The sequence below is a fragment of the Sturnira hondurensis genome, unplaced genomic scaffold (genome assembly GCF_014824575.4).
Source record: "Sturnira hondurensis isolate 20B ecotype Veracruz unplaced genomic scaffold, ASM1482457v3 Scaffold0020489, whole genome shotgun sequence".
NCBI lineage: Eukaryota > Metazoa > Chordata > Mammalia > Chiroptera > Phyllostomidae > Sturnira > Sturnira hondurensis.
Window position 1 is genome coordinate 145,830 of NW_028093120.1, and position 288,358 is coordinate 434,187.

The window sequence follows — 288,358 nt, forward strand, 5'->3', positions numbered from 1 at the left end:
TAGTGGACTTGAGTCAGGGGAAGTAATTCTCATTCTGGCTCTGCGAATTTTTAGTCAAGTGACCTTGGACAAGAGATTGAATATCTCTGGACCTTAGTTTCCTCATCTGCAAAATGTGAATAATGTTTTCATAAGTGAGGACAAGAGAACGAATGTAGTTTAAAAATGTGACAAAGACAGAGTGAGAATCAGATACGGAAAGACATGAAGAGCTGCTACTTTAGTAACAACTCAAATTCTACAAACTGTTATTCTACATATTGAAAAAGCTCGTGCTACAGAAGCATACGATTTAGCTGTCATCATCATTGCTCAGTCAAAGCTCTCATAGTCTCAAATCATCCATGAGCACCCCACTCACAAGTCACAGAGGGACAAAAATGACACTACGAATGCCCAGCAGCCAAAGCTCGGAGAGGAGGCTCACCCACCACCCGTGTGCAGACGCCCAAGGCCAGCTCCAGCTCTGGGGCCCAATCCCTTCCCCAGCACACACTTCATGCACAGCGACACTGGCAAAGCGCAGGAGAGAAATGTAAAGAAGCGGTCTAGGAAAATGAATGTAAGGTTCCATTAACAATTAGCAATCGTTTGATATTTCAGCTATGGCAGAAAGCAGCATCCCAGAGGGGGGTGCATTTAATGGACTGCACTCTGGTGAAGGACAGGTAGGTAATCTAACCAACTCTGCTGACATTTCGAGAGGATCTGATTTACTGCTCAATTATCAAACAAGCTCATGCACAGTGACATTAAAATTAAATAGGAAATGATCATTCATTCACAACTGGCTGCAGACACTAAAATCATTAACCCAATGTCACCAGCTGCAGAAGCTCTGGCTTAGAAGGTAGGAGAGAGGGAGAGGCAGGGAGAGGGAGGAGGAGAAGGAGAGGGAGAGGGAACACAAGAAACGTCAGAGAGAAAGAGAGAAAGGGAGAAAGGTAAAGAGAGAGACAAGGACAGGCAAACAGAGGCACAGAAAGGAAAAAAGATGAAGACAGAGAGAGACACAAAAGAGAGGTGAAGAAAGACAGACTGACAAAGGGACAGAAAAACAGGAGTTGAGAAATTAGAAATGAGAGGGCTGGAGAGAAAAGAGACTAAGGGAGATTAAGACAGGAAGACAGGCGGAAAGAAGAGGGAGAGGGCGCTGAGAAAGGAGGAGGGAAGTAGTGGTGGCCCGGTGGAGGGTGGGCAAACAGGGAAGGACGGAGCCAGGAGAAAGAATTGAGAGCTAAGGCGCAGAGAGCGAGCTCGGAGCCGGCCCAGCCCCGGCCTTACCAAAGTGAAGGGAGTGTTCAGGAGCGTGATCATTAGGTCAGCGACGGCCAGGTTGACGATGAAGAGGCTAGTGGCAGAGTGCATTCGCTGGTTCTTGAAGATGACATGACAGACCAGGACGTTGCCAAAGAGCGAGAAGATGATAATGAAGGAGTAAGCCACAATAAGCAGGGCTTTCACCGTGGGGTTCTGGGACTGGGCTCCGTAGCGCCGCCGGCCCACAAAGTTTTGCCAGTCGGAGAAGGTGTAGTTGTTCCAGAAGTGCGAGGCGTTGGGTGCGGCCAGGGTCGCCGCCAGGCCCAGGTCGTCCGCCTGGCCCTCCGTGGCTCCCACCAAGGGGAGGAGGAGCAGCACCCAGTGAGGGACCATTTTGCAGGAGCCACCCGCCCGGGCTGCGCCCTCTGGGTGTCCCCGCCTGGCTCCAGTGAGGGACCCTGGGCCTCTCAGCGCCTGGGGGGGCGCCCTCTCGCTGCTGGCCTCCAGCCCCGAAACCGCAGGCTCGGGCTGGTGCCGCACTTTTATGTCCCTGCGCCTCCACCGATTGGGCAGCGCGGAGTCTCTGGCAACCGACAGTGACGCGCTCCTGCTCGGCGAGCTCCGAGGCTGCTCCCCCACCCCCAGCGGGCTCCCACTCGAAGACTAGAACTCCGGCAGAATGTCCAAGCCAGGTTCCCTAAAGTGCACTCGTCTGCTCGGGTTCTGCTTAAGCCTCGTTCTTGTAAAGGGAGCAGGCGGAAGCTATCCTGGGGGAAGTTGGGATGGTAAGGGGCACAGGGCAAAGATCCTGTCTGCCCACCACGGGGCATCCTGTTCAGAGACAAGGATAAACTCCACTGGTTTGCGTCTGAGCTTTAGCCCCGGCACGATTCCCGTGCTGAGGTGGATCCCTGAGTCCTGGCGGCTCTGGGTTCATTCTTCCTCCAAGACACTTCAGTGACCAGACTTCAGCTGTGCGGAGGAGCTTAAGCTTTGTTTCCTTCCACACAGACTTAATGTGGGAAGCTGTTTTTCAAGGAAACTCTACAAAGCAGGAAACTCTTTGGACAGGTTCAAAGAATCCAAAGAGAAAGGTGGCCATGTGCCCACTTCTTCACTAATGGTAAGTTTTCTGCCATAGAAGTTTTTGAAGATGTAGTCAGGGATATCACCCATGTGGGGTTTTTTGTTGTTGTTCCCCATCTACTTTTCCAGGAAATCTTGATGTCTTATCTGTCTTCACTCCCAGTGTGAGGTCTCTGTCCCACCACTCTCCTACCTGATCCTGTGGCATCAGGGTCAAACCCAGCTTTGTCACTTCCTACCTGTAAAATCCTGGAAAGTTATGCAACTTTACTGGCCCTGGTGAAGGCCAGTATATGTGGGGTTTTCAGAGACCCCTGTATGGATCCCCCACCACACTACCTTTGCACTCTGGTACTACAGTACAGTTGTTGGTTAACTATTTATAAACACCCCTGGTAGACTCTTCCTATTGTCATTTTACCCAACTGAGCGGTGCCATTGGGCGTGGACTCCATCAAAGGATTCAAGCCTGTGTGTCCACCTGGCCCAGGGGAAAGCCTGCACCTTTGTCCCACCTAAACCCAAGTACAGTCCCCTCCCACCAAAGTCCTCTTTTCCCACTGGGCCATAAGGGGAAGCCCACCCATCTCTCACTTTGCAACTTTTCCAGAAAGTTAGACATCAGCTTTTGTACCCCCTCAAACTGCAGGGACACAGGTCAAGCTGTCCTATTCCTGAGTCATTAGAAAATGGTTTGATTAAGTGTTACTACAGTAAAATACAAGGTGTACTTATCCATGTATGAGGGAGTCAGGAAAGTCTTTCTAGAGGAAGTGACCAGCAAGAGATTGTTAAGTCATGGAGGAGGCGGCAGAGGGAGGAAGATGGAGTACCCTGTCAGGAAGGAATCGTGGTACCTGCAAAGACACGGGGTGACTGTGAGGATGACACATTCACCAACTGTGGGAGGATAATGAAGATAGCGTGTCCTGCAAGGAGATGAATGGAGAGAGGCCCAGAGAGGGAGGTGGGGGCTTGAACAAGGAGGGCTCCACAAGAATCTGAATGATTTGCAGAGGGCAATGGCAATTCACAGAAGGGCTGTAAATAGAGACTGACAAGATAGATTTGCATTTTAGAAAGAACACTGCAGCAACTTAAAGGAGGACAGAGCAGGGCTGAGGCAGGAAGCTGGAAGCCTGAGTAACCCAGGGGAGTGGGTGAGACCTAAATCAAGTTGCTAGGAAGGGGAGGAGCAAGGTGGACAGAGATCGAAGGAAGGGGTCATGGTGATTGCTAAGTTCAGTCTGAAGTCAAACACGAAAACTATGAAAGATCTAACTTTGACCTCAACCCCTCCTAGAGGTTTGAGCCTATCTTTATTTTATCAGCAAGTTCAAAGAAGTCCACCCTTGTCTCATTCTTCACTTCACATTCACTCTTTAACCACCTAGGTTTGAGGGAAGAGGATGGCAAGCAGAAGTCCTCCACTTCTGCTGGTGGACCTGGCAGGTGCCACGGAATTATGTGGTTAGGAAAGGGGATTATGTGACTGAACCTGGGAGAAGGGATGGGGTGCCAGGCAGATGAAATAATAGGTATTTATCTATAGGCAGTAAACCAAGAAATGCTTCAAACACGTAATTCAAGAGCTTGGGTAGATTGGATGGTTCATCAAGATGGCTTAGCAACATCTGGGGAAGGCAAGGCTAGAATGTAACAGTAATTTAGAAAACAGAATCCTCGTGGCTTGAATTGTGCCCCGTGTCAGAAAGAATGTATTGGCAGAAGAGGGCTGGTCAGCATCAAGCACAGAGAAAAAAAAATCCAAGGTAAGTAAGCATACTGTGGACCACTTAAATAATGATTTAGCTTCGATTCCTTGCCTAATCATTGTAGGTTCCCATCTTGCAGGTGTGAGGGCCAGGTGCCAGAAACTTCCTCTGAAAGAAAAGGTACCATATTCTAGTTCCTGGCTTTCTGCGCAAGCAAACCCTGAGACAAAGATTCTAGTACAAGGGTTTATTTGGAGGGGAAGGCAAGTCCTAGTAGGAGATTGGAAAAGTGAGACAAGGGAGGGAAGGAGAACTGAGTGAACAAAGAAGGGAAGTGTTCTGTCATGCCAACTGCCACTGTGGGTGACTGGAGCTTAACCCTGCTGGGAACACCAGTGTAAAGTATACACATCAGCTATCCAAGCCAAGTGAGGGAGCTGAGAGAGCTACACACCAACTCCTGTCAATCACAGAAGGCTGCCCCGCTCACCCCCAGGTATGATAAATTCTCCTACACTCCTAGGTTAGTATGGAGGTAGCTTAAATGGGCTCCAGAAAAAAGAGAAGGCACTCAAGCACATAAATACTGGTGCTGGCAGTAGGAAGTTGAACTGCAGTGCAGAATAGTTAGTTAGAACATACTGAGAATGACCAAAGTCTACAATCACTTCTTCTTCCTCTTTCCCAAGCATTCATCTGCTCTCTGCTCAACCTAGTCCTCATGCGTTTCCAGCCCAGCTCACCGTCCCCAACATAACCTGAACTGCTAGGACAACCCAGTAATTAATGAAACAAGAACATTCCCCACCGCCACCATCAACCCCACACAAAGACTGTTACTAAAACAAGTTTCTTCCTCGGAGGCTTCATTGGTCTTGCAACATTACCATTGCTGTTACTAAGGAGATTGGGGAAGGCACAAAGCCGCTCTCACAGAATGAAACAGCTCCTTCTTTTGTGCCTTCTGAATAAAACCAAGGACACTGTGTGGAGTCAGTGTGTGCCAAATAGTAACTATGCATATTTCTGTCTTTGATAATAGTCACACGTATTGAACATACCAGAGAATATAGAGAGTAGTGTTTAACTCTTTCAAATGAACTTGAAAAAAGAAAAATAATAAATCACTTCACAAATATTATAATGAAAACTAGAAGAAGAATTGTAGAAGAATAATATCACACAGAGGCCTTAGAAAGAGGTGTTTCTGACAGCTTCACCATATCAACATTCCAGGCACCACAAGCAATTGCTAATTTGACACCAATATTGTTTCCTGAGAAATTAAAACCTCAGCATCCACCGCCATTCTTCTCTGGTGTCAATCACAGTGGCAGACAGAGGACAAAAAGGAGCAATTAGCAGCATGCCAGGCACTCAACAGTCACTCAGAGTTTGTGTTAATGGCAAAAGTAAGTCATCATACTGAACTTACAAATGAACCAAGTAGCCCTGAGCCATAAAGCATGGCTGAAGATATTCCCAACTGCAATAAAAACACAAAGTGTATGGGCAGGTTATGCTAGGCACTGGTTTCCAAATGTCAGTATACTGGAGCCATTAGGTAAAAAAGATATAGTTAGGATAAGCGAAAGGAAGTATGCCCAAACTCCATCTTACCATTTGTGGCTTCAGAGTTTTTTGTAATTTGCCTGAACTTACTCTGCATTTTACATAGCAAGTTTTATAAATGGAGGTATGGCTCTTGGACCAAGGCATCAACAGCCCACTTAACACGTAATATGGGTAAATGGAAGCATTAGTTGTACCACAGAACTGTGAATTAGGTGTTGGTGCTCTGGGATGCTGTTCTCCATTATCTGCTCCTCTTAAATTAAATGTCCCCCCGGATGAGCTCAGCCACCTCCACTGGTTGAACCATCACTCACCAATGAATGACTCCAAGGTCTGTATCTCTACTTACTTTTGTTGAAAGCTCCAGATCAATATTATATATCCAACTGTTGAATGGATATTTTCACCTGGAATATCCCCACACTTAAAATTCAGGAAGCTCCAAACTAAACTCATTATACCCTACTCTTCCTCACTTTCTTATACTTGCTCCTTTTTTTTCTTCTCTTGTTCACCATGGTTAAAATCTTGGGGTCCTCCCACAGCCCACCAACATCATGATGTATTTGAAGATGCTCTAGAACTGTCTTGAACCATCCTTTCCCCCACCCCCAGGGCCAGAAAAACTCTCCTTCATTCTTTTTTTCTTTTTAAATATATTTTATTGATTATACCACTACAGTTGTTCTATTCCCCCCCTTCATTCCCCTCCACCCTGCACACCCCTCCCCCACCATTCTCCCCCCCTTAGTTTATAATGTGTCTCAAGTTTAGATTCTATATTTCCCCTAATATTCTTGCCCTCCCCCCTATCTATTTTCTACCTACCATCTATGCTATTTTCTGTACCTTCCTCCTCCTTCTCCTCCTCCCTCTCTCCTGTTGCTAACCTTCCATGTGTTCTTCATTTCTATGGTTCCACTCCTGATCTAGCTGTTCTCTTGGTTTGCTTTTGTTTTAGGCGTGGTTGTTAATAACTGTGAGTTTGCTGTCCTTTCACTGTTCATGTTTTTCATCTTCTTTTTCTTAGATAAGTCCCTTTAGCATTTCATATAATAAGGGCTTGGTGATGATGAACTCCTTGAACTTGACCTTATCTGAGGAGCACTTTATCTGTCCTTCCATTCTAAATGAAAGTTTTGCTGGATAAAGCAATCTTGGATGTAGGTCTTTGGATTTCACTTGGAATACTTGTTTCCAGCCCCTTCTTGCCTGTAAGGTCTCTTTTGAGAAATCCGCTGACTGCCTGATGGGTACTCCTTTGTAAGTGACTGTCCCCTTATCTCTTGCTGCTTCCAGGATTCTGTCCTTCATTTGAATCTTGGCTAATGTAATGATGATGTGCCTTGGTGTGTTCCTTCTTGGGTCCAGCTTCTTTGGGACTCTCTTAGCTTCCTGGATTTCCTGGAAGTCTATTTCCTTTGCCACACTGGGGAAGTTCTCCTTTATTATTTGTTCAAATAAGTTTTCCACTCATGGCTGTTTCTTTCCCCCTTCTGGTACCCCTATAATCCAGATGTTGGAACGTTTAAAGATGTCCTGGAGGTTCCTAAGCCTCTCCTCATTTTTTTGAATTCTCATTTCTTCATTCCTTTCTGGTTGTATGTTTCGTTCTTCCTTCTGGTCCATTCCATTGATTTGAGTCCCAGTTTCCTTTCCATCACTATTGGTTTCCTGGACATCTCCCTTCATTTCAATTAGTTTAGCCTTCATATGTTCCTCTAATTTGTGACTATAATCCACCAGTTCTGTGAGCATCCTGATAAACAGTGTCTTGAATTGTGCTTCTGAGAGGCTGGCAATCTCTCGGTCACTTAGAGTTATGGGCTCTGGGGCTTTGAGTTCGTCTTGCGCCATCTTTTGGGCTGTTCGTGCCTGTTCCATAGCAGGAGCAGAGACCTAGGTGTTCACCAGAGCAGGGCAACTCAGTTGCTGGGTTGTGAGACTGTATGTGGGGGCGGGGTCAAAGAGGAACAATGGCATCCTGTCTGCCGCCTCCTGCCGCGGCCCCCACAGGTGGCCGGTGCTGCAGCTGCCACCGTCACCTGGGCCCGTGCATTTTGTCCCACTGCACGCAAGTGTGCCACCGTGGTCAGCCCTCCACCACTAGGTTCGCCCCCTGGGGCCTGCGTGGTCTGTCTCACTGTGCACGAATGTGCAACCACAGTNGTTCTTCCTTCTGGTCCATTCCATTGATTTGAGTCCCAGTTTCCTTTCCATCACTATTGGTTTCCTGGACATCTCCCTTCATTTCAATTAGTTTAGCCTTCATATGTTCCTCTAATTTGTGACTATAATCTACCAGTTCTGTGAGCATCCTGATAAACAGTGTCTTGAATTGTGCTTCTGAGAGGCTGGCAATCTCTCGGTCACTTAGAGTTATGGGCTCTGGGACTTTGAGTTCTTCTTGCGCCATCTTTTGGGCTGTTCGTGCCTGTTACGTATCAGGAGCAGAGCCCTAGGTGTTCACCAGAGCAGGGCAACTAAGTCGCTGGGTTGTGAGGCTGTATGTGGGGGCGGGGTCAAAGAGGAACAATGGCGTCCCGTCTGCCACCTCCTGCCGCAGCCCCCACAGGTGGCCGGTGCTGCAGCTGCCACCGTCACCTGGGCCCGCGCATTTCGTCCCACTGCACGCAAGTGTGCCACCGTGGTCAGCCCTCCACCACTGGGTTCGCCCCCTGGGGCCTGTGTGGTCCGTCTCACTGTGCATGAATGTGCAACCACAGTCAGTCTGCCCCACACCCTGACTAGGTCCAGGCTACTTGCGTGCCTAGGTCTGGGGATCTTTTCTGCCTGACCCTGCTCCACTGCTGGCTCCGCCCCTCTTACCGTCCTGGTTGAACAGTTAGTTGTTGTTGGACTTCTGTATAATTCAATTGCCTGTTCTCTGTCTTTGTTCTCCAAATCTTTGTTGTATTCAAACTTGGTTGTGGGAGAAGGCACAGTGTTTCCACCTATGCCTCCATCTTGGCGAAGTCTCTCCTTCATTCTTTAGGACCCAGTTCAAGCGTTGTGAGGACTTCTCAGCCCCTTGACTGAGCCCCACTACGTGAGGTAGTGAGGTCAGTGTCCCCGAATCTACTCATCTAAAAGTGCTTCTGTAACATGTGATGGTTCTCTGGTGTTCAAAGTTGTACAGTATTTGCGACTTATCTTTAGTGTTGCCCACTAAACTGTCAGCTCTTCCAGGCCAGGAATGCTCTTACACCTCCTGTTACTGCCCAGAGCCTCACAGAGTCGTCATACAGGGGAGACGGCAATATCGGGGCAGAGACCGTGCACCTGGATTCAGACAACCTGGGATGTAAGTCTAATTCAGAATACTCCTTTTTCTCTCTAGTAGGATTCTGAGATCTATCTAAATTTTAATCATTTAAAATTATATAAACTTCCATCTTCTAAATTCCATGTAAAACCCATCTTCTGTGAAAATTGTAGTTTCTGACTCTGTTCCTCATTAAACGCTTAAAATGAGAATTTTTTCATGAGTTCTCTCAGGGGACAAAGAGAAGATGATATAGATCCTCTGATGGGGAGAACCATAAAATTAGTGTTTCAAGGAGATTTTCTGAAATCCTATAGGTTGAGTCGTAATTCTTAGCAACAGTTCTAATTCTATATTCTTAATTGCTATTGAGCTATTTTTCTTCTCCTTTGTTTCTGCTGTGTGCCTTGTTTCAAATCAGTTCCTCAGAAAAAGATAATTAAGCATGATATTTAAGCTACTTGATTCATACTGCATCTTATTGAAGCAGGAACCATTAATGTTTTTTTTAACAATGGTAAGTGGAAATTTTGTTAAAAATTATTTCTAGAAAGCATCACTGGATCTGCAACCCATTTGCACAGGATGTAAGCAATAGCTATCAGCAATCTTTTACTGTTTTGAAAAATGCTTTAATATGTTTTTTTTTTAATTACTACTTGAGGCCATTAGTTTTGAGCACCAAAAAAGACAAGCTGCCTATTCTCATGTTAATTTTATGGTGCTTCTATGTTATAAAGTTCATGCTCTGATAAAGACAAATTCTAGCAATTACAGTTGGGATTTCAGTTTGCAGGCAGTGGAACAGAGGAAGTCTGTGGTGTTTGAAATATGGTGATCATACCTCTCTGAGGGAAAAACTGCACAATGAGGTAACAAGTAGGATCCAAAGGTAAAAGTCAGATCTTGACCAACCAGACTATTAAAAAAATATATATCACTAAGGAGTCACACGCTGGCTTCTCCAAGATGGCAGCCACGAAGATGGTTGTGGCTCAGAAATGGCTGCAGAGACCGCAGTGGCTCCTTCTAGGGATTCCTGAGGCCACATTTGTAGAAGATGTGAGTTCCTTAATGCTACAGGCTGTAGGCCTGGGAATGAGACTGTGGATACAGTACTAAAGAAGCTGCAGGAGCAGTACCAGAGTATAAATTTATGGAATTCAACCTTACTCCAAAGAAAAGGAGGCTAAAAGGTCGGATTCATAAAATTAGGCTGACTTTAGAAATTCTAAAATACATGTGGAAGACGAGTCCGCCAATTCACTGGAGTCCAGATTCTTAATGGCAGGCAGCCTGTATTGCAAAGCTTCAGCTCCTCCTACCGATAAAGTGTGTCTGTGGTTGGGCGCTAATGCAGTGCTTGAATAGAATATCGATGAAGCTTGGGCGTTGTTGGAAAAGAATTTATCAACTGCCACAAAGAACCTTGATTCTCTTGAGGAAGACCTTGACTTTTGGGGCGATCATTTTACTACCACCAAAGTCATTATGGCCAGGTTTATAGTTGGGACATAGAGAGAAGAAACAAAGATGATTCTACCAATAACAAAGCATAATACAGGCAAGTAAAAATGCGGTTCTGTTTTCCAGTCATGTTCTTTTAAATACTCCAAAGTTTATGCTTAAAGGTTGATATAACTTTTAATAATTTTTAACAGTAAGAATGATAATTAAAGCATTTTAAAAAGATACATACCTTTTAATTTATTTATAAAAACAAAATTAGTTTCAAATACTTCACAGAATTAGCAGTATTTTTTTTCTCATTTCCAACAAAGTAAGTGCTGCTTTCGACATTTCTTTGTTTGTCAGAACAAAAGTCTTAGCTGAAACAGCTGAAGACTGACATGCGCTATGAAGGGTGAACTCTGAACACTTTAGCAGTTTGCTTTTTTTGTATTGGTTGATATTACTCTCCTCTCACTTCATGTGGTTAAGCCAGTTTAGAGTAAAGTCAGTTCAATATGTGCAAACTTGTTTTCTTTAATACATGTGGGGCTTTATGGTCTTCTGTTACAGTTATTTGTCTCAGGTAAATGGAGTTTCATGAATTACTGCATAGCCAGTAACTATTCATTATAATATTCTGTACTTTCCAAGAAATAGTCATCTGCCTTTCCAAATCTTAAGAGAGTTATTGAGACAATACGCTCCTTACCAGCTGTAAGTGCAGAGTGCCTTTACAATGCCAGCATAAAGGAGATTTCAGCCAACAGGAAATGAGAAAATTACTCAAAATTCTTGACTAAGGTGAATTTGTATTTCTTAGTAGTTCTCTAAAGCAGCTGAAGAGAAACATTAAAATACATGTACATCTGCAATGGTTGAAAATACTTGTGAGCATTTTTATTCACAATAAAACCTCATGGGAATAGTGAAAAACCCCCATGGAAAGCTATCGATACAGTGGATACTAGTGGGTGACAGAGTTTGATAATAACACAAATGTATTATTACATCTCCGTGTAGTAAAAAGTATAGTTACACAATGTTTTGTACTTGCATTTCATGATATTAAAATGGTGAAGTTAAAACGGAAAAAATACCATTAAGGATATCATAAAAACCTGAAATTAGGGGCAAAGTAATAAAATCTAACCGTGTGAGAAAAATGACTGTACCATTTATAGTATACCTACAAATTTAATAGCTAAATAAAAGATCTCAGCAGCAAGTAACTTCTGGCAAGGCTGTGGACCCCTGCCTGGGCCTGACGGTTCCTCCTGAGCTGACCTGCACCACGGCCTTCCCATCCCACACCACCCAACCACGACTGACATCCACCTCTCCCATCAGATGGAGCTCCCTGGAGTGCAGGCGGTCTGCTCTTTTCATCTGTTAAATCAAGCCTAGCATGGTACCTGGCACAGAGCAGGCTCTGACTAAGTATTTAATGCATGTAAACTTAATTACTAAAGTCTTTTTAAGAAAAAAATTCCAAAGCACTCAGAACTAACACAGAGCTACTAATTTCTCATCCCTCCTTGGCAATGGAAGTATCTCTGATAAACGCACCTGGCTGCCTCCTGCAGTAAGAGGATAGGGTATAAATTTATGAAGCCAGCAGTTCCACTTCCTCTCTGCCAATAGTCTCCTGGTAAACAATAAAAAATTGTCATCCAGGTTACATCAGCTCAGTCGGCTGATCAGAACAGTGACCCACCTCTGACAGAACTATAATAAGGGACCTGTTATAGGTAAAGATGGGCTGTAAGCCACTTTTTTCCCTAAGTATAAATGGTATTTGTAAAATAACACAAAAGATCAAAATAATAAAAATCCTTACAATCCTGCTATTAAGATTCTGGTGTGTTTCCTTTAAATCTTTTCACATAATTTAAATGAGCTGTTATCAGTTTTGTGGCCTGCTTACATTGTTCTCAGAGCATTTGTCTGTGTTACTAAATTTTTCTCCAAAGTTCCCATGAAACTTTTACTAAAAGTTTCAGCTTGGTGGCTGCAGATTTTTGTCTCATGCAGTACCACAGCACAGCATATTCTTTACTGCAATAAATGCTTGATAAAATCATATTTTGACATAAATATTTTTAGAGTTCTACATAGAAATATAGTATAATAAACTCACATGTACCCATCCTCCAGCTCCAATCCATTTTCGCTCCCCTGGCCTGGGTTATTTTGAAGCAAATTTCAGACACTGTATAATTGTATCATTTAACTTGATAGTAATATGGAGTACATCATGTATGTGATATACAGTATATTACATATACTCTATTTTTTAACCAAATATTCATTCAGTCGTAGAGAAATCTTCGAACACATTTCTAATTCTCTCCCTAGGACAGAGTCTAAAAACAGAATTCCGGGTAAATGAGATGAAAATGTTTTAGGACTCATGGTAATTTTGCCAGATTGCTTGCAAAAAGGATATATCTATCTATACTGCCCCCCACAACACGAAAGCACCTCTTCACTGCACTCTAAACCAGTCATTTATTTGACTTTTTGAACTACATTACAAAAGGCTCCTTTCCATGACTTTTGAGGTTTACAACTCATCGCCCAGAAGCTAATGGTGAGATATCTGAGGAGTCAGTCGCAGCCGGGCTCAGTCCCCAGCCAGGAGAGCCATGTGACTCGTGCTAGTCAGTTTCGGAGCATCTGCTTCCTAATTCAGTAAAGATACTGAATTAGGTATCTATTACCTAATAGATAATATTAGGTAATATTATGGTGGTAGTTAAAATATAATAATGTCTATGAAGGGCTTAGTACAATCCTGGCAAACAAACAGTTCAATAAATGGTATATTTCNACTTTTTGAACTACATTACAAAAGGCTCCTTTCCATGACTTTTGAGGTTTACAACTCATCGCCCAGAAGCTAATGGTGAGATATCTGAGGAGTCAGTCGCAGCCGGGCTCAGTCCCCAGCCAGGAGAGCCATGTGACTCGTGCTAGTCAGTTTCGGAGCATCTGCTTCCTAATTCAGTAAAGATACTTACCACACAGGATTTTGTGGTAGTTAAAATATAATAATGTCTATGAAGGGCTTAGTACAATCCTGGCAAGCAAACAGTTCAATAAATGGTATATTTCTTTTAGACTAAAAGTTCTGTGAGGTTACGTCTATTGTGGGTTTTTGGTTTTTGGTTTTTTTGGCCTTTGCTTAGTGCCTGGTACATAGTGGGCACTCAATATCGAAAGAATGAGAGAATTCTATCTTGACAGTTTAAAATGGTATGTCATTTAAGTTAATTTAGTTACTAATAAAGTCTTAGGGCTTGTTAGCTGTTTGTATTTCTGGTCTGTCATTTTTTAACTCACGTCCTTTGGCTGTACAACAAGGCAATTTATCAGTTTTACCAAATCTTTAAATATGACCAACTTAGTATGCAAAAAGTTCACGTAATAATTTATTGTAAAGGAACATAGTAGCTATATTCACAAATATATGTGTACATATTATATATTACATATATTTTTCTTTATGCTGTTAAGTATTTTGGGGTTCCCTGTCATTTTTTTTATGATCAGAAGAAAACTATGAAATGTGATTTGGGAAAAAAACAAAAAACGGAAATATTTAATAGTGATTTGGGAAGTCACTATTAAACAGATTTTTGGTTCATTGACACATTAAACTTACTAAATCAATCCTGAGAATCCCAGTGGAAGCCTATTCTCAGTCTACTGTCTATTATAAGTTTAATCTAAACTAACTGGAAGCCATCTGAATTTTCAATATCCTTAAGTACTTGGTCAACAGGTCACTCATGTTTACTACTCATTGTTTACTCTGAATCCTTGCAGACCTCTGAGAGGTCTCTCTCCAAAAGAAAGCCCCCTCCTGGGTTACCCGGCCTGGGCCAATCACCAACTTTACACCCGGCTCACATTCTGCCTTGCACGTGGCCCTCCATTTCTGTACGGTCCCTGTTCAGAGGCGTTTTTTGTTACGTCAGGACATGCCTCGGTTAAGGGAGACAGTACAGTGATGAGGAAAGGCAGAGGTTTGGATTCTGATAGAATTAGATTTCATTCTCAGCTCTACCATTTATTACTGTGTGATCTTATGCTTAAGCCTTACTTATAAAAAAAATAATAGTGCTTACTCTATAGTGTTGTCCTGAGAATTACATAAAGATAGCATAGATGTACATACCTTAGCCTGGCATGGAATAGCAATTCAATAAACAACGCTCTCCTTCATTTTCCTCCTTTCCTCAGTCCCTTCACAGCACCAGCTGCATTTGCTAAGAAGGGACCCTGCAGAATACAAGGAAATGGCTGTGTCAGGGAGCTGGAAGTGAAGATGAAAGGGAAGTGGTGGGTGGAGAGACAGGGAGGGTGGGGTAATGAGAATCAGAACTGGAAGAAAACTCAGGCTGAGTGTCTTGTAAATGTAGGCAAGTTCTCAGTAAAGCAGGGAAAAAGACACCATGTACTTTAAATAGGTCTAAGGAAAGGAAGGTCGGGGCATAAGAAACATCGTTACCTTCTCTTAATTGAGCTATGCCACAAATGTGCAGAGGAACATTAAAGCCAGGTAAAGGAGATATGCATCTCAGGTACGTACGAAACAGAATCTAGCAAAGAGAGGGTATCTTCCCAATCTCGTAGAGTAAGCTTTAGTTCTAGCAAACAAAATCTATTTTTTTTATTTTTAAATTACAGTTGATATTCAATACTACTTTACATTAGTTTCAGGTGTACAACACTGTAGTTAGAAAATTATATAATTTACAAAGTGATTCCCTTAATAAATCAGGCACCATACATAGTTATTAGAATATCGTTGACTGTATTTCCTATGCTGTACTTTACAACCCTGTGACTGCTTTTTATCTACCAACTTATAGTTCTTAATCTCTTCACCTTTTTCACAGTTCCCAACCCCACTGTCATCTGGAAACCATTAGTTTGTACTCTGTATTTATGAGTCTGTTTCTGTTTTATTTTGTTCTTTAGATTCCACATAGAAGCATAATCACATGGTATTTGTCTTTTCTCCAATAGACTTATTTCACTTAGTATAATATCCTCTAGGTCCATGTTGTCACAAATGGTAAGATTCATTCCTTTTTATGACCGGGTGATATTCCATTGTGCGTATGTGCCACACATTTATCCAGTTGCCCATCAGTGAGCACTTAGTCTGCTTCCATAACTTGGCTATTGTAAATAACGCAGCAATGAACATAGGGGTGCATGTATCTTTTCAAATTAGTGTTCTGAATTTCTTTGGATAAAATTTCTGGGTCATAAAGTAGTACTATTTTTAATTTTTTGAGGAATCTCCATACTGCTTTTCACAGTGGCTGCAACACTTTGCAATCCCATCAACAGTGAATGCAATTTCCCTGTTCTCCACATCTTTGCCAGTATTTGTTTAATAAATTATGTTGGAAAACTGAACAGATATATGCATAAAAATGAAATTAGACCACTTTCTCTCACTATACATAAGAACAAACTCAAAAAATGGATTAAAGACTTTAATGTAAGACCTGAAACACAGGAGAAAACACAGAAAATAAATTCTCTGACATTGCTTAGTAATTTTTTTTCTTGAAATATCTCCTTGGGTAAGGGAAACAGAAGAAAAAATAAACAAATGGGACTGTATCAAACTTAAATAATTTTTCACTGCAAAGGAAACCATCAACAAAGCCAAAAGATAACTTACTGAATGGAAGAAGGTATTTGCCACTGATACATCTGATAAGATGTTAATATCCAAAATTTATGAAGATTTCATACAATGTAACATGAAAAACAAACAACCAAACCAATTAAAAAATGGGAAGAGGACTGGAACAGGCATTTCTCCAAAGAGGACAGATGGCCAGTGTCACCAATCTTCAGAGAGATGCAAATTAAAACCACAATGAGATATCATCTCACATCTGTAAGAATGTCTATCAATAAATCACCAAAATCAGTTTCTTTGGCCATCACAGTAAATGTCAAGTCAAGCCTGGAAATTAGATCAGTTTTAAATTAAATCAACTGCAATTGACCATAATTAATAATTATAATGAAACTGAAATGAGGCAGTTATTTTTGTTAAAACCATGTGTTAGGTCACAGCAGTACACATGATTAGAGAGCCAAGAATTAGCAAGATACCCTTGGAAGAAAAATTAAAAAGGAAGACATTACAGTAGGTAAAAAGGCTCATTATAAACCTAAATAATTAATTCCAAATAGAGCAATAGAAGATAACAAAAAAGTTCAAAAACAGATCTGTATAAAGCTGTCTCTTAATAAGTCATTAAGATGTTCCGCAAGAAAGACGGCCTCTGCAGTGTGGGGGAGACTCAGCACAGGGATCCTGGTAGCCGTCCCTTCAGCGCCCTCACCAGTCTCCTCACAGGACAGCAGTCCACTCCCCTTGCCGCTGCTGGCGCCCGGGCTTCTCCACATTCGGTCCTACTTGCCAAATAGCACAAGAGACTGCTGAGAAAATTCAACAGTGAAACCAGTATGAAAAAAATGGTGAAATTACAAGTGAGGCCCAGCCTGATGACAGGAAGGGCAGAGCAAGGCATATTGAACCCTTGGCTCTTTGAGGAGCCAGAGGAGACAAGAGGCTTGAGCTTTGAAAAAATCTGGCAACAACAGCAGAAAGCCATCCAGATACACAGGACTTGATGCCCTTTCTTCTATCTTAAATTGCCAAAAACAAATGGGGCAAGAGGTTAAGAATGAGCTGGATGGACAGAATGAGATGACTGCTGAGCTTGCCCACTTGGTGGGAAACACAGGTAAGAAACTTCGCACTGAAACCTGGAGTGTGAATATGGTGGACAGAAAAGCAGCACCTTGCAATGTGATAATGGTGATTCCATTGCTGCTCGTGGCTGTTGTGGTTGTTGGAGTCTGGCCTACCAACTAGTGGCAATAAAGGGACCACCTGTGATACCTGCCAATGATACAGAAAAGCTCCGCACCCTCTGGATATACGAGAGCGGCTCTCAACAAATTCCCTCAAAGCTCTGAAGAAACAGCTTTGCAAAGCAGGGGAAAAGGATAGTCACTTCACCAAGCACTGCTGGTGCAAGAGAAAAAAAGTGCACATCTCACACCACACATAGAAATCAATTCCCAGCTGGACTGTAGAATGGAATGTGAAAGACAATCAGATAAGCTTCTGGAAAATAACACAGAATTTCTTTGATCTTAGGATAGAAAATAATGTTCTCAAACAGGACACAAAACATTAACCATTGATATAATGGACTTCATTAAAATTAAGAACTTCTGTTCTACAAGACACCATTGATAGAAGGAAAAGGCAAGCCATAGACTGGAGATTTTGCAGTACATGTATCTAATACAGGAATTTTAAAATGTATGAATATCACCTAGATAATATATATAACTCCTAGAAATCAAGTTTAAGGCAGCAGACAACCTATTTAAAAATGGGCAAAAGGTGAACATGTATCACAAAAGGATTCAAAATTCCCAAAAACTTCTGAATGTTCCTCAACATCATTAATCATCAGAGAAATGAAAATTAAAGCCACACACACACACATAAAAAAAAAGACTGACAATACCAAGTATTGCAAGGATAGGGAGCACCTAGGACTTTCCTATATTCTTGGAGGGAGTGTAAATTATGAGAAGCCATGAAAGTCCAAACTACAGATACAGGCTGCCCCACGGATGTCAGACATAAAGTCCTGGGAAAGAAGTCAGGCAGCTGCTGGAACTAGGAAACTGATATTGCAGTTCATTTGGAAAAACAAACACAAAAGAACACGGAAACACTGAAAGTGAAAAACTGTGAGGGGTGATTTGCCCTATCAGACATTAAAACATATCACACAGCCTCTGTATTTGAACCTGTGCTACTGGTGAATGAAGAGACAGACCAATGGAGCAGAAAGGAGTGAAAAGGACAGGGAAGGGAGTTAAGATTTGAATACACATTTTGAATGGTTTAGATTTTCAGAAGCATGGTAATGTTCCACATATTCAAAAAATAGAATTAGAAAGAAAAACATGGTGTATAAGGAGATTATTGAGACAACTGAAAAGACTGGAATATGGACTGTAGATTAAAGTGCTAAATCAGTGTTAAAGTGTCTGAAATTGGTAACTATACTGTTGCTATGTAAGAGATAATCCTTATTCCTTGGGAATATATGCTTAAGTATGAAGAGTTAAAAGCATTAACTGCCCTTTGCAACCTACTCTCAAAAGGTTGAACAAAGTTTAATGTGTATATAAATAATGTGTAAGTAGCATACACACACATAAAGAATTTTTAAAATGTCAGAATGTTAAAAATTGAAGGTAAATACTTTTCTATTCTTGCTGCTTTAAGAAACTCATAAATATCCATTTGTATGTCCTATTTGCAGGTGGTAAAAGCAATGTAATTTAACTACTTTTGTATAAGTGCCTCCAAAATTTCAATGTGTGTCTGCCTTTCAGACTGAAGAATAGTGTGGGGTTTTGTAGTGTCTTGAGTGGCAACCGGATGAAATGTAGTGTGAGAAATGTAGGTTAAAAGTTTGTCTTTGGAAGATTAAAAAAAAGATATGGAACACTCAAGAATCTCAGGATATGCCGCAGCCCACTGCAGCAAGGGTGGTCGCGAGGTGAGGCAAGGGACTGAAAGAATGGAGAGGACCAAATGCTCTGCTGACAAATGGCAACTTTATTCAAGGAACAGCTGTCTTATATACAAACTGTTAACGCCTGAAGCAAGACTGCAGGGAACTAGAAACAATGTTGTTTTTCAAAGTTCGTGCACTCCCTTAAGCTATCAAAAGGGCAAGAAGTTCTCATAACCATCTGGGAACATGACACCTGCGCCAAAATCTTGTTATATCCTTCAAGGCTGGGAACTAGGAGGTTAGGAAAATGTCAAGGTACCCGCCGGCTCCAGGGATCAGAAACCAAGTTCATCCACCATTTTCACAGTGGAGAACTCTGTCCTTGATCCCCTGTGGCCTAGCAGGCCCCCACAAGGATAAATAACAAGGTGAACATATATGCCTTGATATGGGAACTAAAATATTTGACTATACAATTTGGGGTACTAATTCAACAATTTTTGTTAATAGTCACTCAGAGAAAAGTAATTGGAGAAATATGCACCTAACTGTTGAGGTTATGTCTGAGAAGAGGATTCAGGGGAAAAGACACATGTTTTGATACATCTTTCAATGTCTGAGCTTTGAATATGTGCTGCCCTTACAACTTAAAAAATAACACCAGAGTTAGTGAACAGTCATGGTAAAGATACACAAATGTGCACGGCAATCTGTGAGCACGTGACCAGGCTCCCAGAGCTCAAACTAAAATTCTAGTGTTTGCAGATCTAGCTAATAAACACTGAGTTCAAAATCATTAAAAGGGAATGAGGTAAGCATATGGTAAAATGTGGACATTCTTCATTCAAGAACATGGAAGCTCTTTGGACTCAAAAAAAACAAGTCTTTATTCTATAAAACTTTTATAATAATCTTTTTAAAAAATTTTTTGAAAGATTTTATTTATTTATCTTTAGAGGGGAAAGGAAGGAGAGAAGGAGAGAAATATCAATGTATGGTTGCTTCTCGTGAGTCCCCTGCTGGGAACTGGCCTGCAACCCAGGCACGTGCCCTGACTGGGAATCGAACCGTGATTGTCTGGTTCGCAGGCCTGCACTCAGTCCACTGAGCTACACCAGCCAGGGCTCTTATAATAATCTCAATGGTAGTTAGCTTTACAAGAAAATACAAAATACTATGAATATATGATAGACATTAAAAAGGACATCAGATTACACTGGGGGAAAGATATTTTTAAACAGTACATTTCAAGAGAAAAATTTTACAGTAGGAGACTTCTTTTTAAATCTTCACCCAAGGATATACTATGATTTTTAGAGAGAGGAGTAATAAGAGAGAGAAACATCGATCATTTGCCTCTTGCATGAGCCCAGACCATGAATGAAACCCACAACGTAGGTATTTGCTCTGATGGGGAATGAAACCCCACAACCTTTGGTATAAGGAACAATACTCCAACCAACTGAGCCAGCCAGCCAGGGCACAGTGGGAGACTTTGTAATTCAGTGTTTCTAATAAAGGGTTTTTCTCTGTTTATTAAAGCATAAAAGTTTCTTCTTGAACCTTTTTATATGTAAAATTTATCGAACTGGCAATTCCCTTAGCAACAGGCTGAGCCAGGTGAAATAGGTAAAACAATGCACATGTAAGATCAGAAGGCTAATTTTGGTACTACTGCATAGGGAGAGTATTACTGCATAGGTTCCAAATTCACTGCGAAACTACACTACCTTAATTGTACATTTGCAGTTGCATCATCCTACCTGCCATCTAATGGTGGAAGCACCACCTTGTGGTAAAAAGAAGAGCTTCTCAATTACAGTCAAGGCGGTGGGTTCCTCAGAGGAGAGAACTCACTCAGCGGGCTTCCAGACACTTGTGATGTTCTATTTCCTGAGCAGCAGGGATACCATGAGTGCGCACTTTATAATCATCTGTTAAACCATATGACTTCTCTGTTACTGTATTTTGCCATTTTAAAGGTTTAGAAAAGGTATATGTGCCCAAATTAAAAGTTACATGCCTATATGCTTGAATTTTCCAACACATCCATTACCTTGTGAATGCACTACTGTGTTTTTATGATAGTAAACAAAAGACGAGAAACAGATATGTTCTCTGGTAAATGACAGAATGATTTTTTCCTTAGGATGCAAAGATTTTTTCATTGCTGCTCTCTGCCTCCAATGGCAATGGCCGGTACTCTACAATCATCCAGAATCACCTCTACACACCCACGCTAACACGTCTGAAACTGTCCTGAACCCCTCATCTGCATCACATCGATACAGAATACCAAAAATATGGCACATGTAACTGTGCAACAATATTCTACCAAATGGTTTTTCTTTCACATTTTCCATATTTCCAGTTAAGTGACACACTAGTGACAAAATGACTAGTTCAAGGGAATTTCACCTCTTTCAGCTGTGGAATCACTCTTTTTAGGAGCTAACTGCATCACATGCACTACCTCTTTCAGAGTGTACAGCACAATTTTAGAAAGGGAGAAAGCCTTATTCATTTTTCTCAGGAACCTGTTAAGACGCCTGAGCAGCCCCCTCCCTCACTGACACTCGCCCAAGCACATGTACTACTTCAGTGGCAGGTGTGAAGGCCAGGAGCTGATGCTGCCCTGTGCAGGGGCTGCACCACCCAGGGACCGCCACCCACACTGGTTTCCATTCCTTCACACGGGGCAACTCTCGTTCCTTCCTTCACTTCTGCTTCACTCATACACTGGGAGTGGTAAAGGTGGGCAGAAGTGCCTGAGAATATTTCACAGGACAGTGCCTTCCACTGAGTTAATGCTGCCTCCTAAAATAATCCTCATGCTCAAGTTAGGTACAGAAAATATTTTTAAAGAAACTCATTAGAATGTTACATCACAATTCTTGACTTAGGTCATTTAAAAGGTATAATATAAAGGCCGCCACTATGCAAATGTTCTTTCATAATTTGACACATTCCAGGTATGACTATATCAATTAACATGAATACTACCCAGTCAAGTATGTGTTTCTGCACATGAGGAAATATCAGACTATTGTACTTTCAAGACCTATACTTTCCACACGCAGTCTTTAAATATAGCTGCCTCCCAGGTGAAAAGAAGGAATACTCTTAGGGGCCTTTTAAGACTTTCTTTTCCTCCTAGAAACACATGAGAGAGATACAGACAGAAAAATGAAGAATGGAGAATAATGGAGAAACTTACCACCACTCACTGGAACATAATCTTTTACAAATAAAAATTTAAAAGTCAGTAATTCTGATTGTTCTATTTTCTTATACAAACATGTCTAATTACTCAATGTATAATGTACATCTTAATCATCTCAGTCTCCATGGCTAACACTATCACAACCATTAAATGAAGGAGAACACATACTCAGTAACAAACAGTGAGATTAGGCACAGTTTCACATGGATGGTTTTACCTTCAGCAAATAGAGAATCTTTAGAAATTTCTAAAGATTAAAGAGCTTAAGTTTTATAAGCTCTATTTCTCAACTGTGGCTAAATGTAACATTAAAAAACTGACATAGTCTTTGATTGTGAAGCAGAAATGTATAATGGCACATTTATTTTAATCATTATTCAAGATTAATATTTAAGCAAAGCTCTCTCTAAGATATACACTAATAAAGGTCAGGAAAGTAACAGTCTACATTTTATAGAGCATCACCATGTAATGTTAACAACCAGATATAAAAATGAGAAAGACCAAGGCCAGGCTATATGTCCTTGAACTCAGAAGTCCCCAGGTAATGTGGCCATCTTCAGGACATGGTGCTCAGGAAGAGAGATTCTCATACATTATCTCTCTGTTAAGTAAGTCTCTTTCAAATTCTTCAGGTAACAGCAATACTTTAAAAATCTTCTACTATAAACTCTTAACCTGCAAAGTTTCGATTTTTCCTGAATCTTGAAAACTACAAAGAGCCATTAAATAATTATCTTCTGTTTCTTCTTAAAGAACTAATGTTCATGAAAGGATCATCGTCATCCTGAAACGACATACAAATGTTATTTTAGTGACTGCTCCACGCTTCACTGAGACAAAACAGAAGTTCTTATGGGCAAAACAATACCAGTAAGAGTAATTTTTTCCTATCGCATGGGGTGGACTTTCATTTTTCCATTTCCTTTATAAATATGACTAGTTTGTCAATTATTTTTTCTCTTCCCCGCTTCGATACTAGCTATTTCACTGATAAAATAAGTGTTTTTTAAAAAGATTTTATTTATTTATCTTTAGAGGAAAAGGGAAGGAGAAAGGGAGAGAAACATCAATGTATGGTTGCCTCTCCTGGGTCCCCTGCTGGGAACTGGCCTGCAAACCAGGCATGTGCCCTGACTGGCGATTGAACCGCAATTGTCTGGTTCACAGGCACACGCTCACTCCACTGAGCTACACCAGCCAGGGCTGATAAAATAAGTCTTGATTAAATTCTTAGCAAGTATTAAAATAAAAATTTATCCTAGTATATGTGCATATATATACCTTCAATACTGACTATATATAGTTCTCTCAGCTATTGACCTTAATAAAGACAAATAAGGTGTGGACTAACTAGAAAAATAAATGCTCTTCAAGTCATTTCTATTTGGTTTCTGAACAGGTATTTTTCATTTACATATTATTATAGTATCTGATGCTCTGAAAGCTCAGCCAAAAAGATAATGAAGCCACATCATCTAACTCAGAAATAGCTGTAATTTGTCTTACTTACTACACATTTAGTGTTACAATTAAAGAGCTACTCTAGGACTGATGCAAGAAAAGAACACAGCAAAGCAACCTTTGAAATATTTCATAAAAAAGAAATAGGAGTATTTCACTTCCAAAGAGTGAAATAATGCTGCTGGGCTGCAGATTTATGATTTGTAAAAAGAGATAATATCAGAAGTGGACTTCTGCCAAGATGGAGGCATAGGTGGAAACACTGTGCCTTCTCCCACAAGCAAGTTTGAATACAACAAAGGTTTAGTAAACAAAGACACAGCCAAAGAACAGAAAATTGAACTATTCAGAAGTCCGACAACAACGAACCTTTAAACCCAGACCGGTAAGAGGGGCAGAGGCAGCAGCAGAGCAAGGTCGGGCAGGAAAGGTTCCCCCGACCCAGGCACATAGGCAGCGCAGACCCAGTCACGGTGCGGGGCAGACGGACCGCAGTCACACATTTGCCCACAGTGAGACAGACCGCGCAGGCCCCAGCGGCCAAACCCAGTGGTGGAGGGCTGACCATGGTGGCACATTTGCGTGCAGTGGGACAAAACGTGCAGGCCCCGGTGACAGTGGCAGCTGCGGCAACAGCGGCAGGAGGCAGCAGACGAGACCACCATTGCTCCTCTTTGATCCCGCCCCCACATACAGTCTCACAACCCAGCAACTGAGTTGCCCTGCTCTGGTGAACACCTAGAGCTCTGATCCTGCTACGGAACAGGCACGAACAGCCCAAAAGATGGCACAAGAAGAACTCAAAGCCCCAGAGCCCATAACTCTCAGCGACCGAGAAATTGCCAGTCTCTCAGAAACACAGTTCAAGACACTGTTTATCAGGATGCCCACAGAACTGGTGGATTATAGTCACAAATTAGAGGAACATATGAAGGCCAAACTAATTGAAATGAAGGGAGATGTCCAGGAATCCAATAGCCATGGAAAGGAAACTGAGACTCAAATCAATGGAATGGACCAGAAGGAAGGAAAAAATGACCAAACAAGAAAAGAATGATGAAACAAGAATTCAAAAAAATGAGGAGAGGCTTAGGAACCTCCAGGACATCTTTAAACTCTCCAACATCCAAATTATAGGGGTACCAGAAGGGGGAAAGAAACAGCCATGAGTGGAACACTTATTTGAACAAATAATAAAGGAGAACTTCCCCAGTGTGGCAAAGGAAATAGACTTCCAGGAAATCCAGGAAGCTCAGAGAGTCCCAAAGAAGCTGGACCCAAGAAGGAACACACCAAGGCACATCATCATTACATTAGCCAAGACTAAAATGAAGGAGAGAATCCTAGAAGCAGCAAGAGATAAGGGGACAGTCACTTACAAAGGAGTACCCATCAGACTGTCAGCAGATTTCTCAAAAGAGACCTTACAGGCAAGAAGGGGCTGGAAAGAAGTATTCCAAGTCATGAAATCCAAAGACCTACAGCCAAGATTGCTTTATCCAGCAAAGCTTTCATTTAGAATGGAAGGACAGATAAAGTGCTTCTCAGATAAGGTCAAGTTCAAGGAGTTCATCATCACCAAGCCCTTATTATATGAAATGTTAAAGGGACTTATCTAAGAAAAAGAAGATGAAAAACATGAATAGTGAAAGGACAGCAAACTTACAATTATTAACAAACACACCTATAGTCAATAAAATACATTAAAAAAAGAAAATGTAAAATACGAATTTTCTAGTTATGTTGAGATGTAATTGACATATACCATTGTATTAAAGATAATTTAAAATATATTATTTACATATTAAAAAGAGAATATCAGAGGTTAACCAAGAACTTAATTAAAAAGAGAGAAAATTAATGAACCTCACATCAAATTACATAATTTGATGAGGATAACATTAAGTTAATTCTTATTATTCTACAACTAAATATTTGAAAGAAAGAGTATAATTTTCACAAATTTTATTTATTTTTTTAAGATATTAATAAAAAGGAATAATTATTTGATGTTAGGCTTTGTTGATGGTATTAACATATTCAAATGTTTGCTAAACGAGCTATCTCTGGTGAAAAATAGATGCCTTGAAAAATAAAAATTCACTTTCATTTGTTGATTACTTTTCTGCTACCAAAGGTAGAACTTGTTAATAAACCAGAGATAAATTCAAACTGAAGTTTAATGGAGTTATTTGCTTACAGTCATTCTTTGCCATTAACATGACCTATATAGACTTTTAAACTGTAATATATAAACACAAGTACTTCTAGATGCTTTGAAATTAACAAACCAGTCAACCACCTCTCACTTCCCTCCTGGAGGCAACATGTTAGTATTTAACTGATGGAGTTCAAGCTGTCATTTTTCTCTGCAGCCTGAATTTGGTGAGTCTTCTCCTCAAACAGTTTTTAAACCACAGCTGGGATACATGGAACATGAAAGCAGCTGCTGAAGCTCGAAATAAAAGGGGTGAGTCACACGCTACAACAGGAGCAAACCTGGAGGACAATATGCTCCAAGAAGCCAAAAAAGACAATCGCTGTATGATCCCACTCATATAAGGTACATTAAGCAGTCCATTCAGAGACAGAACGAAGAAGGCTAGCTGCCGGGGGCCGTTGGGAAGGAGGAAGCAGGGAGTTGTTCAATGGGCAGACATTTTCAGTTTTGGAAGATGAAAAAGCCCTGGAGGTCTGTTGCACAGCAGTGTGAATATACTTAACATTAGTGAACTGTACTCTTAAAAATGGCTAAGATGGTAAAGCTTTATGTTAAATGATTTTACCATAATTTAAAATTTTTTAAATAAAAATAAATAAATGAAAGAGGTAATAGGCTTAAGAGAAACACCTTCGAACAATTCAACAAAAATTAGCAAAGACCACTCAAATGGCAGCCATGGAGGAAAGGGAAAGGCCAGTATCCTTCAGTCATGTAGCTTTAATTCAGTTTAGCTAAAACAAATGAATAAGGGCCGGGGGCAAGGCCTGATTCTACCTCTTCCCATTCCTTCCCTTCTAGGTTCGAAGAGATTTTATAGTTGTCTAGTCCAGATAACCACAATGGACTGGAGTTCATTTTAGACATCCTGCCCCATGGCATATTTCAGTCAATATCTGAACACGTTTGTGACAAGAAAATCACCATCATGTACTATCTTATACATGAAATGTGTGCAGCATATAGTGGGTTTTTTAAAAATACCTTTAAAGTAACATTAAAAGCTCTTAAGATATCACCATCATTTCTCCAAATATCAATGAAAGAAGCCAAAAATAGGATTCTGATCTTCTTGTTAACTGAATTAGAATTGAATGAATATAATATTTTTTAAATCTGGACTCCCAGCCAAGATGGACACGTAGGTGGAAACACTGTGCCTCCCCACACAACCAAGTTTAATGACAACAAAGTTTTAGTAACAAAAACGCGACCAAAACACAGAAAATTGAACTGTACAGAAGTCCGACAACAACAAACCATTCAGCCAGACCAGTAAGAGGGTCAGAGTCAGCAGCTGGAGGAGAGGAGTTGTACAGGAAAAAGTGGCCAGACCGACCCAGGCATGCAGGCCACAGTTTGCAGATCCCAGGTGTGGGGTGGCAACGGGCAGACCCAGTGGGGGCACAAGGCGGCTGGCTGACCCCAATCACACATGCACACTCAGATAAACCAGGCGAAGGAGCAAGCAGTGTGACAGACTATGCAGGCTAGGACCCCAGTGACAGGAATTAAAGCCTAAAAGCACCAACTGGAAAAACTTTTGAGGTCAAGGTGCCGGGAAAAGCTCACAGAGAGTTTGCTGGAGAGACCCACAGGGTCCTGGAGGGTGCACAGGCCCATGCACTCGGGAACCGGCACCAGGGGGGCCTGGTTTGCTTGTGGGAAGCAGCAGAGGGGACCAAAATCCAAGAGAGAGCGTGGAACAAGAGTCATTGCCCCTCTCTGACCCTGCCCCCATGTACAGCATCACAACCCAGCCACTGGGTTGCTCCGCCCTGGTGAACACCTAAGGCTCCGCCCCTCATACATAACAGGTGTGAACAGACCAAAACATTATGGCTCAAGAAGAACAACTCAGACTTCCGCCAAGATGGAGGCATAGGTGGAAACACTGTGCCTTCTCCCACAACCAAGTTTGAATACAACAAGGGTTTGGAGAAACAAAGACACAACCAAAGGACAGAAAATTGAATTATATGGAAGTCCGACTACATCTGACCGTTCAACAGGGACGGTAAGAGGGGCGGAGCCAGCAGCGGAGCAGGGTCGGGCAGGACAAGTCCCCTGACCCAGGCGCACAGGCAGCCCGGAACCAGTTGGGGTGCGGGGCAGACTGACCACAGTCGCACATTCACGCACAGTGAGACAGACCACGGTGGCCCCAGGGGGCGAGGGCTGACGGTGGTAGCACACTCGCGTGCAGTGGGACAAAACGAGTGGGCCCGGTGACGGTGGCAGCTGCGGCACTGGTGAGGGCCAAGGTGGCAGGCAGCAGACAGGACGCCATAGTCCCTCTTTGACCCCGCCCCCACATACAGCGTCACAACCCAGCAACTGAGTTGCCCTGTGCTAGTGAACACCTTAGGGCTCCGATCCTGCTACGGAACAGGCACAAACAGCCCAAAAGATGGCGCAAGAAGAACTCAAAGTCCCAGAGCCCATAACTCTCAGCGACCGAGAAATTGCCAGTCTCTCAGAAGCACAATTCAAGACACTGTTTACCAGGATGCTCACAGAACTGGTGGATTATAGTCACAAATTAGAGGAACATATGAAGGCTAAACTAATTGAAATGAAGGGAGATGTCCAGGAATCCAATAGCAATGGAAAGGAAACTGGGACTCAAATCAATGGAATGGACCAGAAGGAAGAACAAAACATCCCACCAGAAAGGAATGAAGAAATGAGAATTCAAAAAAATGAGGAGAGGCTTAGGAACCTCCAGGACATCTTTAAACTCTCCAACATCCAAATTATAGGGGTACCAGAAGGGGGAAAGAAACAGCCATGAGTGGAAAACATATTTGAACAAATAATAAAGGAGAACTTCCCCAGTGTGGCAAAGGAAATCCAGGAAGCTCAGAGAGTGCCAAAGAAGTTGGACCCAAGAAGGAACACACCAAGGCACATCATAATTACATTAGCCAAGACTAAAATGAAGGAGAGAATCCTAGAAGCAGCAAGAGATAAGGGGACAGTCACCTACAAAGGAGTACCCATCAGACTGTCAGCAGATTTCTCAAAAGAGACCTTACAGGCAAGAAGGGGCTGGAAAGAAGTATTCCAAGTCATGAAATCCAAAGACCTACAGCCAAGATTGCTTTATCCAGCAAAGCTTTCATTTAGAATGGAAGGACAGATAAAGTGCTTCTCAGATAAGGTCAAGTTGAAGGAGTTCATCATCACCAAGCCCTTATTATATGAAATGCTAAAGGGACTTATCTAAGAAAAAGAAGATAAAAATATGAACAGTGAAAGGACAGCAAACTCACAGTTATTAACAACCACACCAAAAACAAAAGCAAACTAAGGGAACAGCTAGATCAGGAGCAGAACCATAGAAATGGAGATCACATGGAGGGTTAGCAACAGGGGAGTGGGAAGAGGAGAGGTGGGAAGAAGGTACAGAGAATAAGTAGCATAGATGGTAGGTAGAAAATAGATAGGGGGGAGGGCAAGAATAGTGGAGGAAATATAGAATCTAAAGAACTTGTGACACATGGACATAAACTAAAGGGCGGGGAATGGTGAGGGAGGGGGTGTGCAGGGTGGAGGGGAAGGAAGGGGGAGAATGGGACAACTGTAATGGCATAATCAATGAAATATACTAAAAGGAAAAAAATAAAGCTGTAGTTTAAGGTGATAAAAAAATTAATCTGCAGGCCTTTTACAAATCTGAGGTATTTATACCGATGGGCACTCAACAGATAGTACTTATTGACTCAACTACTAGCTATACTTCAAGAAATGTTATCAATTCAAACTTTTAAAAAATTTCCAGCAAGTAGTTTAGCAGTCCTTATTTACATTTAATAAGCAGTTAAAAGTTAAGATATAACATTATTACTTTATTACCTCATCTGATTCAAAATTGACCCCTTTATTTGTTTGGCTCTGTGACATGGGGTTGCTTGAAAATGATGATGTGTTTGACCACCTGAAGCAAAAACAAGGGAAAACAAAGAAAATGAACCAGAGAACTCGGCAAAGTTTTTCACTCTAGTAGTAGCCACAAACAAAAATGTTATCACATTCCCTGCAATCTACATGAGAGACAGTAAAAACTTAATGATGAGGAAATAGACTCTGAGGCCAGGGTCTGAATTCCAACATTGCATTTACTAGCTATGTGGCTTTAGGCAAGTTACTGCCCCTCTGTGTCTCCATTTTCTGAACTGTAAAATGAGGATAATAATTTTTCAAGATTAAATGTTAATATACTTAAACACTTAGATCAGTGTCTGACACATGAAGCACTACACAGACGCTTACTTATCATTATAGTGCCTACCACCATCCCCACTCCTGCAAACGGTGGCAACACTGAAATACTGTTTCATTCAAATCTCAGTTACGTGTCTATAACACAGGCATCCCCAACCCTGTGGATGGGGCCACACGGCCGGAGGTGACAGGATGAAAGTGGAGCCAGGGCTGCAGCAAGGCAGCATCAACTGGTGTCTGCTGCCGCTGCCCCTGCAGCCTGTCCTCAGCAGTCCACGTGGGCCCCGCCTTGGCCATGATGATCCGTGGCGTCCAGAGCAGCCACTCTGACTTCTCCTTCCGGCCCTGGAAGCTGAAAGCTACCAAGATCCACCTCATGAAGTCCGTGGGCATGGAGAAGGTAGCTGATGAACTGCGTATACCATCCCTCCCTGAAATGGTGTTTGGAAGCAACATTCTAAGGATCCAGCACTGTTCTGGCTTTGGGATCAAGTTCAGTGCTACAGATGCTTTAAGGTGTGTAAACAGCTACCAAGGAATGCTCAAAGGAAACTGTGTGGAAGAATGTGAGGAAAGCAGGACGGAGGGTGAACACCCAAGGTTATTGAACTGTACCATTGCACCTATACAACAGACTATAAGAGAACTTGGGAAATCATTCAAGTTAAAGGTTGTACCAACAACAGATCATATAGATACAGAGAAACTGAAAGCCAGAGAACAGCTTAAGTTTTTTGAAGAAGTTCTCCTGTTTGTGGATAAATTTTGTAATCATGAAGTTTCGAGTCTAAGTGTGAAAATGAGAGTAACACCTCCAGCTTTATCCTGTTGCTGCAGTTTGTTTGAGAATTGATGGAGTGCTTATCAGAGTGAATGACATGGCCATGAGGCCAACATGACCTACATTCTCATGATGTCATGAGAATATACATCATGAGAGCAAAATTGTTCATTTAACCCATGTCCCGCCTTCCTTCGCACAGTGAAGTGGCACAGTATTTACTGCTCAAGGAGGCAGTTTGTGAGAAGCTAGTATTTCCAGAAAGAATTGATCATAATCCCACACTCACAAGAAAATGGCCCTGTGGAACAGAATGTGACACATGACATGCTCACTGTGGAATCTGATGGAGACCTTGACCATGTGGATGGCGGTATTTTTATTATGAGAATTAATTGCCTTGTCTATGTGCAGATTTTCAGTAACCTTAAAAGAAAAAAATGAGAAGACTGTCGCAGGCAAAATAAATAAATAAATAAATAAAATAATAGAATCAAGGCAGAATATCCTAAGACTGCCAGAAAAGCACTGAAAAACCTGCATTCATTTCCAACATCCTGTCTTTGTGAAGTAGGGTTTTCTGCAGTGACAGCAACCAAGACGAGATTACGGAGTAGACTGGACACACACGACATACTTCCAGAGTTGCTGTCTCCCGTCACCCCAGATCGGACCGTCTAGTTATAGGAAAACAAGCTCAGGCCTCCCACTGATTCTACATTATGATAAGTTGTATAATTATTTCATTATATATTACAACATAATAAAAATAAAGTGCATAATAAGTGTAATGCACTTGAATCATCCTGAAATCATCATGCCTGCCCCTGCCCCAGTCCATGGAAAAATTATCTTCCACAAAACTGGTCCCTGGTGTCAAACAGGTGGGGGACGACTGCTGTAACACATAAAAGGAACTTAGGGAAGGCTCCTCACTTTCTAGAGTTGCCTGTTTTTCACGTTCAATCCAAATCCAAAAGAAAATATTTACTGAATGCTTGCTCCTAGCCAAGTACTATGGTAGGTCCTAGGGAACACCGAATGAAAAAAATCATGATTCTTACCCTTATGAAGCTTAACTTGTGGTAGTAGAACTCATATTCCTGTCTTTTTTTTTAAGATTTTATTTACTTTTTAGAGAGAAAGGAAGGGAGGGAGAGAGGGAGAGAAACACTGATGTGCGGGAGAAACATTGACTGGTTTCCTCTTGCATGCCCCCAAACATGGACCTGGCCCCCAATCCAGGTGTGTGCCTTGACTGGGAATTGAACCAGTGACCCTTTGGTTTGAAGGCCGGCACTCAATCCACAGAGCAATGCCAGCCAGAGCTGTCTTTTTATTAATATAAAATTTAAGTCATCTTGACCCCAGGACCAGCAAACTGTGGCTAGTGGGCCAAATCCAGCCTGCCTGTATTTAATTGCCTGTGAGCTAAGAATGTTCACATTTTGAAATGGTTACATTTTAAATGGTTATGTAAGTACCTTCACAATGTCCTAGATTTTACCTCTTGGTCTGCAAAGCCTAAAATATTTACCATTTGGCCCTTTAAGAAAGTTTGCTGACTTCTATTTTAAATGAAAATAGTGTGCATTCTTAGCCAACTTTGGGATGCTTTGGGATGTTATTATAGTGAAACAAGTATATCTGAAGGTCTTGTCTGGGCAAATAGGTTGAGAATCAAGAGGTCTTGGTCAGAAGGAAAGAGAAACACCCACAAGTTCTTATGCACAAAAGTAAAGGACAGGAGGGTCTGTTGAGCAACACAGATTCAGAGGTAGAGGATCAATAAATTTATCAACCGATCCACCTCAGGAGCCTCCATCTCTCTGTACTTGACCTAAGCAGGAAATGGTTAGTTATTGACTTTTTTCCAGGAAGGAAAAGATCATCAAAAGCATAAAGCCAGAGTGCTCAGGTCACAGGTTAATGCGTTGTCGTTGGGGGTTTTGGGAAAGGCGAGGGTTATGGAAAGAAGCACCCATTGAGACCTGACTCTGCTTTCTGATCTCTCCCTAGAATAACCAATGGGGCCCAGAATCAAGCCAGGTACCTATGACAAACGCTGACTCATTTGATCATAGCAAGAACCCTAATTCAGTTTCGACTGCGGGGCTGAAGAAATTAGCTTTTGTCTGGGATATCAAACAGTGTTTGATTTGATCAGCCTCATGTGGCTCAAAGGTAAGGGAATGGTGGATATCAAATTGAGAGCCAGGAGTGTAAGTTTTCTCCACTTTTGTTCAGAAATAATTTGAAGCCATAAATTAGAATTCCTCTCGAGATGTTCAGCCAGTAAGTCAGGTGTAGCAGTGCTATAAGCGTAAGATAACATGTTAACCTGGCCTGAGGCTGTGCCTGGACCATAAACAGTAGGCCAAAAAACGTTAGCTCTTCCCACTGCAAGGGTTAATAGAATCCCCTCAATCTCTCCTCTTCTACTCTGCCAGATGGAGCTGGGTCTTCTCACCCTTGCTGCTTTGAGGAGAGGGTGCTTATTCTCCACCAGCTCTGTCAAATCTGAAAGGATCCTCTTATTCCCACTACAATGGAAGAATCTGCAAGGCTAAATTCTATCACTGGAAAATTTCAACGTAAATGTGACCTCTGCAGAGGCCTTGCCTGATCGCCCTTTCAAAGTAGATGCTTGTGGCCTCTGACATTACCTCGCTGCTGCACCCCGATGATTTCCTCCAAGCATCTGTTGATCATCAGCTCAAACCTCAACTACCTTCTCCATAAAACCTTCAATGACCTATCCTGAGAAGACACTGGCACTTCCCTTAGATTTCATTTATCTTGATGGGTTATTAGGTCTCTGTGAACAGCATACCACTAAAGTGCACAATGCTGGAAGAAAGGAGACATTTCTTTTGTATTTTTATCTCCAGCTTCCAGAATAAGATTTAACTGAATAAAAAGTGGGTGTGCAACTATACTTAACAGTTTTTCCAACACAGACTCTCAATTCACATAAACCATATTCTCACATCTATGGAATGAAAATTTGTTCCAAGGAATGGAGTAGGTGAAAAATCGTAAATATTACAATAATTTTTGGCTGTCTCAGCCTCAATGCTACCCAACAAAACATCATTCTTCAGCATTTAATTGGTAAATTAAATTTAAGTCATTTTAATTAATTTAAATCAAACTTAATTTTTATACATAAGTAATGAAAGTTTAGATCATAAAAGTTTGAGTGACACTAAAGTAGAGCTTTTCCCTCAATCACCCCCATTTTAAAACTCCTGCTCCTGCCATTACTCTCGGCTCTCTTTCTCCATCCCCCTAATCCAAGTAATTCCTATCTTTAATACCTCAGGTACATTTTACTCGTTCTTTCTTCAACAAGAGCCCACATTTCTTGCTTCTTTTTCTGAGAGCCTATATGTACTCCAACCTAGTTTGTATTTTAAAAAAGTGCCACACATAGTTATGTACGGACTCAATCATCCCTTAATGGATTGAGATGTGTTCATCTCTTTTCCACTATGATTTATGTTGCCTGAAAGCAGTAAGCTTATTAAAACATTATGTCCCCCATCAGACCTAACATAACGCTCACAGAGAACATAAGTATAAAAAAAACAGCTATTGATTATTTTCTTAAGTAAAAACTTTCATTAACTGAGCTTTATAGTTAAGCTGTATTCACCTGAAATGTTAACACAGAAGAAAACAGTAATACTGAACCAAGTCAAGTTTTACAGTAAAAGGCAAAATTCCAAAGGACATGAAAGCTTGCAGGTGCTCTGAGAAGGCAGAGAAAGTCGACATGATCCTCTTCTGTGTTCACCAAAGCACCCTGTGTGACTCAGTCCACAGAAATATAATGGTATAAGTTGAAATCGAGAAATCAAAGCACTGTTTTATTTTTTAATATTTTATTTATTTATTTTTAGATAGAGGGAAAGGGAAGGACAGAGAGTGGGAGAGAAACATCAATGTGTGGTTGCCTTTCATGTGCTCCCCACTGGGGACCTGGCCTGCAACCCAGGCATGTGCCCTGATTAAGAATCGAACCAGCGACCCTTTGCTTTACAGGCCCATGCTCAATCCACTGAGCTACACCAGCCAGGGTAAAGCATTGTTTTAACAAAATACAAAACTACTTTCTGTTAATTGGAGAAAATTTAATACTCCGTCAGGAAAATCAGTGCGTAATAAAGATAAGAAAAAATTACAGGCTATGTAAATTTTCAATCAAAATGTTACATCAACTCTGTGACGTAGTCCTTGGTCTATTCTTCCCTTCTTTACATACTTGGCTAGTTGTAAATAAATCTGTTATATATCTATGGCATAGAAATATGTACAAGTAAAATTCTGTATAATTTTGAATTTTTCAGATTTTTTTCCCAAGAAATCACTGCACCTACCTTTGACCTGTTTTTGAAGTGGTAGGAAAAATGTCTTCTTCCACATCAGAGTCATCCACCTCAATCACCTAAGCAGGAAAAAACAAAGCAGCAAATAGCTCTAAATAAAAGTGAATTAGACAACCGAGTCTCAAGCTTTCCTAAATATACCAAAAGATCACAATAAAGGAGGCAGGAATCACATAATCAGCAACTATTAGAACCAGAGCTCAGCCTGGCCTCAATTCACAAACAGTACTCTACACAACATGCGTGGGTTCACTTCCCTCCTGGTCACCAGAGCAGCCTGGGTACCTGAAGGAATCTGCAGTTTGCCTGGTGAATGACTCACACGGGGCCATGTGCAGATAGTGCCCTGTGATTTTCTTGGGTTCTAATGAGGAGTTTCATCATCAGTGTTCCATCTAAATTTTTTTAAAATTTATCTTTAGAGGGGAAAGGAAGGAGAGAGGGAGAGAAATATCAATGTACGGCTGTCTCTCATGCTTCCCCTGCCAGGAACTGGCCTGCAACCCAGGCATGTGCCCTGACTGGGAATTGAACCACGATCATCTGGTTCGCAGGCCCACGCTTAATCCACTGAACTACACTAGCCAGGGCCCACCTCAAATTTTAAATGAGGTATAAGACTGGGTAGAAAGTACCAGGTATCTTTTTTTCTGTTACATTTATCCCTATTAAATAACATTTGTTGGTTTTAAGCATCAGTAAAGATACTTGTGATTACTGATTCAAACATCCAAAATGCTACCCATTCATCTACATTTTGTGTTATCTTAACACTTAATACACACATTTGCTATGACTTCATGCAAAACAAAGACAGGGGCAAAATACTGAAAAGGTAGCACCTAAGATCTCCCCCTCCAGGGTGACACTGAACTATTTATTAATCAAAAGTCATTAAACACAGTTGTCCAAGTGGCTATGAATCTAGTCAATATTTCTGCATTCTGTCCACAAAACTATCAGAAGATTGCCTTATGTGCCTTGAAGGAATCAAATGCATTTGATACCCACCTAATCTACCACTGTGTAACCCCAATCAAAAAATGGAAAAAAGGACTTCCAGCCAAGATGGAGGTGTAAGGTGGATTCACTGTGCCTCCTCACACAACCAAAAGAAAGACAACAAATTTAGAAACAAAAAACAGCCAGAACTGCCAGAAAATCAAACTGTATGGAACTCCAACAATCAAGGAGTTAAAGTAGAAGCATTCATCCAGACCAGTAGAAGGGACAGAGACGGCAGCTGAGGTGGAGAGGACTACCAGCAAGGTGCTGGCTAGAGGATCTGGGCAGGCGAAGCAGCGGCTGGTGGAGCAGGCAGTTTCACATTTTTGTGCAGATAAGCCTGAAGGAACAACTGGGGAGCGAGACAGACTGCACAGCCCAGGGTTCCAGCTCTGGGAAATAAAGCCACAAAACCTCTGACTGAAAACACCTGTGGGGGTTGCAAAGGCAGGAGAAACTCCCAGTCTCACAGAAGAGTTGGTTAGAGAGACCCTCAAGGACCTACAGTGCATACAAACCCACTCACCCCGGAATCAGCACCAGAAGGCCCAGTTTGTTTGTGGGTAGCAGAAGTGACTGAAAGCCAGCCTAGAGCTGAGCAAGCAGCATTGTTCCCTCTCTGATCCCTCTCCCACATAGAGCAGCACAATGTAGCCACGTGGGCTGCCCCACCCTGGCGAATACCTAAGGTTCTGCCCTTTACTACATAACAGGCATGCCAAGACAAAAAAAAAATATGGCCCAAATGAAAGAATACATCAAAGCTCCAGAAAAAATACAACTAAGCAATGAAGAGATAGCCAACCTACCAGATGCAGAGTTCAAAACACTGGTAATCAGGCTGCTCACAGAAATGGTTGAGTATCATTGCAAAATAGAGGAAAAAGTAAAAGCTACGTAAAGTAAAATAAAGAAAAATATAAGGGAACCAACAGTGAAGGGAAGGAAAAAGAGACTCAAATGAATGGTTTGGACCAGAAGGAAGAAATAAACATTCAACCACAACAGAATGAAGTAAACAAGAATATAAAAAAAAGAGGAGAGGCTTAGGTGATAAATGTTCCAACATCCAAATCATAGGGGTATCAGTAGGAGAAGAGGAAGATCAAGAAATGGAAAATTATTTTAAAAAATAATGAAGGAGAACTTCCCTAATCTGGCAAAAGAAACAGACTTCTAGGAAGCCCAGAGAGTCCCAAAGAAGTGGGACCCAAGGAGGCACACACCAAGAAACATAATTACATTACCCATGACGAAAGATAATGACAGAATCTTAAAAGCAGCAAGACAAAAGGAGAGAGTTATCTACAAAGGAATGCCCATAGACCATCAGCTACTTTCTCAAAAGAAACCTTACAGGCAAGAAGGGGCTGGCAAAGAAGGCAAAGAAGTATTCCAAGTCATGAAAGGCAAGGACCTACATCCAAGACTGCTCTATCCCCAGAAAAGCTATCATTTAGAATGGAAGGGCAGATTAAGTACTTCGCAGATTAGGTCAAGTTAAAGGAGGTCAGCATCACCTAGCCCTTATTATATGAAATGTTAAAGGGACTTATCTAAGAAAAAGAGGATAAAAAATAAAATTAAATTTTAAAAAAAAGGATAAAAAACTATGAACAATAAAATGACAACAAACTCACAGTTATTAACCTACAAAAACAAAAGCAAAGTAAGCAAACAACTAGAACAGGAACAGAATCACAGAATGAAGATCACATAGAGGGTCATCAGTGGAGAGGGGTGGGGGAAGAATGGGAGAAAAGGTACAGGGAATAAGAAGCATAGATGGTGGGCACAAAATAGACAGGGGGAGGTTAGGAATAGTATAGGAAATGGAGAAGCCAAAGAACTTATATGTACAACTCATGGACATGAACTAAGTGGGAAGGGATGCAGGTGGGAGGGTGGGTGCAGGGGGGAGGGGAATACATGGGGGGAAAATGGGACAAGTACAATGGCATAATCAGTAAAATATATTTTTTAAAAAAGGGAAAAAAAAGCTAGTTGGGCATCACTTGTTTTTTTTTTTAAACTCCTATTCTTCCCTGATAATAGAAAAATCTAGAAAGGAAGATACCTTACAAACAGATGAGAATTTTGTTTTCAGATATAATCTTGAAGGATTAGCAGGCAATAATTAATTAAAAATAATGAAATAAAGCCTAGGATAAAAGTTAGCACTAGTACACCCAGATATAAGTGAATAATATAAGAGGAAACAAAGAAAGATGAAGAGAGATAAAAGAACAGGATTACAATACGGACAGAGAAGTTGTTTTCTGCAAATTATGGCAATCAACTATGTCATATACTCAAGAGATCAAGAAGAATAAATTTTGACAAAAAGCTGCTGAGGCGGTATGATGCAGAACAATGATTCCTATCCCAGAAACATTCAGAAATGTCTGGAAACATTCCTGTCAGAATTAGGGGGATACTGCTGGCATCCAGCGGGTAGAGGTCGAGATGTTGCTCAACATCCTCCAGTGCACAGGACAGCCCCTCAAAACAAAGACTTATCTGGTCCAAAATGTCAACAGTGCTGCTGGGGAGAAACCCTGATACAGAGGGAAGAGTACTGGTTTGAGAGTTAAGATACATGGATTCTGAAAGTGAGGTAACAGGAGAGTCAAGCCCGCACTGGACTCTGTTTGAAATACCATGGAACAGCAGAGGCCTGTGTTATATCTAGAGCTGAACACAGAGGTCCTTAGACTCTAACCTTTTAGTTTCTTGAGTCTAGTTTCAGCCATTAAGACACAAGCCAGAGGTATGAGAATATACACAGCAAAGGGAAGCCGGACCTTTATATGGACTAAATTCTCACCTTCTCTATTAATATTCCATGCATGGACCCTTTTGGTTTAGTACTGTTATCCTTTAAAACATTACCATACACACACATTTATGGATTTCTAATCATGTGACCTATTATTTTTTAAAAGGGAGAAATAAAACAAAAAAATCCTAGAAGTCCTGTCTAAGTTCTCTCCAGCCTTAACAATCCACACTTCTTTTACCTACTGTCAATCAAAGAATAAACAATTTATCATTCAGAATACATTAATTATTAAAACACATCTATTTTTCTTACCTCTGAATAATTCTTAGTAGCAACATTTCGCGAGGGCTGCTGTCTTGTAGATTTAAAGGCTATAATGAAAAAGATGAGATATCCATTGTTGTTCTTAAAATAACATAGAAAAATTTGCATATTTCTTTAGCTAAAAATTTTCTAAGTCCTACCTGCAAAATCCCTTGATGACTAATTATAAAGCCATTTATACCTTTTAAAATCTGAGAGATATATTCAAATAAATCAATGTCTAGCTTCCAGTTTCATATATCTTGGCTTATTCAAATATGGTAACAAGCTGTGTTCAAAAAGACACCTACACTAAATACATATACACACACACATACATACATATACGATTTTTTAAATTTATTCTTAGTATGGTATAGGAAGAAAGAGAGGGAGAGAAATATCATGTGGGAGAGAAACATGGATCAGTGCCTCTCATTTATTCCCTGACTGGGAATTGAACCCACAACCTTTCATTTTGCAGGATGATGCCCAACCAACTGAGCCACACTAATCAGGGCACCTACACTAAAAATATTTATAGAAAACTCCCTGAAGGATAAAATCTGATCCCTTAGTATCTCACCTAGTATCTCCCTTCTCTTAGAGTTGGCAGTACCTTTCCCTGTGGCTGTGGTAGGAGCTACGGTTCCAGTAAGAGCTCTCTTACTCTCCCTTCTACTTAACCATACTCAGTGCTTAAGAAACAGTCTAGAGGGGAATTCTAGAAAACAGTATGCAGTATCGTTTATTTCATCATAAAACTTTACTCTGAACCATTACTTTTTTAACTTTATAAACTTGGTTAGAAACAGGAAGCTTAATCAACTATTTTTTCCAGGCCCTAAACTTTGATATTATGATTTTATAATAAGAAACATACAGGGGTGGACAAAAGTAGGTTAATAATAATAAATACAATAATTAATAAATTAATAATACAAGAATACTGTTTAGCGTACTCACACCCTGTATATTTGGTTTTGTCTGTTTCTGGCGCAGAACCCCTAAAACACTTTGAATTTTCTAAGTGATGAGAGCTATAAAGGTATCATGTTAATTCAGTGACCTCAGGACTCTGTCTAAAGTTGTAGTCTGGCTGGTTACCAGGGAAACTAACCATAACTAGAGGGTTGAAAGTTCAGTTCCATTCCCTGATTTCTCGGGAGGGGAGATGGGCTAGAAGTTACACTTCCCACCAACGGCCAATGATTCCAATGATTTAATGAAGGGTGTCTATATAAGGAATCCTCTATCAAAACCCAAAAGGAAGGCATTTGGAGGGCATCCAGGTGGGGCACCAGAGAACTTCCATGTGCCACCGTGCCAGATCCCAAGCTCCCTTAGGACACAAGCTCCTTCTCTGTTATTTCTTCATCTGGCTGCGGATCAGTGTCCTCACAAGTAATCTAATAAGTCAACTAGTTTCCTGAGTTCTGTAAGCTGCCTTAGCAAATTAATCAAACCCAAGAAGGCAGTTGGGAACCTCTGATTTACAGCCAGTCAGTGAGAAGCACGGGTAACAACCTGGGTTCAGACTGACATCTGAAGTGGAGGGGCACACTTGCGGAACTGAGCCCTATCTGATGCTCTCTCTGGGTGCATAGCATCAGAATTAAGTTGAAATGTAGAACTCCCAGCTGGTCTCCAGAGAAGGGTCTCCAGAGAAGGGCTTGGTGGTATGGGGAACCCACATGCCCCTACCCGCCACCACACACATTGCAATTAGTGTAGAGTATTAAAAAACCTAGGATAAATTTCAAACGGCCGATTAGAGGTTTGTTTTCTCCTAAGTCTTACCAGTTTCCTAATATAAAATAAAGTCTCCCCAAGACACCCTCTAAACCAAACAGGACAAGAAGAGGTAAAAAAGAGAGCTTGAAAAATTAAATGCTCAAGGAATCCCACAAAATTCAAAATTCTCCCTGTCAGAAAACTCAGGAATCTTTCTACCTAGCCTAGATGTATGATTTGTTCATTTTTCCTATTCCAGACCCTCTTCACAATGTGTGATGTCTACCTGCAGGGCTCAGAGACAAAGGGCAGAAGCAGATTTCTATCTGCCCTCCTCTACAGTGGCCTCACAGCCCACTCAGAGGCTGGAGAGGGCAACTGACCGAAAAATTCATCAGGACTCTTTTCACAGAATACTTCTGGCTCAAGTTATTTACCTAATTGACTCCTCAAACTCTCAGATCCTTGAAAACTCGAGCCTTTCTTTTTATCCCCAGTAAATAACAAAAGATGAACAAAAGTTTGTGAGATGGTGTCGTCAGAAAATGAGCTTTGTTAAGAAGGCAATACAGCACAGAGGTGAAGAACTCTGGTCCTAGAGTCAGGGTCATTTTGACTTGCTAGCTATGGATGATGACCAGTTCTCTGGTTTGAGTCTCAGTTTCCTCATTTGTAACATTGCGTTAATACTTCATGCAGAAGTTTGTTGAAAGAATTTAAAAAGTAGTTCATTGCTTTGGCAAGTGTCCAAAAGTCGTAGGCACTCACAGAATGTTGCTGGTAATGGTAGTAGTAAAGGTATTAGCAGCAGTGGCAGCCTCAGTGGTAAATTGAACACAAAGGCAGAGGCTTCAGAAGTATCTTTTACTTACTTGAGTCACCATTCTCTGCAAACAAACCTCACTGGGGAATTCTGGGCTGTCAACTTCTACTTACAACCACTGCTAGCTTTAAACATAATATCTACCTTTCCCAATACAATCCCAGTACAATAGAATTTGACCTTTATTTATCTCTTCATTTCTCCATTGATAGTAGGGACCTAGAACAGTTACAGTTTAAAAGTTGCTTCTGTCTCAAAGTTATGGTAACTATAGTTAATACACTGTTATTTTATCAGAGTAACACCAAATCTAACCTGATAGAAATATTTTCCACACATGTATTAAAAAGTCAATTTCATTTTTTCAAACAAGGCCCAAAGTTGGAGGTGATCAGTTAAACTGCAAAACCATTAGGTCAAATCAATTATATAAAAGACAAATTTATACTAATTTATAAAACACCCATTTTCAAAAGTTTATTATAAACACTGCCATTCATGCTAATAGCAGCAATCATTTGATTCCTACTAAGTTCTGTACTCAGCAATGTATATGCATAAGTTTGTTTAACACTTAGAACTACTCTATGAAGTACTACACTGCCAATTTTATAGCTAAGGGAGCTAAAGCTTATAAAATAATAATAGTTTACAGTTACTGGGGCATAATATGAACAGATACCGTGCCAGGTATTCATATGCATCTTCTCATTGATCCTCAAAATAACCCAAGGAGGTCAATGCAATCATCGCCCATCTCACATATGAGGACACGGAAGCTCACAGAAGCAGAACTAAACTAATCTGCTGGGGGACACACCGCTAGTAAATCAAGTCAGAATTCAAACCAAGGTCTTTCTGAATTCAGAAGCTTGCTCTCAACCTCTGAGCTACACAATCTCTAAGCAATTTTTATTCAGCCATTCTAAAGTATTTAACGAGTATCTACTATGTGCCAGGCACTGTGGATACAATGATGAACAAAATAATGCAACCCCAGTTCCCTGGGTGCTTACAGTGCAAGGACACGAAGCCAGCAGGTGAAGAGCCGGCTGCCCACAGCGGGTCTGACCCTAGAGCCTGGATTATTAACCACAACCATCCACTGCAAAAGGCATAAGATTTTCCCCTGGAACATAATTCAGGAAATCTTAAGTTTCATGTTAAGTTGGTGTACTTACATAGCCTCTTGTTATAAATGAATATTATTAGTCATGCTGATTTTAAAGCATTATAATTGGTCTCCTATTTTCTCTACAAAACAAGCTTTATTCCACATTATTAGTGGATAACAGAGCAGGAGTCATTAAAGAATGTCTTTGAAAGTCCCACTAGCATAGTGATTCTGAAAGAAGCTGATGTTAGAAAGTGAAAAAAAGGCTCACAAAATCCCTGTGAGACCGCGTTCTAGCTGCAAAAGGGGGCAGTCTCGGATTGGATCTAAATGAGGATAATAAAGGAAACCTCTGTACCTGTTCAGTGTGGGCTAGATTATTCAGACAAATACTTCCGCTGAAAACAACCCAAATTACTACATTAGACATTTTTTTAAATCTTATTGGCACTGAAGAGCTGGTCACATAGTAAGAAATTATCAGGCCAAAAACTGAAGAAAAGCTAGAACTCGGAGAGGCTCATAAAGCAGAGTCCTTTTCCCTGAGGACACCTGTTGACCTGGGCAAATATTAACACTGTTTTTTATAGTTCTCTAAGGAAAGGGAGGGAGCTACAGTAGTTCAGGGCCTGTTCAAGGTGGGGATCCTAATGCATCTCCTCCATAGCGTAAGCTGAGACACCAATGGTTAAGGAGAGAAGCCAGCATACACAGGATTTTACAAGGACATATCCCTGGCTGGTCCTCAAATCATAATTTTAAATTCAAAGGGTCGAAGACTAGTGGTACCCCTATAAGCCTGGCAAAACAAATATGAATCTACTCTGGAAGAAGATATCTTCATCCAAGATATCAAATTATTCCTACTGTTAATTTTGGGGGGACTACAGATAACAAAGCATACAAAGAAACAAGTCACCATAAATAAGAAGCAATAGTCAGAAATAGACAATAGGAAGAGGCCAAAGATATTTACATACTGGATGAGTAGACACAGAATAAAAAAATATATATCCTTATTATGTACACTCAAAAAAATTAAAGACAGGTTTAAACATATCTGCAGAGAATTTTTTAAAACACTATTAAAAGTGACAGCATATTGAAAAATTAAGTAGAATCTCAACCTCCCTTCCCCTCCGAAAAATGAAAACTACAACAAAGAGTTTTAAGAATAAATGAGTAAACTGCAGATTGATCAGAAATAATTACAAAGTAGCACCGAAAAATAAAACAACAGAACGCACAGAGAGGTTAAGAGTCATGGGAAAACAAAGTGAAAAGGCCGTACATTTAATACTTAATTAAGGACCCAGAAAGGAGGAGAAAAAGAATAAAACAGATGTAATGCTGAAGGGATCAGTTAAAGATTTTCTAGAAATGATGAAAGATACCAATTCACACTTCATGAAACCCAATAAATCCCAAACAGGATTAAAAAACAATTCCTATATAGATTCATCATAGTGAAACTGCAGAATACCAAATGCCCAGCTGGAGGGAAAATAGGCTTTACAATATATATATTATTCACTCTGCTTCTCTAATTCCCTTTGTTGATATATTTTTTAAATATAGCAGTAACTAACCTTTCCTAAATACCTACCAAGTGCCAGTTTTTTGCTTTTATTTTTCAGAATAATCCAGTATGGCAGAGATTATTAGTCCCAATGTCCATGTAAACAAACCAGAAGAGTGTGTGACTTGTCCAAAGTCAGGCTTTTACGTGGTGACCTCAGCCATCAGGCTGCCTTTTTTCTTTCTTTCTCCTTCTGTTTTTATCTTAAGCCTGCCAAGAATGAAGCAGCTTTCCAGATGCCATTTCCTAAATGGCAATGAAGGCATCATGCTAAAAGACCAGACTCTTGCCCTGGCTGGGTGGCTCAGTTGTTTGAAGCATCATCCCACACACCAGAAGTTTGCACATTCGATCCCCAGTCTAGGGCACATACCTACACTGCAGGTTCTAACATCAGTCAGGGTTCATATGCATGAACACAATGCAGCCAATTCCACACAGAGAGAGAACTTCCTTGATGTACAGATGTACAACTTCTCGTAATAATGCTTAGCCCTAGCTGGTGTGGTTCAGTGGATTGAGTGCCAGCCTGCAAACCAAAGGGTCACGGGTTCAATTCCCAGTCAAGGCACATGCCTGGGTTGCAGGCCAGGTCCCCAGTAGGGGGTATGAGAGGCAACCACACGTTGATGTTTCTCTCCCCTCTCTATCCCTTTCCCTGTCTAGAAATAAAATCTTTTTTAAAATTTTTTTTAAAAAAGCAGTTCCTTCTCTTTTGACCAGTGTTGATATACTGACCAATTAATTACCTTTCCTGTCTCAGTGATCCTTCTATAAAAGTAATCAAAGTTACCTAAAGTAAGGAATTATAAAAATTAATTTTTAAAGCTCTCTCCAAGAGCTCCAATCAATGAAAATCTTTAACTTTTTAATTATATTTTAATGACTAAACTATTACAGTTGTCCCAATTTTTCCCGTTGCCCCCCTCCAACCAGTACTCCCCTTCACTCCAGCAATCCACCCTTAGTTCACGTCCATGGGTCCTGCATCTAAGTGCTTTGGCTTCTCAATTTCCTATACTATTCTCAACCTCCTCCTGTCTATTTTGTACCTACCAATTATGCTTCTTAATCCCTGCACCTTTTCCCTCATTCCCGCTGATAACCTGCCAAATGATCTTCACTGATAACCTGATAACTGATATCCTGCCAAATGATATTCATACCTATGATTCTGTTCCTGTTCTGATTGTCTGCTTGGTTCGTTTTTCTTTTAGATTCAGTTGTTGATAGTTGTGAGTTTGTTGTCATTTTACTGTTCATAGTTTTGATCTTCTTTTCCTTAAATAAGTCTCTTACATTCCATGTAATAATGGCTTGGTAATGAACTCCTTTAGGTTCACCTTATCTGAAAAGCACTTTATTTGCCCTTCAGCTCTAAATGACAGCTTTGCTGGACAGAGTAATCTTGGATATAGGTCCTTGCTTTCCATCACAATACTTCTTGCCAGTCCCTTCTTATCTGCAAAGTTTCTTTTGAGAAATCACCTCATAGTCTTATGGGAACTCCTTTGTAGGTAACTTTCTGCTTTTCTCTTGCTGCTTTCAAGATTCTCTTTTCATCTCTAACCTTTCGTATTTTAATTATGATGTGTCTTGGTGTGGTCCTCTTTTGGTCCTCTTTGGATCCAACTTGTTTGGGACTCTGTGCTTCCTGGACTTGTATGTCTATTTCCTTTACCAAACTAGGGAAGTTTTCTTTCATTATGTTTTCAAGTAAGTTTTCGATTTTTTACTCTTCCTCTTTTCCTTCCTGCGGCCCTATAATTCTGATGTTAGCACATTTGGAGATGTCCCAAAGGCTTTTTATAACATTCTCTTTTTTTCTGAATCGTTGCTTCTTCTTTCTGTTCTGGTTGAATGCTTATTTCCTTCTTATGTGCCAAACTGTTGATTTCAATCCTAGCTTCCTTCCCCTCACTGTTGATTCCCTGTGGATTTTGCTTTATTTCACTTAGTGTGACCTTCATTTCTTCATGTTGTTGCTGTATTCAGTGAGTTCTCTTAGCATCTTGATCACCAGTATTTTGAACTCTACATCTGATAGGTTGGTTATCTGTTTTGTTTTGTTCTTTTTCTGGAATTTTGTTCTGTTCTTCCATTTGGGCCATATTTCTTTGTCTCTTCAATTTGGCAGTGTCCCTGTGTTTGTTTCTCTGTATTTGGTCCCTGTCTTAGGGCACCTGTTGAGTTGTATGGGGCAGAACCTTAGGTATTCGCCAGGGTGGGGCAACCTGATTCACTGCTTTGTGGCTCTATGTCAGGGGAGGGCTTGTACAGGGGACGATGCCTGGCTTCTGTAGGTTTGCTCAGCACTCACCCCGTTTCTAGTCACTTCACCCAATTCTGGTATGTGACTGGTGCCCTTCCAGCTGTTGCCCTGGTGGTGAATCCCAGTATGGCTGGCTGTTTACATTGTAAGTCCGTGCACACCCTTTAAACAGACTTTCCTGAAAAACTGGCAGTCTTCCACAGGCCCAATCCCCACTGGTTTTTATAGCCAGAAGTTATGGGGATTTCTCTTCTTGGTCCTGGAACCCTGGGCTGTGCGGTCTGGCCTGGAGCTGGGATTGCTTGCTCCCAAAGTATCCCTCCAGATTTTTATCCACCAAACATGAATGCGGGACCACCCATTCTGCCCCTGATGCCTCTCTGTGCCACACTGTGTTCTCCTCACCTCTGTACCTCTCCTACCTGTTGGGATGAATGTGGCTTCTTTAAATCCTTGGTTGTCAGGCTTCCGTACAGTTCGATTATCTGACCATTCTGGATGTTATTATTTTTTTTTGAGGTTTAGTTATAATTCTTTTTGTGGTTGTGCATGGAAGTGAAGCACATCTACCTACACCTCCATCCTGACTGGAAGCCCTGAAGATCTTTTAAATTAGCATAATTTATCTTTTGACTCTAATAACCCTTTTGATTCCTCAGTGATGACAAGCCAGTAAGATTTACTAATGGGGCTTACTAGGTCTTCCTGTGTTGGAATTTACAAATAACTGCTAGATAATAATTTGCAGTCTGTACTCACCATCTATAATAGACATGTTTCTAGATGTTGACGTAGTAGCTTTTGAACTTCCGCTTCGAGTGGTAGTCTCCAGACCAGTGCCTGCTGTTACAATAATGAGCAATCAATATACAATCCCATCACCAGCCAAATTTTTTTATTAAGCTTGAACAAAATGAAATCTAAACAAAGTAATGTCAAAACATAGTTTACATATTAAAAGTCAGTGATATACACAAAAAGTAACATCTAGAGTCTGATCAGTCAAATTTCCGAAACTATTACTTCTACCAAATTTAGCTCATACTATTCCAATTAAAATTTAAGAAAAAACTTTTTAAATGATAAGGACAATGATAATAATTATCACTAGAAAATGAGGATTTCTACCCTTGGATATTTTTAACTAAAGTACTATACATTTTACCAGCTTAAAATACCTATTAAGAATACTTAATAAAATAGCCCTGGCTGGTGTAGCTCACTGGATTGAGTGCGGGCCTGCGAACCAAAGGATCATGATCCGATTCCCAGTCAGGGCACATGCCTGGGTTGTGGGCCAGCTGGGACCCATGAGAGGTAACCATACACTAATATTTCTTTCCCTCTTTCCTTCCCTTCCTGTCTAACAATAAATAAAATCCTTTAAAAAATACTTAATAAAATATTTTTAAATATTCCTAGGGATGGATTTACATAATACATCAGGAGGTCACTGGGTGACTTTTTTCTATTGTTTGGACTATTCAGTGATAACAGTGTCATATTAAACACAATGATAGCAATAAATGTTAGTAGTTGTTTTAATAAATCAAATTGTATTTTAGGGTGGTTTTTCTTTTCAAACAAATTTTATGAACCCACTTCACAAGAATGTGGGCACGTGTATCTTAGGACAGTAACAAAAATATTCATTTTTATGATCTGGAGTTTTCTTCCTGCTGCCAATGCAAAGCCATTTTCCTCAACAGCATATTTTTGCCTCACAATCACTTAGGACATGTAAGAGAAAACAAGACATTACACGTACCTAAAGGTACTATGTGAAAAACACAGTGTTCTTTTAAAAAATATGTATGTGTGTTAAGAGCAAAGAAAACCCTGTGTGCACACAGCCATTCAAAATTTATTTGAGTAAAATGTACCTGTCTGAACTACATTAAAGACTGACTTTACGCATTATAAAAATTGTTTTAAAGACTGTGTAACTTAATTCTAACAACAATACAATTCTGTATTTCCCACGCAATGGCCCAGTTAATGTGTGCAAAAGACTGTACTGTATTCAGTGCTAACCTCTTCCCCTCTGAGACCCTCCTCTTGACACTGAATTCTGTCCTCTTCTTCCTCTTCGGCCTCTTCCTCGACCCCTTCCTTTGTTGGCTTCTGCTGGGATGCTATCGTCAGAGTCATCAGCCACCTGTTCTGCCAAATCTGTACTCATGAAGTCATCAGCACCAAAGGCGGAAGCTGAGTCCTCAGACTGAGATCTGAGGGCTCTGGCCCTAGTCATGGCCTAAGGGAGTAACAGGGAGAAAGTACACAGTAGTAGGTAATGCAGCATCCTAAAAGTCATTAGTCTGATCATGTACATAAATACTTAATATTGAAAAATTGTCTATATTATTATTTTTCACTAACCATGCTGTAAGAGTGTAAAACAAGCAACCTCCTTCCCCTGTTAATCAAATTCAATACCTATAATTTGTCAGATCAATTTACAATACTACCTGTAAAATGAGACCATTTGAAACGTTTACCAAGCAAGAAAACATTTCACAGAATCAAAACTTTCAGAACTGGAATACTGGCAATTGCCCCTAACTCAGTATCACTTGTAAGAGATGGTTACCACTTGTACTACTTTGTACAATGGGCTCAATAAATAACAAGAAAAAATTTACAAACAAGAGCTATTATTTTTGGGTGATGAAATTTTAGGATACTTTTATTTTCTTTATTCTTAAACATTACAAATTTTCTACAATATACTTTTTCTAAAATATTGCTTTTGCAATCAAAAAACATGAATAATAATCTCATAAATATATGATGACAAGAATTAAGTAAAATATAGCAACTGAAAGCCTGGAAAAAGAATAAAAACTAAAAATATGCCACATATTTTACTTTGATAAGAAACTGTCAACAGACTGACAGCTGTCAGAGGAGAGGACATTGGAGGACAGGGTAAAAATGGTTAAGGGATTAAAAAAAGACATGGTTTAGGTAAGACAAATTTGAGATTTACAAAATGTTGTGATTAACTCTGAATGAATACAGATTTTCTTATTAAAAATAGAATAAAAGCAATGTTCCCTGATTTCTTCCCCTACGCCAAACAAAATTTAACAAGGAAAATAAAAATAAAACACAATAAATTTTCAGTAAAATTAGAAAATAGCTCTAACCCCCAAACACAAAAATCTACAATAAGTTAATGGATATGGTAAGTATTTGACCTGGTTAAGGGAGAAGGTGAGAAGAGTCTTGGGCAGTGTAGAGTTTTCCAAAAGTGATCTACATGTATCAAGAGGCCACGACAACAGTCTTTCTTACTTGAAATGATAAATTCCAGGTCTAAGGAGGGGTGGCTAGAGCATTTCTAAGCTCTACGCAATGCCACAAAATAGGGAGAGACACAACTCAATGAGGCAGGCAGGGTTGAAACAGGAATGAAGTGGGTGGGAGGGGAGAAGCAATCCAGCTTTGCAATGATGGTCTGAGCTGAAGTGAAACAACAGCTAACTCACTACATGAATGGCTCAACATAGTATTCCAATGCAAAAAGAGAAAACTTTAGGGAATACAACAAAAATACACATTTTTAAAGATTTTATTTATTTATTTTTAGAGAGGAGAAAGAAAGAGAGAGAGAGAAAGAGAGAAAGAAAGAAAGAAAGAAAAGAAAAGAAAAGAAAAGAAAAGAAAAGAAAAGAAAAGAAAAGAAAAGAAAAGAAAAGAAAAGAAAAGAAAAGGAAAGAAAAGAGAGGGAGCGAAACATCAATGTGTGGTTGCCTCTAGCACACCCAATACTGGGAATATGGCCTGCGATCCAGGCGTGTGCCCTGACTGGGAATCAAACCAGAGATGCTTTGGTTCATAAGCCTGCACTTAATCCACTGAACTACACCAACTAGGGCCACAAAAAATATTTCTAAACAGTAGAAAAAGATTTCGATTCATCTTTCTTGTCCCAGATAAAGTACAGCCAATCCTCATTTTTAGATTCTATCTTTTCAAATTCACCTACTTGAGAAAATTTATTTGTAACTCCAAAAACTGTACTCCTGATACTTTCCTGGTAATCCATGGACACGTGTAGAGTGGTGAGAATTCTGAGTCACCTGACACACATACACAGAGGCAGAGGAGGTCAAAGTGACAGCCTTCTCGTTTCAGCTCCTGTACTTTAAACAAGTGTCCCTTCTGTAACATATTTAATGTCACGTTTTTCATAATTTGGTGGTTTTGGGTGAGTGTACAGATAAAAAGGCTCCCCAATGTACAGTATTGTGTTCCTAAGTACAAGGCTGTAATGTGCCTCACAGCGGACATACACGTGCTAGATAAGCTTCATTTAGACATGAGTTACTAGGCTGTTGGCTATGAGTTCAATGTTAGCAAATGAAGAATGTATATTAAATGTGGTGTCTTTAAACAGAAACACACATCAAAAAGGTTATATATTGTTCAGTTGATGAAAACGTTGTAACCAGTAGCTGGCAGGAACCTAATCCTGTATCTCTGCTTGATACATGGCTCAATGTTCACTAATTTAGTGTTTACAGTGACTTTATATAACATAACCACCACAAATAATAAGAACCAGCTGTACACTAATAAAAGTAGATTTTAAAGAAAAAAGGAGTATCTAATTACATAATTAACAAGCTAGATCTAATTGACACACATTGAACTATATACTCTGAAAATAACACACTTCTTTTCAAGACCCCATGAAATGCTTTAACTGACATATAGTGGAGTGCTAAGAAAAATATCATTAAATTCTAAATAGTAAAAAAAAGTACATTTGTACTCTGTAATGACCATGCAATAAAATTAGAAATTAGTAAAACAAAACCCCTGATTCCAAACTATAAAACTAAAGTTCTGTTAACATTTAGAAAAGGGAAATAAAAACAATTACAACAATAAGTTAAATTATTAAAGCAAAGAAATGAGAATGGAGGAAAAAAGGATCCAAAGAAAATTTTTTAAATCACAACAAAATATTCTGCTCAATTCTAAGTAATTTGGAAAGTAAGTGACCTAAACTGAGCTAAGAAAACATAGGCAGCCTCCACAGACTAATTATAAAAAAATTTTTTGAGAAAATTGCTAAAAGAACTACACTCTCAGAAAGGACAGCCAGGTATATTCTACCAAATGTTCAAAGAACAGATAATTCCATTGCTATTTCAATAATACCAAAACATAAAGAAAGAGGGTTTCCAAATTCTTTTTATAAAGCCAGCAGAAAATAGTACTAAAAACTGACAAAGGACTGCATGCACAAAAAGAAAACTAGTGTCTTGTGAATATTAAAGCAAACAAAGAGAATCCAGGAACATGTGGAAAGACGACTATACCCATTACCAGGAGGTTCACAAAGTGATACTGAGGATAAGTCAATAATAGGATATGTATTAATATTAATCATTCACCATATTCACAGAACACAGGAGGACTCCCTCCCCACCCCAACTCCAACACGCTTATCTCCACAAATGCTGAAAATGCATTTAATTCATCACCCATCCTGGATTTAAACAAACCAACCAACAAAAACCCCTCAGGAATAGGCAGCTACTCTTTTACATTGCAAAAACCCTAAATGTATATCCACACAGTGTGCATACACTTTCACATGGGTGCTGTTACAAGTCAACTGGAGCAGGGGTAATTTCAACTCCTTAACAGTTAAGGAGTAGTTACATTTATACAGTCCTAAAATTATTTCGACCCTCCAGCAACTGTGAGGCTGATGTGGCCCCGGTGAAAATGAGTTTGACACCCCTGAATTAGAGAAAGACCAATGCCTTAGATCAACTCCTCCAAAAAAAATTTTTAGGCATAAAAACTGTTCAGACTCACTAGTAATATAAGTAGTATGAATTAAAAACAATAACAAGAAATAATTTCTTACCCTTTAGATTTGTAAAGATCAAAAGATGTGGCAAGACACCAGGACAGGATGGGGGAAATAGCATTCCCCAACACTACTGGTTGGAACGTAAACTGGTGTAACACCTTTGCAACAATTTGGCAGAATCTAGTAAAATTTTAAATGTAAATGCCTTTTTACTATTTCTTGGAATGAATTGCTATCATTCCAAATTTCATACTTTCCCTTTGTCTGAATGCTACACCTTCATTTTATAACATCTCAAACATCTCAAAGTATCTTAACTCTACCTCTTCTGTGCAACAGGCTCTTTATCTACAAAGCACATCCAAGAATTGACTCCATGAGTGTAGATTTAAGGCCAATGACAAGACGATGTTTCCATATACTTTTTGTGAGATTTGGAAACATGCTACCTTGAAAAGTATTACTTTTCAAAATTGCATTAAAATGTACATAACATAAAAATTTACCATTTTAACCATTTTAAATGAATAGTTCAGTGGCATTAAGTACATTCACACTGGTGTGCAACCTACGCCGTCCCACCTGTAACGCTGCAGCTATCAGACAGTAACTCCCTGCTCCCTGGGCCCCCAGCCCTGGGAACCACTGCTTTACTTTCTGTCTCCATGAATTTGACTACTCTAGGCATTTCATGTAACTAAATTCATACAATATTTATCCTTTTGTGTCTGGTGTACTTCATTTTGTATGTTTTCAAGGTTCATCCGTGCTATAGTATAATCAGAATTTCATTCCTTCTAAGGCTAAATAATATTTCACTGGATGTATATACCAAATTTAGTTTATCCATTCATCTTCTNAACGCTGCAGCTATCAGACAGTAACTCCCTGCTCCCTGGGCCCCCAGCCCTGGGAACCACTGCTTTACTTTCTGTCTCCATGAATTTGACTACTCTAGGCATTTCATGTAACTAAATTCATACAATAGTTATCCTTTTGTGTCTGGTGTACTTCATTTTGTATGTTTTCAAGGTTCATCAGTGCTACAGTATAATCAGAATTTCATTCCTTCTAAGGCTAAATAATATTTCACTGGATGTATATACCAAATTTAGTTTATCCATTCATCTTCTGATGGGCATTTGGATTGCTACTACCTATTGGCTGTTGTGAACAATACTATGATCATTGGTATACAAATATCTGTTTGAGTCCCTGCTTTCAATAATTGCTAGACCATATAGTAATTTATGTTTAATTTTTAGAAGCCCTCATACTATTTCCCATACAGCCTTTTATTGCCACCAGCTATGCACAGGGGTTCCAATTTCTCTACCCTAAAGGGTATAAAGTGGTATTTCCTGTTTGTTTTGTTTTTAATTTTTTCAAGTTCTCACCCAAGGATATACTTACTGATTTTAGAGAGAGAGAAGGAGGGGGAGAGAGAGAGAGAGATATTATTGTGAGAGAGAAACATCAACTGGTTGCCACCCATATGCACCCCAACCCGGGGATCCAACTCACAGCCTAGGGATGTGCTCTGGCAGGGGACTGAACCTCCAAGCCCTTTGGTGTAGGGGACAATCTCCAACCAACTGAGCCACCTGGTCAGGTCAGTGTCTCCTGATTTTGATTAGCATCTCCCTAATGATTAGTAATGCTGATTGAGCTTCTTTTCATGTGCTTATTGGTCACTCACATATCTTCTTTGAAAAAATGTCCATTCAAGCCCTGGCTGGTGTAGCTCAGTGGATTCAGCACAGGCCTGTGAAGCAAAGAGTCACAGGTTCGATTCCCAGTCAGGGCACATGCCTGGGTTGCAGGCCAGGTCCCCAGTGGGGGACACATGAGAGGCAACCACACACTGATGTTTCTCTCCCACTCTTTCTCCTTCCCATGCCCTCTCTCTAAAAATAAATAAAATAATAAAAAAAGAAGAAAGAGAAAATGTCTATTCAAGTCCTTTGTCCATTTTCAAATTGGGTTGTTTTATTGTTTAATTTTAGGAGCGCTTTATATTCTTCTTATTAAGCCTTGATCAGATATATGATCTGCAAAATTTTTCCCGTGCCTTTTCACTCTATTTGATAGTACTTGGTATTACCATTTGAAAGAGGGAATCTACCTCAAATTCAGATAGAACCTAAGAAATCAGAGGCCAGATAAACTATGGACTAAGAATAGTTTTACATTTTCAAAGGGCTGTAAAAAAAATTTTTTAAACATAAGAGTATGTGACAGAGGCCATATATGGCCTGCCTAAAATAGTTACTATTTGGCTTTTTACTTAAATGTGAACTTATAATTAAAGAAAATACTTGAGAGCTTTTCTATGTGAACAAGAAACCTTAAAGCATGTTTTTTTTTCCCCCTCTAAGTAGAAGGGCTAATGCTTTTGGTTTGTTCAAATAATTTAAGCTGGGTACTGGGATTCATATTCTGAGCTAAATGATTCTGCAAAGCTGTGAATTAGANCTAAGAATAGTTTTACATTTTCAAAGGGCTGTAAAAAAATTTTTTTAAACATAAGAGTATGTGACAGAGGCCATATATGGCCTGCCTAAAATAGTTACTATTTGGCTTTTTACTTAAATGTGAACTTATAATTAAAGAAAATACTTGAGAGTTTTTCTATGTGAACAAGAAACCTTAAAGCATGTTTTTTCCCCCCCTCTAAGTAGAAGGGCTAATGCTTTTGGTTTGTTCAAATAATTTAAGCTGGGTGCTGGGATTCATATTCTGAGCTAAATGATTCTGCAAAGCTGTGAATTAGATTGGTAAAGTCTCCAACTCCATTAGTCAAGTTCTAAATAGTATTATGGGAATTTTAAAAATTTATAACACTCCATGGCATGCTAAAAAATTACCTGGGAAGCCCTGATCACTGGTTTTAAAATGTAGCTGAAAATATAAACCCAGAAGTTCTTTCTTCTGAAAAACTCCCCTATGAAATCTGTCATGTCATCCTTACCTTCCTTGAATAAAATGTTCACTCTTACTCTTAAAAAGAGCAATTAAAAACTGAAGTTAGTGGCTTCAAACACAAAGCATCCATTGTAGCAAAATATTTCTGCAATCTGTCCAATTAAAAGAGTTAATCAAGTTTAAGTCAAATAATCTAAGAACCAGAAATCATTTCTTTTCTAAGCATTCATTCTTGCCACTTGGCAAACTCTCTTTTCTGCTTCAAGGGTACTCTGTAAGAGGGGTACAAATATGTAAGTGTGGTAGGGGATCCCTAATCTTATCTCCTCCACTGAGCTTCCAAACACCATCTTGTAAATGGCACAGCAGTTGCTTCTGTGCTTATTATGAACACTGAGTTTGATGTGCTGCACAATACTTTCAGCAGTTTCAAATTTGCAGCCAATCATTGGCCATGCATTATGTTAGTGTTATTATAATATAAAATTAGGACACAGTATGGTGGAAAAGTCTAGGTTTGCAAGTAGAAATCATCAGGTGCAAATTCCAGCCCCACCATATGTCCTTCAGTTTCACCTGTCTTCTCAATTTGTGGATGTGGAAGTGGGAGTCACAGAACATCAAACTTTTACAAGACAAATGGAACAACAACAACAAAACCACCAAAAATGTCACTTCCGTATTCCTTAAAATTTCAGGTAAGTGCCATTATTAACTCAGTCTAAAATCCTAAGTAGCAACTGTGGAATATCAGAAGTGAACTAAGTGAAGGAAATCAGATTTAGGCTTGGAAGGTATTTTAGGAAGAAAAAAAAGAGGCTTAGAGTCTGTCTCAGGGCCTACAGAGATGGTGTAGAATTACTTGAGAACTGATTTCTTCTTATGTCGGGGTCTAAAATTGCTTGTCATTAAAGGCTGTGGTAACACATAATAGTCATTAGCATATTAGCTTTAAAACAGGGGTTCCTTTGGAAGAGTTCAGGGCGGGGAAAGACAAATTGAGAATCTTATCTGCTTAAGCAGGGTTCTTTTCCTTTTCCTTCTTAGTGTCTCAGGTATTGACTTTTACCAAAGGAGTGTACTTAAAATAAGGCAAAACATCTTATTTAAAAGGAAGAGGGGAGTCTGGCCGGGCGGCTCAGTTGGTTGGCACGTTGTTCCATGCATCAAAACGTTGTGCGTTCAATTTCCGCTGAGGGCCCATACCTAGTTACAGGTTGTGAACCGGTCGAAGAGCATGAGAGGCAACCAATCAATGTTTCTCTCCCTCTCTCTAAAATCAACAAAACATATCCTTGGGAGAGGATAAATAAATAAATAAGCAGAAGGAAAAGGGTAACTCCTGCTACATCCTTTTTTTATTGTAGCACAGAAAATAGTGAGGCTTATAAAAGTTAGAGGATGTGTCAAGTACTTGAACTCTTTCTAATACACCACTTGTCAGCTACAGCTCTGAAATATTTAGGAAAGCAAAATGGATGAGTAAGACAATTGCATTAACTCTGTAAGGACAAAACTTCAGCTCCTAAGATTTAATATTTTCTTTCCATATAAGTCTGTCTCACCTACTAAACCGAGAGTCTCTGGTGGACACAGACCATACCTTCTTCATATTTGTATTCCCAATACAACACAGAATGGCTATCCATAACAGGCCCTGCACAAAATGCTGAATGAAAGCCATCAAGGCAAAATGCCCAAAGTAAATAATTTATAAAATTAATTTTAAATACTACATAGCAATAAAAAAAACACTAGGGTTAACAAGAAAATAGGAAAACACATTTTAATTGTGAATTTACCAAGTACCAGATAGGGCCCAAAACTGAAGCAGAATGGTTGTCAGTCTCAAGCTCCTAAACTCCAAAGAGACTGAGAAGACAGACATGACAGTGATTAAGCTAATTTCAACATTTTGGAGAGCCATTTGACACTATACATTTACCTACGATAACACTGCTAAACAAAAAACACCAAGTTCCTTCCTTTTTGCTCAAAATAATATTGGCTCAGTAGGTTTTATTTTTACTGATATGATGCTCTGTAATAATAAGGTATTATTTTAATTAAGGGTTCTTGTTGTATATGCTAGCCCCACCCACAAACACATGAATAAATTTTAGACGAGCAAAAGGAAAAAAGAGAACATCAACAAGCAGAATAATGTAGGCTGGACTGGAACCAGTCAAGGGCACCTGTCCTCAGCCACGCCTGCTCAGTCATATCCACCATGGACTGACTACTCTAAATGAACCTATTGGTCATTCTGATTTAACAAACTGACATGTACACACAGGAATTCACAGCAGAACACCTACCTCTCGAACTTCATCATCTTCTTCATTGGTATTTTTTTGTCTGCTTTCTCTGAAACGACGTACCTAGGTTATAACAGAGTAAATAACAAATACGTTGCTTATTCCTGTTATGTAAAATATAAAACAATGGGCTATAGGTGATTAACAGTTGCTTCCCATTACAACACAAAACGTGGAAACTTAAGTAGTTTTGTCTCACAAAAGACTGATTTAAAGCAATCATATTTTCCCAGTAATTTATATTAAAATTTCAGAAATGTACTTAAAAAAGGTGGCCCGAAACAAAATCGTATTAGCTGCTGCCAAAATGTTCCAGGCCACTGAAAAAGAGTCTGTCTGACTGCACAGGAAAAGAACTCTGATAGCCTACGGGAGTTATACTTCAGCAAGACAGCTAAAAAATCTCACTTTTAAAAGGTCTGAATTATTTATGACATTGCTCAAATCCCTCTTGAGCATCTGGCTGCAGACATTCAGGAGACTCTGAAATGGTGTCTGAAGTGGGTGGGCCCCTGGAGACCCATTTTCTCAACAATCAACTGCTGAATGTTGGCTGTTTGCTGACCATGGTCTGGATGTCATGAAGAACACTAGAGATTCCTTTTTCATTGGCTTCAAAGTGGTCTCCTAATATAGTTATGTAGTTAGAGAGAAGCTCCCCTCAGTAATTTACTCAGCTCATATTTATTAGGCACCTACTATTTACCAAGCACAACTGTAGAAGCTAAGAATACACCAATGAATAAAACAGTAAAAAATTCTGCCCTCATGGAGCTAATAATATGTAAAGAAAGGTAGTCAATAAACAAAGTAAGTTGTATTTTTGCCCTGGCTGGTGTGGCTCAGTGGACTAAGTGGTGGATTGGGAATCAAAGGGTTGAGGTTCAATTCTGAGTCAGGGCACATGCCTGGGTTGCAGGCCAGGTCCCCAGTAGGGGGCACACAAAAGGCAACTGCACACTGATGTTTCTCTCCCTGTCTCTCCCTCCCTTCCCCTCTCTAAAAATAATAAAATCTTTAAAAACAAAAACAAAACAAAAAAAAAGTTGTATTTTTTTAAGGTTTTATTTACTTTTAGAGAAAAGGGAAGGGAGAAAGCAAGAGAGAGAGAGACATTGATCAGTTGCCTCTTGCACGTGCCCTAATGAAGGACCAGGCCATAACCCAGGCACAAGCCCTGACCAGGAATGGAATCTGCAACCTTTCACTTTGCAGGACTAAGCTCAACCAACTGAGCCATGCCACTCAGAAGTTATATTGTATTATAGAAGGCATGTAGGGTCAAGTTAATTAAAGCTAAACTGGGAAACCTCTATTTTTATGTCTGAGGAGCCTCTGGCATTCCCACGACCAGTTTATTACCTGGTGATTTTCAATCTACATAACTATGTAGTTGGACAGAATTACTTGATTCTGTGACCAGAGAGGCATAAAAGACCCCCTGGGAACTTCCATACTGATCTTGATGTTCAATTCAGGGTACACTACAGGCAAATAGAATTCCTAATGCCTCCCTATACTCTTGTTCTTCCTGTACTATACATACCCTTTGCCTTTAAATATACATCTTAAGTAAGTATGCTCAGTGGAGTCTTGTGAGTCTTCTCAAATATCTGAACCTGTGAAATCTCTGAAAAAATGGTAAGTGCTCAGAGAAAACTAAAACAAGAAAAGGGATGAGGGTAAAATCTGAATAGGATGACCATAAAAGTCCTTATTGGGAAGGAAATATATAAGCAAAAATTTTTTAAAATAAGGGAATCAATCTTGCAAATAACTGGGAAACATTATTCCATTTAAAAGAAAGAATATGTACAAAGGCACTGAGGCAGAAGCATGCCTGGTATGTTTAAGAAATAGCAAGAAGGTTGCTGTGGCTTTATATTTGTATAAAGGTAAAAAAATAACAAAAAGCTAGATTGAATAAGGCCTTATGGGCAACTCTAAGGATTTTTTGCAAGGCAGGAGTGACTTCATTTGAAGTATTTTAGGATCACCCGCAGCGGAATTGAGGACAGAATAAGAGATGGAGAAGGCAAGGAAAGAAATAAGGAGACCAGTTTGCAGGCTTTTGGGATAATCTAGCTAAGAAATGGTGATACCTCTGATCATCAGTAGTGAGGAAAGTAAGTAGTTACAGTACATTCTGTATATATTCTGAAGGTAGATCCAAAAGGATTTACAGATAGGAGATAGTACAGAAAGAGAGGAGTCAAGTATGACTTCAAAGATTTTGGTCTGAGCAAATGGAAGAAGGACACTTCCATTAGAATACTGCAGATAGGAAAATTAGGGGAAGATGGTGACGGAGTAGGACAGAGCAATTCCAGTTCCCGTACCCCTGGGAGAAAATCCTGGCAGATCTGAGGAACAGCTCAATCAACCAACAGTTCCCCAGCATTTATGAAAATAAGAGACCAGAGATTGTGACGGAGGGACCAGACAGCTACCGGTCAGTAGGGACTCCGGGACGTGAGTAAAGACAAAAGCGGCGGTGGGGGCCAGTGCCCCTGGCCAGTGCCTAACAGCCTCGGTGCTGCTGTGGTCGGGGTCCAGAGGGTCCAGAGGCTTCAGTCTGGGACCAGTGCCAGCGGCGTCTGCTACGGAGGGTGCTTCAGAAGCCCGGAAGCGGGCTGGTCTACAGCAGACTCTTTGGGAGCTGTGGGCCTGCTGCAGGGTACATGGGAGAGAGCTGACTCCCTCCCTCCCCGTCTAAGCAAGGCTGGGCAATACTGTTCAGAGACCTGTCTGCTTAAGTTTACAGAATGGGTAACAAGGACAATGGGCCATGTTCAACTGCAGACTCTGTGGTGGCCAACCCGCCAGCCCACCAGCCCCCGGGGCCTGGAGAATTAAGAGGAGCATTGTCATCACCGGTCTGGCTGGGGATTGGGCTGGGCTGAGAGGCAGGCTTTCTGGAGAAGTTTTTATTGGAAAGTGGACTGAGGTGTTCTCCTGTGACAGCAGCTTGCCTTGCTTCCCACCCAGCCCAGCAGCCATCCAGAGGAGGGGCAGAAGCACTTTAGTCCTGCCACAGGACTGGGAAGGACCCAGCCAGATTCCGCGGGACCCAGGCAGCCTGCCGGGTGTGCTGGTGCCTGCACCCCAGTCTGGTAAACCGGCTGGCACGTGTGCGTACACATGGGCGCCAACACCCAAGCCCTCAGAGAGGTCCTGCTGCAACCAGAAAAAAGCGGTTTGAACAGTTTGAAACCAAAAACGGAAGGGGTTTTTTATTGTTTGTTTGTTTTAGCAACTTTTTTTAAAGTAATCTTATATTTTTTAAATTTTATTATTGCTTTATCTTTCAATACTTTGTTCCTCTCCTTTCTTTTTTCCTGTTTTAGTCCTTTCTTCCCAAACTTATCACTTATTCCTCCTTTCCCCTGGCTTTTTTTGTGTGTTTGTTTGTTTGTTACTTTGTTTTCTTTTACCCACAAGAGACACAAACAACTGGGAACTGGAAAGGACCAGAGTGGGACCCAAAGAGGGGCCATCTCAACAGTAGAGACAGAGAGACAAATTTCACTTTGCTATAGCAGAGAAGCCTCAAGTTGTTGCACAGGTGTATTATTATTTTTTGCATTATTCTCACTTTTTTATTTTAATATCTTTGTATTCCTCCTTTTTCTGAACAGGTTTCTTAGTCCTGGCTGGTTATGTTGTACTATTTGACAGGTTTCCCCTGCTCTTTCCTCCACAGTGCATTGCTAATTTTCTATACTTCACACCACTTGCTTTCCTTTGGCATACTACCCAAGCTCTATAACCCCCATTCAGACAGATCACATAGAGTCTGTCACGTGAATGTTGCTCTAATATTACTGTAAATAATTGCTGTTCTATACAACAGTAAATACTTCACAACACATCTCTCACACCTTAGACCACCTTACAGGTTCCTAAATTCTATTACTGTAGTGATTAACTCTATCTGCTCACACGCTACACCTAGTTACTATTCTTTACTCTCACCTTACCTCAAAATCTGACCGCCCCCAATCTCACTGCTTTTTAGATCCAACTCACAAGCCTTCCCTTCCCAACAAGAGACTTATCTTTTGTCCAACCTTTCTTAAAAGTGACAAGTTGGGTCAAAAATTACTGTTAACACTATATATAGCCTAAAGATTTTCTATTTCTTCTCTACCGGCCATGAATGTAAATAACATAAAATAATCTTCTGCTCTCATAAGCCATTTTGCCTCCCCCTCCAACTGATCACACATGCACAAAAAAAGGAGTAGGTGGAAGTGGAGAATATCAAGATACCAGAAGGAGACTGCACCACTGAATTTCATAGGTATTCTACCACAGAAGTTCACACCATAAACCCAGGGTGTCAGAACAATTTAACAAGCTGAGGCTAACAAGAAGAGTCTCACAAACAATGAGAAGACAAAGAAACAATCCCCAAATGAAAGAAAAGGTGGAAGTCTCAGAAAGAATGTTAGATGAAATAGAGGCAAGTCAACTATTAGATATTGAACTCAAAACACCAAGTTCGATTACCAGGAAGTTCAAAGAGCTCACAACGAGCTACCAGAAACTACAGGGGAGCTACAATGAACTCACCACAAACTATATCAACATGAAAAAGGAGGGGACTTCCGCCAAGATGGAGGCATAGGTGGAAACAGTGTGCCTTCTCCCACAACCAAGTTTGAATACAATAAAGGTTTAGTAAACAAAGACACAGCCAAAAAACACAAAATTGAACTATACGGAAGTCCAACAACAACTAACCGTTCAACCGGACCGGTAAGAGGGGTGGAGCCAGCAGCGGAGCACGGTCGGGCAGAAAGGATCCCCTGACCCCAGGTGCCCAGGCAGCCGGGGTAGCATTGGGCAGACCCAGTGAGGGCATGGGGCAGCAGGCTGACTACGGTCACACATTCGCGAGCAGATAAACCAGCAGAGGAGTGAGCAGTGAGATGGACCGCACAGGCCCCAACAGCGAACCCAGTGAGGATGCAAGGCGGCAGGCTGACCACACTCCCATATTCGCAGGCAGTGGGACGAGACCGCGAGGGCCCCAGCGGCGGTAGGCAACAGAGGGGAACAGCACTGCTTTCCTTTGGCCCCGCCCCCACATACAGGGTCACAACCCAGAGATTGAGTTGCCCCGCCCTGGTGAACACCCAGGGCTCCGCTCCTCATACGTAACAGGCACGAACAGTCCAAAACATGGCTCAAGAAGAACTCAAAGCCCCAGAGTTGATAATTCCAAGCGAAAAAGAAATAGTGAACCTCCCAGATGTACAGTTCAAAACACTGGTGATCAGAATGCTCATAGAAATGGTTGATTTTAGTCACAAAATAGAGGAACATATGAAGGCTAAACTAATTTAAATGAAGGGAAATGCACAGGAAACCAATAGTGATGGAAAGGAAATTGGGACTCAAATCAATGGAGTGGACCTGAAGGAAGGAAGAAATGACCAAACAGAAAAAAGTGAAGTTACAAGAAGTCAAAAAAATGAGGAGAGGCTTAGGAACCTCCAGGACATGTTTAAACATTCCAATATACACATTATACCAGAAGGAAAAAAAAAACAGCCATGAGTGGAAAACTTATTGAACAAATAATAAAGGAGAACTTTCCCAGTGTGGCTAAGGAAATAGATTTCCAGGAAATCCAGGAAGCTCAGAGAGTCTCCAATAGCAGAGATGCTCGATATCAATAGCTATCAGAGAGATGCAAATTAAAACCACAATGAGATACCACTTTACACCAGTCAGAATGGCTATCATAAACAAAGAAACAAACAACAAGTGCTGGAGAGGTTGTAGGAAAAAGGTGGCCCTAGTTCACTGTTGGTGGGATTGCAGACTGGTACAACCACTATGGAAAACAGTACGGAATTTTCTCAGAAAACAAAAAATGAACATGTCTTCTGACCCAGCGATTCCACTGTTAGGAGTATATCCTAAGAACCCTGAAACACCAATCCAAAAGAACCTATGCACTCCAATGTTCATAGCAGCACAATTTACAATAGCTAAGAGTAGGAAGCAACCTAGGTGCCCATCAGTAAATGAATGGATCCAAAAACTATGGTACATTTACACAATGGAATTCTATGCAGCAGAAAGAAGGAGCTCCTACCCTTTGCAACATGGATGGAACTGGAAAGCATTATGTTGAGTGAAATAAGGCAGGTGGTGAAAGACAAATACCGTATGATCTCACCTTTATCAGGATCCTAAACAACAAAACGAACAAGCAAGCAAAATATGACCAAAGACGCTGAAATACAGAACAGGCTGACAGGGACCAGAGGGGAGAGAATCACAGGGGAAAAGGGGAAGGATTCACAGGAACAAGCATAAAGGACACATGGACAATAACTAAGGTGCGGGGTGGAAATGGGAGAGAGGTGGGGAGCACCGGGGGTGGGGGGTGGGCAAGGCTGGGAATATAAGACAGAAAACTGCACTTGAACAATAATTAAATAAATCTAAACAAAGAAAAGAATACTACACAGATAGAGCAGGGGCTGAGAATTAGCAATTATGATGGAAATGCTAAAAGTTTGAGATTTCTATTAAACATCCAAGTGGAAATGTTTAGCAGGCTATTAGCTATGCAAGTCTTGAGCTGAGAGGAGAGGTTTTGGCTTGACTTTCGAAAGTCAGCACCAGACAGATATTTAAAGCTAGGAAGCTGGATGAAACTACAAAAGGGAGTGTGTGGATGAACAAAGGGGCCCAAGGACTGAGCTCTGAGGACTGCAACTAAAGGGGTTGGAAAGATGAAAAGACTCAACAATAGACACTAAGAATACACATCTCCTAAGAGAACTAGGAGAGTGTGGAGTCCTAAACACCAAGAAAAAAAAGGTTTAAGAAGAGGTCACGTGAACTTTATAATGGAGAACTGCCAGTAGACTCTGCAATGGAGGTCATCAGTAACTGTGACAAGAGCAGAATCACTGGACTAATGAGGTAAAAACCCCTGAATAGATGGGTTGACGAGAAAAAGGAGAAAGAATAATCAGGGCAACAAATACTGAAAATTTCTTGAAGCAATTCTGCTGTAAAAAAGAAACAAACAAACAAACAAAAAATAGAGCAGTAGCTAAAGGGAAATAGGATCCAGACTTATTTGTTGAAAGAAATAACAGTATGTTCATTATGATTCAGTAGCAGGAGGAAATACAGCAATAACAACTTTAAAAAAAAGGTTACAATAGTATGTAAAAGTGCACTGTGTGACATACCCAAAGTGCTGAGTCATTCATAGGAGAGAAATGAGAGAAAAAACACTGAACAGACACTATGTGCCAACAAGTGTTCTGAGAACTTTCCACGTATTACAACTGCCTTGAAGGAGGTTCTATTACAGGGATGTTAAACTCATTTTCAATGGGGGCCACATCAGCCTCCCAGTTGCCTTCAAAGGGCCGAATGTAATTTTAGGACTGTATAAATGTGATTACTCCTTAACTAGGGGCAAGGAGCTCAGCGCTGCCAGTCAGGTAAAACAAGGAGGGACAGATTCAGCCCAAGGGCCTTGTGCTTGCTACCTGTGTTCTATTATTAACCCCATTTCATAGATGAGGAAACTGAGGCAGAGAGGTTGAATAATTCACTGGTTACACAGCTAGTAAGGACTTTGATTTTGGACACAGGTGGTGTGATCCAGAGTCCTCGCTCTTGGCCACCATGCTCCGCCATGCGTGCACACACACACACAGGCTCTCGGGCAGGGGTTATGATGTCAATCCACGTGCAGATGGTTATGTTTTGGGGCTTTCTTAGTTTTTTTTTTAAGAACAGCTCTGGTTTTCCCTGGCTGGTATAGCTCAGTGTATTGAGCGAGGGCCTGTGAACCACACAATCGCGGTTCGATTCCCAGTCAGGGCACATGCCTGGGTTGCAGGCCAGTTCCCAGCAGGGAACTCACAAGAGGCAACCATACATTGATGTTTCTCTCCTTCTCTCCTTCCCTTCCTCTCTAAAGATAAATAAATAAAATCTTTTAAAAAAAGAATTTATAAAAAAAAAGAACAGCTCTGGTTTCACAGCAAAATTGAAAGAAAGGTACAGAGTTTTCCCATATACTTCCTGCCCCACATACGCATGGCCTCCCTATTGTCAACATTCCCCACCAGGACTGGTACATTTGTTATAACTCATGTATAACTACATGATACATCATTATCATTCAAACTCCATAGTTTACTGTAGCATTTACTCTTGGTGTTATATTGTACAATCTATGGGTTTGAACACACGACATGTATACACCATTATAATATACAGAGTGGTTTCATTGCCCTAAGAATCCTGTGCTCAACCTACTCACCCCTTCCCCCCACCCGTGCCATACTCTTCACAACCACTACCTTTCGTCTCCACAGTTTTGCCTCGTCCAGAATGTTACACAGTTGAAGTCATGTATGATGTTTCTTTTTCAGATTGGCTTCTTTCACTCAGTAGTATGGATTTAATTAATAGTAATTACATTTAATATTAATATACATTTAATTAGGTAATACTAATATTCAGTAGTATATATTTTCATGGCTCAATGGATCACTTCTTTTTAGTGCTGAATAATATTCTGCCATTTGGATGTTTCACAGTTTACATATTCATTCACCTACTACGGGACACTTATGGTTGCTTCCAAGTTTTGGCAATAAAGCTGCCATAAACATCATGTGCAGGTTTTTGTTTAGACGTGTTTCAACTCCTTTGGGCAGATACCAAAGAGTATAATTGTTGATCATATAGGAAGAGTATATCTACTTTTATAAGAAACTGTCAAACTGTCTTCCAGAGTGGCTCTACCACTCTCTATTTCCCCGGGGCAATGAATGAGCACTCCTGTTGCTCCACATTACCACCAACACTTGGATTGTCAGGAGTTTTGGATTTTGGATCAACAGGTTCTGGCTAACACAGAAGCATAGGTAGAAACCCTTCGTTTCCTGGCACAACCAAAAGGAGGTAACGACCAACCTAAAAATCAATAAACAACCAAAAGCACAGAAAACCAAACTGCATGGAACTCTGACAACCAAGGAAAAAACAAAAAATCAATCAGAACAACCAGATCAGTAAGGTAGTGGACCACATGGGCCAACTCAGAAAAATCGACTCAAGGTGGCAGACCTAGGGGCAGGGCTGGGTGCGGACCTCAGTGGGCTGCGATGGAGGGGCTCACTTAAGCGGAAAACTGAGACTCGGAGTGGACTGTGGGCTACGACTGGGTGCAGTCTCACACAAGAGTTTGTTGAAAAGTGCGCTGGAGGTGAGCAGGTGAGCTGCACTGTTCCCTCTCTGGCCCCTCCCCCACAGGCAGCACCAAAGGCAGCAAGGAGGGTTGCCCTGCCCAGGTGAATACCTAAGGCTCTACCCCCTTACAACCTACCAGCTGTGCCAAGACAAAAAAATAGGGCCCATATGAAAGAACAGAGCAAAACCTCAGAAAGAGAACTAAGCAAGGAAATCGCCAACCCATCTGATGAAGAATTTAAAGCCCTGGTAATCAAAATGCTCACAGATCTGATTGAGCTCAGTCAAAAAATGAAAAAGAAATGAAAGATACCAAAAATGAAATAAAGCAAAATATTCAGAGAACCAACAGTGACACGAAGGAAATCAGCACTCAAATCAAAGATTTGGAACAAAAGGAAAAAATAAACATCCAACCAGAACAAAATGAAGACACAAGAATTCAAAAAGAAAAAGAAAAAAAAAAAAAAAAGGAAGAGGGGCTTAGGAACCTCTGGGACAACTTTAAACATTCCAATACCAAATTATAGGGGTGCAAGATGGAGAAGAAGTACAACAAGAAATTGAAAACTTATTTGAACAAAAAATGAAGAAAAACTGCCCCAATCTGGCAAAGAAAACACTTCCAGGAAGTCTAGGAAACCCAGAGAGTCCCAAAGAAGTTAGACCCAAACAGGAATATACCAAGGTACATCATCATTGAGTTACCAAATATTAAAGATAAAGAGAGAATCTGAAAGGCAGCAAGAGAAACGGAGACAGTTACCTACAAAGGAGTTCCATCAGACTGTCAGCTGATTTCTCAAAAGAAACCTTACAGGCAAGAAGGGGCTGGAAAGAAGTATTCTGAGTCATGAAAGGCAAGAGCCTACACCCAAGATTACTCTGTACAGCAAAGCTTTCATTTAAAATGGAAGGGCAGAGAAAGTGCTTCCCAGATAAGGTCAAGTTAAAGGAGTTCATCATCACCAAGCCCTTATTATATGGAGTTATTATTAAAGGAGTTCATCATCACCAAGCCATATTATTATTATATGAAACATTAAAGGGACTTATCTAAGAAAAATAAGATAAAAAATACGAACAGTAACATGAGAACTTACAACTATCAACAAATGAACCTAAAAGAAAAACAATGTAAACAAAAACTAAGCAAACAACCAGAACAGGAAGAGAATCAGAGAAATGGACATTACACACAGGGAGTTCAGTGGGGAGGGGGAATGGAGGAATAGGGGGAAAGGTTCAAGGAAGAAGCATAATTGGTAGGCTTTAAATAGACAGGGAAAGATAAAAATGGTATAGGAAACAGAGGACTTGAAGAACCTATATGTACAACCCATGGACATGAACTAAGGGGGCGGGGAATGCTGAAGGGTTGGGGGAGCAGGGTAGAGAAGGGATCAAGGGGGGAAATTGTAATAGCATAATCAATAAAAAATACTTTAAAGAAAAGTTTTGGACTTTGACCATTCTAATGAATTATGTAGTGGTATATCTCACTGTTGTTTTAATCTCCATTTCCCTAATGACATGACACAGAGACCCTTTCATGTGCTTACTTGTCACCTGTAGGTCTTCTTTGGTGAGGTGTCTATTAAGGTATTTGTCCCATTTATTTAATCGGGTTGTTTGTTTTCTTGAAACTTTGAGTTCTTTGCATTTTAGATAATAGTCCATCAGGTATATCTTTTGCAACTATTTTCTACTAATCCATGGCCCATCTTCTCATTTTCTTGTTTTATTCAGAGCAGGTTTTTAAATTGAATGAAGTCTAACTTACCAATTGTTTCTTTCACAGATAGTGCCTTTAAAGTATGTAAAAAGTCATCAACATATACAAGGTTCTCTAGGTTTTCTCCTTTGTTATCTCCTAGGAGCTTTATAGTTTTGTATTTCACTTTTAGTAGGGATAGTCATCTTTTATTTCTTGTACTTAACTGACAAATCCACTTATGAAGCCAACACATCCAGAATCAGTGAGCGGTTTTAGAAAGTGGATTACCTGTCCTAAGAAAGTACTTTTCACTGAATATTACTACTTGTTCCTTGACAACATAAGGCTTTAAGAGAATCATGTCAACTAAAAGCACTAACATTAAAGTCAAAGAATCAAAAGGCAGATCCATTTTAATTTTTGAGATGTCTCCATACTGTTTTCCACAGTGGCAGCACCAAACTGCATTCCCCTCAACAGTGCAAAAGGGTTCCCCTTTGTCCACATCCTCACCAGCACTTGCTATTTGTTGATTTGTTGATAATAGCTATTCTGACAGGTGTGAAATGATATCTCATTGTAGTTTCAACTTGCATTTCTCTGATGATTAGTGAGATTGAGCATCTTTTCATATGTCTATCGGCCATCTATATGTCCTCTTTGGAGGTGTGTCTGTTCAGGTCCTTAGCCCATTTGTTAGTTGGGTTGTTTTTTTGGTGTTAAGTTTTATAAGTTCCTTGTAAATTTTGGATATTAACCCCTTATTGGATGTATCAGTGAATATATTCTCCCATTGTGTAGGTTGTCTTTTTGTTTTGTTGATAATTTCCTTTGCTCTGCAAAAACTTTTTAGTTTGATATAGTCCCATTTGTTTATTTTTCTTTTGTTTTCACTTGCCTGGGAACATATAACTGACAAAATATTGCTACAAGCTATGTTCAAGATTTTGGTGCCTATGTTTTCTTCTACAATTTTTATTCAGTGGATGAGTGGATGAAACTATGGGACATTTACACAATGGAATACTACTTGGTCATGAAAAGAAGAAAGTTTTGCCCTTTACAACAGTATGAATGAACCTGGAGAAGATTATGCTAAGTGAAAAAGACAAATACCATATGATTTCACTCATAAGTGCAATCTAATGAACAAACTGAACTAACACACAAATCAAAGACAGACTCATAGAGAGCAGGATGACAGCAAAGGGAGGAGCAGGTAGAGGGTGGAGGGACTGAGCAAAAAGGAAAAAGGACTCATGGACATAGACAATAGTGTGATGATTGTGGGAGCAGGGGAAGTATAAGAGAAGTAAATAGCAATGGAAAAAAATACAATAAAAAATCATTTAATAAAAAATAAAAGTCAAAAGAAATGAGTTTTCAAAATAATGTTTTGTTCTTCTATTTAGAGGGAATTTGGAAAAAAATGGAAATGATCCCCTATAATTCCACTACCTGAACATAAGCACTGATAATGTCTGGAATATTTTCTGCCATTTTTAAAAATATTTTTTAAATTGTTGTTCAAGTATAGTTGTCTCCATTTTCCCGCCACCACTCTTCCCCCACCCAGCCATCCCCACCTCCCAACCTCAATCCTACCCTCCTCTGGCTTTGTCCATGTGTCCTTTATACATGTTCCTTAACAACCCTTCTCCTTTTTCTCCCTATTATCCCTCTGGATACTCTCAGTTTGTTCTTAATTGCAATGTCTCTGGTTATATTTTTCTTGTTTGTTTTGTTGATTAGGTTCCACTTATAGGTGAGATCATAGGGTATTTGTCTTTCATGGTCTGGCTTATTTCACTTAGCATAATGCTCTCCAGTTTCATCCATGCTATCTCAAAGTGTGGGAGCTTCTACCTTCCTTCTGCTGAATAGTAATCCATCATGTAAATGGACTCAATGGGCAAAAACTAAAAGCTATCCCACTTAGATCAGGAACAAGACAACGATGTCTGCTTTCACTACTTCTATTCAAAATAGTATTGGAAGTCCTAGCCACAGCAATCAGACAAGAAAAAAATAAATAAAAGGCATCCAAATTGGAAAAGACAAAGCAAAACTGTCATTGTTTGAGGACACCATAAAAGTGCACATAGAAAATCCTATAGACTCCACCAAAAAAAACACTCAACCTCATAAATGAATTTGGCAAAACAGAGGGATACAAAGTCAGGAATCTTCTGTTTTTTGTGTACACGTACACAATAAAAATAAACGAGATCAAAAGATCACATTGTGTACAGTTTCACATGTTTGAAATTCTTTTCTCACTAACATTGGAAATGTCTTCAAAAGTGTAATTTTTAATGGCTGCACAGTATTCTACAATGTATATGTGTCAACATTTATTTTATTACTTTTTAAATACTCATTTGAGCATATGATTATTGATTTCAGAGAAAAAGGACATGAGAGAGAGAAACATACAGTTGGTTGCCTCCCAAATGCATCCTGACCAGAGACCGAACCTGCAGCCTAGGTATGTGCCCTGACTAGGAATTGAACCCACAACCTTTTGGTGCATGGGATGATGCTCCAACCGACTACCTGGCTAGAGCTGTCAACATTTATTTTAATAAAACTTTTCCAATTTTTCCCTTCTTCAGATAATACCGAGTTTCTCCATATACAAATCTCTACCTCACTATTATATTTAAATATTCCCCAGAGCTGAGTTAAAAAGTAAATCTTAACCATCTTGATATACACTGTCAAACTGCTTTTCAGTGCAGCTGTTCAAAACTTGGTACTTCCAGCATTAGCATAGTAAATATTTTTCTCAAATTGTTGCTGCTTTAAATAATAAAAAATATCGTCAACCCTTAAGACAATAAAGTTTGAACAGAGCAGGTCCATTTATATGTGATTTTTTTTCAACAAATAAACAGCCAGCTCTCCATATACCCAGGTTTCACATCTGTAAACTTAACAAATAATAGAGCTGACTATATTAGATGTTTTACACCATTTTATACAGGAAATTTGACCATGCACAGATTTTGGTATTGGGGTTCAGGGTGGTGGTTTCTGGGACCAATCCTCTACAAATACTGAGAGACATCTGTAGTTAAGTTTTGGGGTCAAAAATTATACACAAAATTTTGACCATGCAGGCATCAGCCCTTATAACTCCCATGTTGTTCAAGAGTAAGCAGTATTTTTAATGAGCTTCTAAACTATCCTAGCCTAAACACCATTTTATTTTGCGAACCATCTATTGATGCCCTTTCTTCATTGTTCAACTGAGATGTTTAAAATTTTTCTTAAGATTTATAAGAGCACTTTAATATCATGCAAGAATATTAACCCTTCTTCTGCCCATATCCAAATATTTTCCCCATATCAATACTTTCTAGTTCTTTATTTATTTATTTATATTTTATTTATTTATCTTTAAAGGGGAAGGGAAGGAAAGAGAAAGAGAAATATCAATGTATGGCTGCCTCTCATGTGCCCTGTACTGGGACATAGCCTGCAACCCAGGCATGTGCCCTAACTGGGAATCGAACTGCGACCCTTTGGTTCACAGGCCTGTGGTGAAACCACTGTGCTACACCAGCCAGGGCTTCAAGTTATTTTTTGACATTTGTCATACAACATTTAAAATTTTTATGTAGTCTACAGTTTCTTCTCTGTCATTGTCCACGGCTTTTATGCTTAGAAGATGCGTTTTCTAGATAAAATTCAAAATCTCAAACTACTAAAAAATTGAAATGAACAGAAATTTGTATCCTACAAAGTTCAGTTTAAAGCATTTTTATGATCTTCCAGAAAAATACCATCTATGGAGAACAAAACTAACATTTATTGAGTATCAATCATATTTAAGACTGTTCTAGATATTTACTAGATATTTTCTAACTTAAATCTCATTTTTTTATCTCAATTTTATAGATGAGAAGCTGAAACCAACCAGTGTAAGTAATTAGTGGTTTACCAGAATGAAACTCAGAGCTACTCTTGAGGGACCATCTACGGCCAAATTAGTTCCTCACCTCTTCATCGATTTTCTCTTCTAGGGCATCAATATGACGTTCTTTAAGAAATCGCTGTGTTTTTTCCAACTGGTATTTCACTAATTCCTCTATGGCATCTTTCTCTTCCTTGTCCACAAACTCTTGTACTGCTTCACCCATTCCCCTTTCCGTCAGAAGTGAGAGCTGCACATTCTGTAAGAGAGAGACAGATCACTGGATGCAGAAAACAGTATCTATTCCTTACAAAATAATTCTGGATAAACAGGGAAAATTATAGAACATTATTTCCAGGGGGGAAAAAAACATATGTTATCTAGTTATTGAAGGGAAAACAAAACAATGGACTATAGTTAAGTCCAGTGATACACATTAAGAGCCAGAAAAAACAGAATGAAAACAAAACAAGCAGGAGTACAGGACAAGTGAAAATGTGAAGNCTGGATGCAGAAAACAGTATCTATTCCTTACAAAATAATTCTGGATAAACAGGGAAAATTATAGAACATTATTTCCAGGGGGGAAAAAAACATATGTTATCTAGTTATTGAAGGGAAAACAAAACAATGGACTATAGTTAAGTCCAGTGATACACATTAAGAGCCAGAAAAAGCAGAATGAAAACAAGCAGGAGTACAGGACAAGTGAAAATGTGAAGGCTTGAGGGGCTGGGACACAGAGACCAGTAGTGGCTGCTGATGATTCAGAAAGATCAGGTTAACCAGTGTGGTAGGCAGGATAACAGCCCCCTAAAGATGTCCACATCTTGATCTCTGGGACCTTGACAATGTCCCATAGCAAAATGGAACTAAGGTTACTAACCAGCTGGCTATAATACCAGATTGTCAGGGACTATCCAGGTAAGGCCAGTGTAATTATGAATACCCTCAAAAGTGGAAGAGGAAAGCTGAAGAAGGGAGTCAGAGAGAGATGTAACAGAGAAAACGGCCAGAGAGATACAATGTTGCTGGCTTTGAAGATGGAAGAAGCCCATGAAGCACAAAAGGCGGGCACCTCTAGAAACTAGAAAAGATAAGGAACTGAGTCTACCCTGGAACCTCCAGAAAAGAACACAGCCCTGCTGCCCCTCAATTTTAGTCCAGTGAGACTGGTGTCAGATTTCTGACCTAAAAAACTGTAAAATAATAAACCTGTGTTGTGTTTAAACCACTAGGTTTGTGGAATTTGTTTCAGCAACAATGGGCAACTAGCACAACGAGAGGACCTTAGAGTGGCACACCCTCATGACAATAAGAGTAGCTTCACAATCCTGTGGCTATATTAATCATACAGTTCTAAATTACATCCAGATGCAGGAAACGTAAATCCTGGATTCAGACTTATACCGTAGCAATAAAAAGAAAACAGGATAACAACATCAATAATAGTAGCCACAATAATACTAAAAACGTTGATATTGGTGTATAGCAGCTATAAATGAACACAATTAATTGCCATCCTGACTACTTCTTGGAAACATTTTGAGGGTCCCTTTTATCTAAACGACCAATTATATTTATTCTAAATTAAAATCTGTTATTATAAGATAGCCATCATTCAAACTGTAACTGTAATTAAGAAATTACCTTCTCTGCAGTTTGGAAATACTGTTTTACAAGGTCTTCTACCCTTAGAGTTGTTCCTTCTGAAGGTTTAGTAATTAACTTCCCAAAATTGATTTCTTCTCCTAGAAAAAAGAAGTCCATGAAAAAACAGCAGCTTCTATTATAACGTTAAGTTCCCAAACTCAGTGTAGGTTGCTGTCAGCAGAGAAAGTACGGCCAAATTTTATCAATTGTCAGCTTGCTCAATGTGGTAAATTTTGAAGCAAAAACACAGGATTTTTGCTAATAGCCAGTCTTTTCACTAAAGTCTAATTGTTTTTCATATCTCCATGTAGTACTGGGTTGGCCAAGAAGTCCATATGTTTTTCTCCATAAATTAAAAGACACACTTTTCCAATTTCACCAATGATTTTATTGATTTGGATATTTTGAGTATGTTGGCTATCCCCCACGTGGTTATAACATTGATTGTTCTCAGTTAAGGCCTCAATCTGATAGCTGTCGACTTCAACTTGGTCTACACAACCGTGGAGCACTGTCCAGGAAGAAATCTCCAGCACAAAACTTTGCAAATCACTTTTGACATGTTCGATCGGTCACAGTACCTTCTCTATACACTGCGTTTTTACCTTTCTTGAAATAATAAAGCATAATGTGCCAAAAAGGTTGCATATTTTTCCCATCTTCAGTATTAAAATGGCTACACAAAAATTCTCCAATTTTAAACTTTTTAAAAAATGCATTCTGAGATGACAGCTGTCACAATATCATCTAACAAAATTGTTTCAAATGAAGGTAAAGACAGCTAAGTGCTACTAGAGCCATCTTATGGAAAAAAACAAACAAACGTTTTGCCTAAACCAATACATCTCTTGCAGCTACTGTTACACAGGCCCCAAGCCATTTCAGGAGGGGCTCACAGTGAAAACTACTTTAATAATAACACTAAGATATTATTTACTTCTCCACTATAATGACATTTGCACTGATAATACAAAAGCAATCATAGGTAAACCTGCCAGTGTCCTGGAATGAGTCAGGGTAGTAGCCCAGAACTCTACTAACAGTCATCACTGCATACCGTTCAAAACAAAACAAATTTTCTCTTTAGAATGTCCTTAATGAAAAAGTAAAATTATATTTTAATATATTTTATTATGCTATTAGTTGTCCCATTTTCTCCCCCTTCACTGCCCTTTACCCTGCACACCCTCTCACACCTACATTCCCCCTTTAGTTCATGTCCATGTGTCATACTTACAAGTTCTTCAGCTTCTACATTTCCCATACTATTCTTGCCCTCCCCTGTCTATTCTCTACCTACCATCTATGCTACTTATTCTCTGCACATTTTCCCTCGCTCTCCTCCTCCCACTCCCCTGTTGCTAACCCTCCATGTGATCTCTATTTCTGTGGTTCTGTTCCTGGTCTAGTTGTTTGCTTAGTTTGTTCTTGTTTTCAGTGTGGTTGTTAGTAACTGTGAGTTTGCTGTCTTTTTAATATACATGTTTTTTTATCTTCTTTTTCTTAGATAAGTGCCTTTAACATTTCATATAGTAAGGGGTTGGTGATGATGAACCCCTTTAACTTGAGCTTATCTGAGAAGCACTTTATCTGCCCTTCCATTCTAAATGAAAGCTTTGCTGGATAGAACAATATTAGATGTAGGTCATGACTTGGAATACTTCTTTCCAGCCCCTTCTTGCCTGTAGATCTCTTTTGAGAAATCAGCTGACAGTCTGATGGGAACTCCTTTGTAGGTAACTATGTCCTTATCTCTTGCTGCTTGTAGGATTCTGTCCTTCATTTTAATCTTGGCTAATGTAATGATGATGTGCCTTGGTGTATTCCACCTTGGGTCCAACTTGTTTGGGACTCACTGCACTTCCTGGACTTCCTGGAAGTTTATTTCCTTTGCCAGATTGGGGAAGTTCTCCTTTATTATTTGTTCAAATAACTTTTACACTTGTTGCTGGTCCTCTTCCCCTTCTGGTATCCCTATAATTCGAATGTTGGAACATTTAAAGATATCCTGGAGGTTCGTAAGCCTCTCCTCATTTTTCTGAATTCTTGTTTCTTCACTCTCTTCTTCCTTCTCGTCCACTCCATTGATTTGAGTCCCAGTTTTCTTTCCATCGCTATTGGTTCCCTGTGCATTTTCCTTCATCTCACTTAGCACAGCCTTCATTTTTTCATTTAATTTGTGACTAAAATCAACCAGTTCTGTGAGCATCCTGATCACCAATACTTTGAACTGTGCATCTGGTAGGCTGGCTATCTTGTCGCTTCATTGTATTTGTTCTGGGGCTTTGATCTGTTCTTTCATTTGGGCCATTTTTTTTGTCTTGACGCACCTGTTAGGTAATGAGGGGCAGAGCCTTACGTATTCACCAGGGCAGGGCAACCCACATTGCTGCATTCTGATGCTGTTTGGGGAGGAGGGGTCCAAGAAGGAACAATGGCACTTGCTCCACTCTCTGCCAAATTTCAGTCCCTTCTGTTGCTTCCCCCAAGCAAACTGGGCCCTTTTGGTACTGATTCCCATGTGGGTGGACTTATGTATGCTCTAGGACCCTGTGGGTCTCTCCTCCGAGCTCTCCTATGAGACTGGGAGCACCTCAATCCCCATAGGTGTTTTCAACTGGTGTTTTGAGGCTTTATTTCCCTGCACTGGACACCTGGGTTGTGCGGTCTGTCTCGCTCCCCAGTTTCACCTGGTTTATCAGCGCACAAATGTGGAACTGCCCTGTCTGCCAGCCACCTTGCATGACGCGCCCTTCCACAATCTGCCACCTTGCTGGGTCTGTCCACTGCCAATCTGTGCCTGGGATCTGCCAGCTGCCGCTTTTTTTGCCGCGACCCCTCTCCCGGCAGCCCGACTCTACCCCTCCTACCAGTCTGGATGAATGTGTCTACTTTAACTCCTTGGTTGCTGGACTTCCATACAATTCAATTTTCTGTCAGTACTGTTTGGGTTTTTTTGTTTCTAAATTGTCGTTGTCCTTATTTTGGTTGTGCCAGGAGGCACAGTGTGTCTACCTACACTTCCATCTTTGCCGGAAGTCTATCTAAAATTATTAATTTAATTAAATCTCAGCTCTGAAGTACATACCATTTTAATATTCTGTGAGATAAATAGGATGTACACTTAAAGCACTTTTGCTACATTCCTAAGCAAGATGGTTGTCTCAAAAGCCAGCAGGTGAAGAATAAAGAGTACTGGGTAGGAAGTCAGGAAGCATAAGGTCCAGTATCTGCTCTGCTGATAATCTTTGTCAGGGAAACAAATGATTAACTACATAGCAAGTGTTGGACCTGGTGTTGAAAACACAGTGATAAAAAGATAGGATCCCCGGCCCATAAAAACCAATGATTACAATACAGGGTGACGAGTGCCACAGAGAGGTAAGAACAGAGAACATGACAAATGGAGAAGAAACAAACTAATTCTTCTTAAAGAAGGCTGAGAATAATGTGCAGTTATCCAATGCAGCTATCACTTGAATCAAGCCTTGCAGAAGAAGAAAATCTACTTCAGATGGAGGGGAAAGTACATGCAACAGCCTAGAGGATGAAGAGGCACAACAATGTTCAGTGTGCCTCTTGCAAAGTGGTGAGGACGAATAAACAAAAATCTTTTTTGAATTCCAAGAGAGTAGAAATAATATAACTCCATAAATATGATTACTACATTTTACAGTACCAGATACTATGTTAAGATCATTTATACACAGTGTAACAACAATCCTATGAGGCTGGCACAGTTAATATCCTGATTTTATAGAAATCGGGTAAAGTAGTTTACAAAATGTACCTGTATTTAAGTAGCAGAGCTGATCAAAACAACAAAAAATGCTTTCAGTAAGACATTCAAAGGGGTCATTGTTTCAATTAAGCAATTAATGTTTAAACAAAAAAGGGATCATTAGAACAAAACTGACTATAAATAACACTCAAGTAACATACTGTGCTACTTCTATATTCTATTATAAATGTGACACTCATAAAATTTCAAGGAATTGATAAAGATGGATGATTAAAGTAAGGCACCATTAATAACTAATTAAAACTCAAAGCATGAAAATACAATTCTCTGATACAGATGTTTCCCCCTAAAACAGTATTCTATGAGCTCCATTTAAATCTCTAAATGACTATTTCACGTTGAATTAACACCATACACAATTTTATTTTTATTTTTATTTTTTAAGATTTTATTTATTTATTTATCTTTAGAGGGGAAGGAGAGAGGGAGAGAAACATCAATGTATGGTTGTCTTTTGTGCGTCTCCTGCTGGGAGTTGGCCTGCAGGGAACTGGACTACAACCCAGGCATGTGCCCTGACTGGGAATCGAACCGCGATCCTCTGGTTCACAGGCCCACGCTCAATCCACTGAGCTACACCAGCCAGGGCCAGCATACACAATTTTAATAACAATTTGACACTAAAAATAGAAGCCCCTTTAATCAAAGTTTTTAAGAACCTAGGTAGCTTACCTGTAAGCAAGAGTCATATTTTTCTATAAAAATTCTGACTCAATAGCTCTAAGGAAAGCAGCCTCTATATTTAATATATTTATTATGAAGAAACACTACAACTGACCCTGGAACAACATGAGGGTTAGGGATGCCAACGCAATGCACAGTTGAAAATCTGTGTATAACTTTTAACTCCCCCTAAACTTAACCAGTAACAACCTACTGTAGACTGGAAATCTTACAGATAACATAAGTAGTTACTTAATACATATTTTGTATGTTATATGCATTATACTATATTCTTACAATAAAGCAAACTAGAGGAAATATAATGTAACTAAGAAAATCATATGGAATATACAGCATTGTACATATTTACTGAAAAAAATCCATGTATGAGTGAACCTGTGCAGTTTAAACCCATGCTGCTCAAAGGTCAACTATTTCCATCAGATCACCTGTTTTATAAATGCTAAAAGAAGGACAATTAATTTTTAGGAAATTGTTAACTGGAAACTAATTATCTGATTATCAGAAATATCGAACTGTGGGATACCTCCTATTTCAAAAGATTGGAATCTTCCTAAATCACTCTACACTTAAAGTACTTTAAAGTAAGGCACCATTAATAACTAATTAAAACTTTAAGTACTTTAAAGTGTACTTTACTTAATAATGCAAAATTTGAGAATACACTCTCTGAACATGAAAAATGCATAATAAATAAGAGATATTTATTTTGAGCAATTAATCTGTACAGTCTGTGTGTGTTGGTACTCGGCAGCACTATTTTAAAAAAGTACATCTGCAGAGAAACCTCCATTTCTTTTTGATATCCACACAAGTATTAAAAATGACTGCTATCTAAATTTTAGAAGACAAGAAATTTAATTATTCTACCAGTTTGACTAAGATACTAGAATCATACAATAACATTTTCCATTATTATTGTATACTTTTATTGAAGCATAACCCCTGTAAGAGCATTTTTTTATTTGTAAAAATAACTGGCTTACCCATGTTTTCCTTTTGTTCTCTGCGTCTGAAAAAATGGATAACGTCTTTTGGATTAGCTATTCGATCCACAAACTTCTGGCTAAAGCGAAGAACACTGAAAGGTTCGAAACCGCCACTGTAGTCCACCTGGAAATGCAGAATAAGCTATGAAGGCTAGGTAACAACAGTTTGCCATTTCAGTATTTAGGTTATGCTCAATACTTAATTTTTAAGTTAATAAATTAATGTCCTACCATTCATTTTATAGGTACTGATGGTATTTACCATTTATCTACTGAAAAAATAAAAGCTTCAAAGATTTATAAGCTTACTCAAAACACTTTGATGGAATCAAGATATAGCAACTGGTAGAATTTTTAAACAAATTTTTAAACTTCTAAAACAGAAACAAAATTCCCCACCAAAATAAAATGCTGGCCCTAGATGCATTAGTTAACAGGTGTACCCTCTTACATATATTCTCTCACTCTAAACCAGAATAAATGCTGGGAAAATCCATATACAAAAAGAATCAATCTGTGAGCTTTGAGAAATACATACCCTTCAAAATACAGAACCTACTTAGAACTAACAATCACTCTTAAGGCAGTCTGTTTTTAAAGAAGTCTATAGTGGTACAAGGACCTTTAAAAAGAATAATACTACATTTCTTTCTAAGAGATAACTCTTTTTTTTTAAAGATTTTATTTATTTATCTTTAGAGGGGAAGGGAAGGAGAGAGGGATAGAAATATCAATGTATGGTTGCCTTTCGTGCATCCCCTCCTGGGAACTAGCCTGCTACCCAGACATGTGTGCCCTGACTGGGAATCGAACCGTAATCATGTGGTTCACAGGCCCGCGCTCAACCACTGAGCTACACCATCCAGGACTAAGAGATAACTCTTAACTCAAAAATTACAACATGGACGAGGTGTTGAACTTGTGTGGCTCAGCAGGACTGGTGTGGCTCAGCGGGTTGGGCATCATCCCACAAACTGAAAGGTCACTGGTTTGATTCTGGTCAGGGTTCTGGGCCAGGCCCCAGTTGGGGATGTGCGAGAGGCAACTAACTTATCGATGTTTCTCTTGCACATTGATGTTTCTCTCCCTCTCTTTCTCCCTCCCTACTCCTTCTCTAAAAATAAATAAAATCTTTTTAAAAATTAGAGCCTGTTGACCAGAAGCCTTACCAATAACATAAACAGCTGATCAACACATATTTTGTATGTTACATGTATCATATACTGTATTCTTACAATAAAATAAGCTAGAAAAAAGAAAATCACAAGGAAAATACACTTACAGTATTTAATGAAAAACCTACATATAAGTGGACCTATCCAGTTCAAATTCATGTTGTCAAGAGTCAACTACAATCACATCCCTAAACTAGTTCTTGCTCTCAGTGTCATGCTCTGGGAACCGACATTACACTGCAACACAAGTCTATCCAGACTACTTCCTAACCTCCACCCTCTTACACGCTTCATCACACCTAGCATGAGCTGACCTGTGTTCATTTACTCGCTGTTTATTATGTCTCAGGTCTCCACCTCCCATAAGCTCCACAAGTTCAACACCTCATCTGTGTTATCACTGCTGTGTCCCCCAGTATGTGGGACAGAAGTTATTCAATAAATACTGGTTCACTGAAGTAATGAATTAATAAGAGGCCCCTAGTTGATACAATGTACCTTTGAGTGTAACTTACACGGAAATATCTGTTCATTTGTTTCATGAATAATTAATAATTTATTGAGTTTAGGAAAAGGAATGCCAATTTTTTATTTAAGTCTGATTGGTCCTAATGGTATCAGGAAGAGAGATGAGAAATGTGGAACCCTCTGCCCTGATAGAGAACTAGGTGGTTCTCCCAAAGCAACTATGTTTGTATTACCCAGACCAACTCCATGGCTGCCAGGATATAAACAGAAAATATGAAATGCTCAAGCTACTGGATCTTCCCAAAACGCTTCAGACATTTTAATGATTATACTCCATCTTCGCTTTATTTGTAATTTCCTGCTCCTAAGATTCACAATGCTTGTTCATTAAGCAAACTTTATTTAGTGTTCACAATGTGCTAGGAACTCTGCTAAGAGCCAGGAATACAGCCATGAATAAAACACAATCCTGGTTGACAAGAAATTCACAAGCTGACTGAGAAAACAAACATGTAAATAATAACTGCGAGCAGAAGGAAAGGGTGCTGTAAGAAGGATGTGCAAGCAAACTGAGGACACAAAGGCGGATGCATGGACCCTGAAGGGAGGTCTAGAAAGGCTTCTTTGAAGAGAGGAAGCGTCAAGTAGCTGTTGAAGGAGAGATTACAGAAGAAAAGCACATTCCAGGCAGCAGGATCACATAGGCAAAGGTGAAAAAGAGTGAAATAAACCTCATAAAAAAAGAACCCCACAATTTATTTATAAAAACTTGTGCATTTATTCTTATATTTAAACTTCAGTCACCTTCAAAGTATTATTTGATGCAAGACATTGCATCAAGACATTTTTCACATCAAGACATCAAGCAAGACATTGCCTATCAAGACATTTTTCCACTGTTCAAGTTTTTAAATTCATCAATTTTGATGTCTTTTAGTGCTTCTGCCATTTTTTGTTTCACCTCTTCCACATCAGCAAAATGTTCCCCTTTCAGAACTTTTTTCATTGGGGTGTGGGGGTGGAAAGAAGGCACTTGGGGCAGTATCAGCTGAGTAAGGCAGGTGGGGCATGGAGATCGTGGCGTTTTGGTCAAAAACACCTCAGCAAGGTGCAGGTAGGTGCACTTGTAATTCACCCATCATGAAATGGGCAAATGCGTTCAGTCTTCAGAAAAACTCACTGAAGCTGAACACAGCCTCACAACAATGCCAGCTAGTACACTGATACAGATGGGTTCTCAGCACACTCACCTAGCAGGGGAAGGCTGTACTACTAGGGCCTCACCTTCCAGCAGATAATTCCATTTATTTGGGTGGGTCCCCCCTTACACTATCCTCTAAAAGTCAACGAAATTCAATTTATTTAAAATAGTACTACTTCTGGGCAAGTTGGAGGCGTAGGTGGAAACACTGTGCCTCCTCGCATAACTAAGTTTAAAGACAACAAAGTTTTAGTAACAAAAATGCAGCCAAAACACAGAAAATTGAACTGTACAGAAGTCTGACAACAACGAATCATTCGGCCAGACCGGTAAGAGGGGCAGAGTCAGCAGCGGAGCAGGGTCAGGCAGGAAAGATCGTTTGGTACCAACTCAGGAGCATGAGCGGCAGCAGCGGTTGGCAGATCCTAGGCTTGGGGTGGCAATGGGCGGACACAGTGAGGACACAGGGCGGCTGGCTAACCACAGTCACACATTTGCACGCAGATAAACCAAGCGAAGGAGCGAACAATGAGACAGACCGCTCTGGCTAGGGCCCCAGCGACAAGAATTAGAGCCTGAAAGCACCAATTGGAAAGACTTCCGGGGTTGGGGTGCCAGGAGTGGCTCCCAGAGAGCTTGTTGGAAAGACCCACAGAATCCTGGAGGGTACACAAGCCCAAACACCTCGGAACCAGGACCAGAAGGGCCCAATTTGCTTGTGGGAAGCCACAGAGGGGACAGAAATCTGAGAGAGAGTAGAGTGGAGCAAGGTGCCATTTTTTTCCCTCTCTGACCCCGCCCCCAAGTACAGTATCACAACCCAGCAACCTGGGTCACCCCGCCCTGGTGAACACCTAAGGCTCCGCCCCTCATACATAACAGGTGCAAAGGGACTAAAACATTATGGCTCAAGAACAGCTCAAAGCCCCAGAGCCTATAATTCTAAGTGACCAAGAAATAGGCAACCTTTCAGATGCACAATTCAAAACACTGTTGATCAGGATGCTCACAGAATTGGTTGATTTTAGTCACAAATTAGAGGAATAAATGAAGGCTAATCTAATTGAAATGAAGGGAGATGCACAGGAAACCAATAGCGATGAAAAAGAAACTGGGACTCAAATCAAGGGAGTGGACCAGAAGGAAGGAAAAAATGACCAACCAAGAAAAATATGAAGACACAAAAATTCAAAAAAAAATGAGGAGAGGCTTAGGAACCTCCAGGACATCTTTAAATGTTCCAACATCCAAATTATAGGGATACCAGAAGGGGAAGAGGAACAGCAACAAGTGGAAAACTTGTCTGAACAAATAATAAAGGAGAACTTCCCCAATCTGGCAAAGGAAATAGACTTCCAGGAAATCCAGAAAGCTCAGAGAGTCCCAAACAAGTTGGACCCAAGAAGGAACGCACCAAGGCACATCATAATTACATTAGCCAAGATTAAAATGAAGGAGAGAATCTTAGAAGCAGCAAAAGATAAGGAGACAGTCACCTACAAAGGACTTCCCATCAGACAGTCAGCTGATTTCTCAAAAGAGACCTTACAGGCAAGAAGGGGCTGGAAACAAGTATTCCAAGTCATGAAATCCAAAGACCGACAGCCAAGATTGCTCTATGCAGCAAAGCTTTCATTTAGAATGGAAGGACAGATAAAGTGCTTCTCAGATAAGATCTAATTCAAGGAGTTCATCATCACCAAGCCCTTATCATATGAAATGTTAAGGGACTTATCTAAGAAAAAGAAGATGAAAAATATGAACAGTGAAAGGACAGCAAACTCACAGTTATTAACAACCACACCTAAAACAAAAGCAAACCAAGAGGACAGCTAGATCAGGAGCAGAACCATAGAAATGGAGATCACATGGAGGGTTAGCAACAGGGGAGTGGGAGGAGGAGAAGGGGAGAGAAGGTACAGAAAATAAGTAGAATAGATGGTAGGTAGAAAATAGATAGGGAGAGGGCAAGAATTGTAGGGGAAATATAGAATCTAAAGAACTTGTGACACATAGACATAAATGAAAGGGGGGGAATGGTGGGGGAGGGGTGTCCAGGGTGGAGAGGAATGAAGGGGGGAATAGGACAACTATAATGGCATAATCAATAAAATATATATATATATTTTAATATTTTATTTATTTATCTTTAGAGGGGAAGGGAAGGAGAGAGGAAGGAAACATCAACGTATGGCTGCTTCTCATGCATCCCCTGCAGGGAACTGGCCCCTGCCGGAAACTGGCCTGCTACCCAAGCATGTGCTCTGACTGGGAATCTTCTGGTTCGCAGGCCCGCGCTCAATCCACTGAGCTACACCAGTCAGGGCTAATAAAATACATTTTAAAAAATAAATAAAATAGTACTTAGTATAAAACAAAACAAAATAAAACAAAATAAAACAGAACTTACTCGAAGTCGTATAAGAGGCTTATCTGGCTGTTGAGAATTTCCCAGACGTTCCCGTTCAGCATTTTCAAGTATTTCTTCAATCTCAAAATAAAGACATTGTCATGACTGGGGGAAGGGACACTACTGGCATCCAGTGGGGTAGAGGTCACAGAGGATACTGTTAAAATCCTACAATGCACAGAACAACTTCCTGCAACAAAGAATTACCCAGTCTAAAATGTCAATTGTGCCAAGGCTGAGAGAGACTACTGGTTCCGTGGCCAACACCTGACCAATGAACTCATTTTCCATCTTCCTGGTTTCAGAGACTGGGTTCAGGGACAAGTGCAGGGCTTCAGTCCAATGAAACTCAATGCTAGGGGTTTTACTAGAGCTACTGGAAAAAAAATGATTCTTTCAGCCAAAAGGATAATGGAAATCTGTGAGCTGGCATGTGAAAATGCCTTCCTTACAGTAAAGTTGAAGACAGAAACCATCAGAATGGGTGGTACAGGGCTAGACAGAAACAGAGACAGAGAAAGACAATCTTAATTTGAGCTTCTGGATCAAATCACCTCGAAATCCAGCATCCTCTTAAACTTCTCAGTTTATGTGAGTTACATGTTGCTGGCAAAGCTGTTACACTAGGCCAGTTACTTTATCGAAGGTTCAGTTCCTCCTTCTATAAAATGTGGACGGTTGAATCTCCCTACGCACAGCATCGTTGAGTGGATTAAACGCAAAATGTTCTGCATGGTGCCCGTAATAAATAAGTAAGCAATGAATATCAGTGGTAATTATTATTGGCATTCTTATTACCTCATATGAGTTCTTATGAGAATAAAATACAAACCAGAAGACTTAGCACAGAGTAAGAACTGAGTGTGAGCAATTAATGCTATTAAACTGTCGACTTACATACTCTTAAATGGATTCCCCCAACTTCTGTAGTGGCTCTAGAATTTCCGTAAAGGGTTAGAGCTGGCAGTCTGCATGGAAGGGGAGGTATGGGACTATGGCGAAGCTACAGGGTATACAGCACACACATTTTAAGACTTTAATTGGGGCAGCTTTGAGGGTGAAAGGGATGCCCTCAGAGACTGTTGAAGAGGTTAAGGCTCTCCATTCCCCCATCAAAGCCACTGCTGGCTTTCATGGATAAAATGAACAAATTATAAAATCAGGATAAAAAGAGAGAAATGATTACATATGTTTCTGAGAAGAGGGAAAGGCACTGGGAGAGGGGCTTAGTTAAAACTTCTTCTATAATTAACAATCTTCCATCTGGAAGACTTAAAGGATTTTTGATACACTCATTGATTGAACAACAGTGGTTCCTCACAGGCTCCAGGAGACTGCAACAAATACAGCGACTTCCCTCCACGCAGTATTTAATTCAATTAAACGATCTCTCAACTAAAGTGGATCTCATTGACCTTTATCTGGAAGAATTACCTTCTCCAAACAGAAGCTCTGTATGGCCTGGGTCACTTTAGGATTATCTGGGTTAAAAATGTCTGGATGATCAGCCAGTACAACATCCTCCATAAAAAACTGCCGCACCGTGTGAAGGGGAATTTTCTGCATATTCATCTTCCTTCCTTTAATACGCAGCAAACCAACATGTCTGAAATGAGGAGGGAAATGAAAGCCTGGCCACATTATACATTTCCTCAGGACAATGTGCACAGCAAAACTATCATATTTCTAAGTTTCTACAAAATAATTCTTTATAAATTCATACCCTTAAACATATTTTTAGCAATTTAATGTTATGTCCCGGGAGAACATGTTAAATATTCTTCTTCCTCAGAAGAAAATAGATTCATCCGTCATTTTTCCTGGCTGAACAAATATACAGTTTAGTAGAAGACAAACATACAGTTAAGTATAGTACAATGTTATTAGGACTGTGATAGTAGCATACGTGGTATATAGGTCTACACATATATGTATTATGTATGTATATGTGCAAATGCACACTTAAAATAAATTAGCTGCAAAACTATGAAGAAAAAAAGCAAATTTACATCCTACTGCCATATTCTTTAAACCTATTATTATCATCTTAATAATGAGGACTTGAGTGGATTAAAGGGTAAAACCACTGTTAGTCACCATTAACTACATTATTACATAATCCCTCCCCCCAAAAGAAATGAGGTATGCTGTAATACTGCATTTATTACCAGAAAAACCTCATAAATGGTTTTAGGTAAATCTGTTCATTATTGAACATTGTGAAATTAGTAATCATCTGTAGCACTCTAACTCAAAATTTAATAAATAAAAATTTTAGTTTTGAATTTGCCTCATAAGCAGCAAAATTATTAACATCATTGGGATGCTGTTGTGTTGAAAATGGCTTAAAATCTAGGAAAATAGCAAGACTATATCAAATGATCAATCCTCATAAATAAATAAATCTATCACATAAATAATACCACCAGTACTTTGAAACTATGAGGTGATTATAACAATATAGATGTTTTTGTAACTGATTTCAAAAATATAACAGTTACTCACTTCTTTACAGCTTCTCCTGGGGAAAGAGAAGTAACCACTGAACTTCCAGGCTGAGACACATAAAACAGTTGCTGTTCATTTCTGGTTGGAGCTATTTTACACTCGTGTTCATGGCCCCAGATTACAAGATCAATAAAGTCATCCAAAAATTGTTCTGGAATGAAGTTAGTATTTCCATGTTTACTCCTATACCAAGATTTTAAAAATTAAATAACAAATGTTTAGAAACATAGAAAAATATCATATTAAGTACTCTAGACACATCTTTTTTTCTCCTTTCATTAAAGATTTATTCCATCCTTCCATTAAACATTTATTATATCCTTCTATTAAAGATTTACTACATTCTTCTATGTGCCAAACTGGGCAAGGGATCGAGAATACAATGATATTACCTAATTCTTCAAGGGGCTTAAAAATACGCAGGACAGACGAGTAGGAGACCCAGAAGAGGAAGCAGTCAGTCCTACATTTAGATGCAGGTCACAAAAGGCTTTTCAGAGGAAAAGTCCGCTTTGGGCAAGTCAGAAAAGCATGAGCTCTATTAACAGCAAAAACCTATAAACAGGTCTAGTTTTACAGCAAAAACAAGAAAGAGTACAGAAAGCAGAAGAGAGCTAATCCTAAACACTGCAGAATAAAAACAAATCTCTAAATATGCCTAGTCATTTTTTAACATCACCTGTTTGATTACTGATTATAAAAATGAAAATAAGAATGTTAATCTTATATAAGAGATGAGTTTTTCCATATTAAATATCATGTAAGTAAGTGATTTACAAACTCTGGTTTTATACCTAAATTAGGTATTATTAAAAGATAGGTGAAAACCCAAAGTGAGTAAGGACAATGAAAGGTTTTTCTTAACACCAACTATTGAGAATTTAAGTAAAAATGCCCAAATACTTTGATCTAGTATTCATTTAACGCAAACCAATACTCATTCAACACATATTTAGACACTTAGGACACAGCAGTCAACAAAGTCTTTGTTCTAGTGGAGAAAACAAGAAATAATATAAGATGTATATGTATGTACATATACATATGGTAGATACATATATATACTTGACAGGTATTGATAGATACTATAAAGAAAAAAAAAAGAAAAATGACATGGAAGGAAGATGTCACTATACATAGTGTGGTCAGGAAAGGCATCTCTGACAGGTGACAAATGAGCACAGAAATGAGGTGAGGGATTAGCATGCAAGGGAAGAAAGACCTAGGCAGAGGGATAAGGAGATAGCAAAGACAGAGGTGGGAATGTGTTCTGTGATTTCAAGAACAGCAACATCAGTGTAGCTGTGCAGGATGAATGCAGCAAAGAGGAGGAGGTGAAGTCAGAGGAGAATCCTGTACCTAGGAATATTTTTATATAAAAAATATACATCGCCCTGGCTAGTGTAGTTCAGTGGATTGAGCGCAGGCCTGTGAATCAAATGGTCACTGGTTCGATTCCCAGTCAGGGCACATGCCTGCACTGCAGGCCAGGTCCCTAGTAGGGGGCAACCACACATTGATGTTTCTCTCCCTCTGTCTCCTTTCCTTCCCTTCTCTCTAAAAATAAATAAATAAAAATATTTTTAAAAAGAAAGAAACCACATTAATATATATATATATGTGTGTGTATATGTATATATATATATATATTTAGTCTAAAAATCAAACCCAAATCCCTTTGGATTTTTCCGTAATAACTTCTCAGCTTTGTCCTTTACATATCATTCTCACAGACATCTTAAAAAAGATCTTTTTTAAAAGATTCTATTTATTCCTTTTTAGAGAGAGAAGGGAAAGTGGGAGAGAAATAGTAACATGAGAAAGAAACATAGATTGGTTGGTTGCCTCTCACAAGTGGGGACCAAACCCAAAATCGAGCAGGCTGCCTTTTGCTTTGTAGGACGATACTCAACCAACGGAGCCACACAGGTCAGGGCTCACAATTTTTTACTATAATGATCACGTAATAAATCTTGCTTATTCAGGTCTCTATTCCCTTCAATCAATCCTGTACCCTATCAATAAAATTAAACTTCTTAAAATTAACAAAAGAAAGCTATCTAGCTATATGTAATATTCTGGAAAAGTACCTGCACATATGTACCAGAAGATGTATATAAGAACGTTCATAACAAAATGGTTTTAAAAACAGAAGGAAAGTAAACTGTATACATCAGTAACAATGAATTACACTTAATTTTAAGCATCAAAATGGATAAACTTTGTAATGTTGAACATAATAAGCTAGCTGCAAAATTTACAGCATGGGCCCTGGCTGGAGTAGCTCAGTGGATTGAGCATGGGCCTGCGAGCCACACGATCGTGGTTCAATTCCCAGTCAGGGCACATGCCTGGGTTGCAGGCCAGTCCCCAGCGGGAGACTCACGAGAGGCAACCATACATTGATATTTCTCTCCTTCCCCTCTAAAGATAAATAAATAAAATCTTTAAAAAAAATGATCTTAAAAAAAATTTACAGCATAGTTCCAGTTATACCAAAACTAAATTAACTCACTATGGATACATATGTGATTAAACAATAATGAAAACCAATGGGCTTAATAAATAAAAATTGGAGACTGTGCTTCTCCAGGGTACACAGAAGGAAATGGGGTCAGGGAAGGGCACGGGATAATGTACTTGCTGGATTTATGCATATTCATCTTATGGTCATTCTTATACCTTAGGAATATATGTTGAAAACTTTTGAAACACAGTCACACAAAGCACGTCTAAGTTTTGCCTGACCCTGCACCGACAACTTTCAAAGAATGAGGACCATTTGACTGAAATAGACAAGCCTGGAAACAGATATTTGGGGAACCTCAATACTTGACACAACAATTTCCAGAGAAAACTTTTACCTGTTCTGATGAATCACAAATAAATTAAACCAAGCACTCTCATCTTCCTTTGGTCTCAGCATTGTTACTTTTTTATTGAGGAACATTCGATATAGCCTTTCATCTGGAATGGATCCTGAAATGGACATTACATACTTTAAAACCAGTTTCTTACTTGGTTTTAAAAAATGAGTATGTTTTACATCTAAATTATGTGCTTCTCATCTCAAAGTATTTCACTCTCCTATTAGAAATATATTTGAAATCTTGACTCATTATCTGCAAGTTCTGAGTGTGTTCCAGGCCCTTGTATGACAAGTGCTAAGCAATTAAACACATTCAAAGAATGTTTTCCTGTCAAGTATATATATGTACTTTCAAAATCTAAAAATGTGAAATAAAAATCTGAGTTTTCTATACTTAAATTGTTATTAAAATTTCTATTAAAATATTGTTTTTCACTATCCCTTTATTATAAGTACATGGTACTTTTGATCTAACATACATTATAAAATACATAGGAAGACATTAAAAGGGATGAGGTAAAAAAATAAATGAATTTACACATAATAGTCATATACACTGCTTTTTAATAAAAATATTGTGCTTCTTAAAAATTTAATGAATTTTAAACAATTCTCCCTCTAACCCAAAGGGTGTGCTTAGTCTAGCCAAGGAAGCCAACAAAAACAAGTAAACAAACATAGAGATTACAATTTCAAGTTTTACAAAAGGAGAAAATGTTAGGATGCTAAGATGGGGAATGTCAGTGAAGGGACAAGGTTGCTACTTTGTGTAGTGATCAGGGAAGGCCTTCAAGAAAAGCCAATAATGCAGAAGTATAAGAACTAGAAGAGGCCTAGCTTCTAAAGAGAATTCCTAGTGTGTGACCAATGGAATAGATAGTGGACCACATAACATAACTAGGCAGGAAGGCATTAGAGTTGAGGTCATTAGAAGGTTGGTCTTGAAGCACAGAGAACACTGACATCTGTAGGCTGGGAAAAAATTTGAGGGAAAGGAGAATGCAGGTTAGCCAGTTGGCAATTAGCTCCAAGAGAGCAGGAGTTTCCAGGAAGGAAAGGAAGGCAGCAGGGAACAAGGAGAACAGAGATTGTCTTTGCCCACCCCCTTACCCTGAGGCCCATAAAAGGTTGGGACACAGTGACCTCAGGGCCAGTCAGAGAATAGAGGCAATATTCAAAGAACAGGCTGATGAAAGGAAGGAATCTGCTAATTATAAATACAGTTCTCAAGTGTAGAGAGAACAGCTGGGGTGGGAGTAGCGGGTGGAGGGTGGACAGTATCCACTTAAGGAAAACAGAATAGGGTAAGAGTTTGAGAGCAAAGTGCATGACTGAAGCACAATGGGATGTCTCTAGTCTGAAAGCAACAGGATCAACCATTTTCTATAGTTAGGAACCCTAATGCTGCAGTGATTAAAATACCAGTTGGTAGGGTTTGTTAAAATGTATTTCACTTTCTGCTCTATCACTTATAAAATCAGACATATACCTCAACCTCATTTTCTGTATCTCTAAAATATACATAATCATGACGCTTTTCTACTTATTAGATATTATGAAGTAAACAAAGACTATAAGCTCCTTAGAAAAAGTATTTAAATGAACCATCCATCATAATTTATTATTTTAAAAATATATTCAAAAACAAGTAAATAAGATCTTCTATGACTATTATTACACCAAAATCACTCAAAAGATAATGAAACCTATTTTGAGGCTAGAATGTAAAGTTTTTCCCCAATTTTCCCCAGGGTACTACAAGGTTGATTTAATATGGAATATAATTTTTATAATACTCCATATACAATAAATACAATAAAGCTATTGTACCCATAAAACAAATAAAATATCAAGCTGAACTTAATTCAAGGAAGATAAAAGGACAGATTTTTTCAAGAAAAACAGGCATTTTTCTAAAAATGTCTTTAATCTGCTCTGGCTGGTGTGGCTCAGTGGATTGAGGACCAGCCTGCAAACTCAAAGGTTGCTGATTCGCTGATTGTATTCCCAGTCAGGGCACAGGCCTGGATTGCAGGCCAGGTCCCCAGTTGAGGGTATATCAGAGGCAACCAATGGGTATTTCTTTCCCTCTCTTTTTCCCTCCCTTCCCCTCTCTCTAAAAATAAATAAGTAAAATATTTTTAAGATTATTAGAAAATGTCTTTGACCTTTCATTCACATGGAATAAAGTCTAGCAAATAGACTTTTACCTACTGGACACTAAATAAATTGAAGATAGTGAAGCTGATAAGGCAAATTTTCTGAGCATTACAGATGACAGCTCTAGACTAGCATTGTTTAATAAAAATTAGAGCATGAGTCACTAATGTAGGCCAAATATATAATTTAAAATTATCTACGGGCCACATTAAATAAAACAAGTAAAAAAACAGGTAAGATTCATTTTAACATATTTCATTTAACCTAATCTATTAATGAGGTATTTTACATTTTTTCTAAATCTTGGAAATCTGACATGTATTTTTACACTTCTAACATATCTCAATGCAGATGAGGCACATTTCAAGTGCTCAGCATCGACATAAAGCTGATTGCTACAGTGGACAGAGAAGTTTTAGACCTTTCAAAGTTTTCTAAGATATCAAAATGCAGTTTTTCTAATTACTTCCTAATTTCAATATTCAGGATTTTCTAAGTCTAAATAAGAGAAAAAAAATGAACAATAAATAGACACTTAAAAAATACTTTCTCACCAAAACTGCAATTAAAAACAAGTATTAGGTCTATTGGTTCTTATTAAATACTAAAAAATTTCTACCAAAACCTCCTATCATTTTTATAGTAACTCATAAAGAATACAGATTTGCCTCATATTTTTCCAAACAGCAACTAACTCTAGAATGTGATTTTCCAGTTGCTTAAACAATTAAATATTTATTGATATAAATAATAAAACCATCTTACCTAAGCCATATAGAGCAATTTTTGTGCTTCCTTTTTGAAGCAAAACTGGACTAATGTCTATCTTCTCCACAGACATTGAACGTCCAAAGTGATTTACATATCCAGCACAACTTAAAATATCCAGGGCACAGAGTGTATCTGCCTGTGCAGAATATTTTCAAAAAATATAAATGCATTTGGAGGGGATGAGGGGGAGGGGTGGGGAGAAAATACAGACAACTGTAATTGAACAACAATAAAATAATTTAAATTAAAAAATAATAAAGAATATAAATGTACATTTAAAAATAAGTAATCTATACCATATTATTTCCTATTAAAGTATATTCTATACACTAGTTATAAAAGCACAGATTCTATATACTAGTAACAAAAACAGATTAACATAGTGTCTTCTCAAAATGAAATCACAATATTAAAATTTTTTCTACGTTTTTTCTATCAGAAATTACCTGCAATTGGAATCACATGCTGAATACAAAGTGAACATTTCATCAAAACTTATGATGTCTTAGCCACTGAAAATTAAAATCTAGTCATGAAATAAGTGCTTTGTAATATCGACCAGGCCTCTTAAGACGTGGGGGGCGGTGGGATGGGGGGAACTAGATAACTAGTGATTTACAGTATTCATTACCAATAACATGAAAAGATATTTTCAGTTAAGGACCTCTATTATTGCCTCTATATAAACAGATAATAAGATGCCCTAATTTACATTTAAAACTGTTGATGAAATACTCATTTCAAACAAGTGAGATTCTATGAGACAACAGATACAAGAACATTTGGTAAACTGTAAAGTATTATACAGAAGATAGGTGTTGGCTTCTTCCTACTCCTGGTTACTTACTGCTAATCTCAGCACTAATAAAGTAAAAGCAGACCTCAAACACCAATTATCACTCCAGATTTGTAAAAATTATCTCGAAAGTAGTATAAAAGCATATATGAATGATAAAAAGTCAACTTCACTTTTTAACTCTTTTAAAAATTATTTTCCACAGACAAACTAAGTCATTTCTAAAATTTCAACACACTGTAAGAACCCAATAATTACCCCTGTCGGATCATCGTGATTGCCGTGAATACTAAACACGGGGATTGAAACGTTGAGATTGTCATCTTGGTAGTTCACCCATGGAAACCTTAAAAAAAATAAAAATTTTTAAAAGAAGGGAATTAAAGGTTCTGTAAGAAATAAAAGCTATTTCTCCCAGTATCCTTCTTAAAAAAATAATGCAGCTATAGACAAACTGGATGATCTAAGTGGAAAAATTACAAGTTTGGAACTTTAAAAAAATAATATAATAGGCAACAATTAATTTCAAGTTTGAAAATACGTGAAAGTACTACACTTCATTAAAGAAAACCCTACAAATAAATTATGCTTGTGAACTGTATAAAAGAGTGGTATATCTAATTAATGGGCTATTGATAGGTTTCCAAAATTTTAAAGTTGTACAATGTTTTTACTTGTAGAAAGGGGAGAGCAAGAAATATATCCACTTTTCATCCAAAAGATATAAACTGAAAATTCCAGCTCTATCACTTACAACTGTGCAAGTCTCCCACCCGCTCCTGTTCCCAGTTGTTTAGCCCTCTGCTCTGAGGCAAATGATGTCAACAATTTCTAGTGTATCTTTGCAAAATTATCTTATATGTGTAAAAGCAAATACATGCCTCTTCCTTCTTACACAAATAATAGCACAATATAGATTACTACACTCTGCTTTTATTATTTAACGTATTTTAGAAATCATTCTATGTCAGTACACGAGGAGCTTCTTGTGCTTTTCTGGCTGGACAGCACTCCATAGTATTGATTATTATAATGTATTTAAACAGTCACCTACAAATGGATATTTAGACTATTTCCAGTCTTTTGTTTTACAAATAATGTTCAAATCAGTAACCCTGTACAATGCTGCCCTTGTTAAGAGGACAGGAAAATATCTAGAAGGGAATTGCTGGGTCAAAGAATTTGTGTGCATTTATAAACTTGATAGCTACTGCCAATTTCCCTCCCAGAGATTGAACAAATCTACACATAATATGGCAATGCATAAGAGACAGTTTGCGTTACTCCACCAACATAATCCTTTAATATCAAGCCTTTAAAGCTACGCAAGTGATTCTAAGTTTTAGCTGCATGTTGGAGTTATCTAGGACTCTTTCAAGAAATACTTGGACATGGACAACGGTTTGGTTATTGCATGGCGGATGTGGGTATAAGGAGACTAACTGGTAATGGAAAAAATACATTAAAAAACAAACAACAACAACAAAATACCAATGCCTACATCATGTTCAAAGAGAGTAACCAGCCTGAAGACTGGGCATAAATATTTTTTAAGATTCCTAAGTAACCATAATGTGTACCAGGATTGGAAATAACTGACCTATGCTAATATAATAGGGAGAAAAATATTTCAGTATACTTCATTTTGTACCTTTCTTACAATGAGCTTCATTTTATAGTTTTCATATTCTTTTAATATGTTTAAATGCAACTTTATTTATTTCCTTTTCTGTGAGCTGTGTCCATATTCTCTACCTATTTTTTAACTAACTCATAGATTTTTTTTTTACTGACTTGAATGAACTATTTATCTACTGTGGAAATTACACCATATTTTGGAATTGGTTGCAAATATTTTACCTGGTTGAACTCTCACGTTTGGCTTTGCTTCAGGGAGTTTTTGAAACTCAGAAATTTACTTTTACAAATAGAAAGTACCAATCTTTTCTTTTAAGGCTCCTAGCTTTGTGCCATACTTAGAAAAGCCTTTTCCACATCTACTAGACTTTTTTTTTAAATATTTTATTTATTTATCTTTAGAGAGGAAGGGAAGGAGAGAAGGAGAGAAATATCAATGTATGGTTGCTTCCCATGAGTCCCCTGCTGGGAACTGGCCTGCAACCCAGGCATGTGCCCTGACTGGGAATCGAACCGCGATCGTGTGGTTCGCAGGTCCATGCTCAATCCACTGAGCTACACCAGCCAGGGCCACATCTACTAGATTTTAAAAAAACATGTAGAAGTTTCTTCTAGTACTTTTATTAAATAATCTATGTTTTTCATGGAGATATGAGATGCTGCCTTCATCAAACACTAAATTCCTACATATATTGAGGCTACTTCGGGAATTCAGTATGTCTCAAGGACAAAGGAGGCAACCTAAAAGAATACCCAAAGGCTAACACTGGTAAAATTTATTTAAACTACAAAACAGATCACAACAGTACTAAATCCTAACCCAAAGAAAAAAATGAGTTCATACTGATAAACAACTGAATTAGTTCCTAATGACACAGACAACTGAAATAATTGAGACAAGATATTCCTTACTAAAGAATGCCAGTCAATAAATGTAGAAAGAATGTGGAAAATAGAAAAGCACCATTAGAACACCACAGTTAGAACTGCTAAACGCAAGAGCCACTAATGAGTGCTAAAACTAGTGGACAAACTTTGAGGAGAAACAGAATAGTTGCATAGACTCAAAACATCCACCCCAAAATATATAGTAGTTCCAGTGGTGTTTTTAACTATGGCCATAAATAAATTCTTTGATACTCCTTCCTCTCTCCTGAAAGTAGAACTTAATTCCCTTTCTTTTGAGTGCTAGACTTAGCAACTCCATTCTAAAAAATCGTGTACCTGACAGCCAAGGAACCTGGCAGACACCTTAACCAAGTGACCACCGTTAACCTCACCAGTGATTAACCATGTTGAGAACATGTACTCCCAATAAGCACCTTACCTCTGTGGGGAATATTCTTCCCCAAAACACATAATCCTAGTCTAATCATGAGAAAAAGCCAAATCAAGGGACATCCTATTAAAATACATCAGCAGCACACTTCAAAAGTGTCAGGGTCATATAATACATGGTAAGACCAAGAAACTGGGATAGGCTGAAGACCAATAGAACAGTTCAACTAAATCCAAAGTATATCCTAATACAATGTTTAAGAAAAAACTTGAGATGTTCATGACATGGGGTTCTTGGTAGATATCAAAATAAGTCCCCAAAGCACAAACCTTAAGAAAAATCAATATTAAATACTTCAGAGTCAACAAAAGGCACCATAAAAAAGTCAAAAGATAGCCCTGGCTGGTGTAGCTCAGTGGATTGAGTGCAGGCCTGCGAACCACACGCTCGCGGTTCGATTCCCAGTCAGGGCACATGCCTGGGTTGCAGGCCAGTTCTCAGTGGGGGACACACGAGACAGGCAACCGTACATTGATATTTCTCTCCCTCTCTCCTTCCCCTCTAAAGATAAATGAATAAAATATTTTTTAAAAAGTCAAAAGATAATCCACTGATTGGGGAAAAAAATACATGCCTAACATAAGCTAGTATCTAGAATATATAAATAACTTCTGCAAAGTAAGTAGCAATAGAAAAAATTCCAATTTTTAAAATGGGCAAAGGATATAAATAGAAGATACCAAAATGTAAAAATAAGATTTCAAGAAGATACTCAGTCCCACAATTAATTAGAGAATTACAAGTTAACATACTGGTAATGATGTACAGAAAATTGAAAGAACTACATTTACTATGAAAATAGGTTATAAAGAAAGAGAAATGGCTAGTTGTTAACGTGTTTATGTATCTTATACAGAAAATATCCTATATAAGGAAACTTCACGCAAGCACGTAAACATACTTACTTACTAAAACCAAAGTTGACTGACTGATCGCTGATAATTTCAAACTGTACAGGACGATCACCCATGCAGTATCTTCTTAATAACCCCAGGCAGGTATGTAATGTTTTTCTTGAGGGCTTATTTTCATGAAATAGATCACCACCTAACAAAATAAAGTCCACCTAATCAGCAGAAAAGGGTTAAAATTAGTATGCTTTATAGATACAATGTTTCCAATAAAGAGGAAGAAAAACATATCATATAAGATGCTATCATCATCGAAATTTAAAATTTTATATTTTATTCCTTCCAAGGACCTTCTAGTCTGGTGATTAATTTGACTACAATTTAAGTTCCTAGGCCACCTTCAAAAAAATCTGTCTTCAAGTGATAACACCAAGTCTCTCACTGATGCAACCCAAAGGACCATATATTTCCCATTACTCAAAGAATTAACTCAATGCTTTAATAGAACCTATGAAAGAGATAGCCAATTCAATCCAAATTATTCATGCAATTTATTCAACAATTATTTAGAGTTTCTAGAGGCACTGGCAGCTAAGGCAATAGCAATCTACAAAACAGACAATGTCTCTGCAATGATAAATAAAATACCATATCCTAAAACCTAAAAATGTCCAAAATCTAATGGAAGAAACAAACTGTTATGCATTTGAGATAAGTCAGACTAACATGCACTGGAATGGGTATGTAAACAAACCAGGCGCAGAGATGGCGTTACAATGAGTTCAAACTGAGGAAAGGAAACTCCTCCTAGGACAGTGAGTCTGGGAGGGATTTAACTGCATGGGGGCACTATGAAGGATAAATAACATTCTGAGGAAAAGACTCTAGCAACAACCAGAGAGGAGAAAACCATACTAAAATTAAGTCCAACACACTGATGCTTTCAAAAAGGGTGCAATCTACCTGAAGAAATTTACTTAAGTTTTTAACGACACAAAGGAGCCCAGCAATACAGATCGCTGTGGGCTACAGTAGTGAGGGGGGCCCAACTGTGCCACCCCAAAATGTGCCACTTTGGCATGTTTTGTGCTGAAGCCAATTAAGATCCAGCTGAGTCAGGAAAAACATTGCTACCTCTCCCTTAACTGCGAAGAGTTTGAACAGAGAGCCTACACCACCAAGAAAGCTACTACCAAAGTCAGAAAGACTTATCTGCAAGGCATGGCAAACATTTGTTTACCAAGCATTTGCTCTTTCCATCTTTTTGTGAAGTGCCTTCCTCCCCTTTGAAGCCCCATCCTTCTTTTGCTCAGAATTTTAGGTGAGCCTCAATTACCCGACTACCTGGCAGCCTCATATTTTTATGTATGAAATTTGCTTTTCTTCTGTTAATTTGTCGGTGTAATTATCAGACTACCCAAAGAACTTAGACAAAAAGGGAAGTGTTCCATCCCTACAGTAGTCAGAGAAGTTTTAATAAAACTTGGGATTTAAGTTAGATCTTCAAAAATGAACATGATTTAAGTAATGGAAGAAAATGATCATAATCAAAAGCATAAAAGAAACAAAACAAATAAAAGACAATTTTAGGGGGAAGGGGAAGCCGGGAGTTGTTTAGATGGTATAGTTTCACTTTTGCAAGATGAAAAGAGATCTGGAGATCGGTTACACAGTGTAAATGTGCTTAACACTACTGAAGTGTATATAGTTAGAATGGGTAAGATGGAAAATTTTATTATGTGCATTTTACCATAAGAAAAAAAATTTTTTAGTATTTTTAGACACTGGTTTGTGATGCCAGGGAACACCAAGAAGGACACAGTGACTTGCTTCTGTGGTATTCCTACCAAAAGTGAATCTAATCATGAGGAAGTGTGAGACATACCCAATTAAGGAATGTTCTACAAAAAAACTAGCCTGTTCCCTTCCACAATGTCAGTCATGAAAGACACAGACAGATACAACAGACTAAAGAAACATGACAACTAAATGCAAAATACAGTCTTGGATCCAGATTTCGATACTACCTACCTGCTGCCAGACTGCAGTAATAGACGTTACTATGATAATTGATAACATCTTAAAATTACACAATAGCATGGTTTAATCGTAAGTATTAGAAAATTGTGTAATAGTATTGAATCAATGTGCATTTCCTGGTTTTCGTAAACGCACTGTTGTTATATGCACAATGTACTCTAAAATGGTTCATGAAACTGTGTGTGTGTGTATGTGTGTGTAAGTAGAGAGAGAATAGAACAAATCTGGTAAAATGTAGGAAAAACTGGGTGAAGGGTAAAAAATTCTTTTTTTAAAAAGATTTTATTTATTTTTAGACAGGGGAAGGGAGGGAGAGAGTCAGAGAAACATCAATGCGTGGTAGCCTCTCACGTGGTCCCCATTGGGGACCTGGCCTGCAACCCAGCCATGTGCCCTGAGTAGGAATCGAACTGGCGACCCTTTGGCTCACAGCCCGCGTTCAATCCACTGAGCTACGCCAGCCAGGGCAAGGGTAAAAAATTCTTTGTACTATTCTTGCAACTTTTCTAAGACTGACAATTGTTTCAAAATTAAAAGTTTAAAAAAAAAGACTCTAAGGAATGAGGGAGTAGAAACAAGGTTGGTAGATGGTGCAGGCCCTACAAAATAGAGGACTTAAGGGTCAGGAAAAATGAAGTCAAAAAGTAAATGTAATGTAATGTGCATCTGGAGGTATCAGCATAGGGCCCTGAGGGGAGTGGGCAGTTAAAATTAAGGAATACAGGGAAAGAAAACAAGCAAACAAAGAAAAATAGAAGGCCAAAGTAAGGAAAAAAACTTATGGACCTGGCTGGTGTAGCTCAGTGGATTGAGCAAGGGCCTGAAAACCATATGATTGCAGTTCAATTCCCAGTCAGGGCACATGCCTGGGTTGCAGGCCAGTTCCCAGCAGGGGACTCATGAGAGGCAACCATACATTGATATTTCTCTCCTTCTCTTCCCCGCTAAAGATAAATAAATAAAATCTAAAAAATATATATTTAAAAAAAAGAAAAAGCTTAAGCTCAGGGGAAAAAAATATTTAACACTTAAAAGTTAGAAAAGAAAGGACAGCATTCTCTTGGGCCCTAGACGGACATTTCAACTTACTGCTAGAATGTGTCCTTGAATGTCTGATTAGAATCTCCCAACTCAAATGGCCTGAATCAGAATTCATCACCTTCCTAAGCAGTACCTCTTTCTTACCTAAAACGTATTTCTATTATTGGTACCACCATTTATCCAAACTTAACACACTTCAGAGTCACTGTCATTCTCTATTCCCTCATTCCTACTTCCTACAACTAACCAAAGTATGCAAATCCTATCTTTGGAAGATCTCTAGCATTCACTTCCTCTTTTCCAGCCCAAGCTACCACTTTAAAAAGGCCTCAAACTGGTCTCCAATTCATGCTATATACCCTGTGGCCAGAAGACTTTCTACTGAATCGTGTACAAACTCCTCAATCTAGAATTTGAAGCTCTCCTTAATGCAGTGCAAACCACATTTCTGTTCTTTCGGCATGCTTTCCGACAAACACATGGTCTACCAGTGAGCTGACTAGACCTGCTGTTCCCCTAACATACCTCATATTGTCTCACCCGTGTACCCGTCCTACTACTTCCTGTGAAATGTACTTTCTCTATGTTCTTCACTGTCAGTCAAGACTACCCACCCACAAAGCCCAAGTTAAACGCCATCTCCTTCATTAAACTCCACTTGCTATCCTCATCTAAATATCATCTTTTCCACCTTTAAAATCCCAGAAAAAGCTCTTTATAATTTTTTTTGGCTCTTACCACATATGACCTTGTATTTTGGACATTTGTCTTATCTCACATGTGTCTGCTATATGTTCCTTGAAAGTAGAAACTATGGCATTTCTGCACTCAGAAAATACCCTATCAGTATTTGCAAATATTTACATACTATTTTCAGAAGTAGCTCCTACTTGAATTTAGGGCAGGAAGCACACAAAACCTGCTCTGGGTTTTTAGTATATCGTTATTTAAACAGGCAAAGTGAGTCCATAAGCATATAAAACAAACCTCTAATTCTAAGAAGAAAAAAGGAGCCTGCTGAATAAGGGAACACAGGAGAAACTGCAAAAACATTAACCAAACTTACTCCATTTTCCTGGGCAAGTTTTAAAATTTCATCAAATGTGACAAATGTATCGTTTCCTCTGACTGCATCTTTCTCCATAAATCCCAGATGAATATCAGTTGCAACTAAGATTTTAAATGTATTTTCATCATCACTATATTAAAAAAGAAGAAATGTTTCAATATAATTATTAAAAGAATGTTCAGGTAAATTGAAACCTAAACTTATAAAACAAATGACAGCAGTTATGGAGTAAAATCACTTTTCTAGTTTTCAAACTAAGTCTGAAAATTTGAAGTATTCAAAAAATCTTTCTCCTCACATACTTTGGCTAACACTAATTCAATACAGAAACAATGTACATAAATTTTAAAAAGGTCTGTGACTGCTTCAAAAATTTATAACCAGGGGACTTCCAGCCAAGATGGAGGCATAGGTGGAAACACTGTGCCTCCTTGCACAACCAAGTTTAAAGACAACAAAGTTTTAGTAACAAAAACGCAACCAAAACACAGAAAATTGAACTGTACAGAAGTCTGACAACAACGAACCATTCATCCAGACCAGTAAGAGGGGCAGAATCAGCAGCTGGCAGAGCAGGGTCGCACAGAAAAAAGTGGCCCGACCAACCCAGGCATGCAGGCGGCAGTTTGCAGATCCCAGGTGTGGGGTGGCAACGGGCAGACACTGTGACGGCGCAAGGCGGCTGCCTGACCGCGGTCACACATTCACGCACAGATAAACCAGGCGAAGGAGCCAGCAGTGAGACAGACCCCATAGGCTAGGGCCCCAGCCACAGGAATTAAAGCCTAAAAGCACCAATTAGAAAAACTTTTGGGGTCGAGGTGCCGGGAGAAGCTTCCAGGCTCACAGAGTTCCTTGGAGAGACCCACAGGATCCTGGAGGGTGCACATGCCCACACACCCAGGAACCAGCACCAGAAGGGCCCAATTTGCTTGCAGGAAGCAGCAGAGGGGACCAAAATCCAAAAGAGAGCCTGGAACAAGTACCATTACTCCTCTCTGACCCCGCCCCCAGGTACAGCATCACAACCCAGCAACCTGGGTCGCCCCGCCCTGGTGAACACCCAAGGCTCCGCCCCTCATACATAACAGGTGCAAAGGGACTAAAACATTATGGCTCAAGAACAGCTCAAAGCCCCAGAGCCTATAATTCTAAGCGACCAAGAAATAGGCAACCTAGCAGATGCACAGTTCACAACACTGGTGATCAGGATGCTCACAGAACTGATTGATTTTAGTCACAAATTAGAGGAACAAATGAAGGCTAAACTAATTGAAATGAAGGGAGATGCACAGGAAACCAATAGTGATGGAAAGGAAACTGGGACTCAAATCAAAGGAGTGGACCAGAAGGAAGGAAAAAATGACCAAACAAGAAAAGAATGATGAAACAAGAATTCAAAAAAATGAGGAGAGACTTAGGAACCTCCAGGACAACTTTAAATGTTCCAACATCCTAATTATAGGGGTACCAGAAGGGGAAGAAGAAGAGTGACAAATGGAAAATTTATGTGAAGAAATAATAAACAACTTCCCCAATCTGGGAAAGGAAATAGACTTCCAGGAAATCCAGGAAGCTCAGAGAGTCCCAAAGAAGTTGCACCCAAGGAGGAATGCACCTAGGCACATCATAATTACATCAGCCAAGATTAAAATGAAGGAGAGAATCCTAGAAGCAGCAAGAGATAAGGGGACAGTCACCTTCAAAGGACTTCCCATCAGTCTGTCAGAGGATTTCTCAAAAGAGACCTTACAGGCAAGAAGGGGCTGGAAACAAGTATTCCAAGTGAAATCCAAAGACCTACATCCAAGATTGTTCTATCCAGCAAAGCTTTCATTTAGAATGGAAGGGCAGATAAAGTGCTTCTCAGATAAGGTCAAATTCAAGGAGTTCATCATCACCAAGCCCTTATTACATGAAATGTTAAAGGGATTTATCTAAGAAAAAGAAGATAAAAAATACGAACAGTGAAAGGACAGCAAACTCACAGTTATTAACAACCACACTTAAACAAAAGCAAACTAAGAGGACAGCTAGATCAGGAGTGGAACCATAGAAATGGAGATCACATGGAGGGTTAGCAACAGGAGAGTGGGAGGAGAAGTGGGGAGAAGGTACAGAGAATAAGTAGCATAGACGGTGGGTAAAAATAGACAGGGGGGAGGGCAAGAATAGTATGGGAAATGCAGAATCTAAAGAACTTGTGACACATGGACATAAACAAAAGGGGGGAATGGTGAGGGAGGGGGTGTGCAGGGGGGAGGGGAATGAAGGGGGGAATGGGACAACTATAATGGCATAATCAGTAAAATATATTTTAGAAAAATGTATAACCTTGTCAAAACCAGTTTTATACTCATTCATACCCTGGACCTAAAAGCTTTATTGTTTTCCTATTCTGTTTCACAGCAAAAACCCAAGAGGGTTTGACACCTTATCTAAATTTGCTATTTATCTATTCTGTACTCCTCTAGGAAAAATTGGAGGTAACTGGTTAATTTTAAAAGTCTTTCCTCTTATTTTATAAGTATATTCCATGTTAATAAACTAGTAACTTACATTCGGGCCCCTGAAGTTGCTTATTTTGACTTTCTACTCTATACAATGTTAAGTGTTTCCTTAACAAACACTTGGGCAAGAAACAAAACAGAATTATTTACAATTCCATTCAAATCTGTTAGTATTCAAAGGTACTTTCATGGGAAGCAACAATGTAATAGTTATTAACAGTCTCAAGCTTAATGTATGTTTTGACATTTCTTGAAGTATTTTTAATATCTATGATCTCATCTCAACTCACACAGGTAGAGTTAGCTATTGCTATCTCTGAAAAATAAGAAGGCTAGTCACAGAGATATTAACTGACTTATTGCACAACTAAGTGTTCGAAACAGGACTAAAATTGTTTTAAAATTCAGGCTATTTTTCACTAAACTATCACTATGGGCTTAACAATATATATATTGTTAAGCACAAATCCTATTGATGTGTATATATATATATATATACACATACATACATATATCTCCAAAATCCAAATCTTTATATGCAAGAGAGTTTCCCAGAACACATTTCTCTTCAGAAACTTTAAAAATGATAGGCACACAGTTCTGCTATGTATAAAAAGGTATACCTAAATACTTTCAGATCACATTACTTCTCTATGTTTCCACAGCAACTTATGAAGTATTTTCATATGACTGTCTCATTTAAAAATCAAAATCCAAGAAAGGCATTTTTATTCCAGTTATACAAATGAAGAAACTGGGCAAAGTTTAGAAAATTGCTAACTTGTTCAAGGTCGCACAGAATTAATCAAGGAATTAAAACCATGGTGAAAAACTCCTATAGCTTTTTCCACATAGTTGTTTACTCAAAAGTATTTTGAATCACTACAGCAGTTTAGTCCTCTAAAAATGTGCTTCAACAGACTTCCCTTGACTACTAAGACTTTATAATGAAAGCTCAAAAATATTTATAGCTCCAATATTTTAATACCCAAGAACATAAATTTACATACTACAGCAACACATCCAAATTACTGCAACACCCAATCTATTGCTGCGTATTACCTTTTCATTAATAAACATAGTATGAGTTTTTAAACATTTCAAATATTCTTTTGATGACTATCACTTCTATTCATAGTAAAGTTATTTGCTCCTAATTTATTAAATGTTTTCTTTCAGGGTGATCAGAGTTGCTAAGTTTCTATAAACCCAAAGCAACAAAAATATTCCAGAAGACAAGTGCTTACAGGGCTTCTGCAGGACTCATTTCTGTGGTCAATCAGTCCAGCTACTGGAGGACGTTTTCTCTCCAAGTAACCCCTGGTCCTTCGCTCAAATGTCAGAAAAGACACTGGATTCCAAATTCTAAAAACAAAATCATATTATTATAACACACACATTTTAAAAAGGCAGACTGACAATAGCAAGTCTCATTTTCATCCAAGCACCTACCGTACTTTTAAGAACTAAGAATAGAAATGAGCACATCTGTGGTGCCATTCTAGTTTCACCATTATGATTAGGCTCATCTTCTGTATTCCTTTTCCATGCTCTATGGGAAATTGCTAAATTAACGGGCAAAAAGGGTCACGCGATAAGTTCTGGTTTATCACACGAACGAATCTGAATGTGCAGAAGTGTCTGAGGCGCTTGCATATGCTACTCTGAGGCAGGGAGGCGAATCCCTACTTCCCGCTTAAATACAAGATTTTCTAAAGGAATGGGCTGGTTTTGTAAAGAGAACGGCCCCGCATTTAAAGCAAGTGTCAATAAACAGAAACACGTGGTCTACGGAAAAACAGCAGCGGCAAGCAGAACAAATGGCCAGCATACTTGGGGAGGAGCGGCTGCCTTCGCGAAACAACCTCTCCCACGTCCACATATCCCCAATGCCGGGGTAATTCCAAGCCTCAGCCGGCCCACGCGGAACCCTCCAAGACTCCTCCCCAGCCCATTTGGCCCATTCTTCTCAAAGGGTCAATCCGCTTTGGGCTTCCGCCCGGGATGCTGCAAATGTAGGAGGTGGGTAGGACTCCTAAATAACGGCACACTTAACACTCTCCAAAGCCACATCACTGGGACCCAAGGCTGTCTTTTACCCGGGAAGAAGGAGTGAGATTCGTGAGCACAAAAGCACCAGACCAGCTTCAGCTCGCTCCCGGGAACTGCTTGGCCCTTAACCGGAATTAGGCGGGAGAAAAGAGTCAACCCTTTCTCTCGCGGTACCTCAACGATGACGCGAACGCTTCAAGTCCTCTTCGGCTCTCATTGGCTGTCTGAGGCAAGAAGGAGCGGAGAAAGCTGTAGCGAGGCCCCGCCCAGGTACATGAGCCAATCCTGAGCAGCCTTGGGGACTAACCCCGGAAGCGAGGTTTTCGGTGGTGACTTCTCCCGGGGAAGGTGGGTAGCTCCTCAGTGCTGAGTACCAAGGTACCAGGTACCCCGGTGCCACCTAAGAACTCTTGCGGGTCACCTGTGGACCCCTGCCGCGTCACGGAGTCTGCTGTGAGCTGTTCCGAAGGCCGCAAGAGCTACTCGCGGTCATGTGAAGCGGCCAGCCGGTGCCGGAGGGCCGGGACTGGTGGCCTTCCCCCTTATTCCCACTGTCCAGAGGTAGAGCATTCAGATCCTCAATTTTACGAGCTTTTCCCTGCTTCCTCTTAGCCCTTCAACCCGGATTTGGCACATCTGTATTGTTTTTGTGCTGGCAGCAGAATATAGTGCAGTAAAAAATAATGTTAAACTTTTAGAAAAGGTTTTCAGCTCCATTGAAGTTCCTTGATCTAAGTTGTTTTAATCTATTCGAACTTCAGCTTCATCTGTAAAATGGGGTTTATGGCTCCACCTGTCACTGAGTTGTTCATGAATGTGCCCCTTAGGTTAAGAAATATACCCTATTTCTTCTGGGTGGAATATAATCAAGTAAGAATCCTGATTGACTTTTTAAATCCTGAATCAATGAGATGCACCGAGGTTTAACTTTTTAAATTAAATCCAACAAGAAATTTTTATGTGTAGTTTTATTGTATCTGGAGCAGTAAATTCGAAGTTTATTTTTTTTAAAAGAATCTTCATTAAAAAGGAAAGGTGGGCCATGAGATCTGTGCTGTGAATTGATGTAATTAATTACATCAATTGAATTGCATCAAGTGAATTTTATGCTACTAGTATTTGTTGTTTCATGAATTGATGCATGGTCACTTTTGCTTTGCAAAGTCCAGGGAATAATTTGAGAATAAAGAAAAAAGTAAGAACTATTAAAATATAAAGCAATTCTTATAGTGTCTCTCATAGACTGACAAGTTGGACAGGCTTGGAAGTTCTTTAGTAAAATCCTTACATTTTACAATGAAGTAAGAGGGCCAGAGAAGGTACTAGTCGTGAGAATACACTTAAACTAGAGTTTAGTGCTCTTGGCACTAGTAACAAAATCTAATGCTGCATTAGGGTTGTATACTATTAAACTTGTAAAATTAGATATAAAGAAATAAGTATCTTAGACATGTGACTAACTCTGCAACTTCTCAGAATCCACTCCAGTCAAAATCAAGCGATAGGGCTTTAATTAAATTTAATTCTACAATATTTCTGTATGTAAGTGGGACATAAATGTAAGTTCAATATAGTTCCTATATGTAAACTTATTATCTTTTAAGAGTCCAAAATAACAAAAATTAGTGGTGAAATAAGACAATATATAGCACATAAAAAAGTAGAAACAGATAATTTGGAAGATCAAGAAAGACTTAATGAAAGAAATAACATCTGAGAAGAGGCTCAAAAGAGATGATTTCAAACAAATATAGTTGGGAGGATGAAAGTGGTATTTTTGAAAATCTATTTTTCAATTACAGTTGGCATGCAATATATATTAGTTTCAGATGCACAACATAGTGATTAGACATTTGTATATCTCACATAGTAATCACTCTGGTAAGTGGGAATGGTGTTTTTGAAATATCCATTCTTCTCATTTTCTTTGATTGCTTAACTAATATGCTGTGTAACTCTTTAAGCTGATACTAGTTTTTAAATTAATATAGCAGCCTAGCAGAATAAGCATCACATACTGTGGGAAGCCTTCTCTAATCCCTTAGGGCTGGGTTAATTTTGCCCCCCAGAACGCTCACTGTATCTGGACATGGTCCTATCATAGCATTTACCCTGCTGTCTTCACCAGTCACTCCAAGTTGACAGTAAGCTTCTTGAGGTTCAGATGTGGATCTTGTTCATTATTGAATCCCAGTACCCAGAGACTGGCACATACCAGCCATTCTGTTCATATTTGTTAAGTGAAGGGGTGAATCCCAGCCAAAATTCAGTTTCAAAACAAGAAGCTAATTAAGAACAATAGTTGTCTGTCAATGAATCAGACTACTTTTACAGCAGTGAATTTCCCCAGCCTGAAATTATTAAAGTAGAAATAGAGTAACTATTACAGATGTCTTGATAAAGATTTTAGCTGCATTGATGAGAGATTGGGACACATGTCCTTTGGGGCTATTCTATCTCTAAGACTCCCTGATTCTTTCAAGTAGATTTTTGTTTAGAAGTTTTTGTTTCTGCTCTACAGTATCCCAATGAGTCTAGATTATTTTAAAAATGTGTCTGTTTTATTAGTTATCATTTAAAAGCTTCAAGCATTTCTCACTTTTAGCATAATACAATATAGTCTCTAAATCAATAGGTTCAAAATAAATACAGGCATACCTCAGAGATATTGTGGTTTGGTTCCAGACTGCTGAAATAAAGCTAATGGTAAACTTTTTGCTGGTGGAGGGTCTTGTCTTCAATTTGTAAAAAAACATCTTTCTGTGAAGCACGATAAAGCACAGTGCAATAAAACAAGCTCTGCCTGTACAGTTATAACCACTGACTTAGAAGAAAACAACATCAAAAAAGAACTTTTAGGTTATTAAAGATATAGGTAACTGAAATCTATCAGTCCTGATACTGAATGAATATAAAGGGTATCAATAAACACCAAAGAGTTTAAACAGGCTTTATTTGTGTATGTGTATAAGACATATATGCTGTTGATAAAGCCTCAATTACTCTTTTCCTAATAATTTTTGTTTGTGTTTTCAGATCTTGAGGAATAAAATAAAGCAGATACAATTCATCTCTAAAAGGATTATTTATACCTTGGTATTTGAAATGCTTTATGTTTAGAATAGTAATAAAAATGGAAAAAGAGAAAGTAAATAATGATGGACAACCAGATCCAGAGAATTCCTTGGACTTTTCTGAACACTTTAACCAACTTGAGTTGTTGGAGACACATGGACACCTTATTCCCACTGGTACCCAAAGTCACTGGGTAGGGAATTCTGATGACGACGAGGAACAAGATGAAAAGACTGAAGAGTGGTATCAACTGCAAGAAAAAAAAATGGAAAAAGATCCAAGCAAATTGCTTCTTTGGGCTGCTGAAAAAAATCGGGTAAAAAGAATAATTAAGGAAAAGTCATAATATAACAGGAAAAGCATTAGATTTGGAGACAGAGACCTGTCCTTGAATCTCTGTTTGGTCTGTAACTCTCTCGGGGCAAATCCTACTATTTCTGAACCTCTATTTTTTATTAGTAAAAATGGCCACCTTAATACCTGCCTCTTTTATACAGGGTTTTGAGGCTCAAGTAAGGTGATATACATTGAAAGTACATGGTAAGCTATAAAGAGTCAAATTAGGTATTTGGGGAAGGAGGGAGCTTAAGGATAATTAACTATAAAGATGGCAAGCAATCATCTATTTTTAAGTGATTTATATTAAGTCATTAGGATCATCTTAGGAACATTCTTTAGGAAAGGGAGCATGGGAACTATCATTTATTGGATGTTAGCTATACCATGTGCCTTATTGCATTCTTTGATTTAATCCTTGTATATCCCTAAAGATAGGTAATGTTTTTCCTATCCCTTTTACAGACTAAGAAATTGAGATTCAGGAATATTAATTTGCCCAGGATCATCAAAGTAGGATGATCCTATTTAACATCAAGTCTATTCTCGCCCTAGCTGGCGTAGCTCAGTGGATTGAGCGCGGGCCCGCGAACCACACGAGCGCGGTTTGATTCCCAGTCAGGGCACATGCCTGGGTTGCAGGCCAGTTCCCAGCTGGGGACGCAACAGAGGCAACCATACATTGATATTTCTCTCCCTCTCTCCTTCCTTTCCCCTCTAAAGATAGATAGATAGATAGATAGATAGATAGATAGATAGATAGATAGATAGTCTGTTCTTCCCACTCAGTCACTTCTACCTCACTTGAATAAGTTCCTGCATGTCTCTGTTAGTAAACTAATAACAAAATGTCCTGCGTTTTTGGAGCACGCTTTGTCCCACCAGATGTCCAAAAACCAAACAGAAAATCACTTCCTGAAAACACATGTCTAGGGTCGTTTTAGTTAGAAGGAATTGAGCTCTTTCATGTCTAGATTTTTTTGTTACCATTACACTCTGATAAAGAAGTTTATTTTTTAAAGATTTATACATTACATATATTGGTGTGGGTGTCCTACTCCTACAGAAAAATCAGTCTATAATTATCTTTTCTTTACAGCTGACATATAAAATATTAAATAACAATTATAGCCTGTATTACTTACTTACCAAGGACTAAAGCTTTTGTGCATTAAGCCTTAATGGTTTGCTATTAAGAGAATCACATTCTTAGAATCAACAGTTTATGGTTAACACTAACTTGTTCATTCATTTTCTTTTTTTAAAAGATTTTATTTATTTTTAGAGTGGAAGGGAGGGAGGGAAACATCACTGGTCGCCTCTCTAGCGCCCTCTACTGGGGACCTGGCCCACAACTCAGGCATGTGCCCTGACTGGGAATTAAACTGATGACCTTTTGGTTCACAGTCCAGCATTGAATCCACTGAACCACACCAGCTAGGGCTAACTTGCCCACTCTTAAATCAGTTACCCTCTCCCCTCAAAAAATGAAATCTTATTTTTATTTTAAAGTCATCTTCTAACAAGTAGGTTTTTTATTTAACTTAATTAAATCCAGCACCACCAGACAGTTGAATTTTCTCGATTTACTGCTTAGTTTTGAGTTGGGGTTTTTTTTTAAGATCTCTTTTTTCCTGTTTAGCTGACTACAGTGCAGAGGCTTCTCTCTGAAAAGGCCACTCATGTGAACACTAGAGATGAAGATGAGTATACACCTCTTCACCGAGCAGCCTACAGTGGACACTTAGAAGTTGTCCGTGAGCTAATAGCACAAGGAGCAGATGTTCATGCAGTGACTGTGGATGGCTGGACACCCCTGCACAGTGCTTGTAAGTGGAATAATACTAGAGTAGCTTCTTTCTTACTTCAGCATGGTGCAGATATCAATGCCCAAACAAAAGGCCTCTTGACCCCCTTACATCTTGCTGCTGGGAACAGAGACAGCAAAGATACTCTAGAGCTCCTCCTGATGAATCGCTACATCAAACCAGGTCTGAAAAACAACTTGGAAGAAACTGCATTTGATATCGCTAGGAGGACAAGTGTCTATCACTACCTCTTTGAAATTGTGGAAGGCTGCACAAATTCTTCACCTCAGTCTTAACGGTTCTAATCATTTTAAGTTTCTAAGTATCAGTGCCTCCTTTGTGTGAGAGGTCAAAAATCCCCATAATACAAAGTTGGCATCAAAAGTCTTACTACAGAACTTCAGTGGTACTCATTATATCCTTCAAGTGAATTGCCTAGCCTTGATGTGAAATGCATTTGAAAGTTGTTTGGATATATCTTTAATGACTTCTGTGGAGTGTGTGATTTTTATCAGGAATAATTTTAACTTACCTATACTTCAAAATTTGTCATGAGTTGTACAGAAAACTAATGATATTTTTGGTGCTGGTGCAAAAAAATGTATTTTTAAAATATCCCCCATCCTGAATCTTTGTTGAATATTTAGTATATGACATGTATTTTTATAAGGTAAGGTAACTCAGAATTTAAAAGTCTTAAATATACTGGTGCAGTTCAGCTGTCATCTCTGTGTTACCATAGCCATTTGCTTTCATTTTAAACAGTAAGTACTAACATAGTATATAGTGACTTGAATCTTGATAAGTTAATACAGTCAAGAAGCTAGCTTTTTGCCTTTTAGAACCTAGACCATTTTCAGGAGACTAGTTAGCTGGGTGTTCAATCCATGAATGTTACAGACAGCCTCCCCATCACAATTACACAGTCCTGAGGACAGTCCTACCTCACCCCGGTCCCCTGACGTAACTCTTACTCTACTGGCGAGTCAGCATGAACTTTCAGCTGTGACACAGCCACAACCACAGCTTTGCCCGAGAGACTGTAATATATCTGTTACCCAGCTGGTTTTGCCTTTCCAATCCTGCTGATTTGGGCACTGCTCATATAGCCATTCAACTTCACAAGAAAGTATTGATTTTCCAGGATCCTCATTTTAAACAAAGCATACAAAGGCCAAGTACCAAGGGAAAAGGAATTCTAAGAGTATGGAGATGATTATTATATCGGGGCTAGAATCACACAGTGGCTGAGGCTTTTTAAAAAGCTACAGTGTGGATAGTGACAAAAGTATAAATATAATATTCAAAAAATAAAAGTTTCAAACAACAAAAAAGGCATGAATTCTTTTTTTTAACTGTAATAGCTTCTTTGAACCTATACATATTTATTTATCCAGCCCGTTTATTTACTCTCCACTCTCAGTATTTCCAGAATCAATTTCCCATTGACTACCAACCCTTCTGTGACTCTTCTCAAAGGCTTTTCTCGACAGCAGGACCAGCAGACTAAACACAGGGCGCTAAAACAGTGTCCCTTTCCTTCAGTTATATGTTTTAAATGGCCACCAAGGTTTGTCTATCTTGAGCCAACCCTTGCGACCTAATCAACCTAGACTAAGTAATAATGTTTAATCAAATATATGTGCCAGTGTTTAGGTAGAACAAAATTGGATCGTCTGAAAAGTTAATGTATGAGCTGGATCTTTATGATAAACAGTATTTCAACAGTGAGGAGAACTTCAATTATTTTATGTTATGTGGCAAGGAGATTCCTGGATTTCAGTTTAATTTTCTCAATTTACTGCTTACTTTTGAGTTGGGTTTTAGTATCTATGATACAAGGGTTTTGGCAGAAAGCAAGGGCTGCTTTCTGTTTAATCTGGCCCAGTTAGTGATACCAAATAACAGGTACAGGTAATAGACGGTGACAATATAACAGGATCCCTTCTGTCCCAGTAAGTAGACTGCTAAGTGAAGCTACCTAGTTATCTGAAAGGCAAAGATCCCATGGCTCCTTTCTTAATTAAGAATGGGTTGCATCCATGATTTTATATAGGCTTTCCACTTAAGTATAGGGTCTAAGAAGCCACCTTTTAATCTGATCAGGAGTTGAGCTGAGGTGTAACTATCCCTTGGCTTCCAGACCACACAACACTCAGCTAGTGCATGGAAGCCCCTTCCATCCCTGAGGGCAGAGTTTATGCTGTTTGCTTCCTTCGTGCTTTTCTTAATACTAAATAGTCTCCTCTTGTCTATAGAAGGCATTCACTAATTATGCTTTTGACTAAAATACTTACCTATAATTTCCAGTTTTTAAAAAGCTAAATACCTCAGTTTGCAAGCAAAATGTTCCCTATTCTTACACAGTTTATCCAAAGCCTCTTTTTAAAAAATAAAGTCTATGCCTTTCATAACTAAGGCTTTAATTGTGATTAACTTACATGCCTGAAAAAGAGGTGACCTTTTGTCATTGTTTAAGGGACACATCGTAATTCATAGGCCCACAGTGGAACTAGTTCACTTTATTTTTTCCTCTCCAATAAAACTCTCTGGGGAGCTTTCTGGCCCACAACCTACCACAGTGATGGGATTTTGAGTCTTAATTCTAATTTTTATTCATTGGCCTCTATTAATGCACCCACCACTCTGCTAGGACATCATGATCAAAACAGTCCCACAGAAGCAGCACTTGCTCCAAGACTTGTGTCCCATAATAAAATGAAACCTCTATATTGGTTCTTGATTCCTGATCAACATGTGTACCATCCTCACCCTGCCTGAAATGGCTCCAGGGATTTCTGGAGCTGGAGAGTACGAAGTATAATCACAAAGTCACTGATTATGCCTTTACCATAATGAGTTTATTGTGGCATGCTCTTGTCCCTCTGTAGTGTTAGCAGGCGACCATGTAACTTATGCAACATAAAGTGCTTTCTGGAAGGGAATTTGAGATCTCTGTTTATTCCGTTTAAAAGACAGTAAATTAAGAAGGATCGAGTTAACTATTGGTGATTTAAATTTCTAAAAATTTCCCTGTGAAACCCTACATTTTACTTCTGGAAACCTAAGCAGAAATGATCTAAATCAGAGCTGTCGGAAAGAAACCTAATGTGAGCCACATATGTAATTTTTAGTTTTTTTCTAGTAGCCACCTTAAAAACAGGCAAAATTATCTTAACACACATTATTTAATCTAATAAATCAGTATTCGTTTCAACATGAAATACAGATTTTAAATTATGGAGATGTTTTACTTTTTGCATAGTGTGAGTCTTCACAGGATAGTGTGCGTTTTATGGCACACCGCACCTCAGACAGCCACACCTGACTGGTGGCTGCTCTCCAGCGGGGCAGGTCCAGATGCCCGGAAGCATCCCCAGAGGCAGAAGAATAGTTAGGAGAAACTAAACTTTGAACAGGACAAATCTGGGTTCAAATACTGATTGCCATCTATGTGTGACTTTGGTCAAATAAAGTCCGTTTCCTACTATGTACAATGGAAATAATGTCTATCATGTCAGAGCTCTATAAGGAATAGACGAGCTCTACTGTGAATAATGCACCTGTTACATGGTAGGTTCCCAAAAAATGCAGTTAAGTGGGTCCCTTACCCAGCGTTTCGAGCAGAAATGTCCTTCCTGCTTTAGGTATTTGGGTCCTTGAAGATTTCAAAGCTCTAGCTTTATACTCCTGTATGTATTGTAGTTCCTCTCATGACTTCGCAGTAAAATATGCAGCATGGGGCTTCTTTCAAGACTCCAAACACCTCCACACTTAGAAAAAATGCTAGCCTCGTCTTCCAAGGTCCTTACTAAGTGTCACTGGTCTCCATAGAAGAAAAAAACTCAGGAAATAGGCAAAATAAAGGAAAAGAATTTCAGCAAATATTTACAAGGACTTAAAGGATCTGAGATTCTGAGAGAAAATGTATTTTCAGAATGGATCCAGGGCCTTAAAATTGAGAATGGCTTATTGCTCTTTCTATGTCCAGCTTCTCTATGCTCTTTAACTTCATACCTAATTTTTTCCCTTTTCATGATGGGTCCTGTTAACGTTGAGAAAATGGAATGAAAACACAAACAAAAGCATTCATTTTTGATTTATTGCTGAAACTGTCCACTCGAAACTCTGGTAAATCTAATTGTTCTCACTAGGAATTTAATGGCATTGCCCTAAGCATGAGTGCCAGAGGGCCTCAGAGAAGCAGAAAATCTGCTTAATGAAATGTATAGCTTATAAAAATATAAGCAAGTTGCTACCTAATTTGTTTTCTTCCTTCTCTTTCTATTGTAATAGGTTCAGCATTTCATCTCTACTAGATGTAAAATACTTGAAAATTAGGAAAACATCCCTGGAGAATTAATGTGAGTTCCTAAGGAGCATCATCTCCTGTGCCGTCATTAGAGCTCCATTTTCAAATACAGCTGCCTTAAGTAAAGGCAATTTTTAGCAGTCAAAAAAATGAGAAAGTGAGCCTGCCGTTATTTCAAAAATCAGGTGACTATCAGGGTTTTTCACCCTTCAATTTATTAACTTCAGAAAGCATATCCTGACTGAAGGAATTGATTCTAGGACTAAGACATAGCTGTGCTGTGAGAATCATACGGAGACCTCATACAAGAAACAGCTCCTTCAGGGCACGTTCCAGAATAAAAGGAACAAGTTCAGATTTGCTTTCATTCGCTTCTGCATGTTTCTTACTTGAAGATAAGCAAAGCTTATAAAAAGAATCAAAAGGAAGAAACGTTATATTAGGGTCCTTTTCTCCATTCCTTTCATTTTAGTTTGCACATTTAGGCAATGAGGAGGTTTTGAAGTCCATCTAGAAAAGTAAGTATGGCAGAGTTCCTCAAACTATTGACAGTGGAACCAAGTAGTTCTTTGTTGTAGGGGCATCCTGGGCATTGCAGAATCTTGAGCAGACTTCTCGGCCTCTGCTCACTAGATGCCAGTAGCACCTCCGTCGTCTCCTCTCCACTTGTGACAATCAAAAATGTCTCCTGCCAGATGTCCCCTGTTCTATGTCAGGAGATATTATTTGGCTAGCCTCAAAGTTGTTTTATTCACATGCGATTAAATTTTATTTAAAGGACATTTTCTTTAGAGTCCTAATATCTCTCAGTTTATACTAAAAAATTAGATAATCATTGATTCTTTTTAAAATATTTAGTATTTTATTATTTAAACACATTTGAAAATCGGCTAAACCATACAATTAGAAGGAAAACTCTTTGATATTGAGTGTCACTTGTAAGAAAAATTCCCTACTTGTTGTGGACCACTCTGCCTGGTTTTAGGAATTGTATCTCAACCCTTGTGGCTAAGGGCGAGGGAGGACCTTTGGAATGTGAGCCACAGGAGACAAAGCTTGTCTCTGGTAGCAAATGCTGCCTCGGTTTCCTCTCCCTGCCCCCAAAGCTTGGTCGGAAGTCAATGACCGGTAAGACCCCTCACAGTGGGGAGGGCAACCTAAGCCAAACTCAATCACTTGGGAGGCCTTCATGGAAGGACTTGGGGTGGGGGGGTCCTGCAGCAAACAATGGACTCTCGCTGCCCCCCCCCCTTACTTTGACATAGCCTGAGTCCCCGTGTTCTCTGGGAGAAGCGCTTCCTGGCTCTAATCCCCTTAAGCCTGAATACCTGTTGGGGAGGGGTGCAGCTCCTTGCCTTGCTAGAGCATGTCCTGAGGGAAAATCTGGCATCACAAAGACTTCCCAATAAACCTGTGAAATCTGCTCTGCTAAGAGTGCTTTTGATACAGGGTGCAGCCAAGGCAGGGCCCAGAAAAGATTTGGAATGGTGTCCAGAACTCAAAGTGTACAGGAATATTGGAGGAAATATTAAGATGTCCTCACCCCCCAACCAGGTGTCAGTTGGGGGAAGGGACGAATGGAGCAGGGCCACTGAGAGCTGTTTTGCATAGCAACAGTTCTGCAGCTAACCTCTGGAATGGTCATTTAACATATCTATAACCTTTAACTGGTTTCACAGATATGTTAAATAGCGGTGGCCAAGTTTTGGGCCAGGGAGAAGGGAGTGGCTGCTACCCAGGATGGAATTGGGGGGCTGCTTCTCTGAGAGAGTGCCTGCAGGAGAGGCTTGTGGCTTTAGCAGAGTGAGGACCCCCTCTTGGCTAGGTGAGGGGGAGAGCCACGCTGTTTTGGAAAGATGTAGATCCCTGTAGCCATTAGGAGGGAGAGCCAAGCTGTTTCAGCAGGGTGCAAACCCCCTCTTGGCCAGGTGAAAGGGAAAACCACGCAGCTTTGCCAGAGTGGAGATCCCTGCGGCCAGGTGAAGAAGAGACTCGCTTTTGGTGGAGTGCAGCTTTGGTAGAAGAGGGCCAGGGGGCTTTGGGATGCTCCCTTTGGCCAAGTGGCCTGGAAAGTGGGAGAGACTTTGACTGGAACTTGGTACAAAGAACTCTTGTCAGTGAAGGGTGCCACATGACTTTGGATTAATTGGAGATCTTGCCTGGACAGGCAGGTGACACAGCTCACAGTGCCAGCGACCTGAAAAAAAACGGACATGTGCTCTTTTCCTGATTTACGGTACCCGGAGTTGGGACAGTGGGAGAAGGGAGTGCTGTGTGTGTGTGTGTGTGTGTGTGTGTGTGTGTAGGTGTATACCCTTAAAGACTTTAATATTTTAAGGAAGGCATTAGGCCTGAATAGCATTAAATAAACATTTTGTTTCCTTTTCACAAATCTCTGGCATTGAGAGATGTCTTTCCAATTGGCGGCGGACAGAAGAGCCCAGTAGATATTAGTATACCCTCCTTGGGAGGGGCCCCTGTTTTCTGAAGCAGTTTTTGGCATCCCTGGGTGGGCCAGGTATTGCCCCCCCCCCTCGGACCCTTGTTCGGTAACACTTTCATTCATATGTTAAGGGTTCGAGCAGGAAACCCTAAAACTCTGTTTCTGACAGACACTGAAGCCCTCAGATTTCTTTGAAATGTTATCTACTGTTTGATCCTTACCGCCATGTATTCCTGTGTATTAGAAACCAATAGAAGGCCCTGGAAGAGGGGGCTCGAGGCCTTTTTCTCCTCGGAGAAAATGGCCACCCCTCCTCCCCAAGCAGATCACATCGTATCCCGGCCATGTTCACTCTCCATCCGTGGCATTTCTGGGGGACTTGCGAGAGAATTCACCCCCACACTTACTTTCAGGTTTAATCTCTAGGACATTTACTCCTTAGGTCAGATTACTTTATTTTTAGAGAAAGTTTAACTTCTGGGCATTAATGGAGATGATAATCAAACTCTGATTTTTTTAATAGGTTGCAACATTACAAATGTGAATTTGTTATTGAATTGTAGAATAAAATGCAATTAAGTTGATACATGGGCACTTTACTTCTAGAAGAAAAGGGATAAACAAAGCTGACAGCCTTTGTCAGAGAAGAATGAGCTGGGGAGGGAGCCAGCCAGTTCCAGGAGTAAAACAACAGGAAAAATAGACAATACTCTCTTAATGTCATTGCAGATCTAAAATTCTTTTAGGTTGTTATTTAAATAAATATAAAAATAATATGGTATGATTTATTTTGGCAATTACTTCCACTTTAAAAGTTCCAAGATAAAATATATATCAAAATCATAGTGTAAAAATTTCTACATTTATTTATCCCCAACCATCATTTATGTAATGCATGAATGCAATAGTCTCATCTGATCTTATTTATGAAAGTTTTTATACATCCAAAATCAGATACACCGAACCACTGTGATAGTATTAATAGCTAACAACTGAGTGCTTACTATGTACCAACTGTGCTGTAGGTGCTCACACACATTATTATTCCATGTGAGCCTCACAATAACCCCATGAGGTAAATGCTATGGTAGAAATGAGGAAATTGGGCTAATGGAGGTTAAGTAAATCACCCATTGTCATGAACTAAGTTTCCAGAAATGTCACGATTAAATATTACAGTTTTTCATCTGTGGTGGTCTTGAGTGTTAATATCCATGTACCACCAGTTTATCAAATAATCATAACAAAAATTCAATTTTCTTTTATGTTATTTTTATGTAGTTTATTTATGGTGGTGTTTGAGGGTATAAAAATTATCATTAGCAGCAAATTGCATTTTATAGCATAAAACATAAGTAAACAAGTTTCATTAAATCATAAGCACCTGCCTTGCTGGTGTGACTTAGTTGGTTGGGTGTCACCCTGTAAACTGATAGGTTACTGGTTCAATTCCCAGTCAGGGCACATGCCTGGGTTGTGGCTTCAGTCCCACATCTTGGCGCTGTACGAGAGGCAAAACAATGGATGTTTCTTTCTCACATTAAAAAATAAATAGTCTTTTTTTAAAGGCAGGAAGACATTTTTGGAAGTGGTAAGAATGTTCTGTATCTTGATGGTAGTGGTAGTTTTGCAGATACATGAGTATACAACTGCCCAAGTCTTTAAATTCTATACATTAAATGGAATTAAGTTTTTGTACCTAGTTATGCTTCAGTAAAATTGATTTTTAAAATTAGATATCTTGCAATGATTAATTTCATCCTTTTGTTGTTTTCCACAGCAAGTAGGGACATATGAGTATCTCTTCATCAAATTTAAGGAGTGTATCTTCCTTGGGGCTACAGAGTCCTGTGAATTATCAAAAAAAAAAATGATCTCACCTATTCACTGGACTTTTAAAATCCCAAGCAAAAAGCCCTTTGTAATCGGAAGGGGCAGTTTCTCTATTAAATGGCACAGTAGGAAGCAAAATAATTGTCCAAAAAATAGCCCATTTGACAATATTCAACAAATTAGAAAAGATGGCTTAATTATTATAAGAAGGATTTTGTTGGCTTTTAAAATCATTTGGATCAGGCCCTGGCTGATGTTGCTCAGTGGATTGAGTGCCAGCCTGCAAAGCAAAGGGTCACAAGTTCGATTCCCAGTCAGGGCACATTCCTGGGTTGCAGGCCAGGTCCCTGGTGAGGGGTGTGCAAGAGGCAACCACACATTGACCTTTCTCTCCCTCTCTTTCTCCCTCCTTTACCCTCTCTCTAAAAATAAAGAAATAAAACCTTTTAAATTAAATTAAGAAATAATTTAGTTCAGGAATGTTAGAAACTAGTATATCAAAGTGATTATGGCATCTATTCAATACTTGGAGGAAAAACAAAGCATTAAACATCCATTGCTTATTCAGTTGCCCTGTTACTAAGCAGAAGATGGAAATGACTTCTGGAGATGTGTTCAGGATCTAGAGAATTAAACACAAAATATAAAAATTACCTAGTTTTTACTGATGTATCATTAACACAAAGTAATATAGTAACAATATATTGTATAACTTCATACAAGAAAATTTTATTGGGTTTTGCCTCCACCTATTGAACATATCAGTGTTTTAATTAAAACAAGAAAAGGATAAGCTATTCTGTTTTTGTCGTTCACTTTTAGTTTTTTTAAATGAAAAAGTAAAGAATACTAACCACATTTTCTAGGTAAGCAATAAATTTTAAACTTATTTTTATCAATAACTTGTTTCCAAAAAGATTTCAGGTGGTATATAATTTAAAACATATAATAAATAATTGGGGATAGAAAATCAAAAGCCATTTAGAAGGAGAAAAAAAAGGAAATAAACCACCTAAATTAAATATATTGTAATTACTGCAACTGACTATTAAATTATCTCTAAGCTTTTTCATATTGGATACAAAAAGAGAAAAACAATAATTGCATAATACCTTCTTATTTGATCAAAGTAAACCATACATTTTTTTAGTAAAATTTTCAGACTAATTTTTTAACTGAACTATGCTTAATTTTTGTATAATTTTGTAGAGGTGTAAAAAACAGTAAAGTTCCTAAATCATGGTGCATTCTACAAAGTGAACACACGCATGTGGCTACAACCCAGATCTAGATACAGAACACAACCAGCACCGCCTGCCCACCCCCTTCAAAAAGAGCGAAAAGGGAACTTGAAGGAATATCCATATTGATGAGTTTGGAATTCTGTAAACAATAATGACAGCAAGGGGGACATTACCACTAAAGAGGTCACAGAAAAGTCAGGAAAATGCAGTTTTGGAAACCAAGAGGATGTTTTCAAGAAAAAAATGAGGTATAAATCATTGTCAAATGCTACTAGAGGGGTAAAGAAAACGTGAGGAAGCAGAGCTTGATTTGAAGACTGGTAGGTACTTGGTGACCTTCAAAAGACTAAATTCAACAACGTGGTGAGAGTGGAAACAGGCTATGGAAAATTAAAATGTGAATTGGGCCCTCACTGGTGTGGCTCAGTGGCTTGGGCATCATCCTGCAAATAGGTCTCCAGTTTAATCCCAGTCAGGGCACATAACTGGGTTGTGGGGTAGGTTCCCCGCGAGGACATGCTGAGTGAGAAGCAACCAGTCAATGTTTCACATACTGATGTTTCTCTCCCTTTCTTTCTCCTTCCCCTTCTCTCTAAAAATAAATAAATAAAATATTTTTGTTTTTAAGTGAATTGGGTGTGAGCAACTGGGGACAAAATGTGAATGATCTTGTTGGGAAGGATTTTATGTATTTTTTACTAGAAATGAAAAAGTATAGAAATAAGAAAAAATCGATATACAGAAGATAAATGATAGAAATCTGGAGGAGTTTCAAGGGGAAGGGAAACATACAGAATGGGATAAATAATTATAAATCAGGTATCTGATAAGGGGTTAATATAAAAATTATAGAGATATTTGCTCACCCACATTTGTTATAGATTATTCAGAATAGCCAAGAGGTGGAAGCAACCCAAATGTCCTTCAACAGATGAATGAATAAAGAAAATGTAGTATATACATAAAACAATATCATTAAGCCTTTAAAAAGAATAAAATCCTGTCAAATGCTAGAAAAGGGATGATTCTTGAAAACATTATGCTAAATGAAGTGAACCAGTCACAATAAGCTATGTACTATATGACTTTATGAGATCTAAAGTATTTAAACTCACAGAAACAGAAAGCAGGATGGGTTGTTGCCAGGGGCTGGGGGAAATAGGGTGCTGGTCCCCAGTGGGTATAAAGTATATATCTGCAAGATGATTAAGATTTAGAGATGGTACACAACAATGTAAATATATGTAATACTTAAAATGGACTAAGGTGGTAAACTATTAGCCATATAAAAAAGATAATTTCAAATGTTTATGATTTCTCAAAATACCCTAAATGGTCTCAGATTACAAGTAAGTGTTGTAATACAGATTTATAAAATAAGTATTTAAAAGGATAATTGTTTTTTGTTTGTTTTTTTTTAAGATTTTATTTATTTATCTTTAGAGGGGAAGGGAAGGAGAGAAATATCAATGTATAGTTGCCTCTCGAGAGTCCCCTGCTGGGAACTGGCCTGCTACCCAGGCATGTGCCCTGACTGGGAATCGAACCTCGATTGTATGGTTCGCAGGCCCTTGCTCAATCCCTGAGCTACACCAGCCAGGGCTTAAAAGGATAATTGTTTAAACAAAAATATTAATTTGTACAGAGTTTATAACAGATCTAAAAGTAAAATGTCTGCCAACAATTATGTAGTGGCTGGGAGGGGAGAAATGGAAGGTTCTTAAACTATACCTGAAGTACCTGAAGTGGTATAGTATCTCTTGAAGGCAGCCTGTGAAAAGTTAAAGATGTATACTATAAACACTAAAGCAACCAATATAATAACACAGCAAAGAGCTGTAGCTAATCTTCATGATAAAACACTAACAGACTAGAAGTAGAAGGGAACTTCCTAAACCCAATAAAGTACATCTATAAAAACTCAAAACTAATATCCTAACTTACTGGTGAATGTTTTTCCTTTGAGATCAAGGACAAGACAAAGATGTCTATTCTTACCACTTCTATTAAACATTGTATTGGAAATTCTAGCCAAGGCAATTAGGCAAGAAAATAAAAGGCACCCAGATTGGAAAAGGAGTAAAAGTACATGTATTTGCAGATGATAAGATCTTATATATAGAAAATCATAAGGAAACCATTTAAAAAATACTAAAACTGCCCTGGCTGGCATGGCTCAGTGGATTGAGCGCAGGTCTGCGAACTAGAGGATTGCAGCTTGATTCCCAGTCAGGGCACATGCCTGGGTTGCAGGCCAGTTCCCAGCAGGGCATGCATGAGGGGCAACCATACATTGATATTTCTCTTTCTCCTTCCCTTCCCCTCTGAAGATAAATAAATAAAATATTTTAAAAAACAAAACGAAACTACTTAAAACTAATAAATGCATTCAGCAATGCTCCAGAACACAAGACCAATGTATAAAAATCAATTTCTGTATTTCTAAACATTATCAGTGAGCAAACTGAAAATTAAATTATTAAGAAAACAATTTTATTTACAATACCACAGAAAAGAATAAAATACTTTGAAATAAATTTAACGGAAAAAAAGCAAAACTTTTGTTCTGAGAACTATAAAACATGATGAAAGCAATTTAAAAAGTACTAAATGTTGTTACTGAGCACCAAATTTGGAGGCCTCACACTTTTTGACTTTAAAACATACTAGAAAAGATGTTGCCAGTGACTTCCAAGTCAAGATGGAGGTGTAGATAAACATTGCTTGCTACCATGCACAATCACATCAAAATCACAACTAAACTATAGAACCATCGGAAATCAAGCTGAATGGAAGTCCTATAACTATGGAATTAAAGGAGAAACCATTAACATGACTGGTAAGAGGGGTGAAGATGTGGAACAGGCTGGTCCCACACCAGTCCTACCAGCCTAGGGTTCCAATGCCATGAAGAGAAGTTGCCACAATTTCTGGCTGCAAAAACCAGCAAAGATTGAGGCTGTGGAAGACAGAAATTTCTGAATCCCTGGTAGATCCTACTAAAGGGCCCACACACAGACTGAGACTTGCTCCCTCTGAGCTCCAGTACTGTGGCAGCTGAGTGAAAGGCACCAGAGACATTCAGGGAGGAACTGAATTGTCCAGCACCAGGGTGAGAGGTAGGGGCAGCTTTCTCCCTGAGAGAAGTGCTGACAGAAGCCACTGTTTCTTTCCTAAGCCCTGCCCTGACAGCTGACAGGTGGAAGCCATATGTAAGACTCCATCAACCTGGCTCACACTGTTTGCCCTACTCTGGTGATTTCTCTGAGACCCTGCCCCACCCAATTTTGGGGCCCACTCAAACTGTTTCCAGTGGCTTTTCCACACGAATGACTTTTGTCTTGACCTGTGCTTCAGATTTTCCTAAATTATCTCAAACAAGCAGCATCTTGGCAAGCCCCATACCTCTTGCCAAGTTGCCCCAGGAGCAGCACAAGCAGCAGCCAGCCTTGGTTCACGGCTTGGCCTCAACAGGGCACCTCCGAGCGCAGCACAAGTAGCAGCCATCTGAGGATCACTTTATAGCTTATGGTGTGTGACCTCGGACAGAACACAAGTAGTGGCTGATCTTGGATGTGAAAACAGTAATCAAGGGTCAACTATAAGAGGAGGGTGTACACATCCCACACAGTAAGTACACCTTAAACACCCAGCTTGGGTAATAGGGGAGGCTGTGCCACGGGACCATCCAGGACAGCTACTACATCTGGCCACTCTACCAAGCTGGGATATGCAGTCACTCTACTTAATACATAGAAACAAACAGGAGGCTGCCAAAATGAGGAAACAAGCAGCTCAAATAAAAGAACAGAACAAAACTCCAAGAAAGTACTAAACAAAATGGAAACAAGCAATCTACTAGACGCAAAGTTCAAAACACTGGTTATAAGGATGCTCAAGGAACTTAATAAGGACCTCAATGTGACAGAGGGTTCATGCCAAATCACTGCAGATGGCAGGGGTCAGGGGGAATTGAAAATTAGAAGTGGCTTGACCTCCCTGTAAAGGAGGGGCCAGGGGAGGAAAATTGCCAGAAGCAGCTGGGCAACTCGTGGCTCAGCAGAAGGGAGCTTGTGCAGAGCATGTGTGACTGGAGACTTTGCTTCCTTATGGAGCATGGTGGCTGGAAGAGGGGCAAAGACAAATATGGCCAACATTAGCTCTCATTGGTTAGAAACTGGACACTCCCACGGGCTTCCGGCATGCATGGGATTCTGAAGAGGACTTTTAGATGGAGGGCATTAGGAAGCACAAGGTCTGTCAGCTCTTTCCCCTCCCCTGGCCACCCTGGTTGGCCACAGGGAGCCTGGGTTCCACACAAAAAGGGGCAATGCTAGCTGAACCATGTCTGGGAACCTTCTGCAGTTAGCTGCATTTCATAAAGGATAGTACTTTTAGGAGTGGGAAATGGATTTCAGGTGCATTCCTGAACTGACAGAGGGTGGCAGGGCTGTTTGTCTTTGGGTATTTTAAAGGGAATGGGGCCCTGAAGCAAAAACCTAGCACTATTCCAAAACTATATAAGCTTTAAATAAACAACCCCTTTCCTTTTTGCCAAACTCCTGTCTTCAGAGTTATGCCTCAAAGTGGTGAGCATTAGATAATCACTAACTGCTCTGGAACAGCACAAGGCTATCCAGTGATATCAACAGCATAAAAAATATCCAGTCAGAAATGAAGAACACACTAATTGAAATAAAGAACAATTTACAGGGAAACAACAGAAGAGTGGATGAACCTGAGAATCAAATCAGTAATTTGAAATATAAGGAAGTAAAAAACACCCAATCAGAACAGCAAGAAGAAAAAGGAATCCCCCCAAAAAATAAGGATAGTGTAAGGAACTTCTGGGACAACTTTGAGTGTACCAAGATTCATATCATAGGGGTACTAGAAAGAGAAGAGAGAAAGCAAGACATTGGGAATCTATTTGAAAAAGTAATGAAAGAAAACTTACCTAATTTGATAAAGGAAGTAGACATGCAAGTCCAGGAAGCACAAAGAATCCCAAACAAGATGGATGCAAAGAGGCCCTCTCCAAGACATATCATAATTAAAATGTGAAAGGCAAAAGATAGAGAATCTTAAAAGCAGCAAGAGAAAAGCAGTTGGTTACCTACAAGGGAATCCAAATGTGACTGTTAGCTGATTTCTCAAAAGAAACTTTGCAGGCTAGGAGGGAATGGCAAGAAATATTCAAAGAGATGAAAAGCAAGGACCTACAACCAAGATTATTCCGTAAAGCTGTCATTTAGAATCAAAGGTCAGATAAAGAGCTTTCCAGACAATAAAAAGATAAATAAGTATATCATCACCAAACCAGCATTATGCAAAATGATAGAGTCTTATTAAGAAAAAGAAGATAGCCCTGGCTGGTTTAGCTCAGTGGATTGAGTGTGGGCCGGACCAAATAACCACGGTTTGATTCCCAGTCAGGGCACATGCCTGGGTTGCAGGCCAGTTCCCAGCAGGGACCCACAAGAAGCAACCATACATTGATATTTCTCTCACTCTCTTTCCCTTCCCCTCTAAAAATAAAATAAAATAAAATCTTAAAAAAAAAGAAAAAGAAGATTAAAAAAATTGAATAAAAATATAATAAACAAGCAGAACAGAGACAGAATCATAGATACAGAGAATATTTTGATATTCTCTGTATTTATGATTGCCCGATGGGAGGGGGGTCAAGGGTGGAGGGGATGGGTAAAAAAGGTGAAAGGATTAAGAAGTACAAATTTGAAGTTACATAGATAATCACAGGGGTGTAAAGTACAGCATAGGAAATAGAGTAGTCAAAGAACACATGTGTATGACCCATGGACATGGACAATGGTGTGGGGATTGCCAGAGCCAGCAGGGCAAGGCTTGGTGGAGGGACACAAGGGTGAAAAATTGGGACAATTGCAATAGCATAATCAATAAAATATAATTTTTAAATAAAAATTAAAAAATAAAACTTTACTAGAAAACTATGTTAATTATGACATTCTGGTAGTGGCATTAAGGATAGACATATAGATCAATGGAAAAGAATACAGAGTCCAGGAACCTAATCAACAAAACAAACAAGCAAATTATAACCAAAGACACTGAAATTGAGAGCAGGGTGTCGGTGACCAGAGGGGAGAGGGGAGGGAATTTTAGGGAAAAAGGATGAAGGGTTGGCAGGAACAATTATAGAGGATGCATGCATGGACAATAACAAGGTGGGGAGGGTGGAGGTGGGAGGGAGGTGGAGAGGGCTGGGGGCGTTGGGCTGGGGTGGGGGAAAAGGCAGAAAACTGTACTTGAATAATTTTTTAAAATGTGAAAAAAATTAATTAAAACTACAATTCAATTTTTAAAAATAGAGTCCAGAAATAAACCTTCACATTTATGATTGTGAAGGTTTGTGAAGGATTGTGAAGGATGATTGACTTTTTTTTTACTCCTCCCCCAAGGATATGTGTATTGATTCTAGAGAGAGAAAGTGAAATATCAATTTGTTGCCTCTTGCACATGGCCCCACTGGGGACTGAATTTACAACCCAGGAGTGTGCTCTGACAGAGAATTGAACCCGCAACCTTTCGGGTGCAGAATGTTGCCCAACCAACTGAGCCACACTGGCCAGGGCATATACCACTGACTTTTGCAAAGGCTGTCAAAACAATTCAAAGGAGGGGAAAAATAGCCTTTTCAACAAGTGGTGATGGGAAAACTGGATATGCACATGCAAAAGAATGAAGTTGAACTGCTACATCACACAAAAATTTACTCAGAATGGTCAAAGACCTAAACACAAGATGAGGTAAAAGTGGATTTATGGTGATAAATATGCACAACACAAAGTTTATTCTTGTGTCATTATTTATTATTGTATAATTTTCCATACTAACAACTATAAACCTGCTTTTTCCCCACCCTGTATGGGAGTCAAAACTATAGAGCTCTTAGAAAAAAGTATAGGGAAAAATCTTCATGATATTGAATTTAGCAATGATTTTTTACATATGATTCCAAAAGCACAGATATCAAATGAAAAAATAGATAAATGCGACTACATCAAAATCTAAATGTTTTATAATCAAGCAAGGACACTATCTACAAAGTGAAAAAGACAACTCATGAAATGTGAGAAAATATTTACAAACCATGTATCATAAGAGATTAACATCCAAAATATATAAAGAACTCCTAAGACTTAAGAACAGTAAAAAACACAATTCAAAATGGGCAAAATGCTTGAACAGACATTTCTCCAAGAGAAATGTACAAATAGCCTAAAGCACACGAAACGATGTTCAACACCACTAGTCATTTGAAGAATGCAAATCCAAACAACAAAGGGATACCAGTTCACACTACTTAGGAGAGCTATTATAAAAGAAGGGAGAGAGAGAGAAAAGCAACGAATATTGGCAAGGATATAAAGAAATTGGAATCCTTGTGCATGGCTGGTGGGAAAGTAAAATTGCACAGCCGCTTGAAGATTTTTGATGGTTCTTCAAAAATCTAAGCATAGAATTACCATGTCATCCAGCAATTCCATTTCTAGGTACATACTCAAAAAAATTAAAAGCAAGAACTCAAACATATAATTTCTAATGTTCATTACAGCATTATTGGCAATTGGTAAAAGGTGAAACAATCCAAATGACCATCAACAGATGAACAGATAAACAATATGTGGTATATACAAACAAGGGAATATTATTCATTCTTTAAAAAGGACGCAGTTTTGATACATACTAAACATGGTGCTAAGTGAAATAAGTTAAACACAAAAGGAAAAATACTGTGATTCCTTTTATAAGAAGCACCTAAAGTAGTCAAAGTCATAGAGAGGAAGTAGAATAGAGAAAGAAGCTGTAGAAGAAAGAATAGAGTAGAGAAATAGAGAATAGAATAGAGAAAGAATAGAGTAGAAGCTGAAAGGGGTGAAACTGGGAACATGAGTGTAATGGGTACAGTTTCCGTTTGGAACAATGAAAAAGTTTGGAANAAACATATAATTTCTAATGTTCATTACAGCATTATTGGCAATTGGTAAAAGGTGAAACAATCCAAATGACCATCAACAGATGAACAGATAAACAATATGTGGTATATACAAACAAGGGAATATTATTCATTCTTTTAAAAGGATGCAGTTTTGATACATACTAAACATGGTGCTAAGTGAAATAAGTTAAACACAAAAGGGAAAATACTGTGATTCCTTTTATAAGAAGCACCTAAAGTAGTCAAAGTCATAGAGAGGAAGTAGAATAGAGGTTACCAGAAGCTGAAAGGGGTGAAACTGGGAACATGAGTGTAATGGGTACAGTTTCCGTTTGGAACAATGAAAAAGTTTGGAAATAGATAATGATGATGGCTGTACAACATTATGGATGTGCTTAATGCCATTGATTTTATACTTAAAAATGATTAAAATACTAAATTTTATATTATCTATACTTTATCACAAGAAAAATAAAGCAAGTAGACCTTCCGTTCCCTTATTCTGAGCCACTAGATGGATGACCTCACCCCAGAAGAGATGACTGGAGGTAATTCTGTGGGAGAAGTCGCACTTTCTAGACTGGAAGGTACAAAGCGTAATTGGCAGCAGGACCACCATACTGAAACAGGGTAATTCCACATTGAGTCTTCATTTCTCTTCTCCAACTCACTTTCCAGGGGGCTGGCACCAGACTGAAGATACCCACCAATAGGGAGACTGGAGGAGACACCCCTTGGAGTATCAGTTCCAGAGATAGATCTTAAAATACTGACATCAGAGACTCCCCAACTAAACAGCCCAGACAGATCACCCATCAGTGGAACTTTCAGTCGGTAAGGCCCACCTGTGTATACAAGTTCATATTCTGCACTATTAGAAAGGGCAAGACAGTTAAGGATCACCTGAAGATAGAGGAAAGCTACTAAAACTGAGACCAAAACAAACAGAAATAGGTAACTTGGAGGAAACAGCAATTATACAAGGAGGAAAAGGTTGGAAATGAAGTATATTATTAATAGTCTCAGAGATATAAAGGCAAGGTGTTACATAAAAAAGTATATTCAGAGAGTTCTGAGAAATTAAAATCATAAGAGCAGAAATGAAAACTAGAAAATAATGAGGAAATCTCCCAGAATATAGTACAAAAATACAGATATGAAATAGGACAGGCCCTGGTTGGTGTGACTCAGTTAGTTGGAGCATTGTCCCCTAACCGAAAAGTTGTGGGCTCAATTCCCAGTTAGGGTTCCATTTTTTGTCTGAGTATGAGCGATACCCCATCTGGGTGTGAACAGGAGGCAACCAATAGGTGCTTCTCTCTCACACTGATGTTTCTCTCCCAACCTCTCTCCTTCCTCTTTCTAAAAGCAGTGAAAGAATGTCATTAGGTAAGGGTTAAAAACAAATAGGTCAGAAAATTAGAGGACAAATCAGGAGATCTAACATACAAATAACAGTTCTAGGGAGAATGGAGAAAACAAAGTCACTGCAATAAAGTGATTTTTAAAAAGTCTCTGAAGGACATGAGATTTGAGATTAAATATTCCACTGAATGCCCAGCAAAATGGTTGAAAATTAAACCATATCAAGATGTATGAAGTTTCAAAATAATAAAAACAAACAAAAATCCTCCAAGTTTCTAGAAAGAGAAGAACAAGTCCTATAACAAGGGAACGAAACCAGAATGGTGGCAGAATTCTATGGCGACAGTGGATGCCAGGAAGACAATGATGCAATGAATTTGAAATTCTGAGGACATGCCCTGGCTGGCGTGGCTCAGTTGGTTGGGTGTTGTCCCACAAACCCAAAGGTCTGGGGTCTGATTCCTGGTCAGGGCACAAAACTAGGTTGCAGATTTGGTCACCAGGTGGAGCATGTACAAAAGGCAGCCAATCCACGTCTCTCTCATACCGATATTTCTCTCCCTCCCTTTCTTCCTCCTTTCCCTTCTATCTAAAATCAATGAGCATGTCCTTGGATGAGGATAAAAAAAATTCTGAGGAAAAAAATGATTTTCAATCTAGAGTTATTTATCCAGCTAGACCTCTACTTAGAGAGTAAAATAAAGACACTTGTGATTCTGTAAGGACTTGGCCATTTTATGGCCCGTAGACCATTTCTCAAAGTGCTACTGGAGATATGCTCCACCAAATAATGAGTAAACCAAGAAAGAGAGAAAGATTGGGATTAACAAATAAGGGATCCAACACAGGAGAGAGGTACCACAGTGAAGGGAAGTCCTTAGACCACAGCTGTGCGGCCACGGGCCTAGAGAGCAACGGACCAGCCCAGACTCTCTGAAAGGAACTCTGTAGAAAAGGTGAAACTCATAGAATCCCTCATGTGTTTGGACATATTAAGAAATTTACACAAAGATGAAGAGTTTGGGAATTAATAAGTAATAAGGACATTAAAAATCAAGCAAACTGAAAAACGAGGCAATTATTAACTCCAGAAGAGAAAAGTGGCCATAGGATATTATATATGGCCAGCTGTCATGGGGGTTTACATAGTCACAGTAGTGGAAAATGCTCCAGCCAACATTACAGCTTGTCTGTATTAGCAATTGGAGGGGGCAGTAAGTATATGTGAGATGGTGAGCATGAATGCTAACTAAATTCTCATCTTCCATAGTAGAACATCAACATATGATACCAAAAATTGAAAAATAAAAAGCAGCAAAATAAGCATTTGGTTATATGGTTGTAAAAAGTAAATTATCAGCCAAAAGAGGTGAAAGTGGCTGCCTCTGGGGTGAAGGGGAGGCAGACGGGGTACCTTGTATTTGGTTGCAAGCCTTGTAGAACTATTTAACTCTGTAAAATAATGAACACTGAGCTTTCATAAAAATAACACAACAAAAAAGCCTTTTTATAAGGCTGCAAAAAACACAGAAGCAACCTCAGGCTACAAATAAAACTCTGAATCTTCCCATTTTCTATCAAATCAAACTTTTCTGAATTTGATTTCCTCACCTGTAAAATTGAGTATACAGAGGTCTGTCCATAAAGTATCCAGCCATGTAATACAAAAAATAGAGACATTTAAGAAGACACAAGAAATATTGTACATAGGACAATGACACTTCGGTCCCCTTCAAAGTAGGTACTTTGGGACTTCACACAGTTCTCTCAATCCCCATCAGCTGCTCTGTCATATTTTCCTCAGTCTCATCAACAGTCTGAAATCTCTTCTTCAGTGTTAGGGTGGGCGGGGATAGGAGGAAGCTCCGGCTGGACTTTGCCAAGATGAACATCCTCACAGTAACCTGAGTCTGAGGAAGAGACCAATGCTGTATTGCCACTTTGTTCAGAGGGGACCAATCCCCAGCTCCCATGGCGAGCCAACAAAAATAAAACCCCAGGACATTCCCTGCTTGGGCACTGATACAGGGTGCAGCCAAGGGAGGCCCCAGAAAAGATTTGGAATGGTGTCCAGAACTCAAGGTGTACAGGAATATTGGAGGAAATATTGAGATGTCCTCACCCCCCCCCCCAANCCCCCCCCCCCGCCCCCCGCCGTCTCACTCTGCAGACCGGGGAACCTCGCCCGGTTGCGCAAACCCCAATAAAGCTCTTTATTGCCTATTTTATGGCTGATTGGCATTTCTTTCTCGGTGAGCCTAAGAAAACTTCTCAATCAACAGTCTGAAATCGCTTCCCTTTCACGGGTGGTTTTAGTTTGGGGAAAAGCCAGAAATCGCAGGGCAAAAAATCTGGGCTGTAGCCGGGCTGAGTCTCCTGGGTGATTTGATGTTTCACCAAAAATTTCTGCACCAGACATGAGACGTGATGCATGAGCACGGTGGTGTCATGATGAAGCTGCCAATCACCAGTTGCCCATAGCTGTCAGCCTTCTGAATCATCCCAATAGTTTCTGCAGAGGAATGTTCAAGCTGAACACAAAGTTAGATGCAGATTCCTTGTGTTAGGGTGGGCGGGGATAGGAGGAAGCTTCGGCTGGACTTTGTCTAGATGGACATCCTCACAGTAACCTGAGTCCCAGGAAGAGACCACCAATGCTGTACTGCTTCTTTGTTCAGAGGGCACCAATCCCCAGCTCCCACGGGGAGCCAAGTAAAATAAAACCCCACTACATTGCCTGCTCGGGTGTGACTTCTCCTGGCCTCATCCTGCAGCCTGGGAGAATCTCACCCGGGTGCGCAAACCCCAATAAAGCTCTTTATTGCCTACTTTATGGCTGATTGGCATTTCTTTCTCGGCGGAGCCTAAGAAAACCTTTCACATTGCTCTACTTGTTCAGTCATTTTGAATGTGACAACAACGCGGTGCACAGGCTCACTCAACAGGTCTACTGCCCCCACTGACTAGTACAGTGAGGTCATCGTTGTTCATGCATGTGCATTCCAGTCCCTGTGGCACAAACTGCTCTCCTTGCATTAACAATGGCTGCCCATTTTCCCCGGCAGACCTCGGATAAATTGAAATAGATTGTGAATACAAAAGTGCTTAGAAACTACAAGAGTTGTTTAATAACAACAACAATAATAAAAACTTAGAATCCAAAACTGGGAATCCTCAACATTCATTTACTCAATCCGTTGTGTGTAGTAGGGAGTGGACAAGCTAAGCATAAGTTCTGTGTGAAACCAGCGACCTTACCTTCAACACACCTGTCCAATACCAGCTCCCACCCCTACCTGTTCCTTAAGGTGATTATTCTTTGGGCTCCGGTGCTAGACTTTGCTAGACTTTTCTGAATTCGGAGTCTCGCTGTGCCACTTCCTACCTGTATGGCCTCAGTCAATTTCTTTAGCTATTTCTGAATCTGTTTCCTTACTAGGTAATAGTAAATTAAAGTCTGTCTTGCGAAACTGACGTGAGGAACAAAGGAGAGATTAACGGCAAGAGCTTTGCTTTGGTCAGTAACTAATTGCAGCTGGTGGCTTCTAGGGCAGGAGGGACCCCTGGGGCTGGGGAGAAGCCTGCAGAAAGCGGCTGGGGGCGGGGAAGATTCCTAGTCACTATGGCAACCGGAGACGCCTCGCATTTGCCCGCAGCCGGCGGCGGAGCTGAGAAGGCCAGTGGCGAAGACACTGGCGGCAGGAGGGTGGAGAAGGTGGTGGTAATGACTACGGTGGTGGCGCCTGAGGCGAGCCCCGGAGGGGAGCAGCCTCGGCAGGAGGCCGGGCTAGCCTGCGGAACTCGCTGGGAGCCCAGCTCCGGCGGCCCCCAGGCGCCCCGCAAACAAAGTGTGTTCTCCAGCAGCCGCGGACCCTGCGCAGAGGGACGTGCAGTGTGGAGAACTGGTGAGAAGGGAACGGGAAAACCGAAGTGAGACTGACTGAAGCCAAGATTTTGGAGGGAGGGGATGGAGCTGCTGGTTGGGCAGAGGGAGAGGTGATGGCATTGTGGCAGAAAGCATCCAGTCCATTTCCCCTGGTGACACTTAATTGGTAGCAACGTTGGCCTGGAAGGTATTGGGAACAATGTATACATAAAATTTATAAAAATATAAACGTATTAGAATGTTATATATAATATTTAATTAAAATATATAATAAAATGCATACATTTTATACAGGGAGACATGTAGATCATTTTTTGCCAATTCCTTCATTTTACAGACCAGGAAACTGAAGTCTAGACTAGAAAAAAGGAAGTGATATGAACCATGGTCACTCAGTCAGTGCTGGAGAAATACTTAAAACACTTAAACTCTCATCTCTTGAACTTTCAGTCCATACGTTATTACCTAATCCTTCTAGAACCTCACAATTATAGGCCACTTAGTAACACCCTGCTGTCCCCTCTCTGCCCTGCCAAACGCACAGGCAACATTCAAATACATAAAGGCAGTTCTGGTCCACAGGTACAACCGACGTTATTGTAACTTGAGTCCACGCCAGGTTGCAGCACTCATCCGTATTGTTCCATGAATATACAGGTATTTCACAGTCCCTGGATCCCCACAGGTTTTCAGCAGGTGCTAAGGAACGATGATGGTGAAAATAATAAGCCAAAGAGGAACTCAGGCGGTTGCCAGCCCTTCTGAGGCACCTCCTCATTACCTCTCTAGAAAATTGTCTCCGTTCCACCAAGTCCCTCAGTGCTCAGCCATCCCCAGGAGGAAGGGTTGGGCTGAAGAGACTCAGCTCTCCCACCCCAGGGAGTCACGCACCTTCATCCCGCAAGACCTCTCTCTCATCAGGAAGTCACAGAACCTCTGCCTCCTCGTGAAAGGGACTCTTCCATCAGCATCAGCCCTAATGTGACTGATTATGATACTTCATTTCTCTCATTATCATCATCAACAGCATGCAGAGGCCTTAGAGCCACTGAATTCAGTGTATTAAGGTGTTAGTGTGTTTAAGTAATTTCTTATTTGGACAAAATTCTATCTGGGAATTTTTTCATTAAAGGTGCTAGAATTTAAAGGTTTTTTTATTCCCGTGGTTGTAAGTGTGAAAGGTAGAATTAATCATTCACTCATGGACTCAACAAATACTGACTCATTACTGCATGCCAGGCATTGGGCAAGTTGCAGGGAAGTGAGTGATGAATTGTGAGGCAAAAGTGTGAACTACCTGGAGCTCACATAGTCAGGGTATGGGAATATATGGTTCCTTCCTCAGCCTCCCTGAAAGCTTCCTTTTAGGGCCGCAGCCTAAGCAGAAACAGGCTGTTCACACCCATACAAAGTACTCATTCGATGTTCAAACGTTTTTTGGAAAAGTCTTTAGTGTATTTGGGGGGATGGTCTTCGGTTACTCTACAGCTTCAACTCCCGAGTCACAAATCTGCTCTTAAATATACACAGATAAAATGTAGTCCTTTCTCATTGAAATTATATAACTCCATCCTTGAAAAATAAAAATGGTTAATTTGAGCACCCGTCAATCTTTCACAGACTTCAGTATTACATTTGAAATAATTTATAGCACATTCCTCATGATGGCTGATCTTTCAATATTCTCCACTTTATTAAATCACTGAATCCAGGATTTTAGATATGATCAGATTATGATAGTGTGGTGGGACTATACCCTGCTTTGATCTGAACATTATTAGCTATTTTGGCAGACACTTTATCTTATTAACACATTTAACAAATGCAGTCTATGACATCATGGTTTCTCTTCCTCTGCTCTGTACATTTGAAAATACTTGAGCCATGCCTTTTCTATCCTATAGGCAGTTCATTTCTTTGGTCCCCAATAGATGCTGTTATAGTTAACCCCATCAATAGCATCCTACAGATTTAGCACTTCATTCCAGATATAGAAGTTGCCCTTTGAGACCTGAGTTTGCCATGCACCAAGTTTGTGCCATTCTCACATTTGTCACGTTTGCTGGCAGTACCTACATCAAAATTAGCAGATTGGATGATCTCAACAAGTCCAAGAGGAGTCTCTGACCTGTCAGTCAGCATCTTTGGCGTGGGCATTCTATCTCCTACAAATACACTTTATCAGATGCAGATACATTGTGGGTACATCTTGCTAATCTAGCTTGTTTAGTAATTTGGGTTTGCAAGAATCAGGTAGGCAAGGCTTTTACTTTTTTGATGAGTTTTGTGACATGGGAGTTACTTTTTCACCTATAAAATAGGAATAATTATATCTACCCATAGGATAATTGTGAGGAAGAGAGATAATATATGTAAGACGTTTAGGACATGGTAGCATTCAATAAATTACAGGAATTGTTATTAGCTCCTAACTAAAAAAAAAAAAAAGAATAGTTGAGTCTGGAATAATAATGTTTTCAGCAGTCCTCATCACGTAGTAAACACAGCTCCTCTCTGTATTCACAGTCAAGCTGTTGACCAATTCATGACCAAAATGTTGGTGAAGGTCAACATTAAGCTGTTGGTGGTTTTTTTTCTCTCTCTTTTCTTTCCTTCCTTCCTTCCTTCCTTCCTTTTTTGGAGCATGGAATATATACCTATACTGGCTCTTTTCTACTCTCATTTTTTACAGTTCTTCAAAACCTTTAGTACTAGATTTCCTCTGCTAATTCTTGAAGCAGCAGGGCTGAAATGTGTCAGAAAACTTGAACTTAGGGCAGATGATCTCTTTATTTTAGGCTTTTTTCCCTCCTCAGCCACATTTCTTAAAACCTTTCTGCCTAAACTTTAGCCAAAAAAGTTTATCCTGAAATTAAACTGGATCAGTAAACTGATCCCATCTCTCATTCATATGACTCCTAGGTCTCAGGTGAGGAAACCGAGAGGTTTTCTTAGGCTCCACCAAGGAAGAAATGCCAATCAGACACAAGTCAGGCAGTATAGAGCTTTATTGGGGTTTGTGCACCTTGCACGAGGTTCTCCGGTCTGCAGAGTGGGGGCAGGGAAGTCGCACCCAAGCAGGGAGTATGGCGTGGTTTTATTTCGGTTGGCGCTCTTCGTGGGAACTGAGGATTGGTCCCCTTCGAACAAAGAGGCAATATATCATTGGTGGTTCTCCTCGGGCTCAGGATGCTATGCAGATATTCGTTTTGGCAAAGCCCGTTTCTCAGGCTCCCTGGTTTGACATCAGCCATCTTTTCCAGGTTGTAGTTCAGCTGCCATTTTTGTCCTACCCCGCCCATCCTGACATTCCGACTTCTTTGATAGGATAAGGGGTGTCTGTTCCATCTGGATACTTCCTGCTGTCAGGGGGGCAAAGTGGGGAGGGGCTAGAGGTCTGCTGTTTCTGGTTCATCAGGGAGGGGCGAGTAGGTTTGCACCTACCGGCTGAGCCAAGACTCCAAACGCAATTCCCTGCCTCTCATCTGTGAATAGATGGAAAGGACAAGAGGGATTGGGAAGACTCAGGGAGGGGACCTCTAACAGCGTGTCCCACAGGACAGTAAAGGCTTTTTGCACTAGCTTGGGGGATGTGAGGGGGCCAGTAGTAGTGTCTTTGACCACTTTGTACAGTGGCTTGGCGAGTAGGGCAAAGTTGGGGACCCAATGTCTGAAAAATCCAACTAGCCCCAAGAAAGATAGAATTTGATCTCCTGTCATAGGTGGTTGGAGATTGCGGAGGAGTTGAGTGCGATCCACTGTGAGACTACGTGAGGTAGACAAAAGGGAGAGACCTAAGTAGGTGACTTGTTGGCTTGACAACTGAGCCTTGTCAGGAGAGACCAGGTATCCTTTTTGGACGAGGAAGTTAAGGACATTTGCAGTATGTTGTCTGGAGTCCTGTAAAGTGGGGCTGCAGAGAAGAAGGTTATCTACACATTGGAGGACCTTGCTGGAGCCTAGGTCACAGGAAGCTAAGTCTTGAGCTAAAGCCTGACCAAGTAAATGGAGGCTATTTCTAAACCCTTGCAGCAAGACTGTCCACATAAGCTGTTGTGACAGACCAGTGTTAGGGTCTGTCCATGTGAAGGTGAAAAGAAACTGGGACTCTGGGTGTAGTGGGATAGTGAAGAAGGCGTCTTTGAGGTCTAGGACTGATAAGTGAGTTGTATTAACAGGAATGTAAGAGAGAATAGTATAGGGGTTAGGAACTACCGGATGGATAGGGATGACCACTTCGTTGATGAGTCTAAGGTCCTGGACCAGGCGGTAGGCTCCGGATGGTTTTTTGACTGGGAGGATGGGAGTGTTGCAGGGAGAATTAACAGGGACAAGAAGTTTCTGGTCTAGGAGGCAAGTGGTGATAGGCTGTAATTCTTTTAAGTTTGTGTGGGAAATAGAAAATTGGGGTTGGGATGGGAAAACATCAGGCCATTTCAGGTGAATGACAACCGGGGGGGCGGGGGTGATGAGAAGCCACGGTTGGGATAGAAGTGTCCCATACTTGTGGGTTGACAAGGAAAGGGGAAATGGGTGGAGCTGGAGGAGGAGTTAGGTTTTCCAACAGCGGGAGGATAAGGGAGGAGGAAGGGGTCGGGATTTGCAGGATCTGAAGAGTGGCACCTAGTAATTGGAGAACATCCCGTCCTAGGAGTGGAATAGGACAGGAGGGTATGACAAGGAATGAATGGGAAAAGGGAAAGCTGTCCAGACTGCAGCTAAGTAGGGGGGTTCACCACAGGTAAGTTGGGGTCCTGTCAATCCCCATGACCGAGATCTGAGAAGGAGTAAGAAGTCCTGAAAAAGATGGTAAAACAGAGTAGGTAGCCCCCATGTCAACTAGGAAAGAGATGGACTTACCCTCTACCTGCAGCGTTACCCTGGGCTCAGCGAGGGTGATGGGGGTCTTCGAGTCCAGGCCGTTTCAGTCATCTACAAGTCCGAGAAGTTCCGGCATAACCAGGGAAGAGTCCACACCTTGATCAGCTGGTCCCCCACTTGAAGGTGCCAGGGATGAGCCTCTAAGGGGACAAGCTGTGGCCAAGCTGGCCAAATGAGGCAAGGCTTCCCTCCAGTGGTCAAGCTGTTGGCAACTGGGGCAAGGCTTCATTGGTGGCCAAGGTTGAGGACACTGGTGGGCCCAGTGCCCTTCTTTGCCACACTTGAAACAGGCCCCACAGTGGGGTGTTCTTTGGCCCAGACTTGGGCTTTGCCCCCATTCTGGTGTTTGCCACTGGCCACAGGGTCACTAGCATGGCCTGGGTTTGCAGGGCTACCTTTTGCTGTAGGCAAGCCTAGCAGGCAGCCTCAGCCTCTGCTTCCTGGTTATTGAAAACCTTAAATGCCATATTTACCAGATCTCGGATGGGGGTTTGCGGGCCATCCTCGGCCTTTTTCAGTTTCCTTCCAATATCTGGGGCCGAATGGGAGATAAAGTGAATAGCTAAGACAGTGCCCCAGCATTAGAAACCAGGTCAAGGCGGGTATGGAGCACCATTTCCTAGGTTAGTCTGTTGAGAAATGGCGCTGGATTTTCTCCTGGGCCTTGGGCGACCTCTCTGAGCTTATCGTAATTGACTGCTTTCTGGGCAGATTGGCGCATACCTGCTATCAGGCACTCGACCATTTGGCTGCAGCATCTCCAAGCAGCCTGTCCTACCTGGTAGTCCCAGTCTGGTTTTGCCTCTGGCACGGCTTCAGCCCCTACTGGCATGAGGGGATTGGTGGTATGGGTTTGGTCTGCATGAGCCCTAGCTGCAGTCTGGATGTGGTCGCACTCGTCCGGGGTCATGGTGGAAGTTAAAATGATATGCAGGTCATGCTATGTGAGGTCATAAGCCTGGACTAGGTACTGGAATTCCCTGATAAAATTGGTAGGGTTAGTGGAGAATGAGCCTGGGTGTTTTTCAATTGAAGAGAGGTCAGTTAGTGAGAAGGGGACATGAACCCAAACAACACCTTCTGCTTCCGCCACTTCCCAGAGGGGGCAAATACGGGAGTCTAGGGGCTCTAGATTCAAGCAGGAGTGAGTATGTGAGCTGACCAGGGAAGAAAGGTCTTCAAGGGGAGGGGGAGAATCCGGTTGAGAGGGGAGGGCCGGGGCTAGAGTAGCCATTGGCGGGAGCTGATAAGGAGGAGGAGGAGGAGGGAAGCAAGATCTTCAGGGGAATCAGAAAAGGAAGAGGGAGGTTCTGGGGCAGTAGGCTTAGGAGGCCAGATGGGTTCAGGGTTCCCTCAGGCGAGGAGAACTTGGGCTGTGGAGCATTGGGCGCACAGATCTGGGTGGGAGCACAAAGGCCAAAAGCCCTGAATGTAGGGGACCTCAGACCATTTGCCAGTCCATGTACAGAAATTATCTAGGTCATTAAGGGTGACGAATTCGAAAGTGCCTTCAGGAGGCCAGGTTTCATGATTATCGAGCTGATATAACGGCCAGGCCGTAGTGGATAAAATAATCAGCTGTTTTTGCTTGAGGCCAGGGTCAATTGCTGGCAAATTTTTCAGAAGGCACCCTAGAGGTGACTTGGGATCTGGCTTGGACACCTGTCCCCCCATTCCTGGTCCCACGAGGATCAGCAAATGGGAATTGGCGTCCCTCAACCCAATCTGCTGATCTGGTCAGGTAAAAATGGGGATCTGTGTCCAGGAACGGCTCCTTTTGTGCCCAGAGCCTCTCAGTGGAGGGAGAGCAGCCTCTCCCAAAAGGGTCACCCCGATGCAGCGCTGCGGTCTTGGTGTGAGAGCAGTCTCTCCCAGCAGACGGGGGCCCGGAATCAGTGTTTGGGGACCAGAAACTTGAGGGCAATGACACTTGCCCTGGTTCTTAGTCCAGACTGGTGGGGTGGCCCTGAGGCCTCCTCGGGGAGTAGGGAGAGGAGCGGTCTTCAGCAGACAACAACTCCTCTCGGGTTTCTGCACCAAATGAAAGGTTTTCTTAGGCTCTGCTGAGGAAGAAATGCCAATCAGCCACAAAGTCAGGCAATATAGAGCTTTATTGGGGTTTGTGCATTCAAGCAAGGTTCTCCAGTCCTCAAAGTGTGGGACTGAAGAAGCCATGCCCAAGCAGGAAATGTAGTGGGATTTTATTTTTGTTGGCTCTCTTCATGGGAGCTGGGGATTGGTTCCCTTTGAACAAAGCGGCAGTGTATCATTGCTGGTTTTCCTCGGGCTCAGGTTGCTATGCGGATATCTGTTTTGGCAAAGACCACCATTTCGGCTCCCTGGTTTGACGTCAGCCATCTTTTCCGGGTTGTAGTTCAGCTGCCATTTTGTCCTACCTTGTCCATCCTGACAGAAACAAGAATGAGATAAACAAAATATCTTTTCCTTGTCTGTGTCTAAGGGTGTGTGTGGGTCTTCATGAACAGGAATAACCTGGGACCACAACCTAAAGCAGCAGGTCTCTTGCCCCATTCAGGCCAGGCAGCACATAAGCCACATTTATTCACATGTGTTCTTTGTTGACTAGTCTGGAAAAGATGAGACACCTGCCATGTCTTTGTGAGTTTAAAGTCAAATCCTGAATAGCTAAAGTACTTGGTTGTTTAGGTTTTCCATGGTTCTTTGCATTGAGCGTTTGAGTACTGAGACTAGAAGTACTAGTTTCCTGACTCTCACAAGGCTGCACTGGCAGACATGCACACAGAATGGCCTTGAGCTCTACCTAATTTAACAATGCTTAGTTCTATTTGAACACACATTTGCTGAGTGTCTATTATGCCAACCTCTGTTCTCGGACTCTGCTGACTGAATAGACATTCCTGCCCTTAGGGTATTTATGGTCTGGTAAGGAAAACATGTATTAAACTAATCATTACACAAGTAATTGTATATAAACTAAATGAAACCACAGATAAATTGCAATAAGTGAAATGAAAGAAAAGAGGATAGTAGTATGAGAAGAAGAAACCAGGGGCATTTCAAGATTGTGGAATCGGAACGTTTTCCTCAAGAACTAAAATGTAAGGCTACACCTGAAATTTGAGTAGAAGTTACCCAGGGAAACAGTGAGGAGACAGTTTACGCAGAGAATGTAGAATGTGGGAATGGGCAGAAGGGCCATGTTGGAGTTTAGAGAATGAGAGAAAGGCTAGCAGGAGAGACTGAAGAGACAGATGGGGTCCGGTCACACAGAGCTGAAGAAATACAACTAAGGTACTTAGAACAAATGATACCGTTCTCCACTATTGCAGAGAGTTCCTACAGGGTCAGCTTTAGAAACCAGCAGTCACTTGCCCATAAGTGGTTCACTACTACAATTCAGGTTCAGCCTCTAAGAAACAATTATTAAATAATGGTGATGCTGTTCTGGTATATATCTGGATTGCAGACTCCATGCACACATCTGAATTATCCATTGCTGTGTCCATTGCCCCTACCTAGCCAAATGCCTAGCACAGAGTAGGTCTTTAAATAAGAATTTATTGAATAAGTGAAAGTTTTCTTAAAGCTAATGAAGACATTAGCTTCTTCATAATACCTAAAAGAGGTATCTTAAACTACCCCCCAAACTGGAATTATATGGAAGTGCGAATACCAAAAAAAGAACCAGAAGCCAGAATGAAGAGATCTTTCAAAAATAGTCTGCAAGATAAATCATCTGCATCTGTATAGAAAGATATGTCTTTTTTTTTTAAGATTTTATTTATTTATTTATCTTTAGAGGGGAAGGAGAGAAACATCAATGTATGGTTGCCTTTCATGCATCCCCTGCTGGGAGTTGGCCTGCAGGGAACCAGCCTGCAACCCAGGCATGTGCCCTGACTGGGAATCGAACCGCGATTCTCTGGTTCGCAGGCCCACGCTCAATCCACTGAGCTACACCAGCCAGGGCGAAAGATATGTCTTTTTAAAAAAGATTTTCATGTAGGTGTAATGGCTAGAAGGTTGGAAAGAATTTATTATACATAACCAATTTTGTTGATGTCTTTACAGGGAAGAAATTTTTATATTGTGAGCCACATAAGAGAATTAAGGAAGTACTGGAAGAAGAACTTTATATTAAGAAAGATGAATGCCACATTAAAAAACCACCTGCAGGTAATCTTAGTGACAAAGGAAGTATATTTGTGAAATGGATATAAAATTGCCTATTTTATATCAGAATGATTATTTCTTGCAAACCATGACTTTCAAGAGAAAAGTGAGTCTTTTGGGAAATTATTGAGCTAATTTTATAATTATTTGCCTGTGTCCAAATAAGCTGTTATATTTAGGGGAAAAATGAGTTAAGTATCAGTATCTGCTATGCTGTTCTGCATTTTTTGAAGAGTTATTTCTATTTAATGACAAACAGTTTTTTTCTCCAAGGGCCTGAAGAGCACAATAGCATCTTCAATCTCTATCAGTATAGGTAAGACCAATAACAGTGGTTTCCAAAGTTTAGATTTTATCTGAATTATCAAGGAGCCTATTAAAAGCAGATTGCTTGGAACTGCCTCAGTAGGTCGCAGGTGGGGTTCAAGAATTTACATTTCCATCAAGTTCCAAGATGATGAGGCTTACGTCCAGAGACCCCACTTTGCAAATGCCTGGCCCAGAAGAATATGAGTCATTTAAATAGGTCAGCTCATCCAAGGATTCTGTTGCATATATATGCATAGTCTATGAGTTCCATGGTGTTGACAGCCTTCACTGATGATTCACTTGGGAAAAGAGATGCTCTAGAATCCTCAGAATTCCTCACAGATGTTATTTTGAAACTGCTGGAGCCCCTCATTCTCACAGTTCTTTCTCAGTGATTACTGGGAGCGTATTTCATGCTCTTCAAATGAACAAGTTTTTATTGCAACTCGATTGGGTACCAGCTTTGCTAGAAGAAATAAAAAATTGTAAGACATGACTCTTGTACTAAGAGAACTTGACATTTCCTGGGGAGGACTGTTGAACACCTGGCGGGTCATGCCCACATTCCCTAAAAAGTCCTAGGAGCAGATGCTGCAGGCCCCAGGTCCATTGTTTCAGACTCCACCACACATATGCCCTCTTTATTCAAAACCAGCCATAGAAACACTGTTTTAGGTCTTCTGTATCGCCAGTTCTTACAAAAGCAGAGGCCAGCAAAATGGCCAATTTTGTTCATATGGTGTCTTCAAGGAAAGTTTGTTTATGTTTTATAAACATTTAATTATACATACAAAAATTTTTACATTTTTTGTATTTTGAAACCAATAACATTTTTTTATAAAACCAAAACATTTTATTGTATTTTTCATTACCATTTATCCCCCCATACCCTCTTCCACCTCTACACACCCCTCCCCTCTTGAAGGAAAGTTTCAAGTCCAGTTTGAGCTCTGTGAATGGATGGAGAATGACCACTTACCAGTCTCTCTGAAACCCAGCCTATAGGTACCATTTGCCTGGTGGTCAAAAAACATTTTTTAAGTCTATACTGTTACATTTTGGTTTTACTTTCATTTATACACTTATAAATTTATTATTTATATACCATTTAGATTTTACATTACTGTTATTATATACATTAACAGTAATATACATCCTTATACATATAGGAATAATCAAATGTATATAATAGGGAATATCATTTGGTTTATAAAAATTCATCTTTCTAAGCTATCTTTTCAAATATGTTCATGTAAAGTAGAATGCTTGGGCTGCATTCTTATAACATACACTAGAGGTCGCACAAAGGTGCTATTTTAGCCTAGAAAAATCTTTCAAAGCTGAGACTAGATTTTTAAAATGTTTTTTGTTTTTAACTTTTTTTAAATTTATTTTTTAATCCTCATCTGAGGAAGTGCTTACTGAGTTTTAGAGTGAGAGGAAGGGAGAGAGACAGAGGGAAACATTGATTGGAGAGAGAAACATCACTTGGTTGCCTCCCTCCTGTAAGCATCCTGACCAAGGATGGAACCATAACCCAGGTGCGTGCCCTGAGGGGGAATCAAACCCACAACCCTTTGCCGTGCGAGACAACACTCCAAACAAGTAAGCCACTCGGCTGGGCTTAAAGTAAGGTTTTAAAGGGATTCAACTTATGGAAAACAGAAATCGCTATTTTTCCCTTTTTCCCCCTTCTTTTTAAATGGCTGGAAGCCCCATGACCTTGGCCTCAGCAGGGAACTAGCACCTGGTGAAGGTGCCACCTCTTTCAGTTTAGTCTGAGAGGGCTGGCAGCCCTGGGCCAGCCACTGGGCCTCTAGTGCCAAGTGTCAGTGACACAGTCCTTTAAATCTATGGGGAAAGACCTGGCTTTTGTTCCTGGGAAACGTGGCTTGTTACCATATGCCCAAAATTCTGCATAAAACTTGTAGGAATTTATGACTCCTGTAGATGTTAAGAATTAGTAAACTTGATCCAGGGTCTCCACTTCTTTACCTATCCTCTTTGCTCCTTTACTCATTTCAATTAAGCTTCTGCTTCCATGAATCCAGGGAAGCTATTCTTTTCTAGTATGCGAATGGCTTTCCTCAAAAAGGTCAAATCCAATGATCTTAAAGGTCAGGTGCAATCCACAGACTCATCAAACTCAGCCTCTGTGTAGCATCTAACGCGGTTGTTTATATCTTCCCTGTTAAAACACGTTCTCAGCTTAGCCTCCAGGTCACTATGCTCCAATCTCCTGGTTTTGCTCATACCACTGTGGAGAATTTTTGCTCTAAACTTTGGAGAATTCAGTCACAGGCCCTTTTCTTTATCCACACTCCCTCCCTGGCTGACCATATCTAGCCCTATCGTGCTCCAAGATTGATATCTCTAGCTTCTGCTTTCCCTCTCAAATCCCGCAAGCCTACTTAACTTTCCACTTGGATGTCTAACAGGTCTCTTAAATGTAACATGTTCAGAGCAGAACTCTGATTCTTATTTCAGATTTTAAAATCCCATACTTCAACAGGTCTGACCCTTCTTAAGAAATGGTACTATTGCCCTGGCTAGTGTGGCTTAGTGGCCTGAGTGCTGGCCTGCCAACCAAAAGGTCACCAGTTCCACTCCCAGGCAGGGCACATGCCTGAGTTGCAGGCCAGGTCCCCAGCTGGGGGTGTGCAAGAGGCAGTCAATCAATGTATCTCTCACACATCAACGTTTCTCTCCCTCTTTCTCCCTCTCTCCCCCTCTCTGTAAAAATAAATAAAATCTTTTTTAAAAAAAAAGAAAGAAAGAAATGGTATCACCATTCACTCCGTTGATTAGGACCAAAGACCCAGAAGTCAAGTCCTCACACTTCACATCCAGTCCATCAGCTAATCCTGTTGAATCTGCATTCGAAATATATCCTGAACTTCCCCAACTGCAAACTTGCCCAAGCCTCCATCATGTCTTGCAGGCTCAGCAACAGCATCCTATTCTCTACACAGAAAACAGATCTCTTAAGGATATAAATCACTGCACATCACCCCCATGCTCACTCAATACTCTCCAATGGCTTATAATTCTTAGTTTACATTTTAATCTCCTGTTATGGCCAGCTCACCTCTCTGAACTTACCTCCTATACATTGAAAATCCACTTTAGCCACACAGACTTTATTAATATTCTGGAACAGAACAAGCCCATTCCTACCAAAGGACCTTTATACTTTACCTAGATCATCAGATGTCTTCCTTTCTCTCCATTCAAATTTTGGGTCAAATGTCATTTTCTCTGATGTGACCTCTCTACAAGGTTAAAATAGAAGCTACCCACCCTCCCAAGTTACTCTATAATCCTTCACACTACTTTCTGATTTTTTCTGTCACTTCTTGAAATTATATATTAACTTTATTGACTATCTTTCCCATGAGAACATAAGCTACCTGAGTATACAGTCTTTATTTTGCTTAGCATAAATTCTCACAAAAGCCATGTGATGTAGATATTATGGTCTCCACTTTATGGATGAGTAAACTGAAATTTTGAGAAGTATTTTACTGTCCAAGGTTATGCATTAAGTGGCAAAGCTGAATTCCAAGTTCAGATTTGACCCCAAATACTATTGACATCCCTTTTTAAAAAACTGATTTGAGAGAGACAGAGAAAGAAAGGGGGTGAGGGAGGGAGGGAGAGAGAGAGAGAGAGAGAGAGAAATACTGATTTGTTGTTCCACTTATTTATGCATTCATTGGTTGATTCTTGTATGTGCTCTGACGGGAGATCGAACCTGCAACCTCGGTGTGTATCGAGATGAGGCTCTAACCAGCGGAGCACCCAGCCAGGGTGCCAATGACTTCCTATTCCTGTAGTGCCTCTGATGAGATATTGTAGCTACATCTAGTCGATGCTGTTCCACCCCTTGGCTGGCTTGAGATTTCTGCAACATTTGACATAGTTAATGGCTCTCTTCTTAAACTTTCTTCCTTCCCCAAATTCCTTGATACTAAAATGTCCTCATTCTTCTCTTACTTCTTTGGATAGTCCTTCTCATCTTCCTTTATGAACACTTTTAATTAACTCCCATTTCCATATACTGATGTTTACCAGGGTATTACCCACAGTCTTCTAATCTTGTTTCTTTGTCTCTGCCTGGATCATCTCAGCTATTCCCAAACATTCCTGTGCTCTGTCACTGCAATTCTTCTGAAATCTGTATCTCCAGGCTAAATCTCTCCTCCCAAATGTCCCACAAGTACTTAGGATCAATGTCCAAGACAAAACTCATACCTCTCCCCCAGTTACTCCTTCCTATGTGTCCCCCATCCCAATGGATGACATGGACTGATGTCCACGTCTAAAACCAGACAGCCGTCTTCCATTCCTGCTCCCAATCACCATGTCCCAGCTCTCACTCAGTGGACCGTCGGGGGTACTCTAGTTTGGCTCCAGACCCAAACTGTTGACTCATACGTCAGCTTCCTCTTGCAAACATACAGACATATTGTTCTGTGATGTATTTTTAAACATATCAAGTAGTTGTCAACATTTTTAAAAACAGGATTTTTTATGTACAAATCTAGATTTCTAGATTATCTTGGCTGAAGAGAAAGGAAGCAGTGACGGCAGGGTCTACATTCACAGGTGGCAGCCGTGGCTGGAGCTGGGTCTCACCGCCCCTGCTGGCCTCCCTGCTCTGCTGTTAACCATTGCTCACCAAGTTCCCCAGTCAGGTGGGGCTTATCACACTTGCTCAGTATTCACACATTCACTGCAGACTTTCTCTTCTTGTGGTAGAAGTGGGAAAAAAGTGTTTCTCTGGCATCCATGCCTCCAACAAAAGTGGGAGAAAAATGTAAGGCTGGGAGAGCCAATTATTTCTTACCCCTGGCTTTACTTACTTATGTTACCTGCCTGGCTTCTGTCTTACCAAACACTATTTCCTAGATAGACCTAAGTCTGTCTAACCTCTAGGGACTCCAAGGTGTATATACATGTTCCCAGGCATGTTTGTGTAGTTATATATGCACTGGCTAGTGTGTTTGAATTTTTAAACAATACATTTCACATACTTATGCAATAATATGGTTGGTGGTGAGATTTCAAAAAGCTTCCAGACTGGACTTCCCTTCAACTATTGATAAAGCACCAAACATGACCACATAACAAAGTACATGCAGGTAAACTTACTGAAGAGCTTGTACGATGTGTTAAGAGGGAGATTCATCCTGAAGTTAAGAAACTTAAATTATAGCAGGTTTTACTTGTGACTGAGCTAATGATGACAATTATGAAAGTGTCTAGAAGTAATAGACTTAAATTATTTCTGTGCTTTTTCTCTTTTCTTTTGGTTGAATGAAACTGACAAAAGATCAAAGGTTTATTCTCCTTGGGTTGAATAAAATTGGTAGAAAAAATCAAAAGATGCAGAAGTTAGGTCTTATGGACATCTAAAGTGAACATCATATTTCTTTTAGAATATTGTTGTTTGGGCAGCAACAGGGGACTCAGGATAAAGAACTGTTCAGCCTTCTGGGGCCCTCAGCTGAACGAGCAAGCCCACCTGTTCTGTGCTTGTGTTGTGACAACAGTTAATAAGAGCTGTGAAGACAATGAAGTGGTTCAGATGTCCTAGGTGGTTGCTACTGTGCACCCCATACTTAGGCTTCGGGACTGGCATCAGCGACCACGGAGCTTTTGATCTTTTCCAGGCTCGTCATGCAAAGACATTGGGCTCAGTAAGAAGCAGCATTGGATGCTGGGGTGGAGAGTGGGCGAAGGGTATCTCTGTATGAAAATGATGATGATTAGGATGGGAATAGTAATAATTATTATAATGGCTATCATTCACAGGATGTTTTCTGGACATACAAATGGTCATTTCTCTTAATTCCCACAACAACCCTGGCTCTTACCATTCCCATTTTGCAGACCTAGATGCTGAGGCTTAGGGAGGTGCAGTGACTTGTCCAGTGTCACACACTGAAACAGCTGATATTTGAATGCATGCTTGTCAGAAGCTTACTCTTAGCCACTAGGTTATACTGTCTTTCTTTAAGACATAGGGCAATATTTTTCTGAGAGGAAAAAGATTTGAAATTGCATTGGTAGCAAATGGTACCCTCCTCAGTTAAAAAAAAAGTTGACACAATTTTCTTCAGTATCAGCCTCAGTTTAAGTTTCAGCTGGAGGTAAAACCAAGGTTTCAGAGGTATCACACATTCTGTTCATATAAAAATGGCCCAGGATCTACACGAAAGGTTTTTATCATCTTGAATAAAAAGAAATGCAATTTTTTTATCAGACCTTTTGTCAGATGAAAATGGAATTTGGGGCAATTAATGGAACTTTCTGGATAAATAGGAATTTATTGAACATCATCATTCACATATTCTTAGTGATTCCTTGAAGACTTCCCACTCCTTACAACCTTTTTGAAAGAAGAAGTAAGCTTGTGAGACATGATTTCTATTTTTCTAAGAACTTCTATAGAGGACTTTGCAGAATGTTGTAATGTTTTCGAATTGCAAGGGCTTTTGTATTTTTCTGGCTAAAATCTACAGAACTTTAGTAGTCACGATTAATGAAGTTTGTTAGTTTTTTCTTCCATATTTCCTTTTCCAATGAATTTCAGTAATGTCCTGCCAAATACATGAATCTGTCTCCACATGTATCTTAATAAATGGAAATTTAATTTTGAGTCTGGTTTATTTAGTATGTTTAGTACCAACTCAGAAAATGTAAATTGTTGCTCAGTGAGAGTAGACACATTTGTTATTCATTAATTCATTCAACAAAAATGTTTTGTGTACATGCAGTATGCAAGGAAATTACTAGACACCAAAGGCATGTCGAAATAATTACGAAGCCTAGAAGCCAGCAAACATAAATTTAAATCACTTAAATTTTTATTCCTCTGGTCATATCCTGCCATGTTTACCCAAAGGAGGCACAGACGATATGGCTCCAAACTAGTTTTTCAAGCTCTAGTGTTCATTATGCACAGTCCAGAGACAGGGTAAGGAAACAAAATATTTTTAAAGGGCGAGCTTCCCTTCTCTGAATGACCAGGCCAGATCCCACTGGCTACACTTGCCAGCACAAGAGCATGGTTCAGTAACTTTAAAATTCGGAATAAAAACACACCTGAAAAGGTCTCTGAGTAGAAAGGGCTGGGGGCATCAGAGGGGAACAAAGAAGTAGAGTCCCTAGAAGATCTTGAGTTTCAAGAAAGAAAGAATTTAATTCCTTTCTTCTACCTTTTCTTTTGTGCCTGCTGCCCCTGTCCTTTTTAGCTTCAGCTGCCCACACAGGTCTTTCTGGAGCTGCCTCGCTTGTCTTCCTTCTTCCTCCTGGAACGCACGTGGCCAGAGCTGAGGGAGCTGGATTTCTCTTTAAAGAAGCAGCTGCTTCCAAGGGGATTCTTGCTTCTTTCCACACCTCATTTTCTCCAGTTGAATGTGTTATCTTTTGTAACTTCTTCACCCAAACATCGTATCAGATCAAAGTAGTGGTATTTTTCCCAGCAGCCTCTGCTCTTGAGTACAGTTAATACTTATGCATAGTGCTGCTTTGAGGTTGTTTTTTGTTTGTTTGTTTGTTTGTTTTTGGCTTTTTCCATGTATTTCCAAGCATCTGCATTTACCTTTCAAGTATTCTCCCTGTTAAGTTGTAAACTTCCACTATGCCTGTGATAGCATGGGAAAGACCACAACTAAACTAGACTAGTACAGTTCTCCTATCTAATTTAATATGGTTTTGCTACATAGTTCTGCCTCCTGATTTTAAACTGTTCCCCAATTACCAGACCTTCACACAATGGAGAATAAATATAAGTCTTACAGGGTGTCTTGCAAAGGGGGTATTTAATAAACATTTGTGGAGTCCTTAACCTGAGACTTTATTACCCAGAGCCAGGGGAGCAGCCATCTTCCAGCTCTAAATAGGACAGAAGGAAAGGAATCTGGTTTGAATGATGCAGGAAGATTTACATATAAGGAACGGCTTAAACCTTGTACGTCTTGACAGAAGAAGACTGTGGAGTTTTCCTTGAAGGCCTTTAAAAAAGAAGGAAGGCACTAATCTTGACAGACAAATTTGACTGCCCCATTCATAAGAGGGAAGGAAAAGCAAGTATCGAAATTCAGCTCAGTGAGCCAGCCCAGTAACTACGCCTCTTGAAATGGAATCTAAGCCCATGCTTGGACAGGAAAATCATTGTCCCTTTAAAAGTAATAGCTGCTGTTTATTCAGTGCAGAGCATTTGTATCCATTTCCCCCTTCAAGGTAAACATTATTATTCCTATTTCATAGGTGAGGAAACTGAGACATGATGGGTTAAATAACTTGCCCAGAGTCACAACTGGTAAGTGGTGGAGCAGAGACTGAAACCAGATCTCCTCTGAACCTAAAGACCATGCCCCTAATCATTACATGGTATGAAATTCTTTAGGGAGGGATCAGATGTGAGTGTGGATGCCAGCAGACAACTTGGATCTGTAGAAAATATTTGTCATTGAAAGTTGCAACTTCCAACATGGGAAAACCAACTTATGGCACTAACCTGAATTCATTACCTTACTTCACTTGGCTCACAGATTTCTACACAGAAGATTTTCACCAAATTTGTGATTACCTCTGAAAAATTTGTGACTCTGAAAAACCTAAATAATTGACCTTAGGGTATGGAGGAAAGCCCAGTGCAATTTATTACTAAACCAGTACTTACTGAATGGTATTTAAGCCTGTAATTTTCCTTGTGCCAATGTACAAACATCATACTCCAAAAATTTTGCTGTAGTATTTTCTAGTATTTTATGTTTCTTTGAAGGGGAGATTGAAGCAACATCTAGTTTATGGCCTTTACTTATTTTTTAAATACATTTTATGGATTATGCCATTACACTTGTCCCATTTTTCCCCTTTATTCTTCTCCACCCTGCACCCCGCTCCCTCCAGCATTCCTCCTCCTTAGTTCATGTCCATGGGTCATACATATAAGTTTTTTGGCTTCTCCATTTCCTATACTATTCTTAACCTCCCCCTGTTTTTTTGTACCTACCATTTATGCTTCTTATTCCATGTACTTTCCCCCCCATTCTTCCCCTTTCTCCTCCCCGCTGATAATTCCCCATGTGATCACCATTTCTGTGATTCTTTTCCTGTTCTAGTTGTTTGCTTAGTTTGTTTTTGTTTTTTAGGTTCCCTTGTTGAGAGTTGTGAGTTTATTGTCATTTTACTGTTCATAGTTTTGACCTTCTCTTTCTTAAACAAGTTCCTTTAACATTTCATATAATAAGGGTTTGGTGATGCTAAACTCCTTTAACTTTACCTTATCTGGGAAATGTTTTATCCGCCCTTCCATTCCAAATGATAGCTTTGCTGGATAACATCATCTTGGACATAGGTCCTTGCCTTTGATGACTTGGAATACTTCTTCCCAGCCCCTTCTTGCCTGTAAGGTTTCTTTTGAGAAATCAGCTGGCAGTTTGATGGGAACTCCTTTGTAGGTAACTGTCTCTGTTTCTCTTGCTGAGAAACAGAGACAGTCTCCTCTCTCCTTTAAGACTCTCTCCTTATCTTTCATCTTGGGAAATGTAATGATGCTGTGCCTTGGTGTGTGCTTCCTTGGGTCCAACTTCTTTGGGACTCTCTGAACTTCCTGGACTTCCTGTAAGTCTATTTCCTTTGCCAAATTAGGAAAAACCTCCTTCATTATTTTTTCAAATAAGTTTTCCATTTCTTGCTCTTCCTCTTCTTCTGGCACCCTTACAATTCAGATGTTGGAACATTTAAAGTTGCCCTGGAGGTTCCTAAGCCTCTCCTCATTTTTTTTTGAATTCTTGTTTCTTTGTTCTGTTGTGGTTGAATGTTTATTTCTTCCTTCTAGTCCAAATCATTGACTTGAGTCCCAGTTTCCATCCTTTAGCTGTTGGTTTCCTGTACATTTTCCTTTTTTTTCTCTTTGTATAGTCTTCACTTTTTTTTTCTCTATTTTGTGACCATACTCAACCATTTCTGTGAGCATCCTGATTACCAGTGTTTTGAACTCTGTATCTAATAGGTTGGCTACCTCTTCATCACTTAGTTGTATTTTTTCTGGAGCTTTGATCTGTTGTTTCATTTGGGCCATATTTCTTTATCTCAGTGTGACTGTCATGTAGTAAGGGGCAGAGCCTTAGGTATTTGTCAGGGTCAAGCAACCCACGATGCTGTGTTGTGGTGCTGTACATAGGGGAGAGGTTCAAGAGGAAACAATGCCGCTTGCTTGGCTCTCAGCAGGCTTTTAGTCACTTTCCCACTACCCACAAGCAAATTGGGTCCTTCTGGTGCTGATTCCTGGGTAGGTGGGTTTCTGTATGTTCTAGGACCCTGTGGGTCTCTCCAGTGAATAACGCTGTGAGGCTGGAAGTTTCTCTTGATGCTGCAACCCCCATAGGTTTTTACGGTCAGAGGTTTTGAGGCTTTATTTCCCACAGTGGAGCCCTGGGTTGCATGGTCTGCCTCATTCCCTAATTGTTCCTCCTGGTTTATCTTCATGGAAATGTGGGACCGCCTGGTCCAGCAGCCTCTGCCTCGCCCACCCTGGTCCTCCAGCTTCCACCATGCCATGAGTCCTTTTTACCCTGGCTGCCTGTCTCCACCCCTCCTCTGGGTCTGGATGAATGTTTCTTTTTTAAGCAGTTGGTTGTTGGACTTCTATACAGTTCAATTTTCTGGCAGTTCTGGTTATATTTTGTTTTTAAATTTGTTGTTGTCCTTTTGGTTGTGTGAGTACGCAAAGTATATCTACCTATGCCTCCATTTGGCCAGAAGTCCTAGTTTATGCCTTTTAGAAGATCACTGATTTATTGGATAAATCAATGTGGTAACTTTGGGTTATATTATTTTTGGAAATTTTTAGGAATTTAAATCAGAATTCTGGAATTAAATCAGAATTAGACAAATTTGACTGAAGTCTCTATATTAACTGTTCTTTATTATTGATATGTCTGTGTTTTGTTATTTATATTTTTATAGTGGCTTTTCATTTACTTAAAGGACAAATTAAATAATCTAATTAAGCATTGTAGAGGTTTAATTGCATACAGGTTAATGAATGAACTGGAATAAAAGATTAAACAACTAATAAATATCTTGGGTGGTTTGATTAATCAAATCAAATAAAGCACCACCCAAACGACTGAAAAATAATCACCAAGTAAGTACTTTAAAAATACTTTATGCTAAAAAGAGAATAAACTAAGAATCATCATCTTGCTTTTAAAATATTACCAGTGGCCCTGGAAGGGATTTGGAGCATTAAAAGGAACCTCCCCGTGGGAGGCTCGAAGCCAGCACTGCCCAGCAGAAACACTTTACTGCCGCAAGCCAAGTTCTACTCGAGGCACGGAGGGCTGAGAAGTAAGGCCCCGACACCCCAGCTTCCACCAAAGCCCTGAAGGTGCTGAACAGTCTGGTGGTGTATGCTTTATTCAAAGTTCTCAATCAAAAGTCAATCTTCCTTTTGCCTCGCTTCTCTCATGTTACTTTTAGTTTAGCGACATAGCCTCATTGTGGAATTTAAGCAGTTAACAGTTCAGCTAACCAATTTTTCACCCCATGTAAGCAACAGAAGTTCATATCTGACTCTTTCCTTTACTTACGTATATGTATGCAAGACTTTCTAGCCCACAGCCCGCCTCAGTGGGCAGGAATCTCGCATGGTCCTTTCTTCTGGATGAAAGATCTTTGTTTACCAGTGGAGATGGGGAACAGGAGATGAGGGAAGTAAGGAAGAATAAGGCAACTGCTTTGCTTGGCTCTCTTGGTTTCACCCCATTTTATGTAAGAGGCCATCAGGCTGGGCACAGTGTACTGCTCCTCATAGACACAGAGTTTGGAACAGAATATCACTGATCCCTCACTGTCACAGCCAGTGTCTGCCCGGAGCATTTGTGGCAGGATATGGAGAAGGCAGAGGGCTTGACATGGAAGCACAGTGGTGTTCAGATAGTCTAGGGATATGAAATTGGGTATCCTAAAAATAGCTCTACAATTGGGATGTCACTCCAGGATAAGAAAAGTGGGCAAGTGCCAATCTTGGGGTCACACAAGGTATAACTCATAACAAATGTTATATAGCACTTATTATTCTAGATTCTTCTCATATATTAATCTATTTAATCTTTACAACAATCACATGAAACAGTTATGATTCATTTCACAGATGAGAAAACTGAGGCACAGAAAGGTTCAGTAATTTATCCAGGGTCACTCAACTAGTAAGTGGAAGTACTAAGATTTGAACCCAGGCAGCCAGTCTCCAATGGCTTTTAACCACGAGGAACTACTGCCTCTGAGACAAACAGTGCCCAAGTTTTGGGTGTCTGTTCAACCTGGAGGACAGTGAGGCCTCAGCAAAAGTGCCACAAAGGAGGAAGATTCCTGGGGAGACAGCCTCTGGAATATGAATTCAGCAGGGAGAAAACGTAGCCACTGAGACTGAGATGCAAGGTAATACAAATAAACAGAAACACTTGTTACTAAGGGGGATTCATGTGGCAGTAAGGAGACCTGGGTTTACTAATGAGTAGTAGTAGCCAGCATTTACTGTGTGCCAGGCATGGCTGTAAGTATAATTCTTGTATAATTCTGTGACCCACACGATCACATGAGATGAGATGTTCAATCCCCATTTTCCAGGCAAGAAAGCTGAAGCATAAAAATGTCATTATCCAAGATCTCACGTCTAGGAGGTAGTGAGGTCAGAACTACAAAGCTGCGTCCATCTAACCCCTGAGGCTACACTCTTCACCACACGGCCATCATGGCAGAGAACCTAGTCACTGGGAAACAAGGGTGGAACCAGACGTGGTGGTTAAGCAGGCGCAAATGCCAGGGCTATGGGATCGCAGGGTTAGGAACCTAGAAGGCAGCTTTACTCAAAATCCACAAAGATATCAATGTCCTGAAGTAATGGTTGATTCAACCCACATCTGGGTCACTTGCCCATTCAGAGCTGTTTATTTCAACTTTCCACCCAATTTGTCAGGTCCCACTTACAGTGGGTAAATCCATCATTCCATGAAAACTCATAAAGCAGTTCGTTTTGAAAGTGAATAGTTTTCTAAATACTATATTATAAGACTGGTTTGGAGAACAAATTACCTTCATTTGAAGGCAAGGAGTCCAATAGATTACCCAGCTTCTCAGTGGGGACATATGATTTAAAATGTGTGTTGTATTTTGGCCATAATGGTATTATTTCCATCCATAGAAATCAGAAGACACTTGTTCATGATTCCCGCGCATTGTTATTCATCCATATGGCCTTCCTGGGAGCCCTTAGCCCTCTGTCTCCAGCCCATGTGAAGCCCTTCCAGTGATCCTGTTACCCAGTGTAACTGTCATTGTTATATATCTTAGCTCCTTATCGTTAAATTGCCAGCTGCATTTTGCTTTATGAACTGCTACTATCTGCCATACCCTGCACAAATGATCAGTCGATATGAGTCAGACTAATAACAAAATTAGACCTTTCTCATTATCAATGAAATAAGGTAGGTAGATGCAAGGCATAGAGATAGTTTTGTGAACAAAATCCACAGTTTTCAAAAATTGATCACTAGTAATTCATACACTGTCAGAAGCACCATGAAGGCAGGAACCCTGTCTCTTCACTCACCACCCTGTATCTAAAACTGAGCCCTGAGCCTGGCAGAGTAAATGCTCAATCACTTTTGTCATGAGAATGACCAGAGAATGATGAACCAGCATGTGCGTGATGGACACGTACTACGTGTTCAGGATATTCTCACTGCTAACTCATGTGTCTCCCCCTCCACAAAAGTCTGTGGTTTTCTGCCACTTGGTACTGCTAAGTTAAACAGAATACAGACAATGGAAGGAAAAGCAAGGAAATACATTGATTTTAGTGTGTGAATCATGAAAAGGTTCACATATCTTTGATATACCTTGGAACTGACACTTTCAAAGAGGTTTTTCATGGGTTACAATATTTCCAGAAACTTCTCCTGTGAAGTGTACTTCATTTAGACAGTTCAGTCAATCCTTACTCGTCATCTTTTTTTTTTTACTTGTACTTCTTTCCACTCTCTCATGAACAACACGATCCTTGCAGCTGTGAATTTTCCAACGTTTAATGCACCTCATTTGAAATTTAGAGTTATAGTCATCCAATTGTAGTTCTGAAACACATTTCTGTTAGAGACTGAAGACAGAAGTTTCACTTTCATCATCCTAACAAGTTTTGTTCATTTACTTTTATCAGTTTCCTTCTTATCCTGTGGCTTGTAAAAACAACAGCTGTCTTGTCCAGTGCTTCACAATGTGTAGGCACATTAAAGCTAAGAGATCACATGGGTCTCTCGTTAAAATGCAGATTCTGATACAGCAGGTCTGGTGTGGGGTCTGAGATTCTCCGTTTCTGAGCAGGTTCTGGGTGAAGCCAGCGTGCCGGCAGGACCCTGCAGTCTGAGCAGGGAGGGCCTAGAAGGTGGAGGGGCGGTTTCTCAGTGACCTGAATCGTGTGGTTGTGGCTTTTCCATTCTGCTCTACCAAATGAAGTCCTGTTGGGAACATTAAATCAAACTTAAATTAAAATGGAGTTGGGATTAAAGAGCGTTTTCCCAAACTAAAACTTACTTCACAAATTTCTTTACTCTAGGGTAAGAAGAATAAATTTTTTCTCTGAGAAGAAACCTTTCTCCTAATGTCTGAAAAACAGAAGAAATCCAAGCTTGTTTCACAGTTTAAGAGGTGTAAAAAATGTATATTAATCTATTATTTCTATTATCGGTATTAATTCCTACCTGTCGATTAATCCAAAGTAATGACGGACTATTGGTAAAGTTTGCTAAGCACCTGAAAACAGTGAAGAAAAATATATTTATTTTTAGTCATCACAGTTGGAATATATTGGGCTTGTAATTCAGATCAGTTTATTAAATATATAAAACATAATAAAACAAAGGTGCATTTGTTGTCTTTACTCTAGGTAAACACTATAAACTTTAACCTTCACTGAGATACCATTATGTTCATTTCTTAAAAACAAAACAAAACGGATGTCAGTTGGGTGTAGGTACAGGCGAGGAAACGAGGGTCAGGGTGAAAAGCCCCTGATGCGGAGACAACCCTTCTCTCACTAGAGCGCCTCCTTTCTCTAGAATTTGTCCACTACATAGTAAGCAGCCCAGAATTTTCTGGAGAGATGTAAAAGAAAGGGGAAAAAGTTTTACCAGTACTCCTGGGTTTTAAAAAAAGGTTAAAAGAAGGGAAAAGATCCAACCTTCTTCCACTCCCCTTGCCCAGTTGTCAAAAGTAATATCTATGTGATATAGAAAAAATGGAAAATACAGGAAAAAACCATCTGTAATTCACTTCCCCGAAACAACCACTGATCCCATGTTTATGTATTTTCATTCTTTTTTTGTACTCATTTTTAGTTTACATATTTGAAATCACATTTACAGTATCTTTACTTATTATCCCTTTTAACATATAATTTCCCATTCATTAAAATTAAACTTTAAATCATTACATTAAAAATCTTTATATGTTTGTATTAATTTTTTGCATTTACTAATCTGTCTTTGGACATTTTGATTTTTTACTTATATATAACTGTTGTGGTTTACTTACCACAACCACCCCTTAAAAAGTTTTTTCCTAGTATTCTGGTTATAACACGCTGTTCATTCTACTTCTTCTGTAGGTTAAGATCATCTTAAAAACTCCCTCCAGTTCACAGTTCTCAAGTTTACTTCTCAGTTTCTTTTTTTTATATAAGTATTCTTTTTTAATTTTTTTTAATATTTATTTTTATTTTATTTTATTTAAATATTTTATTTATTTATCTTTAAAGGGGAAGGGAAGGAGAGAGGAAGAGAAACATCAATGTATGGTTGCTTCTCCTGCATCCCCTGCTGGGAACTGGCCTGCAACCCAGGCATGTGCCCTGACTGGGAATCGAACCGCAATCGTCTGGTTTGCAGGCCCGCGCTCAATCCACTGAGCTACGCCAGGCAGGGCTTAAATATTCTTTTTAAAATATTTTATTTGTTTATTTCTAGAGAGAGGGGAAGGGAGGGAGGAAGAGAGGGGGAGAAACATCAATGTGTGGTTGCCTCTCACATGGCCCCCACTGGGGACCTGGCCCACAACCCAGGCATGTGCCCTGACTGGGAATTGAACCAGCAATCCTCTGGACCGCAGCCCACGCTCAATCCACTGAGCCATATAAGCCAGGGCTACTTCTCAGTTTCAATGTAATAAATCAAGTCAGGTAAACAAGGATTTGTTGGTTGGTTATGTCCTTTCCCTACTTAAAAATATTTACACTGTAAAACAGCCAATAATCTTTTGAATCAAAGTCCAAACTTCTCCAGATTTTAGAAAAAATTTCCATTTAGTTAATACATAGAGAAGAGATCCTACCTGTAAGCCAATTCCAGCCACTACTGTGTTTATGGAACTCTCTCATCATTGGCTATTTCAATAACAGTGCTTTGGGCCAGTGGTTAAAATTGGAGAGACTACATCTTAAGTTAGTCAAGGGTTATAATACCAAAAACTACCTGGAGTTGCGGTAAAGCATTTACTTAATGATCCAAAATATTAACCTTCTAAAAATGCTTAACATCAGGGGTTTTTTGCACGTATGTTAGGATGACAGAAAAAGCACAGGGGGTGGGAAGTATTATTCATCCATTGGAAATGATATCCTGTTTGCACTTGAGCTCCCAGTGTGACTTTACAAACATGCTCAGGGATTTCCTTCCTCACTTGACTTTACTCCTGCCCAATAAACAAGATGCCCCTACTCCACCCTCATCCACTCCCTTTCATTCTCAGGCTTGCTGCCTGGGCTGGGTGCTCCACTGAGGACTGATTCATTCACTGTTTCCTTGCTAGGGTATCTGTCCTTATTCTGCTCTGGGGCTCTGGTTCCTTTTGTGGTTAAATTATGTTCTTCATCGCCCCATTGCACATCTTCCTAACTGGAGTCATGTACACAGTTTTTCATGCCAGGATTGCTTATGAATAACTAAATGAATAACTAAAACTATCTAAACATGAAATGTAGAGAATGATTTTAAAAATTACTATAGCATATCATGCATCTTTTTTCATTTTTAATTTAATAACCACTTTTAAAATAAAAACTCTTTAAAAACCAGGATTAAAAGGACACTTTGTGAAAATGATAAAAATCTACAGCAATCTTAAACCAATAGCCATCTTCATATTTCATGATGTAGAATAAGAACATTCCTTCTGAGCTCAGGAATAAAACAAAAGTGCTCTTTTTTTCTCCTAATGATGTTTGCAACTTGTTCACTTTCATTCTTTATTTTATATGCTCCTGGCCCCACTCAGTAGCCCTTGAATTTCCTCAGTGTGTGCCAGAACAGCACACTGGATAACTCGGTGTCACAGGGCTGGCACCCCAATTCTTAATTTAGCCAAACACTCCTGGAAAAGTATCTGTGAGCCATACAGATGCAAAGATTAGAAGTAGAAAGTAACAAGCCAAAATGACTGGGAAGCCTATTTAGCTGCACAAAATGAGACACAAGTTTTCTGCAAAGACAACTTTTTAGTCTTAAAGAAATCCTTCCGTTGGTTTATCTCATAAACGTGTCCTTTGTCTTATAACTAAAATGTTTATAGAGATAGAAATCATATAATAAGGAGGTTTTCATTTTATTCTTTATCTTTAAGAGATTTCATTTATTTCTTTTTAGAAAGAGGGAAAGGGAGGGAGACAGAGGGAGAGAAACATCAGTTGGTCACTCCTCGCATACCACAAACCAGGGACCCAGCCCACAACCCAGGCATGTGCCCTGACCAGGAATTCAACCGGGGACATTTTCGTTTGTGGGATGACACCCAACCCACTGAACCACACCAGTCAGGGAAATGAGGAGATTTTTAAAAATAAAATGCTATCACATTACACATACTGTATGGTCTGTATTTTTTCACTTAGCCATACACTATGACCATTTTCCTGTATAATATATATTTGTCTAAATCATGATTTTATAGGATATATAGTATATCCTGATATGACAGTACCAAAATTTTCTTAACTTTGTCTCTATTGATGGGTATTTATTTTGCATTCAATTTTTCTAAACTTGGCATTTTAAGAAATATTTCTACCTCCTTCTGCCCAGAAAACAAATAGGAAACCCCTTAGTCAGATTTTCTCATAACCCGGACAATTTTCTCCTTAATTCTGATAGAAATCTGCAGGTTTATACTCCAGAAGAAATAAACCGGAAAAACTTTGAATGAAAATAGGGCAGTCAAGTCAGGAGTCAACATTGTCCACTTCAAGAGCACCAATTCCCTGAGTTCCCAGGATGTTTCAGTGTTTCCCCCAGATTTACATGCCTGTTTGCGCACGCTCACACATACACACACGAGACAGGAGATTAGAGATACATGGTTGGACTTGGACACTGTGCTGTACTAAGTGAAATAAGCCAGTCACCAGAACACAAATACCACATGATTCCACCTATATGATATATCTAAAATAGTCAAACTGGTAGAAGCAAAGAATACGGTGGTGGTTGCCATGGGCTGAAGTAAAGGAGAATGAGTGGATTGCTATTCACTGGGTATAACATTTGAAAAAATAAGTAATAGGCCAAAATGCTGACTAAGCCTGTGTGTGGGAACAAAGCTTGTTGACTGGTGGTTTCCCTTATACGGGGCATGGTTCAAGACATGGCTATTTGTAGAGAGAATTCCAGCCGTCGGTTAACTGCAGGTTTGTGTGTGTGTTATGATGAAATCATGATGAAGTCATGTTTTTGATGTGTATTTAAAGTCACGGAACAAAGCTTATATTAAAGGAGGAAAGTTGAATACATATAGTATTACAATATGATCTTCATTTATACATACTGTATATTCATCATATACCAAAATGTAAAAAGTGCTTATCTTGAGGTGAAGATGGAAGAGAAACATTATTTTCTTCTTATATTTTTCTGTATTAAAAATTTCATATAATAAATATGAGACAAACACAATAAACACTATGAAAAAATCTTCCCTAATTATCTCAAGGTACTTTTATATATTTTATTTTTTTACCATGTCTCAGTTAGTTTTGGCTTCAATTTTTTTTTTACCTTTCAGCTCTCTTTTGTGTGGTGAATAGTAATGACATCTGCTAAGTATCAAACTCTTATTTTTTTCTGGTGCCTGGACAATAGATGATGCTACTTAAAATGGCAGCAAATTTTGCACCCCCACCCCAACTTTTTGTCTAAAACTGCCTCCTGTAAGTCACTGTAACTGTAACCAAAAGAATTCTTACTAACACAAATGCCTTTCGTTTTATCTGACTTAATTATAGTGCTTGCTTGGAGCCCGTGTGCAGGCTCACTGGTTCTGGTTTATAACCCCACGTCTCTACAACTGAAGGAGAGAGAGTGGGAACTATGGGGGGGAAGAGACTCATGTCTAGCCCCTCCCCGCAACTGAAACCTGCTTCCCTTACCATTGAAAATCGGACAAACTTTGCTTAAACTAATTGTAAATGGAGATGAGAAAGATTCCAACACAGAGCCCTGAAAGAACTTCCTACACTCACAGTGACACTGGATCAATACAGAAGTGACAAAGGGCAAAGTGACAAGGTAATCAAGGAAATGGTACTTCAAGAGACAAGTGTGCAGTCCGAACACATCACAGCTTCTCACATCAACCCTCAGACTCTTTTGCTCCGGACTTGCTCTAAAGTTAGAATTTACGTGGGTGGGTTGAGTACAGTAGCCAGCTGTCCCACAATGAAATGTTGGCCTGTTTGTTCAGCTGTACCTCATGTGCCTGGCACATGACTGGCATTAGTAAACATTATTGCATGAAGTTATACTTGTGCAGATTTATAAGTTCAAGCAAGGTCTGACTCTAATGTCATTATAGGACAATTCTCAGTCCTGTATTTCTTGGTAAACACTTTAGAAACAGCTCTACCAGCTGGTAAGGACAAGAGTCATGTCATAATATATCAAAGTAAAGACAAAACTGAAGTATTTTATTTTTCAAAGGAACACAGCAAATCCTGGGGTCATCATATCAAAATCTAACAACAATCTAACAATCTTCTTTCTTAAACTGGGAACTGAGAAATATGCCCAGGGGAGCTTCAAGGGAGCCCGAAGAGCCAAAAGAGCTGTTCGGTGGTGGGAGGGATGCACGGCGGGCTCTGTAAACAGGGGTCAGTCAGTATCTCCCACTATCGTTCACATCTAACTTCTCTGACTTGAAGAGTTGCTGCCATTTCCCTACTGTCTTAAGTGATCCAGGAAATTAAGTCTTTGAACAGTGAGCTCACTCAAGAAAGACGTTGCCTTTTCTTGCAGAGCCCAGTGGTGCTACCAGGATAGAAGGAGCTTCTGCAATTCCCCTAGACATGACTGGACAGTGTTTAGTCACCTGCCTTTCTCTTCCTCCCTAGACTGAGTATTTGGTGGACTGCACTAAACATTACTGAGGGTAACTAGAGACCAGAGACTCATTGTGGAGTGGATGAAAAGAATCCTATCATAACCAACATTTTCAGTGTGATTTCACTTTCATGCATCATGTAAGACTTCTGGGCTGGGGTATATTTGGCTACAACAAGCTTAATCTGGACCTGTAAAATTTGGCTGTCCTACTTCTTCAGGAATGGTTTTTTTCCTTGCCAAATTGTTTACTCTTGTTGCTAACTCTTGTTTTATCCCACCTTCGTACCTGACCTTCTGTTTCCACACTTTCCCCAAATCATTTACAGGTCACTAATTTTGTTTCCTCTAATCCAACAGTATTTCTTAGTATTTCAAGTGGGTCAGACCCCTCTTAGTGGAGGACTCACAGGAGTGAGCGTGATAGAACTCAGTCTGATCACTGCTATGGTTTGACTAACTGCTTGGGGGAATTTACTAATGAAGGTAGAATTACCTGACTTCTGGGGAAAATGCATCTTCCTTCCATTTTCTTTTGTGAATTGTGCCCTGGGTCTGTGTGAGAAGTAGGTCAGAACAGGGGGAGGGGCAGCCAAGTCAAGATCCCTTTCTCCATCCTTGAGTTAGGGTCTGGCTGCCCTGAGTGTGGCCACACATAGGTACTGATACAGGGCAGTGCTATAGCAAGCCCAGATCAGAGAAACCGGAGTTCCTGAAATGGCGCAGAGTTTGTGCTAACCCACTTGACTGAGGACCCAGGTAAAGTAGACTTGGGTGGAGGATAAGAAGTTAGTACTGGTGAACCTGAGGAGGATTTGGGAAGGCCAGCATGATACTTACCGTTTTTATCCTACACTTGGTAGCTATTTTTTTTAAATCAGAGTCATCATTTTATAGTCCCAAGTCTTTTGCATAATCTTCATGAGCAGAAATTGAGTTGTTTCATAAGTGCTTCGTGAAATGTATAATTAATAAGCAGTATCTATTCACTCATTTGTGTATTTGTCTATTTAATAAATATTGATTAAACATCTCATATGTACCAGGCATTGCACTGTGTGATATTTACACGTTCATTTCACCATCAAAATAATTTTCTTTTGTGTGAGTCTTGTATTCCATAATTGTTACAAGTGACTGAAAATAATCTGTATTTTAAAACAAGAGTAGATCAACAAGAGGAATACAGAGGCAAATCCTCTGTATATTTAAAATATCATACAAATATTCCTGACCCTAGTCAAAATCTCACTATGTACATTTTTCTGAACGTCCAAAATTCTTGCATTACCTGTTCAGCCCCATAAGTGTGCAGGAAAAACTTGACTGTGCAAAAGAGTAAAACCCTAAAATAAACAGCAAGTTCTCATATTGACTATTCATAACAATGTTTTTCATGGAAAGTAAGTTTTTGCACTTGGAAAAAAAGAAAAGGCCTTATAAGTTAGTGTTAGGTTTATTTTTCTATCAAAGGTTTAATAGGGCAATAACAATAAATTGTGGATTGTTGTTGAACCTACACAACGAGTCTTACTAATTTTTAACAATCATTTTCATACTCGTCTGCCAAAGGAAACAATCTCCACCTATTTTTGTACGGATTAAACTTTCTAACCACACCTGTTTACTGGCTGCGCCCCATCTCCTGGTTAAGTACATAATACTGAGAGGACTCTGAATCGCTCTTTTCTTTCTTAAAGAAAGAAAAAATAGAAAGTATACTTAGCAGGTCAATATTAAGTCAGAAACATCTCAGATCCAATCAAAAGGAGCAACCACTTGAGGACTAGGCCAGCTTCATGGAGCCTCATGGAGCCTAAGCCAGCAGAGCCTGGGGCTGGGGAGCAGACCCAAGGCCCTGGGATTGTGTCCTGGTGCTTCCCTAGGAGATACCAACTGTCTGTGTTGAGGAGCTTGAAGACAAGCTTAAAATGAACAATTTTCCCAAAGAAGAACAAAGAATGAGTCAGACTTCTAGGAACCCCAGTTGGCCTGGTTCTTGCCCCCAGAGAATTGTGTCCTATGTTACATTTTTGAACTGAACGGGTCATACTTGGATAGACTGATAAGCCTCAATTTATAAAGCTCTCTTCTACGCTGCTTTATCAAGCCCCAGGCTCCAAAAACCCACCTTCGTACCTGACCTTGTTGTCTTCATGTTTGCAACTGAAAGCCAGCTCTTTCTGTGTAATATTGGAACCAGAAGGCAACCAAGTCAGGGCTCCTGGTGCCTGTCACCATTTAGCCAAAAAGCAGAGACAGGGATTGGATTATAATTGTGCTTCTATTAATATCAGAGGCCAGCACTCTAAGAAGGTGGCAGGTAAAAACCTTCACATCCACCTCATCTAAGCTTTCAGAAGCAAATTTATATTGGGGAAACGTGGGAATCTGGGGGGTGGTTTCTAATGGGACACAGATGTGCTGTCTCTTTTGAGAGCAGGAGCTGAAGGGGGAGTCGTGCTGCTTCTCCCCAGGTGGCTCGCTTTGGTCTGGTGTTCTCTCTGTTTGCACTACTGTTCCTCTCCTCCCCACACCTGTGGTTTATGGCCAGGGAGGTCAGTCCTCTTCCACGGGGGAGAAGAGGTGTAACCATTTGCTTTTAAGTGTCCTTGGTTAGGGGAGACAAGGTTTTGGTGATTCACCAGCTGGTGGTAAGTTGCTTCAATTGTTTGGCCTTGTTTAATTTTCTTGTCTCAGTTTCCCCATTCCACTTGCTGAGGAATTTTCCTAGCTTCTTACTATCCTGTCTTAATATTTTGTGGAAGTTGAAGAGGCCTTTTAAATACACAAAGAATCATATATTTATTGTTACTAATTTTAAAAGAATCATAGAACGTTTATAAAGTTCTAAGGAATTTAGAGTTCCTTTAGAATAATAATAATTCTTTACATTCAGCTATGTCGTTTTTGCCTGCTGACCTCTTCTATAAGTAACAGCATTTTTTCTTTTGGGGAACTACCCTCCCCCCACTGTTGGTCCTTGAGATTTAGATGGAGCTAATTCTACCATACCTCCAAAACAGGGTCTAAACTCTTTTGAGTTCCTTTGACCACAAATGAGTACTTGGTTCAGGTTGGACCAATGAGAGCCAGCCTAATTGGATCGAGTTTGTAATGCCTGTCACCAGAGTTCTGATTAATACAAATGTAGCATTTTACACTGAAAGTTTAAGGGGCTTCTTAAGGTCCCAGTTGGTCATTCATATAGTCAATCCCTCCTGATACCTACCCACATTCTAGGTGGGGAACACAGATACTGACAGGTCATTTCAGTAATACAAGGCCATACACTCCTGTCAGAGTATCTGTGTTTGGGACTGGCTTCTTGGTACCTGCGACTCTATTCTCCTTTACTTTTCTTTCTTATTCTCACAGCCACTGTCTTAGTCAAGGCCCTTTTAATTTCACATCTAAATTACAGCGATAACTTTCCAACTGGACTTATTTCTACTCTTATCCTGGCCTTAATACCCAATGCATCCTTTATTAACGACAGAATGATTTTTATTTAAAATGTTTTCCTGAACTGACGTACATGTGTACGCATGTAGCTTGATGAGTTTCCCCAGCAAACACACTCATTAATCTAGGGCCTGTGTCAACACACTCGGCCAGCACACCCGAAGCCTGCCTCATCTCCCCTTCCATGTACTCACCTCCTCTCACAAATAAGCTTTTAAAAATTCTAAGTTCTGTCTTGCGCCCTTGGTTTATTAAAACCTTTAAAAGACTCTCCCCAGCCTTCAGGATAAAACTGCATCTCCATAGCCAAACTAAACCCTAGTAATCCCTAACCTACCATCCCAGTTCTCTGCTTGGTCTCTGCATGTGCTGCCCCTTTTGTTAAGACCACACATCTCAGTGCTCTCCCTCCCCCACGTCAATACTTTTTAATTATTTCAGGAGCAACTTTCTCAAAGCCTTCCACATGATCCCTTCCCTCTTTCCTGTCTGTTTCTCTTACAGATTATTGAAGGTAGAGATAGTGTTTTTCATCCTGTTTCCCAGTTGGTTAGAGGAATAAATGAGAACACCTGGCATTATTCCTTTTCCTTAATGCCTTTCTCCTCCACCTCTCCACTCTTTTTAAGACTAATCATTGCCCTGTGAATAAATCAATGCCTATGACCTTTAATCAGTACAGTCCTGTGCTGCTTGATAATGGAGATGTGTTCCGAATAATGTGTCCTTATGCAATTTTGTCCTTGTGAGAGCATCGTAAAAGTGTACTTACACAAACCTAGCTGCTACTCTCTATTGATCTAGGCTACAAGCCTGTACAGCATGTTACTGTACAAAAAAACTCCACAAGATTAAACCAGAGGGAAACAATGTACTCACACAGGGTAAAGATGAGATGGGTGAGACTGTTACCAGCGTAACATGGCATACTATTTTACAACAAACTTTTTTTTGATAAAAAGAAATAGTACCCTCTAAAATAATGATAAAAAGTATTGTACGGCATTCCCTCAGCCGCACCAGCCACCAGGAGGAAAGTGGGCCGACATCCAGCACCATGGCACAGCTGGGGTTGTGTTGGGAACTGCCCTGCCTGGTTTCAGGCTGAGTGAGTGACCTTCGCACCATAAGTCACTAAGGAGACAAAGCTTATTTCCCTGGCAGGAGCGCCGCTTCTGCTCCTTTTTCCATAACTGGCCTCCAATGCTTGATCTGTTAGCCAATGATGGGTAAGATTCCCCAAGGGGGGAAATCACCTAAGACAAGCATGATTACATGGAGGCCCCAGGGGAGAACTTGAGGGGCTATGTAGAAAGGGGGGGTGGACCCTCGCCCCTGGGCTTTGATGAAGCCTGAGCCCTCAGTCTATCTTCGAGAAGTCTCCAAGAACTCCTTGGCTATCTTGCCTCCTCTGCCTGACTTAAGCCTGAAACAATGACAGAGGGTGGTGCAGCACCGCCCCCTCCCCCCCCCTCCCCGTGCTGGATAGGGCGGGCTCTCTGGGTGATTGGGCCTGAGAAAGGATGTGTAAAATCCTGTGGGCTTCATTGGAATATCCAAAGGACTTAAAGGAAAATTGGGTGTATGGGGAGGAACCAAACAAGCAGGTGAACATTTATCAAATGACTACCTATCATACACTGGATGCAGCGTTAGGCTCTATTTATCACATACTATGTAACTAAAGTGGGGGAGAATCATGCATGAGTGTAGATTTTTGAATTGCATAAAAAGAAAGGCTAATACTCCCTTCATTTGGCTGAAAAAAGTTATTTGTGCACTTATACCTTTTCTTTATAATAAAAAATAACAGAGAATCACCGAAATTCCTGATTTCAGTGACATATTGCTTAACTAGCTTGAAAACGATTCTATGAAATTTAAAGAAATAGAAACATTTTAAAAGGTGTTAGCGTGTAGAAGAGTGACACTGGGCTGATAGGTACAGCCAGAGCACCTTACACTGTCCACCCGGCTCCCAAACCGTCACTGCAGGCCAGCAGGCAGTGCCGCCTGAAACCATTTTTAGGGAAGCACTTACAATCTGGATTTGATTTTTAATGAGAAAGTTCACAAAAAATCCAAATGGCAACCCCAAGTGTATTTTCTGTATGCGCAACATCGCAACATCAAACACCTCTGACAGGTTGGCCCCTTACCCAGAAAGTCTATTTCTCCCCTAACATCCTGTAACTGACATGGCACTGACAGGGGCAGGGGCCGGGCACCACTGTTGCACACCTGTGATCTACCAAATGTTTTCTCGAAACTGCCTCCCTAGGTCATCAGCCCATCCACGGCCTATTTAGAATTTCACCAAATAAACGTTTAATAACATAAGCAAAAGTCAAAACTCAGAAATCCAAATTCAAGCCATAAAGGAAAGAATTCCTCAAGTGACTCTAGAAGTAAGTGTCTCCATTGTTTCCTCATTGATAAACCTGGAGAGGCAAGCATGATATTTATCCTTTATATCCTAAACTTTCGTGCTACAATATTTCTTTTGGTCATCAGTTTATAGTTCAGAGTATTTTGCATAATCTTAAATGCCGAAATTGTTTCTTAAATGCTTAGTAAAATTACTGGTGATGTTCACTCATTCGCCTCACTGAATAGGCAGGAAGCTCCCTGAGGACAAAGGCTCAAGAAGAGCCTTATCTTTTAATGAGCCCTCTCAGCCCCAGTCCAAAGACTGCTGTGAGCTGAGGCCGTCAGAAGTGTTCTGTGCTGAAACAGAGGGAAAACCGTGTTTCCCTTGCTCAAAAAAAGTTTGATTACTCTCTGCTGGGACGGTAGGCAAAAGGAATGTTCTGATGGTAGTAGGGTTTAACTATTCACCTTAAAAATTGGTTTCACAAAATGCAAAACCTCTGTGGTGTGCGGAGGGAAGATGATTGCACAACTGGCCTGTCTAGGTCACAAGTTCTGGGTCACAAGGTCTAGGTCACTGACGACTCTCGGGACCACTCTCTCCTGCAGGCGTCGCTGGCCATTGCAGGGCTGTGAGAGAGGAAGTGGATTCTGCTCTTCCGTTCAGCCAGGAAGCTGGGCACCGCGGGCTCACCTTCCCTAGGTGCCTGCGCCAGCTCTCGCGCCACAGCGGCTTTTGAAGGTTGTCGCGCGCCCTGCTCCTATTCACTTGAAGGCGCGCGCTCCGGCCACAGAGGTTGAGCCCCGGGACTTATTTGGGAAGGAGCTCCGGGCAGGCCCGGGCACTAGGCTAGAGCGGTGGGCTCACCCAGAAAGGCCTGGGATCCCCTGAGAAGGGATACGGAGTAACCGGTGATGAGCCTATGGGGTGCAGCCGGCAGTCCGGGAGCAATGGAGGGGGAGGGGAGTGAGTGGAGGCGCAGCAGGAAACGCCCAGGTCTTGGCCGGCCGGGTCAGTCTGGGGGCACTATGGAGGGGAAGGACAAGGCGGCGCCCGGCTGGGGTGCTGGGTTTGCTCACCTCGCGCTGGCGGCACGCCCCGCGGGGAGTTGCGGGGAGGGGAGCAGAATCCGCGCGCCTTGGGATTCTGGGACCGCCCTCTCTGGATCCAGAGTCAGACGGCTAGAACCACAGTGGCAGTATGAGAGCGGCCGCCGCTGCTCCACGCTTGGGGACGTGCGGCCAGCGGTGGCTGCTCTGTCCGCGCGCACCATGGGGGTGCCATGGGGTCTGGTGGCCTGCCGGTGGCGAGCGCGGGGTCTGCCACGGTCCACTTCAGCTCTGGCGGCCGCTGGCCTGCTATGCACGGTCCTGGTTGCCTACGCCTGCTGGGGGCAGCTCCCGCAGCTGTCCTGGACCTCCAACGCCCCGCCGCGGCCAGTGGGCGTGCTGCTGTGGTGGGATCCCTTCACTGGGCACAGTAGGGCCACAAGGCCGCCCCCCGACTGCTGGATGCGCTTCAACATCAGCGGCTGCCGCCTGCTCACCGACCGTACCACCTACGGGGAAGCTCAGGCTGTGCTTTTCCACCACCGAGACTTTGTGAAGGGACCCCTGGACTGGCCCCCGCCCTGGGGAGTCCGGGTGCGCTCGGCAGAGGAGCTGGAGCTGCGGGTATTGGATGGGGACACCGCTGAAGCCCTGACCGCGTCAGGCCCCAGGCCCCCGGGCCAGCGCTGGGTGTGGATGAACTTTGAGTCGCCCTCCCACTCCCCGGGGCTGCGAAACCTGGCAGGTAACCTTTTCAACTGGACGCTCTCCTACCGGGCTGACTCAGACGTCTTTGTGCCTTATGGCTACCTGTACCCCAGGACCCATCCCAGCGACCAGCCACAAGGCCTGGTACCCCCGCTGGCTCGGAAACGGGGGCTGGTGGCCTGGGTGGTGAGCAACTGGGATGAGCGCCATGCCCGGGTCCGCTACTACCACCAGCTGAGGCAGCACGTGTCGGTGGACGTGTTTGGCAAGGGTGGGACCCGGAGGCCGGTGCCTGACATTGGCCTTTTGCACACGGTTGCCCGCTACAAGTTTTATCTAGCCTTCGAGAACTCACAGCATCAGGATTATATCACTGAGAAGCTCTGGCGCAACGCGTTGCTAGCTGGGACCGTACCAGTGGTGCTGGGCCCCAACCGTGCCAATTATGAGCGCTTTGTGCCCCGAGGTGCCTTCATCCACGTGGACGACTTCCCTAATGCCTCTTCCCTGGCTGCCTACCTGCTCTTCCTCGACCGAAATCCAGCAGTCTACCGTCGTTACTTCATTTGGCGCCGGAGCTATGCCGTGCACATCACCTCCTTCTGGGACGAGCCTTGGTGCCGGGCCTGCCAGGCTGTGCAGAGGGCCGGGGACCGGCCCCAGAGCATAAGCAACTTGGCTCGCTGGTTTGAGCGGTGAAGCCACACACCAGGTTACACCCAGGGAGGTCAAGTCGTCAGCGTTTACATCCTCTGCCGTGCATCGCCTTGAATGTCAAATCATGAAACTAAGTTTTACTAACGGAAATAAAGGTGATTTGCCAATGTAATTCAGCACAGAGATTGGGTGGGTAAGATCCAGTTCCATTCTTAATATTGTTTGGGCAAGTAGCAGTTGGGCTCCCTCTTCAGGAGTGAAGGAGGCCCTTCCTGGCGTTGTAACTAACCAGTGTAGAGATGAAGAAATTACTTGACTACAAGAAGCCATTGAGTCAGTTGCTCTGAATTTCCTCATCTGCCGCAAGTCATATTTGTGGCCTGTGCTTAGTACAATGTCATACACACTGTTCCTCCTTTCACATTTCACTGGGCCCATGTGCAGCAAACCCCTGGTTTTAGGAAGAGCCTTGCTGTGAATGGTACTGTGGCCGCAAAAGGTTCTTTCTCCTTGGTGGAATTCCTCAAAGTCTCAGCGCCTAACAAAGGTGAGGGGGTCCTCCAAGAATCCGTTGACCATAATATTGGTTCCCCTGCTCCGTGAATGGAAACAAGATGCTGGATTGTCCCTGGAGAAGAGTTAAGATGAATATATGTGTACCTCTCTACACAAATGTATTCCGGAAAAGCTGCTTTTCAATCACACCCTGAATCCACTGCCCTAGGGATAGTTCAGTATTTAATAAATCCTTATGGAGAATCCCTTTACAATGTGAATAATCATGCCCTAACTAATCTCTTGTCTATTTTTTCTACAACCTAGATTTTTTTAAACGCATATTAAAATTACAGACGTGAAAATTAATCAGAAGCAGACTTCTCCCCTCTTGCCAGAAATACAGACTCTGTTTACAGATAAAAAAGGAAGCCACAGTGCCACTTTCCGCAAAATTACTTATTTTGTGTCTACTGGACCTGAAATTTAAACTGGAATATCAATCCTCTAGAGATGCTGGCATTACTTGTCTGCAGAACAATGAGACTGTACTGTATTATGGAATCATTACTGTGTTAATAGCAGTGTTTGTTTCTATCTGTCAGTTTCTTGTTTAATGTTTAGTTGCTAGGGAATGGAACTAAATTAGTGTCTGTGATGTTCCTTGTCTTTCATTCAAAGTTAAACCTGCAGTTCTTCTGGGGCCAGCAGGTTCCCTCCTGGTCTGCATAGTAGAACATGGAGCCTCACATTTCCAATGCCCCTGAGACTGTGCCTGGGACCAAGTTTGAAAATACATGCATTGACTTTAAAAGTGGTTTGAGCAACATGTTCAATAGGTGTTACTGTGTGCCTACTCTGTGCCAAACAACTGGACTTGGGGTGCCACAGGAAAGACAAAAATATGTAAGGCAATGTTCCTCTCTTTGAAGTTCTTAAAGTCTACCACTACCAACAAGTAATCAGTGAACTTGGGTACATTAGCTGACAGAACCTACTTGTTTAAAGTGACTTTCTTAGTGATATAGATCATAAATGAATTATTAGAAAGCCAGTAGATTTACAGCCTGAAATAACAGTTTATATTTCTTTTTGATTTATTATAATAAAGATTCTCCATGACTAATTATTGCGGGTAGGGTCCAAGGTTAATTAGGTTCACACAGGGTTCTGCTGTAAACAGTAGTTTTACATTTGACTACTACAATGAGCTGAATCATAGTTTTATTTCTGCATTTGTTGTAGACTCACTAAAAGCTCATTAAAATCCAGAAAGTGCTCCAATTCTCTTTATCCTTAAAAGGAAGAATTAAAATCTGAATAAAATGTCCTTATTAAAATACTATAGCAGGAACAGAATTACAATGATAAAGTATCAGCCAGCCAATAAAGAAACAGGGAAAATTCTATCCTTAAAATGAGTATTTATGAGATATTGGCCAATGACCTTGGTTTTATTGGGAATCTACATGGGGCAGTGAGAGAGTTTGGGTTTTGAAGGTGATCTGGCTTAGATTTGAATTCCAGCAGTGTGACTTAAGGCAAATTAGTAATGACCCTGAGCTTCAGCTCCCTCATCTGTGAAATGGGGGAGGAAAATACTTCAGAGCTCATTGTGAACATTTCAGGAAACAAAATAGGTAAAGGTAGTCACTCAGTTGGAGAGGAAGAGATTTATTTATTTTTCCTTCTTTCCCTATAATGATCTCAGGGTATGTTCATGTCTATTTACATGTTAAAATGAAATTTTAAGGTATGTTATAGAATACATCCGAAATAAAAAGGGCCTCCTATTGTGTATCTCAAATGAATCCCTAAAGCTAAGCCTATTATTTCAAAAGTCATCGTTGCCATTTAGATTGAATTTAAATTTGCAGACTATAGACACACCTACACTTTGCTCAAAAAAATGTTTTGTCAAATAAATTTTAAAATTATCAGTAATTCTTAAGAAAAAGATAAGAGAAAGAACTAAATCTTGTAAGATTATTTTTATCCTGTTTAAAAGAAATTAAAAATTTAAAAAGCAGTAAATAAGGGTGCTAAATCTGTGAAGGCAGTACATGACAATGACATATTGCAAACAAATCTGTGGCAATATGAATGGGCTCCGGCACTTGTGCCACATATGACAGCCTAACATGCTTTAATTTCCCCCTTAGTGGTTTTTCAGATTTTCTTATCTCATTAACTATGAAAAGCCCAATCATCTCACAAGTTGCTTTTGAATTGAGATTTAATGTAATCTGCCCAGAATTTTAGCTTGATTTTAAGAATTGGAAGTGAAAGTGAATTCCAAGCAAAAAAAAAATTGTTTTGTTTGGTTCTGGTTAAGTTACATAGTTAAATAAGTAACTATTGTTTTATTAATGTTCTCCTTAGTATTGTCTGTTTAAAACTAACCACATATTTATTAACTATTTAGCATGAGGAAGGTATACTTGCATTTTTATTTATTTGAAAGTTTTTGGTATACAACAGAGTATTCTTTAAGGCTCATCTCATCAAAGAGCAAGAGAAATATGGCAATTCATTTTATGGTATTTTATTTTTCATATTCTAAATTGAGCAGGTTAAATTTTCACAAGCATTGATACAAAATGCATATGCATGCATCATATAGATTTCAAAGTGTCTTCTAGAATTGTCATGTCCTTCCTTTCACCTATAAGCTTTTCTGTACACTTATTACAAGTTTAATATTTTTAGCACTTGGTGACTCTAATTGCGTGAGTGCCCCTGGAATGACATTTGCATCAGGAAGACAGTCTGACTCGCTTTCAGTATTCACAGGTCCTTCCAGCTTCCAAGCCCTTCCCTGGCAGTAATTTACAGGAGACAGGGTGGCCTCATGGAAAGAGCTTGCAATTTGGAGTCAGCACCTGGATATGGGGTTCTGTCACACTCTCTGCCCCTGTGGCCTTATTAGGCACGGCCTAATTAAACTCTGAGAGTTAAGCTTTCTCCTCTATAATGCATGACTGCCCCTACAAAACAAGGATTAAATGTGATGATGTGCACCAGGGAGCTTCGTACATTGTAAAGTGCTATACAGTTACAGAATGCTCTACATTTTCAAGGCTCTAGGCCAGAAAGTAAGTATTTCAGGTTTTCCCAGAAAGTAGATATTTCAGATCTTGCAGGCCATGCAGTCTCTGTGCCACTACTTATCTAAGCTGCTGTGGTGCAGGATCAGCCACTGACAACACATAAACAAATTCGGTGCCTGGACTTGGCCCAAGTCATCGTTTGTCAACTCAGTTCTAGGCTCTTAGAGGTATAAGGAATTTGAGAACCTGTATGGTGGGGGTTTCTTAGGAGGGATTTAAAGATTGTAATTTAAAATTTTTAGAGGCAGATATCCTTGGGTTCCTAGACCAATCCTGTAAGATTTCTTTATTGTCTTATATTGGGCAAATTATTTAACCTTTCTGGGTTTTGATATTCATCGCTAGTTACAGGTAATTATATATAATTTATGGAGGCGTTGGGAGAATTAGATAAGACCCAGTTAAAGTACTCTGTACAGTGTCTGGCATGTAGGAAGCACCTGGCAGACGTTTGCTGGGGCATCACCAGTCCCGTTTTACAGAAGGAGGAGCTGAGGTCCACACCCATGTGGGACTCACCTGAGGTTGCAGCAGTAGTGGCAGAACCAGCCATGCTCGTGCAAGTCACAACTGCTTTGAGCCTCAGTACTTGAACTGCAAAATGAGGGGGTTATACAAGATCTTCTCTTGGGACCAAAGGTTCCAGTTGCTATCGTTCTACTAACTGGCACCCTAGGGCTTTGAGAACTCATTCGCCTTCTAATGTGCCTTCCTTGCAGCCTGTAAATGACTTACTGCACAGCAGTAAATTGCCAGAAAAGCAGGCACCAGAGAGGGAGATTCTGATTTAGTGTCACATACTCTAGATATCAGGGAAGGGAGCCGAGTCCTTGGTAATTAGTGCAGTGAATAATTGCATTGAATACATTTCAAGTCATTCTTGATTATGTCTCAGGGACTTTTATGTGACACATTCATACAACAAATCAATAATTTATGTATACATGTTTGGGTTATTTTGGCAAAATAAAGTGATGAGATGGAAAATGACTCTCTGTTTATAATGTGTATGCCCAGGCATTAATGTGTTTCGCCATGGCACATGGGGTTTTCTTGGTCATAGGGTTTTGTAAACTCATTGGTTCCAGGTTGGTAACGGAAGTGTGATGCTTCGCCTCCTCTTGAGTCTTGCCAGGTCCTACTCAGCTTGTCCTCTTGTCTTTCTTGCTGGTGACTCATCTTCAAGGGCATGAATTATAGACTCTTTCTATTTCCCATTTACTAAGTGCCCTGATGTCCTCTCGGAACCGTCTCTAGCTCCTTTCCACTAACTGAAAAAAAAATGCATCTTTAAACAGGTGGAATAAAGCCTGGGAATGTTATCGTTGGTGGAAGCATCTTTCCTAATAGCTGGTGCTCAAATTATTGAAAGGGGAATTGAAAATAAGAAATTGGAATATTTTCTCTGCTTTCCCTTCAACACATACATGCTGACATGCTCATTTCACTCCAGATTATGAAAAATGATGATGGCCAGCTGAGGGTAGAAGAGGAACAATAAATACAGAGGATTCAGTAGCAAAGGAGTAAACACAAAAGCAGACTGTAAAGTAGAACAGACGGTGACTACAGATGGGGAATGAAGAGAAAAAATGGAAAAGGGAAAGATATTGGGGTAAGTGAACAAGATGTGCTTGAAGAGAAAACAAGATTAGAAAGAACGGAGAGGAAAGATACAGGTTCAGTGACAACCAAGGAGGTGGTGGAAAGGAGGAACATGCACAGAGAACTAGGGAGTAGTGTAAAAGCACCCATTCAATGCCACTCTTCCAAAAAGAAACCTTTGTTCCAGCTTGAAACGCAGCATCTGTTGGTAAATGGAGAATGAAATCAAGAAGTCCAAACTCACTGACAGGGAAAGTCAGGGACTTACTGAGGAATAAACTAACATTTCAGCAGAAGTAAAAAACTCTTGATTCATTACAACAGCTTCTTGAACTCCTATGAATGCTTCTTTTTTCACCTTGGAAAAATGACATTCACCGCAGTTTTTAAAAAATTCCCAGGTGGCATACTTCAACTATACTAAATATCCACCCTTTGGGAGATGTGTTTGTTTTAGATAGCCATAATCACCAGTTGACTCCTTGAAGAATAGTCAAAGGACTCAGTACATTTAATAAACTTAATAGTCTCATGTGGAACCCCTATTATAAAACCATTGCCAATTAAGTTGTAAAGGGTTGAATTTTTGGGATCTTTGAATTAATGTTCCTAGAAATAATTGAATCTTACCTAAATATGCTAAAATATCATGCCTTATTTGAACAGGAGAGCTAAGAATTTAATTTGAATTACTTTTAAAAGGGAGAGAAAGGGACTATTCAACAACAAACACAAACATTGCTTCAGTGCCTTCTGTGGCCAGGATTTGGGGGTGTAGGTAACACTCAAGCAAGGACTCTGCACTCAAAAAGTGTATGTTCTAGTGGGAGAAACAGACTTGTTGACAGGTAATCCTAACATATTAGTGTTGCAGTAATAAAGTTATATATCATAGATGTGATGGATCATGTGCAGAATCACAGAATTTGAGAGGAAAACAAAGCAAGCTCTCAGCAGAGCATCCAAGGAGCCAGAGTCCTTACATGTCAGGACTGAAATTCCTTTATCACAAATTAAGTCTTCTTTGTGTTCTTTCTGAAAGGTACAAGTATGATACTCTCAACACTTATTTACCTGATTATTTTCACCAATTCTTACTTGAGAACATTTTCATTGTTTTTTTGGAGAGAGTGGGAGAAAGAGAGAGACAGACAGACATCAGGATCAAACCCACAACCTGGGTATGTGCCCTGACAGGGAATCAAACCCACAAACTTTTGGTTTATGGGGCAACACTTCAACCAAGTAAGCCACACTGGCCATAGCTTTCTAAGTACACTTTTAAATGAGCATCTATTTATCATGTTCCATACATAATTGAACAGAAAATCCTCAGTAATTTAGATGCCATTTTCAGTTTCCAATTTTTAAAAATCCATTTTCTCCTTTCTTTTTATACTTTTTCTGTATGATATTTATTCTTTCCACCAGTCTTAATATAAACTCCCCTTGAAGTGCCCCCCACCTCCACAAAAAGGAATGTCTTTACTCAGACATTCTCAGTAGAATGTCTGCCTCATTCTATTTGAAAACACTTTGGCAGCAGTACTCCAGAATGACTAATGCAATTCTAAACTTTTTTCATTGTTTTATAATAAAAGTATTATATAGCACTCTTGGAAATTATTCATACTCTGTCCCTTCTTGAAAGATTTATCAAGGCCCTTTATTGCCTAGAAATTCTGTAAGCATGTAGCATATACCACAAGTAGCATATACCACACGCCACAATTATTTAGACATTACCTTTAGCAACCTGCCATTCTGCTTGAAATTCCATTTGCATTCTCTTGGGATTATGGTTGTAATATACTGCTTTGTTTATTAAGTGTATTTGTCTAGGGCCTAGACTCTAAGCAGTGATCAAGTTGCACTTAGTAAGCAAGATTCAAGTTTATTTATGTGTATTACAAAGTATCAGAATAGCGATTTTGTATTCTGTTTTCATAATTGCCAAAGTTGCTGAGTCATTTGGAAAAGGTGAATAAAGATTTGAAATGACATTTTTATGTAAAAGTATGAACTGATAGGACAATATAAAGCAGAGAATGAAAAACGAAGGGGAATTTTCTCATGGTCTTCAAGCATCTTCAGTCATTCAGTAAGTTCTTTGCCAAATGCTGAGCCCTGATTCGTTCTGGGGATAAAGTAGCAAACACATAAATTTCAAGTCCTCATGGTGGAACTATATGGAAGAAACAGAAAATAAACAAGTAACCAGATAAATAAAATAATTTTCTCTAATATACAAGGACTCACTGTCCAGAATGATATCCATTGGCTTTTATCTTTGCTGGAGCTCAAATAAGAGAAAATGGGTTTTGAACCCTAGGGTAGGAAAAAAATTCCTTTAGCAGGGAGAGAGCCTGGAGGTGTCCCTCAGTGGGGTAGGGAGCAGAGAAACTGTCAACTGCATCAGATCTGCTATCTGAACAGGCTACTTGGCCATTTCCCAATCACAACACTCCTTGTGCGTTAAGTTTTATGATCCGCATTTTATAGACTAACTAAGAGGCTGTGTTACTTGCTAAGGTTCACACAGCTCATCACTGCAGAGCTAGCATTGATTCTCTTGGAGTCCAAGGTTATTGCCTTCATCGTGCACTACCTGAGTTCAGGTGGATGGAATACTGCCCTTCTAAATCTTCAATCTTTGTATAGGACTTTTAGGTAGTTTCTTTTCCTAAAGTAAGAGGAAAACCTACATGGTGGCTTTCAAACCTTTTTTGAGGAGGAAAATCTAGTTTTCAAACAGAAGTGTATGTAGAATCATAATATAAGAAACCACTGAGAGCAGAGCAGCCCTGCTGGAGCTGGGGTGCACTGTCAGAACCGCACTCCCTGCTCCCCTCACTCGCCCCCAAGGAAATCCCCCTCAGTGACTGAGCTCCACTGTGACCTACGGACTTCCTCTTTGTCCAGTGAATATTACCATAATGTCAGGCTAAAATAAGATTAGGCTCGGTTACTTGGAATCTTATCATATTTGAATTTTATCATGGTAAAAAAATCTCAGCTACTGTAACTCTATTTGGGAAGACCTGATTGACTATCAAATCTGACAATAGGGCATATTGGGGGAGAGCGATTTTAGGCATGAGTTCAGTAAGGGTGTTAGTGGGAGCTGAGCCCAAGGGACACTTAGAGGCTTACACTTTCACTTCCTCATATTTATGTAAATGGGTCTAAAGTTCGTAAATCTTAGGACTCCTGGTAATGCTCTTTTACATTATAGTTGCTAATGAACCATATCCCTCCATCTCAACCTCCAGAGAAAATTAAAAGCTTTAATTGAATACTTACTAAAGTTATAAACTTGGAGCCCTTCCTTGGAGTAACAAAGTGAGTAGACAATGCTGAGAGAACGAGACTTCATTTGTTATTCTGGTAGGCTCCGTGGCAGAGCTGGAATCCAAAGACAACTTCACACAGTAATGGGAGACATACTAACATGCAGGGAGGGAGGAGGAGCCTTGACAATGAAGGAAATATTTCTTCTCCCAGTACGAGTTTAGGCAGTGCCGCCCTCCACCTGTATTGTACCTGTCCCTAGGAAAGGTGCATGTACCATTCTAACAGGTTCTGTGATTAAACAAGTGGACATACTGGTAACTAACACAGAAGGAAGTACCTTAAAGGAAATCCGACCTGGAGACCCACATGTACCCTTGGCTATTGACCTTGGGCCTGGGGTCCATCCTCACACACCTTTTGCACACTTCCGTGGGGCCTGGGAATCCAGGACCATCCCTGACCTTCCTGCTGCAGCCCCTGGTACGCTTCCATATCACATCACTCAATTTGGGAAATGCGTATGGGGTGCGAGCAGGACTGCCTTGTGCACAAGGCCCAGTAGGCACAATGCCCAAGGCTCACATTACTTTTTGGGGTGCTTGAAAATGTTTTAATTTCTTTTAAAATCAGAAGATAAAAAAATTTAGATAAAAGTAATCTACTACATAATATTAATATGTTCATTTAAAATTTCTCTTGAGGCTAGTGAATCAACTTTTTTACATTTAAGCATAATTGGTATGCAATATTATATTAGTGATATTAGTTTTAGATGCACAGTATAGTGATTGGACATTCTTATGCCTTACAATTTTATTAGTCCAGTAATTCTAGTGATTATCTGTCACTGTGCAGACTTATCACAATATTACTGACTGTATTTCCCTTCATCTTTTTCACCCATCCCCTGCACCCTCCCCTCTGGTAATCACCCCTTTGGTCTCTGTTTCTTTGAATGGATAAAGAACATGTGCTATAGATATACAATGGAATTTAGCAGCAATAAAAAAGAATGAAATCTTGTCATTTTGTGACAACATCGATGGACCTAGAATGTATTATGCTAAGTGAAGGTATTTTAACAATGTATTTCTCACATTTTTTGTTTAAAAAAATGGGAGAACAAGACTGTTCATGCTACAGATTAAAGAAGAGTAAAGAGGCATGACAACCAAATGCAATGAATCATCCTGACCTAGCTGTACTCTGGATAACAAAAAAGATTTAGTTTAAGGGGGCATTTGAGGACAACGGTCAAAATTTAACTGTGAAATGTAGATTAGATAATAGTGTTTAATCCACATTAAGTTTTGTGATTGTATTGTGGTTTTATAAGAGAATGGGAAGATCTTTTTGTTCTTAACAAATGCATACTAACGTATTAGGGGGTCAAAGGCCATGATGTCTACAACTTCTTTGTAACTGGGTTAGGAAAATATATACATATAAAGAGAGAAAATAGTGAAGCAAATATGTCAAAATGATAACTGCTGAATCTTGATGAAAGGTTCTTTGCTCTAGTCTTGCAAATTTCTGTAAATGTAATATATTTCAAAATAAAAAGTTAAAAAGTCAGACTGTTCAAAATTAATTCAGCAAGTACTGTTGAAATAAGGTCCAAAGAAGACAACACCATTGATGCACTCATTTCGCAGATGTTCCACCATCTACACCTGTGCCTGGGGAACTAATTATGTTCAAGTAGGAACCATGGATACTGAACAAATTAGCTGATCTGAACATGTCTGTATCGTAGATTGTCATTATTTGTAGGGTTTCCCTAATAAAATCATTAAAACATTTGAGCTACAGCTGCTGGACTGAATAACAAAAAAACTGATTTTGTAGTTGACTTGCAGAATGAGATTAATTTTTAATTGTATTTTTCCTCATTGATAAAATTTAGATACCAATGCTTGGGACCACAGTGGACAGGAAATATGTTTTCAGTGAGTGAGTACTGTATTCTTATTGAACAATGCTAGCCTAGGTTGTCTCCAAAATAGAACGTGAGGTCAGGGCTTGGATGCAAGTAGATTATTTTGGGAAGTGTTTGCAAGGAACAGTAGAGAGGAACTGGGAAGACAGTGACAGGGAAGAATGAAGCCAACCCAACAATGCATTATTAACTTGATCACCACTGGGGCATCTGATGCTTGGTCACACAAGGACCCTCTGTGAAGCCACAAAATGCACCACAAAATTGTCTGCCGCATGAATGTTAGAGGGAGTGTTTATCAGCCTTTCCTACCCTGAGGTGGCCACGGGTTGCCCCCATGAGGTGAATGAACCCCTAGGACAGAAGTCAGAGGTGCACCGTACAGCTGAGGTTGGTTACACCGTGTGCAGCTGATCGCCACAGCAATGGCTGGAAATAAAATGTGAGCAAAGGAAAAGGTGAAACGTGTCACAAGACAAGAGTGATCTAGGATTAGCAACACCACAAGCTTGTATGTGCACATGAAGTGATTTGACACAAGATTGAAAATATAAAATATGGCAACAGTTATATTAAATTTATTTTTGTAAAATTTGTCCATTATACATTCTTATAATAATTAATCATCCAGTTTTTATTACACGCCAAACTCGGTACAAAACATTATTATCGTTACTTCATTTACTCCTCACAACAACCTTGGGAGGTACCATATCTTAATGGTTCTCAGTCTGGGGCAATTTGCCTCCAGGAAGCATTCGTCAGGGTCCAGAGACATTTTTGGTTCTCACAGTTGAAGGAGGTGCTGCTGGCAGGGAGTGTGTTCAGGGCAGGGTGCCGGTGAACAGTAACACACTGGACAGCTCCTCACACTGCGAATTATCCAGCCCAAAATGTGGGTAGTGCCATGGATGAGAAATCCTGGCGTATCTTATCCTCATTTTATAGTTGAAAACACTGAGGCCAAGGGAGATTAAGCACATTTTCTTGGTTCAGAAAGCTAGTAAGCAATAGAGTTGGGTTGTCCACTCCAGCCTGACTAAAGCCTGCATATACTTGTAACCACTCTGTGCTGCCTCCTTAATACAGGGAATATATAAGAGCCTTTAAAAATAATATGTGGAAGGCCTGCGAACCACACGATCANTATAATAATTAATCATCCAGTTTTTATTACACGCCAAACTCGGTACAAAACATTATTATCGTTACTTCATTTACTCCTCACAACAACCTTGGGAGGTACCATATCTTAATGGTTCTCAGTCTGGGGCAATTTGCCTCCAGGAAGCATTCGTCAGGGTCCAGAGACATTTTTGGTTCTCACAGTTGAAGGAGGTGCTGCTGGCAGGGAGTGTGTTCAGGGCAGGGTGCCCGTGAACAGTAACACACTGGACAGCTCCTCACACTGAGAATTATCCAGCCCAAAATGTGGGTAGTGCCATGGATGAGAAATCCTGGCGTATCTTATCCTCATCTTATTATAGTTGAAAACACTGAGGCCAAGGGAGATTAAGCACATTTACTTGTTTCAGAAAGCTAGTAGGCAATAGAGTTGGGTTGTCCACTCCAGTCTGACTAAAGCCCGCATATACTTGTAACCACTCTGTGCTGCCTCCCTAATACAGGGAATATATAAGAGCCTTTAAAAATAATATGTGGAAGGCCTGGGAACCACACGATCGCGGTTCGATTCCCAGTCAGGGCACATGCCTGGGTTGCAGGCTGGTTCCCTGCAGGCCAACTCCCAGCAGGGGACGCACGAAAGGCAACCATACATTGATAAAAAAAAAAAAAAATTCGGAAAACACAGTGTGACTGATATGTATGTCATTATAGTAATCATAATAGAAAATTTAAAGTGCAAATAGGTAAGAATTGAAAATAATTGATTCTTCTGATTTTATAACAAGCCAGTATTTGGAAAATTGAAAGGCTTTAATAGTTTAAAGTCACTTACATGCATTTTCAACCTTTCTGTCACTCTGCAGTGCTGTCTCATCGAAGCAGGTCAGATTTACCAGGAGGTGTAAATTTGGGAAACACGGGGACAAAGACTATTCTCCTACTCAGAAACAAAGCACAGATTTTCAAAAGTACCTTTCTTGTCTACATTCTGTTTTTCATCCCCCCTTCTTTTATTATAGCAGTTTATGATCACCCCAACTTTTCAATTCATTCATTTAAAAAAATGTATTATTCATTTGCATAGCTTCATTCAGCCAAGTCCGAGACTGGCCATCTCTGCCCAAGGCCATTATTATGGTTAATGGTTTCCCGTTATGGTTAATGGTTTCCCATTATTATGGCTGAGAGAATATTCTGATGGGGAATAAACAGAAGGCAGAGCATGGCACACTACACAGGATTTGGGCAGTCTCTAAAGGAAGGTAGATCACCTTCTTGGAGGGAGGTGAGTGAATGTAGTGTGGGCTTTCCAGGGGGGACAGACCTGAGTTGGGATCCCAGCTCTGCCACACAAGCAGTAACACCTCAGGTAAGTCACTTGCGTTTCTTAAGCTTCTATTTCCTCATCTATAAAATGGGGACAAGAATGTATGTCCTAGAGCCAAGCATACTATAGGTATTCAACAAACATTAGCTATTATACGTATTCAATTTTAGGGCCCAAATACAGGAAGTTGAATGAATCATATTGTTCAGCTCATTGTACAGGATTCTCATGGGTCTGTGCAAGTTCCACACTGTAGTGTAGTTTGCTTTTTCTTCCACTTCCTTAAAATGATAAACACTATACACCAGATATTTATAGCAAACATCAAACAAAACATAGATAGTTCCCTTGAAAGCAGAAACAAGACAAGAATGCCATCAGACAAGAATGCCATCTATCACAGTAACTTTCAACATTGTACAAGAAAATTCGGCCAACATGAAAAAAAAAGAAAGAATAAGAAGGGATTAGATAAAATTATTATTATTTATAGATGATCTGATCACCTACATTCAAACTCAATGAAGTCAAAAGATAAACTGTAAGAACTAAGGAGTTCAGCAAACCTGAAAAACAATGTCAACTTTCAAAACTTAATATAATGTGTCTATACAAATATCCAATGAGAAAATATAATTAAAACAAGGTACAGTGCACAACAGTAACAAAAACTATACAATTTCCAGAAATTAAATAATACACAAGTCTTATAAAAAGAAAAATTTAAATGCTATTGGAAGACATAAAGAGAACATGAATAAATGGAGAAATCTAGCATTATAAGGATGATAGTTCTTTCCAAATTTATTTATATATTCTATACAAAGCCAATGAAAAATTGAGCAGCATTTTTATAGAAGTTTGACAAAGTTATTTTAAAATTAATATGGAAGAATATGTTTTGTGAATAAATAATTGAAAAAAAACAAAGAGTAAAGACTTGCTCCACCAGATTTTATGAATATTATAGAGAAATAATCATAAAAAGTGATAAAAGCACTGGCGCAGAGCAGTTATATATAAGCAGAATAGAAATAGAAGGCACAGACCAGACATGGGAGTTTGTCATTTGCTGGAGGTAGGTTCACCAACCATTACAAAAAGCATACACTGTTTAATTGAAGATGTTAGGGGAAAACGGCTCACTATATTGAAAGTTTGATTCCTCCTCACATCATACGTGTACAGTTGTGTGTGTGTGTGTGTATTCCTGAAGGATACAAGACATTTAATATCATATATATCCTTGTAAACTTAGGGCAGGAAAAATTTTCTTACACTAAAGACCCAAAATGTGCAAATCATAAAATTAAAAATTGGTCGAATATAGTATATTCGACTATATCATAATTAAGGATTTTGGTTAGATAACGGACTTCATAGTCAAAATTAACAAGTGGTACACTGGGAGTAGCCATTCGCAATGTTAAAAAAAACGATAAATTTTTTTCCAAATCAAAATTGAATACACGAGAAGCCCAATTTTAAAAACACCAATGTATGTAAAACAATTCCAGGATAGAAAACTCCTAGTTATCACAGATGAAAAAACGTTGCTCACCCGTACTACCAAGCAGAAAATACGAACTGAAAAAGGTAACAGTGTACGCAACCACACACCTAAGAAGGGCAAAGACTAGCAACTTGGATAATGCCGAATGGGGGTGGGGGGTGGGGTGAACGAAGAGAAGGTAAAAGGGATGGAAGAGAAGGGAACTGGGGGATGCCCCTACCGCCCCCTTACACTCCCCCTCCTCTCCCTGCACTATACCCCGCCCCGCCCCACCCCACTGTGCGTTCCTCCCTACCCTCCACGTTGTAACCCCCGAGGGCTGTGCGTGCTCCCTCCACCCACGCACCATACTTGGGGCTGCTCCCTCCACCCACGCACCATACTTGGGGCTGCTCCCTCCACCCACGCACCATACTTGGGGCTGCTCCCTCCACCCACGCACCATACTTGGGGCGTCTCCAGCGCAGGAGCCAGAGACACACCGTCTCCGATACTTGTGGTCGCTGCTGCGCCGTTTGGATGCCAGTGAGAAACTACCCTAATTGAGATTTTGCTGCGTTAGGAGTCGCTCTGGGCTCATCGGAAACATGAGTGGACGCGCCCGCGTTAGGGCTCGAGGCATCAACCATAGCCCCAGGGCCACGGAGGTGGGAAGCTCCCAGGCCTACCCCACGGTGCGTACAATGCTTAGCTGGCACTGTCTTGCTCTCTTGTATGTCTCCTTCATGGACTCGGCCTTCCCCTGTATCCCTCTTTTCCTCCTAGGAAGCAGTGGGTTATCTTCTCTCTCAACTTCGAGTCTTCCCAGGGCTTCTCGTATTTTTTCCCTTGGGATTTTATCTGAGTAAGGCATTAATGTAGATATTTTGGTCAGTGAAGAGAACTAAAATTAGAGGCAAATATGGTGTCCTTTTCTACTTTCTGAATTTTAATTATTTGATTTGCGTTTAAGTATCTTGGTAAAAATTGCTGTGCCTTCAGTAGTAGCATTATATCACGTATAATCTAATATAATTCATCTGTTTAATTCATACATAAAAATAAGTAATCTCAGATGCAGATGTGCTTTTGATTCAACCAGTGTTTCTTGATCAACTGCTGTGACTACCGCTCCTTGCTAGATAGGCTTAAGCAACTGGAACCCATTGATCAGCAGATCAGCGACAGTTGAGTGATATTACCACACACTCAGAATTTGGAGCAATCTCCTAGATTGTGTTCAAGGGAGTGATTTGGTCATTACGCTTTTACTGTCATGAAGAGGTGTTCTCTTCACTTCACACATTTTTAGCAGGCCAAGATACACTTCTTCTTGAACAAAGAGAGTAGTTATGATGAAAAAAGAAAATATTTTTAAATAGAAAATTTTCATAGTTGGGAGCAGAGGTGGGGAGGCGGAATTGTGTGGGAGGGGGATAGGTGGTGATGAAGGCCCACGGTGCCGTGTACAAGTGACATATTATGGAGTCGTACACCTGAAAGCCATGTCATATATTAACCAATGGCAGCCCAATCAATTCACTAAAAAATAAGAAAAGAATAGAAACAGTTCTTTTCACCTATTCTATGAACTAATTTGGAAAACTTTATTCAGGACAGTTGTTGTGTGACTGGTGACCCAGATGCTCTGGGCTCAGTTTATTTGCTTGCTACAGTCATGGGCACACTGGAGGCTGTGTCTATGAGCCATGGAAGCATGAGGTCATGCCCATCTGAACCCCCTCCGTGATGAGCGCCGTGACTCAGAGTCTCATCTCAGCCTCTTTACACCTCCAGGATCTAACAGCTGTATCTGGTTTATGGCACTAAAATTAAAGTTTGATGAATGGGGAATACTATAGCTCATCCTTATTCTTTTTTCTAGAATGGGCAGTTTTTTATCAGCTCTCAAGCATCACCTGTTAACATTGTTAGTTCATGGCAGTCTAATGACTTAGGACATGATGTGGTTTTTATTTTGTAGTAACCTTTTGATTTATGTATTAACATCTGAAATCAGACCAATATTTTTTTTGTGTGCCTATTTTAGCCTATATCTACTGATCTCAGTGACAAGGAAACATCGTCCAGCAATAGCTTCATGGGAACAAGCCGGATTTCACAGCCTGGTGAGTGCAGTAGTCTGTTCCATTCAGTTCTGTTCCTTCAGAATGGAACAGGAGTGACTCCACTATGCCTTCCAACAGCCAGGTCCCTTCTTGAGCATCACATTTCATTTCCTTTTTCTGGAAGGATCCCCTGTGTTTGTTGTGTTTCTTTGGGAATCCCAAACAGAATCTGCTGCTGAATTTGCCAACAGTGGTTGGCATTTGGGAATCTACAGATATTAGGAAGCTAGTTTTCAGATTCTCTGTGTCCACTGAATAATTTTGAAAACATATTTAAAAATTCTCTGACATGTAAATGTCCGTGCCATCAGCTTGCAGGCAGAGTAGAAATCTGGAGTGCTGGCTGCCACTGCCCCCTCTTCCTTCCCCACCCATGGTAGATGTCACCATTTCATGGTAGCTCTGTTCCCTGTAAATCCAGATTTACCCTCAGGATACTTGTCAACATGCTGCTCCAAGTTGTCCCTATCACGCTGTGTGAGTTGGCATGCTCAAAGCACTAGTTTGCTAGAGTTCCCATGACAAAATACCACAAACTGGATAGGTGAAACAATAGAAATATACTGTGTCATGATTCTGGAGGCCAGAAGTCCAAAACCATTGTTTCTGCAGGTTTCATTTCTTCTGCGTCTTCCGTCCTAGCTGCCTTCTTCCTGTGTTTTCATATCATCTTCTCTCTGTACTCATCTGTGCCCTAATCTTTTCTTACAAGGACACCAGTCATACTGGATTAGGGCCCATCTAATGATCTCATTTTAACTTATCTATCTCTTTAAGACCCTGTCTCCAAATACAGTTGCAATCTGAAATATTAGGGGTTAGGACTCTAACAGAGGAATTTTGGGGATTGGCAGTTCAGTCCATAACCACTGCCGAAATCTATTAACCATCTCCCTTGCTTTGACCATGAAGTTAAATGATTAATTGTTAATAACCATGTGAACTCTAAGTACTTAGGTTCTTCTAGACTCATAGTCTCACCAGTCCTTCCACCCATCCTGTGCCTGGTTCTCTTTTGCTCTGCAGGGTTGTCCAGCCCTGCCCCAGGACCCCTGTGATCTGAACCCCCAGAAGATCTGGCTGACAACACACTGTCACCACTCAGACCTCATCCCAGCTTCTCCTTGGGGTTTTATTTCCATGTCTGTTGCACATTCTTGTCACTAGCAAGTGACAGAAACCCTTCATCTACTGAGGGTAGATCGAATTTTTATTTATTTTTTTAAAATTGTGGTAAAATATGTATAACACAGAATTTACCATTTTAACCATTTTTAGTTATACAGGCCAGTGGCAACCATCACCACTATCCATCTCTAGGACTTTTTCATCTTTCGAAACTGAAACTCTGTACTCATTAAACAGTAACTCCCCATACCTCTTCCCATCTCTCTGGCAACTAATATTTTATGGAAGATTGAATTTTTAGAAACTATCCAACATCTTTTGAAACCATGAATAGTGAATGATATGGATAATCTAGTGAGGATAACTTTTTAAAAATCAAGTAAATTTTGTGGTTTCTGGGAAATGCAGACTTCACTGAGAAGGGCATGGACAGCAATTTTGAGCAAAAGCAATGGTGCCATTTGAGGTAGTTGCATTCAGCAACTCTGTCAAAGGGGGGGAGGGTCAAGTCAGAGTTCTAGCAATTCCTCATACTATGAGTCATATCACTGTCATAATATTCTGTATTTTATATTTTCATGTCTTCAGAGAGCCAAAGTTATATCTAAAAGTCAATGTCTCTGAGACTCATAGGTAGAGAGCAGGCTGACAGCTAAGGTGGGAGGAGGGTAGCAGGTCGAGAGATTGAGCAATAAGGAAAAAGGACTTATGATACAGACAATAGTGTGGTGATAATGGGAAAAATACAATAAAAAATAAAAAATCAGCATCTCTTTGTACTCATTTTAACAGCAAATAGTCATTATAGTGTAATTTCATATTTTCTAGAACCCATCTGTGAGAGACATGCCCCAAGGTGAACTGTCGACTTTCATTCTCAAAGGAATGATCTAGTGTAAAAACCAATGGCAGTGTTCTGGGCGTTTCCCTGCTTGTGATTGGTGTGGGCACTCTCGGTCTTCTGGGTGTTGCACAGAAGCTGGAGCGGGGAGAGCTACTCTCCCTGAGTGGCTGCAGAGTGGGACATACGGAGACAGAGCTTCCCCTGAGCCAAGAGGAGAATCAGACCAGATCAAAATATCATGAGGGAGGGCTTACTCAGGGTCCGTTATTTCTAACAAAACATGCCATGTATTCACAATTTTTAATTTTTACTCTGAAAACTTTTGTATGGTCATGGTTGTTTTTGGCAATGTGGGCCGGTTTTGTTAACACCACAAAAATCTGAGTTTTGGTTGTAGTTGCATTTTAGATATAGTAGTTGTAAATAATATCACCAGAATAAGATGTGAGCTATTATGGTATTCTTTTAATATTTTAGATAAAAATGGCATTTATTCTGGTCATGCTGAGAGTATGCTCATGGAAAAAAGTGGGAAAATCAGACAGGATTTAGTGGATTTGAACACCCATACCAGAGAGAAGTTGGCCCATGTGAGAGATTGCAAAACAGGTAACTAGTCTTTGTATTACTTCTTTTTTAATGTCACCAAATTGTGCCTAAGAAATTTTAATTTCTAGATATAAAATAAATGAGTTCACTTAAAAGATATTTACTGGCCCTGGCTGGTATAGCTCAGTGGATTGAGTGTGGGCCTGCGAACCAAACAACCGTGGTTCGATTCCCAGTCAGGGCACATGCCTGGGCTGCAGGCCTGTTCCTAGCAGAGGACTCATGAGAGACAACCACACATTGATATTTCTCTCTATCTCTCCTTCCTTTCTCCTCTAAAAATAAATAAGTAAAATCTTTTAAAAAATAAAATACTTTTAACAAAAAGATATTTATTGACCATCTGCTCTATTCAAGGCATGATCTAGATACTAGCTGTTTTCAACTCCACTCCCTTTTATTAATAGGAATAGTAGTATTTTCTCCAAAACAACAGCTAACTTGTAAAGATTTTCTTTTTACCTTTGGAATGGGACTTAAAAAAGATGTTTTGAGTCTTTCCCAACCCTTTTCCCATAAGGGAATAATAGTGTTTCTTTACTTCAGCTGAGAAAGAAAGATGTTGCCTGTTTTGGAATTCTTAACCCAAATTCCAGGCTCAGCCCTGAAATTACACCCAGAACTGTGGGCATATGCATTTTCAGGGAAGGAGGTCTCTTGTTTTCACTGGACTCTCCAAAGGCTTTGTGATTCCCTCCCGGAAGTTAAGACTCCCTAATGCAGAGCAGTCTTTTTAAGCTCTTAAAACCATGAAGCAAAATAAGAAATAGCTGCATGAGTATTATCTAGCAGTGCACACACACAATTGAAACAAGTTTTCATGTAAGAGTGCTTGTCCTAACTACGTGCAAGGGGCTCTGATCCACTTTTGTTGTGGTCTAGTCCTCTCATGAGATGTAGTGGTTTGCCCCATGTACTCACATAACTGAAGCATTAATGGGTCAGGATTAGTGGTGTAGATGATCTCAAAGGATCCTGCCAGCTCTGACATTCTAGGTGACTTCTCTTTGTCCATTAATAGGAGCAGCTAAAATATGTTGTCATTGCCTCAGGATCTAGAACAAAAGAAACTTTTTAAAAATTAAAATAGCACAATAATTTCATGCTCCTAACAGATTTATATCACTGGTGGAAGCTGTGGGAATACCGGGGCACACATGATATTGCACTTTTTCTTTCTTACCACCTTGGGGGCTCATGTTTCCACTCCCTCCATGAGAAAAACAAAATAATGCCTGTTTGATACAATTCTTTTCTATAAGAAAACATCAGATGATCCCCTTTGAGGAGAGGCGAAGTCCCTCATTAGTGCCCTTCTGAATTCTGTCTTGGTGAGAACTTAAGCCACCGTGAGTGCTGACCAGCTGTATCATGGCCGTCTCTGAATTTGCCTGTAGACTTTGAAGAGGTGAATGAAATGTTTTGTAATGGATGGAATTCCTGGGAGCACACGTGGGCCCCCCTACCCGTGCCCATAGAAAACAAGCCTAGAGGCCCCGTGCTCACATAGGAGAGATGTGTCCAGTCTTCCTTTCTTCTCCACCCTACCCTCAGTCTCTGAGGGCCTTCTCTGGGGTTGGGAGAGCAGTGTAGCCACAGATCAAACTGTTTCAGGATTTGCAGAAGTATGCTTAACATCATTATCTGGATTTCTGAGAGGTTGGGTTGTATTTATGGTGAGAACAGGACAGTGTCTGTATAATCTGAGAGCATCATCCTAAAATGTTAGTCCACGTAATGTGAATCCCACAGAGAATCTGAGCTTTGGAAGGAGTTCTAAGGTAGCTGAATACAGATGCTCCCTGTCTCCTAGGGACAAGAGTGTCAGTGTCTTCTCTTATGTTCTCATTGGCATGCTTTACACATAAGCCCTTTTTAATTCCCAAACCTGTGTTTATGGGACTCCATGAGGTTCTCAGGCTACAGGTTATTAGTGCTTCTCTGTGTCACTGAATGCAAATGCTGGCTTTACAGCAACAACTATGCACGTGCAAATACATTTTTAAATGATGTGGTTAATACTAACAGGGTGTAACTTGTTGTTATTGTTTTTGTTGTTAAGAAGTGTTTTTTATTTGTCCCCCCCCCCCCAGGTTCCAGTGGAATACCTGTGAAGCTGGTCACAAATCTCTTTAGTTTAGGTCTGCCACAGGACTGGCAGCTGTACCAGTATCACGTGACATATATGCCAGATTTGGAATCTAGAAACGTGAGAATTGCTTTGCTTTACAGTCACAGGGAACTTTCCAACAGAGCAAAAGCATTTGATGGGACCATCCTTTTTCTCTCTCAAAAGCTAGAAGAAAAGGTACAGTATAGTTACTTTTTAATACCCACATACACACATGTGCGTATGTTTATGCTCATCTGGATATATTTAGGAGGTTAGCAGATTTTCTTTTCTTTTTAATTATCGTTGTTCAATTACAGTTGTCTGCATTTTCTCCCCACCCCTCCCCACCCACCCCAGCCAAGCCCACCTCCCTCCCTTGCTTCCACCCTCCCCCTTGGTCTTGTCCATGTGTCCTTTATAATAGTTCCTGATGATTTTCATGCATTGAAATGAGTGTTTCACTCACTCCTTTCCTCTTTCCTGTTCCCATGTTTGAGAGTAAAACAGCTTCCTAATTAAAGCCTCACCCATCATTGATTTCTTAATTAGGAAGCTGATGGTCTGGCTTTTTAAAAATAAGAGCTGTAATACAAACACTGCTTTTCAACTTCTTTTTTTTTGTTAAGTGTCCTTGAAATAGGCATTCTTTTTAAACTTTTCCCAATATAGGCAAGACTGAAACACCATTTGGCATATGGCTTCAGGCCCTTAAATTTACTTTTTTTTTGCTCCTGCACAGTGGTGCCCATGTATTCTAATAACTTTACATTAATCTCTGATTCTAAAACTGTCATTTCTCTTATGACTTGTCTCATTATATGAAATACGAGTTATTGATATTGATCTTAAAGACACATTTTAACCATGTGACCCCTGCATGATTCATAGTCCTTTATCCGTTTTCAGTCCTAAAACAAAGATATTGGCTTTGAAGTTTTTATCATATGCTTTGTTCTAAAGTAATATTAAAATTACTACAAGGAAAAAAGAACCAATTTCTATAGGAAAAATTAAAACAGAACATTGGATTAAAGTTGTATACTTTTATCCCTTGGAAAACTTAATCCTTTAGGCCAGCGTTTTGAACAGAGTGGGATTGATAGCACACATTTCTAGACGCTGTGTAAAATCTTTGTGAATTTCCTCATGAAACGCATTTCTGAGCACTCTGGGGCCATTATCATGTTATGAGATCCTGAAATTTATGGGAGTTACTTGCGTGTTTATTTCATCTGAATATGGAACTTTAAAATTATACCAGATAATTAAATTTTAGGGCTTTAAAAATCTGGACCTGTAAATTTAGAAACATTTTTACTTATCTTAAGTTCTTACTGATCCTCAGTATTTTGTCATATGACCAGATGTTGATAGCATGATAATATTGTCTCTCATACTGAAAAGATGTATCTCAAGTGTATTGTAATCATTTAAGACCACTTTGCCTGTGGATACATTTGTAGAAACAGTTTGGAAATTTAGATATATTAAAATTATTATTACCACCCCCGCCATCTTGGATGATCTATTTGACTTAATGTACTTAACCAAAGTGGAGAAATTTTATAGATGCTAGGAATAAATGAACATTATTCACTTCTCATTCAAAATAAGCATTTAGTAAGTGCCTTACACCTTATTGTTGGAGATGCAATTTAATGAGGGGGCAGGTAAGTAAATAGATGGTAGAAACAAAGTCTAACAAATCAGGCCTGTTGATTTCATTTCTCAGACACAGGTGATACTAGTGTGACAGGTGACAAAAAGTGTGTTGTCTTATTATCCACACATGACCTGACACCTAGTGACAGTAGAAATGAAATAGTAAAAAGAAAGTGTCCTAATGAAGATATTACTGCCTCGCCTTATTCTGGTCTTACTGTTGACTTGGGCTAAATCCTGCACTCTCATCCATCACCACAAACTTCATCAGATGCTTGGATTAGTTGGAAGAGCTCCTCCGCTAATTCATTCATTGTGATCCCAAATGGCGCAGTTCTAGAAGTCCTGTTCTGCTGCCTCCCGGTCTTCCATTGTCATCCGGATGTGATCTGTGCATCTGTGGCCACAGTCTAGGTTCCTATCCCTGGTCACATTGAATTGCCACTCATGCATTCATTCTGCACTTAGAAAGAGCCTACTGTGTACCTGGCAGGGTGCTGCCACCATGGAGGAAACAGGATCAATAACCAAAGGCTCTTGTTGTCTAAAGATTTTTCCATTTAGTACTGAACTTATTTACAAATAAGTGCAGTGTGAAGTAGAATGAAATAAGTGGCATAATAACTACTAGTTTGATTGTGCTAACATTTACTGAGCACTTACTGGGTGCTAGGTGCCTACTTGGTTGTTATCCAGATTAGCCCCAGCACATCGTTTAGGTTGAGCAGGTCTACACTCTGTGTTACACCCACCAGGCCACATACCTTCTTATTCTGCCAGTTAGAAATAGTGTTTAATCTCATTTAATCCTCTCAGCACCCCCAGAGCCTTAGAGAGGTTAAGTATCTTGAGGTTAAGGTCTTCATATGGAGCTTGAGGAAAGGAAAACTCATTCCAGCAGGACACTTCAGAGGGAGTGGTAATTAATTTGTTTTAGAGCAGGATTTGGATCAAAGAGGGAGGGATGATGGGGGTGTGATTCGGACCCCGGCTCATGGGGTCCACGACATTGTGGATGGGGGAGAGACATTCACACGGACTACCAAGTCCTGTGGAGGAAAGGAGCGGGCGACTTCACTCTCAAGAGGAGCCAAAAGCCGAGGCCCCCGCCCCGTCCCACACACACATTACATGATGATCCTCATATATACTATGCACTGGTTGCTTTAGGTGGTTACCTTTTTCGGAAAACAAAGGAGACAATGCTACTGATCACATCACAGAAGAGGGATATTTGCAAATGAAAAGGCAAAAGTGGTTGAACTGGTTACACTTATCCTTGGAAGGTTTAGCTTGGATTTTAGAAAGTTACATTAAGCACTTGCTGTCTCAATTCAGGGTGAGGGAGTTTTTAGCAAAAAGCAAGACTCAAAGCAGCCTAGGCACATTGCAGGCCTGATTCCCCATGGGAGAACCTATTTGTAGGCATGGGTCCTCTGCATCTCCAAGTGGGAGCTGGGCCCGCACCGTGCAGAATGGTCTCCTACAGGCGTGGTGTATTCCTGGACAGAAGGACGAGAAAAAGGAGCAAGGGCACAATTTGGGGAAGTGAGGGACATGTTTTATTTTACTTATTTTTTACTTTTTAAAAAAGATTTTTATTTATGTATTTTTAGAGAGAGGGGAAGGAAGGGAGAAAGAGAGGGAGAGAAACATCAATGTGTGGTTGCCTCTCACGTGCCTCCCCTATTGGGGACCTGGCTCGCAACCCAGCATGTGCCCTGACTGGGAGTTGAACCAGCCACCCCGTGGGCCACAGGCAGGCACTTAATCCACTGAGCCACAGCAGCCAAGGAAAGGGACGGTTTAGAAACTTCTGATGGTTCGAGGCAAGCCAGGAAGGAATGGAAATTGTTACTCAGAAGGCAGGGAGAACTTTAAGTGCCCTGTTGAGCAAGAGACTTTCCTCCAAGGGCCACTGAAGCCATTGAGAGTTAGTTTCCAGAGGAGCTAAGTTAAATAACAGTTACTCTGATCACATCTTTTTGATTTCTTAACATGAGAAAAGTGGGAAAATTATTAACTAAGTGTCACTGGAATGATCTGGGTAGAATGTCCAAAGGGCTTGAAGAAAGGCCCAAAGCCCTGCTACAGATAAGGATAAGATCTGTGAATTACCTCACTTGATTTTCACAGCCCTGGACTCACTCTCACTTAAAGATGGAGAAAAGTCTTAAAGAGCTGAAGTAACTTGCTCCGTATCGCATGGGCCACAAGGGGCAGAGGACCAGGGTCTGTCCAATTCCAAATTAAAGCTAAACTCTGTGGAAAGGAGCGGTATTGGAACAGCTGGAATAGATTAGAGACATTGTTAGTGTAGAAGTGCTAAGACTTGCCAACTGATCAGATGGTGGATGGAGGAGGGGAAGTGAAAGCTCACTCTGAGGTTGGCAGCCCAGGGTTGGAGGGTGCGGGGTCCCACAACAGACCCAGAAAGCAAGGAGGAGTTGGTGTTTGGTGGGGGAGGTTCAGGGGGTGCTGATGAGTTTGCTCTTAGATAGCTGTTAGAAATGCTGTTCCTGAGTAGAGGTCTTAATGGGGACCATCTGCTGCCCCCTCACCGCAACCGTTCACCACAACATCTTTTATTGTCTTAATTCTTTGTCCTGAAATCTCTGTGGTGGGGTGAGAACCCCTCATCCCTCCCCATTGCTAGATCCCTCTGAGATGTTGATGAGCTCTTTCTGTAGCTTTCCGCCTTTGATTTCTCTATACTTTTATCAGAAGCAAGAGATCATCTTAATGAAATATTTCAGCTCCTGGGAAAGTACCCGTTTCTCTTTGTTTCCATGCAATGAGCCATTCCTATCCTACATTTTTTAAAATTCTCACCCAGGAAAAAAAAAGGGAGAAAGGGAAGGAGAGGGGGAGAGAAACATCAGTTGGTCATTGGTCCATTGTCTATCACATGTACCTGTACCGGAACCAAACCCGAAACCCAGGCATGTGCCCTGACCAGGAATTGAACCCACGACCCTCAGGTTTATGGGATGATGCTCCAACCAACCTCGCCACATGAGCCAGGGCCCTCCACTACATTCTTGGTTCACCCTAAAAGTGCTTTAAACTACACTTCATAGAAAATAAGGGTAAAATACATAAATGCTTGATAGTGAAGTGATCTCTTCTAATTTCCTACCCTTCTGAAAAATCCTTGATCATTGAGTTTTATTGACTGATTTGTTTTGTCTTTTATTCCTAAAATCTGTATGGAGATTTCTTTGGGTGTGAAGGAGCTTTAAATTTAAAGCTGGTGTAGAAACCTATTCATGCATTTATTTCATTGTTAGAACATTGTTCCAGATTATAAGAACCCTAGGGATTTCTCTAGACTTCTCAAAAATCAATAAAATCAGATGTCCTATGTATTTAAAATTCTACCACTTTCTTCTCTTTCCCATGTTTACTCCCCCTCTTCTCTATCCCTTCACCTTTGTTCATTTCTTCATTTCTTCTCTTCTTTTTTGTGAATAAACTTCTGAGAGGCTGTACTCTGAAATCAATGAACCCAGGATGGGCAAGACAGGCTTCTGGGCACCCACAAGCCCCCTGAAAGTGGGTATGTTATGTACATCCTTGTGGTTATACATATGGGACATTTTCTTGGAAAAGTGTCTGTGACTTCTACCAGACTCAGAGTAGTTTGTGACCTCTCTCACCACTCCCCACTCTTGGCCCTTTTAACTTTCGAGAACCACTGCTCTGGGATTCTCTTTGGATTGAGTCTTTGAACCCTGAGTCTCCTTTTGATTCTCCAGGAAGAAGTTCCAGGGTAAAGAGATGTGTTGCTTTTGTAGAATTGGGAAGAATACAGAGATGGTAACTCTTCTAAATGCAATGTGTTGATTATAGTATTACTCACACGGTAACACCTACAGTTTTGTTTTTGTTAATGTGTATTGAATTGTGATGGCTTCGTCACATCTGCATACTGCACCCTTGGGGATAATCTGTAAAGTGCATATTAAATACTTCTTTTCCCAGGTCACGGAATTGTCAAGTGAAACTCGAAGAGGTGAGGCTGTAAAGATGACTATCACTCTGACGCAGGAGCTGCCGGCAAGCTCCCCCGTGTGCATCCAGGTCTTCAGCATCATCTTTAAAAAGTAAGGTGTCTTAAATGTGAATTTAATTTAGGCTAACGATGCCTTTCAGCACAGAGCCTGGGTAGCAAGACAATCAACCATTTTGTAGGCAATATGCCAGCCACAGTGTCATCCTTAGGGCAGTTTTCCATGTACTTGTGCAGTGATGTGCGCCACAGCGCATCACAGCCTCTAGCCGGCATTCATCGTCATTATCCAGTACTGTCTGCATTGAGACAAAGAGCTCAGGGGTTGCACTGTCTCTGTGGTAGCAGAGAAGGTGCTTTTTTCCTTCTCTTCCTTTTCTGTACCCTGTACCCCTTCCTCTTAAAAGTTGAGTATGTCTGGATTGGTACTGAAGTATTTGTTTTACTTCTAATTGATTTATTTTAGTGTAAAAGGCCACCACTATCTGCAGCCTGCTTTCACTCGGGAGTGGGGGTGAGGGTGGGGGAGCGCAGAAGGAAGGTGGTGACTAAACTTTGCAGTCTTCTCTAAACTGATATGGATCATTTACTTTCAAGTCATCTTGGGTTGATAGAATACAGATTCCCTACCCCACAATGGACCCAGTGAACAGAATTTCATGAGCGGGATCTGGAAATGCACGTGACACATGAATACACAGGGCATGCAAACCACTGTTTTCCGTGCTACTGGTGCAGATCAGTAAGATGAGCTGTTCACCTAAGATTCGAGTCCTTCGCTCCACACTGACCTCTGGACGGATGTGGATGGGAGTTTTGGGTTTTGCTCAGAAGCGCTCATGAAGGAACTTCCCCTACACATTTCCCTCATTCTGGTCATATTTCTTGCTGTCCTTTTTAGATCTTACCTGGGCTTCAGTTCAGTGCTGCGTCACACTCTTCAGAAGCCAGTCTTGCAGGTACCCTCCTGAGAGGGGACCGTTTTAAGTCAGCTAACATTGCGAAGGTGCTTTTCAGTTAGAAAGCCCTTTCACTTGTATTTGATCTTACTTGATCCTCACTTGAGTGCCCTGAAGCAGGTACTATGAAAGCGGGTACTGTGGAGCGGGTACTCCCTTTTCACAGATGAGTAGGCCGAGACTTAGGGACATTTGAAGCCAAAATCACACAGTCGGAGCCCCTGTGTTTTGACTTGAATCTCTTCACGTTTCCTGCGTGGACCGGGCAGCCTCACATCAGTGATGCGCCCCATTCCAAAGCTGGCCAGGACCAGCTGCCAAAGAGGCACCGTGTTTTTTGGTAGCACCCAGACGGCTTGAGCAGCCCCCTTGGGAATATCCTTCCTCATCTCAAAAGAGGGAAGAGGCCAGAAAAGCCTTCAGATGTGGCTTGGCCCCATTCGCACTGACCAGAATTTTACAACCACAGTCTTAACTGTTCAAGTGACTGGGTACTTGTCACTGCAGTTAAACCCAGGCAGATAAAAATAATTTCAGTGGTGGCATTTTCAAATATGAAGAAGTGATCATTCTGATACATACACCCATGTGTATATTTAGTATCCGAACTTCCCTGTGTTATGAGAATAAGAGTTCTGTACTTTCTACATATTTTTACCATTATGTTCAGGATGAGTACAAACTTAGAATTACACTGTTACTCACTTATGTTTACCAAAGAATAAAAAATATATACTTGCAGGATCTTAAAGAAATTGTCCATGTACCAAATTGGACGGAACTTCTATAAGCCTTCTGAGCCAGTGGAAATTCCCCAGCACAAGTAGGTTTATTTATATTTTCTGTTACTCTGAAACACTTATAATGTGAGCATGATAACGTCTGATGCAGTATTAAACGGTTAGGCTTCCTACGAGGGCACACGGTACGAAAAGTAATGGATTTTTAAAATTTTCAAGTACTTTATAGAATGGTGAGTGTCAACATGAAGCTAGCAGCCGGGTTTCTTAGTGTGTTAGAGATCATTATCCTAAATCCTAGAAGGAGTTCAGAAACTGAATTTTCCATGTGTGATAAGTAATACTCCAGGCAGAATAAGCTGTATTATGTCATACTATGTGGTTAGTGCTCTGTTTTCTTGTTGACAGGAAGTTATCACAGCCAGGTTGGGTGCTGTGGGTGAGTAGAGGTCAAACAAGCCAAGTAAACTTCCAGGGAAGGATAGAACTGTTAGGAACACATGCAGAATTTTCACCCCAAACTGGGAAGCAGATGCTGCTGAGAAAGTGCTGAGCTAAGTCTTGAACTGGCTGTTACTCAGCTCTCCAAGTATGTGGCCAAGCTAAAGACAGAGGCAGCCAGCGGCCGAGAGACAGATGTGTTAGCAGAGGGAGAAATTTGTAAGGATAGTGTTACCAAACAGCAACTGGGGTCCTCCTGCCTGCTGCTGTCCTTTAGGCAAAAATTCCAGAGGCCACGGTTTGTTGATAACGGAGTCTATTCAAAAGCAGTTACTTAAGCCTATCAAGTCACTGCTTCCATCACTTTAGCCTATCAATTAAGGCTAAACTCTCCTACCTTTTCCCCTGTTACTAGTTGTATTGTTTCCATAGGGTCAGTTTATGAACTAAAAACAACATGAGACACAAGCTGCACAATTTTGGAAGAATGGCAGGCTTCTGCCTCAGCTCATCCCCTCTAGAACACTCAAAAAATAAACCTGCCACCCTCTGCCAGGCCAGCCCAGTCCTAGGCTGTGCCCAGAGTTCCTTCCCATATAACATACTGCCCGTTGGGAAATGCAGGCAGCTGCAGCACTATCATCCAGGAATCCTAGAGTGAGCCTGAGAGCTCTCTCCTTTGTCCTTCTGTTGGCTCTGGAGGCATTCGACTTCTCAGCCAATCCCACCCTAGACCGCCCACAATTGCCTCATCAAACTCCTCCTACAGCCCCTCCCTACTTCTCCCCAGTGATCTGAGCTGTCTTAATCAGATCTCTCTGTATTGTTGAAGATGAGGGCAGGGTATTTGACCTTCTGCTAAGTGGAGGAAAAATTGGAGTTTTCCAAATGGTAGTTCAGTCTGTCTGAGTGGTCTGTGTAAAGCATGCTGTTAACTTATCTTTGCACCTGGATTAGACATTCTCACAGGTCCAGTGTGTGTACTGAGCTGGAGTGGGTGAAGGCTGGCTTAGTATCACGGTGAATGGAGTATACAAAATATAAACCAAAATGATTTAAAAAATATTTATCTATTCTTTCATGTGATTTTTGCCACTTTTTCTTGTTTGAGGCTCCAGTCTATAATATTTATAAATGTGGAAAGGAGCTGTAGCCTTGCTACAGTTTTGTATGTCTGCACATGATACCATTTCAGTTCCTTTTTTAAAAAAAGATATTTATTTATTTTTGGAGAGAGAGGAAAGGAGGGAGAAGTGCAGTAGGCTCTCACACACCTCCTACTGGGGACCTGGCCCACAACCTAGGCAGATGTTCTGACTGGGAATCAAACCAGCGACCGTGTGGTTCGCAGGCTGGCGCTCAATCCAATAATCCACACCAGCCAGGGCCACTTCAGTTATTTCTTTATCTTATTGTTAAGTCTCTCCACTGTCTTCACCACTGAGTCAGTATGTTTTGTTTTCATGCTGTGGCTCTCTATAAACTTATCGTTTTTTGCTGAGGCAGTTTTGTCCCCAAAGGGACATTTGGTGATGTCTGTAGACATTTTGGGTTGTTCCAGCTGGGGGGCTGCTAGTGGCATCCAGTGGGTGCAGGGCAGTCCCAGCAAAAAATTATCCAGGCCAAAACGTCAGTAGTGTCAGGACTGAGAAACCTGCCCTACAGGAATATATTTTGTCTTGTATGTGTTTAAAGACATTCCAGCTGGAGATAGCCAAAGTTTTCTGTCAGCACCTGGAAGGAAGTAGTCTAAGGAAAAAAATATTTCACAAAAATCTAGAGAATTGGAATCTGAAAACCACCATTTAAAAATGTTTAGTGTAGTGATTACAGAGGGTAGGGGAGTGGGTGGAGGTGGAAGAGGTTATGAGGGGGCTATTGGTAACAGAAAAAAATGCAATAAAAAATAAACCTGTTTATTATTTTTCTGATATGGCCTTCACATTTCTGTTTGTTTTTTTTTTTAAGGTTGTCCCTTTGGCCTGGGTTCGCCATTTCTGTGTCACAGTTTGAAAGCCAGCTCTTGTTTAGTGCTGATGTAAGTTATAAAATCCTCCGGAATGAGACTGTTCTGGAATTCATGACTGGTCTCTGCTACCAAACTGGCATGTCTGGCTTTACCCACATGTGTGAAAAACAGCTGCTTGGGCTCATTGTCCTTACAAGGTAAAAGCCTGCTTTTAAATAAACCTTTCCCTAGAGAATGAGTTGTTTATGGTATTTGGGAACAGGAATAGCATCAGGGTGTTACAGGACAGGGACCCACCAGCCCATTGGTAGTGTGTGGGTTCTTGACTTCATGTAGGAGAGATTTCACACCGTGAGTCCATGTGATTGACAGTACCAAAGCTGGGGACAGTGAAACAAGGAAGGGCTTAGCATAGGAGAAGCAACAGGAGAGCCAAGGTGGGGCTGCACTGGTTCTCTAAAAATGTAGGTAAGAGACAAGCCTCGGCAGGGCTGCTTTGACTCACTGAGAAGTTAGAGAAAATGGGGCCTTGGAGACCGGGTCCGGGGTTAGCTCAGCATGAGCTGCCGATGTCCGCTGCTCCCATGGGACCCTTAGGGTTTAGGAGATGTGTGCCTGTGGGGGAGGAAGGTGGGGAGAGGCAGAAAGGAAAGATGCTGGCATGCTCCCTGGAGGGAGAGACCACCCTGGGTCCTTTGTTTTGAGGGTTTTTAAGGGCCAGGAGTTTAGGAAAGGTCTTAGGGGATGATCTCAATAGAATAGTCATCAACTTTATGCTGATGTACCAAAATGAGATTTATTCCCTTATCTGCATCTGTCCTAGGTGTAGTTGACACAAATGGCACTAATTAGATTTCTGCTATCTGTGTCCCTGCATAAGCTGATTTAAGCTATTTACCCTCTGGTTGGTGAGGAAAAGTATAAACCATTTATTTTTAAGTGCCCTTGGTTAGGGCAGATAGAATTTTGCGGATTGACTGGGTGGCTGGCTGTAAACTGCTTGGCCGTTTAACTGTCTTAGTTTCTCTATTCCGCTTGTCCTGGCTTACTGGCCTGTCTCAAGGGTATTGGCCTGACCACAGATCTGATCAGTTCACTGTCCCACTTAGAGGGCCTGGCTGTTCTCAGTTGTCTAGAGTCAGACCTTCTTGACTGGCGTTCTGGACTGTCCACAGTCTGACCTGGTCCTGCCTTGTCTCTTGTTCTGCCCCTTCCCCACCCCCAGTAGTGTGCACTTCGGTGCTTCAGTACCTCTGCCTGGCTTTGTTACAGGAGAAACTCCTAGAAACTTGGTTCTTCCCACCAATGCAATAGAGAACTAAAGCTCAGCAAGTCTATTAGCGTTCAAGCAGGGCTTATTGGTGATCCATTCTTCTAGAATAGAACAGACCTAGCTAAGGGGAGGGGGGGCGCTGAAGCAGGGTAAGGGCAGTGAAGGTCAGGGAGGCCAAAGGCCAGGTGGCAAGTGCAGGAGTGGTGAGGGCTGGAGTAGCAAGCACAGTGTCCCCTCCGGACTGGCCCAGTGGCCAGAGAGAGGAGTGCCAAGTTCCACCCCCACCCTTGTCCTTCATCCTGCTGATTTATAAAGGTGGTGGCATGCAGGGCTGGGCAAAGAAGTTACATATTTACTGACAGATAAACAGGGTGCTAGCTTTCCAGGACAGGGTGTGAACAGCCAAAGGTGTTTCATAGACTTCTTCCTTTAGGCTTGTCCTGCTGATTTATAAAGGTGGTAGCATGCAGGGCTGGGCCAAGAAGTTACATATTTACTGACAGATAAACAGGGTGCTAGCTTTCCAGGACAGGGTGTGAACAGCCAAAGGTATTTAATAGGCTTCTTCCTTTAGGCACTATGGGCCCTTTGGGGCCTTTCAGGCTTTGGGGTGAAAGCAGTTTCAAAGGCCTCCTTTGCCAGATAGTGAAAAAGATACACAGAATTTCAGGGCCTGCTGAGTCGGTGGGTGGGACATGTATCCCTCCTTCTCCCTGCCTTCCTTTGCTATCCATCCTGCCTTAACAGATTTCCTTACTTTTAGTTCTTCCTTTTAAATTTCTGCTTCCACAAAGCCCAGCTCAAACATTACTGCTTTTCCGAAGCCTCCACTTGTCCACTCCGTTGGAATGACTCAGTTCGCTCCCCTGTGCTGCTCCTGTAGTGTGTTGCTGGGAGCCTCCACTTTATGGCTATTTTATTTCATTTGATGACAGTGTGGGATAGACCGTTAGGCCCATGCCTCATCTTCTCTATGCGTATGAGGTCTTTAAGGCTGAGACCTTCAAGCCTCTAGGTATGTCTCTATATAATTTGCCGCTTAATGCATGTTGAACTGAAATACACACAAGCAGATGAGGTGGCTTCCTGAGTACTGAAAAGTTTACCAGATACTGTTACTAGCTCACAACATTTCTTCTAGAGGACTTGCTGGCCTTCTAGTCTGCCTGAGAATTTCCATGGAAAATTGTTTTTCTGGCTTACAGAGCACAGAGGTGGGACTGTTTAAATTCCACACTAGCTGGGGTGAGAAAGCTGCCTTCTTACCCCATCTTGGCTTCCTGATTGGTTTATCCCACCATTGTAAAGTCACCTCCACAGCTACCAAGAGCCCTGAAGGAAGAAACCTGACAAGGAAGTTTCTGTCCAGAGATGTGGGCGGGGAGGGAGAGTGGGGGGGTGGGGGTGGATTGGAGACATTCCAGCCACACAGCTATGAAGAGGACAAAGAGTTTAGAGTGGCCTTAGCTGACCTTATTTGCATTTTGCTGAGGGCCAGCCCTAGATGGAAGGTAGAGCAGCATCCCAAATCAGCCCTCTTTATGTGTTTTTTTTTTAATTGAAAAGCTATCGAGGGGCTCAGAGAAAATCAGTGTGTCACCAGAAGCTGATAGGAAAGTTTCGAACAGAGTTTTGACCTTCCAGCTTTGAAGAGTGAGTTACCTGAAGTCAGAGTGTACATTAGTGAGAAAAACAGTGTGTGGTCTAACAACTTCTCTCCCAGTGTTGTTGGAATACAGTAGTCTTCCTGTGGGGTGTCCAACCCACTGCCCACGGGCCACATGTGGCCCAGGATGGCTGTGTATGCAGCCCAACAAAAAATCGTAAATTTACTTCAAACTTTTTTTTTTGCTCTCAGTTTTCATTAGTGTTTGTGTATGTCATGTGTGGCCTAAGACAGCTCTTCTTCTTCCAGTGTGGCCCAGCACTTCTGGTGTTGGGCATCCTTTCTAGTGAAGAGTTCATTATTACTCTTTTCAGAGAAGAACTGATCATTTTTTTAAAGTGACTATTTTGTGTTACTCTCTTCCATAATTTCTGAAATCTGGAGTCTGATACTTTGAATTAAAATTGAAGTAAAATTGCTGTATATCTCGTATGATTTTAAAAAAATTAAAAGTTTCTTGCATGCACCAGATACAATAACAAAACCTATCGCATTGATGATATTGACTGGTCAGTGAAGCCCACGGACTTCTTCCAGAAGCGGGATGGCACAGAGACCACCTATGTGGATTACTACAGGCAGGTAGGACTTTGTCCCCTTCTTCCTCATCTCCCTTCCTCTTAGCTCAGAGACGTCTCCCTATTCCTCTCCAAGTTCAACAGGTTCCTTAAATTGTCAGGCTGAGTGTGCCTCCACCATCGTTCTTTGACTTGTGCCTTCTCCTCCATCCCTACCATCCTTACCTTGGCCCAGATCCTGGACAGGATCCTCATCCTGTCTCTTGTCCTTCTTCCTGTAGGCTGAGTCATCTCCCTTAAAAGCATGTACGGTAAAACACTTCCCTGCTTAAAATATTTCCGTGGTTCCCTATTTCCTTAGGAACCAGATGTAGTTAAGCTCCTGGGCAGAGTTTCCAAGGCCATTTATGATATGACCCTTCTCTGCCTCTTGAGTCTCTCCTCCTACCACTCCTGTTTCCTTTGTGTGTTCTGCAGTTACTTCCTTTTTCATTTTCACACATGTTGCTTCCTCTTCCTGGACACCCCTTCACAGCCAGCCAGTCACTGAACACCCTCAACACTCAGCTCAGCTGTCAACTCTCAGGGGAAACCCATGATATTCTCCCTAGGTCCCCTTTCCCTGCATCAAATTATTATGGGCAGGATGTGAATGGTCTGACTCCCCTCCCCTTCTGACTCCCCGTCTGTGCCCAGGGCGGGCACAGCACCTTGCACGTAGTAGACACACAAACGTTTATTGATGGAATCTCCTGCTGTCTCTGGAAATTTGATTCACAATTATCACAGGTACCCCTGCCCCCACCTCCACCTTCAGGGGCTCCTTCTTTTAATGTGCAGTTGTATTCCAGAGAGTCTGAAAACGCTCTCGCAGCTGTTTTTAAAAAACACAAAGCAAAACCATTTCCGTTACCTTTCTACACCTTCAAAGAAAAGCTGTTTCCTTTTTCTCTGTAGCTCATTTCCTTAGAAGGTGGTCACCGACATCGGCTCCAAGCACCGCTTCAGTTCTTCCTGAAGTCTGGTGAGTGGTTTGGCTGCTTTGGAAATTGATCCTTAAAGGTCAAATTCACTGACTCTTCTCATCCTGATGGGCTTTTGATAACATTTGGCACTAGTGACCACTTTCACCCGGGTACCTGGGGCACGTCCTTGGTGGTTCACTGCTAGGTGTCAGATTGCTTTTTTCTCAGTCTTTATTTTTTAAATGTTTTCCCCCACTAATTTCCCCTAAACCTTACATGTTATTATTCACCATGGTTCCCATGTGTAGGATCTTTTCTTTGTATTTTGAGACCTCTCAAATACAGTATTTTTGCCTTGCCCTCATTTCTAAATGACATACTCGGCTCTATTTTCAGACTGTCTTGGTGTGACTATCCCACAGACATCTCAGACTAACATAATTTGTACTGAATTCATTGTCTTTCTCATGCGTTTCCCCTTGGGATTTGCTTCCTTGCCCTGCTTCACCCTCACCTCCTCCCATGGTTGTCACCAAGACAGGTGCTGCGTTTTTATCCTTGAATTGTCCCTGGAACCCACGCCCCTCCCCACCCTGCTCACCACCTCAATACAGAACCTCTCTCGGATTCCCATCTGGGGCGTTTTGGTCACTCCTTTATGGTCTCCCAGCCCCAGCCCTCTCCTCACGGAGACCTGTCATCTCACTGCCACAGGGAGAGCTCTCTGAAACACTGCCCAGAGATGTGGTTAAGAGCCCAAGCTCTGGGATGAGGTGGCCCTGGTACTACCTGTGTGACCTTGAGCAAATCGCTAAGTGTGAAATGTTGTCTGAGACAGGGAGGCATTTGCCTGCCTTCACGGTGCAGAGAAAACTGCACGAGATAATAGTGCACGCAGGGCACTCTAGCCTGGCACCTGCACATTGTGAGCACTGGGTGAACGGTGCAGACCCCGCCCCCCTTTTCCCAGCCTCCCCTCTGCATCTCTAGCATCACAGTTTGGCCCCGTCTCTGCCTGAGCCTCATCTTTCACGGCATTCTCACCAGGCACCCCATGCTGCCATCACCCAGTCCACTTGACGTCTGTCACTAAATGCTCCCCAATTTTGCTCAGGTTCACTAGATGACGTGTGCACTGGTCCACCATGCCTGTGGTGTGGTGGATAAGACATGAGACAAATTCACACAGACTACCGAGTCCTGTGGAGGAAAAGGGACGGTATGGCTACTCCCTCAAGGAGGGAGCACACTGACCCTTGCCTGGACAGGCTTTTATTGGGTTTAATTTGCGTGGGAATACAGGTACAATTTACTAATCATTGTTAGGTAGTAAGGATCAAACAGTAGATAGCATACAAAGAACTATTAGGACTTCCTCTGAGTCAGGGTCTATCAGCTAAAACAAACTCATTTCCTGTTTGGACCTTCATCATTTAACGAAGAGCATTCTTAGAAAAGCAGGCTTCACAGGATTTTACATATCCTTTCTCAGGCCTGATCACCCGGGGAGCCTGCCCTTTCCAGCACAGGGCTGCACCACCCTCAGTCATTGTTTCAGGCTTAAGTCAGGCAGAGGAGGCAGATAGCCAAGGAATTAGGAGAAATGAGGACTCAGGCTTTGTCAAAGCCGAGGGGCAAGGGTCCATCACCTCCATTTTCCATAGCCCTCTAAGTCCTTCCCTGGGGCCTCCACGTGATCATGCCTGTCTTAGGTGGTTCCCCTCTTGGGGAATCTTACCCGTCACTGGCTAACTGATCAAGCACTGGGGGCCAGTTATGGAAAAAGGAACAGGAGCAGCGCTCCTGCCAGGGAGATAAGCTTTGTCTCCTTAGTGGCTAATGGTCCGAAGGTCACTCACTCAGCCTTAGCTGTGGGGGGTGGGGGGTGGGGGGTGGGGAGTGGGTTATAGCTCCTGAAACCAGGCAGGGCTGTTCCCAACAACTAGACCTCTGCTTAAAGCCACATCATACCTTTGTCCTTCACCACCAGAAAAATTCTAGCCTGGCAGTNCCTGCCAGGGAGATAAGCTTTGTCTCCTTAGTGGCTAATGGTCCGAAGGGCACTCACTCAGCCTTAGCTGTGTGTGGGGGGGGGTGGGGGGTGGGGAGTGGGTTATAGCTCCTGAAATCAGGCAGGGCTGTTCCCAACAACTAGACATCTGCTTAAAGCCACATCATACCTTTGTCCTTCACCACCAGAAAAATTCTAGCCTGGCAGTCAAAGGTCACATCATTAGTGAAGTCCTCTCTTGACTCTGCTTCCTGTCACAGTCATAGAAAAGCCTAGCTGTGCTCTAAGCACTTGTCACACTGCTTCCAGAGCACATCTTCCTTCTAGGACAGGGGTGGCGTTTGGCTAACCCTTGATGCCCAGTGCCTTACAATGCATCTTGTGCATGAAATGTATTCCATAGAGTTTATTTGTAAACACAAAGTTTGTTCAATGTTTGGGTTTCTCTTCTGTGTGGTTAAATGCGTTCTTCTTTGAGCAGTTGGATTTTAGGACCTGTGACATCCTGAAAAGGAACCATAGTAAAATCCCACTCACTGTCTTTGAAGTGAGTCATGTTCACTACATTTATGTTGTAACTGAAGAGAAAAAGAAACAAAATTGCCTTTTTCTTAAATGTCTTTCTCTCTGTCCAGAAAAGGATCACTAAATTATTATGTAGCCCACTTTCAAAGTGGAAGACATATTGCTATTGACCTTTGTATTTCTCTATTTTATCTTAGAATGAACCATATTTTCAAATCCTAAGAAAATTGGGGCAAGGGAGAGGGTAAAATTTACCTTATGACATAGCGTAGCAGGGAGAATCCCTGGCCATGCCCCAGGGCAATAGAATACTCTCTCCCTGGAACATGCTTTTCAAGTTGTTACCCTGGAGTCCTCATACCCGCATGTTTTCTTCAAGTCCAACCTCTTTGGATTCTGCCTCCTTCATAAACTCCTCCCTGATTTAAGAGCCATAAATTGTTTTACTACCCCCAGCATTGCTCCCTCCCCAACCCCTCCCTTCCCCCAGGACCCAGTACTGAGTGTTGGAACAAGTAGAGGTTCCCAAGTCTTTGGGCCTAATAAGTCCCAGCTGTGCTCATGTCCAGTTTATGGGACCTTGGGAAACTTGCTTAGTTGCTGATGGTGTTTCCTCATCTATGACGGGGATGATGATAATATCTGCCTCATAGGTTTGTTAAGGTTAGAGAAGGAAAAGTATAAGCACTTAGCACATTGTTGTTTGTGCTTCTCATCTACCTTGCTTTGTGGACAGTTACCCTCTGCAGCTCCTGGGGCATCGCAGGCACGAGGCGTGTACTGGACTAACGAAGTCGTATATATAAACTCTTCCTTCTGCAAAGGCTTTTCTAAGCTTTTTAACTGTAACTTGAGTTGCAGTCACCAGTGTAGATTGCAGTTTTCTGAATTGTTTTTTTTATTTCAATGACTAAAAGTCCTTATTGAAATGGAGAAACTCTCACTTCTTCCTTAATTGGAATTATTGATACTAGCATCACATGGTGCCCAGGCATTTTATAATTTATAATTCCAATTGTTCTGTCATTGGTGCTGAGTAAATTATACTGGAGATGAGTATTAATTTTTGTGAGTGTTAACTCTTGCCTTTGGAAGACAGATGAACTTCAGGCAAAGTGAAATGTTGAAATTCAAGCCTGGGAGAGGAAAAGGGGGTAAGGTAGGAGGAGCTCGTTAAAAACCAGATACGATGCTCGTGGTTTACACGGGTGGTACTGAGCTACTGTTCTCTTCATTTGATAGAAGAGGAAAGGCAGGTGCCTTCTCCACTGTCCCAGTGCAATTAAGTGGAAGGTTTGGGGATCAGATTCACGTTTGTGAGACTTCATAGCTGCTTCCTTACAACACTTTGCAATCCTGGAAGTTAAGGACAGTTGCACTCTTTGGGGAAGTCTGAGGTTGACTTAATGTAACCCTGGCCTCCAGCTTGTGTACAGACATTTTCAAGATGAGTATAGGTGCGTAGAGTCAGCCAGTTGCTCATGGGCAGCCTGCCTCCGTCGTCAGTAGTGGGAACACTGGCCTGGACTCAGCTCCAGCAGGTCGCTGACCTGTGCATGGAGCCAGCTGGAGGCTGTTCTGACTCTGGATGGAACCCTGAAGAGAGCAGGGACATGATTACAAACAAAATAAAACAATGTCACCCTGTGAAAGATAATTAAAAACTGGCCCTCAGATATAAAAGATAGAACTTGAGAGGAAGGAAGCAGAAATGAGTAGGTAACCATGGGACTTTTTTCTTCATTGAAAAAATTTGCTTATGTATTCATTTTGCAATTACCTTGCTGCTTATAAGCAAAGATGCTCATTTTACGGTGTTTCCATATTAACTTTTCCCTCATTAATCTTGCACTCTATAGCAGTATGATATTGTTCTATCTGACCTACATCAGCCAATGCTTGTTAGTCTGTTGAAAAGCAAGAGAAACAACACGGAGGCTCGGATAGTCCACCTGGTACCCGAGCTCTGCTTTCTAACAGGTAATGTTTATGTTTTATACTCTAGCAGGTTCTTGACCACAGGCTTCTGCTCCTTAGCAGTGGGCAGAACCTCCTTCCATTGGCTGCGTGCCAGAGCGTTGCTTGGGCCCTAGGAAGATGGAGTCTTAAGTAATTCATTGGATAGTAGAGAAAGTAGGGGGATAGAGTGCCCAATTGCTTGGTTATCTCATGTTTTCCATTTGTTATTTTGATGTAAAATAGTCCCCAGATAGTTTCCTGACACCAAACCACTGCTCTTCGCCGTTGTTTGAACTTTACTAGTTTAGGTGGTGATAGGAGTTTTTCTTCTGGTGTACTGTTTGGGACACAATCATCCTTATTTTCTTTTTGCATGTGCTTCCAGAAGAGAATCTTCACTGTATACTAACAGTCTTGAGTCCTTTTAATCATGTTTTTCGATTAGCAGGGTGGGACTAGAGAAGGGAGGACTTTCTACTTTTTACGTATTTGTGTTGCCTACATCAGTATGGCGTGTGTATGTTTGTTTTGTGATTAGAAACACTCATGAGGATATAGTCCTTGAAGGGAGGGGTGCTCATTGTTAGTGGTGTGCTGGTATCTAGATCTGCGCAGTCCCCTGTGGCAGTCGGTAGCCACGAGTGTTTGTGGAGCACCTGAAGTGTGATAAGGTGATTGAGCAAATGGGGAGGTACTCTGAGTATAAAATTTAAACTAGATTTCGAAGACAGTATGAAAAAAATAAAAATAACTGAATAAGTTTTTTGTATTGATTACGTGTTGAAATGATAATATTTTAGACATATTGAATTAAATAGTATATACTATTTAACATCATTTTACCTGTTCCTTTTTTTATAATTTTATATTTTTGGTTTAGAGAGAGGGAAAGGGAGGGAGATAGAGAGGGAGAGAAGTATCAGTGTAAGAGAGAAACATCAATTGGTTGTTTCTCATACGTGCCCTAACTGGGGACTGAACCTGCAACTCAGGCGTGTGCCCTGACCCGAAATCGAACTGGCAACTTTTCAGTTTGCAGGACAATGCCCAGCCAACTAAGTCACACTGGCCAGGGCTCATCTGTTTCATTTTTGGGTGTGTTTTTTTTTTTTTTAAATGTGGCTACTAGAAAAGTAAAATGACATCTGTGGCTTGAGTTTTTATTGGAGAGTGCTGTCTGATTCCGCTTCAGTGAGAAGCTTACTCTGTGCCTGAGATGGGCTGGGGTTACGTTGGATAGTGTTCATTTTTCTTATCTTATTTTTGCTTACACTTAATAGGACTGACTAGCCAGGCAAGCTCTGATTTCCAGCTGATGAAAGCTGTGGCTGAAGAAACACGTCTCAGTCCTGTAGGAAGGCAGCAGCGCCTGGCCAGGCTTGCCGACGACATCCAGAGGTACCGGACATCTCACTCGGATCAGGGTGCACCCTGCCTCTAGCCTAGTGTGCAGAACTGGATGATCTATAAAATGTTGCATTCCCTGATGAAAATGTCTCATTCCCATCGATTCAGATCAAGACACTTTTGAATTGTGTTGGCCGGGGTCAGAGGGTCACCCAGGACAACCCAGGTCTACGGGTTGCAGGGAGGCAGGCGAAGGCTGCTCCGGCAGAACCACCCTGCCTCAGCTAGATGGCTCTGCTTTCATCCACTGAGTGCATTTAGGTTCTGGGTAGACGTTTGAAAGAAGAAGAGGAAAGAGGACTGTAACTTTAAAAACAAAATGCTCTAAAACCACTACATGCCCCCAACAGTCAGGGTCAGGAATGTTCAAATCTTAGCCAAGTGGCCTCAACACACTGGTCATCGGGGAAAACCCCACCATGTATTGTTTAAACTTAGGAATACCTCTGTGCCCTTCGGTTCAGCCCACCTGGTTCTCGGTGGCATTCCTGCCCTCATTTATGACAGTTCTCTGTACTCCATGATGGAAAGCCTCTCCCTGTTTCCCTTCTGACCTCCTAAAACTTCACTGTCCAGCACGGTAGCCTCGTGTAACTGTTGGGCACTTAAAATGTGGTCGATGCTGCATCTTGGAATGGTTGCATTTTGGATACATTGGGTTAAATAATATGTATCTAAAAATAATTTTGCTTGTTAATTTTTACTTTTTAATGCAGCTATGAGAAAATTTCAAATTAAATATGTGGCTTGCTTTATATTTCTACTGGGCAACATTGTTGTAGAATGACCTTTTTTTCTTTAAAAAATGATAAAATTTGAAGGAAGGGCCCTGGCTGGCATAGCCCAGTGAATTGAGCACGGGCCTGCGAACCAGACGACCATGGTTCGATTCCCAGTCAGGGCACATGCCTGGGTTGCAGGCCGGTTCCTTGCAGGCTAACTACCAGCAGGGGACGCACAAAAGGCAACCATGCATTGATGTTTCTCTCCCTCTCTCCTTCCCTTCTAAAGATAAATAAATAAATAAAATCTTTTAAAAAATTTTGAAGGAAGAATTTAGAAATTTACATACAAAACAAAAAAGAGGTGTGTGTGCATACTCTGTAAAATTTATTAAATACGTGGATGAATTATAATTGAATGAATGATAATGTATTCTTTCAGATATTTTCAAATGCATATAATCATGTTATTTTTAGGGAAATGGCATAACATTGTACATCATGCTTTTTTAAAATAACTTTTATTAATTTGAGAGAGAGAGAGAGGGGAGAGAGAGGGAGGGAGAGAGAAACATTGATTTGTTGTTCTACTTATTTGTGCATTTATTGGTTGCTTCTTATATGTGCCCTGACCTGGGATCAAACCCACAACCTTGGTGTATTAGGATGATGCTCTAAGCAACTGAGGTACCTGGCCGGGGCCTATGCATCATGTTTTGTAACTTGCTTTTTTTTTTTTTTAATGTTTTTATATGATAAATGTGCATTTCTGTTATAATGCTTGTGGTTTCATAATTTTCTATTTTATGGTTACTCTTTATGTCACTTATCCTGGACATCCCCCATACTCATTCCTAGTTGAAAATAACTTATTCCTACTTATTCCTTGTTTTCTCCCTTTATGGATTAGTCTTCCTGACAGATCCCTGCCATCTTCCAGTAATCCCGTTTATTTCAGCCCAGTATCCTGACCAGGGATTGCCTCACCCATCTCATCTTTGACAGATAGTATGGAGGCAAAATAATTAACTCAAAGTAGTCATTATGACTAGACTAGACATAACATGAGTAGATGGAAATAATGAGCTGTCATGGAGAGGCAGTGGTAGAGAGGTTTGAGCTTCCCTAGAGAGAGAGGGGCAGTTTTGACAGGTGAGTAAAAGCGTGAATTACGTCAGTCTCTTCTGTGAGCATCTGGCTCACCATGTACTGGCTCCTGCACAACGTGTGCCAGAGCCCGAAGTCAGTATGGCTGCTCTCCGCAAGGAGCTCACAGCCAGTAGCGATGACCATATGTACCGTAATCTATGATATATATGATAATCCAATGCGGTAATACATGAACTATGATTAAAGCGCATTAAGTTATAACCTCAAAGTACTATGCAGATAAAGTGACTATTATTACTAATATTAATATTCTCTCCTTAGTCTTCCCACTGTCCAGTCTATCCGGTGACTCTTCTGAAGCATAAGGTTCTCGTGTTCCTTTTCTGTATCATCCTCTGTCTACTCTCAAGCCACAAATTCAGTTATTCCCAGAAGACGTCTCCACATCCAGAAACTCCCCAATCTCTCCTTATTAAGTTTATTATCGGGAATAGTATGTTACATCTGTTGAGCACACAGCATCTGCCACGCACTGGGGTGGCACTTGCCATGTATCTTCATATTTAATCTTCCTATCAGCCTTATGAAGTAGCTAGTTTTGTAATCCATACATTTGGCCAATAAGAAAACCACAGATCAAAAGGTTAAAAGTCTGATCGGGGTCTCGTATTCTTAAATGAGTACTCTCAGCGGTGGGAGGCAAGCCCTTGTCTGTCTGGCTCCAAGGCCCATTTCACCGGCCAGTGTGCCACCCTGGGAGTCTCTTCCATCCCTGCAAGTCCCAGGTCTCACGCCCCAAATTCTATAGAGCAGGAGGAAAAAAATTAGTGAGTAGAAACAGAAGTCAGGAATCCGAAAAAAATCAGCCTCTGAATAGTTCAGTAAGTTTCAATTGTCTCTAATGATTAGAATTCTTTAGAAAAGAAGCACTGTAGTGACTTAATACTCAACTCTATCCACAGAAACAAGGACGCTCGTTTTGAGCTGGAGACCTGGGGGCTGAATTTCGGATGCCAGATGTCACTGACTGGCCGGGTTGTGCCTTCAGAAAAAATATTACTGCAAGGCCACATAGTAAGTGCTGTGATTTTATTTATATTTAACAGTAATTGACTTGACTGTGTGTAAGTTCCATCACATGCCAGAGGGACTATGTGGGCTTGTCATATTCATTTGGTTTCTCTATGCTCTCTTTGTCCCAAACCTTGAGGTCCCCTCTCTTTTCCGCTTCATTCCCAGTGTACTTGCATGGGCTTAGCGGCCCCAAGAGCACAGGATTTATGTCAGTCAGTGTGATGTGTCACATTTAAAGACACATTAAAAATTGGCATTTCAAGCCATTGTAATTAAAACATGCCCACCTACTATCAAGTATTGTAATACTCTTATGTTACTAAAAAACATTCATAGTACCTGGGAAAATTCTGCTAGCTGGCGAGGGTTAATTTCAATAAATCATGTTTCCTGATACCAGAGTTGTTATTATCCCAAAATAAAAGGCTGCTCAGTTGGCATAAACATGAAGAAAGTAGCATAGATCTCATCCCCAGCNGTGTGATGTGTCACATTTAAAGACACATTAAAAATTGGCATTTCAAGCCATTGTAATTAAAACATGCCCACCTACTATCAAGTATTGTAATACTCTTATGTTACTAAAAAACATTCATAGTACCTGGGAAAATTCTGCTAGCTGGCGAGGGTTAATTTCAATAAATCATGTTTCCTGATACCAGAGTTGTTATCATCCCAAAGTAAAAGGCTGCTCAGTTGGCATAAACATGAAGAAAGTAGCATAGATCTCATCCCCAGCCGTGGCATTTAGGGGGAACTATGTTCTGAAACTTGAAGAGGCCAATCATTGGCTCTTTAGGGCTTCAGTGGAAGAAATGGATCTATTTTATACAATTGTGCATTGCATTTCTACTTTTCCCAGTTTAAAATTCAATTATATTTTATTCATTTTAAAGGCTCTCTTCTTGCCCTCTTTGATATAATAAACTGACATGTTTAAACACTAGTTTAAACTAAGCAGCAGTTGGTTTGTGTTGGCAGAATGGGGATTTTTTCATCATTTGTTTTTGATAATCTATTCTAAATTATCAAAACCTTATTGGAGAAGCTGAAAACAACTACTTATAAAAACAATACAAAACAAAACCACACACAATTATCTAAAGTACTAAAATGTAGGCCCCCATTAGGGTCTTGGTCAGGAATCAGTAAAGAGAAGCTCAATTTTAGCTCCACATATGAAGCAGGATTTAAATTTAAATATTAAAATGACCTGTCTCATTATCTCCATAAGTAAAGTTTTCTATTTGTCAGCTTTTTTTTTCACTTTTTTCACTTTTTTTTTTTTTTGCATGGAAACAGGGCTCCATAGAAGGAACATGAAATGGGAGAACCTGCCTCCTCGAGGTGGCAGTAGGCGGCTAGATGTGACTGGGTCATCGACTTCTTGACCAAGTCTGCTTTTCCGACATTGGGTTCTAGGAGATGAGTAAACTAAAGGTTCATGGACCCCAGAGTGGGCCATGGGCATTTGTCCTGGGTCTTTTGCCTGCCCATAACATGTAGGAGTATAGATGAGAGGGCGTGACTCTCCTCATTCTGGCTATAAAGGGAGGGCATAAACCTTGGCTCCAGATAGAACCCTCCATGGAGGGGCTGACCCTTCCCCTCCATTCTCAGCCTGAGGTCTCTTCCTGGAGTGAAGTCCCTGCCTAGCCACCTGAGGATGGCGGGTGGCTGGAAGTCAGAGTGCTTGGTGAAAAGTGCTCTGGTTGCAACATCAAGAAGACCAGCATTCTAAACCTGTCACTGCCACCGACGGGCTCCATAACCTCTCTCGTCACAGCTTTGGGGTCTGTAAAACAAGGGGATTACAAGGCTTCTTAAACATTCATGTGCAGATGAATCACCTGGGAACTTATTAAAAAGCAGATTCTGATTTAGAGGATCTGGAATGGAGCCTGGGACTCTGCATTTCTAACAAGTTCTCAGGAGAGAGCCATGCTGCTCCAAGACAACACGTTGAGCAGCAAGGAATTAGATTACAATGTGTTGCTTTTAAATTCTAACAGTGGCTCTTCCCAGCTCACAATACCAAGGACATTTCCATTCACCTGCAGTCCATGGATATACGTACAAGGCTAGGGACCAGTGTACCCAGTCTAAAGTCTCCCCTCTTCAGTGCAGAACGCTTGTCTTTCCTGTCACCTGGGGAACCTTCCAAGAGTGGGCGAGGAGCTTGTGTTCTGGCCTTATCTTTGTTCCTAGGTGTAGCTGCTCCTTGCATAAATATATTCTTAACCACCCTGTAGGGTTGTTAGTTTTAGCATGAGGACGTGGAGTATCAGTAATCAGCATTTTCTATTTGAGTGACCCAGGTGCCTAGATTAAAGAGTCCAGGCTGGACAGCCCTCTAATCTAAGCCGCCATTCATAATAAAGGTCAGAGATTCTTAGAGCTGGAAAGGAGCCTAGAGGTGTTTGAACCAGATGATTTTTTTTTTTTTTTTTTTGCACACAGTGGAGGCCTGTGAAGTAAAGGGACTTGTCTAAGGCTCTGCAGCCATGGTGCTCAGATGCCTCCACTCCCAGGAAGCACATGCATTCTGTTCAGCTGTGCAGTGCTTGTGTTGAAGTTTTGAGCCTGAACAGCAAGTAGTTCTAAATACTTCTCTTAGGATAAATGTGGACCATCCTCACTGTCTTTATTGAATTGCTTTCTGGATAAATGTGTTCAACCCTGTCATGATCATTATTTTTCTCAGTGTCAACCCATGTCTGCTGCTGATTGGTCGAAGGATATTCGAACTTGCAAGATTTTAAGTGCAAAATCTCTGAATAAATGGTTGATTATATGTAGCAACAGAGCTGAAACTGTGACTGAGAACTTTCTGGGCTGCTTAAGAAGAGTTGGAAGTTCTATGGGATTTAATGTGGACTACCCCAAAATGTGAGAATACACTGAAAATCATCCCAACCTCTTTAATATATTAATTCGGTTTGGTCAGAATCTAGGAAATAAGGGCTGAGGTAGCTATAAAAGCTTCTTTATCAGTAAAGTTTCCTAATTTGAAGTGCCAAGAAAATAGTTGTAAGTAAATACATTTTTGCTATCATTAAATTTTATGCAGTTAAAATATATTTTATTTTGGTCTTTGTAAAACTTTTTTTTACAGTTTTTTAAGCAATAGTCTCATTACCTTGAAGTTTTTTCAGTGCTAGTTCAGGTATAAATCCATATATTACCTACTCAACTTTTTCCCTTTAATTCTCTCATGTTAGTTATCTATAAAACTTAACAGCAAACAGGATATTTAAAAAAATAAAGTTGTATTTCCTGACTCATTTCATACATTTTAGGCTTTAAAATTAAACATAAATCATAGATTTGAAATAAGCTTTTCTGATTCCATTACTATAGAATAAAATTAGTCATTTAGACAGTTTTCTGATTAAACCAAGGCCCTCCACTTAGGTTTTGAATGCTTCTTGAGTATCAGCTGTGTGTTAGACACTGGGCTGGTTTGGAGGGATGAGAAAGACGAAGAAGTTGCTTTGAGTCTAGACAGGGATACACACACACAAGCACGCTCCAAACTGAATATTGCTTTGCTTTAGTAAAGTCATGAACTTGGTCGTGCCTCATTTATTGAACTTGATATACTTAGTGAGGAGCAATAGACACTTTTTTTCTTTGTTATGGTGGAGATGCAGGTGTCCTCATTGGCAGGGTGGGAAATTATTCTTTAAACACATGGTTGCTAATTAATTACATCAGCAGTGCATGCATTGTCGGAAACCACAGATTGTCCCAGTCTTATTTCATACTGTAGTTTAGAATTCTCCTCTCATCAAATCTGTTAACAGATTGCCTGGTTTGAGTTTCACCTGCTCTCATTTTTCTTAAACTACAAACTAATTAATAAGGCAGGAAAAGATTAATGTAAGAAGCCACACTGAGCAGACCCTAGGCTGGCATCTTCCTCACACCAATTCCATGAGCAAGCTCGTGTCCATCTTCTGTTCCTGGCCTGTTTTATTTGAAAGTCTGTATTTTATCCCATCCTTCCCTCCCACTCCACACCCCCCATGAAGTATTCATTTACCTGTTATATTTGTATGCATAGTTTCTCCCATCTGAAACAATTACCGGATGGCTTTAGAAGGAATGGTCAGTGAGATAGTGGTTGAGTCTGATTCAAGAGATTGAATTGGAAAAGTCAGAAGCAGTGAGTTGTTTAAAGAGCTGTTAAGCCATTCCTACAGCAGGTTGGAATCAGCAAGTAGGAGACAGTGGTCCTGCCCTCTGGCGGGCAAGTTTTAAAAGGTCACTGGGAAATGGGCCAGGCAATCATACACACTTAAGAGAGGGTGATTCTACATAAAGTAAGTGGATTTATAAATTCCTCTGTGTGAGAATCATTTCTGTTGCCTCTGCCCCATAACTTGCTCTAAGCACAGAACAGGTCATTGATAAGTACTTGCTCACTGTTTGATTGACAAAGGCTAAATATTCTAGGCTCCAAACAAGCTGTCATGGAAGAAAAGAAAATCTTTTAGTCTGAATCATACAGATTCAAGAATAGCTGAACATCTTGGTCTCACTAACCTGATGATTTTTGAAACATTCATTTTAAAGTTCTTACGGAGATTCGGTATTAGAGAAATCTTAATCCTAGTTTAATTTAAATCCCATTTCAGACACTTGTTACTGTGACTGGTGATTTTAAAAATTCATTTTTAACCAGATTTTGAGCAGCAGAATTATTAATTGTAGGGATTCTGTACAATTCCAAAATTTTTATTTACCACCAAACTATTTTAAAGCTAATATAAATGATTATTAAATATTTCTGGCATGTCTTGTAGTGGGAGAAACAATTTTAGACTCAAAAGGTTGCCACTTCTCTCTAATAATTTTTTCTCAAATTGCTAGTCTGTTATAAAAATACATTTGTAGTATTTTAACTCCATATGATTATGTGCTACTCAGAGAAGAATTTTATATGTTCAAAATTACTCTCTTTATGCAGCATGAAAGTACAAGAAACCCCAGCAGCGTTTCTTGGCGCCATACAGAAACACGTTGATCCTGATGTTCAGTTGGTGAGTACAGGGTCACTTTGTATTTTGATACATAATTTTTATTTTTCAGTATGTATGACAGTCATTTAAAAAATGTTCTTTTAAAATGTTGGTTGTTCAGTTCATAATGGGAAAAATACCACATTGTAAGTTAATTCTCTCTGGATGAAGCTGGGAGGCAGAGAGGGTGAGAGCTGGAGAGCCGCAGGAGAAGGGCATGGCGAAAGCGGGGAGGTGGCTGGGGGAAGAGCTAGGCTGGAAGGGAACTTGAGGGCACTAACAGAATCAAATCAGTAGAGAGATGAAGGGGAAGGGAAAGCCAAGGGTGATGGGGAAGGTAAGACTGGATTGGGGCTTGGTGGAGTGGATGGCTGATGAGAAGGCCTTTCAAATGGCCTTCATTGTCAAAGTTTAAAGCCCTGTAGGCATGTTCATTTTTGTTTCTTGAGAACTTAAGGGCAAAAGATGTTTGGAGAATCCGTGTATTCAATCTTTCTTTATAAATCTATTTCTCAGTGTAAGTAAATGGACTTTTTGTTCATTTTGTTTTCAGGTAATGTGTATTCTGCCTTCCAATCAGCAGAGCTATTATGAGTCCATTAAGAAATACCTGAGCTGCGACTGCCCCGTCCCAAGCCAGTGTGTGCTGGTTCACACCTTGAGTAAACAGGGAATGATGATGAGTATCGCCACCAAGATCGCCATGCAGATGACCTGTAAACTCGGGGGCGAGCTGTGGGCCGTCGAGATTCCTGTGAGGAGCTTACCACTCTTTTCCTTTTAGTAATCCATCAACTGACTAATTCATTTTAAAAGTCAAATCAAAGTAAGAGATGTTTTTGCATGACCCCAGAAGCATTTGTTTTGCTTGTGGAGCCTCTGCTCTGGGTTTCGGCAGTGCACAAGCCACCGCGAAGGTGTGCAAAGGTGAGGCATGGCCCCCGCTCTCGGAGAGCTCCAGGTAAACTGGCAACAGATATTTCATGAAAGAGAATCTAGTTTGGCATAGACTTGGAGGGACTGGATTTGGAGCCTTCTGGCGGCTGTTAAAATCTCTTCCACGGGCTCTGCCTTTACCTGATTTCACAAGGCGCCAACTGTCAGAGTGGCCTTGCACCCTGGATGTGCCTCCAAGACCTTGGATAACTGGCAGAGTCTGTGGGCTCAACCTCCAAACTGTGTTGGAAACTGAGAAAATCCTCTCTTCTTTCTTGAACCATTGCCACTGTGGGAGGAAGTGAGGGGATGAGAGAAATAAGGGCCTATTGACCATTGTGTTTCCATGAGCCGAGCGTATGGGGGGACCCCCAGTAGCCCCCCTGGAGGTACAGAGCCAGGTGAGGATGAGTATTCCTTAGAGATCCAGAGAAAAAGGAACGAAATTCCTCTTCAGATTCCTTCATCCCGGAGGCAGTGGGTAAATGGATTGACCACTTTCCCAGAATCTTTTGAACCACCAATGGCCCCTGGCCTTCTCCACACAGATTGGTTGCTATTTTAGACTCTAGTGAGTCTTTTAAGCAAAGTGTATATTGTATTCTTCCCCTCATCTGTCAGTCTCTTTGGCTTCCGGTTTAATAATCTTCCTTACCTGGACCTTGACCTCCCTGGCACCTAGCTTAACATGAATAATTAAATAAGTAGAGATAATGTTTAAAGATTTTACTTATTCATTTTTAGTGAGAGGGGAAGGGAAAAAGAAAGAGAGGGAGAGAAACATCAATGTGTGGTTGCCTCTTGTGTGCCTTATACCTGGAACATAGCCTGCAACCCAGGCATGTGCCCCGACTGGGATCTGAACCAGCGACCCTTTTGGTTCACAAACCCACACGCAACCTACTGAGCTATACCAGCTGGGGCAATAATTTTTTTAAAATTTCATACTAAGTCATTGTTTGGGGACATAATACCTCACCCCATTAAGTCATGAAAAAATTTAATTTTACAGTTAAAGTCCCTGATGGTAGTTGGCATTGATGTCTGTAAAGATGCATTCAACAAGGGGACCGTGGTGGTTGGATTCGTGGCCAGTGTTAACCGCAGAATCACCAGGTAGTTTTAAAATTAGCTTAACGTATTCTTCTACTATCTAGACTATTAATTGTGGTTTATTAAAGACTATACAGCAAGGAATAGTGTGTATTCTTTACTTATTTAAGAAATATGAACACTTACAGTCATAAATTATGCTAAATTAAAAAACATGATTGATAATATTGGGGTAATAAATAGCCTCATTAAAAAACTGTTTTATACATACATTAGAACGGGCTGTTGCTCATATGCCAGTCGTATTCCTAAAATGATGGCTATGTAGAAATTCTTGTGCATTTATTTTTTAACTTCTGCACTCTCTTAAGCATTGTACTAGGAAATTTACCTGCATTATGTCCAGCAGTTAAGAATCAGATTGCCTGGATTTGTATCCTAATCTGCCCCTTATTCCATTTAAATGTTCAATACATGCTTGTGACTATTTTGTCATTCTTAATGCTCACAGACATTTGATATGGTGGTTGTTCACGCAGCCATTAGAAACATAGGCAAGATTAGGGCTAATGTTAAATATGAGCTCATAGTTCTTATTAGATTATAGTTCTTAGAATTGTTTCGATATTTGTCACTACACTATTCCATGTTTTGAGGCTGAAGAAGCTGTTGGCAAAATTTCTTCTTTCTAGACTTAAGCGGTTGGATTTGCTCCATTAAATTTGTGGCTGGGTATGTAGTTGGGAATGTGGGAAATAGGAAAAATAGCAGCATGCCTCTGACTTCATTCTAGGCTCATAGAGATCCTGGCTGTGTGTGTCAGTCCCCTAAGCAGGCAGATAAAGGCTGCCCAGCTAGTTAGCAGCGTGCTGACTGCGTCATAATTGCTGCATGGGTGCAGAGAGCTGTAGCAGTGTTGATGGCATGCTTATTCCTGTCACGATCTTCATTTTCTATGTGCTTTAAATTGACTAATGACTTTAGCAAGAAAATTGGCCTTTGAAATCTAAATAAGGGAATCATGTTAAGATTGTAAGCCTGAAAGGCTCTCTAATAGAAGTGGAAGTTTGTGTTTGAGAAATCTTTGACTATTTTGAAAGTAGAAGACCTGCTAAACTAAAAATTCCTTTATAATCATAGCATAGAGGCCTCTATTGCTTATTATGTGTCAGGTACTGTGCCAAGCACTATATATATATATATATATATATAATTTAATTTTTACAACAACAGTATGAGGTAGAAACTATCATACCATCTTGTAAATTTCCTTGTTACAGGTAGGAAACAGAAGCTTAGGTTTACATAGCAAAGTCAGGTAGTTGATGAGTGTACCAGCCAGGATTTGAACCCACATGTGTCTGATGTCAGCTCATTGCTTTAGTTTCTCTTTTTGATAAATTTCATTTTGGAGGAGGGTGAATTTTTAATATAATTGTGATCATACAGCATATACAAAATTATGCGCAACATTGATTTTTACTCATGTCTGTTTCTTAATTTAACCCTGATGCATGTTTATAGTAAATATTTTGAAGTTGAACTTCACTTATGTTCTTTGCTTCCCTTAGGTGGTTTTCCCGCTGTATCCTTCAGAGAACAACCACTGATGTTGCAGATTGCTTAAAAGTTTTCATGACCGGTAAAAAACACATAGCAGAAGTGGTGGGCTGCAAGGATGATTCCTTCAGATCTAAGGTCTACATGTCTGTAGGAGACCAGATAGGAGGAAGCAACCTCCCCAAGCCTGCCTGAGTCAGCTGGCAGCCAGTTGGAGATCCCCAGAGCTGTGTCCTGTCTTAGGCTAACAGTCAGACTAGAATTGACATTGTCGTCTGCCTGTGATTAGCAGAAAGCCAGGAGGAACAAGGATTGTGACTGAGCAGCGTTAGGTCTAGAAACAGGAGAGAAGCCTTCGGGGACGTCAGCGGGTACAGTGTGGCACAGCCCGAGAAGATGGGGAGGATGGCAGGCGAGGAGGGGCGCCTTCTCCCAGCGTCATGCAGCAGAAAGAGGGACCTGGCCCAGCTCTGGCTTCGTCACTCCTTCGCAGCGTGCTTGGGATTCCCAGCCCTTCCTGAGCTGTGCTTTCCCGTCTTTAAACTTTTTTGGGGGGGTGTGGGTGTGTGGGTAAGAAGTTGTAAAGATTTTTTCCCCTAAAATAGTAGATTTGGTGATAGGTGTTGGTAATGGACTCACATATGTGATCTTCTATCAAACTAAAATGAATTTCCTAGACAATACACTAATGCAATTGTATATATAATATATGCACAAAAAGAATCATTACATCATCACTACATTATTTTATTACTTTCTCCTCACTTCAAAACCTGGTATTTTTTTTAGTGGTCGTGTAAAGTTTCTGTTGGGTAGGAGTCCCCATCCAGTCCCTGCTCTTTCGGCGATTTCTAGTAGAGTGGGTGGAGGGTCTTTAAAGCCGTATTGTCAGACGTGGAATCTACTTGGGTGAGTCCATGTGAAGAGATGCCTTCAGTGGGACCGCCAAGTTCTTTCCTGTGTGTTCATATTTGTGCTCATTAGAGAAGGAAATGACCTAAAATTACTCAATTTCTTTTTATTGAGAGGATTTAAAGACTTGAAGAAACTGCATTAGTATCACTTTGGTTTTGGGAATCTGTCTATTGAATGAATTAAAATTTAATTTATTGGTAAACTATTAGAATTACACTGAAGTGATGTGCTACATGTAAGAATCTGTTATGGCATAGAAACCATTATGATTCCTCAAATAGCAAAGATACAGGAATGTTCCTTAAAGTTACCTGTTTTTATATTATTGCAAATGCAACCCAAATTAGGTATCACCCTATTTCACAGTGGTCTGAGATAGCAAACTTATTTAAACATTGATATTTAATGGGGATTGTATGCTTTGCTGGCATCAGAAAAGTCATCCTTTCCTTACACCAAATTCTGCAGGAGCACTCAACAAATGGTACAAGTACAATCAGGATCTGCCGGCCCGGATTGTTGTGTACCGTGATGGTGTAGGGAATGGTCAGCTAAAAGCACTTATCGAATATGAAGTGCCACAGCTGCTGAGCAGTGTGACAGAAGCAAGGTCAAGTACAAGGTATTAAATCGCTGCTTTTCCTCTGCCCTCACAGTTACAGCACATTCATCGTTCTGTTAGAATTGCTATGTGGCAGCATGTCTTTTTTTAGGCACTTAAATTTGTCTGTTTCTGCATCTGGACAAATTGATTTCCCCTAGACTGGAGGCTATTCAGGATGGTTTGACATAAATAGCCTGGGTGGTGTGAGCTTTGGGGCCCTGGGGTGGTGGCACCTGGAGGAAGGCAGGTGACATCCTCCAGACAGAGCAGCTGTCACTGAAATTCAGCAGGAGGCCTGCAGGGCCGCTGGCTGGTGAAGATGCTTCATACATACAAACATGCCATGGCGAAAAGATAAGCTATGGCTTCAGATTCAAGGCCCGCAGCCACACACAGGGCTGAGCCCCCGCAGTGCAGGCCCTGCTGCGCCGCTAAGGCCTACAGCAGGTGCTGAGAGGCCCACGGGCACCGTGAGCGCTGAGGTGCATCTGGAAATCAGCCCGTCTTAAACACGGGACACCTTGCTCCATTGTCATGTTTCTAGACCCCCTGTTTCATACAGCATTTTCAGAACAATATTGATTATGTCAGGTGGCAAGTGCAAGAAAATGATTAGAACTGGAAAATGGGGGAGGATGGTAATCTTAAAATATTCAGAAAGCATCTTCTTCCAAGCTGTGCACAGCGCCCCACTTGAATGTAGGGTTACACCACCACGACCCCGATTGGCCACGTGTCGCAGCCAAGAGCCACAAAGGATCTAAGTCTGGACTTCATCAGTGACTCTTAGGAAGGAAAGCATAATAGCTTGGGGACAACATCACCTTCAGCTGCATCCAAACTGTCAGAGCCAAAAATCTCTCGCTCCTCACTGACCTCCAGTGAATTCAGAATCACAAGATGCCTTTTGGGGACAGCTGATAGTGCCAAGGAGTTTGTTTTCTTGCACTGTGACATCGACTTGTAAGTCTCGGTATCAGAAACATGACCAATTTAATTGAAATTTAATCCAGAGATCACCATGAAATTTCAGTGGTCTCTGCATCCCAGAAGTTCCTCCTGTGATGGCCAATATTTGGGTTTGGCCTTGGCTTACCAGACGCTGACTGTAACACGCGTCATTGAGCATTTGGCCCAGTGTGCCTTTGGCCCGTCCATCCGTCTTTTCAAAAGCGTGTTCAGGGGCGAGGGTTTGAGGACTCAGAGGGACTGAGGGGAAAATAAGGGGGATGATTGCTAATGGAAAAAACAATCCTGTCTCTAAAGGTAATTCTGGAAAGTCTTTTTTAGAAGTGCTAATTGAAGTTGATTGCCCTATCAACCATTCCTCCCTGTCCCCTTTAAGTAATAGAAACTAGCCAGTGACTGGACCTACCACAGTTTTGCAGCAAATGAGGCCAATCCCTAATTTAAAAATTGTGTACTATGTGTCTCGGGAAGAGGAGAGATTGGGGGTGGGTTTTTTTTGTGTGTTTCTTTTTGCAGTGCTTTTCTAATGGGTTTATTAATTCATTTATTTCCTTAAAATTACCAAACAAGAGAAACAGAGGGCTGCGTGGCTTGGTCTTAGTTCTCTCTGTCTTACTGGTCTGTCTTTCTGGTTCCAAGCTCCAAACTGTCGGTAATCGTGGTCAGGAAGAAGTGCATGCCACGCTTCTTTGTGGAAATGAACCACACCTTACAGAACCCGCCACTTGGCACTGTGGTGGATTCAGAAGCCACGCGTCCTGAATGGCAAGTGTTCTTAGAAAACCCACTTTTAACAAAACATTTGCTGTGTTTTGTTCAAGTTTGGCCTTATTTTGTTTGCCTTCTTTGTCACTTTCATTTCATTTTCCCCTCAGGTATGACTTTTACTTGGTCAGCCAGGCTGCCTGTCGGGGAACTGTGAATCCTACTTACTATAATGTCATCTACGATGACAATGGCTTGAAGCCTGACCACATGCAGAGACTTACATTCAAGCTGTGCCACTTGTACTTCAACTGGCCGGTGAGTGACAGCTGTTACTAATACCTGCGTAGCAGTACTCAAGCTTCCCACCCAGGAATTGTCACCCAATTTACCTTTGTATCCCTACATCTGGCACAATGCCAGATTTCACAAAGGAGGAATGAATGAATGAATGACTCCTGAGTCCACGGTGGAGGAAACCCAGTCTGTCATAGAAATGAAATAGAAATAACCAATACATTAGTATTTATAGTTTCCAGAGGACTTTATTATATACATTCATTATCTTAAACCTCTGAGGAAATGCAGGTATTGTTTTTTTTTAAGATTTTATTTATTTACCTTTAGAGGGGAAGGAAAGGAGAGAGGGAGAGAAATATCAATGTATGGTTGCCTCTCGTGCATCCCCTGCCAGGAACTGGCCTGCAACCCAGGCATATGCCCTGACTGGGAATCAAACAGCAATCCTTTGGTTCGCAGGCCCGCGCTCAATCCACTGAGCTACGCCAGCCAGGGCAGGTATTGTTATTTCCATGTTGCAGATGAGGAAGTTGAAGCAAGCTCAGACGTCTGGTGGTAAAGTAGTGGGCCTAGCCCTGTTCTGAGTGCCTGTGAATGAGGCCAAGGGCTGCTGTCAGAATCCAAGACCAAGATTCATTCAGAGCCCCTGGAAACATTAAGCGGAAGGAATCATAGATTAGCCCTAAGTGTGGTGGCTCTCAGCTCCCAGCACCATGATGCCAGCCGGGCCTCCACCCCATTCTGCCCAGTGAGCACAGGTTCCCCGTGAGCAGGGTGCCCTCTGTTGTTGGAGTCTAGTTATTATTTCTTCACAAATATTCTATCTCTAGCAGAGGAAAGAATCTCAGAGGAAAAATCACTTTGAAGAACAAGTTATCCTCCTAATTACCACCCATATGTTTTCCTCTCAGGGCTTAATCAGTATCCCAGCACCGTGTCAGTATGCACACAAGCTGACCTTCCTCGTGGCACAAAGCGTTCACAAAGCACCAAGTTTGGAATTAGCCAATTCTCTCTTCTACCTGTGATGATGTGAACCCTCACCCTCAGCCTTGCCAGAGGAGGAATCCCAGGAGCAGTGGGAATACGGAGCTTCTGTGAGCTCGCAGCTGTGACTGGGGAAAGGAGGTTGCACTTAGTTTTAACTTCTGGGAAAAACAAAACAATTTAATCTGAAACAGTTAAAAAATGTGTGTTGTTTTACTTTAAGGTCACATACTTGGGGTAAATTCTCACTGTGCTATATAGAATTACAATGTACCATCACCTATTAGTAATTCCACAAAGCTAAATACGGTCTAAGAAGTGTGTGCATGGTGTTTTGATGGATAGGTACACGGGGCCTAATTCCCACCCTAAATGTTTCAGAAGCTTTAAAAAATAGTGTTATAGAGCATTTTGTAGAGTGGTTTAAATAGTTATTAGGAAATAAAGAAAAATTAGAGCATCGCATATTGTGTTTATTTTTATTTGAATTTCAGCTGAAGTTACATGTGAACCTCGTTATTTATAAGTATTTCAGAAAAGATTCTTACCCACTAGACCTCATCGCCATCCCTCTTCTGTGTTTCTGAAGCTGAATACATCACTTGCCCACTTGATGGCACGTTACTTCACTTCACACAACCACTCTCATTGATTGATGACCTTGTTGCCTGCTGCCCTGAAAAAACACTCCATCGGGGAGGGTTTGCACAGGCTCCCCTTCCATCCACCCACCAGAGGGCGTCTGTGTGCGCAGACACTGCCTTGCCCCTAGTTCTCAGGTCCTAAGTCCCGCCTCTGCTCTGCAGTGGCTCTCCACCTGTGCACCCACTCCCGGTTCCCACCCCCCCAACTTCTCTCTCCCCTCCTCCTCATCAGTCTCCCCCTCACACTGGATCATTCCCACTAGTGTGATAAATGTGCTGCTGTTTTTTCTCCATTTAATAAACTATTTCTCCCTCCAGTTCTTCACTTCTCTTTATAGAAGCACTTCTCAAAAGAGTAGTCTATGCTTGATGTATCAAATGCCTTACTCCAATCAGAGTTTCACAACCACCACATCGAGGTGGTTTTTCTCCAGGTCTCCAATGACCCCCGCTTGGCGGAATTTGATCGTCAACTCTAGGTCTTCGTCTTGCTCAGCCTCTCACAGCCTTTGGCCCAGTTGGCTGTTGCCTTCATCTGGAGACACTCTGTGGCCTCCAGGATAACGCTCCTGGCTTCTCTCCCGCTGCATTCGTCACCCATTCTCAGTCTCCTTTGCTGGTTCCTCCTCATCCCCTCATCCTTTTCACATGAGATTCCCCAGGAATGAGAATATGGCTACGGACAGAATCTATTTTGTTGAAGGAAATCAGAGTTCTAAATTCTCTTTACAGACAGAGATTACGTGGAAGGCTATAGTCAAGGGGTGTGTGGGGAGCCGAAGGTTCTCTCTGAGGGATGAGAAGAAGCAGACCCTAGAGCAGAAATAATATAAGGTGGCACTGAAAATATTCTTGCCTCATTTGAGAGTTTTTTCCAGGCCTGGTAACATGGTCCATTTCAGTAATAATAGTGATAACTGTTTCTGGATGTGAGGGTGGAGGGGGGTTAATACGTTCCAGGCAGAGTGCCAAGCCCTTTACATTCACATTTAATCTTTACAACAAGTGTATGAATTAGGGCTAGAATGACCATTTTACAGATAAAACTGAGGATTATAGGTGCTATATGTCTCACCAAAGTTTATAAGATTAGTAAATTGTGGAGTTAGACTTTGTCCTTGGGTATGTTTGACTCTAAAACCTGTGAGATGAACCACAAGACTCTACTGCCTTAATAAAAGGTACGGTAAAATTTTTAAATTTTCTCCCTGGATTCTTAAGTGAGGGAGTGAGTGACTCCTGCGGTTTAAAGATGCAAGTGGAGGCAAGGCGCTGCACCGATCCAGTGGCGGTGGTCCTGTGTTGATGAGGTGGTTTTCTCCTTCCAAGGACAAGGATGCTGTAAAGCGCCACCACTTAACAGCAGGCCTAAATAAATCTACATGCTGCGTTTGGATTGATCAATAGAGTAGTCTCAAGAGCTTTTTACCCTTCAAGTTTTGCCCAAGATAGTACTCCCTTGCCATTTTAGCCCACCAGGGGGCAGACAAGGTCTGTCTTCCAGCAGAGCCCTTCCCCTTCCCGGGTGTGGTGCTGCAGCTAGAGGCCGAACAGTCCCTGTCGATAAACTCCCAGAGGGCAACATGGGATGAGGAAACTCTCCATCTCAACTCTGGTTCAGCTGTGGGATTCTCTCTCTGAAACTCAGTTACCCAATCTGCCGTATGATAACGGGTTGGAATAGACATTTAAAGGCTTAAAAAAAAATACACCAGATGCTGGGTCCACCTCCCGGAATAGTGATCTAACTCTAAGACGGAGCTAGGTGATTCTGAAGGTTAGCTGGAGCTGAGAACTACTGGTCTAGGCCAGGACTGGGTTTGAATCTCAGAAAAACCCCTTACTAGCTAGCTATACATGACCCTGGGCGGTTGCTGAACTTCTCTGAGCCAGTTTACCTATAAAGACACATAACTATGTCCATATAGTAGGGTTACTGTAGGACTAGAAATACCAAATCTAAAGTATCTGGCTTTTATAGTAATATATTATTACACCTCACAAAAGGAAAAGAATCAAATGCCATAATTTATTTATTTTAGTTTTTAACATTTTATTAATTATGCTATTACAGTTGTCCCATTTTTTTCTTCCCTTTATTCTGCTCCGCCCTGTAACCACACCCCTCCCACCAACATTCCCCCATCTTAGTTCATGTCCATGAGTCATACATATAAGTTCTTTGGCTTCTCCATTTCCTATGCTATTCTTAACCTCCCCCTGTGTATTTTGTAACTACCATTTATGCTTCTCATTCCCTGTCCCTTTTCCCCCATTCACTTGCCTCCCCCTCCATGCTGATGACCCTCCATGTGATCTCTGTTTCTGTGAATCTGTTCCTGTTCTGGTAGTTTGCTTACTTCATTTTTGGTTTTGGTTTTGTTTTTCTTAGGTTCGGTTGTTGATAGTTGTGAGTTTGTCATCATTTTACTGTTCATATTCTTTATGTTCTTTTTCCTAGATACATCCCTTTAGCATTTCATATAATAAGGGCTTGGTGATCATGAACTCCTTTAACTTGAGCTTATCTGGGAAGCACTCTATCTGCCCTTCCATTCTAAATGAAAGCTTTGTTAGATAGAGTAATCTTGGATGTAGGTCCTTGTCTTCTTGACTTGGAATACTTCTTTCCAGGCCCTTCTCGACTACAAAGTCTCTTTTGAGAAATCAGCTGATATCCTTATGGGCACTCCTTTGTAGGAAACTCTTTCCTTTTGTCTTGCTGCTTTTAAGATTCTCTCCTTGTCTTTCATTTTGGGAAATGTAATTAGGATGTGCCTTGGGTTCAACTTCTTTGAGACTCTCTGAGCTTTCTGGACTTCCTGGAAGTCTATTTCCTTTGCCAAATTGGGAAAGACCTCCTTCATTATTTTTTCAAGTAAGTTTTCCATTTCCTCCTCTTCCTCTTCTCCTTCTGGCACCCCTATGATTCAGATATTGGAACATTTAAAGACGTCCTGGAGGTTCCTAAGCCTCTCCTCATTTTTCTGAATTCTTGTTTCTTCATTCTGTTCTGGTTGATTGTTTGTTTCTTCCTTCTGCCTCAAACCATTGGTTTGAGTCCTGGTTCCTTCCCTCCATCATTGGTTCCCTTATTCTACTTTGCATAGCCTCCACTCTTTCTTCTATTTTGTGACCATACTCAACCATTTCTGTGAGCATCCTGATCACCAGTATTTTGAACTCTGCATCTGATAGGTTGGCTAGCTCTTCATTACTTAGTTGTATTTTTTCTGAAGTTTTGATCTATTCTTCCATTTGGGCCATATTTTTTTTTTGTCTCAGAGCACCTGTTACATAGTATGGGCAGAGCCTTAAGTATTCACCAGGGCAGAGCAACCCACATTGCTACATTGTGATGCTGAATGTGGGGGAGGGGTCCAAGAGTGAACAGTGTGCTTGCTCAGCTCTTGGCAGGCTTTCAGTTATTTCCCCTGCTACCCACAATCAAATTGGGCCCTTCTGGTGCTGATTCCTGAGTTGGTGGGCTTGTATATGTTCAAGGACCCTGTAGGTTTCTCCAGTGAACTCTCCTGTGACGTTGGGAGTTTCTCCCACCACTTCAACCCCCACAGATTTTTACAGTCAGAGGTTTTGAGGCTATCTCCCCTGCACCGGAAACCTGGATTATACCACCTGTTTCTCTCTCCAGTTGTTCCTCCCACTTTATCCACACGCAAATATGGGACCACCCACTCCCCCAGCCGTTGCCTTGCCCGGTCTTCCAGAAGCCATATCACCTGTCCCAGTCCTCCAGCTGCCACCTTGCTGGGAGTCCTGTCTGCCCCGGCTGCCCATCTCTGCCCCTCCTACTGGTCTGAATGAATGTTTCTTCTTTAACTCCTTGGTTGTCTGACTTCCATACAGTTCAATTTTCTGTCAGTTCTGGTTATTTTAAAATTTGTTGTTGTCCTTCATTTGATTACATAAGGAGGCACAGTGTATCTACCTATGCCTCCATCTTGGCCAGAAGTCTCAAATGCCATAATTTAGTCAACAAATACTCATGGGTGCATAAAATGCACTAAGCACTGTGCTAGGTTCTGAATTCTTCCACAATCCTGCTTTAAGGAAAGCTTAATGTTTTCTCTAGATATGAGCACTCTATTGCTTGCTGTTTTATGGGGGAGGTTTTGGTTTTGGTTTTATTTTAGGGGGTGAGATGGAGACTCTTGAAGACTCTGCAGCAACCCTGAGCTGCTGACAGCTTCTCCATGTGACACTTTCTCTCAGTGCAAGACAAAGCATTCAGAGGTAGCAAAAGTGTGCACAAGGCTTAATCTCGTTAGGAAGGAGGTTAGAAGTATTAACTTGACATTTCACTAGAAGGTAAAGTTAAAATGCAACTGGGTATTTTCTAAAAAAACATAAAAATTCCATCCATTACTCTGGATTAGTGGAAAGAAAGAAAACAGGATAAAAGATACCATCAATTCAATTGAGGGCAAGAAAAGAGGAGACTACAGAAAAAAGAACATGGTAACGAAACAGCAAACTAGATGGAGAGTTTATATACTAAATATAAATATACTAAATATACTAAAAGATATAATTAATTAAAGAAAAAAATATTTCACTACTACTGAAGACAGAGAGATTATGTAAAAAGCACACCTGACATGAAACAACTTGAAAAGTTTTAAAATAAAACAATAGGAAAAGACATACTTTGAATTGATAGTAAACATAAAGCTGGAATAGCAATATTGATATCAAAAACAGAATTTAGGGCTAAAATTTAGTAGGGCTATGACACATTTATAAAGGTAGGAAAATAAAAAGCATAAGAATGTTACAATCAAAAATGAGTAGGCATGGATTAGCATAACTTTAAGGTACAAAAATAAAACTGAAAGAATTACAGAAAATTAATTCACAACTAAATGAGACTAACATGTGTCTCTCAAAAACTAATCAAAAGACAAAACAGTTAGAAATTATATACATTATTGGAAAAATAGTTAGCAAATATGATTTAATACTAGACACAAAGCAAGTCTGTACAAATCCAAATACTTGATATATCAGTATACATTTTTAACACAGTTCTAAGTCTGTGGCTTAAAGAAAACCATACTGGAAATTTTTTTTAATTAGAAAAGAGCAGTCCATAATGTTACAGAAAAATGAAGCGACCAGACACTGAGGGTTCAGGAGCGTGATCTTTATTATGTGCATGGGCCCAGAGGAGAGTGATCTCCAAATTCTGAGCCCTGAACAAAGGGTTCTTGGGGTTTATAGAGCCTGCAGGACCTTCCTGTCTACGTGGCAAAGCGAGTTACAGGAGCGGAATGCGGAAGTTAGGTTATTTCCTTATTTGGGGATATCTGAGGTGCTGTGGCTCTCATTGGCTGCGCGGCAGAAGCAGGTTACAGAAGCAGAATGCGGAAGTTAGACTCTCCTACAGGGCATTCTTAGGCTAGCGGAAAAGGGGCTTTTCTCTATCAATAATACAAAATGTAAGATAAAGTTAAATTGACATTTTCAGGGAAATTTGCAGCTTAAATATGCACAATAGAAAACAAGAATGGAAATTATTAAACTGATAAGAACAGATACTACACTTGATCTTAGCCAAAAGGCCAAGAAGCGATGAGAATGGAAATTATTTAAGTGAGCAGTTAACTGAAAGAAACTGAAAAGCAGAGAAAACCCGAAGAAAGAACTAGAAAACAAAGGTAAAAGCATATATGAGTTTAAAAATAGCATGGATTTTTTGACTAAAGAGACATTATGAAAAATCATCTGATTATTTTATTTATCTTTGTTCACTTTTTATTATGAAAATTTCCAAGCAAGGATAAAAGTAGAGAACAGGTGTAATACAACCGCATTTTCCAGGCCTCCCCAGTCACCCTGTGATGGCTTACCTGGTTTCCACAGTCACTCTCATATTTTTCACTGTATCATTTAAAGCAAATCTAGACATCTTTTAATTAAAATCTGGCCCTTTGCGGGAGGGAAAGTAGTAGGACAAAGTTTTAGCAAAGTTTTCATGAAGGAAAAAGAGAAAACAGAAATAAAACAATGCACATTAGGGATGAAAAACATACAGTAAAGGTTTCAAAATATCATGTGAGCATTATAACACTCTATGCCAATAATTTTGAAAATTTGAAGGAAAGATATAATTTTCTAGCAATGTGTAAATTAACACAATTGACCCCAAAAGGAATACAAAAATTTCCTTCTGGTGTCATGTTAAAGCGCAGAGATTCTACAGCCAGACCGCTTGGGTTTGCTTTTGGCTCTGCTGCTACCATGTGAACTTGAGCAAGCGACCTAACCCCTCTTTGCCTCAGTTGCCTGATAGGTGAAGTAGAAACAAGTACAGCTTGGTCTCAAGACTGCTGTTGTGTTGATTGAATGAGTGTTCGTTGTTAAAATGCTTTGACTGCAACAGGGGCCTGCACTGCATGAGTACTGCCTGCTTCCAACATGGGAATAACAAAGTAGAGACAGTTCAGTAGTCACATGCCCTCCCTAAGGAGGAAACAGAGCCAGAATGATTTACAACCGAGTTTTACTATAGTCAGGGAACAGACAATTCCTATCTTATACAAACTGTTCCAAAGAGTAGACAAACAGAAAAAGACATTGAATTTATTTTATGAGACAATATAATTTGATGCCAAACCCAGTCAGACGGTATAAATAAGGAAACTATATGCCAACCTGTCTTATAAACATAGATGTAAAAATCGAAGTGCAATAATAGCAAATCCAGTTTAACAGAATACAAGAGTACATTTTAAAAAGAAGACCAAACATGTTTACCCCAGGAATGCACAGACGTTTCACCTTAAGGAAATCTGCCAATGGCAGTCACCACACAGGCACATTTAAAGGCACAGCCTACACGATCACCACAATAAATACAGACCAAACACTCAAGAAAATGTAATACTCATTTGTGATTTAAAAAGACAATTGTTGCCCTGGCTGGTGTAGCTCAGTGGATTGAGCACAGGCCTGCGAACCAGACGATCAAGGTTCGATTCCCAGTCAGGGTACATGCCTGGGTTGCAGGCCGGTTCCTTGCAGGCTAACTACCAGTGCGGGAGGCACAAAAGGCAACCATACATTGATGTTTCTCTCCCTCTCTCCTTCCCCTCTAACAATAAATAAATAAATAAAATCTTTTAAAAAATCTTATTTAAAAAAAAGACAATTGTTAATGAAGTATAAATAGAAGGAATTTTAAACATCCTTGACTTGAAAAACAGCATCTAACAAAAATCTATGTCATATTATAATAATTTATCATATATCAAAAATGCTCAGATGTTTTCCCATTCCACCAACTATCAGAGTTTATTATAAAGCTAAATGTAAAATAATGTGGCTTTGGCCAAACCATTGATAAAAGATCAGTTTAACAGATAGAAATTCCTGCATATATAGACACATTTAATGGAGCTGGCATTATGGATCAGACAGGAAAGAATGAACTAACTCAATAAAAGGTATTGGGTAGTTGGGCTTCCTACCGAATAAGTGAAAAACACAAAAAAGTTCATGATTATTAAAAGCAAAAATTGTAGTAACCAACAGAAAATATAGAGAATATTTTTATAATATTTGGGTAGGGAAAACCTTCTTAAGCAATATAAAAAGAGCACGAATTATATAGGAAAAGACTGATAACTTTGACAAAATATGAGCTTCCAAATGGCAAATGAGATAATAGTAATGCTGCATAACAGACTAGAACAATATATTCGTAACATATAAATGTCATATATATGGCCACGCCCATGAGGATCTGCAAGAAAGGTGACATTGTAGACATCAAGGCAATGGTCACTGTTCAGAAAGGAATGCCCCCCAATGTTCCCATGGCAACACTGGAGGAGTCTACAGTGTCACCCAGCATGTGGTGGGCACTGTTGTGAACAAAATATTTAAGGGCAAGATTCTTTCCAAGAGAATAGTGTACGTGTTGAGCACATTAAACACTCTAAGAGCTGAGATAGCCTCCTGAAACGTGTGAAGGGGAAGGATCAGAAAAGGAAGGGAGCCAAAGAGAAAGGTACCTGGGTTCGGCTGAAGCATCAGCCTGCAACCCCAGAGAAGCACACTGTGTGAGAACCAATGGAGCTGCTGGAACCCACTCCCTATGAATTCATGGCCTGATAAGTGTAAAAAAAAAAAGAAAGAAAGAAAAAACCCTCTGCACTGATTTAAAAAAAAGAAAAAGGAAAAAACAAATTTATCCAGTAGAGAAATGGATCAATAAGTGAACAATCATTCACAGTAAGGAGAACCAAATAACTAATGAATGAATGAAGTGATGGTCAAGTTCACCAATAGTCAGGGAAATTCAAAATAAAATACCAGTGAGATTTAATTTGACTTTCACAAGCTTGGAAAAAATTAAACAGTCTTCTAATACTGAGAATGTGGGGAAATAATGTGGTGTGTGAACTGGTGCAGTCATATTTAGAAGGCCCAGACTGGGCAAGTCCACTTGATTTATTTACTTTAGAGAGTCTCTTGTATGTGTGTACGATAAGGGAACGGATAAAATACACTATAGTCATACTACAGAATATTTACAGTCATCCTATAGATTATAGCAGTTAAGTGAGTTGGCTAGGTCTGCATACATCTACATGAATCCTTCTCAAAAACAGTGGTGAGTGAAAAAAATCAAGTTGAAAAATGATGTGTGTATACTCCTACTGGTGGAAAGTTTCAAATGCACATAGTACCATATATTTTTCCTGGTTGCATGGGCATACAGGCACACATGTATAAAAGGAAAAGGTGGAAACAAAACATTACACACTAAATAGAACAATTGCATCTACAAGGCAATAGAGTTGATATTGTACATAGGGTTGCTGAGTGAAGGGATTCTAATTTCAATTCTATTCGTTTAAAAAAATGTACAAATTATAACAACTATTATTTCTGGATTGAGAATATGTGCAGGCTTAAAGTTCAGTCTAAAATAAGAAAAATATCAGATAGATCCTAATTAAAACATTCTACAAAATGTCAGACCACACTCCTCAAAAATTGTCGGAGTCATCACAAACAAGAAAAGTTGAAAAAACTGTCACAGCCAAGAAAAGCCCATGGAGACGTAAAAGATAAATGTAATATGGTACCCTGGACCTGATCCTGGAAAAGAGGAACATTAAGAAATGACTGAGGAAAAGACTGGTCAAGAAGGACTCGTAGGTAAATATGACTCACCTCCTCACATGACCACCACAAAAATTACAACTAGACTATAAAACAAATATCACCCAGAACTGTCAGAGAATCAAGCTGTATAGAAGTCTGACAACCATGGAATTAAAGAAGCCATTTTCATCCAGACAGGTAGGAGGGGTGGAGCTGTAGAGAACTATGGAGACATGGAGAGGTGCAGAGACGGGTGGCGATGTAGAGATGCAGAACAGGTGTTTCCATGCCCACACGTGGATAAAAATCAGGGGGTACCTTGGCAATGAGGGATCCCAGCTCCACACCAGACAACTTAGCTCAGGGTTCCAGTGCCAAGAAGATGAGTTCCTATAACTTCGGGCTAGAAAAACCAGTGGGGATTGGAGTGGTGGAACAAACTGGAAAATTCTCAGGAGTCTCCTCTTATAGGGCCCGCAATGGATTTAGGACTTATGCAGACTCCCTCCCTTGGGCTTCGGCCCCAGGGCAAAAGCTGGAAGGGTGATGCTGACTCCAACCAGTGGTGTGCAAGGTGTTGTGGATGTGATGAACAGATTCACACAGACTGCAGGAGTCCTGTGGAGAAAAGGGACAGCATGGTCACTCTCTGAGTGAGAGAGCACCCCAACCCTTGCCTGGACAGGCTTTTATTGCTTTCTGGGAGCATTACATCAAGTAGGTTCTCATTCATTATGCTCAGGTTTACTTTAAGTGATTACTTCTTACAGATAACAAAGACAAGAATGTTGCAAATGCAAGAGAATGATAAAAGTGATTGATCTGGTTATATTCCTTCTTGGAATGGCTTAGCACAGACTTTAGGAAGTTGCTTCAAAGATATACATTAAACTTCTGTTGTCTGAACTCAGGGTGAGGGATTTTTAGCAAAAGCAAGCCTCAAAGCAGCCTAGATATAATGCAGGCTTGGTCCCCCATGGGAAAGCCGATTTGTGGGTCTGGCTACTGTGTGCTGTCTCGCACCTGTTGGTTTTCCAAACCAGGGCTGAGCTACATTTGCCATTGCCACATAGACCAGTTCCCTAAAGAAGGGCACCAGTAGCATATGGGGAGAAATGAAATGAATGGCATCAGGGTGAATGCCAGCAGAGAGCTTTCTCCTGGGAAAAACTCTGAAGGCCAGGCAATGGGATTGTCCCTCTCTGAGCCCTTCCCCACAGACACACACAGAGTGGCAACATAGGTTACCTGCCCTGGCAGTTACCTAAAACTCTGCCCCATCCAACTAACCAGTGTGCTTTTCTACAATAGGGCCACATCATTAAGACAGGGAGTCAAAGCAGCTCTACCTAATACACAGAAACAAACACAGGGAGGCTGCCAAAATAAGAATATAAAGATATATGACCCAAATAAAAGAACAGAACAAACTCCAAAAAAAGAACTAAGTGAAAAGGGGATGAGCAACCTATCAGATGCAGAATTCAAAACACTGGTTATTAGGATGCTCAAGGAACTCACTGGGCACTTCAATGGCATAAAAAAATGGCAATAAAAAAGATACAGGCAGATATGAAGTTTACACTAAGTGAAATAAAGAAAAATTTACAGGGAGCCAACAGTGGAGTGGATGAATCCAAGAATCAAATTAATAATTTGGAGCATAAGTGTAGGAGACCATTTTGTGTGGCACGGGCCCAGCCCCCAGTGGCAAACATTTACTGCAAAGTAACTTTCTAAATTCATGCTAAACCTTCCAAGAAAGAGTGTAACTGGTTCAAACACTTTTGCCTTTTCATTTGCAAATATCCCTCTTCTGTGATGTGATTAGCTTCATTGGATCCTGTGTTTTCTGTAAAAGGTAACCACCTAAAGCAACAGGTGCATAGTAAATGAGGACCATCATGTAATGTGCTGAGAAACCCAATAAAGGCTGGTCACAGCAAGGGCTAAGGCTTTTGCTCCCCCTAAGAGAAAAAGCCATGCTGTCCCTTTTCCTCCACAGGACTCGGTAGTCTGTGTGAATGTCTCATTCCATCCATAATGACGTGGACACTGCGGGCCTGTGTCTGCAACACATAAGGAAGAAAGAAAATATTCAATCAGAACAAGAAGAAAAAAGAATCCAGAAGAACAAGGATTGGCTAAGGAGCCTCTGGGACAAGCTCAAATGTACCAACATTCAAATTATAGGGGTGCTGGAAGGAGAAGAGAAAGAGCAAGAAATTGAAAAATTATTCAAAAAATAATGGAAGAGAACTTCTCTAATTTAGAAGGAAATAGACACCCAAGTCCAGGAAGCAGAGAGAGTCCCTAAAAAGAGGACCCAAGGAGAACCACACCAAGACACATCATAATTAAAATGCCAAAGGTTAAAGATAAACAGAGATTCTTAAAAGCAGCAAGAGAGAAGCAGATAGTTACCTACAAAGGAGTTCCCATAAGACTGTCCAGCTAGAAGGGACTGGCAAGAAGCATTCAAAGCAATGGAAAGCAAGGACCTATACAACCTAGACCACTCTACCAGCAAAGCTATCATTTAGAATGGAAGGGCAGACAAAGTGCTTCCCAGACAGGGTAAAGCTAAAGGAGTGCACCATCACCAAGCCATTATAATATGAAATGCTAAAGGAAATTATATAAGAAAAAGGAGATCAAAACTATGAACATTAAAATGGCAATAAATTTGCAACTATCAATAGTTGAATCTAAAAAACAAACTAAACAAACAAGCAGAACAGAAACAGAATCATAGATATGGAGATCATTTGGAGGGTTATCATTTGGGAGGGAGAAGGGGAAAATGGGGGAAAAGGTGCAGGAATTAAGTAAAAATTGGTAGGTACAAAAGAGACAGCGGGATGATATAAACAATAATGGAGTAGCCAAAGAACTTATATATTTATGACAGCTAACTTATATACTTTATATACTTATAAACTTATGGGAGCAATTACTCCCTTATGGGAGCAAAGGAGGGAGTAATGGGTGGTACCAGGTGGAGGCGGGCAAGGGGGGAAAATTGAGACAACTGTAATAACATAATCAATAAAACATATTTTAAAAAGAAATAACTAAAGAAATCTGGATAAAGTGTGAATTTTTGTTAACCATACCATATTCATATTGCTACAATAATTTTTACAAATGTGCCAAACTAATGTAAGACGTTAGTAATAAGTAATAGGAGACACTTAGAGTGGGATATACGAGAACACTTTGTACTATCTTCCCAACTTAAAAATGTTTTTTAATTTTTAATTTTTAGTTTAGTTTTTAGAGAGAAGTGAAGGGAGAGAGAAAGAGAGGGAAAGAAACATTGATGTGGGAAACATTGAATGGCTGCCTTCCATTTGCACCCTGACTGCAGACAGAACCCACAGCCCAGGCATGTGCCCTGACCAGGAATCGAACAGAATACCTTTCAATTTGTGCCACGATGCCCAACCAGCTGAGCCACACTAGCTGGGCCCAACTTTTCCTTAAACCTAAAATTACTCTAAAATTTAGAAACTGTATCTAAAAATCAGAATAGGTATACAGTATTATTCCAAGTTTGTGTATGTGTGTGTGTGTAAAAAGAAAAAGACAGCAAAATATCAAAATATATCAGATAATGAGACCCTGGCTGAGTAGCTCAGTTGGTTAGAGCATTGTCCACTATGCCAAGGTTGTGGGTTTGATCCTCAGTCAGGGCACATACAAGAAGCAACCAATGAGTGCATAAATAAGTGGAACAACGAATCAATGTTTCTCTCTCTCTCCCTAAAAAAAAATTGTCTATGACATAAATATCCTTCTAGTGCTTAATTTCCAGAATATCTTTCTTTTAATATAAAAACAAATCAGCATTGCCCTGGCTGGTGTAGCTCAGTGGATTGAGGGCGGTCCTGTGAACCACACAATCACGTTTCTATTCCCAGCCAGGGCACATGCCTGGGTTGCAGGCCAGTTCCCAGCAGGGGACTCACAAGAGGCAGCCATACACTGATATTTCTCTCCTCCTCTCCTTCCCTTCCCCTCTAAAGATAAATAAATAAAATCTTTTAAAAATACTTTAAAAAAACCCAAATCAGCGTTACTATGATCATCAGCCTGCCAAGAAACTGCAAGATGGTTTGGCAAGGTTCCTAGATTAAGGTGGACATCAATATTTTATTTTGAGCCCTGGCTGGTGTAGCTCAGTGGATTGAGCACGGGCCTGTGAAGCAAAGGGTCACTGGTTCGATTCCCAGTCAGGGCACATGCCTGGGTTACAGGCCAGGTCCCCAGTAGGGGACATACGAGAGGCAACCACACATTGATGTTTCTCTCCCTCTCTTTCTCCTTCCCTTCCCCCTCTCTAAAAATAAATAAATAAAATATTTAAAAATATATATTTTATTTTGATCACTTAAGAATGTTCAAGAGTAAACTTTAACTTATCATAGAATGAATGTAATACATTTAGATTGTTCTTTTCTATTTTGTATTATTTTAGAATTGGATGATTTACTTGTTAATTTTTACACTCAGATGTGGAGTGCTGTGCTTATCAACTCTTCATTTCGTAACACACTGTCACCATCAGTCCACAGAAGCTCCCCCCTTTTATTTTCTGCATGTGTGCATGTATATGTTTTTATTTGCATGTGATTCTGCATGAACATATCCGTGCATGTGTTAACGCATGGAAGTATGCATGAATGTTTGTATTGCGTTTGGTCTTCCATAAAGAACTATTATAATATGAAACAAATTCAAAAAAATAAAAAAATCTTTAAAAATCAGACAATTTGGTCTGGATGGTGGAATTATGGGTAGATTTCATTTTCTGTTTTATTCTTTTATTTTTCTTTATTTTCTCACTTTCTATTTGGTTTTGATGTCAGAAAAAGTATATATTTTTCAAACTCCTGCATGGTATATTGACACATGTCATATATCAGGAACTTCATCAAGGCCTGACTTTGTTTCTATCACACATGGAAATTACTGACCCCGACATCCTAACACCTGTTTCCTAGATTTGCCCCAGGGTGTTTGCTAGATAAAAGTGCAAAACTCTAAGCTCTATACTAGAAATTTCTAGGGGGAAAAGCCTGAGAATTTTTTTTAACAAACCGTCAGGGTTTTTGTGGGCGGGGGAGTGGTTGTTCAGATTAGTTTAGGAAACTGACTCAATTTATTCCCTCTTAAACTTTAAGACTCAGTGCAGCTCTGCTGTCTATCAAGGTTCCTCTCCTCATCTCAGGCACGTAGGATCTCCCCTGTCTGTCCTCACTGTACCACTTACACATTTATTTCACTGGCTGTCTTGCATATTTTTGTCATCTCAGTGAGGGTATATGGTAAACTCTCAATATGTATGATTTGGATTGATACACAGAAGGATGGCTAGATGGATGGGCTGCTTTTAAATAAACTGGATGATACAGAGAGGTCCACCAGCAGCATCTTTGAGCCCTTCTGTCCCTGGTTGCTTTACAGTGGGATCAGACTCTTTACCACCTCTGTAGAGTGAGGCTTAGAAGAAGCCATAGGCATGGGTCTACAGGATCTGATCAGCCTTGTTAAGGACAGGATATTGTGGACATAACTCTATATTCATAGTCGCCAGCAGTCAGAGTGGATGCAATAGCACGTAGCACGCAGAGAGAAGCACAGAAGTACTCATTGTATTCCATATTACATTGTGTTGGGCTTGGATAAAGGTCAGAGAAACTGGAAGCATAAATATGTTCCTGAATATCTAGGCAACTATTCAAATCTTACCCTGCACTTGTTGAGTAGTGGCTACAGTGGGGCAGGCTATTCAATGTTTAGAGTGTGCGATCCAATATGACAGCCTCCAGACACAGGTGTTCTGTGAAATTTAAATTTAAAGTAATTAAAACCAATGAAATAAAAAATTCAGTTCCTTGGTCACACATTTTCAAGTACTCAGAGGCCACATGTGGTCATGGCTACTGTGTTGGGAAGTGCATGTATAGAACATTTCCCATCCTCATGAAACATTCCATAGGAGAGCTTGACATAGATTACTCCTCTTTATCATTCAAACTCCAAATCAGATAACTGCACTAACACAAGGCCTTTCTTTATCCCTTCCAGCAAAGTTCTGCTTGGGTCACAGTGCCAGGCTGCCACTGGGCTCAGCCAGCTGGAAACAGGGCCTAGATAGGAGGGAAGGAATAGAGGACTTCTGGGTATTTATTTCTCCAGTTCCTTCTCTGTGGAAATGCAGGCTCCTTTCAGGAAACCCTCTCTTGTCAGGTTCTGGTAACAGCTCCAGACCTTACTCTTTTAAGATGCTCAGGTTCTCGGAACCAGTAGGGCATAGCCCTGGCTGGTGTAGCTCAGTGGATTGAGCGTGGACCTGCGAACCTGACGGTAGGGCACAGCACTATCTCTGTTGATTTTTCACACCTTGCTCTTTCCTTTGCTGTGTATTTCCTGCCAGGACCCTTCTTGATACAAAGGTTTAAGGTATTTGCTATTTCTCTGTAATTTTTGTATTTTAAAAACTGTGCATATAAAAATGATATAATATAATAAAAAGTACAGGAAAACAAACAAAAAACTATAACAAAAGAAAAGAGAAATATTAGAGATATAAGAATTTGAGGGAGAAGAAGCCAACACGTCTGAAAAACTTTCTAAGGACTTGGGATGCCTTGAGGAACTAGACATGAGGTAAAAAAATAAGCACCCTCATGTTTGTGTTTTGTAGGAATTGTGTCTCGCGCACACCCCTCCTCAGATGTGCCACATGGGAGTCCTGTCCTCCTTAACAGAAAGCCAGGAACGTTCAACCCTACACTGTCATCAACTTGACACACAGCAGAGATACTGCTGTGAACCAGCAATTCACTTTCCCTGCTTGGTTTTGTGTAACAGACGTGACTGAGCATCTCTGCTCTCTCAGCCACGGAGCCACACGCTGGAGGTGCAGAGTGGTCCTGGCCGTCGCTGCTCCCAGGGGCTTCACTGCCTGCCAGCAGTACATTGGCCCCCCAAACCAGCCACTTCAATAGGAAGCAGATATTTTTATTTCATTTCATTTCACTTCAGTAAGAACACTTAACCTGAGATCCATCCTTCAACAAATTTTTTAATGTACAATGCATTATTGTAGACTATAGGTACAATGTTGTATAGCAGATTTCTAGAGCTTATTTATTTTGCTTTATTGAAACTTTACTCCTATTGATTAGTGACTCCCCACTTCACCTCCCCCCACCAGCCCCAGCCAGCCCCATTCCACACTTTGATCCTATAAATAGAGCAATTTTAAACAACTCATGTGAATGGAATCACGTTGTATTTGTCTTTTTGTGACTAGCTTATTTTAATAGCATAATTTTTTAATAGCATAATTTCCTCAAGGTTAATTTGTGTTGTCTCATATTTCTGAGTTTCCTTTTATTTTAAAAAAAGACTGAATAGTATTCCATTGTATGTATGTATCATATTTTCATTATCTATTCACCAGCTGATGAATATTTAGATTATTTCCACATCTTGGTTATTGTGAATTGGGCTGTGGTGGTTGTGAGAGTGCAGATATCTCTTCAACTTTCTGATTTCAATTCTATTTTTTTAAAGATTGTATTGATTTATTTTTTAGAGAGAGGGGAAGAGAAGGATAAAGACAGGGAAAGAGACATCAATGTGTGGTTGCCCCTTGTGCGCCCCCAACTGGAGACCTGGCTTGCAACCCAGGCATGTGCCCTGACTGGGGATCAAACCGGTGACCCTTTGGTTGGTAGGCTTACCCTCAATCCACTGAGCCACATTAGACAGGGCTGATTTCAATTCTTTTGGGTAAGTATTCACAAAGTGGCACTATCAAATCATATGATAATTCTATTTTAAATTTTTTGAGGACACTCCGTAATGTTTTTCATAGCAGTGCATCATTTTGAATTCCTATGAGGAGTGTGCAAGGGTTCCAATTTCTTCACATCCTTGCCAACACTTATCTTTTGTTTTCCTTTCTTGTTTGTTTTTCTATTTACTCTTTAAATTTATTTTTATCGAATTTATCGGGGTGATGTTTGTTAATAGCATTAGGTAGGTTTGAGGTGTACAATTCCACAACACATCATCTGTATATTGTATCCTGTGTTTGCTCTCCCAAGTCAAGTCCCCTTCCATCACCGTTCATACCCCCTTTACCCTCTTCTACCTCCCTGCAGTGTTTTCTTGGTAATAGCCATTCTGACAAGTGCGAGGTAATATCTCACTGTGGTTTTGATTTGCATTTCCTTGATGATTAGTAATATTGAGCATATTTCATGTACATGTTAGTTAGTCATATGTCTTTGGAGAAATGTCTATTCGAGTCCTTCACCTGTTTTTTAAATTGGGTTATTAAGTTTTTTGTTTGTTTGTTTGTTTTTTACTATTGAGTTGTAGGATTTCCTTATATATTTTGGAGATTATCCCCTTATCAGGTTATGTATGGTTTCCAGCCAGATATATATAAGTTGCAAACATTTCCTCCCCTCCCATAGGTTGCCTTTTTCACTCTGCTATTGTTCCCTTTGCTGTGCAGAACCTTTAGTTTGAGGTAGTCCCACCTGGTCTTGTTTGTTTTTTCTTTTAGTTGCCTCTGTTCTTGGTCTCATATCTATGAAATCACTGGGAAGACCAATGGCAGGAAGCTTTTCCCCTATGGTCTCTTCTAGGAGTTTACAATTTCAGGTCTCACATTTAAATTTTTAATCCACTTTGAGTTGATTTTTGTGTATGGTGTAAGATGAGTTAAGACCTAAGACAGAGATTGGTCTTAGTCTCAGGAAGCATAGAGCCAAACTCACTGGAGGCTTCTGGGCAGAAATGAAGACTAGACTGAGATTTACACTGCGAGTGTAATTGGCATTAGTTCAGAAAATGCTTGCAGAACACAATGTTGTATGATCCCGACACAGGTTCTGTGAGGGATGCGGATGAGGGTTCCATCTTTGAGAGCCGTGTCGTGCCCTAGCTCTATCTGTGATGATGGAAAAATTCTATTCACTACCATTAGCCACACGTGCTTGTTTTGCATTTAACCTGTGACTGTTTCGATGAAGGAACTGAATTTTACATTTTAAAAGCTCTGTGTGGCTAATGGCAACCATACTGGACAGCACAGTTCTGGAGGGTCACAATCTACTAGGACAGACCACAGATTATAATTACAGAGATTATATGACATGGCAATGATAAGTAATTCTCTTCATTCAATTAACTTGTTGTGAGCACCTAATATGTGCTGACACCATGATATGAAGATGAGCAGGCTTTGACTTCTGTCACGAAGACACCCCCAATCTAGCGGGGGCCCTAACACCAGCCAGGTCAAATCCCCCCTCTTGAGAATGTTTTTGTAACCTGTAAAACACTCGGATATAAATCAACCTCTCTGAAACTTAGGTCTTCAAAGCCATGGGGCTGGTTTGGCCACTTTGAGCATCAGAATCTTGACTGTGATTATTTGTAGACACCATCTTCCCCAGGTGTACACATTAACAGAAATTTGACAACATTGGAAATGATTCTTTAACTTTGTACCAGACGAATTTGCTGGTCATGCAGCCATGCCCTAAAGTGGGAACCACACCCAGTTTGCACATCACTAGATACATTTATAGAAGCAGTTATAAGACACACACTTGCTCCCTCCCGAGTAAGAATTGGTAAGCCCTCTTAAAGAGCACAGCTGAGTTTAAATAACTGGCCCTATCTGGGTTATCTTTTGTGTCTCACTTTGTTCTTATCAGAACATAAGCAGTATAGTCTGTGCTGGAACATTCCCTCCCTCCTTCGGGGCTTTTGGTTACACAGACCTTTTTGCTTTCTGCACTCACTCAGAGCGTTCTCTTCCTCAGCCCTTTGTAGGAAAGGTATTGTACGATGCAGCTGCAGCTGTGCTCTAAATTGGGCCCTCTGTGCCTGTCCCTGCATTCTCTGTTGTCACCGCATTCTTCTTCTTGGAGGATCTTTCTGTTTTTTTTTTTTAATTTATTTTTAGAGAGGGGGAAGGAAAGGAGAAAGAGAAGAAGAAAAATATCGATGTGTGAGAGAAACAGTGATTGGTTGCCTTTCTCACACCACCAACTGGGGACCTGGCCTGCAACCCAGGCATATGCCCTTACTAGGAATCAAACCAGTGACCTTTCAGTTCTCAGGTCAGTACTCAATCCACTGACCTGCACCAGCCAGGGCTGGAGGACCCTTCTGCTAAGTGCTGTGGTGATGGGAGGTAGGGTTTTTTCCCCGCTTAATGTTCTTGGATCACAGATATTACAGCCAAGGGATCCTGACTTTTTTTAGTGTATTTATTTATATTGTTTTTGAAGGGAAGGAAAGGAGAAAGAGAGGGAGAGAATCATTGATCAGTTGCCTCTTGCACGCTCCCAACCTGGGGCATGGGCCCTGACTGGGAATTGAACCAGCAACCTTCTGGTTTGCAGGATGACCCCCAACCCACTGAGCCACACCAGTCAGGGCATGGGAGGTAGTTTAAACTCATTTTGTTAGGAGCAGTGATTTCTGGCTGAAAACAGGACCTTGGCTCACGCAGCCCATGCAGCACCTGTGGGGTGTCAGTAAACATGTCCTGCCTGCTCTCCCTACAGTTAACTGAAGGGCCTTGCTGCTGAATCATGTACAAGATGATATGGAGGGTGCACATACCGCCCCTGTGGACAGTGCCTCACACCATGTGATGGACAGCTTTGGGAGAGCCAGCCTCTCTCTCTGACTCCCATCTTCCTCCCTCTGCCTGGCCACCGCAGGGGGAGGCTACACTGTAGCATGTGTCCTTCCCACCGTGGCCAGCGATGACTGCACTAGAGATGAGCGCCTGGTCCAAGATTCCTCCTCTGAGTATTTAGAACTGGGGGCAAGGAAAGAGGGAGGGAGGGAGACTGATTCTACTTATGACAGCATGGGGCTGGAACTGTAAGACATGAATGTAGAGCAGAGAATTTTGATTCACATAGAGGGACAGTGATGAAAGCAAATGCACAGAGACACGGTTTTCACTGTGGCAGTTCACATCTTAAATTCTGTCCCCCCTCAGGCCAGCTGCATTATGAACCTCTGTCCAAACATCTTCATTTCCTCAAAAAAATTTTCCTCAGTTTGCTTAGGTGAGTTGGAGCACGTGCACGCACGTGAGTAGGAGCTCCTGAGTAGGAGCTCAGCAAATGCACCGTGTGGCAGGTAGAATTTTAAAATGGCCTTTCTGAATCCTGTGTCTGACATCCATGCTTTCATGTAACCCTCTGCCCTTGAGTTGTGGGAGGGAACTGTAACTTGTTTTTGAGCCAGGGAATAGAGTAAAATGAAGGGAGTTTGTAGTACCTAATCAGTGACCTAAACTTAACCAAAGAAGAGATTATCCTGGGCTGGTCCAATCTACTCAGGTGACCCTTCAAAGGAAAACAGTCCAGAGGTCAGAAACTCATTCTTTCCTGCTGGCCTTCAAGAAATATGAGGCATGAGTTCTACAGCTGCAAAGACCTGAATTCTGCCAACAACCACGTGAACTTGGAAGAGAACCCCAGACCTCAGATGAGCCCCAGGCCTGGCTTACACATTGATTACATCACCGGGAGGCCCTGAGCAGAGGAATCAGTTACACCATTATGTTTCTGATTATGTTTCAAGCTCTTAGATTTGTGGCAGTTTGTTAATAGCAAAACAGAAAGCTAATACAGAAGGCAAATGAGTGGCTGTGTTGTTTCTTTTTCAAGTCCCCCTCTTCCCAGCTTTCTCCTTTAAACAACAACCAGCACTGTCTTTCCAATCTGATTTGTAAAGACACCAATCGAATTGCCTAGATAGACCCGACGAGCTCAGTTAGCTGTATTCCTACTTCGTCCTTTTACTTCCATGGACTCTTCTGAAAATCATTGCTCAGCTCTGCTTGTCGTGGAATCGGTGGCTTGTCATCAAGAATATCTCGGCCTCTGGCAGCAGTGAGGAGAAAGGTGGGAGAGGGAGAGTTTTAAGAGTACCTAGTGCCAAGGATTGAAACCCGTGTGAAATTATACTGTCCCAGCACAAAATGTAAACACAGGGCTCACTGATGGGACTTTCCCTCATTTCTTCATAGACATAGGGCTTTTGGGGAGAGCAGACGGGTAAGCTGCTTTGTCAGGAAGATCTCCAGCTCAATGCTGTATCTCTTTATGCAGCTCACTCCCCCATGGGCCAGAGTCCCCGTGGTATAGCCCCCAGCAGGCCCCTGGCCATTCAGAACATTTCTGGAAAAAGTGAAGGATTAGTGAGTGGCTTGAGATTTGGGTACTGGGGCTGTTGAATCCCTTCGTAACCAACCCAGCTGTGAAAGAGTAATAATATATGACATCCATATAACATTTTACAGTTTCCAAGTTGCTTTTAGCTTTATTTCTCATTCGGTTCTCTCCACAGGCCTGGAAGCAAGGCAGCTGTCATCAACCCTGTTTTACAGATGAGGAAACTGAGGCCCAGACAAGTTAAGTGACCTGCTGGAGATCACACAGCTGAGTGGCAGAACCAGGACACTGGGTCCTTCCTGGTGTCTACAGCGAGTCCTCACTCATTCGTTCCTTCCATAAAGACATGCCCAGGGTTGTCCAAGTAGGGGCACTGTGCAGTGCTCTTGGGACGTGGCAATGATCAGGGCAGACCTGGCCATCAAAGAAAATGCCACAGAAATAATTAGTTAAAACATGGTCCTGAAGGGCAGGTGCAAGGTTCCCTGAGAGTTTATTGGAAGATTCTGTAAGCTATTTTGGAGAGTGGGGACATTTTTTCTGAGGGAACACAATTTAAGCTAAGATCTGAAAGCCAAAAGTTGTTAACCAGAAGAAGATTGGTGATAGGGATAGCATTCCAGACAGGGAATAGCCTGGCACTTCCATGGAAGAAAAAATATGTTCATATGGCTGCAGGGTACAGAAAGGGAGGCACGGGGTGAGACGAGGCTGGGGAGGCAGGTTGGGGCGAGGCCACGACGTGTTCTGAAGTTCTAGTTAAAGATTTTTTGCAGTGATTAAAAGAGCAATGGGAAGCCTTGATGGTGTTTAGTCAGGGGAGTCACATACACACATTCAGATTTGTATTTTAAAAATACCACCCCCCTGCCATGTGGGAGGCAGGCTGGAGTTCAGGGAGGGTGGGGACATGAAAACAGGAGGACCAGGGCGGAGCAACTGCCACAGTCTGCGGTCCCAGCAAAGGGCAAAGGACGCTGTGAGTATAGTGGCAGTGGAGGTGCGAGGAAAGGCCGGGGCTTCTTGACTGGATGTGGTGATGGTGAGGGAGAAACAGGGATCGAAGGTGTCCTTCTTGCCACGTGGGTGTTGTCTCCCAGGCCAAGGCTTCTCTGCTCGATTTCTATCTCACAGGACAAAGGGAAAACCAGGCCCTTTCACACAGCAGCTGGAACACAAAGGAAGCCCAGCCAGGCCTTTTAGAATCAACTCAACTTTATTATTTTTAAACATTTTTTTCAACTCCACTTTAAAAGCTCTTCAAATGTTCCATTGTTAGGGATTCCCACAGTATCAGGAAAGCAGGCGAAATGTTTCTACTTTGATGCTCACCTGTTTGATCAGACTCTTTGAAGATGACATTGAACTTCTCCCCAGGCAGGGAAAATAAATAACTTTCGGATAACAAAAATGGATAAATGTCATGTTACATAAAATGCTCAAAAGGCTATGTTGAGGTTGAGCCCATTAGTCTTACCAGTTTCTGAAACCCAAGACTCTGCTCTTGACAATGATAAGAGAATTGCTTAGAATTAAAAAAAAAATTGTTCTTAACTTTTCTCCTCAAAATTCTGGGCAAGGGAGAGTTTGTAAGTGAAAAGAGCCAAGAAACTATTGAAAGTGACAGGCTGAAAAGAAAAGACTCAGGTGTCATTCAATTCGTGTCTGATGTCTTGTCATGTTTTGAAGAGCGATGTGCTAGAAAACACACGGGCTTTGGAAGCTGAGGTGGGTTCGGATCCTGCTTCTTTCATGTCTTAGCGACATGAAGTTGTGTATCTGAGTCGCCCTTTCTGCATTGCGATTGATAAAAACAGACAGAAACCTCTACTTCACAGGTTATGATGAAAAGTAAGACAATGCATTCAAAACCAACCCAGTACCGGGCACAGAGTAAACATTCGATAAATGTTAGCAACAGTATTGTCAGGATGCTTAAACTCAAAGGAAATGATACTTTGGGGGTATATTTGACTCTGGTGCTAAATAAAAAATTCTTCACTCTGAATAGCAACAATAGAAAAAAGAAGTCCAATTTCAAATTGAGGGCTCATAAAAGGAGTAGCCTGATTTTTTTTAAAACTGTTGATATCTACTATGTGCTAATCATTTTGCAAGGTGATGTGAGAGACCTAACAAGGTATAAGGCAGATGTGCAGACCAGTGGGTAAGGCAGAAAGACCGAGAAAGGAAGCCCAGTCAGGCCTAGGTTGGCTCAGCTGCATGTGAGGCTGGAGTGGGTGGTGCTGTCATGCATGAGATTGCCATCTGGCTGGGACAATGAGTGGCCGGGTCTAAATGATAAGACCCACTCTCCCCATGTCTGAATGCAACTCCTAACTGCTAGTTCAGAAAAAATGAGGAAGAGCTTTTTTTCTGAGCAATTAAGAGTTGTTTTGGAATGGACTAGAGTCAAGTGCAACAGCTTCAGAATGTGTGAGATTACTGCTTTGCTATTCACTTGCAAAGTCAAAGTCATTTGTCCTGTATCTATAATGTATAACTCAGTGAGTTTTCAACAATAACAAAACAACCTGCCTTAGAAATAGCTGCCAGAGAAACTCAGCCAGAACAGACCCCACTGTGAGGGATTTGAGAGTTCACACCAATTTTCAGTTCAACTTGAAGTCACAAGTATCTTTGGAGCAGACCTGTAGGGCACAATGCTCTGTTGAAGACCTTATGGGCTATTGGAGGGAACAGGCATGTGAACAAAATAAATTGTGTGAACAAATTAAGTTATGAAGTCCTGAGTTAAGAATCCCAAGTACAGCAGCAGAAATGTGTTCAGAGGTTACGCAGAGCATGGGTGCTGTCTGAGGAGGGGGCAGAAGATGTTGGGGCGAGTAGAAGAAAGGACAGTAGGATTCCACAGCAAGATGAGGGACATGGAGGCATGAAAGGGCGGCTAGGGAATCACGAGCAAAGTAAATGGGCTTCACTTTGGGGCTGACCCAGCTTACATGTGGAGAAAGCTGCGGGCGACCTTTCATGTTTTCTAACTTATAGGACACTGCGTCAACTCTGTCCCCAATTCCTGCTCACCGTTTTTCAGTGCATCTACTTTTAGCTTCAAGTTTTGACCTTGTTCAGAAAACAGACACGTATTTTAGGTTGTTGCTGCTCGTTTGTACTTGAGTGAAGATGACTTCCACATGCTTTCTCTAAAGAAGGTTCGCCCTGGCTGGGTAGTTCAGTTGGTTAGGGCATCCTCCTGATGCACAGATAAGAAGCAACCAATGAGTGCGTAACTAAGTGGAACAACAAGTTGAGTCTCTTTCTCTCTCTCCCCCTCTTTCCTTCTAAAAATTAATTTAAGAAAAGAAGATTTAAAGAGCAGGAATGCCAAGAGTTCTAAACTATAGATCTTAGTTTGGATCTATAGTTATGGATATTAGTTATGTCTCCCTCCTCCTTGCCTCTCACGCCCATTTGCTTCAACGTCTTTGTTCAGTAAGGCCAGCTACTAATCACTCACCTATTTGAAAATCTGCAAAGCTACTGGCTTTTAATGATGTGCTGGATTTGTTGTCAATTTTGTTTTTCTAGGATACAGTAGTTAAGAACCTCTGGAAAATATCAAGATGAGTTGCCTAATCGTAATATTAGCCAGAGGTTGGCCTTCGGCTACAGTCTGTTTTTTCCTTTCGGATATAGCATTTTGAGAAAACAAAGAAAAATACTGTCCTCTCTGTTCCTTTTCTTTTTTAAATTAAATTTACCTGGAAATGTGCACATTGTGCTCCAATTCCTCCTATGGCTCAGGCCCAAAATCTCAGAGGAGATTATACACCTGTCTTTATTGTTTATGTTACTACGTGAGTTTCCGAGCCATTTTCCCTGCCAGGCAAATACATATTTTGTGACTTGCCAGATATTGTGTGTTGCTGTTCTTGGCAAAATACTTTGTTCAGTCACCCTCCTGCTCAGTGGAAGAGAGGGCAGAAGGACCTAGCAATGTGATTACTCCGTACAAGTGTGGAAGTTTCCAGGAACAGGAAAAGCATGTCGTCGAGGCGGCACTTCCGTAAGATGTTTGTTGGAAACCTAGGACTGGAGTCTGGGGGAGGGAGGAGCCTTGGGAAGCCCCAGGTCACAGCAGGAGCGACCATGTCAGAGAAGTGGTGATGTTGCCGGCTTTAGAGAGGGGCTCAGAGAAGGGGTTAGGTATCTCTGGAGGTGGCCATGCACTTGCTGAATTATGAAAGAGTCAGAATGTACCTGAGATTTGATGGGAAAAGGGTAGGGGTGTGAATGAAAAACTGACCTTCAATAGAAGGTCCAGAAAATCTAATGCTATTTATTTGGCTTTTTAAAAACTTACTTAAAACTCTTTGAAAGCCAAGAATAATCACATTCTTAAATTCCTTCAGAGTCTCAATCCCTTTTCACCAATTTCAGAAATCACTGGTGCTCTTTGTATGTTCTCTGTTTCATTCTTTTGGTTTTGAACCTGGGTTGGATTCCCGACTTCACTTGCTAGCTGTGTAAATTTGGGAAAATTACTTCACTTAAGCCAATTTTATTGTCAACTGGCAATAGGAAATCGCCAGTTGCTGCTTTAAAGGAGAGCACAGGGAGTCGGTAATTGCCCAGATATCGCCTGTCTGTCACCAAAACTATCCACAGAGCATGGCCTAAATTCATTGTGCTCTAAGTGAACTTTTCCAGGCTCTTCCCCCACCCCTCCAAAGCATCTGATCATCAAAGAAAGAAGATCTTTGTTGTGATTTAGTACAGAGATAAGTTTGGTTTTACATAGTTGATAAGTTCCCCAAAAGCTGCAAATCAGCACTCCATAAAGAGACCCAGGAAGGAGGTTTGCGGGTACAGGCAGCTCCAGGAGTCTGCAGGGCTGTGAGGAGCCCTGGGTCTCCCACTTTCAGGGGAAGCTTCTCCGACCTCTCAGTAAAATGGGTCAACAGTATCTAAGTCACAGGTTGTCAAGATTATCTAAGATAATATACGTAAAAATGGTGTGTAAAGTACAATGAGATGTCCAAATGTTGGTCTATGGTTAAGTAATAAAACATTCTCATAAATCAAAGTGCTTTTCCCATAATTTATTTACCTTATAAGTCTGGATTTCACACACTAACCTGGATCAGATTTTTGTGGTTGTTGCATTTTTATTCTTTTATCATCATTTCAGTTGTGAAAACTGAAATTGTGTCTAGTCGGTCATCATTTTACTTGATGAGTTTATTCAAAGAACCAGTGTTGCGGGTCAGCAGCAGCTTAGACTGACGAATTTCTGAAGGCAGGCTTCACCAGATTGTTCAAGTTGACCAGTTTTATGGGTTGAATTCTGTCTCCCTAGAAAGATATACTGAAATCCTAATCCCCAGTACCCATGAGTGCAACTTTATTTGGAAACAGGGTCTTTGCAGATATAATGAAGTTAAGATGAGCTTTATAGATAGCCCCTAATCCAATGTGGCTGGTATCCTCGTAAGAGGAGGAGAGACACAAACACAGTGGGAAGACCAAGTGATCAGAAAGACTGGGGTTATGTGTTTACAAACCAAGGAATGCCACGGATTGCCAGCAATAAGAGAAGTTAAAAAAGAAAGCACGGAACAGATTTTCTCCTAGAGCCTTCAGAGAGAGATGGCTCTGGTGACACTTCGATTTGGGACTTCTCATCTCCAGGCCTATGACAGTAAATTTCTGTCATTTTAAGCCACCCAATTTGTGGCACCCTAGGAAAGCAATGCAGCAGTTATCCCACAGGCCCATTTGAAGGAGGCTTGGTCCCTGTGATGGGGACGGTAACTGACTTCTCTAGGTTTGATAAACGAACTGCCACAAGTCCACAGGACAGGCAAAAGAGCAATCTAACCTTGAAATGTGCGGTTGGTCAGAGTAAAGGTCCTATCCATTTATGTTCCCAAGAAAGCAGATAGCAGCTCACTACCAGTATAGAAACAAACCCCTTGCTGTTTTTTTTCTATCTTATCGCTCTTTTTCCACTTCAGTTACGAAAGGTTTGGCAATTTGTTATTTGATTTGCCTTACAATGTTAAATTTTTATTAGTAGACAAAAATTAGAAGGAAAGCTGTATAAGGCTTATCTCAACCTGAAAGACATATTGTCAGAGAAAAAACTCAGAAAGCAACTTAGTGACCCTGTGGTCTGGTAGTCCACAATTCTGGCAGCCCTTCGCAATTGCCTGAGGCCTTTGAAAAATACCACCATTTGAATTCTACCCCTAGTGATTCTGGTTTAATTGGCATGGGTGGGGGTTAGGCTTTTGTAGTTTTTTAAGTGCCCCAGATGGTTCTGATCTGCAGCCAGGACTGAGAACCAGAGAGCTGGTCTGAGAAGAGAATGTTGAGTTCAGGCGGTGCTTAGTGACTTGTCCAGGGTCAAAAAGGCAAGTGTCCTGCAAACACCATCCCTGCCCCCAGCGCACATGCCCCTCCCTCTTCACCTGGATAATTGGTGGTTACTCATCAAGCCTTAGCTCAAGCATTGATTGCTCTTTGGGGCCTTTTCTGACCATAGCCTCCCAGGCCAGGTCCAGGCCTCTCCTCTGTCCCTTCACAGTTGCAATCGCTGCCCTCATCACATATATTGACTTACAGGGCGTTGTTCCACTTTGGGGCAGGATATAGCCAAGTGGAAGGAAAATCATAAGAACTTGTTCTTTTTCATGTTTTAACAGAGGAGGATTTTAAATGACTTGCAGTTTCCTAATTTGTGTATAATTCTTGCCCATTTTCTTATACTTATTTACTAATGTTTATTGATTACTAATTATTGATTAGTAATAATTGATTACTAATAATTGATTAGTAATTATTGATTACTGATTATTGATTACTAATGTTTATTGTTTACTAATTATAAAAGTAATTCATACTCATGGTTGGGAATTGATAAACACTCACAATTACACAGATAAAGTAAAATTCCCACAGAATCACCCTGAAGGCTCATTGTGGATGTGACTCCTTGATTAATCAAACATTTTTTGAGCACGTCTTATGCCACTTGGTGTCAGAATACCTAGTTCTAAGCCAGGTCTTGACCTTTGTGTCCTCACTTTATTTGTAAAATGTTTATTTTCACAACAGTTTCACAAAGTATTATTATTCCCACATAGGCAAACTGAAGCTCAAAGAGATTGTCAATGTTTCTTACCTTGTAAGTGCCAGGTCCTGGGATTAGCACCTCGGTCAGATTGACTCTAAGTCCAGGCCCTTTCCTCTATTAGACCTCAAGCTCTGGCCCCTGCCCACTCTCCAGAGTCTTTACCCTCTATTATCTCTTGTTTGGGGTACTCCTGACTGCCCTAAGGTTAGCCATCAAGAACTGCTACTTCGCTTTGCTGGTGTGGAAGATAATTCTTCCAACTCTCTGACTACTTCCTATTCAGCAGTTGCTTCTTTGACAAAGCCTGCTCCTCACACTGAGTGACTTTGCTCTGAGTTCTCATATCTTCCTTCTCCATACTTCTCTCAAAAGCAATGACCAGTTGGTTATTTTCTTGGCTGTCTCAGAAATTCTGTCAGTGCCACCTTCAACAGAGATCCCTAATCAGATCATTCTAGTGCGACTAGTAAAACACTAGGTCAGGCCATCACCATAGTCACTTTTACCCACCCTGTATTCATCCTCCACCTGGCAGTCAGAAGAACCTTTCTAGGTCTAAATGAGAATATACCACTCTGCTGCTTAAAACCCTCTATCTATTCCAGGGACTGGCAAACTACATTCGGTTGGCCAATCTGCCCTCCATGTGTTTTTATAAATAAAGTTTTATTGAAACATAGCCATGCTCACTTTTCTGTGTATTGACAATGATTGCTTTGGCACTGCAGCAGCAGAGTTGAGTAGCTGACACAGAGGTCCTTTGATCTGCAAAGCCTATAATAGTTATTGTCTAGTCCATGATAGAAAAACTCTGCTGACCCCTTTCTGTTGGCTTCCCATCTGTCTGAGTTATCTTGTTATATAAAAAAAACACCCCTAAGCCTAGTGGCTTGAAAAAACAACAATTATTTATTTTGCTCATGATTGCCTGTGATTTTTGAACATTTACTTTGTATATCTGCAATTTGCACATGGCTCTTAGGAACAACACCTCTCTCTGTTCCACGCGGGGTCAGCTGGATAGCTTGACTGAAGTGAAGGTTTTCACTTCTTTTTTTAAATTTAATTTTAATTTTTTATTGTTATTCAGGTATAGTTGTCTCCATTTTCCCCTCACCACTGCCCCCCACCCCACCCATCTCCACCTCCCACCCTTGATCCTATCCCCTTTTGGCTTTGTCCATGTGTCCTAGAATCTTCTGATCTATAGTCAGATGTGTTATCCATTGCATCACTGGCCTGCATCTCATGTATCCTTTATACATGTTCTTCGATGACCCTTCCCCATTCTCCCCATTACCCTCTCTCCTGCCCCTCTGGTTACTACCAGTTTGTTCTTTATTTCCTCGTCTCTGGTTATATTTTGCTTGCTTGTTTGTTTTATTGATTAAATTCCACTTATAGGTGAGATCATATGGTATTGGTCTTTCACCCCCTGGCTTATTGCACTTAGCATAATGCTCTCCCGATCCATCCATGCTGTCATGAAGGGTAGGAGCTCCTTCTGTCTGCTGCAGAGTATTCCACTGTGCAAACGTACCATAGTTTTCTGATGCACTCATTTACTGATGGACACTTAGGTTGCTTCCAACACTTGGCTATTGTAAATTGTGCTGCCATGAACATTGGGATGCACCGGTTCTTTTGAATTGGTGTTCAGGATCCTTAGGGATTAATCCCAGCCATGGTATTGCTGGGTCAAAAGGCAGTTCCATTTTTAGTTTTCTGAGGAAATTTCATACTGTTTTCCAAAGTGGCTGCACCAGTCTGCATTGCCACCAACAGTGTACTGGGGTTCCCTTTCTCCACAACCTTGCCAGCACTTGTCCTTTGTTGATTTGGTTACAATGGCCATTCTGACTAGCGTAAAGTGGCATCTCATTGTAGTTTTAATTTGCATCTCTCTGATGGCTAGTGATGCTGAACATCCTCTCGTATGTTTCTGGGCCCTCTATGTGTCCTCCTTGGAGAAGTGTCTGTTCAGGTCCCTTTCCCATTCTTTAATTGGGTTGTCTGTCTTCCTGGACTGGAGTTTCATGAGTTCTTTACATATTTTGGAGATCAAACCCTGGTCTGAGGTATCATTTGCAAATGTATTTTCCCATACATTTTGTTCCCTTTGTATTTTGCTGAAGTTTTCTTTAGCTGTCAGAGGCTTTTTATTTTGACAAAGTTCCATTTGCTTATTCTTTCCTTTATGTCCCTTGCTTTAGGGGATATATAGATGAAAATATCGCTGTAAGGAATATCTGAGCTCTTCCTGCCAATATGCTCTACTCTAGGACTTTTATGGTGTCACAACTTATATTTAAGTCTTTTATTCATCTTGGATTTATTTTTGTGTATGGTGTAAGTTAGTGGTCGAATTTCATTTTTTGCATGTAACTGTCCAGATCTCCCAACACCATTTGTTGGAGAAGCTGTTTTTACTCCATTTTATGCTTCTGCCCCCTTTGTTGAATATTAATTCACTGTAGAGACTTGGGTTTATTTCTGAGCTCTCTATTTTGTTCCATTGGTCTTTGTGTCTGTTCTTATGCCAGTACCAGACTGTTTTGATTACCATGGCCTTTAACACAGTTTGATGTCAGGTACTGTGATCCCTCCTACTTCGTTCTTCTTTCTCAAAATTGCTGTGGCTATTTGGGGTCATTTATATGGTTCCATATAAATTTTTGAAATGTTTGTTCTATACTTGTGAAATATATCACTAGTACTTTCATAAGGATTGTGTGGAGTCTATAAATTGCTTTGGGTAGTATGGACATTTTAATGATGTTAATTATTGCAAACCATGAACACTATACATGCTTCCATTTGTTTGTGTCTTCCTTAAGTTTTTTCTTCGGTGTTGTATAGTTTTCTGAGTACAGGTGTTTTACCTCCTTGGTTAGGTTTATTCCTAGGTATTATATTTTTCTTGTTGCTATGGCAAATGGGATATTTTTCCTGATTTCTGTTGCTAATATTTCATTGTTGGTGTACAAAAATGCCTGTGATTTTTTAACATTTACTTTGTATATATGCTGCTGTTTTGCTAAATTCACTTACTAGGTAGAGTACTTTTTTGATGAAGTCTATAGGATTTTCTATGTACACTATCATGTCATCTGCAAACAGTTACAGTTTTGCTTCCTCTTTTTCAATTTGGATGCCTTTTATTTCTTTTTCTTGTCTGATCTCTGTGGTTGGGACTTTCAATACTATGTTGAATAGGAGTGGTGAGAGTGGACATTCTTGTCTTGTTCCTGATCTTAGTGAGATCTTTAAGTTTTTGCCCATTGAGTATGATGTTGGCTGTAGGTCTCTCATATATGGCCTTTATTGTGTTGAGAAATGCTCCCTCTACTCCTACTTTGCTGATTGTTTTTTATCATAAATGGGTGCTGTACTTTATCAAATGTTATTTCTGCATCTATTGATACGATCATGTGATTTTTGTCTTTCCTTTTGTTTATGAGATGTATCATGTTTATTGATTTGCAAATATTGTACCATCCTTGCATCCCTGAGATAAATCCCACTTGATCATGCTGTATGATCTTTTTAATGCATTGCTGGGTGTGGCTTGCCAATATTTTGTTGAGGATTTTAGTGTTTATGTTCATCAGCGATATTTGCCTGAAGTTTTCTTTCTGTTATGTCTTCATCTGATTTTGGAATTAGGATGATGCTGGCTTCATAAAAAGAGTTTAGGAGTCTTCCTCCTTCTTGTATTTTTTGAGTAGTCTGTGAACAACAGGGATTAGCTCTTTCTTGAATGCTTTGTAAAATTTTCCTATGAAACCATCTGGTCCAGGGCTTTTGTGGGCTGGGAGTTTTTGGATTACTGCTTCAATTTCACTAGCTGTTATTTCTGCTGCTTCTTCATTGAGTTTTGGAAGATTATATTTTTCTGGAAATTTGTCCATTTCACCTAGGTTTTCAAACTTCTTGGCATATAGTTGTTCATAGTAGTTCATTTACAATCCTTTGTATTTCTGTGGTATCATTTGTAATCTCTCCTATTTCATTTCTGATTGTGTTTATTTGGGTCCTCTCTCTTTTTTTCTTGATGAGTCTGCTTAAAGGCTTGTTGATTTTGTTTATCTTTTCAAAGAAGAAGAATTTATTGATTCTTAGAATTGTGCTTTTAGTCTCTATGTCATTTAATTCTGTTCTGATCTTGGTTATTTCCTTCTTTCTACTTACTCTGGGCTTTGTTTGTTGTTGTTCCTCCAGTTCTTGAAGATGTAGGATTAGGTTGTTTATTTGAAATGTTTATATCTTCTTTAGGTAGGCCTGTATTATTATGAATTTCCCTCTCAGGACTGCTTTCTCTGTGCCTGTAAGTTTTGGACTATTGTGCATTCATTTTCATTTGTTTCCAGAAACTTTTTGATTTTTTCCATGATCTCACTATTAACCCATTCATTGTTTAATAGCATGATATTTAATTTCCACAAATTTTAATGTTTTAGAGTTTTTTCCTTGAGGTTGGTTTCTGTTTTCAGGTCTTTGTGGTCCAAGAAAATGCTTGTTATGATTTCATTTTTTAATTTTATTGAGGCTTGTTTTGTGTTCTATTATGTGATTTCAGTTTGAAAATGTTCCATGTGCCTACGAAAGGAATGTATATTTTGCTTCTTTGAGATGAAAATTTCTATACATATCAGTTAAGTTCATTTGATCTAAGGCATTGTTCAGTGCCACAATATCCTTTTTGATGTTTTGTTTAGAAGATATATCCATTGTTGACAGTGGGGTGTTAAAATCCCCTAGTGTAATTGTGTTGCTATCAATATCTTTCTTAAAGTCCTCCAAGATTTTCCTTATATATTTGGGTGTTCCTATGTTGGGTGCATATATGCTTATAACATTTGTGTCTTTTAATGGATTCTTCCCTTGAGTGTTATGAAGTGTCTTTGAGGGTCTCTTTTTATAGCCTTTGTTTTGAAGTGCCTTTAGTCTGATATAAGTATTGCTACCCTGCCATTTTTTCCCCTCTCCATTTGTTTGTAATATTTTTTACGACCCTTCACTTTCAGTCTTTGTAGGTCTTTAGTTCTGAGGTGGGTCTCTTGTAGGCAGCCTATGTGTGATTTAATCCATTTACATTTAAGGTTATTATTGATAGGTACTTATTCATTGGCATTTTACTTCCTTTGTACCTGTGTTCCTCTCTCTCTCTCTCTCTCTCTCTCTTTATTTTCCTTCTCTTTAAGCAGTCCCTTTAGCATATCTTTTTAAAATTGTTAATACATTTTATTGATTATGCCATTACAGTTGTTCTATTTCCCCCCTTCATTCCCCTCCACCCTGCACACCCCCTCCCCCACCATTCCCCCCTTTAGTTTATGACCACGTGTCTCAAGTTCTTTACATTCTATATTTCCCATACTATTCTTGCCCCCCTATCTACTTTCTACCTACTTTCTATGCCATTTTCTGTACCTTATCCACCCTTATCCTCCTCCTACTCCCCTGTTGCTAAACCTCCATGTGTTTTCATTTCTATGGTTCTGCTCCTGATCTAGTGTCCTCTTGGTGTGCTTTTGTTTTAGATATGGTTGTTTATAACTGTGAGTTTGCTGTCCTTTCACTGTTCATATTTTTTATCTTCTTTTTCTTAGATAAGTCCCTTTAACATTTCATATCATAAGGGCTTGGTGATGATGAACTCCTTGAATTTGATCTTATCTGAGAAGCACTTTATCTGTCCTTCCATTCTAAATGAGAGCTTTGCTGGATAAAGCAACCTTGGATGTAGGTCTTTGGATTCCATGACTTGGAATACTTCTTTCCAGCCCCTTCTTGCCTGTAAGGTCTCTTTTGAGAAATCAGCTGACAGTCTGATGGGAACTCCTTTATAGGCGACTGTCCCCTTATCTCTTGCTGCTTCTAGGATTCTCTCCTTCATTTTAATCTTGGCTAATGTAATTATGATGTGCCTTGGTATGTTCCTTCTTGGGTCCAGCTTCTTTGGGACTCTCTAAGCTTCCTGGATTTCCTGGAAGTCTATTTCCTTTGCCAGATTGGGGAAGCTCTCCTTTATTATTTGTTCAAATAAGTTTTCCACTCATGGCTGTTCCTCTTCCTCTTCTGGTACCCCTATAATTCGGATGTTGGAACGTTTAAAGATGTCCTGGAGGTTCCTAAGCTTCTCCTCATTTTTTTGAATTCTTGTTTCTTCATTATTTTCTGGCTGGATGTTTCGGTCTTCCTTCTGGTCCACTCCATTGATTTGAGTCCCAGTTTCCTTTCCATCATTATTGGTTTCCTGTGCATTTCCCTTCATTTCAACTAGTTTAGCCTTTATATGTTCCTCTAATTTGGACTAAAATCAACCAGTTCTGTGAGCATCCTGATCACTAGTATTTTGAACTGTGCATCTGAGAGGTTCGCTATTTCTTTTTCACTTAGAGTTATCAGCTCTGGGGCTTTGAGTTCTTCTTGAGCCATATTTTGGACTGTTCATGCCTGTTATGTATGAAGAAGGGAGCCCTAGGTGTTCACCAGGGCAGGGCAACTCAATGGCTGGGTTGTGACGCTGTATGTGGGGGCGGGGTCAAAGGAAAGCAATGGTGGTCTTGTCTGCCGCCTCCCGCCACCGGGGCGCACAGTCCATCCCACTGCACGCGAATGTGCGACGGCCTTTCGCCCTCCCCGGGTTCGCTGGGGCCTGCGCAGTTCATCTCACTGGTCACTGCTCACTCCTCTGCTGGTTTATCTGCGCGCGAATGTATGACTGTGGTCAGCCTGCCCCGCACCCTCACTGGGTCCACGCTGCTACCCTGGCTGCCTGCGCACCTGGGTCCGGGGATCTTTCCTGCCCGACCCTGCTCCACTGCTGGCTCCGCCCCTCTTACCGGTCCCAGTTGAATGGTTCATTGTTGTTGGACTTCCATATAGTTCAATTTTCTGTTCTTTGGCAGCATCTTTGTTTACTAAACCTTTGTTGTATTCAAACTTGGTTGGGAGAAGGCACAGTGTTTCCACCTATGCCTCCATCTTGGCGGAAGTCCCCTTTAGCATATCTTGAAATGGATTGGTAGAGGTGTATTCTTTCAGCCTTATTTTTTCTGGGAAGCTCCTTATTTCACCTTCCATTTTAATTGAGAGCCTTGCTGGATAAAGTAGTCTTGGTTGCAGACCTCTGCTTTTCATTACTTGGAATATATCTTGCCATTCCCTTCTGGCTTGGAGCATTTCCATTGAGAAGTCAGCAGTTAATCTTCTCAGGACTCCCTTGTATGTTACTTTCTGTTCCTCCCTTACTGCCTTAAGGATTCTCTTTGTCTTTGAATTTTGCCATTTTAATTATGATGTGTGCTGGATTGGGCCTCTTTGGGTTCCTCTTGATTGGGACTATCTGTGTTTCCTGGATTTGTGTGATTTTTCTCTCATCAAATTAAAGAAGTGTTCCATCATTACTTTTTCAAACAGGTTTTCTATTCTTTGCTCCTCTTCTTCTCCTTCTGGTATTCGTATTACATGGATATTATTACATTTCATGTTGTCCTGCAGTTTCCTCAACCCCACTTCATTCTTTCTGAGTTTTTTGTTCTTTTTTTGCTCTTTCTGAGAGTTTTTTTCTACCTTGCCCTCCAGCTTGCTGATTTGATCCTCTGCTTCATCTATTCTGCTTTGATTCCTTCTACTGTGTTCTTCAACTCACAAATTGTATTCTTTATTTCCTCTTGGCACTGATCAATAGTTTCTATGTCCCTTTCCACCCTTACATAATTTGCAGTAACTTCCTCATAGTTTCCCTCTAGTTTTTGGTAATTCACACTGAACTCATTGAGTTTTCTTATAACCTTTGTTTTGAACTTAATGTCTGATAGTTGACTTGCTTCTATTTCATTTAGCACTCTTTCTGAGGATTTTTCCTTTCCTTTCATTTGGGGGTTGTTTCTTTGTCTTTCAATTATTTGTGACATTCTTCTTGTTTGCTTCTGCTTCTTAACTTTATCTGTTCTGACTCCCTGACTTTGTGGTATGAATTTCTATGGTAGGAGACCTGTAAGGTTCAGTAATGTGGTCTCCTTGATCTCCTGAACTTGATGCTCTTGGGATGCCCCTTATACCATTTATGTTGGTTCTGTGGATGTAATGATGTTTTGATTGTTGTTGGGTTATTGTTTGGTGGGTCCTTCCCTCAAGCTGGTTGACTAAGGGTCTTTCCACCCACCATGTCTTTTTNTTTCTTATAACCTTTGTTTTGAACTTAATGTCTGATAGTTGACTTGCTTCTATTTCATTTAGCACTCTTTCTGAGGATTTTTCCTTTCCTTTCATTTGGGGGTTGTTTCTTTGTCTTTCAATTATTTGTGACATTCTTCTTGTTTGCTTCTGCTTCTTAACTTTATCTGTTCTGACTCCCTGACTTTGTGGTATGAATTTCTATGGTAGGAGACCTGTAAGGTTCAGTAATGTGGTCTCCTTGATCTCCTGAACTTGATGCTCTTGGGATGCCCCTTATACCATTTATGTTGGTTCTGTTGATGTAATTATGTTTTGATTGTTGTTGGGTTATTGTTTGGTGGGTCCTTCCCTCAAGCTGGTTGACTAAGAGTCTTTCCACCCACCATGTCTTTTTTTTTTAGATTTTATTTATTTATCTTTAGAGGGGAAAGGAAGGAGAGAAGGAGAGAAATATCAATGTATGGTTGCCTCTCATGAGTCCCCTGCTGGGAACTGGCCTACAACCCAGGCATGTGCCCTGACTGGGAATCGAACCATGGTTGTTTGGGTCGCAGGCTGTGCTCAATCCACCGAGCTACACCAGCTAGGGCTCCACCCATTATGTCTTGTGTGCTGTTGTGCAGGTGCTGCTAGAACAAAACCATAAAGCCCAAGAAACAAACCCACATCTGCAATAATAAATGCCCCCTGCAAACCCACTATCAACAGCAAATGAACTGGTATTAATAAGGGTGTAAGGAGATTAAGACCATTATAAGAAAGGAAAGAAATAAACTATAGTATAAAATCTAGTGACATAATATGCACAAACTTGGTGGACAAGAAATGAATGTTAAAAAGCTAAGCAGGAAACAAAATATTCCCAATCATGGAGAAGACCACAGTGGATTTTGTCTCAATAGACTCTATTATTTACCACTGTTTTTTCTTTCTGGATCTGCCTCTGGAGATGTCAGATGTTAACCCCATCTGACCTTACGTAGGCTGCTCCAAGACTGCCAAGGATCTACTATCTGTGGCTAACTCCTTCAATTTTTAATCAAGTCACTCTGCACTGAGTAGTCAGGCTTAATCACCACAGAGCCAGGGCAGAGTCCCTCTTGGGATCAGGGCTACTGTTTCCCCTCAGGCTGCTGCCACTTGGAGGGAAGTGGTCTGCTTGAGCAGTATCGTTGCTGCCAAGTGGGTGATGACTCAGCACTTGGATCACAGAGGCTCCTCTCTCAGTTCTCTTCCCAAAGCCTCTGTCCCCAGTTTCTCCTCAGGTGTTACCAGCCCACTCTGCCCACACCCCCCTTTGCTGGAGCCCAGGGTAAGTGGCTGCAAATGAAAATTTATGTGTTGGCCCTTTAAATGGCTCTTTGAGTCTCTAGCCATCTGTCTCTGGCAAGGAGCAACCCTGCCACTTTTTGTCACCACTTGTAATCTGTGTACTTTTGGGGCTCTGGTGCTCTGGGCTGGGGATCCCATTTTAGGATTTAGACCCTGCACTTCTCAAGGGGATCCAACCAGTTGCTCAATTATCCCTCTGGCACTGCCACCTGTGGGCACCCCACCAGAACTCTTGCATCTCCACTGCACACCTTATCAGTTAGTTTGTGCTGAAGTTAATTCTCCTGTCTGTATGAGTTTATAAGGCTTCTCTCTTGCTACCGCTCAGTTTTTTGTTCCAGGTGATTTCTTCACAATTTAGTTGTAATTCCAGATTTGTCCTGGGAGGAGGTTAGTGTGGCTTCCATTCACTCCTCCACCATCTTATGCCTCCTCAGGATTCACTCCTTGAATGGCCCACTCACATGGCTGACAGGTTGATATCGCCTATTGTCTGGGAGCTCAGCTGGGACTCTTGTAGATTTGCCCTATGTGGGGCTCTCTGTGGGACTGTTCAGATTTCCTCATAGCATGGGTTCCAAGAGTAAGTATTCCAAGGGACAGGAAGTAGAAGCTGCCAGTCTCAGATTCAAGGGGAATAGTTATAGATCCTTGAGTTCTCTGTGGAATCACATATAGAATAAAGTCAAGGCTAACCCTGGTCAGATGGCTCAGTTGGTTGGAGTGTGTCATCCCATGGACCAAAAAGTTTGCAGGTTTGAGCCCTGGTCGAAGCACATACCCACGTTGCTGTTTCTATCCCCAGTCAGGGGGCATATGGGAGGCAACTGATTGATGTTTCTCTCTAACCCCACCTTTCTCTCTAAAATCAATAAACATATCCTTCAGTGAGGATTTTTTTAAAAAATCAATGCCCTCTGTTAGCCAACCACTGCCCCCCCACTATGCTATCATCTCTGTACAGCCCCCTTTTCCACTTTGCTCCAGTAACACTGGCTTTCTTGCTGCCCCATGAACATGCTGAGCAGGTTGCTTCCAGGCCTTTGTCCTGGCTCTTCCTCAATCCTAATCCCACTGGTGTCCTCCTGTCGGCTCCTTCTCATCACTCAGCCCTCAGCTCTATTGTCATCTCCTGACAGCCTTCTTCCACCATCTTAACTAACTCAGTCCCCTACCACTGTGGATCTTCCTCAAACATATTACCTTATTTTTTTCTTCTTAGCATTTACCAATATTGAAATTCTCTTGTTTCTTATTACGTGTTATTTATTTATGTGTTTACTTTCTTACTTATTGTCAGCTTTCCCTTTCCCACCATAGAATGTAAAAGCCTTCAAGGCAGAAATCCTGTCTCACATTTGGCTATATCCCTATTACCCAGAATAAGCTAGTTCAAAGTAAGCACTTGATAAAAATGTCTTGGGACAATGACTATTTCCCTGACTATTTTGTAACCCACTTATGGGCAGGAGCTACCAAGTCTGGTACAGTCTTGAAACACCATGGGTGCTCTGTAAGTGACTGTTGAATGAATAGGGTTTGCATGTTCTTGAACCAGAAATGGCAACTACAGAGATTCGTATCAATGTACTGTTACAGATTAAGTTCCCATTTACAAAGTCTCTCTGCCAGTAGTTCAGACACCATACCTAACTGCATGCCCTCTCTCCACCTCCCATCTCTCCCTTCTTATCTTTTTCTCTTTCTGTCTCTTGATCTATCTCTCAAAATGTCTCTGAGTGTCTCTCAAAGTGTCTTTGAGGCTGCCCTGAGGATGTGGGCCTAAACCTAGAGCCTCAATACAGTGCGGGGGTGGTCCACAAGGTTTTAAGACATAGCTGGGATCTCATAGGCTCTTGGTATCTCTGCTGGTCCTGAGATCTTCTTGAGTGTTCAGATCTGCTCCAGGGTGGTGCCAAGATAAGCTTGAGACCTAGATCTCTGAGCAAGGCCAGAAATGAGGACCTTAAGTCTTACAAGGTGAGAGTTTCAGTTCTTAGCAATGAGTGGCTTAGCCCAACCAACATTACTGAGTGAATAAGTGAGTACCAGGGATAACCATGGCCCCACTCTGATCAGATTCTCCATCCTGAGGTTAAACAAGGAAGGCATGCACCTGGTATGAGTCCTTGGCCAATAGCTGCTCCATGTCTGCCTGGGCCTTGCCAGGACAAGGCCCTTCCCAACCTGTGTCTCCTCCTCTCCACCCTTAGCCACAGACACCCATCTTACTTCTCTCTATACTGCCCCTTGGGCTGGGAAACCATGAGCTCTGCTGCTGGAAACCTCAGAAAAGAAAACACCCATGCACACCTGTCCATTCAAGAAAAGGAGAATAAAATGGGCCAGAAGATCACTTTAGGCTTTTGCTCCAAAAAAAAAAAAGAACAGCTTCCTTCTCCTTAGAAAACTCTGCTCACTAAGGCATAAAGCAGAAGGAGCTTGGCAATTCCATTTTAAATAAAACCCTTCTCAATTATCATATTTCAAATTGGAATAACATCCTTGCCCCCTTCCCCACTCCCGCTGTGGTCCCTGCCTCATTGCATTTTATTCTGTTTTAAGACACAGTGGGGAACTGTGAATTCCACTGATTAGAAGAAGCCTGTGATGGGCCTGCCACCAGCTAGCTGTGAAAAGACACATCTAATTAAAACAGACATTTTCAGAGACCCCAGTTGGGCACTGTATCTCCTCAGCATTTTCTCCGACATGTCAGTGTTAACCTGCAGCAGCTCTTTCTCTCTTTTTTCCCTCTCCCCTAATATAAAATTTAGGTCAGTGACTGCATAATGCACAAAAACAACGCTGACTGCCTCCTGTCCCTCCTCCCACCTCTGGAGTTGTGTGTTTGGAAATACATAATTGGTCCCAAATGTTTCTCCCAGCTGACTTCAGTGTTTTGGGTGAAAAGTCAGCCCCAGGAATGCTGGCTGGCTGGCTGGCTGGTGGGCTCCATGCACATAGGACACGGGAAAAGAAAAGCCTGGAGAATTGGTTTTGTGATTCAATAATGAGATCAAGCCACAGGGCCCCGTGAGCTGTCTTAATGTGAAATTAAATATTATCCCTTACCCTGAAAATCAATGATATGGCCTCAGAAAAACCATCAGCCCTCTCTGAGCCTGTCTTTCACCCATAAAAGGAGGTGAGCTGGCCAGATGTCTACACCGCCCTGTGTTGCTTTTGTGCCCGTACATCCCGGCTTCCACAGAGCCTTTTGGAGGCAGATACTCTCTCCAGGGGTGCAGGTCCCTCCCACTCATTAGCAGAGTGTGAATCTGTGTCCACTTGTTCCTTTGATGCCTCCGTGAGAATGTCCAGATGCTAGGGGCCTGGAGAGATGGGTGTCTGCAAAGAGGAGTCCCCCTCAGCTAAAGGAGGTGAGGGAACTGACTTTCTTCCCACACTAGCTGGGACAAGCACTGGCCATAGAGACAGCATTATTTTCTTTACTAGGAAAGTAAATTCTGTGCTTGGAGAAGGGAGAGATAGAGCAGGCGAGCTGGAGCATGTGCAGGGGAAGAGGACCTAGAAATGTCTTCTCACACTCTTCCTGTCTCCAGCTGGCCTGTTCAGCAAGACTTTTGGCATTTGCCAGGTGAGCTTGAAAATCCCTTTTCATTTTCCATTTTCCATGGGAGAAATATAGGAGAGACAGATGTAGGAACAGCTATCCTGCTTTTGTCTGACAGGCCATCTGGTCCAGTACTGCAGCCTCAAGGAAGCACATGAGCACACAGTGGGGGGGCTATGGTCATTCATCCTCCGAGGGGTAAAACTCAGCTACAGGGACATATCACTGAAAAAATTTTAGCTGTTAGGTAGTCCATTATCTCCCATCTGCAGATGAGAAAACAGTCCCAGAAAGGGCAGGTGACTTGCCACATTCACAGAGTTGCTGGCAGCGTTGGCGGACCAGGCATTCCTGAGCACTAGGCTAAGTTAATCTCCATTATCTTGCAGCTTTCATTCTCCCCTAGTTTCCTTCTTCCTTGTTTGAAAATTAATGAAACTCAATTCACCAAGTGTGTCTGGAATACCTGCCTTGTTCTGGGCATTGCGTTGTGTACTGGGGGTAGGGAAGTAACAGCCATAGCATAGGCCTGACCTCAAGAAGTTTACTGTGCTAGGGGCAAATTTCTGTAGAGAAAGAAGTTCAGGTTAGCATCGTAGAGGCTCGCCTGAGCTCCCTGAGCATCTGTACCTCCTTCAGTAATGGCACTGTCTACCTCAAATGATAAGTGACGTCCATGGGATACTGATACCTTAAAAGATAGGGACTGGCTTATTAATTTTGTGTCCCCAATGTCCAAGACAGTGCCTACTACATGGTGGGTGCTTAATAGATATTTTAAAAATCAAATAAGTAAATGTTTTACTTAAACATAGTGCCTTGGCAAGTTATTTAACATTCTTATACCTCAGTTTTCCGATGCATAAAATAAGGATATGTATTTTATTTTCCACCTCCAGTAAGCTAGCTTTATTAAAGTAATTCTCTTGCTAGGAACAACAACGAAAACAGAACTACAAAAACAGAAATATGTATATATATACTTCATATACATCAATTTGGGGGTATGTATGTGTATATACTTAGGTATATATAATTCTTAAAAGATATTGTCAGGAACAAGAAAGTGAGGACTTGAATGGCCCAAATCCTAAAGAAAAGTAAAGAGTTGTTAGCTCAACATTTGCAGGCAAGTTTTTCCTTAAGGTATTTGCGTTCTTCCTAAGGAGCAGCTAAGGAGCAGCATGTGGTGGTCAAGTAGCTGAGCTGAGTAGAGCAGAGCTGAGCGGTCACTCGGGTCTCCGGGGAAGCGGGAAACTGGACAGGGGCCCACCAGGGTGGAGGAGTGCTGATAAACACACAGGAAGGCAACACCCTGGGAGCGAATAGGAACTGGAAACGGCCTTCACTGTGGACTGAGGCACACCTCAAATCAGCTTAGTTTCAGCATCCATTAACCTGACATGTTCTCCTAACTGCCTTCAGAATCAGGAGTCCTCTCTGGAGAAAGATAATGTCATCTAAGATCTTGGAATATCTATACCATTTTCCATTCAGAATTACTTGCATTTAATCTCAAATTGTCAGACATCCCTTCTCCCCGCCCCATTACTGTACTGTTTTAGAATACGGGACTCTGGGAATCCCAATATGTCAGGAAAAACTGACAAGTGAACTGGACCGATAGGAGTTCCAGACACAGACTTTAATACATAAAGTGGTTGCAACAGTACTAGGTACTAAAGGAGCTGACGCATGTTTAATGTTCACAATAATGCCTGCTGCAGAGTAAGCTTAATTTAAGTGCTTGTTAAACATGAGAAATATTGGGGAGTTATGAGGGTTCTGATCGGGGGGAATATCCATCATTCTGTGACCCCGGTGTATACCAACAAGGTGAAGACTCGTACTGCTCACAGTTGGACAAAGACAGAAACTTTTCAGTATAGGAGGACCATTTACGGTTGTTCTAAAGACAAGAGGGAGAGAAAAAAATCAAAATATATTTGGCCGATGGATCTAAGTAAACAGAATAGAGAGGTAAATAATATAGCAGGCACTGTGGCCAGGCTGGGGGACAGCTGGAGTCTGACCCAGCCCCAAAGCCTTTGGGCATTGGTGGGGATCACCTCCCATTCCTGAGGCACTTATGACAGTTAGTAGCACCCCCACTTTATACCGCAGAAAACAGAGACCCAGACAGGTTAAGGGGCTTGCCCTGGGTCAAAGTAGAGTTCCTACTGGAATCAGGACAGACAGTCTCCCAAATGCCATCCTTCTCTTTTCTCCATTACGGTACTGTTTCAGAATACGGGACTCCAGGCAGGGTGAAGGAGGGCACATAGAGCAAGAATCTCTCTAATTGTTTCCTTCTTTATCCTCCTCAACTTCTAAAAGGCGGGGGATGCAGACTGCTTCCCAGCACAGGGTCTTTAGGCAGCAGCAGGCCTGCCTGAGCCTCTTTCCAAGCGGGAACCCCTATAGATCAGGACACATGACTGTTTCAGGAGGCTGGGTGTTAGAGTCATTAACCCTCTGCAGGCAATTTGCTCCAGTTTCAAAGGATGTTGCCATGGTTACTTGACTGTGGGAACACAGACCTGGGTCTGGAACTTTCCCCACCAGCCTGCTGGTTGGAGGAATGGCCAGACTATGACTGCAGACTGAAGGTTCCTGAGGCTGGAGGCTCCCTTCTCTCCTGGCCCTTACCTGTCACTCTCTCAACTTGCTCTTGGCTTCTTCATTTGAAAAATAAAAAAGGCTGTGCCTGGAGATTTGTGTTCCAAAGGAAGATAGAACTGCTTACCGAAGTGCCAAGGTCCACCTGGTCAGGGTAAGAAACATGCCCCAGAATGGCATTTGTGGAAAGTTAAGCCTACTTTGAGTAGAGGACTGCTGTATCTATGAGATAATCTCCCTGCCGGGGTGTTGTCAACCCCTTTCAGGTAGTGAAATGTCAAGCAGAGAGCTGAGCTGGAGGGGGCCCTTCTGAGATGGCAGGTGGGGGTGGCTTCAGGGTGGGCCGATGGAAAGGACAAGTCACCCTGCTTCTATTTATGAGAGGACAGTAATATGAGACAGAGGAACATGAGAAATGCCATGTGAGGTCACACACATGATGCGCTGATTGCAGACACTCTCCCTGACATCTGTTCCTAGGGATTCGCTGACCGTGGAGCCATCTCAAGAATCAGTGGCTCTCTCCCTCAGAGCCTGGATGCGTGGGAGGCAGGGAGGGCAATTCCACCTTCAAAGTCCAGCCTCACTGCTTACTTGCTGTGTGACACTAACCTTAATGTCTCCGAGTTTCAACTTCCATCCCATAAAACCAGCATTATGGTACTTGCCCTACCAATCTCATGGAATTTTTCTGAGGGGCACAAAACCCCTGAACTTGTGTGAAAGCATTTGGTAAACTGCAAAGGCGTGGTGCAGTCTGTAGACCAGCTCCCTGGCTACAGACCATTTGTTACTAATCCCACAAAGGAACTTGTTTCAGAATGTGAATCAATGGTCACTAAACGCACAGTTTCGTCCAGAGGACAGTCTGTTTATAACCAGCCTTCCTTGTTGAAGGAAGCAGTGCTGGGGTGAGCTCTGTTTCTCCCTGTGGATCTGCACTTGGAGTAGCACAGTTGTAAACACTGTATGTGTACACATCTCTCATGCCCTCGCCCCAGCAGCCTACCCACCTGGAGAGCACCCACTCACTCTTCAAGATGCAGATCAAGCATCTCCCACACAGATCCCTGCAGGAGAGCCAATCTCTGCCTCCTTAGGCCTCCACTGCATGGCCATTGGTAATGCACCATCTGTCCTGCAACTAGTCTGTTGGTTGAGATGCAGTCCTGCCTGGAGGCTGGGAAATAAATGAGGCAATGACCCTCTGAGACTGAAAGATTCTATGGAGATTCATTCATTCAACACACAATTATTAGTCACCGGCCATGTGCCAGGCACGGTGTAAAGCATTGGGGATGGAACTATGAACTAAATGCAGTAGCTGCTCTCCAGAACCTGCAACAAAGAATCTGCACATGTCAGTATTAGCTCACAGAAGGTGAAGTGAGGCCTGTCTCTGATGCCCTGATGCCGACCATTGGTGCATCTGCCCTTTGATATTGGGCCAGCCGATTTCTTTGTTGGCTGGGTGTTGATAATATGAAATTAATCCCAAGTCTTGCTTACTGAAGAATGCCTCAGGGCCTTACTTGCAGGTGGGGAAGAGAACTGCTATTTGGAAGGTAAAAGGGAGAGAGAAGTGTCCAGGAAGAACAAAAATGGGCAGGGGGGCAGAGGGGAGGGGGTGGGAGGGGATGGACAAGGGAAGGCTGAGGCCAATTTCCTCAGTCCATGGCACCTTTTCCCTTGATCTGTCCCTTGTCCTATGTCTAGATGCAGCCCCTACACTTATCGGTCCCTCCTTCCTTAGGGCCACCTCCCTCTGCACAGTTCACATCATTATGGCACCAAACTCCTTTGTAATTATTTGTTTATATATCTCTTTTTCCTCCTAGGCTGTGAGCTCCATGAGACACAGGCCAATTTCATTCTTTTCTTGTCAAGAATGTTTATTTCTTGAGTAAATGAATAACTATCTCCACTTATACAACAGAAGACCCAGGTTCAGAAGTGTGTCTTGCCTTATGTCAGAGGCAGAGGCAGAACACAAGCCAGATCTCCTGACTCCAGCCCAGGGGTCCTTTCCTGAGGGCCCAGCCACACCCAGCAGGGTGGCCCTGAGGACTACAATTAGGAAACTACTACTCGAGATCAACTTTCCTGTTCTGAGAAGTAGAAACTGAGGCCTAAAAGGGTAGGGTGACCTAGGATTTGAGAGTTTGAAAATAATGGCACAGTGGAAGGCTGCATTAAGTTCTCTGGTGTCCAGGTCAGTAAGTCGGGAGTTCATTCTTGTTTTTGCCTCCTTCCCCTTTATGAGTCATTCCATATTTATTTATCACTAAATCCAATGGATTTAGCCTCTTTAACATCTTTTATTTTTATGGCCACTGTCACTGAATGCATTCAGGCCCTCAGCAGCCTTTTCGCTACTCGCCCACGACTGAATGAGCCCTGCTGTTGACCCTCCATACCACGGCCAGAGTGCTCTCTCTAGGAGGCAAACCCATCACGCCCCTTCCCTCACTGAAACCTTCCCGTGGTTCCCAGTGTCCAAGGGATAACTCTAAAGCTCTAATTTGGTGTCTTTCCCATCTGACTCCTCACCTCCCCAGCTCCTTCTCACTTTTGAATCCACAGACTCAGGCAGTTTCCGAGGCTGCCTTCCTATGTCCAGCTCTAGCCTGTCACACCCCCTCACTCAGCTCTGCAGTTTTGGTCCTGAGGCCTTGAAACTAGATCTTTCTCCAACCAGTCCTTTTGGGTTGATAAACTGGCCGCACGTCTGTTTGGCTTTAGTTATTACTTCAGACTTACCCTGATGCCTTTAACAACCTCTGTGGGTGGACCCAACGACCTCCCCACCCTTACCTGCAACCCTACCCCACTCTGCAAGCTGCTCCGGCCCCTGAGTTGCCAGTCTGGATCTGATCATTGCAGCTTCCACATGACTGGAAGGGCTACCAGAGTGAACGAGTGAGTGAATTCAGGAGTGAATAAGTTCCCACACTTTCTCTCCTTTTCCCAGACACCCTCATCCTGTGCTGTGATTTTAGATATGTACTGCCACAGCCCTTCTTCTTCCAGGCCTAATCTCCCTAAAACAGCCATTCTTCAAAATAATCTCTCCCTTCCTCTCTCCATTCCCAAGTCAAAATTTCCCTCCCCACTGAGGCGGCTGATACAGAGAAAGAGTGCAGTCATGGGCCTCAAGAAGCATGGGATTTAGTCCCAGCCTTGTTCCCTAATTCCTGTGTAGCTCATCAGCAAACGGTTCTCCTTCCCAAACCGGGAGGCTAAGATCATAAATGTAACATCGCCCATTGTGTAAAAGCACAAAGCCCAGAGAAAGGAATGTGTTTCAGAGCAAGGCTTTCTTCTGCCTGATGCTCCAGGCCTGCCTGTCTTACTGAACTGAAGACCACCAACCCAATGCTTCTTTTTTGCTTTCCCCATTTTCATACCAAAACCGGGATTGGTAAAGCAGCCCTCCTGGTGAGAACTGCTGAGAGAGCAAGTCCTAGCAACAAGGCTGTCCTAGGCTTCCACTAAGGCACTTTGCTTTGTTTTATCTTTTTTTAAAAATGTATCTTATTGATTATGCTATTACAATTGTCCTAGTTATTTCTCCTTTGCCCCCCTCCGCCCCATACCCTATTTCCTCCAGCAATCTCCTCCCCTTAGTTCATGTGCATGGATTATGCATATAAATTCTTTGGCTTCTCCATTTCCTATACTGTTCTTAACCTCCCCCTGTCAAATTTTGTACCTACCAGTTATGCTTCTTAATCCCTGAACCTTTTCCCTCACTCTTCCCCTTCCTCTTCCCAGCCAATAACCCTCCAAATGATCTCCATTTCTATGATTCTGTTCCTGATTTTGCTTGTTTGCTTAGTTTGTTATTTGGATTCAATTATATTTTAAAGATTTATTTATTTATTTATTTATTTTAGACAGAGGGAAAGTGAGGGAGAAAGAGAGGGAGAGAAGCATCAATGTGTGGTTGCTTTCCCATGTCCCCGACTGGGGACCTGGCCCCGAATGGGAATGGAACCAGGGACCCCCTGCTTCTCAGGTGGGCGTTCAGTCCACTGAGTCACACCAGCCAGGGCATGGATTCAATTATTGATAGTTGTGAATTTATTGCCATTTTAATGTTCATCATTTTGATCTTCTTTTCTTATATAGGTCCCACTAGTATTTCATATAATAATGTCTTGGTGAGGATGAACTCCTTTAGTTTTACCTTGTCTGGGAAGCACTTTGTCTGCCCTTCAATTCTAAATGATAGCTTTGCTGGATAGGATAGTATAGGTTGTAGGTTCTTGCTCTTCATAGTTTGAATACTTCTTGCATCCCTTTTAGCCTGCAAAGTTTCTCTTGAGATATCATCTGACAGTCTTATGGGAACTCTTTTGTCGAGAACTATTTGCTTTTCTCTTGCTGCTTTTAAGATCTTTGTTTTTAACCTTTGGCATTTTAATTATGATATGTCTTGGTGTAATCCTCTTTGGGTCCATCTTGTTTTGGGACTCTCTGTGCTTCCTGGTCTTGTGTGTCTATTTCCTTTACCAAATTAGGAAAGTTTCCTTTCATAATCTTTTCAAAAACTTTTTCAATTTCTTGCTCTTCTTCTTTCCTTTTGGCACCCCTGTGATTTGGATGTTGATATGTTTAAAGATGTCCCAGAAGTTCTTAAGCCTATCCTTATTTTTTTTAATTCTTTTTTCTTCCTGCTGTCCTGATTGAATACTTTTTCCTTCCTTGTGTTCCAAATTGTTGATTTGATTCTTGGCTTCATCCCTTCCTCGGTTGGTTCCCTGTAGATTTTTAAAAATTTTCACTTAATGTAACTTTCATTTCTGCCTGGGTCTTTTTCGTATTGTTGAAGTGCCCAGTCAGTTCCTAGAGCATTCTAATAACCGGTGTTTTGACCTCTGCATCTGATAGGTTGTTTATCTCCATTTAATTTAGTTCTTTTTCTGGAGTTTTGCTCTGTGCTTTCCTTTAGGTCATATTTCTTTGTCTCCTCATTTTGGCAGCTTCCCTGTGTTTGTTTCTATGTAGTAGGTAGAGCTGCTTTGACTCCCTATCTTAGTAGTGTGGCCCATCCGAATGAATGTGATTTCTTTAAATCCTTGGTTGTCAGACTTCCACACAACTCAATTTTCTGACAATTCTGAGTGATATTTGTTTTGTAGTCTAGTTGTATTTTTTTGTATAGTTGTGTCAGAGGCGTTTTGGCGAGGCGTGTTTACCTACACCTCCCTCTTGACTGGGAGTCTGTCTTCTTTTATCTTAAGTGATCTTCATAACATCTTTCTGAGTCAGGCAGTGTTATAATATTGCCATTATATAACTAAGGAAATCAAGCTAAAAAAGTGGAAGTGCTTATTCATGATCACAGAACTAAGTGGCAGAACCAGGATTCAATGCTAGGTTTCTTTAACCGAAAACAGTATTGCTGCCCTTTGTAAATGAGGTAATGTAATTGACCAGGGTCCTCACTCCCTTCATTGCTTCCCTTTCTTCCTTCCATTTACTGGAATTCTGGGAACACAAAGAGACAGGCTCAGGAGTATGGGACTTAATCCAAGGTGATGAGAAGCTGTCTTTGGTCGAGACAAAGACTTCCCAAAGAGCTTTGGGGGCCCAGGACAGGGAGCTGGCATGCTGTTGTGCCTAAAGACAAATACGCCTCTTTCAAATGGACATACAAGCTTTATCCAAATAAACGTACATGGGGAGGGGAGTGGAGGGGAGCAACGAACACCTATAAAGAAAAACATGCTTCATTTTGCACACTGTGCGTTAGTCGCAATGCAAAAACCTGCGCAGAGTGAGAAAGACGGGCTGGTACCCAGTTCCAGTCTTCTTGGTTGGGGTCATTTTTTAAGAGTGGCTTGTTGGCATTGCATTAGAGTATGACTGGCATTCCTCTATTAGGCTGACTGGGAGGGGTCTAGACCTATCTCAGCAGCTGTGGGTGAAGATTCTTGGCCCTCTAACCTGCAGAAGAGACTGTGATCAGCTTGTCCAGACAGATTCAGGCAGATCCCAGACAGCTCCTAAAATGAGCCCCAGGTACCCAGGGGATGTCTCAGAAGTTGTCCTTTTCCAAGGAATCACCCACAGCGCCATCTCTCAGCCCAGCTTCCTCCTATACACTCAACTCCCTGCAGCCTTTGAGAATCCTCTACCTAGCTGGTCCCCTTCGCTAGGAGTCCCTTAGATTTTGTAAGCCTGTGCAATATAGCATTTTTTTGGCGCTCTTCCTGGAGGGAGAGAGACATAATGACGCTCTGCTGTTGTTAGTTCCCTGCCCACCCCGTGCTGCTGAGTACAGCTCATGCTCCTGTGAACAGCCCCAGCACTTTCCGCTGACACTAATTGGTTCTCAACACAAGTTGGGCTGTTCAGCAGAAGCACCAAATGGCTGGGGAGAGCTCCTCTTTCTGAGCCTCCCATGAGAGGCTAAGAGAGGCTAAGAACCCAGCCCCTATTTTAGAGTTCCACTCCCAGAGCTGGACCCACCTCATCCATTAGAACAAGTTCTGTCTATACACAACATATACCGTTCCCAGTGTAAGAGGACCTAGAAATGCCAACCAATCCATAGTTTGTGGGGCCAGCTTTATGAATCACACCAGACTGGGTGGATTTCAGAACCAATTCAAAGCAGCCTTATGTTCAAATCTAAGCACAATCTCCTGGAAAAGGTTAATATTAAGAGTTCAGTTTCTAGGGTAAGATACCCTTGGACTCAAATTCTCAGTCATCCAGCCAGCATGTTAGGTCACCCATTTGCAAATTAGGAGAATCTAAAAACAGTTGTCCTATTTACCAAATAGAAAAAAGAATAGTGTCAACCTCTTTGGATTATTGTAAGGAATGAATGGATATAGAGGTGACTGACAAGAAGTCAGTATTCAACAAATTCTTGTGGTTCCGAATTTCTTGATCTTAGATGCTTTCATTCTAGAATGTAGTTAAGGTAAACGATTATAATTGTTTGTCATAAGACAATTACTTCAGTTGCCCGAGCTAGAAACCTAGGTATCATCCTTGACTCCTCCCTCGTCCTCATTCACTAAGGCCAATCAGCCAGGTCTGACTGCCAAATATCTTTCATCTATGTTCCCTTTTAAGCCCACTTTATCAAGCCAAGACATTATGATATGCCCCCTATATTGTAATTTTAGCCTCTTCATTGATCAGTTTATTCATCAAAGTCATGTGCACAATTAGACAGTTGGAGCTCATCATATGAGATAACCAGTGCTTCCAGAAGAAACAAAATGACGAGGTTCTAGGCAGCACCACCCTCGGTCACTGTACCACTTAAAGAAGACTGCTGAAATTGCTAACGTGACTCGAGGGTCCCCTTAACTCTTAGTATAAGTGGCTCTCTCTCCAGTTTTCCTTTTTCATTCTCCCCACATGGTACTTTGCATGCTCGTCAAACAAAATTACTTGCTCTTTACTGGACAAACCATGCTCTGTGTCTCTCTTTGCACGTACTGTTCCCTCTGCTTTTTAATTTTTCTTTCATTGAAATATAATTGATATACAACACTGCATTAGTTTAAGGTGTATAGATAGCATAATGATTTGACTTACATATATTGTGTTTCAGTGTCTTTGGTTATATTTTTCTTGCTTGTTTGTTTTGTTGTTTAGCTTCCTGTTAAAGGTGAGATCATATGGTATTTGTCCTTCAACACCTCCAGTTCCACCTCCAGTTCCATCCATGTTATTGCAAAAGGTAGGAGCTCCTTCTTTCTTTGTGCGGCATAGAATTCCATTGTGTATATGTACCATAGTTTTTTGATCCATTCATTTACTGACGGGCACCTAGGTTGCTTCCAACTCTTGGCTATTGTAAATTGTGCTGCTATGAACATTGGGGTGCATATGTTCTTTGGGATTGGTGTTTTAGGGTTCTTAGGAGACTTGCATATATTGTGATGTAATTACCACAATAACTTCACTTAAAATCCATCATCTCTTCCCCTGGCTGGTGTGCTTCAGTGGACTGAGTGCCAGCCTGTGAACCAAAAGGTTTCTGGTTCGATTCTCAGTCAGGATGTATGCCTGGGTTTGGGCTAGGTCCCCAGTTGGGAGTGTGCAAGAGGCAACAGATCCACGTATCTCTCACACATTGATATTTCTCTCCCTCTCTTTCTCCTTCCCTTCTCTTCTCTCTAAAAAGTAAAAAAATAAAATCTTTCAAAAAATTTCATCATCTCATACAAGTATAAAAACTGTTTTTTGTTTTTTGCCTGTAATGAGAACTATTAGAATCTATTCTCACAACTGCTTTTACTGCCTTTCAGCTTCTTCACTTGGGAAAATTCTGCTAGTCATTTGGACTCGGCTGAGATTTTTACTTCCTTTTGGAAGCCCTTCTAGCCTTATGTAACCCCCCACCTTAAAAATAGATTAGGTTCCCCTTCCCCAAGTTCCCAGGACATCTTTTAATTCTTTCATAGCGCTTGTAACTCAGTGACCATCAACTTCTTTGCTTATTGGGTTTCCTGTTCAAATGTTGAGCCCCTGGAGGACAAGAATACATCTTAATGCCTCTTTGCATACTGCACTCAGAGGGGTGCCTAGTCCAGGGACGGGTGCTGCTAGCCAAGTCTCGTAATATCACTGATCTCGGGGAAGAACCCATCGGTTCTAGAATTTCTGCACAGGGCTGCCTTCTTGAGCTGCTTTACAGCCTCTGCTTATTTTTGTAGCCACAGGTCAGTGGACAGCGGTGACCTAGTGTCAGTTGACAGCCCAGAATACTTCTACCAGGCAGTCCAATCAGACAGGACTGGCTTGAGGCTGCATTTCAGTCTTTGTATTCCTAAGTCTATTTTGAATATACCCATATGTCTGGGGCATAGCCCTGGAAATGGCAAAGTTCCCTTCTCCTCGACATGGTGAGGTTGATGAAGTCTGCTCAGCCTCTTATCAGTCACTTTGCCCTTGGCTACTCAGCATGACTCCACAGACAGACAAAAGCGTTGAGAAGAGAAGCATCTCCCATGGTCACATTCGCTTTCCTGTGCTCCTCTTTCTCTTCATCCCTTTGTTCCCACCTCCCTTGTCTCTCCTCCTAAAAGGACTGAGCTGGCAAATTCCTTGAGGGGGAAAAGCAGCATCAAATGTCAGGCTTACCTCAAGGAGTTTCCTCTTCTCTCAGAGATCCTGGCCTCTCAAGCCCTGGCTTCCGTGGTAGCACTCTGGTGCTTCTCTACTGTTTGAATCTAGCGTTTGTGTTGTGTTTTTATTGTTTGTTTGTCAGTGGGAGGTTTGGCCTGTTGCAAAATAACCTGATGCACCTGACACTGCTGAAAGTAAAGTCAGTTGCTTCTCCTTTAAAAGAAAAGTTCCAGCTCTGGGAGGGTAGCTCAGTTGGTTAGAGCATGGTCCAGATGTGTCAAGGCTACGGGTTCAGTCCCCGGTCAGGGCACATACAAGAATCAACCAATGAAGGCATAAATAAATGGGAAGACAAATAGATGTTTCTCTCTCTCTCCCTTCCTCTCTCTTTCTAAAGTCAATAATAGAAGAATTAGAAATAAAAAAATTCCACTCAAAGGTGGTTTTCATCTAAAGAAATTCTGGGTAAGTTTTAAGATGATACAATTTATCTAAATTATTATATAATGATAAAAGTTCATTATGAATCAAATTCAACTTGGGGTCAGAGAGAGAAAACAACCATTTAAATGGGCAATTCTGCTTGATGAACCATCTCACTTAGTATGGTGTTTTCCAGGAGGAATATGAGGTGGGACACATGAACCTTGTGTTCCCTCAGCAGGTCCAGCGCAAGCTTCTTGCCATACTGAATGTGATTTTAGAACAAAAGAGAGAGTATCGCATTTGTCTGTCTAAAAGCCAGCTACCTCAGTAGAATAAATAGCGGTTTACTTCTGTACAGTTGGCAACTGTCATGCTGGACTTTGAAAAGTAGTATTTCAGTCTCCAAAATGACACTTTTAGAAGAGATTTCCTATGCTATTTTAAATTCTATGCTCTTTTCACCTTGGCTGCTAACTCTCAAGGTCTATATCTCTGTGTCAAGTTTAACTCAACCAGTGGGGCATCCATTTTCTGCTCTAAATAACTCACAGGCCCAGTGCTGAGGAAAACACCTTTATGGGAGAGGAGTCATAGTGCCCTTCTAGAAGTTTGTGAGGTGGGGGCCACCATCAGGAAGGAAAAAGGACAAAACTCCAGAGGCACTTCCTGTTCCCATGTCAAGGTGGAGTCTGGAACTGAAAAAAAAAAAGCCACTGAAAGGTACCACAATCTTTAACTGCTACATTTATCTTTTTGATATCTTCAGCATCTTTTCCTCAGGAGATTAAAGTGAAAAGGGCCTCTCTGCACGGAAGGAGAACCTCAAGGGGAGGGAAGTCACAGCTCTGAGGGTCTGGGACCCACTGCGGGAGGGAGGGAGGGAGGGTGGGGAAGGGAGCCTCAGCAGAAAGCCTGGGCTTCAGCAAGTTTTACCTTAAGATTTGTGGATATATAGTGTGCTTGTATAAATATCTACTTAAAAAATAAAGCCTGATAAGCTGTTTCAGGTGAAAGTGAGGCCTTTATGCATGATGCAAGATGAGAAATTTGCTTTTCTCTGAGAGGGTGGTGGGGGAATAATGAGGGAAATGAGGGAGCACGGGGAGAGGAGACAGGAAAAGAGCCAGCAAGGTGATAAGGGCTGGGACCAGGTGGGTGGGAGATCCCATGCTCCTCCATGCTGGGGAAACTGAAGGAGCTTTAAGGGTCATGTTTTATAACATTCCCTTTAAAGCCCTTGTGTTAGTTTGCAGGGGCTGCCATGGCAAAGTACCAGGGTCTGGGTGCCTCAAACAACAGAAGTGGCTGTCTCACGGTTCTGGAGGCTGGAAGTCTGAGACTAAGGTATCAGTAGGGTCAGTTCCTGCTGAGGGCTGTGAGGAAGATTCTGCCATGCTTCTCCCCAGCTCCTGGTAATTTGCTGAAAATCTTTGACATTTCTTTCCTTCCAGAAGCATCACCCTAATCTCTGCCTTCATGTTCACATGACATTCTTGTTGTGTGTGGTCTGCCTCCAAACTTCCCCATTTTATAAAGCCATATTGGATTAGAGCCCACCCTAATGACCTCATTTTAACTTGATTACCTCTGTAAAGAACCTATCTCCAAGCGGGATCTATTATGATGTACCGGGGTGTTAGGACTTCTGCATCTTTTCTGGGGGAGTGAGAGTAGAGACACAACTCTGCCCATAACAGCCTTCCTCTTCCCCCTCACCAAATCACCAGCAGAACCTGGGTTTTAGCAGAACCCCCACACTAGGGCCATGTGCAGCCAGAGACAGCATGGGCACAGGCAGGGCTTGGGGGAGGGGCCGTGGCCTCACAGGGAGCCTGAGGAAGGCTTCTTGTGTGCACTGGCCACCCACTCCAGGGTGTTACAGACAACTTTTCAGACAATGCAATTGAAAGCACATGTCAATGTTTTATTATAATCTTGTTGCAAGTTAAAAGGCCTCCATGAGGCCAACTCAAAGATTTGCTCCTAGCAGGGGCATTTTGTAGGAAAAGAGAATGGTTAGATCATTATTAAGATAAGATACCAAAAGAAAAGAAAGATTATTTGGTTCAACAACTGACTAAATACTAAGACAACTGACTGACTGACAGTAGTAGGTAGGGGTTGGGTGATTAGATTCCCAGAACAAAACTTGATTCATTGAACTGATCAGAAAATTAAGTTAAGCCTGGCTGGTGTAGCTCAGTGGATTGAGCACGGGCCTGAGAACCACACGATTGCAGTTCGATTCCTAGTCAGGGCACATGCCTGGGTTGCAGGCCAGTTCCCAGCAGGGGACTCACAAGAGGCAACCATACACTGATATTTCTCTCCTTTTCTCCTTCCCTTCTCCTCTAAAGATAAATAAATAAAATTTAAAAGAAAAACATTTAAAAAAGAAAAATGTGTCTTTAAAAAAAAGAAAATTAAGTTAAGCGTTTTAGTAGGAATGCGCATTTCTTCTCAGAAGTAGATTTAGAATTACATCAATCAAAAAGGTTTGGTCCTAGACCAGATTGAAAACGTTTTTTTCCTTATAAATATTCTCACCTATGAAGCCCTGGGCTGAACACCTGGGCTGTTCTCCAAGGACCCCGTATCCCATTGGCACCCATGTCACAGGCACATCACCTCCTCTGCCCTCAGAGTCCCCTCCTGGCTTAAGTTCTTCTTAGGAGCAGCTCCTGTCCGGTCCGTTCTCACACTCCAGGAGTTCGGAGTTATCTCCTCTTACAAAATTCAGACTCCTCCTCGAGGCCCTGTGCATTCCTGCCTCTGTCTCCTCTCCCCTCAGTCCATCTCCTGTAACCGAAACACAGGTTGGGCTGCCTGCCTCTACAAACACCAGTACTCGAGAGGCTGGTGCTCATGTTAAGGAAAGTGGTTTGTTTGCAGACGCTGGCCATCTGGAAGATGGGGAACTCACTCACGTGACAAGGCCCATCTTCTGGAAGATGGGGGACTTAACGACGTCACAAAGCCCATCTCCACTTCTCCTTGGAGGCAGAGGTTTTTATAAAAAGGGGGAGGGGGATCAAACAAAGAGATCAAGGGAGGGGGTTGGAAAGTTCTCTACGTGCAGATGAGCACGGTCCATTCCGATAAGGCCGGTGAAGGTCCAGTGTGTGTCATCCGGTTTAGTCATCCTGGCTCCGAGGAAGGTCAGGAAATCTCCCAGAGCTGGGATGCCTGAAAGTTGAGGTCTGTATTATTTGAAGTTAGTTCTTAGGATTCTTATACAAACATGTTGTTCATCTATAAGCTACAACTACACGTCAGTCAGAGTCAGCACTTACAGAAACACTGTCAAAAGAATAGTAGGGTGGGTCACAGTTTCCCACCATTACAATTTTCCACTGTTACACTTCTGATTTACTGTCCTCCACCCACACTGGCCACCTTTTTGTTCTTCATACCTGTTAAGCTCTTTAAGGTCTTTGTACTTGCTGTTACCTCTGACTGGAGTGTTCATCTCCAGAGCTCTCTCCTCACCATTCAGAGCTCAGTCCCAATGACTCACAGAAGCTTTTCCTATACAAATGCCCCTCCATCGTTTCATTCT

At 40.9% G+C, this 288,358-nt stretch overlaps 6 protein-coding genes, 2 long non-coding RNA genes and 3 pseudogenes across 19 annotated transcripts in view; 7 read left to right on the plus strand and 4 right to left on the minus strand.

Annotated features, from left to right (window-relative positions):
• GPR83 (G protein-coupled receptor 83) overlaps positions 1 to 1,709 on the minus strand; it is a 9,961-nt gene extending 8,252 nt beyond the window's left edge. Inside the window, exon 1 of the mRNA XM_037029775.1 lies at positions 1,285 to 1,709. Coding sequence (XP_036885670.1) covers positions 1,285 to 1,653 — 369 coding nt within the window. The 5' untranslated portion in view covers positions 1,654 to 1,709. The remainder of the gene's footprint in view (positions 1 to 1,284) is intronic.
• Positions 1,710 to 5,464: 3,755 nt separating this feature from the next.
• LOC118975710 (prefoldin subunit 3-like) lies at positions 5,465 to 10,460 on the plus strand (annotated as a pseudogene).
• Positions 10,461 to 22,131: 11,671 nt separating this feature from the next.
• LOC118975695 (uncharacterized) lies at positions 22,132 to 27,754 on the plus strand. The gene is made up of 3 exons (XR_005064116.1): positions 22,132 to 22,209; positions 26,269 to 26,271; positions 27,714 to 27,754. It is a non-coding gene; the product is annotated as an uncharacterized LOC118975695 (long non-coding RNA).
• Positions 22,233 to 106,987, minus strand: MRE11 (MRE11 double strand break repair nuclease). Of its 6 annotated transcripts, none has more exons than XM_037029756.1 (21): positions 106,898 to 106,987; positions 106,046 to 106,163; positions 102,286 to 102,418; positions 98,193 to 98,353; positions 94,569 to 94,656; positions 93,509 to 93,650; positions 90,579 to 90,693; positions 87,712 to 87,897; positions 86,641 to 86,812; positions 85,207 to 85,287; positions 79,950 to 80,076; positions 74,475 to 74,575; positions 72,910 to 73,083; positions 57,943 to 58,005; positions 48,898 to 49,117; positions 47,623 to 47,703; positions 39,351 to 39,409; positions 35,243 to 35,310; positions 29,711 to 29,792; positions 26,718 to 26,720; positions 22,233 to 22,954 (listed from the first exon to the last, which is right to left on the minus strand). In XM_037029756.1, exons 2-21 carry the CDS (start codon positions 106,063 to 106,065, stop codon positions 22,901 to 22,903), a joined length of 2,130 nt encoding a protein of 709 aa, XP_036885651.1. In that variant the 5' UTR covers positions 106,066 to 106,163; positions 106,898 to 106,987; the 3' UTR covers positions 22,233 to 22,900. The 6 variants fall into 6 exon arrangements, with proteins under 6 accessions (XP_036885651.1, XP_036885648.1, XP_036885649.1 ...); XM_037029753.1 differs by having other exon boundaries at positions 47,623 to 47,706; XM_037029754.1 differs by having other exon boundaries at positions 47,623 to 47,706; positions 106,843 to 106,917.
• LOC118975690 (TIP41-like protein) lies at positions 30,375 to 31,187 on the plus strand (annotated as a pseudogene).
• ANKRD49 (ankyrin repeat domain 49) lies at positions 106,738 to 114,453 on the plus strand. Of its 3 annotated transcripts, none has more exons than XM_037029762.1 (3): positions 106,738 to 107,198; positions 109,887 to 110,241; positions 111,904 to 114,453. In XM_037029762.1, the coding sequence occupies exons 2-3, from the start codon at positions 109,963 to 109,965 to the stop codon at positions 112,363 to 112,365; spliced, it is 741 nt and encodes a 246-aa protein (XP_036885657.1). In that variant the 5' UTR covers positions 106,738 to 107,198; positions 109,887 to 109,962; the 3' UTR covers positions 112,366 to 114,453. The 3 variants fall into 3 exon arrangements, with proteins under 3 accessions (XP_036885657.1, XP_036885656.1, XP_036885658.1); XM_037029761.1 differs by having other exon boundaries at positions 107,015 to 107,411; XM_037029763.1 differs by having other exon boundaries at positions 107,015 to 107,235.
• Positions 114,454 to 119,183: 4,730 nt separating this feature from the next.
• On the minus strand, positions 119,184 to 139,714 carry LOC118975693 (uncharacterized). Its single transcript, XR_005064115.1, has 3 exons — positions 139,583 to 139,714; positions 130,394 to 130,405; positions 119,184 to 119,194 (listed from the first exon to the last, which is right to left on the minus strand). It is a non-coding gene; the product is annotated as an uncharacterized LOC118975693 (long non-coding RNA).
• Positions 134,754 to 159,196, plus strand: CUNH11orf97 (chromosome unknown C11orf97 homolog). 5 transcript variants are annotated; one of them, XM_037029766.1, is made up of 5 exons: positions 134,754 to 135,152; positions 144,068 to 144,172; positions 155,720 to 155,900; positions 156,419 to 156,425; positions 159,111 to 159,196. In XM_037029766.1, the coding sequence occupies exons 1-3, from the start codon at positions 134,870 to 134,872 to the stop codon at positions 155,881 to 155,883; spliced, it is 552 nt and encodes a 183-aa protein (XP_036885661.1). In that variant the 5' UTR covers positions 134,754 to 134,869; the 3' UTR covers positions 155,884 to 155,900; positions 156,419 to 156,425; positions 159,111 to 159,196. The 5 variants fall into 5 exon arrangements, with proteins under 5 accessions (XP_036885661.1, XP_036885662.1, XP_036885659.1 ...); XM_037029767.1 differs by lacking the exon at positions 156,419 to 156,425 and having other exon boundaries at positions 155,720 to 155,903; XM_037029764.1 differs by lacking the exon at positions 156,419 to 156,425 and having other exon boundaries at positions 155,720 to 155,885.
• A 12,135-nt stretch (positions 159,197 to 171,331) lies between these two features.
• On the plus strand, positions 171,332 to 177,742 carry FUT4 (fucosyltransferase 4). Its single transcript, XM_037029760.1, has one exon. The coding sequence runs from the start codon at positions 171,667 to 171,669 to the stop codon at positions 173,206 to 173,208; it is 1,542 nt and encodes a 513-aa protein (XP_036885655.1). The 5' UTR covers positions 171,332 to 171,666; the 3' UTR covers positions 173,209 to 177,742.
• A 10,371-nt stretch (positions 177,743 to 188,113) lies between these two features.
• Positions 188,114 to 230,879, plus strand: PIWIL4 (piwi like RNA-mediated gene silencing 4). Its single transcript, XM_037029773.1, has 20 exons — positions 188,114 to 188,251; positions 189,607 to 189,685; positions 192,135 to 192,266; positions 194,360 to 194,574; positions 200,026 to 200,147; positions 201,755 to 201,835; positions 204,162 to 204,359; positions 207,572 to 207,683; positions 212,980 to 213,100; positions 214,360 to 214,477; positions 217,281 to 217,392; positions 220,097 to 220,281; positions 222,365 to 222,437; positions 222,970 to 223,170; positions 224,365 to 224,468; positions 225,977 to 226,047; positions 227,349 to 227,502; positions 229,093 to 229,218; positions 229,329 to 229,476; positions 230,370 to 230,879. Exons 1-20 carry the CDS (start codon positions 188,165 to 188,167, stop codon positions 230,484 to 230,486), a joined length of 2,556 nt encoding a protein of 851 aa, XP_036885668.1. The 5' UTR covers positions 188,114 to 188,164; the 3' UTR covers positions 230,487 to 230,879.
• A 5,595-nt stretch (positions 230,880 to 236,474) lies between these two features.
• On the minus strand, positions 236,475 to 236,683 carry LOC118975738 (uncharacterized; annotated as a pseudogene).
• Positions 236,684 to 288,358: the final 51,675 nt, after the last annotated feature.

Excerpts from the sequence above, each read along its gene's own strand:
- PIWIL4 (XM_037029773.1), top strand. The coding sequence starts at position 188,165 with ATGAGTGGACGCGCCCGCGTTAGGGCTCGAGGCATCAACCATAGCCCC. Across the intron at positions 217,393-220,096 it reads TATTACTGCAAGGCCACATA|TGTCAACCCATGTCTGCTGC; the intron begins GTAAGTGCTGTG and ends TATTTTTCTCAG. Across the intron at positions 229,477-230,369 it reads ACTTGTACTTCAACTGGCCG|GGCTTAATCAGTATCCCAGC; the intron begins GTGAGTGACAGC and ends TTTTCCTCTCAG.
- MRE11 (XM_037029753.1), bottom strand. The coding sequence starts at position 106,065 with ATGAGTCCTGCAGAAGCCCT. Across the intron at positions 58,006-72,909 it reads AAGAGAAAATCGATGAAGAG|GTACGTCGTTTCAGAGAAAG; the intron begins GTGAGGAACTAA and ends GTTATAACCTAG. Across the intron at positions 47,707-48,897 it reads AGGGTCTCAGAGGGGAAGAG|CAGGCACTGGTCTGGAGACT; the intron begins GTTAGCACTGAA and ends TTATTGTAACAG.
- CUNH11orf97 (XM_037029767.1), top strand. The coding sequence starts at position 134,870 with ATGGCAACCGGAGACGCCTCGCATTTGCCCGCAGCCGGCGGCGGAGCT. Across the intron at positions 135,153-144,067 it reads ACGTGCAGTGTGGAGAACTG|GGAAGAAATTTTTATATTGT; the intron begins GTGAGAAGGGAA and ends ATGTCTTTACAG. Across the intron at positions 144,173-155,719 it reads CATTAAAAAACCACCTGCAG|TGGCCCTGGAAGGGATTTGG; the intron begins GTAATCTTAGTG and ends AAATATTACCAG.
- ANKRD49 (XM_037029762.1), top strand. The coding sequence starts at position 109,963 with ATGTTTAGAATAGTAATAAAAATGGAAAAAGAGAAAGTAAATAATGAT. Across the intron at positions 110,242-111,903 it reads GGGCTGCTGAAAAAAATCGG|CTGACTACAGTGCAGAGGCT; the intron begins GTAAAAAGAATA and ends TTTCCTGTTTAG.
- FUT4 (XM_037029760.1), top strand. The coding sequence starts at position 171,667 with ATGAGCCTATGGGGTGCAGCCGGCAGTCCGGGAGCAATGGAGGGGGAG.